The sequence below is a fragment of the Clinocottus analis genome, unplaced genomic scaffold (genome assembly GCF_023055335.1).
Source record: "Clinocottus analis isolate CAN_PGR_092001 unplaced genomic scaffold, fCliAna1.0.p SCAF_9, whole genome shotgun sequence".
NCBI lineage: Eukaryota > Metazoa > Chordata > Actinopteri > Perciformes > Cottidae > Clinocottus > Clinocottus analis.
In genome coordinates, this window is record NW_027176251.1 from 4,442,219 (window position 1) to 4,672,290 (window position 230,072).

At 41.1% G+C, this 230,072-nt stretch overlaps 9 protein-coding genes across 22 annotated transcripts in view; 2 read left to right on the forward strand and 7 right to left on the reverse strand.

The window, feature by feature from the left end:
- macc1 (MET transcriptional regulator MACC1) overlaps positions 1 to 2,326 on the reverse strand; it is a 5,723-nt gene extending 3,397 nt beyond the window's left edge. The window contains exons 1-3 of one of the 2 annotated variants that reach the window (XM_068570205.1): positions 2,278 to 2,326; positions 527 to 646; positions 1 to 424 (exon numbers count right to left, since the gene is read on the reverse strand). The exon at positions 1 to 424 is cut by the window's left edge and continues 1,597 nt beyond it. In XM_068570205.1, the coding sequence (XP_068426306.1) occupies positions 1 to 424; positions 527 to 641 (539 nt within the window). In that variant the 5' untranslated portion in view covers positions 642 to 646; positions 2,278 to 2,326. Of the gene's footprint in view, positions 425 to 526; positions 657 to 2,277 lie in introns of those variants that run through there. The other variant, XM_068570204.1, reaches the window with a different exon arrangement.
- A 5,403-nt stretch (positions 2,327 to 7,729) lies between these two features.
- Positions 7,730 to 10,661, reverse strand: sp8b (sp8 transcription factor b). The gene is made up of 2 exons (XM_068570186.1): positions 10,641 to 10,661; positions 7,730 to 10,180 (listed from the first exon to the last, which is right to left on the reverse strand). Exons 1-2 carry the CDS (start codon positions 10,659 to 10,661, stop codon positions 8,843 to 8,845), a joined length of 1,359 nt encoding a protein of 452 aa, XP_068426287.1. The 3' UTR covers positions 7,730 to 8,842.
- Positions 10,662 to 56,257: 45,596 nt separating this feature from the next.
- si:dkey-233k19.3 (dynein axonemal heavy chain 11) lies at positions 56,258 to 99,917 on the forward strand. Of its 6 annotated transcripts, none has more exons than XR_011077195.1 (86): positions 56,258 to 56,543; positions 56,769 to 56,912; positions 57,020 to 57,213; positions 57,318 to 57,507; positions 57,602 to 57,701; positions 57,854 to 58,065; positions 58,289 to 58,510; positions 58,604 to 58,771; positions 58,914 to 59,030; positions 59,127 to 59,264; positions 59,363 to 59,478; positions 59,605 to 59,800; positions 60,074 to 60,178; positions 60,311 to 60,706; positions 61,255 to 61,587; positions 61,718 to 61,972; positions 62,061 to 62,230; positions 62,308 to 62,530; positions 62,674 to 62,790; positions 62,996 to 63,082; positions 63,178 to 63,336; positions 63,520 to 63,603; positions 63,732 to 63,890; positions 63,990 to 64,112; positions 64,352 to 64,474; positions 64,992 to 65,216; positions 65,310 to 65,401; positions 65,486 to 65,612; positions 65,724 to 65,876; positions 65,971 to 66,204; positions 66,956 to 67,087; positions 67,332 to 67,492; positions 67,611 to 67,767; positions 67,890 to 68,035; positions 68,113 to 68,229; positions 68,321 to 68,459; positions 68,653 to 68,745; positions 68,820 to 69,014; positions 69,094 to 69,171; positions 69,264 to 69,396; positions 69,527 to 69,654; positions 69,967 to 70,115; positions 70,317 to 70,467; positions 70,567 to 70,698; positions 71,125 to 71,298; positions 71,856 to 72,060; positions 72,358 to 72,523; positions 72,647 to 72,749; positions 73,455 to 73,694; positions 73,777 to 73,938; positions 74,045 to 74,238; positions 74,594 to 74,756; positions 75,034 to 75,157; positions 75,303 to 75,445; positions 76,558 to 76,719; positions 78,541 to 78,774; positions 78,937 to 79,083; positions 79,187 to 79,300; positions 79,388 to 79,531; positions 80,233 to 80,415; positions 80,554 to 80,655; positions 80,762 to 80,896; positions 82,216 to 82,389; positions 82,552 to 82,787; positions 82,986 to 83,108; positions 85,317 to 85,521; positions 85,657 to 85,821; positions 86,007 to 86,147; positions 86,388 to 86,558; positions 86,992 to 87,114; positions 87,253 to 87,446; positions 87,525 to 87,673; positions 87,751 to 87,878; positions 88,231 to 88,458; positions 88,786 to 88,977; positions 89,917 to 90,045; positions 90,795 to 91,037; positions 91,121 to 91,303; positions 91,402 to 91,517; positions 91,755 to 91,867; positions 91,982 to 92,122; positions 92,262 to 92,527; positions 93,695 to 93,786; positions 94,272 to 94,465; positions 97,235 to 97,460; positions 99,740 to 99,917. XR_011077195.1 is itself a non-coding variant. In XM_068569500.1 (82 exons), exons 1-82 carry the CDS (start codon positions 56,328 to 56,330, stop codon positions 92,507 to 92,509), a joined length of 13,386 nt encoding a protein of 4,461 aa, XP_068425601.1. In that variant the 5' UTR covers positions 56,258 to 56,327; the 3' UTR covers positions 92,510 to 93,536. The 6 variants fall into 6 exon arrangements, 2 of the variants coding, with proteins under 2 accessions (XP_068425601.1, XP_068425602.1); XR_011077198.1 differs by having other exon boundaries at positions 93,712 to 93,786; XR_011077196.1 differs by lacking the exon at positions 99,740 to 99,917 and adding an exon at positions 97,711 to 97,985.
- On the reverse strand, positions 95,208 to 113,886 carry LOC137781016 (rap guanine nucleotide exchange factor 5-like). Of its 3 annotated transcripts, none has more exons than XM_068569503.1 (18): positions 113,701 to 113,886; positions 109,737 to 109,876; positions 108,948 to 109,048; positions 105,000 to 105,078; positions 104,555 to 104,699; positions 104,382 to 104,479; positions 101,866 to 101,896; positions 101,619 to 101,697; positions 100,490 to 100,639; positions 99,772 to 99,869; positions 99,400 to 99,522; positions 99,121 to 99,299; positions 98,818 to 98,908; positions 98,660 to 98,710; positions 98,298 to 98,385; positions 98,100 to 98,164; positions 97,955 to 98,009; positions 95,208 to 97,513 (listed from the first exon to the last, which is right to left on the reverse strand). In XM_068569503.1, exons 1-18 carry the CDS (start codon positions 113,884 to 113,886, stop codon positions 97,395 to 97,397), a joined length of 1,878 nt encoding a protein of 625 aa, XP_068425604.1. In that variant the 3' UTR covers positions 95,208 to 97,394. The 3 variants fall into 3 exon arrangements, with proteins under 3 accessions (XP_068425604.1, XP_068425605.1, XP_068425603.1); XM_068569504.1 differs by having other exon boundaries at positions 95,209 to 97,513; positions 108,948 to 109,080; positions 109,790 to 109,876; positions 113,701 to 113,811; XM_068569502.1 differs by lacking the exons at positions 109,737 to 109,876; positions 113,701 to 113,886 and having other exon boundaries at positions 95,211 to 97,513; positions 108,948 to 109,727.
- Positions 113,887 to 118,625: 4,739 nt separating this feature from the next.
- si:ch211-254p10.2 (ferroportin) lies at positions 118,626 to 122,680 on the reverse strand. Its single transcript, XM_068569505.1, has 8 exons — positions 122,578 to 122,680; positions 122,419 to 122,486; positions 122,096 to 122,255; positions 121,703 to 121,818; positions 121,389 to 121,515; positions 120,950 to 121,204; positions 119,463 to 120,149; positions 118,626 to 118,885 (listed from the first exon to the last, which is right to left on the reverse strand). Exons 1-8 carry the CDS (start codon positions 122,678 to 122,680, stop codon positions 118,626 to 118,628), a joined length of 1,776 nt encoding a protein of 591 aa, XP_068425606.1.
- Positions 122,681 to 124,314: 1,634 nt separating this feature from the next.
- LOC137781138 (sodium-dependent neutral amino acid transporter B(0)AT3-like) lies at positions 124,315 to 129,535 on the reverse strand. Its single transcript, XM_068569721.1, has 12 exons — positions 129,358 to 129,535; positions 128,500 to 128,640; positions 127,411 to 127,548; positions 127,119 to 127,300; positions 126,523 to 126,633; positions 126,324 to 126,436; positions 125,991 to 126,119; positions 125,541 to 125,697; positions 125,249 to 125,453; positions 124,854 to 125,013; positions 124,609 to 124,771; positions 124,315 to 124,509 (listed from the first exon to the last, which is right to left on the reverse strand). The coding sequence occupies exons 1-12, from the start codon at positions 129,527 to 129,529 to the stop codon at positions 124,315 to 124,317; spliced, it is 1,866 nt and encodes a 621-aa protein (XP_068425822.1). The 5' UTR covers positions 129,530 to 129,535.
- Positions 129,536 to 130,685: 1,150 nt separating this feature from the next.
- Positions 130,686 to 134,610, reverse strand: slc6a19b (solute carrier family 6 member 19b). The gene is made up of 12 exons (XM_068569722.1): positions 134,412 to 134,610; positions 133,469 to 133,609; positions 133,248 to 133,385; positions 132,977 to 133,158; positions 132,790 to 132,900; positions 132,352 to 132,464; positions 132,144 to 132,272; positions 131,884 to 132,040; positions 131,556 to 131,760; positions 131,312 to 131,471; positions 130,970 to 131,132; positions 130,686 to 130,847 (listed from the first exon to the last, which is right to left on the reverse strand). Exons 1-12 carry the CDS (start codon positions 134,608 to 134,610, stop codon positions 130,686 to 130,688), a joined length of 1,860 nt encoding a protein of 619 aa, XP_068425823.1.
- A 1,178-nt stretch (positions 134,611 to 135,788) lies between these two features.
- On the forward strand, positions 135,789 to 212,508 carry fhod3b (formin homology 2 domain containing 3b). Of its 4 annotated transcripts, none has more exons than XM_068569331.1 (27): positions 135,789 to 136,347; positions 142,642 to 142,748; positions 148,703 to 148,767; positions 181,586 to 181,653; positions 182,785 to 182,890; positions 193,349 to 193,443; positions 193,964 to 194,075; positions 194,950 to 195,044; positions 195,580 to 195,723; positions 195,895 to 196,142; positions 198,009 to 198,164; positions 199,366 to 199,428; positions 199,807 to 199,917; positions 200,058 to 200,192; positions 200,580 to 200,630; positions 201,066 to 201,256; positions 201,847 to 202,398; positions 202,486 to 203,423; positions 203,903 to 204,061; positions 204,676 to 204,858; positions 205,415 to 205,534; positions 206,334 to 206,495; positions 206,612 to 206,802; positions 206,999 to 207,191; positions 209,043 to 209,229; positions 209,721 to 209,882; positions 209,991 to 212,508. In XM_068569331.1, exons 1-27 carry the CDS (start codon positions 136,183 to 136,185, stop codon positions 210,071 to 210,073), a joined length of 4,842 nt encoding a protein of 1,613 aa, XP_068425432.1. In that variant the 5' UTR covers positions 135,789 to 136,182; the 3' UTR covers positions 210,074 to 212,508. The 4 variants fall into 4 exon arrangements, with proteins under 4 accessions (XP_068425432.1, XP_068425428.1, XP_068425429.1 ...); XM_068569327.1 differs by lacking the exon at positions 198,009 to 198,164 and adding an exon at positions 208,465 to 208,488; XM_068569328.1 differs by lacking the exon at positions 198,009 to 198,164.
- Positions 212,509 to 213,212: 704 nt separating this feature from the next.
- On the reverse strand, positions 213,213 to 221,467 carry rxrbb (retinoid x receptor, beta b). 3 transcript variants are annotated; one of them, XM_068569332.1, is made up of 12 exons: positions 221,306 to 221,467; positions 219,790 to 219,983; positions 219,453 to 219,606; positions 219,016 to 219,195; positions 218,553 to 218,606; positions 217,034 to 217,194; positions 216,700 to 216,829; positions 215,569 to 215,695; positions 215,428 to 215,469; positions 215,214 to 215,305; positions 215,013 to 215,118; positions 213,213 to 214,889 (listed from the first exon to the last, which is right to left on the reverse strand). In XM_068569332.1, the coding sequence occupies exons 2-12, from the start codon at positions 219,928 to 219,930 to the stop codon at positions 214,742 to 214,744; spliced, it is 1,335 nt and encodes a 444-aa protein (XP_068425433.1). In that variant the 5' UTR covers positions 219,931 to 219,983; positions 221,306 to 221,467; the 3' UTR covers positions 213,213 to 214,741. The 3 variants fall into 3 exon arrangements, with proteins under 3 accessions (XP_068425433.1, XP_068425434.1, XP_068425435.1); XM_068569333.1 differs by lacking the exon at positions 221,306 to 221,467 and adding an exon at positions 221,064 to 221,193; XM_068569334.1 differs by lacking the exon at positions 218,553 to 218,606.
- Positions 221,468 to 230,072: the final 8,605 nt, after the last annotated feature.

Consider the following 230,072-nt stretch of genomic DNA (forward strand, 5'->3'; position numbering starts at 1 on the left):
TGCCTGTGGCTCAGCCAGGCCATCTTGTAGGCCTCTCTGTCGTTCTTAAGCCACTCAAAATCCGGGTTGAGCACCGGCCCTGGCGGTTTAAAGCTGTTCTCCTGTTTTGGCACTTTTCTGTCCAGATCATCCAGAATGTCAGAGGCACTCCTGCATCTGTCGATGGTTTTGTGTTTGCTCTCCAAATAGCTCCCCACGTTGCCTTCGTCCGAAGACGTGCTAATGACGTCATCGTTGTTCGCGTCCAAAGGGTTCTCATGATTTTGTTTCGCATTAAAAGCGTTGGGTATGTGTCTGTCTGCGCTGCTGTGTACAATGTCGTCTAAGAAAGGATTTGATCCAGACAGTTTGTTCCAAAAGGGATTTTTGGACTGAGATGAGCGTGCGTCTTTTGGCCACTCGGAGTTCTGTGTCGCAAACACACCTGTGAACATATTAGGACTCGTGTTAGGACGTTGATTGACATTATCTTAAGGTTTTCAGATTAAGAGCACAGGCTGCCTCTGCTTCATAGTAAACATTTTACCATTCCGGTTGTCACTGGTTGAGACTTTGTCATCCAGATCAATCAGTGTCCCCTCAGATTTACTCCGCATGAGACTCCCAACCCGACGGAAGGACCTTACTCTTCCAGCTGCCATATCATCTGTAAACATGAAAACAATATTGTTTTAATTTCTAAATGAGCCTGCAGTTTGTACTCCTCAACAACGTTGCTTCTTTTTTTACAGACACATCCTGGGATCCTGAAGTAGGGCAAAATGAAAAAACCCAATATACCTGGATACTGATGTTCTTTTCTCTATTTACACCAATGTGTGCCTACACATGTAGACAATTTGGATTCACAAACAAATATTAAGGCAACAACAGGCGTCATCGGATTACAAAACATAAAAGGAAACAGGCTTTGAAATTTTTTTTTTTCTCCTAATAGTTCAATTACATATATAAAGTAAGAGGGAGAGAGGAAATAAAAACAGAAAAAAGCTGTGTGATCGATTTGGGTTTAGATACATTTCATGCGACCTTCGCAGCATGCGTCTGTTTTTGTGTTACTTTATTCTTTGTTATGTTTGATATACTGATGTCACGTAAGTTAATGTAACCCATCTAGGGCTGAATAAAGTAATTCAGTAGATGGTGTAGAAAATAAATAAATCATCATTATTATTTCATTCATTCACCTCATAAGGCATTCTTTAAGCTGCTTCTGAAGTATGAATAGTATGGAAGTCTTTTGGATTGTTGTTTTGACAAAACAAACAAGTTGAACGTGTTTATATAAGATTCTCAGAGACTGTGATGTGCATTTTTTTATTCTTTACCGTCTACATTTTACAAAAGATTATTCAATAGGCAGATATATCGTTTCCAAAACAGTAATCTTTAGTTACGGGCAAACACATAAGCAGACATACATTTCAAGGTGCTGTGACACATGACAACAACCGACAACTACACAAGAGAAGACATGAGAGTCAAGTCATCGCTTTGTCTCAACTGTGTCTCCTTCGGCTCAGTGAGCCTCGGGCTCTTTGCAGTCTGTTGCAGGAAAACTGTTCCAAGCATGGAGCAAAGCCTCGACTCTCCGGCCTGTCACTGTCTGTGTGAAAGGACACTACCCATTCATGACTTGTCACAGTGAGTCAGTCATTAATAATGTGGTTTCTTACACCAGTGCACAAAAACAGGTTGGTCTTGTCAAGCCTATGACATAGTAGTCGACTCTCTCAGCGCTTCTCGCTGTGATCAAAGTGCAGTACACTGTACTCCTGACAGTGAAATGTATATTCTGATTAAATACTACACGCTGGGTTATTTATGATGCACTGTACTGAGATTCCTCTACTGTTGCCCTACTAAATAATACATCCACTATTATGTGTACAAACGTGTGCATGTTTCCTTTTGTTTTTTGATTTTTGTTTTGTTCAACCAGATAATATATTCTCAAACTAATCTGGCATTCTTTAATAATCCAGACTCAGACATTAAAGCTCCAGCTTCACGAGCCAAAGCTGCAACAGCCTCACTGGCGTGTAGCCTGTCAGTGGCAGCAGGTGTGTGTGTGTGTGTGTGTGTGTGTGTGTGTGTGTAGGTGTGTGTGTGTGTGTGTGTATGTGTGTGGGTGTGTGTGTGTATGCAGATATAAAGACACTCATAGTTACACATTACTAAGTCTATCCCATACAGGACACTTGCGATGAGAAAGCGAGAGAGTAAAACCCATCAAATACCCCGTATTTGACCGGACGAAACAAAGTTTGATCTCACCGTCGGCATGAGATGGCTGGAGTTTTGCTTCGGAGCGTTGGCAGGAGAAGAGGCCGATCTTCTGGCATGGCACACTTTTTTTCTTCTTCTTCTTCTCTCGGGCGTATCTGTGATGTTCACCTCCTCACGTTACGGCTCTTGACTCTGTTTGCTCTCCGCCACGGAGCATTTTGGGACAGAGAGTTTCGAGTCGCACGTGAACTCCGGCGGAGGAGTGGCCTCGTCGCGGGTGTGGGACTACAATACCCGGAATGCACCTCTCTGTTTACGCACGAGACTTGCAACACCTGAAACCGAGTGAAACCTCGGTGGTTTCGACAGGAGGAGGCCGAGCGGAGTGATAAGCGACCGACCGAGGCGGCGGAAACCTGCTCGCTGAGGTTGGCGGTTACTTCTGAGACGAGGACACACAATAAACAAGGCCTTTAATCACCAGTAAATATATTTACACGGATACACGGAAGTCCCCACAGTTTGAAGAAGCAAATTGCCAGGTGCTTTTTGTGCTTGTTGGAGTAACGCCAGCAATAACAGAAGGGTTATGACGTCATTATATCATATTCATCGTGGTTATTCATTTTTAGTCTTATCTTAGAAGATAGTTTTTATTGATTTTACTGTGTGTTATGTAAGCACTGTGGTGTGGAGTGACTGTAGATCAAAGTTAATCTCATCATGGAGGACACACGTCATGTTATCTCACTGAACAGGTACTGTCATGAATGGCTGAATAGATCACTATTTCAGACTGTTGCAACATTTATAATCGTTATACAAACAATCCAACAGGAAACCAGTATTTCAGCTGCTAATGGCTATGCAGATGCACGCCAACGTGTATGAGAAGTAATAGCTTTTAATATCTGGCTGAAACTTACTGTTTGTTTTGTAACTGTTATCTTCACTGATAGATATCCTTAAGTTTTAATGTTGTGTTTCGAGACCTTGTGTTCTTTGGATGGAGGCCCTGGCGTCCAAGTTCACAAGGAATGTAACTAAGCACTCTTGAGTAGATTATGGATTTTCATGTAGAAAAAGTGGCGGCTGCAGTCTGGACTTTAGCATGACTGATTAGCATCCCCCTCCTACACAAGTGAAAGTATGTTAAATGTGATTATGACTATAATTGAATGTGGCAATGTGTCCATATGTGTGTTATATCTGCACTCTCCTTTGTTTTGTAACACACATTAAGCTCCTGAGTTGTGCATGTTGCTGTTTACTGCCTGAATATGAAACAAAACAGACGAAAGCTGGCACATTTCACCCGAACACTGTTGCAATCATTTTTTTCATTATCAGCACTGAGCCAGATTATTAGCTGTGTTCCAAATCACACACACTTTTATTTTTTTTTATTGGATTTCATATGTACAGCTGACCTTACAAAATATATGAATGCATGCAGTATTCATACAAAGGGAATACACAATATAATGTCCAGAATGGTCCAGGTGAAACAATAGACAGGTGAACACATTCTGCTCCCTTGTGGCTGTTGAACACATATGTGAAATAATGCTGTTGGCATGCTCTAGTTTGAACTTTTTTCCCATCTTTTTACTTTCAACACATTTTAAAAAGGTGTAAATAATGGAAATGAGTGATGGCTGAATCCATTTAGCTGCCTCAGTGCCAGAGTTCTGGTCTTGTGTCACACCGTCATGGTTAGACATCTTTAGTTCCTTCTTTTCCTATAACGCCTGGTCAAAACGTCTGCTGTGGGGCCTTCACCACGTTATGAGGTGCTTATTATTAAAAATGCTTTACCTGAATTCTCTTTACGTTTTCTATCTATATTTTTTCATTGGCCGGCCCACGCTTGAACATTTCAGAGTAACCTTTAAACTTGCATTTATGTTGCGTGTAAATATGAATCGATTTGAACACAGAATGTTGTGTTTGAAGTAAACAAATCATTTTATTAGATTATGCACATTATTAAGTGTGTTTTTAATACTTTAACAACAAATTTGGAAACGTGAAGTGGACATGTTTTGCCACTTGGTGGAGCTACTTCACCATCATTCCTTTAGTCAGACTTTTAGCTGTTTTTTTTCTTCTTCTAAAACTAGAAAGCGACTGTCTTATCGGTTTGTTTTATATTGTCACCAATCCAACAAGTAAGGAACTGTTTGCTAACGCCAAAGCAGAAGCAGGGATTCAGAATAATGTTGTGCCAATCATGAGTGATTATTTTGAAATGGCCTAATTATAGTGGTGTAAAACGTATTAGTGTCCAAGAGAACCATGGCTATTTAATGTGATTGTGTCTTTGAATGTCATGCTTCTTCTTGTTTACGTGAGCGTCAGCTGCCCAAGAGACTTTGAGGCGGTTCACCATCATATCACAAGAAAAAACAAACACATCTTTGTCTCTATTTCACCGACGGTGTTCCCTCAAACATTTTGTTTTTAGGTAGAAAAGTAGTTCGTTTTGATCCTGCGGTGAGTATTTATTCTACACACACTGATGTGATGCAGTAAATTGGGCAACAGTAAATTGGACAACAGAGCTGAGGGTCAGTCTGCAGCTATTCCACTCAGCGACCAGACAGGTGAAACACCACCTGGGACGTAAATTAATATAAATTGCCGAAAGCATTGTATAAAGGCACCGCTGTCAGTGTTGCAGCAATTACTGTTAATTATTTTGACTCAACTCTTAGCCTCGTCAAATTGCCTTTCCCAGAGGATTGGTTGGTTTGATGACAATGACAGTGTGGTCGGTGGTTTTAACCACACAATTGGCCACAGATGCATCACCGGTGCAGAGGTGTTACCACAACACTGTGATTTGCTGGTCAAGCTAGAAAACCCAATACATCTCATCATGCCAATACGAGCTGATATGAAACTGTGATTCAGCTCGACTTTTACTATTAAGCGGAATACAACCTCAAAATCACTGACACGTCCACATTTAATGTCACTTCTCTTTTGTGTTTTCTAGGTGATCAAAGCTGCGTGCGCTGACCAAACCTGTTATTGTGGCCTTCATCTTCATCCATAGTTGGCAGCTCACGCTCTCCATCAGGGCATGTGTGGCCTTCCTCTCTGTAAAGGGACCATGAGGCCACGACAGTCTGTGAAGGTGATAATAACACGGCGACACATTGCACTCTGAGACACTAAGGCAAAATGACTGCGTTCTTATATTTTATTAAACACGTTATAGTCATCTGTTGAGGCAGTGGAAAACATGAAGTCTGTTGGTATTTGACAGAAAAGTATGTTTTCTGTTCAAGACCACATATTTGAAAACTACCCAAAAATGTCTTGCAGTCCTGCCAGAAACTGTTAAAAGTGCTTTTCTTTTAGACTATGTCTTAAAGAATACAGAATAAAATAAACAAAAAACCTAATATGTCAAACTTGACTTCACATAACCTTGCATTGATGCTCTCCTCATGGTCATTGTTGTGTGAACACATGTTTTGTTTTCAGCTTTTTTCTTGTGTCTGACTTTACCGAAACAAACACAGAAACCTCGGCCTGTCAGTACACGTGGCAGCTGACAATATCTGTCTGAAATGAGTTATCATGTTGTGAATATTAGAAGTAATTCAAGGGATTTAGTCTAGTTTAACTGTCTTCAGTACGCAGAGTGCGTGAGTGACCCAAAAAAGGCTGAATCTCCTCAGTTAAAACCCATCGGCACAACGATTTCAGTTTCTTGGTTCCTCCTGAACTTTGCAATTTTCACTTTTGACTTTTGAGATCCTGACCACGGCAAAAAAGTATGAACGGAGTAGGGCAGCCAAGGGAAGAGGATACAAATGTGTGTGCATGTGTGTGTGTGTGTGTGTGTGTGTGTGTGTGTGTGTGTGTGTGTGTGTGTGTGTGTGTGCACTTGTACATTTTAGCACAAAGGTGAAATTGTAGTGCTGAAGCTACTGCAACCAAATGAGGCTTATTGAGTAGAGCAAGACGTGTGAGCACTTCCTGTCTTTCATTTTGACACTTGGTGATTCTAATGAACTCCTATCCCTGACTCTCACGGTGGGTGAACTGATCAATTGATCGTCCTCATCAATGCACACGTCTCCTATCGTGGAGGAATAAAAATGCTATAAAGTCCCAAATACAGTTACAGTTGTAAAGCTGGTCTTGTGCAGCAACTCTGGGGGAGAGAGAGTTGCTTCAATAAGAACCATGAACATGCTGTTGGACTGTAATGGCTGTCGGTGGAGCCTCGAGGCTCTAGATGGCGCTACAGAGCTGTGCAGAGAAAACAGTGAAACAGAAGTTTGAAAGACTCGCTTCAGTTTACTCCTCAACGATAAAACAAGAGATTGAAACAAGATGATATGAAGAATTAGACGGGCTGGTTTTGTCCCTGCTCATCATTTCTGTAACACAGTTTAAGGAACGACGTGAAAGTCAGCGCGCACACGATAAGCTGGTTTTAGGTGTGGTATACACATACGCGTCAAAACATTAAAAAAAAACGATCAAATATTATATATTTAAATAGGAATAAAAAGCTGTGGTTGTATTATCAGTTGTAACCGACAGGAATTGCTTGATTAATTGGAAATCAAGGTGTTTGGCTCTAGTTTTTAAATGAAAATATGAATTGTTACAGACATAAAAGATAGCGAAGAAATATAAATATTTTGTTAGTAAATACATTTCATTATTGAGTTTCTGAAAGCTTGTACTGGTCTTTTTGAATTGTAGTTATTGGCAACTTATTTAGTCTCATCTGAGATTAAGGCCAACCTCAAAGCAAGACTGCTCGCCACTGAATTTACTTTAGTTAAATTACATCGCACTATTTTAATATTTTCAGACTGATGTCCGTTGTGTAAATATTAATCGGTCAACATTCAAACCGATGGCGCATTTATCAACACTTCAGAATCAATAAAAGATGTGTGTTTTTGCAGGAATCCCTCTTGACCAAGAAAGTTAGATTTACAAAGAGAAAGCTTCTGAAATAATATTTTTGAATTTAACATAAATACATGAAGAACCCAGAGTGCAGGCGACATTGTGGGATGATAATTGTAAGATAATTAAAAGTGGGTCGACGTAGTAAACGTTTTTTATACCTGTTTTGACTTCCAGTTTTATTTCCCAGTTCAACAGAAACATTTGGAAATTGTGCCGGAAATTAAATTCGTACAACACTGACTTTGCATTTGTTTGAAGCATTGAATTGTTCAAGAGTAATATTAAAACGTAAATACATTTCTGGGTGAGGCCTCCACTGTGCTGCAGGCCTTTTCCCACCTTGGCCAGAAACACGTGTAAAAACCACCAGGTCATAAAACGCAACATCGGTGTTATTTAATTAAAATGACATACAGTTATAATATAAAATAAAACATTCCGAAAAACATCATAATATTGAATCTTCCTTGTCTGCCATTCAAATCGTTGTTTTTTTTTGTATCACTGAAACAAAACGGAGTCGATCCACTGCCTCTGAATTCATACTGACTTTATTGAGTGGCTCACATAAAAAGCCATTCTCGGAGGGAGGGGGAGGGAAAACAAAAAAATATCATTGTAAAATTAAAATCACTTTACAACATGCTTACTTAAATTAAATGAGTGGGTAAACAGTAAATTATTTCAAAACCTCACAAATAAATTCAAAGTGCGCCTAATGATAGACCCCTAAATACAAGAAAACTCGTGGTTAAATATAACTCCCCACAATACATTTCATATCATGTCAAAGAAAAATCCAAGTACATTTCCGTATATTTTCAAATATTTACTAGAGTCCATATACAACTAGAAATACCTATACAAAATCGTCTCCTGGACAAATACATTACTCACCTTTACATTGGGCTGTAATTATTCTAAACTACATTTCTCATTATGTACAACACATTTTGCAGCGAAGTGTAAGCAACCTCAACTGGCCTATACTTACAAACTTGACGCACATACTGTAGGCTGTTGAATAGCAATATGTGACATAAACCTACAACTGCTCCTCCATTATCAAACGCTTGATAGGATCGGACAGATCAAGGGAAACCACCCCATCCCGTATCTCAGCACACTCTACAGGTATTTGTTCCTACCGAGCAGTCCATCAGGGACACAAATGAACAATTTATTCTGCTCGATAATAAAGTGCCAGAGTTTGGTTTTGAACAATATGACATAAGTAGCACAACTTTCGCAGGCTGACCATTTTTCACATCAGTGTTTTTTTGTTTTTTTTTTAATATAATTTGCTTCTCGTATGCTGGGAAATAAAACATCAAGGTAGAAGTCAGTATCGGGTGGAGAGAAGAAAAAAAAAGAAAGTTTCAGTTGTGCCCTGGTTCCAGTGTGCCCACAATAACTTGAATACACTGTCACACCGCGGATGTATATTAATGAGAAGGTTCTGATGGCACAGCTATGTAAGTAATTAGTAGTCTTAAACACTTGGGAAAAAGCCAAAGAAACGTAGAGGCCTATTTTCTCATTAAATGACAACATTCATCGTGAAGCATGACGCATACGCCAAAGGCATGTCCACTTCCGTGTCCTCGAGGACAATTCCATCACAACACTTAGTTGTTTTACAGTTTTTCCTTCACCGAGAGGAGTCTTAGAGGCCGTTCATGCCTCCTCCCTGGGTGGACTCCGCTTGGTGCAACAGGTCAGGGGAATGGCACGGAGGGCTCCCCGGCGCGCTGTGCTCGCTGTCGGTATCGCTCCCCCTCTTCCCTCCGCTGCCCCCGGAGCCAGATCCGGCAGATCCTCCGGCGCTGTGAGTTTTTACGTGTTTACTCAGGTGATCGCTCCGCATAAATCTCTTGTTGCACACCGGACAGGCGAATCTTTTCTCCCCGGTGTGTGTGCGTAAATGTCGCTGGAGCTCGTCGGAGCGCGTGAACCTCTTACCGCAAAAGAGCCAGTTGCACACAAACGGCCTCTCGCCGGTGTGCCACCGCAAATGCGCCTTTAGGTGCGACGTTTTCCCGTAAACCTTCCCGCAGCCCGGGATGTGACAGCTGTGGAGACCTTTCCTCCGGAGGCTGGCGCCAGCCGGTCCCAGTCTCTCCGCTTCCTGGCAGTTTGGACAGTCGCAGGTGGCTCTGCCTGAGTACCGCCGGGCAGATGACCTCGGAGACCCCGCTAAAGACGCAGGTGGACCCCCGGAGAGCATCGTGCCCCCCGCCCCGGCTAATGGAGAGGGGCTCGTGTCCGGATAAGAGGATAACACCGGCTTGAAACCGTCCATCAGGTGCTGGCTGGTTGTCAACAGGTGCGGAGAGGGACTTGTACTGAAAGCAGAGTGACTTAAAGTCGAGTAATCAGAATTATATCCGCCCAGAGGAGAGTGCAAGGAGCTCTGGAGTCCACCGGAATGCAAGGACGTCTGTAGTGCTGCTCCATTAGGGTTCTGCACATCGATCCATCCCGCTCCCACGTCCCACCACGCAGAGGCTCCGGCGGTTCCAACCTCTCCTGTGGGGATACCGGGATGGGACGATTTGAACCAGGACTCGTAGGGATGTGCAACGCTCATCCTCGGATATATGCCCTGCAAACTGTCCACTGAGGTGTGCACTTTCGAGATGAAAACCGGCTGGTGGCTGGCTTCCTGCGAGCCTCCCGAAACGGACGCTTGGAAAACAGAATAGTCGTTTCCAAAGTGGGCGCCGGACGAGGCGCCAGACGTGAGGGAAAAAGCGCTGGATCCGGTGGAGGTGTTGGTGCCGAAAGAGTCCGAGATGCCGGATCCATTGCGGGACACCCCGAAGCCGGACAGGCCGGATCCGAGGCTGCAGCTGCTCGCGGCGGCTCTTTTCCACGGATGGAAGCCTTTCCCAAAGGAGGAGGAATTATCCGAAATTGTTGACGGTGAAGGGCTCGGACTCCCTATTTTATTACATGTTGCAGCTAACATGGCTAAAGGAGTCGATCCTAATCTCGGCTCCTCCTGAAAGAACAAGAAAAGCTGTGAGTGACTGGTCAGTCTGACAAGTTGAACTGGTTAATTGCAGACATGTCTATGCGGCATTTCAGCTCGAAATAAGAAGGGCACGTTGGCGCACAGTTTGAGCAGAGGACTCATAAAGCGTCGCTGAACATGAGTTTGAAAGAAATCACCACTGCAGAGTGGCTTTGCATCAGTTCCTACCTGGACAAACAGAAAGTAGACAACTGAAACGCGACACACAGCGCTTACAAATGCATGCCAAAGCGGACAGCGCGGAGAACATGCGTGTTTGGAGCACCGGGTCAAACTCCTAGCTCCGCTTTCTCACACGACGCGCTCGCTGAAAGTAAAAGCAACGCACTGCCTTTGCCGCGTCTTTGCGGCCGCTGTAAGTTTAATCCCCCTCCGCCGGACAATGACAAGAACTAATTAAACCAGTAAGAAAGTCCTTTCGACTCACCCCTAGAAGTGAAGTTGCCATCACACAAAAACACTGCCCTCCTCAGAGGATCTTTTTATATTTATGAATCAGAGCACTGTTTTTTTTAGAGGTGTGCAATACAATGATGTGTTCCGCCCATTCTTCCACAATTGTAGGCTCCTCTCCAGCTTTGAAGTGCCGCTGTGACACGGGCGACCAATCAGCGGCTCCGTCCCGCCGCACTGCCACACACTACCGTGAGGTCATCAATAGAGCGCCTCAGACAGCTCTCCAGCCTCCTCCACCACCCCCCCACCGCCCCCTCCATAATAAAAGACAGCGGAAGGAAGGTAAAGTTAAATGAGAGTGAATTAGGAAGGAGGAATTAGGGGGCCACTTATTGAAATTTTTACAGAACATCTCGTTCCATAAATTTTAAGAAGGAAAGGTGATGAGCTGTGCTTTGGGATGGAGCTGCGTGGAAATGTTGGTAAACTATGACGACACCACACAAAAAAAGGGTCAGATCCATGCGCAATAAAACTACAAACTGTTTTTTTTTACGTTCATTTTTTTTCATTTTCAAATCAGGCTGCTCTTACTGCTCTTACTCCCTTACTGAGATCATCTCAGCTCAAAAAGTTTAATGTAAACTCCTTTGCTTAAATGAAACTTTAAGTGGGTCAAGTCCACTTCATCCTCTGCGTGTGTGTGTGTGTTTCCTTCAGCGCACAACTTTATCCTTTTAAGCTGCTGCAGGTGTTTTATTTTAGAAAGCTTCCTCGCGGTTTCTTTTTTTGCATCTTCCTCATATTATTTTCTATCATAAATCACCCCGTAACATTTTGCACTTTTTAACTTCTTAAGAAATTAATATACACAAACTATTACACAAGATATAAAGGCTGCATTGTTCCGTTTGTGCACCTATATTACACCGTCTCAAACTTCCACATTACTGTAATTGCGTTCAATTATCTTAACTGTTTTGATTAAAAAATGGTAGATGATACATTCCGGTGGAGAATTATTCCTTTTATTATGCTCCATATTAGTCTGAAACAAATGAAGAAGAAGATGATGAAAGGGGGTCGATGACTTTGGATCATTTTCAGCCTCAAAATGACAACATTAAAAAAAAGAAAAGTTGAATTTCTCGAGCTGGTTTATTGGCCTCAGGTTAACTGAGATGATGTATTAAAGTAAGTGATTGCACTCTGTGTCAGACTGCACATCAGATGGGACGCTGCTTACATTGAACAGGTCCATCACTTCTCTGACATTTAGCTAAACCGACGGAGGAAGCTTCTGTTACATAATAAGAACTTGTAGGCACAACGTGCGTGGAGCCCCGGGACTCTCCGTGCGCGCTATTAGCATGCAGTGCGCACTGGGAGCATAAATTTCATTTGAATTTCAAATTTAATAACGCAGGAGGTTTTTAATCATCCGCAGTTTTATTTGTTTGATATTAACATGCTTATTGACCGGGTCTGTTGACCAGCTTGGTCATTACAGGACAGGGAAAAGTTAATTAAAACGACCAGGGATTATTCATCACATCATCTGCCTAACCCATGTCGCTTCCTTTATTACACAGCGTGATAGATGGACTATCTGATTAATTCATGTGTTTCTAGGATTGGACAACAGCTTTTTTTTGGATTAATTTATACCGCTTTACCTTCTTGTGTAAAAAAAATAATTAAGGAGCTAAAACTAAAACAGTCCAAATTATTCAGACGGTTTGCTCAGTTTAAAAATAAATCCAAGAAACAGATACAGCGACATTGTACGTGCAGTTACCTTGCTAATGATTATTATTACTGTGTTATTCCTCAATGTATAGCGACCATTTTAACAATTCTATGACATTTATTTAAATCAGCCATACAATATATATATATATATATTTATTTTAACTTAGTCTTTCAATGTATGAGCGCTTGTTCTCAAACGAACGCGTAAAGTGTCAATTTAATGTGTTAAAAGAAAAAGATAAGACTCACGATAAGCTTTGAATTTATATGAAAGGAAGGACAGATTTTAGATAGACGGGGGGAAAAAAACACACAAACACACACATTCACGTGGCTTATTGGCGTTGGAGATAAGAAAGAACATGTATCGATCTGTTTTCTGCTCATTCATTATTTTATTCCCGTCAAACTACCCAATCACACGAACTATCGAAAATCATAGCAAGCTGTGAACATTATGTAACAGCGTTTAAAGGCGAATAAAATGTGACAAAGTAATGAGGAGAATAAAACCCACATACCGTGCTCCTCCGCTCCGCAGTGCATTGATTGACCCTCGACGTTTTCTCTCAGCAGAGTAAAACACAACATCTCCTGCTGCCGGTGTGACTGTGCACCGTGCCAGATAAATGTTACACTGGCAATTCAATTAGGAATAACTTGGAAAATATCCGCCGAGCCCTGTTTCCATCACACGCACCCAAACTGCTACACACATATACACATTTTATATGTTCACGTAATTCGCGCTTATATTTCAACACGCAACAATTAAACACCTGTGATTAATCTGGTTTTCCCTTTTCCTCTTCCTCCCAGATGGAATGCTCATTCACAATATTGTGCGCAATGGTGATTTTACGCATTTGGAGAGCAACGTATAGGGCTACAGCTCGGGGACATGTTGGCCTCTGGTGACAAATTACCAAGCGATCATAGCAGCAAGACTGATGTCAGAGGTCAGTGTGATAACTGTTCGACAGGAAACGTGTCGCTGCTGGAGCTCCAGGGGTACAAGAGATATTTAATCCGCGTGCACATCGAAATGTGAGTGTCTAATTAATTCTTAGCGCACTACCTATGAAAAAAAAACAAAAAAAACCTCTTTTGTTGCCTGTTGCGTTCAGCAGGGACGAGGTCGGTCCTGGTTCATATGGTGTGCACAGGTTGTTCTTATTGCACGGCTGTAACTGTAAGCCGCATTGAACAGATGTCCCCATTGAAGGCTTTCTTCTCCTCCACACATGGGCTATATTACCATCATGAAATCAAACTCAAAACCTGTCCCTTTCGCCACCATAATGACCGAGTTATTCTGGGCCGCTGAGCACGAACAAAGTGGGTTCAATATTGCGTGCTGCAGAATCACTCCGCCTAGAGAACCGGGAGAAAGGAGTCAAGCCAGAGATGCAGAAACATACTTAAATGTGGAAATGTATATAGCAACCCGGTAATCTGGAGGCTTTTCTTTTTAAAGATGTGTTTTTCTGTAAGAAAACTAATCACTTTTGGCATTCACAAACATTTAGAAGATTGCTGCTGCTCATATATATATATATATATATATATATATATATATATATATATATATATATATATATATATATATATATATATATATATATATATATATATATAGTTTTTCTTCTGGACAATTATCTAAAAAAATAGAAATATATGTACATTGTTAAAACTCATAACAATTTAGAAACTGATTATCCCAGCTGGTCCTATATTTGGTGCATCCTAATGTGACTTTTCTTGTTTCTGCATCCAAACATTGTCACTGTCCACAGACACTGTGTTAATGTAAAGTATGCAGAGCAGAGAGTAAGAGAGCAAGGTCTGTTGGTTGTTGTTTTCTCTGTTCACCAGGAGGTTGGAAAGAGCAGATGTCCGTCTACGCTGAGAGCTGCCAAGTGGGTCCGGAGCGGGGCAGCCACAGACACAAGGGCCCAAATGGTGTGACAAAAGATGTGCAGGAAGCCCCTCTACGCCTGGGTGAGCCACAGAGAGGGTCTCCCCTCTCTGCCAGCCTGCATGGACACTCTCAACACGAGCCAGAGCGGTGGCAGCAAAGCCATGTGTTGCCGGCGGGGATGCATGGTACACCAACACTCATATTCAACACAAACATAAATACACATGCATATGCAGGAATGTGCAAACACAGGCCAATACTCCTCCATTGGCATCAATGCACACTCACTGCACTCACACAGATTGATGTTTTCTTCCAAAGCCTTCATATTGATGGCCAGTTATTTTGTATCTTTCAAATGGGACGCTGACAATGAAGCAAAAATGTAGATATTAATGATATTAATTGATTTAAATATGAAAAATAGCTTCCAAAAATAAATGAAAAACAACCATATGAGTGTATGTATATCAGTATCTTATAGCTTGGAGACGGTGTGCCATCTTTCCTTTGGGGTCATGCAATGTGGGCCCCTGCGAGTGTTCCAAGCACAGGTGTGCCGCATGGCCAGTACTGAAGGGGTGCATTGAACCATAAACAATGATATAAATGTCTGGCAAATAAAATGGCTAGTTAACAATCTTTTGACTGCTCTAACCTCTGAGCCTTTGTCGGGTATCGATCAGGCAGCTGTTCCCGGCTTTGTCTGGCAGGAGGGGAGCATCTGGTTCCTCCTGGGATGAATGGAGAGAGACGCCCAAAAAACTTTCTTCTGCTTTTTAAGTTGTGTCTGACGGGAGGAAAAAAAAAAAAAAATCAAAACAAGAAGCCTGGTCATCATCTCCGTTGGGTCAAAACTTTATATGTTTACTGCATCCACATAAAGTGAAATCATAAAATGAGGCAGGCTCCTCAGGCTTTCATTTAAAGTTGCTTGTTATATTTAACAACCCCCGGCACTGGCTCCTTTGTTCACAGTTGCCGTGTTGTTGGTTTACATGGAAACCATGTAAATGCTACTTTGGATGGGCGCAATTTGCCTCCCTATATTAAGATAATTGTATGTTAAATAACTAACATCCTCAGATTTGCAGTGGGTCCCGTACGATGGGTCTTGTCACGCAAATATGTCAAGACAGGCTGCTAATGATCCATCCTATCAGTCAGAGCACGCCTGACGGCAGCAGCAGGGAAATTCTGGGGCCAAGACTTTATAGTTCACCTTATATTGCTGCCAGCGCTGCCCTCCTAAAGCCCACCGCAATCTATCTTCTCTCTCACTGAAAGTCTGTCTACTTATTATCAAAATAAAAGGAGTTGGATAATTAATTTAGGCATTTGTTGGACAGTCTTGTTGGATGTTATGATGTGTATTTCCCCGGCCGCTTGTTCGCCCATCTGAGGCGATAGATTAGAGTGTTTCAGATGCAGGCTGTTTATGATAAACAGAGATAACAGTGTATTTTGCCGCCATTTGGCCTGAATGCTATATCTGTGAGCCATGAAGCCTCCGTATTGACTTTCACTGAGCCCAACATTGCACTTTGTCAGTGTGAGCGGCAGGCTAAGAGACAGGCGGGCGAGGCAGTCATACAAAGTGAAGTACTTAGGATTAGCCCTGGCTCTTCAAGTTTCAGTAATTATCCTCCTGCAGGCATTCTTGCTGTGTTGGATAATAATGGAAGTCCGGGTGTACGCCTGTCACCTCTCAAGTGTGGGTGGAGGAAACCAACGAGAGGCACAGGACAGAGAAATGTTTGCTTTTCTGTTATGTCATCCCCGGAGCACAAGAGTAAGGCCAACGTGTATTGTTCCCTGAGGGGAGATGAAGCCGCACAAACACACACTGATTTGCTTCTGCTCAACATCCGACACACAACTTTGAATCTTTTTGAGGATGTGATAATGAAACATGTTCACCCAAGGTGATAATGTGTTCTCAGATCAAGTGTAATTGCCAAGTGTCAGGCGTGTGTTTTTGATAAACAAATCTGTTAAAGCACACAGTTGCATTATTGTTTCTGACGGCGAGAATCACCTGATTGGCGTTGATTACATTTGCAAGCTGCACAGATATGAGATGCTTATTCTCCCTCTCTTGTGGCATATTCTCACAGGATGAATAAGTATGTATTTTCTTCTCCACTCCTGACGTGTAGCTTCAGTTTATTTATCGCATTATCCTTAAAGTTTCGTTCAAGTGCATGTTGGAACAAACAGAGACAACACAATGCTTTAATTAAGAGTCAGTCCGATTTCCCAGAGGGGAGATTGTCTTCTTCCATTAACTTAGTTTATCATATAATAAAGAGGTTGCCTTGTCCTTCTCTACCCAGACAATTGGTTTTAATCAGCCAGCAGGCCTTTCATGGCTGATAATTTATGCTAAATTGACAAGGGTGGAGGATATCACAGAAAATCATTATGACAGGGCTCAGGTCACTGCCTGTCACCATCTTGTTTTATCCTGTCCACTGAGCTCAGGGACAACACAAAAAATCAGAAATAAGTGAGATGGAAATTTGCATGGCTCACCCACGTCTTTAACGTAATAATTTATCATGTGTTTTACTCATCCCGCGTAAGTTTTTTGCACATACTTTTGCTATAATAGCCATTGGCATTATAGGGTAGTTTAAAATGAAGGGATGTTCCTTATCTACAAAGTAAAACAACACAAAGACAGAACATAACAACTGCAAAAGAGATCCGCTTCTACAATGTGAAGTAATAAAGTCCGACACACCAAAAGAATCAATAGGTTATTCTCTTTATAAAAAAAAAGAAGAAGATATATCATGTAAAAGTGAGTTGCTACGATGACAAATTAATGTACGAGTCAAAAGAAAACCCACAACACATAGCAACAGATAATCCCAGTGATTGCAGGGTGGAGTCCAAAAATGTTTGTTTCGACTTTGGTTTTTAAGTGCGGACTGTGTGAAGTGTGGAAGTACAAATTGTGATTTGAAGTGAAGTGAAAGGGGGGAGGGGAGACGCGGGATGAGCATGAGGAGGAAGCAGGGACACACTTCTCGCCTTGCAATTTAATCACTGTATACCCAGGGAAGTATTGACAGTTGTCCTGTGGAAGCTATTAAAGTTGCTGTCCAAGGTTAAATGAAATTGCAGTTTATCAAGGCAGCATTGAGAAAATAAGGGAATCTGTTCATGGCTGTTGATTAATGTGGAGCGTGATCAACACAAGGGGTTCATTAAGCTATACATCACCAGGGTAATTTAACATGTCATCGGGCCTGCTGTCGCTCCCCTTTCACACATGTGCATTGTGTATGTTCGCTGTATATGTGCGAGCGTTTGTGCACTGAAATCGAGAACTCTGACCTCACATTTTGAGATGGGATTGTGCCCGTAAGCTTTTGTGTTTGCATGACCAACACTTCCAAATCCCTCCTTTTATCACCGTAAACCACACAGCATGTCTCTCCAGAGACGGGGATCAAATGGACCACTTAATGTTGCGTATAGGGGGGCATAATAGACACATAGCATGATATATTTTAATTCATGTGGCGGTATTCAATCAAGCATCAGCCTGGAGGGGGACTCTTGCAGTATCAGTGCACTTTCTACCAAAAAGGTTGAGATTTTACCGAAAACCAGACATCCTGATCTTTATCTCTTCCCATTCTTTAGCGTACTCGTCCTCATCTTCATCTTGCACCGCTGCTTTGATCATTTTGATCACAGCGGCTGATGAGCATCCATATAGAGGTATGCTAATCAGGCCCGGGGACCTGGAGCTGTGATTTCTTTCTATTATTTTTTTGTGCCCGGTGGATTTGTTTACTGGTGGATAATTGATGGTGCTTGAGGGACAGCCGTGAGTCGGACATGAATCACGGGCGACATGGCTCATGATAAGGAGCTGAAAGTCGCTCGTAATTAAGCCGGGCACTAGAGACCAATTGTTTGTGGAATGATTTGGTCGGGGCTAATTGACACTAATTGTTTAATCAGATTTTCTACCCCACCATACTGCAAGCAAGTGGGCTCCAGCAGCACTTCTTCCAACAATGCCGTAAAAGGGGCTCTTGATATGAGATTCTTGAGTGGGCTGGTGATGCTTGGCAATCTAGACGTCTGTTCTGCCTCAAATACTGCAAAACTGACATGTTTAGTTGCCACTTAAGACATGCTTTTTAGTCATGGATGTGGAGTTTGAGTCTTTTGATGTATCATTTGTACATGCATATAGGAATGGGACATTTGAAGCAAGCATCAATATACAACATAACTCGATCAAATGATAATTGACATCACTTCTGATAGCTTTCTGGTATAAATGGTAACATCGCCCAAAAGTATTTTTTTGTCTGAAGAGGAGTTGATTGATCTTGTTTGCACAGTTACCAGGTACTGTGTTCTTGAACAGAGCAGATTTATGGCATTTGGAAAAGGCTCATAAATTAGCGCAGTAATACCCATGATCCTCCCACACGCGCTGCAGGAACCGTCCTGTTCACGGTGCCAGTGCCCAACAGCTGGATTTGCACTGCGCAGCGGCGCCAACGAAATTACAATGCAAAGCATTGCACTGGGAGAGGCCATTTTAGAAGAATGGCAGGTAATTGTTTTTTAATACCTGTAATACTTTATGAGTGTGGGTCAGCATCAAAGCCACAACACACTGTATGGCTCATTTACCAAAGGTGTTGCAGCAAAATGACTTGTGGTAGCTCCGGTAATGGCACACCTTTCTGTGGTGTTGTTTACTGTGAAACAAACGTACACATCCTATGGAAACAAGTGACGATTGGAGCGATGCCATACGCTCTCTATAAAAATATGTAATTGAGCTGAACCACTGGGGGTACTTCTTTGTTTATGTGAATTTATCTCCTAAAATTCAATCGAGCAATCACTCCTTTTACAAGATATTGTTTTGTCTGCGCCCCAAGTGTGGCTGGTTTTATGTTGACACACAAATCATGTTTTATGCTAAGCTAATCCAATGCTGCTTTTTCCGCCACACATTGCATATATAGATATCGCTATATATAGGTATTTTACAGACAAAGCAGCAAAAGCTCAACTGTGAGGCCCAACAACTGTTAAACCCTGATAAAACAGTACAAAAGATGAAACAATAAAACCAGTCGATACACTACAAATAAACTAAGAAATAAACACAATAAAATCTATCCAATAATTTAGGAAAATAATTAGGAAAATAAACAATGAAATAAAGTAGTAAAGCAACGACTTCACATAAAATCCAGTCCGTAAAAATGTGTTGAAGTGATTTAAAAGAGTCTGCAAGCCTTATCTCCTCAGGCAGGTTGTTCCAAAGCCAAAGGGCCCTGATGGCAAAAGCACCTTTAGTTTTCAGCCTGAAGAAGGGCCCTTCTGAGGACCTAAGGCTGCGAGCTGGCTCATAAGGGGTCTGGACCCATCGCTGCTTTAAAAGTGATAAGTACAATCTTAAAATCAATTCTAAAACAAACAGGGAGCGAGTGAAGACAAGTCCGCATTGGGGCAATGTGGTTAAAACCAGTGAGAAGCCTCGCTGCTGCAGTCTGAACTAGTTGGAGGCGACAGAGTGACTTCTGGTTGATGCCGGAGAGGAGGAACGATGAATGCATGAATGACTTTTTCAGGTCAGGGTGAGATTTTTGGAGATTGATCTAATTTGAAGGAATCAGAACCGGACAACTTTTGCAATTTGTAGTTTGAAGCTAAAATCGGAATCAGATAGTCTGAAAGTTTCTGGCAGTGGAGATAAAGGCACTTTCAATGGAACTGAGGGTTTAGGGGACTACATCATATGAATGCTTATTTTGAGTTATTGAGTTAAGGAACATATAGTTCCATCAAACAGTTGTTGTCATTAAAACAGTCTGTAACAGCAGCGAGGCTTCTTGGGTCATCGGGTCTCAAGAGAAGGCAGACATATATGTATACACAACACTTTATGTCAGTGTTTCATCATCAACACTCATCTCAGCAAGACATATTATAAGTTGAGGCTGCAGCAAATGCAAGGCGCTGTTTTAGTAAGATTAAATGATGAAGCAGAGCAGATAATTACAGACAAGTCTTCCTTCTCTATCTGATTAAATCCAGCAAGTCTGAGTAACGAGCTGGTGATGGGTGGAGCTGAACACATGAACATGAGATCTAACATCATTACATTTAACGGCAATTAAACCTGCAGCTTTTTTAATTAACACAAACTATAATGGGAAATTAATGGTTATTACTTGGGGGCCAGCAGAGGGGAACATTGGATACTCCCTCACCTAATGTAAACCACACAGCGATTGTGAAAAAAAACCCCAGACTGTCCTGAGAGGTTCACGTGCAGCTGGTCGTGATGATTACTTAGTGGTATAGATTTATTACAGTATTCATCTCAATTTGTAAGCTGCGATACACACGGTAAAGAAAGCCCATGGATTATTGGATCACACATGTAGTGTTTGCAGTCTTACAACATGCAGGGATTGATTATTAAAGAACCAGTCCACCTAAATCCACTGTCAGTGTCCTTTCATGCAGGTAGTTTGGGTTTTTATTTGTCTAAACTATGAAATATTCTTGTGAGATTTTAACAGCCAGCCCAAGATGATGGAAGTGAAGTGAATGGAATTTAATTTATGGTTCTCACACTATACAAGATAATATTGGTATATAATTATGAGGAACCTCTCTTTCCTCAAAACAATGCCCCTCTTGCTGCAGATAAGCCACGGCCCACTGTCGAGGGGTGAAAAGGGAGGGGAGTATTTTGACAGGGGAATATTTTTTAGTTTTTAAATATTCTTTGTTATGACCACCACACATTCAATTACACTGGCCTTGGTATTTGATTGGAGGCAGATATCTCAAAACCTGGGAAGATAAATACAAAATGCGGATTGTTTTCACAGCTTTTCTTACCATTTTATTTGGGCAGTGGTGGAAAGTACATTTTCTACAAGTATCAAAGTATAATTTTGAGGCTTTGGTGGTTTCATTTAATGCCACTTTATATTTTTCTTCTCTACTAGATTTCAAAGATAAATGATGTTTTTTAACTCCACAGAATGTATATAGCAGCTTAAGTTAATTGTTTATAAGATATAATGCATTATTACAAGTTAAGTATCCAGCAGTACATGTGAAGCAGTTATAAAATGCTGCTTAATATATGAGAATTATCCAATAATATCATCATAAAACAATGACGGAGGACATTCTGCATCATGAGTACTTTTGATTTTAGTCCATAAAGTATTTATTTTTGCGAATACTTCTTGACTTAAGTACATTTTTACTTATTCCATCGTGTTTTCAAAACTTACAATCATATTGTTTTTGTGTATTGCACTTATCCACGTTCCAATTAGCATTCATCTTTGTCGGCGTCACTTTTCAATAAAGTTTTCTGATTTATTGTGGACGGCTGCCTTTACTTTGTGCTAATAATTGGATGCTATTGAAAGGATGAGTTTCATTGATTTTGTGGATGACTGGGAGCATTACTGGCCCAGACCATAGATTGTCAGCAAGGTCTGTGTTGAGCTGGGATCGATGATGGTGAATCTTCCCCTCTGCTTTTTATTTACTTCTGTCTCCATTGATTGAAACATGCAATAGTTCAGGGGCTATTATCACACTGACGCTAAGTTTCTCTGTCTCCACATTGAAATAGCTCCCTCTGTTCCTCCGCAATATCTCACTCCAGCAAATCCCATCTTTCCCTTTCTAACTAATGAGTTAAGAGTATTGCTATGACCTGTAAACATCAATCATTGAGAAAGAGGGAGACAGTGAATAACTGCACCAGCAAAAGGGACCAAATGAAATGAAAGTTTACAATAAAAGTAACATTCAGCTCGGTGTTGGTAGGAGAAACGGAAATAAATAATACCACAAATGGAGCTAGATAATCATCAAATGATTGCTTGTTGTCGATATATGGTAAATTGTCTCACCTGAGGAGAAAAACTTAAATTGTCTTATCAGTTAAATGGAGGGTGACTAATAATACCTCGAGTGTTTGGCTGTAATAAATAGGAAACAAAGACACTGGAACTTTTTCCGTTCACTCATTGTGAATTCAGCGGTGTGCTCTTAATCCAATCTAGTGCTCTTCGCGTATGAACAAAGCCACGAATTTCTATTCAACTGTTGAAAATGAAACTTCTTTCAAACGGACAACTTGCGCAATCTCCCTTGTAGCGTCTGCCGCGCTAGATTGTCTCCACAATGCAACATCGAGATGCTCCCGTGTAAGTGGCCCGTCCTGCGTTTACATATCTTCTTCCCTGACAAGACGACAGAAAGGTCAGCGTCCTATCCAACTGGGACTCTCATGATTGAATGTAATCAGTATGTACTTGTTATTCTGAGTGCCGGGCCTTTTCTTTTATTTGCTAGCCCAGAAGTTAATTTCCCTGGTGACCTTTGTGTAATAAAACAGTATTATCTGTTTTTGGAGCCACAACAAGGAAGCAAATTAGCTTCCTCAGCAGTGTTTTGTCACCGAGGAGATCGGTTATAAGTTTATTTGCTTTAATTAGATTAAGGGTGCAGTAAAGGCATGTGTCTGTGTGGGCATCATCCCCTGTCTCCTTGCATTATCTGATTGTCCCAGCCAGTGAATTGGACAATGGTTACGCATTGTAATGATTGTTCTCTCCATGCAGTCAATGGACACACTTGCATGTATTAGATAAGTGTTTTTCCTTTTCCTTTTTCTGTGCTGCATGAAAGATCAATCTATGCACGTTCGGACTATTATAATACGTGTTTAGAGTTAGCCTGAGCATATTGCCAATACGAGACACGAGACAAATTATTAGAGCGGACGTTTAAAAGGACGTAATCAAGCTGTTGATTTCTCACACTTCTGCACGAACATATGTCACCTGATACTGTGGAATTCCTCTAATCCTCTCCTACTTTTAGTGGGAGTGACACTTTTCCTTTTAAACTGGATCCTTTTTTTTCTTAAGTGCACTCAAACAAGCTCCAATGAATGCCTAACACTTACTCTTAAATATCATGGACAGTTTGTCCCAGGACAACGTCTACTACTGCCGCTTATCATCGTAAGAAGTAATATTCACCTTTTAAAAAAACAACATATTTAGCTTTACGGCATTTAAAAAAAAGTGATGAAGGCTTAGAAAGTTTTAAAATGTTGATTATTTCACCTTGGTCTATTTCGAGACAATTAGAACAACACTTGCACTTCACAGATATATTTGCTGTTTTAAATATATCCAATAGCTGTTGCAGTTTAGACTAAAGGTGAATGTGAGAGGAGAGGCCGTGAGCTGTGGAGGCCAAAGTGAATGCAATGCTTTACTGACCCGAGGAATCCCTTTTATTATGGGCTCTTTGTGCCTCTCCCTCCGCTGCTCTGTCAGGCCATTCAGACCCAGTGGCAGCCACCTACATTATATCCTGGATAGGCAGGACATTCATGCCTTTTTAACCCATTGTCCTTCCCCCTGGGGTGAGGGCCCAAAGCGGGATGTGAGAACCCCAGGCTGGGTATTGTGTTCCTTTGCGCTCTTCACACACCCGGCGGGGGACTTCCTTTCTGGTGTCACCGAAACCTGTGTGGTGTAATCCCCAGCTCCCTGCTGAGCAGGATGGGAAGGTTATTAAAACTGCCTCTAATGTCTCGTTAATAAATCGCTTCCATTTTCCGCTTCATTTCTAAGTAATCGTGTTGGGAGTGTGGATAGGAAGGAATGTGGACCCGTTCCTGTGTTTTCAGTATCAAAGCAGCATAAAAATTAGCATGTCTTTTTATTGTCAGCTACACATATCACAGACGCACGGGTACAGATCCATTAGAGATGTGACCCTCGCATTAAAGATCAACTATCTGGACTGCTGTGTGACAGGGTCAACCTACAAGGTGTTGATGCTGCTGTGATTGCCGGAGGAGAGATTTTTTAAACGCACCAAGTCCAGCTTGGAGGTTTGGGGTTAATGGTGTCTTATACTGTGACCCCGGTGGATGCTGCGTTTAGGTCTCCTCTGGGGCAGCTCCATAAAGCAGCAGAGGTCACTTCAGTTAAAGTGCTGCTGTGTTAAGAGGTTAGAGAGCAGAGGTCCCCACAGCGTGGTATCACAAGCACTCTCCATGATGCGTTAAGGATGCTGATGCCTCTGATTGCCACAGTGGGACCTGGAGGTGAGGTTAGGGATGGCTCAGGACTGCTGGGGTAATCCCATTAACTGGGACTCCTGTAGCCCTCTCTTCCAGTGTGTGTGTGTGTGTGTGTGTGTGTGTGTGTGCAAGTGTGTGTGTGTGTGCAAGTGTGTGTGTTTCAGAGAGAGAACGAAGGAGAAAGTGTCTGTCTGTGGGTGTGCAGGGGGTGACCTTAAAGACATTAGCCTGCCCTGGAGGTCAAAGGACAGGCGTAATTAAAATACACGTGAATCATTCATCAAATATGAGCGTCTCTCCTGTTCTCGGTGGCGTCTCAGCGTGAGTAATTACCTGTCACTCCTCGCCAACCATCAAGCTCCAAGTTTGTTAGCGTTGAACAAATTCACTAACTTAATGGCTTCAGTTTCCTTCTTACTGATCCTTCAATCTTTTATATCATCCCAATTAAGCGCATTCTTCGTTCATGATCATTTTGCATGTTATGTGGCGGAGAGTATATATCTTTTGAGAAGTATCAGTAGTTTTCAGATGCCTTGTTGTTTGACAGTTGGAAGTAAGAGTGGCTCAGTTAATGAGCAGGAAAGCGAGAGATGCAACCAAATCGTTGTCAGTTGTATGTGGCGATGCACATCACAAACAATCACGGAGCATAAAATAGCATGTCCAACATATCGTTGGTTAATTGGTATCAATTATCACGTGTCTTAGCTTAAGTTCCGCCTCAACTCGCACAAAATTACATATTGATGTGCGTGACAGCTGCTGAGATGTCACCATTGAGCTGATTTTACCAGCATTGTTAAGGCTAAACGATGGTGGCGATTATGTGCTATATTCTGCCTGGCTATATGCATCGCTCCCAGGGCAGTCAGTCGATGCGGGACGACGCTTGTGGAAATATAAGTGGGGCAGTTATGGCAAACAAAAAAGCTATCAGTGATTCTGAATAGAGAAAAAAGTACTAAGGGGGTCAAACGTCAATGGCAGGGAGTAGGAGAGTGTTTGGTATTGTCAATAATGGATTCTCTGTTTGAGGGGGGGATTTTCACAGGGAAAAGCTTTTTGTGGGCGGGATGTGGTGGACCACAGTCATCTATGCGAGAACACTATATCATGTACATACTGATAAAGCAGACAAAAACACGTGATTAAGATCGAGGATGTGCCGGCTTTCTTTTCCGTGAAAATTCGGTGAAGCAGAAGGAAAACATGAGCTTCTGCCTGTTTCTTTACTAAATTAACGATCTTGTTGTTGTTGTTGTTGTTGTTTGTTTTTTTTTCACTTTAAGGATTCCTGAACAACTAGACACTATCACCTGTTTACTACAAGTCTCTAGTTGTTGCACTTGAATCACTTCAGGATTTTATTTAATGTCCTTAGGCAGTGAATTTAATTAGCGTGATGAAAATCTGCTCAGCTGAAAATGTTGTTGATGAATGTTTTGATTAGATTGTTTACCGTGGCACATGAACAATCATTTGTTTGTTTTTTTCCTTTTTCAAGATATGAGGATCTTCGCTTCCTGCGTACCAAAAATAGATCTATATATTGTAACATCTGACGGTTCGGATTATCCACGTTTAAAAGGGCACATTTAATTATTTGACTGTAACTAATGCGGTTAAGATGGATATTCACAGTTATTGGTATTTGGGACAATATGGTGAGTGTGTGTATCGATCAGACTGGAGTCTTGTCGCGTCTGTCAATGCCAGTAGATGAATCTAATTATGGTTCCTCTGTCTACTCGGTTAACTGTCGGCATGGGAGCCCTCCGTCTCTGTGTCCGGTGCTCACACACAGAAACACGCAGAGGTATCACAACATTAGGACAGTTGGCTTAGAGTCCCGCCTCCTTCCTTCACATCCCGCCATAAAGCTAAAGCAAGAGCAGCTACGATGGCTTATGATACATCTCAGTCATTCATGGGTACTGATTTGTTCAGAGGAATTACACTTAAGTTCTCCTTCACTGCGCTGTATTTCATTCATGTGTCATTTAGAGAGACTTATATAGAGCATTTCATCTGATCCAGTATTTGTGTTTTCATGTCTCACTGTACCGGAACCAACGACATGATGTGTTTATCCAGAGTGCGATCTGGAACCAACCCTATTTACACATCACCAACGCTCTAAAGATTAATTTACTGCAGGCTATGGCTCATGTTGTGTCTGGATAGACACGACACAGGATGCTGGGAGCCTATAGATTTAACAACTCGACTGAACAGAGGCCTTGAGGTGGAGTATCTATCCCCCATATGGATAATATGCAAATTGTTTTGACTGATAAAATGTCTCTCACATTACACATCAGAGCATAAGAGATACTGAACACTACTGATAAAACTGCATTTTACTGGCCTACTTGTACTCTGTGCAATGACAATAAAGTCGAATATGAATTTTCTAAAAGTAAACTTAAAAGTGTATTTGAGGAGTTTTTAAAAAAAAAGAATAGTTTAGATATACTGTAAAGTAGAAATCTGATGTTTTTTTATTTTGTGTATATTTATTCATGTACTTGTATTTTGTCCCCCAAAGGGTTATTCTGTATCATCATCATCATCATCATCTAAATATTCATCAGCAGTGTATTCAACAGCCCAAATATTTGAGGATTTGCAAAAACAGTGGATATTATTTCTGTTTCACAAAAGTGAAAGGGTTCTCATAAAGACTCTTTACAAACAAAAGGAAGAAATCAACAGTTTGGTCCTTTATATGGAGACTTAGTGCAGAAGTCTCCTCCAAATGCAGAATATCTTGGCACCTAAATGACACCTAAATGACACCTAAATGACACATAGGTGACGCAGTATTTCTTTTTTTCACGCTTTCCCACACGTACGAAAAACAAGCTTTCCACGTCATCCACAAGCAAGACTACACAAAACACACACACACACACACACAGGCGTGTGTCTTTGTTTGTTCAGTCTGTCATTTCACTCAGCCGCGTGTGGCCGTTCAGAGACTCCCCTATCTCCACAGGATTTTCCGAGGGAAAGTCATTTGAGTTCGAAATCTTCTTTGGCAAGTGCAACACTTCATCAAGGGTGAAGACTCCCTGGCTATCAAAGATGTATCAGTTGGTCTGATAAAGCCCGTGCCCTGGTCCCCGCACGGCAACATCCCATCATAAATAAAAGCAGCAGAAAAGAGGCCTTTGTCACTGTTTATCTGGACTGCTTTTCTTCCTCGCCCTTGATTTCCTCTTCAGAAAATTGATGCACCCTCAGATTGAAGCGGAGGGCTTGACAGGTAATGGTTAGTGTGATAACTGCTCAGATTTCATCAGCCAGGGCTTTTTTTTTTTTTTCTTTCTTTGTGTGCAATTGTTGGAACTTTCAGCTAGATTACCTGTCATCCAGTGAATCAGATAAAAATGCAGAGTTGAAGAGATATTGCCAATACTGGAGCAGATAGGAAGGGAAAGATCTGGATGGAGAATGTTAGATGTGAAAGGAGCAGCGAGGACACAAATTTACATTTATCTGATAGTGAGACAAATAGAACATATTATTACCATCGCGATCACAGACGGTTTCCTCTCCGCATAGAGATTTGGGATTTATATTATGTGGTTTTAATGGTGTACATGCTACATATGCATATATTTTTACATTTTGCAGTTGCAAAAAAAATGAATTGGCCCATAAGGTTGGTTCAGCTTCAATTTCTACTGCTCCTAAAATACAAAATGAAACTATAAAGTTTAAAACACTTTTCTGTTCAATGATTCTATCTATTTTATTATTGTTTCATTTTAAAGAAGCAACAACATATAAAATGTTCCCTTATCCACACAAGTGTTTGAAAATATATTTACAATAAAATTGTCTGATTTATTGCAAAGAAGATATTTTCTGTTGTATGAAAGGTTATTCAGTTTTTTTATGTCAGGGTGAGACAACCTGCTCACAATTCAGAAAAGTCAAATCTACATTTGATCTTCCTGATGTTATGGTAACCAATAGAGCCGAAATCTTTTGGCAGATGTGTGGCAGCATTTATATTTTTTTTGTCAGCTATTATAGCATTATAAACACTCGGTTAGAGTTACATAAAACATGCATATTTTTGACTGGGAAATTTTCTGACGAGAGAAACAGCTGTGCTGGCCTTACAATGCATTAAGTATTTCATCCCTTTTAGATGGTTAAATTGTGCATGAAATGTTGCTGGCGCAGGGTTCTCCCGAGCTGGACTGATTAGGCAACATCTGTTACATTGGGAGAAATCCGTGTCGTTTCTAATTAGCTGTCAGGCTGCGGCTACGTTGTGCCTGATGGTGCCGAGGATCTGCCACAGGTTCCTCTCCCCGTACTGTCACCTGCTTGTGTGTCCCCCACCTCCCCTCCTCTAGTTCCCCTTTCCCTCCCCCTCTTCCCCTTACTCTCCCTCTCACACACACACACACACACACTCATCAGCTGTAATTAGAGAGCAGGGTCTATACAAAGGAGCGAGCTGGGAGCCAGGCTCGAGCCCATCTGTGCAACCCCATCATCAGAGAGCTCACAACTCCTCCAACGCTGGGGGCCGCTCCCGAGCCGGGGGCCCCCGCATGCTGATCGTCTGAGCGCACAAACTTTCTTCCTCTGCCTCCGTACCTTTATCTTTCTTTTTTTTTTTTCACTCTGCTCTCTTTCACTCTTGGCTTGAAAGAAAATCTATGGCGACCGGGTTAATTCATCTTGCTTTAATAAGGCTCAGATGCTGGTAAATATTAAATACACAACAGCGAGCAACAGACGACACTGTGACCAGCTATCGACAAAATGCAGCATTAGAGGGATGGAATGAGCTGAAATCTATAGAGACAAATTAACAAACACAGGAGCCTCAAAGAGACACTCACAACTGATGGGGTTTCCATTCACACACTTTGTGGCTTGTTGTTTTAAAACCATACGTCTCGAAGATTTCAGCATCAAAATCAGCTTCTTTAATCTCTAATTGATTACTTTTAGCAGAATGTTTAAAAATATATCAGATTCACTTCCTTTTAAACATCTCAGTGACCTTCTAAACTGTATCAGTTTCATTTCTTTCATTACTGTGTACACAATATGCCGTTTCTATAGGTCAACTCAAGTACTGGTCCTCACAATATCTGTCAGGTAATTCATTTCAGCAGCTAATCAATATTTCTTGTTTGCCAATGACAAAACACAGCAAGGGTTCAGCACTTTTTCTTCCTTTCTGTATTTTACTCACCAAATGAATTGAGTCTTTATTATTCATTCATTTCATTTACATGTTTTCTTTATTAAACCGCGTAAGGGTCTTGAATTCTAAATATATTTTTCCAGAGCGAGCTGGCAGATATTGTCACAACAATCAATGCAAGTAACAAGAGCATGCTACAAAATACTCACAATACCAAGTTAAAAGGCATAAACGGACACGATTTTCCCAAAAAACATCTCAAATCTTTTACCAAACACTTACTCGTAAAATGAAGGAAGTACTTTTTAAGTTCAAACTGAATAGTAGTTGAAAGTAGTCGTTCATAAATCAGATGTTTCGCAGGAACACTTTGATGTTGTCATCTTCGCTAAATCAATGTCAACACTTCGCTTCATGTTGAACAAGGAAAGTGTGGCGTCAGTAGCAGAGGGCTAGATCTCGTCTTGCTGTCCTGTTATTGACTGCGTATCAGTCAAACGCGTGAAAGAAAGGAATCCCTCGTATGCAACCGAGCCAGTAAACTCGTACATCTGTTCAAAAAGCTGACACACAATAAAACTTTATTTCCATTTTCAACCCCTCAGTCTGGCTCTTGCGCCGTCACGACATCGTCAGACAGCATACACATCTGTCCCCTTTGGCAATCTCTGACAAGTTCAACCGGAGAGAGCCTGCCAGACGAGAAGAAGGGAGAAGTTTTGTGTGAGTGGAGCCTGAAGGCAACAGATCAGACGTAAAGATACGTTTGAGTTGTTCTCGCAGATACCTAACCGGAGAGGCCTCGCCACCTTCAACATGTGATCCTGAAAGCTGTCATGTACAGCGAAGTATTAGTAACTTGTGTTCTTAAAGTTGTCATCAGACATGATTTTAAATAAAGTACTTATACTCAACTTCCTGTCAAATCGTACAGACAATTTGTCGATTGACGAACCCATTATGGATCATTTTTCTGTCAACTAGGAAAAGTATTAAATCCAAGAAACAGGTTTGATTTCATTTCTTGGGTCATACGCCTTTACATTGATAGTATATAGTTTAATAAAGTGTATATGTTTTCTTTGTAAGTAATTCATGTTCCCAAAATGTATTCATAACATTAATAATATTGTCTTATTTTTTTTAACTGAACACACCAGATATATATTTAGTGAATTTAAAATCATCTATGTAGTGATTGTGTACTATACACTGATAGAAAAATATGTTATCATATATATTTTAGATACAGATGTACAGATGTTAATAACATTTAGTCTCACAGTTTGTCATCGTGGATCCACTATCCATGCTCCCAACAATTCTTTATTTCAGTTTCACATCGTTTCATGTGAGAAATCAGTGAACCCGCATGAAGTAAAATAGAGGAAAAAAAAAAAAATCCTCTAAACCTAGACCTGACCCTGAGATACATAATAGTCGTCCGCTGAGCGGAGGAAAGATGATGAGGAAAAAGTTAAAGGAAAACAAATTAGTCTCTAAAGTATAGACGCGAGGCTGTCACATTTGTGCAGCGAGCAAATCAAGGCAGAGAGGAAAAACAGTCTGTGACCAAGAATGACAGGCCTGAGAGAATGTCACAGCAATTGTGGGGCCATCACTGGCAAGAGATGATGGGTGATTGCTTTGCGTTCCATGGCAAGTCCATCCTGGAGGACATTGCACACCCTTTGCTCATCTGTGGCCCAACCTTTGGCGCTGACATTTAAAGTGTTGATTTTGGAGCACTTATGCTAATTGTTGTAATTTTCCTGATGAAGCTCCATTCTGATACCTTGATGTGGCCAAGATAGTTTTACATTTTCTATGTGGTCCTCTTTGCCATTTGCACCATGTAGTGTCAGCTCAGAGTGCTACTGAAAGCAGACAAAATTGCAAGCAAATTGCATCAGATTGCCAACATTGTGAAAAGGTAAATTGCTTGCAAATCTATTTAAACCACTGGCCTATTTTCATCAGCTATGGTACTTGGTATTCATGATTGCTTAATTGACGACCTTTTCTATTGTGTAGTGCTTTATGGTGCGATGGAAAACAATCTTTACCAAACCAATTACCCTTTTTTCTCCTCACTACTACATTAGAGCTGTGATTGCAACAGCTAGTCCTTTGTAAATGAACTTTCTGGTTTCAGGGAATAAAGTGTCATTTGTTTGATATGATGTTGTTGAGCGTGCCTTTTTTTTTTTTTTTCTTTTCTAGAAAGCTCTGCTACAATGATGGACTGTTTTAGTTATACCCTGTCAATGTGTGACAGTAATAAGCCTATAATAACCTTGTCCATGTGAGAGACTTGTTAAATATAGAAATATTTGGTCACACTATGAATCATGAGCATCTACCTACCGCGTAGGCTTTATAAAGCTTTGGATGTGGCCATTTAGATTTGAATATTTGTGGCAGTTTTTGGAAATATCCTCTGTGGAGCTAATAATAACATTTGACAATAAACATGATTTCACCTAAGGTTCCTAATGCTAAGATTTCACTCACACTCTTGCACTTTCTTTATTTCTACCCATGCAATGTCTGCTGGTTTACAAAACACTGTCCAGGAAAAGTCACTGCCTCACTCGAGACCTTTTTTTCGTCGTCTGAATACTGCGAAATCCATTTTTATTCTGCTGCAATCAACACATCTTTCATCCGTCCGGTGGTCGGCTACAAAATTCCATTTTCATTCATTGCTGTCTGAAAAGCATGATGATGATAAGAAAGTGCCTTCATCCCCCAGGCAAACTTGGTATTCCTGGATTGAACAAACTGAAGTGCAGTCAGTCTGCTCACATCTCCTCTGCCAGGCAGGCCGACAGAATTAACCCTGGATTAACCCTCCAGGCCAGAGTGCAAGGTAATGGCCTCGGCTAATGGCTGTGTGTGCCCGATGCCAGGTACCATTGACTCTCGCTGGCACAGTTTGCTCCATCTGAGGGGCAGTACAACAGCATGGCCATCTCTGTACAGCTGGTCGTCCGAGTGCCACTGCCAGGCAGGGATAATACTCAGCCATGCATTTCCGCGAGGATCGCTGCTCTCTGGCCTTGTCTCCGTTTTGACAAACATGAGAAAACATCCTTTCGGAGAACATGAACATTACTTTTTTCTCCACTTCATTGGGTCCAACAGGTTTTCGTCACACTCTTATAAAACATTGTGTTTATGAAGCCAAACAGTTTGTCATTTGTATCTCAGATTGATTCTACACTTACGGGTCATTGAGTTATTATAGTCAATCATCTATAAAACAGAAAACGAGCACTTTTGAGGCTATGACATGCTTTCCTTTCGTCCAGTCATGGCAGCTCTCTGTATGTAGTCGCTCTCGTATACAAACAGCTCTCATCATCAGTTCTTTTGTCCTCATGTCTTTGCCTGAGGTGAGGGAGTATAGTACAGGCAGTGGGAGAGAGAGGGGGGGGGTAAGATAGAGGACTCAAATCAGTCTGAACAAGGAAACGGTCTTCTCCTCTCTTGTAGATTAGCTTATTTTAACTGCAGCCAGGCTTTTAGACAGACAGAGGTTGGGTTTAGTGTGTGTATATGTGTGTGTGATTGAGAGGAGAGGGGGGGTCATATATCCCCCTCCTGCCATTTTAGCAGATCAGAGCTCACTGAATGCGGAGGTTGGGGAGGGGGCCGTACATTTTCTCTGAGTCAGGTCAACGCTGATTGATCTCTGAGTGTAAAATCGATAAGAAGACACTGTCATTTTTGTAAAGGATGAGTTGGAAAGGGAAAATAAATTAAGACTCCCCAGATCGGGCTGGATGTGCACACACTCAAGCTTTGCTCTCATTCATTCTATGCAGTCAGGTATTCTAGTAATGTTTGTGTCCACAGCTTCAATCTCACAGGTGCCTCGTCGTGGCAGGCTTTGCTGGCAGCTTCAGGCCCTTTATTATAATATGGATATTTCATGCACAGGAATCAGACACTTGCCCTTGCACCCACTCCGTGTCTTGATTCCTGATTAATCTATTTTGTTATTTTGAGATGTACATCATGCCATAGGTTGATTAAATCAGGAATTGAGAGCCATTGTCTTTCTTGCATGTCCCTTATCAGAACTAATGTACCGGCTGTGGTCATTTGTCTTGAGTTGTTATAAGAAATAAAGAATGGTGCACTTTTCTCTTCTGCAAGATATTGCAGGAAGATTAATTTACTACTTCTCATCTCTTAGCTGCTACGTTTACTGTCTGCTATGTCTCCTGTGATATTTTTCATGCTTAGATATGCTGTTTTCACTTATTCATTCCTGTTTCACCTTGATCTTCTCATCTATTATATTACACTTCTTCCGAGCACTGAGAGAATATAGTCCTCATGGCCTTATTAGATTGATGGTTGCAGAAACCATTGCATAATATCAACTTTCCGTGGGCCATTTTTCACCATGTGCCCTCCTATATTTCATTTGATCAGTGCTCATGATTCGCTTCATGCTCACATAACCCGTTGGTGTCTTTGTTTATACCCTTGTGCTTTGTGTCATGTAGGACATCATTGTCTGAGGCGGTGCATGCGCGAGCAGCGCGTGTGTATGTGTGTGTACCTACCCAGTGGCTTTTATCAGCTGGTCTCTAATGTGTCAGTTGTTGCTGCGGATCCACTCATCACCCCACTGTCTCTGCCGTTCAGTGGGGCCATTAAGGACACATCAAGCTATCAGGAGGCAGCTCTTGGGACTGGCAGGCATAAAATACAGCCTTTGGCCTCACTCTGAATAATCTTCAGGTCAGAGGGGCTTTGTGTATAGCTGGGGGCTTTCAAACAAGCGCTTTAGGACAGAAATCTGACAGATTGAAGACTTAAATAGTCACACATCATATGTGTGGGTCACTTTTTCATTTTACAGACTGTAAAGACAAGAAGACAAGAAAATGTGTAGTGTTTGCTCCGAGTTTCATATCTCTCCTGACTACACTTGAGAGGAGCAAGACTAACTTGACCAGATTTATCTGGATGTGTTAAACAAAGCAAATCAGAAATGCCCAAGAGGTCCAGAGACATCTGTGTTTTCTAAACCAAAGGAGTAATTCTGAGTGGTGAAAGGAGATAATTTGTATGTGAAATACTCATTTAATTCACATTCACTAAGCAGGTTATCAAATTAAATCAGGGCTCTGTTAGGCCTGCCACTTGGGCTTTTGGGCCCGGCTTCATGTGTAAAATTGGCCAACAAGAGATTTGGGGGAGCGCTTTGCACGCCCCTGTCACGTCATCTCTTGGCTCCCCTCAGGAGGCCGATCCCAGGGTCAGTGCTCGTGGAGAGATGCCTCTATGGACTGCCACAGGGAGACAGGGCCACAACACTACCTCCAGCTGGGCAACTTATTACAGACCCGGTCTTTCTCACCCCCTCCTCACCTGCCCCAGCCATTCACAACATCATCAAGCCATCACATATTCATGAAGCTGCGAGCTGGTGGAGTGTGTGTTTGTGAGGGATGGGGTGGGTGGGTGGGTGGTGGTGGTGGAGGGAGGGGAGGTGGGGGGGGGGGCTTACCAGTGCGGTGACACTATACGCTGGTGTGGCAATGGTGCAGTGGTTAGACGTGTGCAGTTGGAGACTGTAGGGGGGTGAGTCTGCAGGTGGCTGTCACATCCGTAATTGCCTCATACTTCCCTCTGCAGCGTAAAATTGTTTTCATTATGTGTCATGCACACAGTGCCAGGCAAGGGCCCCTTGAGAGCATTCCCAAGAGCCAGAGGGAGGAGGCACTCCACTTAAACAGCCGCTTAGCTTCAAATAAGAAAGGAGAAAAGGAGCGTAGAGAGGAGGTGGAGGAGGAGGACAGGAGAGAGGGAAGGGGTGTGGAAAAAACAGAGGAAGCTCATCATTAACTGTGTTCGAACAACAGCAGACAAGTGTGAGCTCATGCACAAAACCCAGGCAGAGCTTATCCTAAACATCTCAGTTACAGGGGGGAGTTGTGTGGCTTCAGCCACACTGTGAGCTCCTGGAGGGCTTCCGTGGTCAGATGGGGGGGTGAGGGGGGGGAGACAAACAAGGAGCGGGAAAAGAAAAGGAGAAAAAGTTTCCACCTGACTGGAGTTCCCATGGTTTGCCATGCAGGAGGGTAAGCAGGTTTCAGCAATAAACTCAGGCATTGTCAGGCAATAATGCTCAGTCAGGTCCCTCCATTGGGATTCAAGGGTGTCTTTTTCTCTGCTCCCCGCGCTGCACTAATCACAGGCCTACTTTGTTTAATTGCAGCAAAAGGGAGAAAATGTGTTCAAGAAGTCATCCTAATCCCTCCCCTTTACCCCCTGCTCCCTCACAACAGCCCCAGCTTTACTTCTCCATACTCTGTCGCTCTCTTCTGCTCCCCACCCCCTTTTCCTTTTTTAATGAATTGTGGAACTTTACAGAGACAACAAACAGCACAACCCGTGATAAACAAAGGCTCGACCCAAGGGGGAGTGTGATAGGTAAGGGCCTGAGGTGTTGGCTGCTTATCTATGAAAATAGAAAATCGCACTTCCGCTGGATTTAAGCGCCTGCAACAAGTACCATTACAGTAGTTTTTGGATGCTGCCGGTGCACAGGAGGTGGGGGGTAAGAGGATCAGATGGAAAATAAACCCTGCATGCAGCTAGCTGCTGGTAGCCCGCTGGGCACGCAGCCTCGGAATAATCATCTCTGTAAAAGCACGCCAAAGCTCCCCTCAATGGACACAAATTCGCTCCTTCTATTTTTCAATTGCATATTTAGAAACTTAAGGTGCTGTGCATTGTACTTTATGACTCTGGGGTCACAGGCGCCAGGGGGGCAAGGGAGGGGATTTATCAATCAGGACTCCTCGTCTTTCTAAAGCTGAATAAAAAGCAACCCATGAAGAGACAAACCAGTCCCCTTTTAACCAAAGGCTTTTCTTATTCATTAGATCCGGATTCTGGCTTCTCCCTCTCCTTTTCGAGAGAACGAGGCATCTCAAGCATAGAAAACCACTCAGTGGAAGGAAACTCACTTCTAAAAGATAGCTGGACTGAAGTTTATAGTAATAATATCTTTTTTATTTTCAATCAGTGAGCATCTTGTCATTTATAACATAAATTACACAAATTGGGCATTCGTGTTTAGAAATAAATTGTCACCAAAAAGTTTGTTGGAAAAAAAAATATTTCAACCTATTCATTATGATTTTGCTTTTAATCCCTTTCTCTTTTGTAATGATGAAGACATATTCAAAAATAACTCTGGTGTGTTTTAAATAATACATTTAATTTAGAAGATATTTTGTGTAAGCTGACACCTGACACCTAAACAACTAACACCAAACAATCTCCTCCATCATCATAACATAGTATTGGTAATCTTCTGATTTTTATTGATTTTTATATTTAAATTCATACATGCAGCAAGTATTTAGTCATCCTTTTCTCTGGATGTTTTTTTTTTACTGTCCCATTCCAGTGTTTACACATGTTTAAGGTAAATGAATTTCAAGTTACCCCAAAATGGTGCCAAGTAATTATCCCAATACTTGAAACACTTAAAAGTGTTATTTTCTACATCCAAACATTCACTATCAAACAAAAGCATGTGAACCAAAGTCAGAATTCAATATGTGATCTATTTCCATGAATGTTATCGAAACTCTTTGGGCCTAAGTGGATGAGGGTTTATGAGAAAATCCACCCTAAGTAAACGACTTCCCATGTGACCTGGGGCAAGTCACTTAACCTCTGTCTTCATGCCCACCACCCAAGTTTAAACAAGAGGATTGCTCAGTTCCATCCCCATACACTTCTCAAGTCCCCTTAGACCAAATCATTTTGCTCACGGTGAAAAGCCCTCAACACAGAGCTCTCAGAGTAAACATTTATACCACTTTTATTGTAATTTCCAACCTTTGACAACACTTAGAGGTCAAATTTAAAGCTAATGTAAACAACCCTGCTGCAATTGCAGCATTTGTGTGCAGCGATTGCCATTTCTAATCCATCTTAACCACTGAAAAAAAATATGCAAACATTTGTTTTACTTCTGAACCAACGTTTTGAAGTGAATGTGTGTCATTTTCTCTGGCAAAAAGAAGATAACTATCGCTGTGGTCATCTTACAAAACTGGCCTTATCTTCGTTTTGTGAATCTTCCCCGTGGTTTTTCCCTTAACTTTTGTGAATCTACAAGAGACTGTTGCAAGCCAATGAGGGCCACCGATGCCTGTGAATGTAGCATTATGGCCCAATCTCTTTCTCACTCTCTGAAAGACTGTTTAAATGGTTTGGTTTATTATTGCCCAAGGAAGGCTAAAGGCTTCTGTCAGCATTTGGGAGAGGGAATCACTGCCTCTTAACTGGACAGCTGTTCCGGCCTTACCCCACTTTTCATATGGATATGTATGTTAATGACAGGCAATGGACTGGAGATGAAGAGGCCTGAGCGCTAGGCCCTCTCTTCAGCGCACTTCTAAAGCCTCCACAAAAGGAGCAGTAAAAGAGGCTGCAATGGTGAAGCTCCCACTTTTGTGCCCTGAATTAGTTCTGCAAGCAATGAAAGTGATCTTTTCTGGACGACAGGGGAAGTCTGCCGATGGTTGGACCGGCTCATTAGCACAAAAGTCTGTTGGGACATATAATTGACTGATGCAGATCCCCCGCCTGTCACAACACAACACAGGCTGTGAGACCAGAGCACATACAGAAAAAAACACCTTTCCTCTTCAGAAACTCACCTCACAGTTTACACTGGAGCCCTTCCCCCTGTCTTTAGGTGCTGTTGTGTTTACTTCCTTCATGCAAATGTTGCATCCCACAGCTTGCCGACAGCTATGGAGCACAGCTTCCTGTTGCTGTCAACACTGTTGATATCACCATCTATTGACTTTACTCAGCGGGAAGAGACAAAACAGATATCACAACTTGTTTTTGGGTGTGTCGAGTGCTCCACCTCTACTTTAAGAAATCCTAGAGTTTGTGTTACCATTTAATTCAACCCAGATTACAGTGTAATTGAAGAGAATGAGAAGATGTTATTTGTCAGTACAGACCCATATTTGCAACAAATTGTGTGAACATTTGGATATTGTTGTGATGTTTTGTGTAAAGATTTGTTAAAAGGATGAAATACCTAACATGCGTTTCTACTGGAATATCAAAGTGCTTTCCTGATATGCAGCAGGAAGCTCTCTCTCTCACTCTCTCTCTCTTTTTTGTTTCATTTATAGACTGGAGACCGGAGTAACAAACATGCTCAGCGCACCAGAAGCCCCTAATGGCTGCATCGAGGTTAAATTGACTGGAAAATGCCGTTTTAATTTCCATGTTAATTGAAATGGACTAATTGTTAATATATTCTGAGCGCAAAGTACCAAAACGGAATAATTTTCCCAAAATGTAATCCATTTAGAAATGGCTTTGGAACTGATCACGATTTCAGAATGTTTGTCTGACCATGCATTAAAAATGAATCACAGATAACAAAATAATTTGAGTCTCACAAAGTTATTTTAACTTTTTCCACAGCCGACATTAATAGAATTTATTTCTATTTAAATTCAGAGACTTGGACAGTGTAAAGGAGTCCACTTGAAAACAATTGCCATTGTTTTTCTATTTTTAAGCAAAAGAATTTTGTCAAGCAGCTAAATAGGGTATTCTTCATGGTCTCCCTTCTTCACGGGCAACTATAGAAATTAGCCCTACGTTTCTCGGCTCTCACACATGGATACACACGCTTGCATGGACACAAGAAAAATTTCTTTTCTTCTGTCAGCATTCCTGGCCAACAATGGCTAGATTAGTGGACGTGAGGGCCCCCTCGGGGGCACGTATTGTGGCACAGAATACCCTCGGCAGGAACAGCTGGTAGGGGTTAATGGCTACTGAACCTCTCAGCCGGAGCCCTTTCTCTATTGTGTGTACCGCTCATGGGAAGGAAGGGGGGCACTGACAGCTTCTGGGGTGTGAGGAACCCACAGAACAGCACCCGGGTCACCCCAAATGGGGAGCAGGGCAGAGGGTGGGGGAAGGAGTAAGGGGGAGGGGGACCTTGATGCCGAGGGTGGTAGGATGGTGGCAATAGGGAAGTCTCTGTGGACCGCAGACCAAAAGCTGCACATCAACACAGCCAACAGTAGAATTAGCATCAGTGTATATTCAGCAGATAACAATATGGGCCGGACAATGGGAGGGGCAAACTGTACACAAGGGGAGGGGAGGGGCGGCACTGCAGAGGCTAAGGGACATCAACACATCATGGGATTTGATGTTTACACCCCAAAAAAAAGCACAACCAATATTGCAGTTTAATTACCGCTGTCTCCTGCCACGATGCTGTAAAAACAAGCATCATTTTTCTGTCGCTATTGAAATATTCTTACTCGAAAGGGGTCATTTTTTTCTTTGTTTTGTGTTTGTATGAAAGTAATCATTCCAAAACAGTCCAGTGTAACGAGCTGACAATTTGTATGTAAATGTATACTGAAAAGAAGGAAGAAAAAAAAAAAAACACCTTCAGAAAGCATTGTCAAAGCTCCCTCTAACGCAAATGATGTCTGGTCCGGTTGCATCTTAATGATGCCGTTGCCTCATTTCGGTGATAGCCTGATGTGAGGGGTCACTCTGCCGGGGCTTCCATCCTCTGTAATGGCCCCACACATTAGTATTCAAAGCTGAGGATACACAGGAGTAAGCAGTCCTCAGATGCTGCCTCTTGCTTCTGTCTGTGTGTTTCAGCCATAAGAGCAGCTCTCCCCTCCACTCCTCCTGATGTGTGTGTGTGTGTGTGGCCTGTGTCGCCTTGTCTCGTCAGCATCACAGGGCTCGAGGCTTGCCACCCAGAGGGGCCCCTCTGTCAGGGCCAGGGGGACCGCACCTAGATTTAATCCCTCGGCTACGCACCCCCCGCTGGGCAGCGTGAAGAAGCCCCTCTCCCTGATCCATCCAAGCCTCTCACACCAGTGGCTACACTCATTAGACGGCTGATTATGATAGTGTGCCGGTGTAATGTTTAATCGAGTCTGACACCTGATTCGCCATGTTACAAATCCTGTCATGCAAATTGAGCCATTTGTGTTGTTTGATATGGAGAGATGGGCTATGAAATGAAAGACCAGTCCTGAAATGAGACACGGGGGACATGTGCCCTTTGCTCCTGCCGATGTGATTACAAAGATGAGAACAAGTATCTTTTGCTGGTGTATCGCCTTGGGCCAGGACACATTATATTAACATGGTGTTTTTCTCCCCGCAGGAATCAGGAAAAGCAGCCTATCACTGAGAAAATGTCTCATCACCCCCTGCAAACAAGGGCAGGATAATGGGCCCCTGGGAGCATGTTCTTTGAAATCACGCCAGTCTGTGTGACAACTGATGTAAATAATTCAAAAGTCCTCTGCCCGGTCAGGTTTGGAGTGTTTGCATGATAAAGGGAATATAGCGTCTTATGTGGATCCAGTTAAATTAGTATATACATGAAATATTTCTAGAGCAAAGCAAATGTAATTTCAATCTTTTAGCAGTGTGGGGGGGAAAAAAATCATTGGCCTGCTGTTGTAAAGTATTTCAATTTCATTGCAAAGACAAAACAAATTGCTGATGTGAGTGCTGTATTCAATTGAAATTGTAGGGGGCTGGTTGACATACAGATGGGGTACATTAAATGGGGGAGCGCACAACTTGCCATTTTTCACTGCTTTGTAATGACACCTGTTTTAAGAATGGCCGCTCCTCATCTGTAGCAAAAAGTGACAGTCCAAACAAGTGCTCTCGAATGCTCATCTGGCTTCACTTATCAGCCCCCTTACTGTAAACATTTCATTTCCTCACCCTGTCAAGATGTCTTTGTCGCTGGTTGTTGCTCCGGCTTTAATCTGAAAGACAAAGTCAGCTCCCCCGCTTTCTATTTGTCTCCCGGCTTCTTCCTCTCTCATCTCTTGTGACAACCTTGTCTTAAGAGCTACTTAAGTTCATGTTCCAGTATTTCTTGCCCTTTATTTAGTGAGCAAAGGTCCTCTAAAATATGTTCTTTTAAGTGGCTCACTGTTTGTCCCTTTGTCAATCAGAGGTTTCGGTGCTGATGTTTATCTCCCGGTCAACAATGGATTACATTACCTCAAACATTGTCTGATGCCTTCAGTCAAACAGGGACTCTTTTTTTTTTTTTAATGTTCCCTCCTGTGAGGATATTTGAGCAAATTAAACACTACGGTGATTTCAGCGTCTCTGGGCAGACGGCCAGAACTCAGTTGTGAGTTATTGCTGCAGCAGAAACCTTTTATGTGAGTCAATTTGCGTTGCAGTGGGAATCTACCTGTTTTTACAAGTCACCTACGCCGAGAAACACCTGTACTGAGCAACAGGCTCATTGTTTTCTTCTTCGTTGCGTCGTAAAAAGACTGCGAGCCTGCGAGACAACACCGGGCAGGTTTGCTGAATCACTCATTCTTCCTGGCGCCACTCGGCTGACTGAAGAGTTCCAGTCAGAAACACTCCATCATGACTGACGTCGGACTAGAGATCCTGTAACTTGTTAGTACCATTACATTATGCTGTTGTGCTACAAAGTGAACACAAGCTCATCTTTGGGAGCCATTACAATAGAACGTCGCTTTGATTGATGATTGCGGAATTACCATTTTTTTCATTACTCAATGGGTTATGTGGCAAAATACAAATGATTTATCTATTTATTGAATATTTTTTTGGTAAATGGGAATGTAAAAGATTGTCAGGAGTTGTTGGATCCGTGCACATAATTTAAATGCGTACAGAAAAACTAGGTAGATAGCTTAGCTGTGCATTTCTGGTTGGTTTAGGGAGATTTAAGTTATTCTGAGGGGGAACTATTTCTCTCAAACAGGCAGTGGAAACACTGTGACTTATGTTCAGCTTAAGTTACAGTCAAGCTCCTTCTATCCATAGTTTGGTGAGTATAAAAGAGTGACTTGCTCTTTTCTGTTAAATATAAATGTTACTGTTTTCCCAAACTGCCCCGAATATTGTAAAGTTATTGATTAGTTGCCATGTTTGGCGGCTCTTATTGATGGCACAAGAATGTGAAAGTAGCTAGCAACTTGGATGTAAAGATCAGGATTTATTGCCTAGAATCTCTTGAACAATTTTATCAAAAGCCTATTCCACTGTGACATTTTTTTTCTCCCATAAATCAGCGAAGGGAAATCTATCAGTGGACAGTAGTGAGAGATAGATGAGCAGAGGGATGAGAGGGTCAGCAGAGATTTTTCACTGGTCCTCCCCGTCACAGCCGCAGCCTCACTTTTTCACCTTTATGAATTGGTCTTTTACTGACTGGCCAGGGCTTTTAATTTGTTCCACACACTGTGGGAAAATCTCTCAACATTTAGACTTTGCACATAAGATAATGTATTGATTGTTAAAGCACTGGTGCATTGGGTTTCTGGCTCATATTTAGATAGCACAAACTTTAGATGAATGGTTCTCGGGAGATGGATCAACCCATATATTATTAATATCCCGGATATATTCCATTTTGGCAGGCAATATATGAGGCATCAGGGGTCTTAATACATGTAATTTGTAAAATACCCTCTGAGTAAATTCAAATAGATTACATAAAGAAAAGAACTATACACACAGTGTGTGTAGCAGTTAATGACAAGGTGGTAATATATGGCATTATTAGTCAGATATGTATCCATGACCTCAGGCACATGCAAGAAAAGGGAGGAAAAATATTTAGGGTGAGGCCTCTACTGGGAAAATAATAGGAAAGCGTGTACCCGGCAGCGCTGAGTTCAAATAGGGATTTATGGCTTATGTAGTTTTAATTGTAGCCATTTGAGTCTATACTAAGATGCATATATGTACCACAATGTGATTGTATACTGGAACTCTTTATTGGTTTTAAATGGGAGATGTTTGGAAACATAGGCATGCCTGTATGTTTCATTGAAACAGTCCACACAGTATTATATTGTCTTTCTAGAAAAAAAAAGTATTGTGTTGACCTTGAAAGTTATTTTTTTGCTCTCTTTTATTTGATGGATTTATTCCTTTGTCATTACTCTCAGTGCGGTGTGTTGGTGCACCTATAGTACATCCACCCAATCTGACTTGATTGAAGGCCTTCATTTGCTATGCCGCCATGTAAAGTAGAAGCCTTGAAATATCACACTGACCTTGGCGCTCCTTTATGATTCATTTTTCCCTGACACGCTGTATCGTCTGATGGGATTTCTCAATAGTTAGACATCCGACTGATATACTTGCATTGGAACTCTTTCCGTAATTTTTTTTAATATAATTCAGCAAATACTATAAAGTTGATGTGCAGTATCACAATATTATTTTGTCTTGTTAGTGTAATATTCAAAGAAGTAAAATGTATTTTCTGTATTAAGTAAATATAGAATGCAATGCATTTGTTCTGCACAAAAATACAACTATGTTGAAGTGAAAATATATTTTTAATCTGATTTTTATTCAGTGATACCTAATGGAATAACACAACATAACTTAAAGCTTTACACACAGCATATAGTCCGTTTTTTTGGTGGGTTATAAAGTATGTTTATTCGCCTGGATGTTTTCCAAAGGCCAAGAAATTATTATTCACCGAAGCATTTGCGTTATTCTTCAATCATCTGAAAAACAACCCTTCATGGACTTGGCTGATGTTTGCTGATATTGATATTGCAGGAATTTTATATTACAAAAATGTTTGTACTATAAAATATGGGAAAGTCAGACCAGAATTATGAGCTCTATAGTTGTTTAATGATGTCAAGATATTGGTGGCAAATATGTAAATACATCTTAAAAAGACAATATTAACTAAATCCCTCACTTAAAGTTACCACTACTGACAACTTAACAATCCAAATTTCCAAGTATCATTAAATGGTAGGAAGACTAGTAACGAGCAATGCACATTATCTTGTATCTAAAATCAAATAAACATAATCTGTCTCATGCAGATTTTCCCTTTTCTCGCACATCTTTTGTCTGAAAATGTAACCTTCAGTGTGTTTCGGATCATTTCATTCTGCGTAGGCACATAACTCAACACTCATACTTTACAGCAACCCTGTAAAAGGAGTTTTGTGGTGAAATGGCTCCACGGTGTTGTCAGGTGACATTGTTGGCATACTTGTTTCCTGTGCCCTCGGGACAGAAGCACTGAAGAAAAGGCATAAGTGAGCCGCCTGGTGTCGTCTGACCGTCTGATTTACTGTCCTGCTGCGTTTGAAGTAGGACAGGCGGAATTCACTTCACTCTGGTTCTTTGTGATCAGTCCCCCCAGATTACAGCCCAGGTGAGGCCCCTTACCATCAACCACAGGATATAGGAAGTACCTGTCACTCATAGCCCCTGGACATTGCTCCTGAACTCAGAATGTATAATGTCGCTCTTATGTTTTGGCGTACAAGGCCTTTCTGCATATACATGTTTTGTACGGGCATTGACTCAATTTATTAAAGAAGACTTTCGGATTTCACAATCCCCAACGGGTTAAAATATAAAGCATGGGAATAGCCTGCAGCTGTGGCACGGAGGTGTTTTAACCTGTTGTGGACCCAGACAGCACAGCGTAAGCCTGGCGTCAGCAATGTTTTCTTTGTCAGACCTGTTCAACAAATGGAAACACAAGCCAATACTTGACGGGAAGCTCTTTTTCTTTTTTTTGTTCTTTTTTTTGGACTACAAGCTTTTTGACAACAGCAACAGTCACTGCTGCTTGTGCCAAAACCTTACTGTTTATGCTTCATTATCAAGTGTTGGTGACAGAGCGGAAATAATCCAAAGCCCATGGAAGCCTCTATGGTCCCGCCAGACGACACATGACTGTTACACGATGCATCAAAACAACCTTCCTCGTGTTTATAGAGCATCAAGGCATGCTAAATATTTATGTATTTTTTCAATTCCCCGGTCTTCCCACCTAATCAGCAGCCAGTGTATACGGGCTTCAGGACAGAGTGATGTTGGCATGGTGTGGCTGATTAGAGTCAATCAGCAGGAGGTGAAACCAACATTTCCTTCAAAACAACCACACAGACAGAGGTCTGGAATTTCTCCCCTCGGCACATCAGCTAATGGCACAGCCACATTTTCAGAGACCAGATGACAACTTGATTGTGAGTGGCATGTTCATGTGGAATTGCGATGCTGATTTGGTGCAGTTAAAGGGGATCCAGAGAGGAGAAAGACCGAATATAATCAGCGCCTCTAAAAGTTAAACAGAACACCGGAGTCAAAGATATTGATTGGAGAAGATGTTGTAAGCGAGCTAAAATATCCCAAGAACAAATCAGCCCAAAAACCTTTGGTGGCGGAGCACAATCAGGCAACAATTCATATGATCATCGGATGAATTTGAAACATTGCTGTATGTTCAGATTCACATTTGATTATGCCAAGTGCAGACAGGGAATTCAGTCTAATTTAAATCAGCAAGCTTGTTGAAAACATGGTAAGAGAAAGGAAAAGTGAGATAATTACATGACTTTGTATAGCGAAAAGGTCGCTGGTATTGTTACGATGGCGTGTTTCAAATGTTGCTGAAAACATGAAAATCAGTCAAAGAAACTCATGTCACACATTTCCCAATGCTTACATAGCTATAATATAACCGTGAATACATGTAGCGGTGTCAGATTGTTCAAAATGTATTTTGAGAACAGGTCAATTAGGCTGTCATGTGAAAGGTTTTCTCGCGCCGTAGAATCAGTGATGACGAGGCCGTTGGCATGTGTTGCCATCAAGTCGCTGTATAATATACCGTGAATAATTGAAATTCCATATACTTCTGGAGCAAGACATTTTTTACATGTCAAGAGAGATTTCTATTGTCAAGTATATAGGATATAGTATATATTTCAGTAAATCAGCTTTTTTTTCTCAAGCCAAACACATATTGTATTCTAATTTATTCATAAAAATCAATAGCACAATTAACACAAATATTGTCTTTTTGACTGTGACGAGGTCGAGGGTTAAATTCACAATAAGAAATGAGATTTCAGATGCTAAACAGTCTTTTATTTCACAATAAAGTGAATGACTGCTGTGAAATAAACATCAGTGACTTGCATTACCATGTGTCAGATAAGAGACTTTCAAGTGTCTTTAGAGAACTAAATAACTGCTATCGATATTTTAGCATTTCAATGGCCACCTTAACTCTCAAAGCTGTCATTGTTTTTATTTACGGATCAGGCTTTTGCTGCTGGTATCAGTTAAGTGTCCCATTGAAGAGGAAATCATGAAGAAACCAACATTTAAAGCGAGGATGAGAGGCCTCTGTGTGCCGCGAGGAGCTGTTTTTATCTTGCAACACTGCATTGCCATTTTAATGAATTGCTTCAAGAGAAAACAAAGTAATAGTGACAGCACTTATTTTGTGTAGCTAATGAATATCGTTTTCACATAAAACGACTTGTCTGTCTTCATTTGTTTAGACATAACTGCTATCTGTCCCTTGTTGATTGACACTTGATAATGCCTGTTTGTTTTTCATTTAAGGAAATTCAAGACAAAGTCATGACCTTTTGGATAACCATTCTAAAATAACTTTTCTTTTTTTTGAGTTCATTCCACGCTCGTCTGACTTGTTTGGTTATACAATTCATACAGTCAATTCACATGACGTCGTTGTCGGTCCACGTTTTCTTGTGGTTCAGTAGAATCACTTTGCTCAGTAAAAAATTCTCGTGTCCTTTTTAAATATGATGTCTTTCACTTCCTCTTGGACATTGAGGACTATTTCACAATGGAACAGTGTTCAAATAAAATTGACCCATCAAAAAAATCCTAATAAAAAAAAGAAACTAGAATAGGTGAGTTTTTTTACTGCCTCGTTTATATACATATACATTTTTTTTAGATGCAAAGCATCATTTGGGCTGTGTGTGTCCAGCTTCACCAGTGTCAACTGTTCCAGGCTATGAACTTACAGTGGATTGACAAATCTCTGTGTGGGGTTCTTGATGCAGCAGTGAGTCCCAAATTGAATTACATGCACATTTCTCAGCCACAAAGGGAAGCCATCACTAATTAAAACCATGTGATTGATGACACTGACGCTTCATGCCAAGGGAGGATAAATCACTCTCACAGTCACTTTGCTGCATTGGTTCCTGTGTCCACACCATAAGCTACTGTAAGTTCAACACTTCCTCAGCCGAGGAGAATAAACAACTGCAAGAACACGGCCGTGTTGCCGTGGTTTGTTTATAATGTTTTGTTGTGCATTATGTCTTCAAGGCTCTAGCTTCTTCGTCACATATGTGAAATAATCTGAGGAAACAATGTCACTTGTGAAGGCCAACATCAGTGCATGGATCTAATGTATATGAATTTGAGCGCACAGTACATGCTGTTCATTACGTTTAGCTGTGTGGAACTTTGACCTATTAAAAGGGAAGCCGTCAACCTATCCATCCAGGGACAGCACTTTGTGAGTAATCACCGTCTAATGGCTTTTATACTGAGTCCGTGTATTATGCACAAACCTACATGGATTCACTTACACACACACTTTTGAAGCTTTAGATCTGTTCAGCGTGGCTTATTTCCTGATCAGAGTTTTGCTTTTGCTTTTTTTTGTGTCCTAAATAGATGAACAAAAGCAACCTTTTTACAGATCTAACTGAAGAAATGAAGACCTGTCATCCAGTAAATAATCAACCAGAAGTGTCTTTGATGTTAATTAGGTGAAAAGAAAGGTGAAGTGAGTTCTTACCACATCTTGAAAATACACTGATTTATGCTGCATATTAAAAAATATATAAATACATTTGGCTAAAAAACTAAATATTTAGCAATGTTGTGTACTTCATTAATGTGACATGACTAATCTATTTCTGCAGTTAGCTGATGCAAAATTATTTTCTTTGTGTACTATATTTTGTAATTTTCCCACTTTAAACCATTTAGTTGAGACACTCAATGTGCATTTTCATTTTACTTTGCTTGGGTTGAAATGACCTTACCTGAGAAAATATTAGTATGAATTAACAATTATACTTAAATAGCTTCCCTTTGAACCATTTCCACAGGGGCCTACGTATTATCGGTTAGGTATTCAGCTTTTACAAAAATTCTCGCGAGTCGGTGTTCTTACAGTTTGAGTTCTTGTTGCAATTATTGACAAATAAAAGAACCAAGCGGGACGAAAAGTCTCTCCCCTGGATAAATCGCTCTTAATATGATCACACATGTTGTACATATTAACTCTCTCTATAGACTATTACAGTGGTTTAAAACTGCCGTCTTTGGAACAATTTTGCTCTCTTAAGCTGCATACAAGTCAGATCCTGTCAGTGGGTTAGTTTTGTTCAAAGGGCCAATTAGTGGGTCCGACCTTAGCCTGCAGCTAAAAGGCCTAATGGTGGGGGCATCCACCTGAGAGGTGCAGAGCTCTCCCCACTGGGCTTAATTTGAGAGAGGGGTGGGTGGCAGCTTCTGAGGCTTTTACCATTACACAGGATTTCATTGTGGCTGCTGACCGTTTGATCTTAAAATAATTTACTTAATGATCTCACCACGGGAGCAATTGGTGCTGCTCGATTAGTCTGCAAGGTCTAATGGACATGGGAAAGAAAGAAGAGGAGGAAGAGGACGGGAAGGAGGGAGAGAGGCAAGGGGGGGTGGCACAGTAAGAACTAAATGAATCTGCTATGTAACCTTGGGGAGGTACAATTTTAGCATAAATTCAGAGGTGAAATTCTGACAGTATCACAAAAATTCAGAGGCTGAGACAGTAGCAGCAGTTTAACAAGCCAAAATGAGAAGTGGTGATGCTAGTTTAGTTAGTAATATCAAAGATTAAAAAAACAAAACACGTAACTTACATATATACTATACATTTGCATTAACCTACTAAACTATGGCAAATTAGTTGATGTAATATTGTGGGGAACTTACCCACAAAATATTGACATTCATCATCAGGATTTACATTTTATTCCTTTTGATATTTAGGGTATTTAAAGCGACCACGATTTCAATGTGATTTTGATTTTGTAACAAACATCTTAATATTTTCTTATAGTATTTCTCATAAAGAGTCTAAACATGATTAAATTAAGAAACCCCATAATTCCAGTCTGTAACATAAATTGGATTATGACTCACTTGAATGCTCAGTGCCTTCCTTTTAAATGAAAGTATTATCCAACACACTGTATAAAAACCAAGATTGCCCGAACCACAACAGCTTCAGGGAATCACAGAAAAGAGACCGTCCTCCAGCGCACACCCGAAAACATGACCGAAAGGCCTTTCTGACCTCTGCGCCTAGATAACAAACCAAAGAAAGGCGGGATGGGGTCTCGTGCAGCCATTAGAAGACGAGATAGTTGCATGCAGGTAAGTTGGTGCAGTTTACAGCGATCCCTCTGGCAAAGTATGGAAAGCGGAAAAGGGAGGGAGGGTGATTAACACAGATCACTGTTATTAAATCATGCAGGAAGGTTGTTAGTGCATGTGAAGTTGTCTGTGACATGTCATGACAAAACCTGTCTCACTGGCAGGAAGATATATAAATCTCTGAATGGAAACATTTTTGATGGGAAGATGCAGTATAATTAGTGTCATCACATTTAATGATGAACTCCGTCTGTTTTTCTTGTCAGCATTATAACCTTATTCAGAGAAATGCTAGATTATAGTTATAGTCAAATGATCGTTGCCTGAGCCGATATGGAGATTGGCACTGATTGTAAGTTTATTTTCAAAACACATGCCAAAAATATCAGAGACACATATGAATGAAATGTAGCATATCTGGACCACTGCGGAGCAAATTGTTACATTCATACACACAATCATTAGTCTGACAGCAAAGCCAGTGGGGAGTAAATCAGTTTTAATTATTTTTATTTCTAAACATTATGGAATAGTAACTCAAATACAACCCTTGATTTCAATTCACTTTGCATGATAAAAGAATGGTCTCTGCAACTATTTAATTAAAATCTCAAGAAGATACCCGGCAATGTGGTGACTGTAGAGAGGACAAACACTTGAGCTTTGAATGTTTGCCCTTCTGATTTTATGCTGAGACTTTTACTGTGACATGGGCAAAGGTCGACCTCTTCACTTTAAAGTGGGCATTAACTTAACTACACAGTCAACAATGCAGTCATTACCAGCCAGTGTAACTGCTGCCAATGCCTTTGCTGCTTTATTTTATGTTTGCACTCAATATTATATTCCCTTTCCTGTATTTTATATTATCATGACTGTAAAAATAGTGAACTTTATGAAACCAGACAAACATGTCTCAATTTAAATCCAACAATTCCCCTTTGTATCTGTTTAATTGAAACTTGCAAAACTAAAGTAAAGCAGACAACACAGCATACAGTTTAATGAACCAGTGTAATACTGTACCTCTGCTGGAAAAAAAAAACCCATACATGGATGTTTGTATAATAGCTATCAGAGTGTAAGGCCTCAGATGAATTTTAAACATTATTGAACCATCCCCCCCCCCACCCTCCTTGAATGGCAGTAATCCTTGTGTAGGGCCCTGGCAGAGACCACGAGGCGTGCATATTAAAAGTTTTTACTGAGGCTCCACAACACCTGCGATCCGCTCACCATTGAGCCTTGCACCACAAGAACATAAATCACGGCTTGTGAGGGGAATATCTCATGGAGAGCCAGCATTCCACTGCTCGTGCTGGGATTAGGAAATCAAAAGGGCACACGCTCTGCAAATGCTACACAAGGCCCCAAGGAAGCCAGCATGTTGAGAAACAGCCAAGGAGGCTCACTCAGCTCTGTCATTTATAATGGTGCCGGACTGACAGAAGCCCTTGGGACATTACCGCTACTAACCCCAAACCACTGACTGTATGTGTCATCCCAACAAGTAAATTATGGTCTAAACAAAGCGGAAAAGCTACTGCAAATTGCAGGAAGCATTTTTCTATGTCTTCATTATCTTGTTAGTTTTTAGACAAATGTTTTTCAGCATCTGGCTATGATGATCAGCCTGAGAAAAGTAATTTCACGACAAGCATAATTTACTTTTATGCAAATATATTTGAGAGAATCTGGATATATAGTGGCTTGTCATATTAAAAAAGGCTATACTCTCATTCTAGCAGGTGTCTGTGTTGGCTCGAGGACATCCATGATTTGCCCTTGTGTATAATCTATTTAGAAGTCTCCGGAAAGGGAAACTGTACTGTGAGAAATCCAAGTATTTGAAATGCAAAAGCATTCTCTGTAGTGCCCTATGTTAGTCAAAACAATGATGAGATAATTTGCATTTATGGAGTGAATGATTACACGAGTACACTATATGAGGAATAAAGGGCCCAGCTCAGGTTAAGGCTGATTGACAGCAGCATTGTCTGGCGGGGCTTCTCTTTATTTTGAGGAGCCTGCAGTGACCCCAGGCATTATGGCCTTGGGGGCAGTGCCAGTCTCTCAGGATGCTGATTAAGTGGGATAAACCAGCCCCTCAGACACAAGTGGCCTGGCTGTCCTCAGGGGAGTCCGACCTAACCGCCATGGACCCAGCTTCCAACGCATTCAGCCCCTCTGCCTTGTAGACGCATGCACTCACAGACATACAACAGGCACACCAAAAATGTCAAATGACTTTACGTGCCATTAAATGTTGTGGCAATTAATTAAATGCACTAGAGGCATCACAGCTACACAGTCTCACACCCGAGGCTCAGATATACTCACATTATGCCATCCACATAAAACACTTAAACCAGTAGGTTTAAATCTAAGCCTAATGCATGGCATATGCCTTAAAACCTGTGTGTGCGAACTAACTAAACAATGGGAATTGTACAACAATTGTAGGGTAATAGGTGCCCTTAAAGCTTTTGTTTCTCAGCAGAGGAGCACTTAAAACAAGCCTTTCAAGATAAGCGGCCGGCTGTTGTACTGCGCCTTCCCCGCTCCCCCAGGACCACATATCCATCACCAGATACCCTCGGGTGTTGAGCTAACAAATTTGTTCAACCTGGGGCTTACATAACACCCCAAGAGCTTCAGCACTATCTGGTCGGAGTCTTTGTGATCTGCCAACAGAGATCTCACTGTCAGGTTGAGGGCACATGCAGCAGTCTTGTTCTTTTTTTTAATATTTCATTACAGGGGCGTTAATTCACTGACGGGTCAAATCTCCCACATGTAGGCTATTATTTGCCTGCAACGCACGCAGCGAAACGAGATTATCGCGTGTGTCAGATGTGTATCCTGTATAATTTATGCGGAGACATGTGGCGCGATCACTTGACGGAATAACTGACAATATATTATTATTTAGTCAGTGTGATAAACTATTGTGCGAACGGGAGGTCCCACAACAGACGCACGCAGTGCATGCGCTCTCTTACCGGACGTGTCTGTGTTTTTAAGTGTGGCTCATAAATTGATTTCTGGACTTTTCCTTTCAATCAGCTGCTCTCTCTCTCTCTCTCTCTCTCTCTCTCTCTCTCTCTCTCTCTCTCTCTCTCTCTCTCTCTCTCTCTCTCTCTCTGTCTCTCTCTCTCTCTCTCTCTGTCTCTCTCTCTCTCTCTGCCCCATCTTTTATGAAATAAACAACAGGTTCAACTTGATTCATTTCGCCTCAAACTATCTCGTCTCCTCGCTGGACCTCCGTGTCCCCCGGAGCAGCGTGAGGATCTGTCAAAAGAGAAAAGCCAGTGCCCTCTGCAGGGCTCCACTGACGGTGACGCTGCGCACACTAAAGAGATGCACAGCCAACATTAGAGTATCACCTCAACCACGTTTTCCAAGTCTTAATCCAAGGATTTTAGCATACTCAAAACATCAAAGTTGATTTTATCTTCATCAAACAGCAGAGGAAGGGTACAAATCAGGAAAGCAAATCATGACATGCCCTGCCATATCATCATCTGAGAATATATGCACTTATGTTGTTCATGTTGTAAAGCCATCTGACATGATTCTGTGATTATGTACTGTATAAATAAAACTATCCCTTTTTTTTCTTCTTCAGAGATTATTATGATCATAGGGAGAATAGCCCCAGCTCAACCTCGTCCTGTAGAGGGCGGCCTTGTGGCATGTACTTTCCATCTACCTGTGGTCAGATGTTACATGCACAGAGCAGGTGACTGCTGCTATCAAGTATAACTTAGGTGGCATGTATGCTACAACAGGATTGAATCACATCAATGACTTTAATATAATTGTCCTTTTAATTTTGTCAGTTGAAATTTTCAAGTGACAAAAACATTTTTTGTTTACCAATTTAATCATGAATTTTGAATTATTAATTGTTGTTTCTGCAGATGATGGCCTTCCTTGAAGCAGGTGCACATGGTCACTGTTGTGTCACCACACTAGAATTCCCTATTTGGGATTAATTAAGTATCTACATGACTTAAAAAACAAGTTAGGAAAACGGTTCAAATGCTTGTCATGGTGTGTTTTTTCTTAATCATGTAATTGTGGAGTGAAACCTAATTACTTGCCTGCTAATAAAGATGTAGACAAATAGCAATAATTAAACAAAAAAACTTATCTTACCTCTCTAAAATGAGAAACAACACAGGGGAAGGCACTGATATTTATACACCATTAATCTTTATGGTTTTAGTATTCAGAGACAGCTTGGTTCAGGATTAGAAACAAGCATAACAGATTTCAGTCTGAAAAACATTTGCTTGCTTGCCGCAGCTTGTTGGATTGACTGGGCTGGCATGATGGAGTGCTGTTTTGTGATTCAGTTTGGGAATCAATACAGCATCATCAACAACAGTCTGTTGACACTGCCAGTCATTGATGAGCTGCTTCAGATTACAAATGTAGCTATGTGGCATTTGAAGGCCCAAAGACAAAGTGCACCATGTACAATAATACAGACCATTATACATACACACTTTCAACCTACTCTAAACTGTCTAAACTGCATCAAGCCAAGCCATGCATTATAACAGAACACTTCTTGGAATACCAATGACTGCAAGTGATTAATGAAGTTAAATATTTTCAGTCAGATTGCAGCACATTAGTTGTGATGTCATAGTGCACAACAAGCAGTGATGCAGGTATTAGGAAGTCTAGCTCAGCAGTGAAACAAGCCTTGGCAGGAAAATGGTTGAGGTGGCAGGTATAGTGCCAGCTTCGCACAGCATTGGTTCCTAAGAAACAGTTTTTGATTGCTTGGGAGGTGGAGTCTGTCTTGCACACTTTAGTGATGTTGCAGTCCGGGATCTGAAACAGCTGGAAGAAAAATTGAAAAATATATTGAAAAATATATCTTCTTTATTTTTTTCTTTTATTTCAGAGGAGGGCCAAACTCAGATGAAGGAACGGAAAGATACATGCAGAGCTGTAATTTTACAGAGGATTGTGAGATGTTGACCTTTCCTTTTCGTCCTGTGGAGATAGTTCTGTAATGATCTCACCCCATTTGAGGCTGTAAGTGTTTTATGGGTTTTAGCTAATTGAATGACTCATGTTCTAAACCACGTTCATCTCTGCACTGACTTCAAGAGTAAAATAAGCATGTGGATTACATCAGGAGCTATCTTCATCGAAACTGTTTGATTGCATGGCCTCCAACTTGTTATTAGCACCATGGCAACTGGCAGGCAATCTCTTCCCCGTAGGTGGTCTTGTCATTGTTAGTGATGAGGTCCAAAACGGCCGTGCCACCTGTAAACATGAGGAGTTGGTCTCACGCTTCCCTCTTTTCTCCTAAGGATCAGTTTCTTAATGTGAAAAAAGTAGGAAAAATAAGTATTAAGAATTTATGACAATAACTATTTAGCTAAATCCTGCATAGCATCCCTTTCTTCAATATGTTTGTATGAAACAAACTGAACTTTAAGCAATAGATCATAGTACCACTTGAATCTTTAACCTACTCCACAAAAATTTTGGAATTAATTTGGGAGGTCAAACCCCGAGGCTGCTCTGGAATGAGGTGCAGTAAAGTGCCTTGTAAATGGCGGTTGCTGTGCTGCTAAGACAACAGTCAAACTACTCTCAAACACACACACACACACACACACACACACACACACACACACACACACACACACACACACACACACACACACATATATATATATATATATATATATATATATATATATATATATATATATATATATATATATATATATATATATCACAAAAGCCTACATTTTACAGTCTGTGCCTCATACACATATAGGCTCCTTCATTCTAAGTCCTGTCACATATGTGTCATAAAAGGGGCCACATATTTGCATGTGTTGAAACCAGGAATGTTGAATGACTGTAAGATACAGACTACTGTATTCATGAAATGACTGTTGATCATCATATGCACATGCCATTGAGTAGAACCTTCAAATACATTATTGTCTCTTGTGTTGAATTAAAAGTCAATATGAGTTGTGGGATACAAATTAGAGCACTTATTTTTAACTGTGCATTTTAATTTTTTTTTTTTTTACCCTTACGATAGAGATAAGGTCAAATGGTAGTTTAGAAGATATCATTGACTATTAAAATAAATATGCCATTGTTAAGTTGTACTTAACATCCCGTTTTTAATTGAGGAAAAGATCAACAGAAGACATTTTTTCTTAATTGCCAAAGAGCCTTCTGGCAGTGATTGACGGCATGTGGCCGTTTCTAAGCAACGGGATGCGGTCGTAGAGCAGGACGTTCTGGTCGTGGAGCAGTTATGTGCCGGTTTGTAGAACAGCTATGTCCCGGTTTGTAGAGCAGTTATGTCCCGTTTGTAAAGCAGTCATGTCCCGTTTGTAAAGCAGTCATGTCCGACGAGGAAAGTGAGCCGTGTTTCCTCGAAGACGACCGAGTAAAGTTTGTCGAGGGGAAAGTTTGTGGGCTCCTGCGCCTGCACCGCCAGACATGGGACAGGAGTGCTGTCACCGAAGAGTTTCACACGGCTTTGAAAAACTTCTTCGAAAAGGAGTCTGTTATATATTTCTCTTCATCAAAAAAAGCCTGTCTGGTTGCTTCTAAAGAGGTAACTTACTGCATGTTTCTTCAGCTCGTAAGCTACGTCACTGTGGTTAATGAATAACATCAGCTAGCTTAGTTGGCCTGTGTACACCTGTCTAGCAAGCTAGCTAAGATTTGGGCATTTACAATATCTTTCACTTGGTGAATTTAGTGCGACATATTTTATTTAATTACTTGGAAGTGTCATTTGTGTTTGTAGTCAACTCTTGTGATATTATTGCAAATGTAGGTCCCACCTGTGACTCAACATAAGCAAATCTACATGCTCAAGAAGAGAGAAGTTCCCGTCACCTCTGAAAACTACAGGGAACTTCTGCTTTTTGGCCTTCAGTCTCCATCACCACTGTTACAGCTATCAAGTACAGTTGAGCAGGTGATTGTTGTACTCTCCATCGTACAGAAGTCTCATAAACACATTTGTTGTATGTGCTGTGCCGTTATTAGTGCTGGGTAAATTATTACTTTCTTCTTTTTGAAAAGGTATGTGTTCCACTGCTGTCAAACAACAAAAATCATCAAATGTGGCCAAATCTGATGTCTGAAGACATGATTCTACATGTTGAGAACATGTGCAGCAAGACATCTGTTGTCAGGGGACAGATTTTAGGGAAAAGTGTCCTCCCTATTCCAACGGAGATGGATTGGATTGAAAATTCATACAGCAACGTCAAAATGTAAGAACATATAAATCTTGTTTTGCTTCTGAGCCTATAGGATCTTTTTTTTTTTTCCCCTTCTTTTTAAAAAATGAACTGCTCAACATGTATTTCACACTCAGGTACAATAACTATGACAGGGCACTGGCCCATGCCATTGAGACCCAGGTCATCAACTGGACCAATCTGATCCAGAACATTTTAAAGGAGGATTCATCAGACCTACTTTTGACAGGCTGCAATCCAGGGCCCAATGCAGAGCTGACGTTTTGGGCTTCCAGGAAGAGCAATATTGAGAACATTTATCACCAGGTATGCTACCCTTTTCTCCTGATCTTTACTAAAATAAATATCATCTCCTGACATTCCACACTCTGATTAACATGCATGGTACTTTCCCTCGTAGCTTCAGAGTGCCATTGTTCAGAAGATGGCAAAGATGTTGGAGATGATGGATAGCAGCTATCATCCAACAATCATGACTCTGATTGAAAATGTATTTGATGGTAAGATTAGTTGGCCCCTTTTTAAAACCCAAGGAGACATGCTTTAGTTTGTACCTTGTCAAATGTTTGATGCACAGCATAATGTTATTTACAAAATGTGTTATTTCTGATTATGATGTTTTGATTCTAACCCCATTTCGCTCAATCAAAAGCACTTCAAGAAGCCAAGGATATTGACATCCATCTACAGCCACTGCACGCACAACTGTCTCAAATGGAAAAGGGAGGATTTCCTCACTTTGAAACATTCATCCCTGCTCTATTACACACACTTTTCCTTATCTGGAGCAACTGCCAATCGTATCAAAGACCAGCACGGATTGTGGTGTTACTGCAGGAGCTATGCAATCTGTTCATTGAGCAGGTAAACATCTTCATTTCAAACAGCTGTAGTGATGGAATACATTGAGTGACATATACATGTGAAATTGTTGTGAATGTAGTTAAAACAAAATTCACAGTTTCTTAAAAAATATGCTAAATATGCTACATACTAAATATGCTCTAGGCTGATGCTATAACTCTGACTTCAGCTATTGGCTGTCTGTGTGAACACATTCACAGATGTAACATTGTACCCCCTTCAGGCTTCTGCATACCTCTCTGTGGATCTGCTGCTCCGAGAGGATCCAGAGGAAAGTCAACAAATGGTAAAGAGGGTGATAAAAGTCTTTAGATGTTTCAGAGACAGTTACCAGACCCAGAGGGAGAGGTTGGCCAACCAAGTGGAACATGCACCTTGGGATTTCCCATCTGCCATGATTTTTGCACGTTTCAACCATTTCCTTAACCGAATGTTACAGCTGAAGGTGAGACAGATTCATTTTCTTGTACTCGGGTGTCACAGCGAGGTAATATTTGTATGTGGTTGTCTTTCCTACAACCCTATTTTATCTTTGCAGGACTTCTTTGAGGTGATGCTGGACTTTCAGAGGATGGAAAAACTGGAGTTTGGTGGACTTAATGGCAAACTCTACAGTGAGCATGCATGTGCGATGTACAAAGAATTCCGTAACCACTGCCAAGTGTTTAAGCACAGTGAAAACAGCCCACTTGATTTCAACTCTCAGGTGAAATTAAGTTTATTCCCATATACTGCTATACTATAATTAAGATTTCCATTAACAGTTCCAGCATATTCGTAATGCACTGTTTCACAGTGGTGTCCATCATTCATTGCTGTTGAATTGTTAACTTTGATCAATTCATCAGAGTTTTGAAAACGAGTATAAGGATTTGAAAGTGAGGATTGTGGACTTTGAGTGCCGCCTTGCCAGTCTTCTATGCTTGGCCTTCAAAGATTGCTCAGGACTGGAATCTGCATTAAAAGTAAGCAAGACTGGATATTAGGACTGATGACAGTATTGATAAAGTGAATAGAGAGTGACTAGTGGGACACCAACATTTTTATCTTTTTGTGTTTAGCTGCTGACTATTGTTGGACCTTTCCTGGAGAGAAGACAAATCAGACAGATATTCAGTCCCAACTTCCTTCTACTGCAGCAACATTTGAGAGAAGAGCTTGAGAGATGTAAATATCTGTTTAGGTCCCAGCTCACTCAGGTAACGGAAGCAAAAATGAAAATTAGCAATACTTATTCAAGCCACAATAGGTACTGTTGTTGAACAACAACTTTGTTTAATTTTTCATTTGTTTACAGATGGAAAGTGGTCTGACTAAGAACGTGGCACACACATCTGGAGCTTTGAAGTGGGCAAAAATGCTCAGACAACGTATTCAAACACCATGGGAAAAAATCAGATCACTGTTGAATATGTTAGTAGAAACACCAACTATTTTCAGTTAATGTATTAGTTACAAACAATAGTCAGACAGATTTATAGGTACAGTACATCTAGAAGATTACATTTTTTTCATATGACACATATGCAATATGTTCAGGCCTGCAGGAGGTGTGGAGATGGTGAAGGAATACCACATGTACACAGAGATGTTGAGTCTCTTGGACCAATATGAGAAGGACATTTACTCTGACTGGTGTAACGGTTTGGAACAGGTCTGCCTGATCAACCTGAACCAGCCCCTTATCTTTCGAAATACCTCATCTGACCTGATCTCACTCAACTTCAATCCAAAGGTATTTGGTATATTGTCCCCACAAACTAGACTGCACATTGCACATATGCAGACATCCGCCAACACTTTAGTGTTATACTGATTTCAGTGATGTTTGACTCTTAAAAAAAAGTTAAATACATTTCTTCAAAAAGCTCACATGTCATCAACATCACCCAACACAACGCACAGATGCAGGTCACCAATTACCAAAGATCTCTGTTTGTTAAAACCAAACATTTCACCATCCTCCACTGTGACCATTTATAATACTTAATTTCATGTCACTCCTCAGCTGACTGAAGTCTTGAAAGATGTGAAGTATATTCAGTCTCTCAGTCAGATCAAGATTCCTGCAGCTGCAATGACAATCTTTGAGAAGCGGCACATGTTTACAAAGGTAAGAAACAAACCTATTACTTTATGGGCTCACTTACACTCATGTACACCTTCAATAAGCATTATTATCCTATTGTCCTTTCCATAGTCTTCACCTCAGAATATACCTTCTCCCCACACTTGTGTTTTCCAGTATGTGAGCAGTCTGCAACTATTAGTACAATGGTACAATAAGCTCAAGCAGACAGTGCTAGAGGTGGAACTTCCTCTCATCAGAGTTGAGCAGGAGTCCATAGATGTGCTGTTGACAAGAGCAGAGTCTGACCTGACATGGCAGAATCCAGACAGCTGGAGCTTCATCAGCACCACCAAAGACCTGGTCTACGACCTTGTATGTCGAGTCAGTAGAGCTAAAGAAAACTGCGAAGCCATCCAGTTGATAATGACGGGGTGGAGCAAAAAGGCCATGTTTAGCAGAAAGGACAACAAGAGAGGCTCGCTAATACAGCTGGAAGACAGGGGAGACCGTGTCAACAAAAAGTACAACTCCGTGAAGAAGGATGGAGACTCTATACACAAGCTGGTACAGGTGTGTGCGTCTAAATGTATGATAATATTCACTTTTGTTTATTATAGATGTATCGTTCTACTGTAAATAAACAATAAACACCAAAAGAACATTAAATTATTGGCATGGGTTCAAAACCTTTGAGCATTAAGTCAAGATATTTAAATGTTCACAGATAAATTCAAACCATACTTTTTTTTTTCTTCATAATTTGTACTTGTGTTTGACTTTACAGTCAGTTTCCTTACGATAAGATAATACAAATATTCTAAGAAATTTAAATATAACCATAATGTCTTGTATCATTCACTGTCCCAAGGCTTTTGATGCTGTTCGAATCGGTTGAAATTTGACTTAGACTGAATTTTTTTTTAACCTGATATGTTTTACACTTGTCCCAATGGGAATCAAAGTAAATATACATGCTCTAGTTGTTCTGAAATAGATCAAACCCATCAAATTGAGTGTGTCAACCTGCACCAATTCCCCCATATCAGAAGTGCTCCAAGTACAGAACCAAAAGTTTTTTTGTGCTGACCATCTCTCCAATGTTGTAACAATTTCATCAGGAGAATATGGCCCTTTTCTACGCTGACCCTGCGTCAGAAGCATGGCAGTCCTACCTTGAGTATGTGGATGAGATGGTGGTGGAGGGGCTCTTCAGCTACATCCGCCATTCTCTGCAGTTTCTTGCGGACAACATGGAATCATGGCCAAACCAGACACCTCTGTTTGAGGCTCAGTTATTGCTGAGTAGCTCAGGAATGGTTAACCTCCCCTCATTGGAGCAAGATGCAGGGGACGGCCTCTATGAGCTCATTGAAGGACTGGTTGGAGACATATTCAAGACTTCAGTAAATATCAACAGAGTGGCTGCTCATCTTAGCATCGAGAGTTACCAGGTACTCTTCTGTAGATTTCAATGTGAAAAAAGTCCACTCTGTCTTTCTAAACTCATTATAGTATTTTCTTCTTCAAATAGTAGATTCTCCTCATGTTATATGTCATGTAATATAACTCTTACACTTACAGGATGTAATGGATGGAATGCTAGATTTGTTGGACCTGAGACAAGAAATAATGGAGCAAGTGGAGAACGTTCTCAAGAAAGCAATACATTACCAGAGAAAGTTTGACTGCTACACTCATCTCTGGCAAGATGACAGGACTGAGTTTCTCAGCCAGTTTCTTCTGTATGGAAGTGTACTCACGTCTGAAGAGATGGAGGCTTGTGGAGCAAATGCCCTCCTTGAGAGCCCGCCCACAATCAATAACTTCAAAGAACAGGTGAAATGCTTTATAAAATCATGAATCATATTTTCAATACATGACAGGTGTCTAAATTGCAATCTCTGATTTGGTGTCATTTTCACAGATAGATTATTACGAGGATCTGTATGCTGACATTTCCAAGCTTGAAGACTTTACAGTGTTCAATGGATGGTTTCGAGTGGATATCAAGTTCTTTAAAGTGAGCCTCCTGAACACTATAAAGAAGTGGAGCTGGCTTTTTAAAGAACACCTCTTGACATATGTCACAAACAGGTAAAGATGTCTGTATTGTTATTAAATGCAGACCAAACTGTAACATCAGTTCTCACTGTGTGTGCTTTCCCACTCAGTCTTGATGAGCTGCAGAAGTTCGTAAGAGCCACTGTTCAAGGGCTAGGCCAGCCTGTGACTAAAGGAAACCACCGTGGCTTGGTGGAAGTGATGAGTCACTTGTTGGCTGTCAGGGATAGACAAGCAGCCACAGACAAGATGTTTGATCCTTTCAGGGAAACAATAATCCTACTGGAACAGTATGGAGTGACCATACCAGACCAGGTCTATTCTCAGCTGGAGGTAAGGAAAGGAAGGGACGCTGCATATTTTATGCCCACCTTTTAAGTACTAAATAAGATGATATGATAGCAAATTATAATTAATTCACAAAGGCATTTTGTGGCCATTCAACCTTTGAGACATCAAACTAACTATTGTGACAGGAACTTCCAGAGAAATGGAGTGGGGCAAAAAAATTGTCCCTGAAAGTCAGGCATGAGGTGGCACCCATGCAGAATGCAGAGGTGATGGTTATACGGAGACGATGCACAACCTTTGAGGTGACAAGTCGCTTTAAGCTCTTAATATTTCCAGATGTATATTATATATATATATATATATATATATATATATATATATATATATATATATATATATATATATATATATATATATATATATATATATATATATATATATATATATACAGTGTTGAAGAATTTGTATTTTGAATCAAAGTGTGAAGTGGTATTTCTTCTTTTTCAGGAGAAGCAAAACAAATTCAGGGAGACGTTCAGAGCAACGACGCCCTTTAATCACAATGCAGTGTGTCCCTACATCAGTCTGGAGAAAGTATGAGATTAACCATTGCAATATCATTTAAATAACATTGTATTATGCTGTACACTTTGGATAACAATCACCATGTGTTGTGTGTTGTTGTCTAGTCTGAAAAAGCTGTCCGAGACATGGAGAAAGAAGTAGCAGAGCTACAGGAGTCAACAAATCTTTTTGATGTTACTATTCCTGACTACAGAGACATCAAGCTCTGCAGACGAGAGATCACTGTCCTCAAAGAACTGTGGGACATAGTTGTATATGTGCAGGTAAGTAGCCCAATGCATAGTGTCAAGGAAAATACAGCTGAATGCCTTATCTCCACACTACAATGCCCCAATAACTCAATAACCTTATTGTCATTTATTCTTTAAACACCCTTTAGTTTCTAAATGTCCCCATTAAGTACCCTCAACCTATTGACCCCTCTACATGTGTCTTTATCTATACAGAGCAGTGTGGAAAACTGGACAATGACCAAATGGAGGCAGATAAACGTGGACCAGATGGATGCAGAATTGAGGAGGTTTGCCAAGGTGAGGTCACCAACAGTGCTACATCACACCAGCATAACTCTCCTGCTGTCTTGCTGTCATGCACCATTGCTATTTGTAACAGATGCCTCTAATAACTAATTATGTTTACCTACCTTCTGTTTGTGTAGGACATACGGAAGCTCGACAAAGAGGCTCGTGTGTGGGATGTGTATTCTGGGTTAGACCTTTATGTAAAGAACTTGTTGACGTCACTTCAGGCCGTGAGTCAACTACAGAACCCTGCAATACGAGAGCGCCACTGGATGAAGCTAATTAGAACAAAACAGGTGCATACCACAGCAGAAGTCATACTATAGGGATGTATTTCTTTCCTGCTTGATAGAAATCTGAAATGTTGCTTTATGACAATAATTCATTTGATATAGATGGACTTCACTGTGACTGACAGTACCACCTTGGAAGACCTCTTGGCTCTGCAGCTCCATTTGTTGGAAGACGAAGTTCGCGACATCGTGGATAAGGCAGTCAAAGAAATGGCCATAGAGAAGGTCAAAACATGTTTCATGAGTCTGTTTTCAGCTTTGTGTTTTTCAGATAATCCAATGGATTTCTTTTTTTTTGCAGAAGAAGAATGATAATCGTCATAATTAATAAATTAATGCTTCATTTTAAGTAACTAAAAATAAAATCAAAGATACATGGTCTTCAATGCACAGCTTTAGTTACCATCTTTGCTTTAGATTGCTTTTGTTACCATTAACACTATTACCACTATTTTGTATTTCAGGTTGTGACAGAAATAAGTAAAACTTGGGAATCAATGGAGCTTTCATATGAAGATCCTTACCTAACCTCTGTGCCACTACTTAAATGTGATGAGGAGCTTATTGAAACTCTTGAGGATCATCAGGTAAATATCTAAGCTTTTGATATTGTTACTAAGATTTTATGTGTGACTTTATTGCTCTGAAAGTTCTCAAGACCAGTTGTCTGTGAGAGGCACTGATAGTTAAGTGCTGAATAGAGATGAGAGTGCAGAAAGGGGCCGCCCTGTCTGACTGTCTAACAGCACAGCTGAGAGTAGAGAGGTCCCTATTGAGTCCTTAGATTTATAGCTGCTGTAGAACACAGGACATTGTTGCACTGTGGCGGTCTTTGTACATGTCCACCAGATGTATTGGGGGGGTTATAGCCAGCAATTAGAAGGCTTGCCACTTGAATGCCTAGATCTTTGTGGAAACAGACTGTTTCCCTCCCCCATTTTTTATGGCATGGTATGCAAATTAGGTTGAATATGCATTGTAATTAAACTGACTCATGTTATGAGGTTAAGGTTATGAGGCTGAGTACTTCAGCAGTGTGGTGTATTTGAGTTTTTCATTGGAAACAATAGGCTATATACATGTCTCCTTGTCTTCATTCTTAAGGTTCAACTCCAGGGCATCTTTCAGAGCAAGCATCTACATCACTTCTTGTCCCAGGTAGTGCAACTACAGAAACAGCTGACTGTAGCTGACTCTGTGCTGATGGTCTGGATTGAGGTCCAAAGGACATGGGCATACCTGAAAAGCATCTTCAAAAGCTGTGACGACATCTCTGAACAGCTGCCTGCAGATGCGCACAGATTTCAAGCTATAGATGCAGAATTCCAGGTCTGCATATATGTGTCTAATATATATCATATATTAATGCAAATTCATGTTTTTTTTTAATCATTGTAAACATGGCAATTCTGGTTCTTTCAGGAGTTAATGTTGGACAGTGCAAAGACTATAAATGTCATTGAGGCCACCAACAAACCTCATCTGTTTGAAAAGTTAGAGGATCTTCAAACAAGGTTACTTTTATTTAATTGCACTTTAATTGTACTACTCAGTCTGTTTTGATGTGTCCACTATTCCCATACTCTCTCTTTTAACAGGCTGACATTGTGTGAAAAAGCTCTTGCCGAATACTTGGAGACAAAGAGACTTGCCTTTCCACGATTCTACTTTATTTCATCTGCAGACTTGTTGGACATCCTTTCCAAAGGGAGTCGGCCCAGAGAGGTATATTAATGTGGCATTTCCCTTGTTGTTGTTTTTTTTGTATTTGTCCTGTGTCACAACTTCACTTTTCTGTCTATAATGAAAAGTTAAATGACTCTATGTCTTTTGCAGGCAACTGTTCACCTCTCAAAATTATTTGACAACATCTCAGATCTTGAGTTTGCCAAAAACGAACAGTTGGATAATCCTAAACTTGCAGTGGGCATGTACAGCAAAGAGAGAGAATATGTCCCATTCCAGACAGAATGTTGCTGTCTCGGGCCGGTAAGATAATGTTCAATATCAAATATTCTGAATTAGCTATTGTATTTCAACAGATAAAGAACTAAACTAATGGTGAAATACTTTACATTTACAGGTGGAGGCATGGCTTTCTTGTCTGGAGGAGTCTATGAAGGAATGTGTGAGGGGTCACTTGTCTGAGGCTGTGTCTGTGTACGAGGACAAGCCCAGAGAGCAGTGGATTCTGGACTTTCCTGCCCAAGTGGCTCTCATTGGATCCCAGATCTGGTGGAGCAATGATATGGAGCTTGTGTTTAAAAGACTGGAGGAAGGGTTTGAGACTGCACTAAAAGAATACAACAAGAAACAGGTGCATTTAAAAGTATTATCTTGTAAAGCGTACGCAATATTTTTAAGGTCAAAAAACTGCGTACAAAACTATGATTCAGTAAAAACACCACCACAAATCATGGCCTCAAAAACTCAAATGAATTAACATCCATTTGCATTATTATACATTTTGTTACAACATCTGTTCATATAATTGACAGTTTAGAAATAGTCCCCTATGAGTAAAGTGGCAACTGCTAAATACTTTTTCCATAATGCCGTCATAATTATTTCAGTCAGTGACCTGAGATGGGTGTGAGAGGCCTTGTGTTGGCTATGCTCACACAGTATTATCACTCTTGTCAGTTTCATCAGCAATATTTAAGGTTACCATGTCCTTGCTTGCTGTTTGAATAATCTCTCCCTCCCTTCAACACACTGGACTGATTGGATCTGCTGTCGCACCAGACCAGTTACAAATGCAAGACATCAAAGATGTTTCAGCCAAAACAAAAAACAAAAGCCCCCTTTTCATTTGTTCTGTAAAATAATCCACATGATACACATTTTATACCGAGTGTGTTTGTTGTTATGCATAATTTAAGTTTTAATGACTCGAATAACTGTTGAATACTTAACAATACAAGTCAAACAAGAAATTTAAACATGCATTTTTTTCAGATTTTTGCCAATTCATCTTGTGTGTACATTCATATCGGCACACTGAACTTAACTTCTGTCTATTTTCTGTCTAGCATTGGTTTGAATATGCTTTTTTTTCCCCCTTCCAGATTTGTCAGCTGAACTTGTTGATTGGCATGCTGCTGGGAGAGCTGAGCTCAGGCGACAGACAGAAGGTCATGACCTTGTGCACTATTGATGTTCATGCTAGAGACATTGTTGCCAGCCTCATTGCTAAAAAGGTAATCAAAATAAAATCATCCCATAATAAGCAATTTTTTAATGTCTGATTGAGCTAACTTTGGCATTATAAATATAATTCTCATCATAAAGTTGTGTAAAAGACGCCGTAATATCTCACAAGCTAAACTAAAACGAGACACTATTTTTGAACTAGTTATGATTATCATATTACCTGCTGTCCTTATCCTTTTGTGACATATGATCTCTTTGACATAGTTTAATAGCAGCCAAATGTGTTCACAGGTCACCACCTCTCAGGCCTTCCAGTGGCTTTCCCAACTCCGGCATTGTTGGTATGAGGAGCAGCGTCACTGTTTCGTCAAGATCTGTGATGCAGAGTTCCTTTACTCTTATGAGTATCTTGGAAATACACCGCGCTTAGTCATCACTCCCCTCACAGACCGGTAACTCTGCTACCTATTAGTTTTTAGTCTATGTCAAGTTTCAATACATACATCCGTTACAGTTAGCATTTCCCCAAAAACATGTTTGTGTTTCTCTGTGTGCTGTTGCCATGTTCAGGTGCTACATCACCTTAACTCAGTCACTGCACCTGTCTATGAGTGGAGCTCCAGCTGGCCCCGCTGGAACAGGGAAGACTGAGACCACTAAGGATCTTGGCAGAGCCATGGGTGTCATGGTGTACATCTTCAACTGTTCTGAGCAGATGGACTACAAGGTGGGAAAGTCATTGAGCAGACAATTCAGAATTATTCCCATTGGTTTGTTCATATTTGGATTAAATGTTTCAGTAATGTATAATTAATGTTACTCATTCATTTCTTTGTACGTCATATTCAGTCAATTGGTAATATCTACAAGGGTCTGGCCCAGACTGGAGCATGGGGCTGCTTTGATGAGTTCAATCGCATTGCTGTGGATGTTTTGTCAGTTGTCGCAGTGCAGGTCAAAACTATACATGACGCCATCCGCTCAAAAAAGAAAAGGTAATTAGCTGAAGCTGAAAGCATGAAGCCTTTACACTGTAAGAGTCAGTCAGTTAACCCTTTATATGACCTCATAGGTTCCTGTTCTTGGATAAAGACATTGTCTTAAAGCCCTCTGTGGGGATTTTCATCACTATGAACCCTGGCTATGCCGGCAGGACGGAGCTACCCGAGAACCTCAAGGCTCTTTTCAGGTGAGAATGATACAGTAACTTTGTTTATAGTGTGTCTTTACTCAGCATTACTCAGTTTCTTGTCTGCATTGTCTGTGTCCTGCTTCTGCAGACCCTGTGCCATGGTGGTGCCTGACACTGAGCTTATTTGTGAGATAATGCTGGTTGCTGAAGGCTTCCGAGGTGCTAAGCTTTTAGCCAGGAAGTTTATCACTCTGTACACTCTCTGCAAGGAACTGCTCTCTAAACAGGTAGGAGAAAAGCACTTAATAGCACTGTTGTATTTCATAGTATAGTATTAGAACAGAGAACGTTTATATGAAATATGTTCAGCTATACCTTAGGACCGCATGAAACCATCATCGTGCTTTGTACGATATGATTTATGGCAAATGTAAACACAGGAATACACATCTTTACTGTCTATTCTCATTTGTCTTTTAGGACCACTATGATTGGGGTTTGCGTGCTGTCAAGTCTGTTCTGGTTGTGGCAGGGACACTGAGAAGAAGAGACAAGAGTAGACCAGAGGATCAGGTGACTTTCATGTGCATCTCATCTCACTGCCACAAGAGGAAGACTATAATCTATAAGTGCATTTTCCTTCCCAGGTGCTGATGCGTGCATTGAGGGACTTCAACATGCCTAAAATTGTCACTGAGGATGTGACTATCTTCTTGGGACTGCTGAGTGATCTGTTCCCAGGCTTGGAGGTGGAGAGAGAGAGGGACTGTGAATTTGAAACGGCTGTCCGAAAGACCACCCTGGAGCTCCGCCTTCAGCCTGAGGAAACATTCATCCTTAAGGTTTGAGAAGATATGGTGTATAGCTGGTCAGTGCCATACAAAATAAGGAAATAATCTATTTCTACATTTATTTTGTCAGGTGGTGCAGTTGGAGGAACTCATGGCAGTGCGTCATTCTGTCTTTGTTGTTGGAAATGCTGGGACTGGGAAAAGCCAGGTTGGATTGTATTGATTTACAGATTGTAAAAGGAAATGCTTAATTTTTTTTGGTAATGCACATGAAATATCAGGTGTTTATCTTTATAATAGATATTGAGAGTTCTTCATAAAACCTACGTAAACTTGAAGAGGAAGCCTGTATGGAATGACCTCAATCCAAAGGCAGTGGACAGAGATGAATTGTTTGGCTTCATCCACCACGCAACTCGAGAATGGAAAGATGGTAAACAACGCTGGTTTTAGATGAGATAACAAAATGTAAAACACGTAAACCAGTCTTAAGTCATTCTAGATCCAAACAGTGCTAATACCTTGTAATCTCATTTGTGGTTTGTGTTCTTCATATCTGTAAGGTTTGCTTTCATCACTGATGCGAGAGCAAGCAAACATCTCCCACATAGGACCTAAGTGGATTGTGTTGGATGGAGACATTGATCCGATGTGGATTGAATCACTCAACACAGTGATGGATGACAACAAGGTACCTCCCCCCTGTTCACTCATTCGCTATTGTACAACACATAGCAACCAAGGTGGTATAGATAGAAAAAAAATGTTTCTTTCCTCCTCCTTCAGCAATCACTTCCTAGTGTGTGAGTACATGGAAGTCTTTTTCCAGAGCAATGAATCACAGTCACAGTGATCTTGCTTTGAAATATTCTAAAGCATCTCCATCACACCTGATGAGATATGGAGGTGTTTTCCTTATCGTTTGGGTAGAGTCTTGTCCGTCATATTGACCATGCAAATGTCATGGTATTAGGAAACAGTGATGCGTCATAATTTATTTCAGGTTCTGACTCTGGCCAGTAATGAACGTGTGCCACTCACTTCGTCCATGAGACTGGTGTTTGAAATCAGTCACCTCAGGACGGCCACTCCTGCTACTGTGTCGAGAGCAGGAATTCTTTATGTTAACCAACATGACCTGGGCTGGAACCCGTGAGTCACAGTTTTGTATTTACATAATATCAAAGGTTTTCATTGTTATGCTGTTTTTGTTTTATCTTCTGTTTCATGTGTTGTGCATGTTGCATCAAATTGTCCATGTTGTGTAAATCTATTATATTCCAAAGACAAAGGACACTCATTTAGATCCCGATCATATGCGCTCATCATTATAAAATGATTCCCTTCTGCTAGGTACGTTGCCAGCTGGATTGACCAACGAGAACGCCAGACAGAAAAGGCCCACCTCACAATAATGTTTGAAAAATATGTGCCTCGTTGTCTAGAACAGATGAGAAACAGCTTCAAGACCATCACTCCTATCCCAGAAAACTCTATGGTGCAGGTACACAATACACAAGCACATGCAGTGAATGCATTACTTCCTTTGTATGCCTACACAGCCAGCAAATCAGACTGAAATACATTCTTTTTTCTTATTTAGACCCTCTGCACTTTGCTTGACTGCCTTCTAACACCAGAAAGTATTCCATCTGACTCTCCACGTGAGCTCTATGAGACCTACTTTACCTTTGCCTGCATCTGGGCTTTTGGTGGGGCCCTGTTTCAAGATCAGGTATTACTTTCATTGAATTCAAGTAGATGACATTATAAATTACATTTTCCTTTTAACTTGGTAATCACTTACATGTAGCAACTGTAACGACATTTTTAGTGCATGGGTTTTGACATGATAATAATTGTCATCATAAAGCTAAGAAAGCTTTGGTTTTATTTCAGGTGCTCAAAACAGTTGTCCCTTGACAGAAATTGTGCATTTTTCATAGAAAATGTTTCACTGTATTTACTCCTTGATTTATCTTTATACTTCTGTTTGGAAGGTATAAATACAGGGTGATGTGCAACAAAGTGCCTCTTTCTGACAGACAAGTGACAAAGAATATTATAAGATTAACTGTCAACGACTTAAACTAATGGTAGGGTTTTTCATTGAAATTATATGAATTAATGCAGGATATTATATCTTCAATGATTTGTCCAGCTGTATGATTACCGGGTAGAGTTCAGTCAATGGTGGACCAAAGAAATGAAGACAGTGAAGCTGCCAGCACAGGGCACAGTGTTTGACTACTATCTTGACTCTCAAACCAAACGGTTCCTGCCCTGGAGTGATACTGTGCCTCCTTTCGAAATGGAAACTTGTACACCTTTACAGGTAAGAACATATAAGATTCTCTAAAAAAGGAGAAATTTTCATGTAACTACAACTACACTTTCACAAGCAACCTTCTTAAAAGAAATTAACCAAAAATGAACAATACAGGCATATTAAAAATGCATGTCCGCCTCAATGAACATAATAAGAGAGGGTAAAGTCCAATCATGAGGTTATGGCAGGGGGGCTCGAATGGATGATAGGCTTTCCACTGGGTCTGATTACCATCTACTACACCCCATACCAGACTGTGTGGGGGTGAAGGCATGAGCAACAAGGCTTGAGCTATCACCCACACTCTATTGTCTTTCTTTATGCTCCTGCATACAGCTGCGAATGCTCCAAAGGCTCTCGCTGAGCCATAATTAGTGGGGTTTTGTTCTGAACAAATGATGCTATTATGACAGAATAGTTGTGGTGTACTAGGGAAATACAAGAAATTATAAATCACATACAATTCACTGAACACATGTCTGTCAATAAATCACACTCAAAGAAAGCCATAATAACTATGTATGTTTCTGCTCTCTGTCTCCCTGCTGTTTCTCTGATTGCAGGCTGTTCTGGTGCACACAGCAGAGACTGTGCGTCTTAGGTACTTCATGGACTTGTTGCTGGAGAGGAGACAGCCAGTAATGCTTGTGGGTAATGCTGGAGTGGGAAAGACTGCACTTGTCAAGAACAAGTTTGACTGTCTACCAGAGAGTTACATGACAACAAAAGTACCCTTCAACTACTACACTACCTCCCTCATGCTGCAGGGTGAGTGAGGCTTTCTGATTGTTCCTTAGTACTGACTAGAACTTCAAGTAAACTGTGGCACCATCTGCTGGTAATGCTCAGATTCAGAAACTGTGGAGGGGGTAAAAACTTCACACTCAGGTAATTTTTTGCAATCATTACTTCAGTCATATCACATCCTTACATTTCTAAAGTTGGTTTGACAAGTGTAAGATCATTCTAGCTCTTTAAAATAATAGTATTTGTGTTGTATAAACTGTAGTGTAGTATTTTTTTTTTTGCTGTAGATTTTACAAATCACTTTGCTTCGTCTTGTAGGGATTCTTGAGCAACAACTAGAGAAAAGAGCAGGCAGAAGCTACTCCCCTGTAGGCAACAGAAGGATCCTCTACTTCATAGATGACATCAACATGCCTGCTGTCGACAGTTATGGAACAGTGCAACCTCACACACTTATACGTCAGCATCTGGATTATGGGCACTGGTGAGAAGACCTCTGACACTTTGTGCCAGTCTTTTAGTTGTGTGTGATGCCAACACATTCCATATATTTGCCAAACTACGGTGTGTTCTGCTTATCATATCAAGCTCTCTTTTCTTGTTCTAGGTATGACAGGCAGAAACTGAGCCTAAAAGAAATACACAATACCCAGTATGTTGCCTGTATGAATCCAACTGCTGGGAGCTTCACTATCAACCCCAGACTACAAGTATGTTTTCCATTTATATGGCCCTATAAATCTTATTGTCTGCTGTTGGATTAAAAGAAGCATATTGTACCAGCATATTTTATTCGGCAATGCAATGGTCCAAATTTGAGGTATAGGGTAGTTTTAAGTAAGGATTGATTCATGCCTGTTTTAACTAGGGTACAGATTGTTATTTTAAAGCTCTCTTTGACAGAGGCACAGTTTATCCTTTGAAATGAGTCATGAGTATGTGATTTTGGTAGATCTTACTCTGCAGAAAGTTCTCAGAAACCTATTTCAGTTACTTGTTTGTAGAGAAAATAATTAGCATGGAAAATGAGCACCAATTACAATGCCACAAGAAAAAACTCTTCTTAAATCTGCTCTGTAGTTTGAATCATGAACAAAACATGCAACAGATTTTCACATAATATTCTATACTTAAGTGGCAGTATGGTGAGTATGCATTTTAACAACGCATGAAGTACCGCTGCTACTGCTACTATTACTACTACCACTACTACTGCTGTTATTAGTACTGCTACTACAGACGAGGCTGTAAATGTACTTTGCAAAATTATTTCCAAATAAATTAATTTGAATTCAAAATGCTCACCAATTATATATTTAAAGATTTTGGGGTGAAACTGAAGTCATTCCTAAACAAGCATCTTTTAATCATCAAAATGATGACCTGCTCTACATTTTCTGCATTTTACTCCACAGAGACATTTCTCAGTGTTCGCGGTGAACTTTCCATCGTCTGAGGCTCAGATGTCAATCTTCAGTCAGATCCTTTGTGGCCACCTGAAGCAGCAGCTTTTCAGTCCACTGGTTCAGAGGAGTGCTGTAGCTGCTGTTCAAGCTGCCATAACTCTTCATCACAAGATGGTTTACAGCTTTCTGCCCACGGCCATCAAATTTCACTACACATTTAATCTACGAGATTTGTCTAACGTCTTTCAGGTAGTACTGATAGTGAACATTTTTTGCAGTAGGATATTTAAAAGAAAAGTGAAATATTCATACAATTATGTGTGTTATTCAGGGCATCCTGGTCGCTGGGCCTGACAGTGTAGAAGAGAGCACTGACCTGGCACTGTTGTGGCTCCACGAGTCCTGCAGAGTGTACTCAGACAGGCTGGTAGATGTCATGGACCTGCAGCTCTTCCGGAAGCTCCAGATGGAGACTGTGCATGAATGCTTTGAGGTGCAATTCTGATCAAACTAAATACAAAATGCATAGTATAATATGCTGTTCTTCACCTTCAGATTCAAATGTGCATCAATGATTCAATATACTTGTCCTCTTCCAGGGACTGGAGGAAAAAAAGGTGACAAAGCTGCCGCTCCTCTATTGCCACTTTGCCAAAATGGGCAATGAAGTCTCCTATGCTCCAATTACTGACTGGGCTGTGCTCAGGTCCGTCCTCAAAGATGCCCTGGAGAGCTACAATGAGCTCAATGCAGCCATGAATCTGGTACTGTTTGAAGATGCCATGCAACATGTGTAAGTATAGCTAGTTTGCAAATTACAAAAATGAAAATGATCATATTGAACTTAATGAAATGATTTCCTTTGAAGATGTTACTGGAACTGTTTTGCCCCCAAAATGATAGTTTAGACACAAAACACACATCAACTAAAGGATTCGAGAATATTACAAACAAGATAAAGGCAGTAAGAAAAGGACATAAGCAACTTGGCAGTTTAATGCAAAAAAGGAACCTAATATAAAGTGTTATTGGCATATCTTAAAAGCATCCATGCAGCGGATGTGGAGATTACATATTAAGACAGTTCGTACAGATATTTGGTTGGATAGAGGTGTTTAATGGCATAACAAAGATTGTGTTGTTACCAGCTGTCGCATCAGTCGTATCCTGGAGTCTCCAAGGACTCATGGCTTACTGGTTGGAGTTGGGGGCAGTGGGAAGCAGAGCCTGACTCGTCTGGCCGCCTACATATCCTCTGTGGAAGTCTTCCAAATCACTCTGAGTAAGGGTTATAGCATCCAAGACCTCAAGGTAAATATTGAGCCAAACAGAACATCAAGTGCAGTATCACTTCATTAAAGTTGCGTTTACGAAAATGTGTATTTTTTTAAGTGAGTTACTATTTAATACCACTGAGAAATGTTTTACTATCTCATCATTAAAGCAAGTTTGTCAATTCAATCTTTGAATTACCTCTTCAAGAATCAATGTGTAATCATGGGACTTGTGTTATCTTATTAAATATTGTTGATTCAAATTTCTCTAGTGGACTCCATGACTCCATCCATTCATGACGTGTTTTATTTAGATGGATCTGGCGGACTTGTTCATAAAGACTGGAGTGAAGAACCAGCGTGTGGCTCTGCTCCTGACTGATTCACAGATACCTGATGAGCGATTTCTGGTCATTATTAATGATTTACTGGCATCAGGTTAGATCCAAACTATACAGTTGTCAACATCAATTATCAAACTTGTTCAGTCTGTGAAATCATTCTGATGGTGTAACGTATGATGAGTGAATATGGATCATGACAGCTTGTCAGACTGTGACTATGATTGTGCCTTTCCCTCCAGGAGAAATTCCGGAGCTTTTCAGTGAGGAGGAGATTGAAGGTATCGTATCTGGTGTGAGGGCTGATGTCCGAGCCATCGGAATGCTGGACAGCAGGGAGAACTGCTGGAGATTCTTCACTGACCGAGTTCGACTGCAGCTCACGGTCTAGTTTTTCAAATATTCCAGCTAAAGAAATTATTATTCACTTGTGCTTCTAGCTTTATTGGTCTAAAGAATATTTGATGATATATAATTGCTATTTCACTTAGGCAGATTTTGTCTTGACAATGTCTTTGATTATCTGTCACCACTGTTTTGGGATGATGTCTCTGGGAGTTGCCTTCTGTTAACATCTTATTGTTTCTTCAAGAGGTACTGTCACTTTTAGGAAAGAACCTTGCAGCTACAAAATGTCTCAATTTTAGAAAAAAACATTAGTCCTCTTCAGTTTGATCATTGTCATTATTGAGTATGGCTAACATGGACTTACAAGGGTTTCTGAGTCCACACAGTTTATTTATATATAACTATTACAACATGTTACCTATGTAGCCTGCCGTAAACCCCCTATTTGGTGGACCTCTTAATTAAAGATATGATACTTTTTGAATTTACATGAATATTAGATATACTAAGTGTATAATATAGCCTATGCATTTTTCTATATTGGAGCAACATCTAGCTGCCCTTAACACAACCAACCTATTAGCTGCTATGCATTTTACAAGCCAAGAACTTTTAAACAAGAAGAATTGTTTGACAAAGAAGTGGAGAACACAGAAAATTACAAATACAACTTGGAAACATAAATCAGATCAATGTTGTCCAAGAGGATTTTGATAGTACTTGAACATGCCTTCATAGCCATAATGCACAACCAGAAATAATTGAGAAAATTGTACACATAATCTGTGTATTATTTCTGCCACAAAATTAAAAGCACAGCTGCTGTGAAGTGTTATTAAATATGTTTGACAGGCGTTATTAACAGAGCCAGACAAACTGGGGGGTTAAAAGGAAGGAAATTCTTGTCTCGTTACACATGTATGCCATCCAGCTAATCTTTGCGCCAGGGCCTCTGGTAGTGCCACCGTCTGCTCCAGCCAACTGGGAATGTGGCTGCCTGTCAACATGCCAAGGCAATGAAAGTGGGGGCACAGAAGGCTGCTAGTTATATGTTGATTCATGCTTAAGAATGAGGGTGCATGTTTGTACAGATTTGTTTGTGTATGTCTGCTTGGGTGACTCTTTGTCCCCCTGCTGCCTTCTTTGTAGGTGGTACTGTGTTTGTCTCCCGTGGGCAGTACTCTTCGTGTTCGTGCCCGTCGATTCCCTGCTCTGGTACAATGCACCACTGTCGACTGGTTTCATCCTTGGACCTCAGAAGCTCTGCAGTCAGTCAGCTTCAGGTTCATCCAAGAGATTCAAGACATTGAGGTCAGACCTTTGAACCTAATTGCTTTATCTCACTATTTCTCTCATCCTACTTTTGAAATTCTGAATGAAATAGTTTTTTGCAGCTCCCTGTTTTTTGTGTGTGAACTTTAACCAAATAACAGTGTCAGCTGTCAGAGATGTATCCATAGTTGTGAAATACAGTCTCTTCTTTTGGTTTGCTTTGTACCCCCTTATATCAAACTGAGTTAGATTTTAATGAACAACCTCTAATTACTACAGTGCAGCTGGATTAACTTTTCCATAGATCCCTCATCATTAGTTCTGTGTTGAGGTAGTGACAAATTGCTGAACACATGCCTGGAGACTCACAGTGAGTGCAGGCATATCATTGTTTTCCATCATAGCAGTGGAACGATCACAACCCAGGATCATTTATGTTAATGAGATAAGAGTGATTAAGCACATAATGACCCTCTAAGGAGGCACAGCTGTCACAACCAGGAAGTGTCATCACATGTGTGAACATGTGCCAGACTATTACTTTCCACTGTTTGTGTGTGTGTACATCTTACCACGTGTGCATGTTCTGTGGGTGTAGTACTGCTGTGGTATTATTAGAGCATTAGTACTTTAGTAATAGTTGTGGAGGCAACTTCAGCACTAATATTATTAGATGTAGGAGGTGGAGTTGAGTAATGGTTGTAGAAGCAGCTGTAGTAGACCAGTATTCCAACATAGGGATAGTAATTAAAACTGCAACGATTAGTCGATTGAGAGAAAATTAAACTGCAACTATTTGTAATAATCAAATAATTGTGTTTATGATTTTTTAAGAAGAAATGCATTCGCTTTCATCTATGTTCGTAAAGACAGACCAACATTAGATGTATGAAGAAACGACTCTTTCCAAAATTTTCTGACATGTTAGACAAAGCAATTAATCGAGACAATATTCAGCAGATGAATCCATAAAGAAAATATTCATTAGTTGCAGCCTTGATAGTGGTGGAGTTGTAGTAATAGAATGTTATTCAGAGGAGGAGTTAATCATTTTTCTTTTTTTGTGGATTTAAAAATAACTTTCTGATAATTTCAGTTCATGGCCATTAATAATAAATTATTTTGAAAAGTTAAAACAAAACATGTCACACATTACTGTATGTGTTTTTAGTAATTAATGATTGTTTATCTTCCTGGAGACTGGGAAACAAGAAATTATCATTTATTTAAAGTAAAAAATGTACAACCCACTAATAGTTGTTCCACACGGCCAATCAATGAGAACTTCTCTCGCATCTCAACTGAACATAGCATGCTAAGATTTGTCAAAAAGCATTATGTCAAATCTTAATTAATAATGATTTTTTTTCCTCCTGGCTCCATGATCATTAACAATGGCTTTTTTGTGAGTTATGGTTAGGTTTGATCCTTGTATTGTCTGCTCATTTGTTTTTGCTTTAATTGATCGCTAACTGTATGATTAATAGAGGCTCCGTGTCATTGCGCATCATATGATGAATACCTAGTTGGAATGTAGTACAACAGCCTCTGTAGACAGTTTAGAAAGTTGGAGGACATCAGAGATAATATAAACAGTATGCATGTTTTACAAGCTGCATGTCAGTAGTCTAAACACATTATTTTCACAGAGGTTTCAAAGCCTAATCATTCCTGCTAGCTGCACCTAAATTTCAGATTGAGTAAGTCAGGGCCGGCCAAGTAAAATGGCAAAACTTGTAGATGAATTCAAAATTTATGAAGATAATATTTCAGTCCCCATCAGGTTGGAGATGTTAAACTCTACTCAATTCAGCTCTCCCTGTTCTCCCCTCTCCCCCCCTTGTCTGCTTATTTTTACAGCCTGCCGTCCAGGAATCCATCAGTCTTTTCATGGCCTACGTTCACACCAGTGTCAACCAGGCAAGTGAAAAATACCAGCGCAATGAGAAGAGGTACAATTACACCACCCCCAAGAGCTTTCTCCAGCAAATCACCCTGTATGGGAACCTTCTGGAGAAGAGCCGGGCTCAGCTCCAGCACAAGATGAACCGGCTTGACAGCGGCCTTCAAAAACTCCAAACCACTGCTGTTCAGGTAAACGTCTTTATTATATACTGCGAGGGGTGAAATTAGGGTTTGAGGTACAATATTTAGGTAGTAAGATTAGGAATAGCATGAGTCGTTAATGTAGGGTTTTCCCCTGACATTACATATATTACACATTGAAGTATGTGTAATTGTTTTTCTCTATTTTAGGTTGAAGATCTAAAAGCAAAATTGGCATCCCAAGAAGCTGAATTGACCTTTAAAAATCAGAATATTGAGGCTTTAATCACAAAGACTGGACTGCAGACTGAGAAGGTTAGCAGCAAGAGAGAGGCTGCAGATGCCGAAGCACAAAAGGTGAGCTTTCCAATCACATTTTGTTTTTTATTCACTCTTCATATCACAACATTCACTTCATGCACCTTTTGTAAATCATTTCATTATTGGTGCTTTTGTGCAGGTTGCTGTCATCCAGGCAGAAGTTTTTGTGAAACAGAAGGACTGTGAAAGTGACCTAAATAAAGCAGAGCCATCACTGACAGCCGCTACAGCAGCACTGGACACCCTCAACAAAGTGCTCCATTTTATCAAACAAGACAATAATCCATTAAATCTTTGGCTCATTCTAAAGACAATATGATGTTTATCATTCTTTTTGTAGATGAATCTTACTGAGCTGAAGGCCTTTCCAAACCCTCCAGTGGCAGTGATCAACGTAGCAGCAGCTGTGATGGTTCTGCTAGCACCACGTGGGCGAGTGCCTAAGGATCGGAGTTGGAAGGCGGCGCGGGCCTTCATGGGCAAGGTTAAGCTGTCATGTCAAACACATCTGCCTGATTAATGCCAATCTAATTTGTGTGTGGGCCTTGACCCTGACCGTGGCCAGCATCCCTCCAAAGCTCACATTACATCTGGATGGCTTTATGAATATGCTCACTCTGTAGGGTGCAAATGTGTCAACTTGCTACTCAACCTCTCGCCGCTATTAATGCAAGTGCGGCTATAAAAAGATGTATTTGGTTTTTAAAATGCCCATGGAATTTAGCATGAAATGAAGGTTAATTATTTCTTTTCCTAAAGCACCTAGCATGTTTTTGCATTGGTTCATATGAATTACTTGATGGTTGTAGATTATTTTAAATGTATATGCATCTGATACATCCCATTTTAAATAGATGATTTAAAAAACAATACATAAAGGACAACATCAGGCTAAAATATTTTAAGTTAAGAGTTAAGAGTTCTTCCAATATCTTTGCCAATCATTAAACTAGTATTGGTCATACCAATTCCATTCATAAATTTCAACACCAGATATTATATAATTTGTATTATAAGTATTGTTGTGGGGGACTCTCTTGTAAACATTAGCATTAAGCGCTTTTGATTTGTGTGTTCTGTCATTTTCTTTTCTTTTTCTTTTTTAGAAGTAACTGATTTTAGGCTTTCAGCCCAAAATGCCAGTGCAGTCATTAATTAATAAGTATTTTTGTTTACTTCTTTCAGGTGGATGCTTTCCTACAAGCCCTGGTGTCATATGACAAGGAGCATGTCCCTGAGGTCTGTTTGACTGTTGTAAAACAAGAGTATCTGAGAAACCCAGAGTTCCACCCTGATCTAGTTCGGACCAAATCTACAGCTGCAGCGGGTCTCTGTGCCTGGACTATTAACATTGTCAGATACTACGAGGTCAGGCAATTCCTTCAGATACATTGTTGTTTTGATAAATTTAATATAAGTAAAAGTTTTTCTGTATGTTCTTTAACAGAAGGTTTGTTCTTTACTTTGGAGCTTTTGTTTTCATTGGATGTCTCCTTTTCTTTTCAGATTTATTGTGAGGTCATTCCAAAGAGGCATGCACTCTCTCAAGCTAATGCAGATCTTGACACAGCAACAGCCAAAATGTTAGCGGTTCAAAAGAAATTGGCAGTGAGTGCATAGTTATTATTATACTTAATTAAGTCACTTAGTCTAAAAGCTAGATTTTCTGAATGGTGTCTAATTTCCCTCACTTCCTCTTAATTTGCTTCTCAAGGATCTCGATGCAACCCTCCAGAGCCTAACAACTCAGGTTGAAAGGGCTACAATTGAGAAAATCAGTTGTCAGGAGGAGGTGATTCGTACCAACCAGACCATCGAGCTGGCCAACCGACTGGTCAAGGGCTTAGAGGTAAACATAGAGAGATAAAGGGGTTTGTTGGTATCATTGGGGCTGACCTGGCATTGAGTAAATTGTCAATTTGCGGGAGGCATGCATGGAGAGGCGCTGGTAATCGAATTGCATCAGTAATCTGGACTCAAAGTTGTTATGTCCTGGCTAGCGAGCCTGACAGTTGTTTGAGTAAATCAGGCAAAGGGAGATTTTTACAGCCTGGCCCAGCGGCATACTGGGGACTTGTGAGACAGGTAGAGAGGGCTGGACCACAGAAAACGCATGGCTGAACTTGGCAACTGGCGCGCTGAATGGTATCCAAATAGAGAAAGGAAGAGAGATGGCTAGAATTCTGCTCACAGTGTAGAGGTTGTGTGTACAGAGTGTGTGCGTGTTTACTGTATAAGTAGGTTCTTTACATGGGCATTTCTGTACTCATGTCCTTGCACAATCTCTAGTTTGGAGTGAAATAATAATTAATTCTCAGATTTTTTACAAATTAAAAAGTATTAAGCAGAAGTTTTAATACATGGAATATAAAAATGTTGAATGTTGCATATTTCTATAATTTGTTGAATATATATATACACAACTCTTCTGCACTCCTGTGCATGACTTTTCTAGACTACAGTATCTATTATCTTTATGGATGTTAATATGAAATAAAAAATGGCCATATCAGTGGCCATTTTGTAAGTTTTCTTATTGCAGAAAATAAATGTGTTTTACATGGAACAGCTTGGCTTTTAAGCATATCAAGATAAATGTTTTGTCTTTATGGCATTGACCTGGAAGCAATAGTGTTCAGACTAATAAATCAGGCCGTCTATATTTAATCATTAACTTACCTCAAAGCCTCAACAGCTGTTGGAAATTAACAATGTCTCACCCAGACTGAGTGATATTACAGGCGATCCATAATGCATTAGAGTAAAATTATAGTGATTTTTAACTGTCTGAGAATTTATTATGTGACATATTCGAGATCCACAGCCCCTTGTAAGAAAATGCCATGCATGATTTATTGTTGTAGTGCTGTCACAGCCATAGTATTGAAGGTTTAAATGAATGCTAAATTAATGCAGAGCGAATCTACAGCCAAACATTCAAAGCTATTTTAAGGGGAATTGCCGTTGTATGCTTTACTGCCTACATCTTCTTAATTTGTACAATAAATGTAGTGGGAAGTTGCCCAGCACGTACATGTCCCTGCAGTATAGATTTCTTTCTCAGTTCTCAGATTGAAATTGTCTTCAGATAGGCTGAAATGCTCAAGTTTTTTTGTGTCTCCTGTGTATTTTTAAAATGATATTAAAGACGGGTCTTTTGTCTTGCAGTCGGAAAAGAAGCGTTGGTCTCAGGCAATTGTTGAGTATGAAAAGCAACAGAAAACCCTCTGTGGTGATGTCCTCATCACCTCAGCATTCGTCTCTTACATGGGTTACTTTACCAGACAGTATCGTGTGGAGCTCCTTCACAATACATGGATACCGTTCCTCCAGTCTCAGAAGGTAAGGCCAGTGTTGCAACAGTTTACGTAGTTTAGACTGCAGTTGTTTATGAAGTCAAATCTTTTCTCTCTACAAACATCCACTATGTCTGTGAACTGGAGCTCATCAAACTGCCTCCAGTGCGTCAACTATAGTGACATCATTCCTCTGTTTCTGTTCCAGGTCTCTGTGCCCCTGACAGAAGGCCTGGATCCAATCCTCATGCTTACAGATGATGCCACTGTGGCTGCCTGGCATAACCAGGGCCTGCCAAATGATAGGATGTCCACCGAGAATGCTTCCATCCTGACCACCAGTGAGCGTTGGCCGCTCATCATCGACCCACAGCAGCAGGGCATCAAGTGGATCAGAAACCGGCTAGGGTCAGAGCTGCGGGTGGTGCAGCTGGGACAGAAAGGGTGAGAAGAGGCTTTATTCTGATTGCAGTTAAATCACCTTTTAATATATTAGTTTGTATTGTTTGTTGTTGTTTCTGTTAATCTGTATTGTTTCTGAGATGGACACCTTTCCCTTTACCAACATCCATGAGGGACTGCTAAAATATGCTAGCATACACATGGAAATTTGTTTCACCTGTTTTTTTTTTTAATCCATAGGTATCTAGATGTGATCGAACAAGCCCTTGTTTGTGGTAAAACCGTTCTGATAGAGAATCTGCCGGAAATGGTCGACCCAGTCTTGGAGCCTCTGCTGAGTAGAAACACAACTAAGAGAGGAAGGTTAGTACTGAAACGTTACAGTCACAGTGTTGCACTTAAAACGATTAAGGATCAAACAAATACACATACAAAGCATTAAACCAGCTCTCTAACAGTAAATGCTTTGTTTTGTTGAATCTATTTACCATGGGACTGTTGCACACCAAAAACATTTTAATCAATGTACAGTTTTTGTATCGCTGCTGATACACAAGTCGATATTCCCACAACTTGTCCCAGTGGGTCTGCGGTGTTCGAAAATAGGAGCAGATTTGCCAGATGGTTGAATCTCACTGAGCATTGAAACACCAGTAAGACATGAGTGAATGCATTATTATTGCCCGCTCTTTAGATTATAAATGAATTTGCGGCGCGTGTTCTGAATCCCTGAGGCCAACATATTGATTGGCCCCTCAAGACGGGTGATAGATGTATATTCGTGTGTTCATATTCTTTAGGTGTGATGAATATTGACCAGCCAAACCTTGGTGTAAAAGCTGAATTAAGGACAGTCATGGTTATGCATAAGGTCTCCTGTCTCCCACAAAGAGATGACCTGTATCACACTAAATTCTGTGGTAATCCATTATTACGGTTCAGCTTTAATAATTTCACAATGCAGATCGGTGATTTGGAGGAATTTGTCTGCATTCATTTTTTGAGAAACAGAATAATAACATTACTGAATCAACTTTGCACTCGTTATGATGACACATTGCATCTTGATTATTTAAAATCGCAACATGAGGTCATATGAGGGTATTTTGTATAATTTCATTATAAACCAAACTTTAAACCAATGCTGCTTGACATTTTACTTGTATACATGCTCTCTAAACTGACACTTGTTTTAAACACCCTGCATTTGGCCAATCTATCCGATGACGAAACTGTTCAAACATGACAGTATGAATAGAAAATACCTGATATTGACTTTCTGCTTTGACTTCCCTCTCAAAAATGTCTACATCTTCCTTGCTCTGATCTATGTATGAACATGAATATTGAATTACTTAACACATGTTCATTGAACTTCCTCTGAAATCCTGTCTGTTCAGACGTAACAATTCATCATAGTAAATCTGATTATAAGTTTATCCCTTGTAGATGACCCACACACTTGTTTCTGTCGATGATTAATACAACCTGCTGGGGCAGCCATGATGGATTTGGTGGGGATCCACAGCTGAAGTTCATTAATAATTGGAATGTTGTAGAGTGTGAAGTAATGAATACTAATTATTCCTTTCATGGCTGACGGAAGACTACAAGCCAATCCATCAGCAAGGACTTTAATTTGGTGGAGTAATGGTTCTATCAATAGTACATTAATTCTGGCTTGTGAAGATATAGAGTTGAACCAGACCCAGGCCATGAGGAACCTGTGCCGTAAAAATTGGGGCCTTGCCTGACATCCTCGGGGTAATTAGAGAAAAATGAAAAGCCACCAGGTTCGTCAAGCCATCGCTAATTTAATTGAAATGCAGGAACAGATAAATACTGGCTGCTGTGGTGATAATCTTTCATAATTCTTTAAAATTGTCGACAGTATGAGTGACATTTGGAGCCTGCGTGAAGTTCTTTCCTCTGTTGAGGTTGCAATGCATGAAAGTGAGAAGTTAATGGGCTCGGATGCAGAAGGGGAACAATAACTTTCAAGATACATTTGGTGTGCACTACCACAGTTCAAGTACTCGAGAGGATCATTATCATTCAATCATCCGCATTCAATCATAAGGGAAATCACCTGCACTGGTGAAATTTCTCATCAGAGTCAACTTCCAATCATCGTTAATGTTTCCCTTTCTCACTGTGAAAGTTCATTGATGGGAAGATAAAGACAACAAGAGCAAATCCCCTTCAGCAGCCGTTTTTTGCAATTAGATTTTTTGTGTTTATGTTTTCAGCAAAGTGGTGTGTGATTTGGAAAAAAAGTTCACTCTTGACCTTTTTTAAGTAAAAACAATGCAAACTCAAATCCCATGGGCTAACTTTTTCTGAAGCTTTTAATCAGTTGTAACTCAGTGGTCATGGAGATGGATCTGTAGAAATACAACTTCAGTAGCTGTAATGATTTTCTTCTTAATACTTGAACGATCTCTTGTCCTTGCAGCTCAGTTAGGCAGAAATACATTCAGATAGCTAATAAGTGGACCCTAAGTTTAAATTGTTTCGTCAAATAGATATACTGTGCCGTTAATATTTGTTTTGTACTCCCCTTTTATCTAGGTATATTCAAATTGGGGACAAAGAGTGTGAATACAACAGTAACTTTCAACTCATCCTCCACACCAAGTTGGCCAATCCCCATTTCCCTCCTGAACTCCAAGCCCAGACCACCCTTATAAACTTCACAGTGACTCCTGTGGGCCTGGAGGAGCAGCTGCTGGGACAGGTAGTGTCCCGAGAAAGGCCAGACCTGGAGGCCCTAAAGGTGAATTAGGAATTTTATGAAACGTAGACCGTTGAACCTACAGTGAAGCATTTTTATTGATTATTTGTCCATACAAAACAACCGTCCTGAATACCAAATAGAAAATTCTGAATTGGTTTGTGAACCTTTCCCAAGATGGAGCTGACCACACAGCAGAACCACTTCAAGATTGAGCTGAAGAGGTTGGAGGACGACTTGTTGAGTCGCCTCTCTGCAGCCCATGGTAATTTTCTGGGTGACATTTCCCTGGTGGAGCAACTGGAGAACACCAAGAGCACAGCCGCCCACATTCAGTACAAGGTATAAGGGGCCCATCGGCTGTGCATGCGTCTTTTTGTCATCCAAGTATTTTTCACACAACAGGCGGTGCCTCATTTTATTGCATTTTTTTGCAAATGATGTGTAGTTAGGAATATTTGTAATGAGATGGTTTTGGAGCATGACTGAGAGCCTAATAGCTCATTTTGTGCAATTGGAACACACAGGTGGTGGAGGCCAGAGAGAACGAGACAGAGATCAACGAGGCTCGAGAACTTTACCGCCCAGCAGCTGAGAGAGCGTCACTCCTCTTCTTCATCATCAATGACCTCAGCAAGATTAACCCCATGTACCAGTTTTCCCTCAAGGTGAACCCGTTACCTCTAAATTACTCTCGGGGGACAATGCTCAGAGTCCTATTTGAACAATGATATGTTGGATTATTATTATTTTTTGGGCAGTTTGTAATGATTCCTTAAACCTGTCCTTATATAGCAAAGGTTCAGCCTTTGTTGTGTTTTGCTGTCAATCAGATGCCGAGATTCAAGTCCTGTCTCTATGTATTTATTACTTATCAGATCACTGTCCTCCCTTTTGTTGTATTCCAGACCTTTAACTCTGTGTTTAACAAAGCAATGGAGCGTGCAGAATGGGACGAGGATGTGAGGACCAGAGTGCACACCCTCACTGAGGCCATCACCTATTCTGTATTCCTGTACAGCAGCCAGGGCCTGTTTGAGAGAGACAAGTTAACCTTCTTGTCACACACTGCCTTCCAGGTGAGGGACTCAGGGCCGCCTCAAAGGTGGGGCCTCCTGTCATCCTCATCAATCAAAGTACTTTTCTGCCCCCACATTAACTTCAATTAAAAGCAGTCAGCAGGACCATACGCTGCTATTGATTACCTCTCACACCATGCTCCATGACTGCTGTTCAGACAGTTGGTTCTGACAAGGGGGTTGGTTCTGATGGCATAATGCAATTATCATTCATTGCGCCAACTGTTTTCATCTTAGAAATTGTGCTGCTCTGAAGGCTGTCCTTCATGTGGCTATTTTACATTCAGAAGCACTTATTCAGCCTGTGAGTTTATACAATCTCTTTTGCCAGAGTTTTTTTCTTTTCTTGCAGTTTTCAGTTATTGTGGAAATTATTTAAAAGACATCAATACAACATGGATCATTACAAACTGCTCCTGGTCCTTCCCCTCAGATTCTGCTAAAGCGAGGCCTGATTGATGCTGAGGAATTTGACTTCCTTCTGCGATTCCATGTGGAAGCTTACAAAGTTAGTCCTGTGTCCTTCCTCTCCCCGCAGGCCTGGGGATCCATTAAGGTATGGTCAAGGCTTTTAACATATGAGATATAAAATGTTACAGAGTCATATATTGATTATTGTTAGCCATTAGACCATTAGTAAACACAATATTCCACCACTTAGAGAGGTCTGTTAAGCTTTGTTATTTGGATCTAGACCATTTCTACAATGGAGAACTTCAATGGACTGGACAAAGACATCGAGAGCTCACCGAAGCGCTGGAGAAAGATTGTTGAGTCCAGTTGTCCTGAAAAGGAAATACTTCCCCAGGACTGGAAGAATAAAAGTTCTTTACAGAAGCTTATAATCTTTAAAGCTCTTCGCCCTGATAGGATGACCTATACGATAAGGTAAGTCGATGACCAAAGAACATTTGTATTTTTTAAGTGCTGTTTATCACTGAGACTTTCAACTCTGTTTCCTGGCAGGAACTTTGTGGAGGAGAGCATGGGAGCAAAATATGTGGACGCCGCCAGGCTGGAATTTAATCAGTTGTTTGAGGATAGTGGCCCCTCAACTCCTGTATTCTTCATCCTCTCACCTGGAGTGGATCCACTGAAAGATGTAGAAAAACTAGGTACTGTGTATATTGTTGGTTGTTTGTTCATTCTGATCAGTTGGTCGGGATAATTATTCTAAATGCTCTCTGTGTAGGATTGAAGCTGGGATTCTCCATTGAGCAGGGCACTTTGCACAACATCTCGCTGGGACAGGGGCAGGAGGAGGTAGCGGAAAGGGTTCTGAGTAATGCCTCTAAACTTGGACATTGGGTCATTCTGCAGGTAGGAAGCAGTACTATTCAGTGACTATGTACATGTAGTCCCTACAGGCTGCTTTTCCAGCAAGCCTGTAATGCACCTAATGATATTATCTCACCCCTCTAAGCGAGGAAATGAACTCAATTTGGTTCAATAAAAAACATAATTGGCTAAATCAGTTCCATAAATGCCTCATTTTAAAGGAAGAAGCCTCCAGCCAAGTGAGTCACTGGAGGTTTTGTTACTAATTTGGATCATTGCAAGCCATTTTTTGAGCATGGAGCTTTTACTAATGAACACAAATATAATTATACATTTAAAACGTATCAATGTATGACATAGGTGACCTAATCTTTATGAAATTTCCATTGTTTAGAATGTACACCTGGTGGCTCGATGGCTGCCCTGTCTTGATGCTCGTCTCGAGACGGCAGCGGTTAGCAGTCACCCAAACTACAGGGTGTTCATCACTGGGGAGCCAGCACCAAGCCCTGAGCAGCACGTCATCCCCAGAGGCATACTGGAGAACGCCATCAAAATCACCAATGAACCCCCCACTGGCATGAATGCCAGTCTGCATGCAGCCCTCAATAACTTCACTCAAGTGTGTTGAACATTTCAAGTAATCTCTCAAAATGTGTAGTAGTTGATTGAAAGAAAAAAATAATGCAGTATTCACTGTAATCAGTATTTCTTAAAATAAGATAAGATAATCCTTTTATTAGTCCCACAGTGGGGAAATTGCAGGATTACAGCAGCAGTACACACCAGAGACACATAGTAAAATAAAAAAAAGTAATATAAATAAACAGTAATAAAAACAGTATGTTACATATACAGAAGAAATAAAGTATTTTTAAAAAATGTATGTATATATATATTGCACCAGTTAAAGTGATTTAAGTGTTTTTTTCTTTCTCTCTCTTTCCAGGACACTCTGGATATGTGCTCGAGAGAACAGGAGTTTAACTCAATGTTCTTCTCCGTCTGCTTCTTCCATGCTTGTGTTACGGAGCGGCGTAAATTTGGTCCCCGAGGGTGGAACCATAACTACCCCTTCAGCACGGGAGACCTCGTCATCTCAGCCAGTGTCTTGTACAACTACTTAGAGGCCAACACTAAAGTAATTTGTACCATTATTTTTAAAGATACTTCAACATGTTCTTTTCATATTATATTCATATTGATAATATTAGAAGTAAACTTTTTATTTGTTTTTAAAACTACTTTCTTAAGCTGTGTAAATGTATAATGACTGCGGGGTTTGCGATGGCATTTATGTTAATGACTGTAAGGTTAAATTACAGGTCATCTTTTGTTTCAATGTTATTTGTGAAAGATTTTCAGTTTTATTTTTTTCACATTTCTTCTCTTATAACTATGGATACACAACCTATAATTTAGCTTTATTTCACAAAGACAAAAAAATCCATTGTTGAGGTGCTGCACCGCTCACAACTCCTAATGCATTTCTCTTAGAACTCCTATTACTCCGGTCACAACCAATTATGTCTCCTAGGTATTCTGTCCTCCAAAAACGAATGTCCTTCATTATGTTAACCAAACAGTAACCTGTATGTGCGTATACAGAGAATTCATTAGGAGGGCAATGAAGCGTTATCCTAAATGTAATTACATGCAGCCAATGTGACAGTTCACAACGCTACATAAGTGATCACTGCAATTAGAGCTGATGAAGGAAGCAATTTGCAAAACAATACAGGTACAAATGATTGTAAACCTCCAGCTTTTGTAATTTGTTATGAATCACAGGTCCTTTTCTTCCTCCTTCACCCTTGTGGATCATAATCTCCTGTTGAGGAAAAAAATCTTCTGTCATACATGAGATCAGTTTTTACATTTCCCTACTGTTATCATTATAATAGAGCTCATTTTGGGAGATCATATAGTTTTAGCTTGTAGTTCCAAAAGAGGAATGAAAGTACAGAACTAATACATTTAACAGAATTAGTCTTCAAAGTATATGCTCCTAATTATTTGAATACTACATTGTTCATATATTTGCATCGTCATATCAGTCTACAGCCTATGTTTGTTATAGTCCATGCAGGTGCCATGGGAGGACCTGTGTTATCTTTTTGGGGAGATCATGTATGGAGGACACATTACGGATGGCTGGGATAGAAGACTGTGTAAGACGTATCTACAAGAGTTCATGCATCCAAAAATGGTAATACAGCGTTCATGTCGCCATGTAAGAGCAATCTATTGGTTTTGTTCTCTTTTTGTGTGTTTGGTCTTAACACAACTATTGCAAGATAAGGATATTTTAACTGGTTTTATTGTTTAATTTTCAACATCAGAAAAATCACCCAATTCAAGTGGCCCACTGTACACTCAACTACTGGTTGCATTCAATTTCACAGTGTCAACTAGGAAAAAAAACTACAAACTTGTTTTGAAATACCGGTGTTGTTCAGGTAAAGGGAGCCCTCTTGGGATATAAACCTAAACTGCAGCATTGCACTGAAAGTGTTTGGCATTGTTGATTTTCCTCACTTTGGTGATGTAATCTTTCTGTGTGCCCTATTTGTTATTTGTCTGCCAGCTGCTGCATATACGCATTATTAGCTATTTAGTCTAGCATGTGTTATTGATATATTTATTAATCGGAATGTATTTGTTTATCTCTCAAATAGGACTGATCAGTCCTCTGCCAGTTAACCTTTACTCCCAAACTCACAGCTACTGTTAGAACATTGAATTTAGGCAATCAGACTTCAGTCACTGTTGGTGCAGCAGAAGGCATGCATTACAGTCCATCACATTGTAAACTCAAACACAAGCTAAGTTTGGCTGGCAAGATTGGCAAGGGAAGTTTAAGTTTAGTATTTGTCGTCATCACCAGTTTTGCTTTATGTTAAATTGTGTTCCGTTTGTATTTTGTTTTCTTTGTTTTCTCAATATTTCATTTCCTAGTTTGAAGGGGAGCTCTTTCTGTGTCCTGGGTTCCTATCGCCTCCATTCATGGACTACAGTGGTTACCACAGTTATATTGACCAACATGTCCCATCTGAGAATCCCACTCTGTATGGTCTACATTTAAATGCCGAGCTTGAGTGCCTCACCGTCACGTCAGACAACCTCTTCAGGACGCTGCTGGAACTGCAGCCGCAGGACTCCTCCAGAGGGGAAGCAGCCGCTCAGAGCACAGAGGAGAAGGTGTTGATCCAGGAAGAATCATTACTGGGAATACATTGACCTACCAACATAAATCACCTGACTATGTATATTTTATTTGTCAGGTCAAGTCTGTCATTCAAGATATCCTCGACAAGCTTCCTGAGGAGTACAACATGGCAGAGATAACCACAAAGACAACAGAGCGAAGCCCCTACATTTCAGTCTGTTTCCAGGAGTGTGAACGCATGAATCTTCTGCTAGCAGAAATAAGGAAGTCCCTTAATGTGCTGGATCTTGGCCTGAAGGTACAGTCTACTGTGATGTATACTTAATCAATAAAACGCTCTTTTTTTTTATCACAAGTAAGATCCTATAAAATTAACGAGAATTTCTTTGTCCACAGGGAGAACTCACTATTTCCTCCAGTATGGAGACTCTGCAGTCAGCCCTGTTCAACGACTCTGTTCCAGATTCCTGGGTCAGACTGGCTTATCCCTCAACTAAAACACTGGCCCAATGGTAACTACTCCTTTATAATTGTATTTTGACTCAACTTGGAATTTAATATCTCCTTTTTATTTTGCTTATCGCGTCTCCCCGTCACACACTGCATTTCATTAAAGCAAAAGGGCTGTCAATAATTTGTAAAAATGTCTTCAAACATGAAGCCAATAGGATGAGACTTGCAGACTCCTTGTAAAGGCTTCAAGTAATGTCATACCGTGTTAATTGTTGTTTAAAATTTGTTTTATCAAGGTTTAATGATATAATGTGTAGCTGTCGAGAGTTGGACAGCTGGACTCAAGACTTGGTTCTTCCTGCAGTTGTTTGGCTGTCTGGACTCTTCTACCCACAGTCTTTCCTCACTGGTGAGATCAGAAGCCTTCAGCCAAAAAAGGCAGATGATTTAGGTGACGTGTGCAGAAACATTAATGTGCACCAGAGCCAGCAGGTATATTAACATACTGACTTTTTCCCCCCAGCTGTTATGCAGAGCATTGCTCGCAGGAATCAGTGGCCCCTGGACAAGATGACTCTGACTGTGGATGTAACAAAGAAGACAAAAGACGACTTTGGACACCCACCGCGTGAAGGGGCCTATATTCACGGACTTTTCATGGAAGGTCAGAATAATTAAATCAAACCTCCAATGCTGTACTCCATTAAGTTAAACTGATTTGTTTTGACAGTACTCTGAACCCTTGTTGGTAAAATATGCGTCTCTGTGAGTATCGACAATGAAACCCACCCGTTGTCTCTTAGGAGCACGTTGGGACACCCAGGCAGGAGTCATCTCAGAGGCGGTGTTGAGGGATCTGACTCCCGCCATGCCGGTGCTGTATGTGAGGGCCGTGCCTGCTGATGAGCAGGAGCTCAAGAATACTTACGAGTGTCCGGTATACTGCACGAAGCAGCGAGGGTCCACGTACGTATGGACCCTCCACCTCCGAACCAAACAGCCTCCTGCCAAGTGGATTGTAGCTGGAGTTGCACTGTTGCTGTCTGTATGAGACATTCAAGGAGCAGGAGTTAAGTATTTGTAATATCTATTAGGGCTTTCACTGCGCTATTATCGTGGCCAAAATAATTCACAATAACGATGGTATTGTCGAGGGACAATTTTGAAGTATTTACAATAATAATTGAAATGTTTTGTTTATTGTGTTTTAGAAAATGAATTACTCATTTGTGTGTAGAGCATTATCATACGGTGTTAACATAATATAAATATTTAATTTTGTTAATATCACTGTTATTGTCAATACCTGTATTTGGCGACACCCCTAATATCTACTGAAAGTATTATGCAAACAGTGTTAAAAACTTCTTTAAAAGGAGGTGTATTTTCCTATTGAGATAGTATTTCATCATGTATCGCTTTGATTTAGCTTTCTATTATGTTTTTTTATTATTACTAATCCAACAGACAGAATTATTCAGTTGTATTGTTGCTGTATCTAAATTTGGGTCAAACGTGAAAACACTGACCTTGTAGTCTATGAATGTGTTTTAGATATCAAGATAATGGAAATGAGGAAGTGGACATGCATGTTCAGCCAGTGCTGAACCTGTTGTCTGTGTGCGACACTGTTGAGCCTCCCTCTCCCTCGAGATGGTTCAGTCTGGTCATGATTTGTTGGGAGCTTATGTCTCTATTTTAGACCATGTAATTCTGGATAGGGAGCATATTTTATTGGAAGGTCAAGATTAAAAAAGCTTTCTGGCTGCCCTCTTCTAACTGAATGATACACAATGTCGTCTGGAGGGTTCCCGGACAAAATTCCCAGGAGATGATGTGCATGCTGGCTATTGACTTTTAAATGAGGTGCATTTGACATTGACCTTTTGTACGGCAGAGGCAGAATACTAACAGACGAGTGTAATTCATTCAGCCGGGCCGGTTGAAGAAACCTATTCAAAGACACTGATAGCTTTCTCTGAGAAAGCAACACATTAGATGACCCATCCTTTATCTGCCTGCTCTCTGTTAGCATCTGATTGACTTGATACAAACCAAATAAAACCTTTAACTTTGAATGAGTCGAAAGAAACACAGTCGTTTTTATCTAAAATGGTATCTCTTTTAAACAGATTGAAGTGAGGTTAATGGAAACTGAGAAGATGTTCGGATTAAAGTTTGACTGTGATAATGTATGTATACTGAAGGAGTTGTGCATAATTCATGTGCTGTTAAGTCCCTTGTGTGTCACAGATATGGTAAAATATTGGGGGAGCTCCAGAGTAAAGGCTTGGGATCATACAGCACAGAACAACACGGGGAAACAAAGTAAGTCAAAGAAAAGGCGCTCGGAGAGAATTTGGTGTAATTCTGAAAAGGAGATGGAACAACCTTTATTTAACATTTATTCATTCAAAACAAGCTTTTTTGGAGCGTTCATTATTCTTAACATCAGTAAACACACTGTGTCAGAGATCTTTGGATATTAGCGGAAATTTGCTCAGGAAGAGACGGGGCAGGTGCAATATATCTGCTCAGATAAACAAGTGACATATGATGTACAAATTACAGCCATTCTGTGTTTTTGTGCGTTTCTTTTTGGATACAAATCAGCACTCTTATCTTCTCAAATGAGATTTTCTCCAACGCTAATAGCTGCTGTGTTGCTCTTAATTTCTCCCTGCAGCCCAAGTGGCTGCAGACAGTCATGTAGGATGGAGGATTGATTCTGTGTTTTGTATTGCACGGGGGGGGAAATGAAGAACCAGTCTTCCTGTAGTTTCTCTTCATCTGCCCTCTCTTCCTCTCATTAGCACGCCACAGCAGCCAGCCAGTCATTTGGTGACAGGGAAATGATACAGTGCTGGCAGTGTTTGGGAGGAAATGGCAGGGTACAGGGCCCGGCGCAGCAGGAGTCGTGCCACAGATAGTCATGTTAAAGGCCAAGCAGGACACCTGGTTAAAGTCAGGGAGGGCATCTGGGTCGTACCTCCGCCTCACACTCACAGTAAGAACGACATTGCTTACCGATGGTTTTGTTATCCGAAATATTTTACAGAGACCCCACGTTTTTTTGCATTTTTAAACGTTCTTATCAAGGGAAATACTGTGCAATGGCAGGACAAGACAGAATATATGACATAGCTTAGTTGCCTACAATACTATAAATGCACAACAATTATAACTAAAATCAGTGTGCAATTTTAGAATTGTTTTTCTTCTGAAAGACAATTTTAGATTGTCAGAGCCTGATTGGGCCACTAGGGGCCACTGTGGCCCAACCTCCTCATTTCCTGCACACTTTATGCTTTGTGACTGTATTGCTTGTTTCTTGGTGACTTCATTTAGCACAATATTATTTCGTAGAATATGCCACGTATCACAATATAAACCAAAATGACTAAAGGCATTCCAGTGGTTGACTAAAACGTCCAGTGGTTGACTAAAACGTGTCGTACTCGTGCTGCCACACAGAGGCAGTGAAGCTTCGGAGACAGAGATGTCTAATATATAATTATAGTTCAGATGCACTCATTTAATGTTGAAAGGTGATCATGAATATTATTTTCTGACAAAAAAAGAAGATTGGTCCCCTTAAATGCAGAAAAGTAAGAACATTTATTATGCTTGATGGCTTGAAACGCGTAGCATTGAGACTTTATGTGCTGGTTCTGCCTGTGTTTGTGCACATATTAAGCATATTAAACTGTCACTATTCAGCATTCAATGGCCCTTTTTCATTTGTGCTACAAAATCAGTTGTTTGTAGTTTCCTAATTACACTTTTTTTTTGCCATGACTTGCTGCAAGTCATGGCAAAACTACAAACCACACGTGGACGGTACACTCAGTCCTAATTTATGATAGCAGGACTGCTGTAATGTTGATATTTGTTCTGTCAGGTGTAAGAGTTTAAATTGAATTTACCTGTTTAAATACATTTTGAACGTCACCACCACAGACATGTAAATATATATATTTTACAATAACCAACTTGTGACGATGAAAAATACTTTATTACATGCACAGTTGACACTGCTGGTCAATCCACGGTTTGCCATTTCATGCAGACCAGCCAATGGTGCGTACAAAAAAAACATGAAATCCAACAAATAAAAGTAATATCTGTAGAACAAATAAATAATTCTGAAATAAATTAATATCTGTAGTTTAGATATAGTAGTACAATCAACCGTACATTGTTGTTGATACAAATTAAATTCAAATAAGATGCATACTGTTAAAGCATTTTTCTCCCCATGTTCACTCTGGGCTTTAAAATCAAAAATATAGAAATACGATTTCAAGAACATAATGCAAATTTCCATTGACAAGACTTCACGCCTAACCTCAGGACAAAGGTCATGTTCAGTTGACAAATCTAGAGAATAAATACTGTACGGTATCTTTTCTAACTACAAACTATACAGTTGTATACAGTAATACACACTGTACATAAGCAAATGGCTTCTATTTTTCTTTCTCTACTTTTTTTCTCTACAAGGTGCTGTAATACTTGTGTTTTTCTATTGCTCTTTACCTTTTGGGACAATTCACCCAATTCACCCACAATGAAACTTAATTTCCCTCGTCAATATCTATCCACACATTTACTTGATGAGGATCAAATAGTTACGCTGTAGCTCCATGGCATTGTGGGTTGTTGTGAGTCACCGTAGTCTTTGTTGTTGCTCAGTTGAAACCAACATCTCCAAACCTCAACTCAAACAATCTGGCAAAATGCTCTGTATTTTAACCTGAACTTTAGACCCATACAGATGTGTCAGTACTGTCTTCTGCCTTCTTTCAACTGATTGTCCACAGCTCAACTAGATGGAGATCCACATGCTTTTAAAAAAGATGGACAAGTAGGAGTTTGAATGGACGTTTCCTTTTGATGATATTTGGCACTAACATACGTGATTTGAGACAGGAAACACAACACGTTTGCCACACACACCACAGAAATACAGTAAACTTCTATTCTCACTTCATGTCCCGCTCTAATGGACCGCCTCCTCTGACAGACTTCATGGTTAAACAAGAGAAAACTGGACGGTATTTTGCAATGTAAAAATAGAAAATGAAAATAATCTGACAATGTTAAATATTGAACAATAATGTTCACCTTTTCTGTCATGTCATTCAGCAGTTGTGCATACATTGTTGTGATTTAGTATGTGTGCGTGTCTTACATCTGGATCAGGGTCGCACTCTGAAGAAAACAGAAGCGTGTTTACAATATATTGGACCGATGTACTCTTTGGTTAACTCTGATGAAACAACCTCAGCAGCCAGATCTTTAAACACCACACATACAAAAAAAAGTTGTACAATATCATGAGTTAATCTGCATCTCAATCACTTCATGTGATGTGTGTGGTCAAAAGCTCTGGAAAGGCTCGTCGGTGCACTTTCTTTTCAAACAAACTGCTGTCAAAGTCGGGGAGGAACTTCCATACTCAGAACAATCATTTTCTGTATATCAGGTGGGAAGCGCTTCTCCTGCAAACCAACTCTCATTGCAGGCTGCTTATTCTCCACAAGGGGGAGCTGTTGTGGTGTTAGAACAGCTCTGCACCTGCCAACCTCTGCCATGCGTTCATCAGTATAGTAGTATCAGTAGTAGTATCAGCAGCAGATTGGGACCTGCAGCTCTAGACATACATGTTGTTTTCCTACCACCAGTCAGCAGAAGGATCAGTGACACTGTTGTGGATCTACACAAACATTTATGCAGTTGACCTTTTTCTGCTTATTCCCATCCACGGTGAGAGTTTCCTGATTGAGCGGCTCCCTCCTGTGGTCGGCGAGGATCACGCACCGTCCTCTGATTGCTGAGTGGGTCCTGAGAGATAGATGAGACAGCGATAGATTGTTTTCTTGGCAATCCAACAGTATGGCTGACGCAGTGGGAAGTGCAGTGAGAGCTGCACTCTAAGCACGAGGCTCCAGCCGGTGTGACAGTTCAAACAGAGTCTGCTGATTGTCGATGATATGCAGGTAATCAATGTAGGCTCGCACTTCTGAGCTGCTCTTCTGGGTGATGCCATTACCTGCAGGGAAATAATATAGTTTACCTCCAATCTAAGGCAGCAGCATCCACGACGACTACTGTATCTGTACTATACACAAAGATACACAAATTAATGTACATTTTTTCAACATATTCATATCATGTTGATGATGACCTGGTAAAAAACATATGGAATCCTGTGGAAAGCCTTTAAAACAAACGTTTCTTTCTACATAGGACATGCCTGTGGAGGATAAATCGAGCCATCATAATTTATATAACGAAGTGAAATGATTGTGGACATCATGGAAATGAAATGTAATTGAATTTAAACTATGAAGACAGTGGAGTTCACAGTTTTTTTTCCTACACACGTGTTTATTTGCCCTGCAAAGACTGAGAGGACATCACTGCTTATGAGTAGACGTACACAGTAAACTTTAACTTTATCTCATGAAACGAGAAAAGAGGGACCACTGACCCATGTGATCATTCTGACACTGCCGGATGAGACGCACCGTGTCCGCTATCATGTGCTGGAGATAGAGATGGACACACGCTTCACTAAACATTCAGCAACACTGCATGTTTTTCCGTGACAAAGTACAAGGGGTTCACGGACTCACCAGCTTTTCGAAATTGACCAGGTTGTCGTGAAATGTCTTGTTGCCTTCGTGAATAAACGTAATATCTAAAACAGATTTAACATTTTGTTAGTTTTCAACAAGTATTAGAGGTCAAATGTCTAATGGGAATATTTCACAGTGCTCTCCTGCCATAGTCGGAGGTGTTTGGCTATTGAAATGACAGAATAATGAACGCACCTTTCAGTAGCAGAGGGGGGAAGGGGATCTTTGGCGCCTTCATCTTCTTGAAGGAGTCCCTGTAGGCCTTGTGGTTCAGCGAGGGATCCTGTGAAGACATTTTCAAAACGAATGAGTGTAATCCCCTCAGGATGAAAGTGTGTGCCTGTGCATGCAGGCTTCGTTCGTGGAATTATGACATCATAAGAGACTAATGATCAACTAAAACACCTGTTTCGAAATGAAAAAACATCCTTTTGTTTCACTCCGTACTCGCCGAAGCACAGGTTTGTATTCCCTGTTCATTTCTTTGTTTTTTTATTATTATTTCAAGACAGATATATACAGCATAATATGCACTCCCTGTGCCTGTGAATACTTACTGTAACTGTCTCCAGCTCTAAAAACAGCCTTTTGAATTTCCCAGGTATTTTCTGCGAAAAAACAACAACAAACGGGACTTTTTTTTCATCAGCCACTATGCACTTCTACATAAAAGGTAGCACAGATGAAAGGAGTATTGATAAAAGCACATTCTTACCTCCCATGTCTGACCGAGGCGGCTAACAGCTGCAGTGTTCAGGCCCATTATAATGGCAAAGAAGCAGTTGAGATTCCTCTGTGCTTTACAGCTATAAAAGATCAAGGGAGCACACGGTTCAGTCTCTCGCGGGGCCGCAACGCAACAGCGTGAAAGCAGATGCAGTTCATTAATCTGCCACTTGAGGGGGCAGCATCCCCACGCTAGTCTGAACATTTCCTCCTCAATATTTTGGAGCAAAAGATGACCACAATGAATACATCTCTAACCAAAATGAAGAATGGCGTGCGTGAAGCTACTAACTGGGCAGCGATCTTGATGAACTTCTTGATGAGCTGGACCCTTTTGCAGAGCGTTGGGCACAGCAGCACCTCAGTCATCACCCACTGCTGGACTTCATTGCAGCGCTGCAGCAGCAGCTCCAAGGCCACAGTGTGGCTACTGCTGCTGTGGCGGCTGAAGGTGAAATAGACGAGTTCTTGCTGGAGACAAAGAAAAATACATTCTCGTTTAGCAGAGCAGGGCATGCTTCATGTCTGACCCTGAGCCTTTTTAGTGGTATAAAAGCACTGAGGTTCAAACCTCGTGTATTGACTCAAAGATGGCCCAGTCGAAGTTGGTGAGAGCGACGGCCACGTCCCATGTGTCTAAACTGAGCATGCGAGCCGTTCCCTGTTGCAGCTCTGTGTTGTCTGTGAAAGGGTTCTGAATAGGGGAAACAAGAGAAAACCATATCAAACACACGACAACATCATGGCCAGTCAGGGGCCCGCTTAAGTTATTTTCATACCGACAGTGGAGTTCGGAAGAAATGCAACGCGACATAGCTCCGTGTTGTCTTATTTGTTGCTTCTGAGCTGATGTATGACATGCGTATGTGTGTGAACTAACACATGACCCTGTTTTGTACTGTGTGTTTAAGGGGGAGTGGCATATTGCTCGTGATGTTCTTACCAGGACTTCACCCAAATCCTTCCTGCACACATGTAGTCTCCCAACTGGTCGTAAAGAATCAGAGAAGACTCGGTCCTGAGGCTGCAAGAGGAGTCTACCTGCAGGGGAGAACGCACATCACAAATAGCAGAATACCATTAAAAATCTGACAGGCAAGTAAGCGGCCATCAGTAGCACGAGATAAGACTCGCTGTGCCAGGCTCCACTCGGAGGTGTCACTTCAGTCACTGATAACAGACCCTGATTCACATTACTGGACTGTAAATGCTGCCCTCTTTTAGCTGTTGTCACTGGGGAGATATGTGGGTCAGCTATGTTGATTACAATCTTGCATTCATGCCTGTGCTCAATACATAACTTCAAGTGAGAAATATTTTGAGAAATGATAGAATGTAGAGTTTTTCATGAAACATTGACTTTAAATTTCTACTAGTGTTGACTGCATACTATATATTATAACCTATTACACTTCAGAATCACATTTTCTGATCTATTATGTACTGAATTATAGTGTTGAACAGAATGTTATAGAGGCTATAAATACACCAAGAGCTACAAACCAGGAAAATACACACTCATTTATGCTTTTACATCATCAAAAGTGCAAAAGACTACATATATTCTCTTCAGGTTGCAGCCATTCTGAGTGTAGTATAGTGCTGTAATGACTTGTGGTGGTTGATATGTCCTCTTGCTGGTTAGTTAGAAAGGTAATGACCTCCATTGTATGTGACAGCCACTAGCACCAGCTTCCCCAGTGGGATCTCCATCCTTTCTGCTACTGCCTGCAGCAGCTCCTGGGCCACGATCCCAGCATGGGCCCTCATACTCAGGAACGAGTCCATGGTGATATACACGTGACACAGCACTGTAACAGGGAGAATATAGTGTTTCAATAAGATTAAAAGTAGAATTCATAGCGCTTACATGAAGTGCAGCCCTGCCCGTGGTGTATTTACAGTTATGGAGCCCATCTCGAACATCTCGACCCAAATCCCTCTGTGCAGAGTGTTCGTACCTCTCCTGCTCCAAGCTTCCAGTGCACACTGCACACTAAGTTGCATTATATAACAAGAGACAAATCAGTTGTCAGTTGCTGAAGTCATACATTATAAATGGCACCAGGTTTTCTAAATTGAAACTAGATTTTGTCGCTCATAAGGCAGGAATCGCCTAAAAGATATTGTATTTTATTGGTGCAAATTCCTTTGAACATTTTCAGATAATCCAAACATCAGCCCCTGTAGGCGTCCTGGGAGTTGCCGTTTTGCTGTGAGAGCTGGTGTAAAATGTTGATGCAGGTTTTTGCTCCAGACGCAGACTCGAGCAGGGAATTTAACCGTTTAGCAACCACCTTCAGCCAGAAAGAAAGCAATTAATCAGGTCACCTGCTGCCTCCTCTCAACCTGCAGGAGTGAAAGAATACAGTGTAGAGCAAGGCTGCTACTTATTGATGAGGGGACCTTGAGAAGAACAACTGGTTCGAAACCGGTCCAGTGTAACTCGGGGATGAACTGGACAAGCATACTGAACAGATTTGTCCTGATTAAGTCAGAGAGTCAGTGTGGAAATGTTTTAGGACAATGGATATCTTAAAATCCCAGCAGATGAAGTCATGACTGTCTATGGCCAGATAGCATGAAAGGTAACCGTTTGCTAAAATTGGGTGAACTCGCTCTTTAAAACCAGCAAAAACTGAATCCATTGAGACAAGTTATGACTCCTCATTACATCCCTGAAAAGACTCTCATTGTTCTATTGATCGGACTAAATGTTTCCCCTCAACAGCTTTGGAAATAACACATGTTGGGAGGAGTGTGTGAAGGATGCCACGTTTTACGACTTACCTTCCTTGGTCTCCCTCTGCGGACCTCTGGACTGGAGCCCGTTCTCTTTCAAACTCAATTGGTGGACAAGTGCTTTTCCCTGGAAGAAGGGGAAATGCACATTGCGGGCATTTCGCTAGAACAATGTCTTTCGCAGGAAATGTGAGGGCATTAGTTGCAACACCCGATCTGTATGTCGAGTTTGTTCAACAAGATCCTCTCCGTCTTAGTGCCGTAAAGAGAGCAAACACAATAACTTCTCTCTCACCTTTCTTTGAGGGGAATATTCATCCACCGCACTGGAAAAGGAAGAAGATATAAATCAGTAACTCTGAAATAACTGCTCTGGGGATTTCCCTTACAAAAACACCAGTCTATATAATCAAGGTGAAGTGAATGTACATATATACTCCTCCGCAGTGTTCACTCCATTATTTAAGGTCAGTGTCGAGGCGAAATTGGAGTGCTTTGTAGATTTTAGACCTTCCAATGGGATCCCTTCATTTAATCACCTTATTCACATCAGTTACCTCTGGCTAGCATGATGGATCGCCCCGTGTCCATTATCATCCCGCAGCTTTTACTGGGCTCTGCATCACAATAGGCGTGTTGGCACAAAGCCTGCCCTGAGGGATCCCTTCATGGCTAGCAGAGGTCCTGCACTAATGAAAAACCTGATTACCACTGTATTGTCAAAACAGAGCTTGTGATTTAATTCACTCTCATGCTCTTAAAAAAGAAAGAAAATACATACACATATATGTATATACAGCGCCACAAGATGAGCGAGTGCAAGAGAACAAGTGGTATTTGATTCTTAAGCTTTCGGAAACAAGTACGGTTTGTGGCCAGATGGAAGTTGATGGGCGCATAGAACTAATTCAGTATTCCTTCTATAAGAAATTACACTTTTAGGCTCTTCTACTCGGCAGCAGATTGCCACAAAAGCAGTCAACCTTGTCCTCCCCCCCGAGGGGGGACTGATTGTGAAAAAGCTCATAAATAGTAGAGTATGTCAGTTAGTAACACCCTCACAAAGTCCACTGTTGTGGGTGTTGTGGCTCTCCCACCCTGGATATAAACATGAATAAAGCCGGCCCCCCGATAACGGCAGCAGAGTCAGCTTGGATTATCCGCACTGCTTTCTAATGGGTGGCAGGTTGGAGCGTCCCCTGGGGAGAAGATCTGGTTGGAGGCAGCGGTCGAGGGAGGGGAGGGAGGGGACACGGGTGTGGCAATGTGTCTGGTGACTGCATGGGGGGATGTTTATGTTGTAATGTCGGAGAGCAATCTGACCCTTGCTTTTATTAAACCAAGACATCGGAGCGTAGTAACAGTTCCACTTTAAACAGAGCCGTTATTCAAGACTCAGTCAGATGTCGATGAAGAAATCAGTTTGATTGAAAGTTAGACGCATGTTTGATGCACAGCACATCAATTATGCACACATAATGTTCAAGAAGCACTTGTCTAAACATGAATCATTTAAAAAGGCTCAGACTCCATGTCTAATGGTCAAACCACGTCATTAATTTTCTGACTTTTGGACCGAGTGAAGGGATGTAATACTGTAAGGCTTCAGCCTACACCTTTTGGGTGATTGCTTCTATCTCTTTTTGACATTGATTCATTCTGTTGTGGCTGTTTAAGCACTTGGATACAATTTGCATCTTGCAAAGACAGAATTTGTGCCAAAATGTGTTGACTGAAAAGCGCGTGTGATTATACTGTACGCTTGTTAGTGATGCATTGATCCAACTTTAAGCCAAGTATCGCTTTGGCACTAAACTAAATTGGCCCGTCATGACTGAATTAATCTAATATAGCAGGAATGTGGATGTAATTATTATTGTGGATTTGTCAATGAATTTTAAGCATTGTGCTTATGAAGTCAGTATCGCTGCTGATACCAATCAGGCAATGTGTAGCAGTGCGTTACTATTGTGTGTCTTTTCTATTTAGATTATGAATGAATTCAAATAATTGAAGGTAAGAAGCCACAGTAGTCTGCATGCTGTAAGGATGTGGGATTATACTCATGAGTTTGAAGTTGTGTCCAATAAACCATTACTGTCGCATAATTTCTTCTCATAGAAAGTGACTAGTCTACTGACTTCCTCAGAGGGAAGTGAGAAAAACTAAATTCGGGTGAAGTCTGATCTAAATACTTTTCTCTCCTGTTTATGACTTTAGGAAAAAAGGTTTTGTGAAAAACTTAAAGCTTTTCAAAATTAACTTTTTGTCAATATCCTTTTTTTTGGTAGGCAGAATTAGTATCACAACAACAAACACACAAACATTATCCTGATAAAAAAAACAAACACCTGCTGACTGTTTCAGATGAAAAACATTTAAGGAACTGCGTCAGATTATCCAGGCGAAACGCAGGAGAGAAAACAATTAATATCACATTTCCAAAATCATTAGAATGAGTAGTTTCACTTGCATGTCTGGTCTTTTGTACATTTCTGACACTATCATTAATCATAAGAAATCCTGTATTTCCTCAGATTCACGATAAAGAGCGCTTTGACCTTCATATTTCCGTCCACAACATCCAGAACACTGCAATTACTCTTCAGCATCTGAATACATTCATTGATGAGACTAAAAAAGGCAAGCAGAGAAGCAGCTCTTTCTTTGCACTCAGAGACCAGCTAGTGTCTCTGCTTCATTTCAGCACTCCAACAGTCATAGTCATCCTCGCTCTTGTACACTATCAGGCTCAATATCACTAAATACATCAGTCTCCCAGTTTCACACAGAAGTTATGTGGTCACTCACTGTCTGCGGTGCAGCTGGTACAGCTTCTGCAGTTCCCTCACATCCTTCTCCAGCAGTGGGTGCTCATAGAGATCATCCAACACGTAACGATACAAAGTCTGGAAGGAAATGTCAATTTTCAGTCCTCCCATATTAAATTCCACCCTTTTCCCCCTGCACATTATATTCCCTACCTTCATGAACAGTTTGACGTGCTCGTCCTCCCTCAGGAAGTCTTTGCAAAGGGCCATCCACTGCGACACCAGGTGCAGGACTTTCCGTTTCCTCTCCAGAGTCTCTTTCCTGTCCTCTTTCCCTCGGTATCGCTTGGTGCAATAGGTGGGGGTTTCGGGTTAAGGCTTCAGCACAGATGGAGAGCGAGATCTATTTGCCGACATCACATGCAGGCAGCGTGAAGCATGAATAAAGCCAGCGAGTGTGTGATGTTGATTTAAGGACAGGCAGCTAGAGAGACTGGATGAACACAGCTGAGTGAAGTGGAGCAGCTTTGACACAATACAGCAGTCTGGTTTTTGTATAAAACATTGATGTGTGCCTGTAACGTTCACACAAAAATAACGTGTATTGTGTGAATCTTTGCAATAATGTTCCTGTGAAAGGCCCTGTGTTCAAGGATATTGCCCCAGCAGAGCTTGGCACAGATCACTGGTTGACATGAACACTGGGTAGGTCAGCAGAACATCATCCAGAAGTGTATCTGCAAAGACAAGCACATGATTGACAATGGAAAAAATACCTAATTTCTCTAAAACTTTAGAAACAATCCGACCGTTTCAGACGAGAAAAGCTTAAAACAAGTTAAAATTCTGTGCAGACCGTTGTATACATAAGTCCAACGTACACCGCCTCATTGGGTTGAAATTACGGATGCTGGAGGGCAGGCGACCCAATGACCTTGACGACTGTTTGATTCATGTTTGCTGAGCTGCACATATAGTATCCTCAACTCTTAATTAAGAAGGCAGCACCGAGAATTGACCAAGATTTTTTTTTCCTATTCCATCTTAAACATACTCATTCTTTGCAGCAAATACAAGTGAACAAGCACTAAGTAGAGACATTACAGAGGCAAGCAGAGTGCGAGAAACCTTTTAATGGCACTTTATTCTTCGTAGTCAGTCTCAGATAATTGCTTGTACTGAAACCACGGAAGACCATTTGGCTCCAACACGTTCAAACAAGCCTTTACTGGCTTCATCTTCAATCTCACACATTTGCTATTGCCGGCTGTATCTGTAAAGATAAGTCAATAATGTGTCTGTTGACTCCCTATGACCTTTGATAAAGTCTATGTTTTCATTGTGAATATCTCACAGCAAAAAAAGGCATCTGATGTTGCTTAGCCATCATTCTAATATGTTTACAAGCACCCACTGGATCCTTGTATGGTTTTCTTCCCAAGGTTGCACTTGGGTAAGTGTTTCTGTAAATGGATTAAATCAAAGCATGGTCAAATAGATCGTCCGCTCACTTTGATACGTTCAGGTAACTTTCAACGCGCAATACTTCATTATTTACCACGTTGAAGACTAAAGAAGTCAGTTCTTTTTAAAATCACACCCAGAGTCTCTTTCTCCCAGAAATCTCTTAAAGGGAAAGTAATTATTGTCCGGACATTATAGCAAGCTGTAAAAAAAAGTGTTTTATAAATTGACATTAAAGCCGTTAAAATACACTTCTGGGGTGTAAAAAGGACAGACAATAAGTCCAAGACATGATGTCTGGCCACCAGCAAAAAGCTTTACAAATCCTATTAGAGCCAACGTGGTCTCAGCCCCTCTGTAAGTGTGCCTCATACCAAGAATTGTACATTCTCCCTTTTAATTTCACACTGGCTTCCCAGGGCCTTTGTGTGCGTTCTGGTCCACAGGACTCCCCGACATCATTATGGTAATCCGTGCCGAGCAGCTGTGGATGCGTCACTCACTGCTTATGAGCGGGGACACACTCGTACATGTGTAGTTCCGATGAAGAATACAGTAACGCACCTTAACGCACAGCCAGAAAAACAGCACACAAAAGATTACCCACGCGCCCGCATACTGTACTCTACCTCCACACACACACACGCACGCACACACAGACAAACGCACACATTCACAAAGCACTACTCACTCACTCTGTTATGTATTTTCTCCCAGATATCTTAACACTTTTCCAACAGCTTAGATATCACTCCCCAGGCTGTACACTCTGCAAGGTTTTTGAAGTTGGAAAAACAGAATAAATATTTAATTTTACGACCTAAAGTCATATTCTCAAGGTCTACTTTTTTTGGTAACACAGCGTAAAATAAGCAGGAAATATCCTGCAGTGTATAGATTTAATCCAAACAGTTTTGCAGGAGATGTGTTGACCCACAAACAGTTATGTATGAATTGTGCTGCATACATCACGTTTAACAAACTACACGTCACACACAAGCGAATGTAGCGGAAATCTGAACCTTCCAGTCTTCTATACTGCTGTTTAGTACTCAGATTCCTGCTTTCTGGCAGTTAAAAATGAATTTTGTTTCCTTTTCAGGGGAAATGCAGAATGGATTCATTGATCCACCTCGTCCATCTCCTGTGAAATCAATCAAACTGTCAATCCACCTGCCAATTACTTTTGCATTTAAATAAGTGCTCATTAAATTGATCGCAGCAGCCTTTGAAATAAGCGTGTTAATGTGTCACTTAGTGGCTCAGTAAGCACCAGAAGACATCTTTGTGTGAAAGACTTAAATTACTATGATTGTCGGTAATTAGACATTTTGAATCTTATATCCGCATTAATGTGATGCTTTCTTCCCTACGGATAAGCATCAACATCTCCGCTCATGGTGCATCAGTGAAAGAGCTGAAACATCCTCTCATTTCCAACACAAATGGCGCATTATATGTTTTTCAGAGCTGGAAGTGTGCAGAATTTGTACAGAGCAAGAATCAATAGCTGCACTGAGATTGAGCGCAAGGAAGAAGGCAACACTGAACTCTTGTGAATGCTAGCCCACAGAAGGAAACGTTAGCATTGAAGAGCTAACCACTAGACTACTGCAGTAGTTCACATTTGAATTTACCAGAAAAGTGCCATCTTCTGCAGTAAGCTCCTCTGCATTCTGAATGTTGTGCCACCATGATGAGTTGAACATGTCTTTCTAATGTGCTGCACAGCATGCAAGTCATAAACTCGGCATCAATAACTCGCTGCAACCATCAGTCAAGTTGTCTCTCTGAGCCATCTTTGAAAGGAAGCGCAAACTCAGCCGCGTGGTGGATGTTCAAATAAATCTCTTTTTGATGAAATCAAGGATCCTGCGCTCTCGTGCCTCTGGTGAGCAGAACCTCCAAGGGCACACTCAGCACAGACAGAGCGAAGGCCAGAACAAATCTAACTCTTCAACATCACTGAGTGTGGATCGATTGCTGTTCAGGACTCAGTTCATTCCTTCTCCTGCTCAGGTCTCTGGCTCTTTGACCCTGGGATATCACTCGGCAGCATCCTGCTCCGGTCCACAGCTCCCAATGGAGGCTTCCCTTCAATGCACTCATCGCAAGATGAGCTAAGAGTGAGTGATGCATCAGCAACACACTGCCGACTGAACCCAAATGGGATTTGCTAAAGCGGTTATTGTTGGTTGTAAATACACCCATTTGTCTGCAAATTCAGCTCCATGTTTCACATGTTAACAAATACTCAAATATACAAATGATCTGTGTGTTTCAACATAAAACATAACTCTCCGGTTCATGTTTTATGCACCATTTTCCAACTGCAGGCACTTCTCCCCAGAGGGCATTGAGATCAATTTCATTCACTTTGTCATCAGAATGAGTAATGATCTCTGGTATGGGGTTAGCCAGCTTTCATCCCGATGAGAGATCATCTGTGACCATCTCCGAGGGGAAAATCTCCTTTTTCTTCCCTTCTGCTTCCCCTGTTCTCTGTGATACAGTGTTCCTCCTTTTTCTCGCTTGTATTCCTCCTTTGCTTGTCTGATTGTGCTCCTGCTCTCAATCGTCATCTCCCCTCAAAACATCATTCCAGATCAATCAACTGGGTCTCCTCTGCCTTGGCAACAGTGTCACATCATCATGTACCTGCTGGGATGAGAGGAAATGTGCTCATTTGTCGTCGCTGTGAGGCTGAACTGCATAGCACGCAGTCCGATACGACATTAATCAAACAATATGAGCGACATTTATCTCTGTCAACAGCTTCTAAATGGCTCAAACTTAGAGGCATTCTGGGAATAATAGCACATGATTAGCCCAGAAATGTTGCCCAGAGGGAGGTTGTTGTCTCAGCTCCTCTGCGAGAGAAGGATGGTGAGGGGAGAGAGTGAAACGGAAAGTAAGGGAGTTATTTCTGTCTTTCGCTCTCTATATCTTTCACAAACACACACACACACACACACACACATATCTGTAGACCTACTCCAGCACACCATCTTAACAATGTAGTCCTAAAGTTGTCGAGGTGCCATCCACTCACTCAATATTCTCCTATTTCTTTTTATTTTAACCCAGTAAGGACATCATGGATGAGAAAGGTGTTTCAGGACTTTGAGGTACGCATGCTGACCTGACTCTTTGCTGGGTGTTGTCCCCTGGTCGTCGTCCAGTGTCAGGTCATTCAGCAAGTGCTCCAGGATCTTCTCTGGCGTCCCTGACACCACCACGTACCTGTCGGACACAACAGAGTCAGTGGACGAGTCCTCCTCCATGGAGGACAGAGAGCGGCTGCTGCTCCACTCCTCCTCTCCTTCCGTTCCCTCATCGTCTATGTAGCGAAAGTAGGGGACGTCAAAGGTGGGCATCGTCACCGGCTCTGCCCGGCCGGTGCTGTCGCTGCTGCTGTCCACGGAGCCCTCGTCCTCGTCCTCGTCCTCCTCCTGCTCGACCAAGGCAGCGTGCAGCAGCCTGCCCTCCTCCTGCAGCAGGTTCGCGGGCTGTGGCCGAGATCCCATCCTTAGCGGAGTCCCTTTGCCCTCACACCGGCGATGTTGCCGTGGTTACTTCCGCATGTCCCTCTTACCAATCCATCCATCCACCTGCAGCTGCTCCAGTCCACAGCTGTCTTATCCCTCAAAGCACACTGAGGTCTCTCCCGGTACTTTATGTTCACGGCTGGAAAAAAAGCTCCTGAATTACTTGAATGGGAAGCCAGCGAGCAGCCTCACAGTCCCACGCTGCTCACTTATATGTATTTAATGTAGTCATTTATGTGTTGGGGAGTTGTGATGTAAGCATGCCTGTGAGAGTGAGCAATCCAGAGAGACAGAGAGCGAGAATGATGAGAGGGAGAGTGCTGAGGGAGATATACAGAGAGAGAGGGAGGGAATCTAGGAAGGAGGGGACTGGAGAGGCTTACCTCCTGTTCCTCGCCTCCACTCTCCCTCCTCCCCTCGCTGTTGCAGAGAGGGCTGGCCGCTCTGATGATATTCTCTGGAGAACCAGCACATCGTGGCCCCTCTCCTTCAGACACAGGCGGACTGCTTCGTCACTCTGGGGCTGGACAGAGAGAGAGAGAAGGAGGGAGGGAGGCAAGGAGGGAGGGTGTTATCACCAAGGAGATTCCCCTGTATTTTCTCCCACTCACATAAATCACCACTGATTTCCATCATAATACTCTGTCCAAGCGAGCACTGTAAATGAAAGAGAATTTCCATATATCATTATGCAGTGCTTATCGGTGGAGCCCATTCAGGGATTAACATAGAAGACTCGTTCAGATTTTAATTACCAAATCCTATGTAGAGGCGATTCACTTCTGGGTGGTGTCTAGAGACAATCTGTTTTCAAGATGTCAAAGGGTTAAACTCTGCACAATAGCAAAAGTTTAGACTTGCATCTAAAATGGTAGACCCTCGTCTTATGATCACCACGAGGTGCTTTAATGAAAAATTCATCTTTATATTGTCTACTCCCATTTTCTCTCTCTCTCACACATAATTGTTTTAATCAAAGCCGCTGTGTTGAACACTAAAATCTCCTCAATCCCACTTACAGACCAGTACAATTAAACAATGTAAGGATTGTTTGGATATATATATATATATATATATATATATATATATATATATATATATATATATATATATATATATATATATATATATATATATATATATATATATATATATAAGTCTGTAGATGGCTGGTAGCTGCTTGACAATGGAGGTCTGGATCAGAGATATTAATCTTAATGAGGAGTTCATTGTATGGTGCACACATCCTGCATCAGCTACTTATAACTGCCCCCCTCACCCCCAAACACACACACACACACACACACACTCTGTCCTCATCCATCAGTCAATCAAACACAAGCCTCTGCGCATGCAATTAGCCAGGCAGACAGACTGGAAGCGGTTGCAGTTTTTTTCTGCCCTAATTGCCTCTTTTGCAGAGAAGCATCTAGGACCCTTCAGTTAAGCATGACTTCCTGGCACATTAACGCTGCTCTGTGGACAAACATGCATACACAGACATGCTGTAGATGCACAACACATACACTGATGAATGCATTAACGTAACATGCAAACGTGCACAATATCTCATACAACGCAGACACGTAATTGTGTCCATCACTTGGCGGGCCACATTTGAGCAATGACATTTAACAGTTCAACAGTGGCATCTATAAACAGCAGAGATGCTTTCAAAGCCTCGGAAAAGACCATTAATGGCAATGTCTGCCGGCGGTTCCCTCAGTGATTTATGACTTGAAGCAAAGTTTACATGTCTGTTAGTGACAACTTGTGAATTTGTTTCCATCTTCATCGTAATATAATCATAAATACACGCACCATGAAAGCAATTATAGAATTTCATGGTGTTACGGCTGTGTCCTGTGTAATAACGGACTGTATTGTCCTGCACGATCTACGACTTAAGGGGTGTGACAAAAAGCAAAGAACTAGAAAATTCCCATAAAAGGAAGGCGGCACTGATTAGCTTCCTGGTTCTTGAGGGGGGAAAAAAATAGTTACATCTCTATCAAGACGTGACGTACACTGTGTGCTCTTTGCTTTATCGAAACACATTGTTTTTGACTGACTAAGCCCAACAGCAAAGCAAGTTGAATTCCTGACTATAATTAACAAAATGTTTCAGTGTACTGTTTTCGGGTCCAACAGCAAACAAACCTCTCCTCACAATGAATTATTGATCCTGCCTCTGTGGCTTCAGGCCACTTCTCCGTGTGCCCTTGGCTTTGTGGTTACCAGTGTCATCCTAAGAAAAAAGCACAATCAGGCTTCTCGAGTGAAAGCTCGTAATGAGACGGGGCCACAGTTTCTACGACCGCAGCCTGGAGGGGACCTCGACTCACGGTCAGCAGACGAGTAAACACTACTTATCAGGCCTCTGCACAAAGACAAGTCCCGCCTAAAGTTTACTCTCTCTTTCAGGGTTCCTGTTGCATTCTGCTGGCTCGGTTTGGACACTTTCTGTCTTCATGTCTCTGAGGTGAGGCAGCAGCTCTGGCACGCATGGTATGTAACACTTAAAGAGACCTGGAAGGTGTCCGTCCTGACAGGGTGCAGATTGGACTAAATTCCTCTCAAGGAAGAGTGTGGATCAAACAGAACGGGAAAATGAGGAAGAATAAAACCAAAGATTCATCCATCAGTGTTGTTTTCAAAGAACCCTTTGATGCAGACGCATTTCATTATCTTCAAATAGTAATTAGCTGAAATTCCTGGGTTAAGCGCTAATAATATGATGTAAACAAGAGTATGTGCAAATTATGGATACTATTTGCACATAATCTTTTTTTATGCTTCATGCACAGCAGCTCTATGTTCTATTTAGATGGTCAGAACAAAGGAAAATTAATGATTCATGATGATTGATGAAATAATGTTATGTAAGGTATGTATTTGATACCCCAGAATAATTAAAAATAGGGAGTATGTAATCGAACAAAAGAACAAGTGATTACCAACATTAAAACGGCAAACTATTGGGGCTATTACAATAAAATGAATAATGAATTTATACATTCCTAATGTCCCTGCACCAGAATATCTGATACATTTTCACAGACTTGCAGTCTACCATATAGTGTCCATGTTACTGCCAGCTGGGATTTAACTGATTTCTATGCTCTTATATGTCTGGGCTTGGATATTTATACAAGTTACATACCACAGTATATGCATTGTAGCATCATTGGATTAATTTAAACCATTCTATAATCTAGAAACACTAACAGATAATCTCACGTAATCTTAATATTTCTAGTTAATGCCAAGCATTTAATGCATCACATCATCTTATCTGGCCATTACCACTAGGATTATATAAATGAAACCAGCACACTTGTCATCGGTATACTATTTTTCTACATGAGAAACTTGACCCAATGCATGTCAGTAAAACAACGAAGGTCAAACATATTGTTTTATTATGCGCCGCCAGCGTCATATGCAGATCGGCAGTGGCTTAGTGCAGACGAAAGGTCATTATATTGAATACCGACATTGATAAAGAGATCTAGCCTTGTGTTTGCAGAAAAGGTTTAAGACGTAATGCACTGGAATCCACCCTAAAACCATACAATGTCTTGGCCTGCTGGTCTGGCCACTTGACACAACTTTTCCTGCCATTGTTGTTCATTTCAGCACACAGACACACAGCTGGCAGGAAGGGAGAAGCTGAGCGCACCATAAGGTCAGCCAATCAGACGTCTCCTACGCAGCCAACTGGCAGGTGATGTAATGTTTCTAAATGGTGTGCAGGCCGAACTGAACATCTAGTGCCTGTGTTTAGATACTGATAGAGACATTTTTATGCAAATGATTGTAATGCATTCCACAGTATTCTGTTCTATTTTTACATCTCGTTGGCAGCCGTCTCGGGATTTTTTGGTATATTGAATCTTAAGGCGCTATTTGTAGTCTGGACAGAATCTAAGTGACACAATTCATCTTCACAAAAAGCACAGACACTATAGAATGTATAGAGGCCCATTAAAAACAGACAACAAATTCAAACAGACCACACAGGAAGTGTGAGAAACGATGCTGAGGCACAATGCTCACCGAACAGCAGCATAAAACCCCAGCTAAGGGTAAAATGGACTAATCACTGAATTTTTAAGGATGGAGTTTAGCTGGTTATTTGAGTGGTGCTCATAATGACATAAAGAGGACTATCTGATAAGCGGCTTGGCATATTTCTTCATCAAAGAGTGTCACATTTCACACTCAGGACGTGGTTCTGAATATTCATGAATATCATTTTTTTTTTTAAGTTACATATACTATATGTACAGCATATTATAAAAATGAGTGTTCCGACTGCAGCAGTGTTGTTCAGGTGCATCTCACCTCGCCTGTCCTCTCTGAGCCCTTGTTGTGGTTCTGCAGGAAGCGGTAGCCGTCCTTGGCCAGTCTCTGGACCACCTCCAGTCTGGACAGGTCCTCCTTGTCTCCTTGCATGTGTATCCTCATGCTCCCCGGCTGCAGCGCAGGGGACACGGAGAACATGTACCTCAGGCCACAGTCCCACGACATCCTAGACTCACAAACAACCGGCTGTCCACCGGGCAAAACAGCAGGACTACTGCCTGTGAGCTCACGCTACTCTTTTTTTTTTTTTAAAAAGTGGAAGAGCAGGTGAGTGTATGAATGCAGAAAAAAAGTGTATGTATAGTGTGTGTGTCGTTCCAGGTGAGTTAGAGAGTATTCTGTCACTGCAGCCAAACAAAATCCCAGTCCCCACACAGCTATAGCCGCAGGAACAAAGACTTCATCAAATGGACTCCAGGTATCGGTGCGTGCTTGGCTTTAGTGAGAGTGAATGACAGATTCCCTCTCTCTGTCCTTTGCTTGCTTTTTACCACTGGGGAGGGGAGTGAGTTAGGAACACGGTGGCTTCAGGAAACATCTGGTGAGCCAGACAGCCCCAAAAAGGAAGTTTCGAAATCTCCCGAAAACAGGAGTGTAGATTCAGGATTGGGCAGGGTACGTTACACTGGAGGGTCAAACACTTGTGAGGGGGGGAGGGGGAGCGTGCATTATGTGTGTGGTGGAAATTCTGACACGAGCACAGAAAACAACTCTGAATTCAGTCAAATGAATACAATCAAGTATACTTGTGTCACCTACAAGCAGCTCCTAAAGAAAAAGCATACACATGTACATAGGTGACCGATAACAAAGCCCTTTGTGGCCCTAACAATGCTGTGGAGCAACGCTTTGTTGCGCTAGCCGAGTACAGTTGTATCTTGTCTTCTACCTTCACAAAGTGTCCGTTTTTATTAAAGATCACCAACTTGTCAAACACTTGCTAATTAAATGGAGCTTGTTAGCTGCTTAACGTTGTTACAGAAGCACCAGCGGGATCCTGCATGTATTGAGAGAGGTAAAGCAAGGACATTAATCCTTCCCATGAACACTTTATCTATTAGTGTTATATCTTTTTTCCCCTCTGTCAGCAGTGTGATGCTTGACTGGGTCCTTGCAAAGCCATTCAATTGTGCTGCTCTTCCAAACTGCTGATACAGCAAACTGCAGAATGAGAAAAGGTCCCCATCTCTTGGTGGTGTTTCTCTTGCATGTGATATTGATACCCATAATTTTACAATGCTCTTTCGTTCTTTCAAAGGAAATGATTGGGAAGATGTTGATTGCCCTCATATGTATTTAAATGTGTGTATCAGCCTATTTATGCATCACTTCAGTGAAATAATTTAATCCCTCAACTCTTTATTGGGACTTGTTAATTCTACCTTGGGTCTTTATATTCAGAATGCGCTGATAACGCTTATTATCATTTTAATTAAAAAAAAATGTAGGTGTTGTTAAAAATGTCCTCAACTTATTAGTTCTACAAAACAGCCTTTTCTTTATTAGGAAAAACAACTGATTTTACCATATCCTTGATTTAAATATGTATAGTAAACAGCCACTGTACTGTGTTACTGTTGTTTATAAGTAGGCGATCCTGTACTGCTCTATATTAAACTCAGGAAATTGTTGGCCTTGAATGTCTAAAAACAACCTTGTCTTCCTTCCTGCTCCTTCTGAGAGAACTGCTGAGACAAAGCCAGGAGGACAAGTATAGCTTTAATGTGTTACCACTGACCCAGTTTCTCAAGTAAATGAATTGCAAAGTGAGAATGCCTAAAGTCAGACTTGTTAGCAAGCTTGCTCTAGAACCGTTGTCTTCATCCAGGGACTACCATGACTACCATGGGCCCTACACTGTTACTGTAGGCCTGCGGCACTGCAAAAGAATAAAACAGTGATGAAACTCTACTGAGCTTGTTGCAGTAAACCCTTTTCAAAATAACATCCAGTTATATCCAGTTACAGAGATTCAACAGCTGCACAATCTAGTATGAAAGAAGAGATTTAACAGCAGAAACAATAATATCACCTTATGTTCTCTGCATTATTACCGTACTGTATTTGTGTAGCACAAATTAACGTTACACACAAGGGAAATTAATGTGATCCGTGGTCACGTTCTTTCAAACATGGAGGCTAGTTTTAGCGGACCATGGTAGGGAACAGTGTTATGAGCATGAAGGAACATTAAAGAACCATACAGTATACTGGCATCTACGCCTATGTGTAAAAGCAAGATACCTGTGTTTCTGATAAACAAGCCAACACTTTAAAAACACTACTGTTTTCTAGATTCTTCAAAGATGTTAATATTATTTCATTTATTTTATTTTTTAGCACCTATAGTATATATTGGGAGTCGTTTTATAGCGGGAAATACCTGAAACTAATGCAGTATACAACAACTCAACAATAAATCCTGTCTCATGAATGTTATAATGTTTTCTTTTTTGTAACTTTATGATGCATCGGATTTCTTTTTTTTAACTTTACAGTTTGTCATTACATTAAAAAAATGTAATTACGCATCTAAACCTGAATGACGTAAAATAGTCACCTGGACTTGGCACAGCAGCACAACATGAAACCCAGACTCTTGCATAGTAATAATTGACTGTTGAACTCGGTTCCTTTTCCAGATCGATATTCATCAGGCTGCAATGTTGTGCACAGCTTCCAGTAAAATAGACTCCCACCAGTTCTTCCTGGCAAGATGCCTTCACGAGCCTACTCATGAGCTCTGTTCCTTACCTAGGTGATGGATGTAATGTTACACACTGTCAGTGATTGTAACCTTAATATAGTCATAGTGTAGAGAGTTGCAACAGAAATGGCTTGTATAATAATGACAGATGCTGGCAGTCAGTATCATCCTCATGGAATAACAACAAGCTATTAAAATATATAAGAGGCTTTCATTAGGCATATAGACTTGCACAGAGCTGCTGATGCTATTCAGTACGTGTAGTAAACCAGTAAATTGGAACTCTTTCAATGGTGGAAATATTGAAGGTACCATTTATTTCCTTCCTGTTTATGCTCATCTATAAATTAGAAGAGTTTACATCTTAGTGATGTCAGAAATGAGAATAGAGTGGAAACGGGATTTTAATGTCCTCCAATTCTGAATGCTCTCCTTCTCGTTTTGTTATTCTATCCACCCTCATATGTCCTCCTGTGGATAATAGTTATCAATATTAGAATCACTCTTGAAGGGTGCTGACTATTTATTGAAAATCCAAGAGTTAAGATTTGGTTGTAAACAGACACTGTGTGTTTTGTGTCTCATTTTTACGGTAATGGTGCACTTGTATACTGGCATGACGTCGACCATTTAATGTTACATTGACATCTACTGGCCACAAAGAGCCCTTACATTTGCATATGGCTACTGTACGTACATATAAAATATGTGAACTACACAAGGTGATGTAGTTTCTTGCAGTTTATTGACATGAATTAGGAGAACGTCGTCTAGCGTAACATGTGCAGCACTTTATTTAACATTACATATGAACTATATTTATTGGTGGATTATTTGATCAGAATACTTGAGGTCAAAGATCATCTTCAGTCATCTTTATTATCATAATTATCAGTCTGAAAAATAAGGACAAAATACAATACAGAAATTTCACAGCGAAATTATACAAATATATTGAGATGTGTTGCTGGTTGTATGACAAAAGGTTAAACTTTGATGTTATTTCCACTGTACAAGAAGGATATATGAAAACATACAGTAGCTGAGAGTAATTCCCAAGGCATATTCCCAACAGTGTTCTTGTTCTTAGTTGAGGTAAGGTCATGTTTAGTTCATCCGAACTAAAAAAGAATGAAGCAATGTGTAATACAACACCCAATAGCAGTGATCAACATTTGCTATTGACATATCACTGATTTCAAACATGTCACAAGATGAAGATTGCTTTCCTCTTCAATTTCTATAAGACTATAAATATCACTCTTTATATGGGAAGGAAAGAAAGTTTGGAAACTACTTTTTTTTATTTATCACAGTACACAAGCAGTTAGAATAAAATAGTTTGTATTAAAAGTTTGACGAAAGTACATGGCGTGATTTGATAATTTGTGTTGTTCTAATGCATAAACCAGGTTTACCTGCACAAAAGAAAGGCAAATATTAGCTTGATTCATCCACAGAGAAACAAACCAGGGAAAGGAAATACTGTGTCCTTTCACTTCAGTCCAATAAAAGGGGGGGCTGCCTTTCAGATTTTTTTTTCCCTAATCAAACAATCTCACATCGAGTTCCCTTTATGTTCCTTTTTGGACATCCTGGAATATTTCCAAGTGGACGGATCAGTAACATTGATGCCACTTGTAGAAGTACTGTCTCGTCTTGTTTGCATTTTCATGCATCGCTGTTAATAAGTTTCCCTTACAACACCAGTTCTTTACTGAGTGAAGGTTAGAAAAAGCTCTCCATCCATCCACCCTCCCATCCAAAAAGCTAAGTAAGTGAACAGGCTTGTTTGATGAAAGTCATGCAGTATTGCCAAAGGGTTTGCAAAGGCAGCCGCCTTCGCTGCTACCTCTGTGTCCTCTTGTACATTAGATTAGGACATTTCCCCTGGAGGTACCGTCGCTGCATTTATTGTAGCCACCTCAACGTATGTACACGAAGGGAGAGCGTGTCTCCCACTCTATTTCACCTGAGTTCTTGTTTGCTGCTACGGCACATGGCCCCGCAGGAAGAAAGCAACCGAGGTGGGACAGGCACTTGCTGTGTTGTGCTGAAATGAATGGCTGAGTCGGGAGTGGGTTGTTGCAATAAGATTGCTGGAGGAACAGGAGGGAGACATTCATTTCACAGGTGCGGAGTGGAGTCAGTGCTGGTAAAGCACCTCATGCCTTGATGTGTGAGCCATGGCTGCTCCTTATGTGTCGTGGCGGCGTTTTCTCTTGACTTTGTGTGCATACAGGAAGTACATTGTGTGCCCAGTGGTGATGAATAACACAGAAATGATAACTAGGATGCCAAAGTGCTGTGGCTGTGGAGCAGAGATCACCATGATGAAGTGAAGCAGATCCATCAGGTAATTCATAGAGCTCTGCACCCCGTTTACGACACCCCTCTCTGACTCACAGATGTTCTCCTGCAGCAGCTGGGTCACTGTCAGGTCGAAGGACCACAGACCTAAAACACAGATGGCATTGGGTTTTCAAAGTTGCTCTGGCCTTTCAATTAGCCAGACTTCAAAATGGCTCTGCATTTATTCAGCTCGTCACACAATAATTTAATATATGGGAATAGTTAACTCGAGCTCTACCCATACTTAACTGATTAAAACAGACATTTACATCTGCAAAGGGATCTTTTGGGGCACCCTGTGGCCCAGTGGTTAAATTGCATATCATATAATAACATTGCCCTACTGTCGACTGTCAATAAAAACATAAAAATGCCGCAAAATATATACTGTAATTGTCACCAATGTACAAACGTGACATTTTACAGTAGTTTGACAATGCTCTCTGGTGGATAAACTATGTAATGACAACATTTTCTAAATTACCGTCATCATATCTTTGTCACTTTATTTAATTGTATGTATTGCCCAACATAAATAGCAATACTCTCATGATATGCTAATGTTGGCGGATAGTATCTGTATGCCAATGCATGGGTGAAGCTCTACAGTTGACACTTCCCGTGTATTTTATTTCAATAATGTCCATTGAAACCAGTCCGCTTCGAATGTCCTTCTACTCACCAATGCGTGCTGTGATGACACCCAAGAACAGAAGGATAATGGAGATGTACGATTCTGGCGCCGTGTCAGAGGGAACGTTGTCAAAGAGCACAGTGTTGTTGGTCCAGTGGATGGAGGAGCGGTCAGGTAGCAGTGGCTGATTGTTGCTTCCCCTCAGAGAGTAGGTGTGTTTTTGCCTTTGGCTTGCCATCCCCCCGAGCTCAGCGGAGGAGTTGGAGGTAATGTAGGGCATCAGCAAGCTAAGATCCATAGGGCTGCCGGGGGCAAACACAGAGCACACACACAGCAGCAAGCAGCCCAGGTGGAGGCAGCTTGAGATGATGCCTGTGTTAACCAGGCCATAGGACTTCCTGAGTCTGGTGAACATCACAGTGCCCATCAGCCCTGTAATAGCTGACACGCCCATCAGCAGACTAAGGAGAGAGCCGCTTATACCCTGAGTGTAGGCATAGCCGGTGGTGATGCAGTCAAAACCGAGCACTGTGGTGTAGAGGAACGCCAGACCCATTCCTGCCAAGAAGACAGGCTGGCGATAGTAGGCCCTCCAGCCGTCCTTGCAGGTGCTCACCAACCAGCGAAACCTCCGGAAGCACAGCGGCAGGTTGGTGATTTCTTTTATGTGCAGGCTTGTGTTGCAGTTACCTTCGGCCAGAGGTTGAGTTTGAGGTCGTGCAACGTTATCTTCCCCTGATAAGAAAGAGGAACGTCATCTATCAATTCTTTTCAATTTCAAAGGTCCATTTGGTGTTCTGCACCTTAACTGCTCTACGTCCTGCTAGAATCCACATCATCCGTCAAATACAGACGAGTAATGCACCGATCTTAATTTTGTAGTCCTACACTGTTACCTGGGCTTGGGTATTGGCCGATACGGAGTACTGATCCGATACCAGTGTTTAATTAATACGCTTTGCCTTTAGGATAACTGTAATGTCAAGAACATTAAATGGTATATATTTTCTAAGGTAATTTCAACGAATTTCAATGTGTTCCACATTTATTGTGAATTGTTTTCCTTGAAATTTATTCGCCATAAATCTCACTCCATCAGTACCTTTCACGACGTCTACTGCTGCTATAGAAATGTTGTTTTCAACATTTTTAATTACATCTCACCTGACCTTTCTAAAAGGAGAAGCATCGTAAGATGTGACAGAGGCTGAGGAGGAAGGGATTTTAATGTACACTGTAGTATACTACATACTCGTATACTGCATAATCACCTGCAGTCAATAGAATATACCGTACGTCATCTATACATAACTACAAGCAAGCCTTGTTAACTTATTTTTAACCTAATGCACAGCTCTAAATCTTATTTTGACAACTTGATTTTTATTTTTTTGTATTTACAAGCAGGTGTAGGACCCTGTAGTGCTCACAGATCTTTATGCACCTTTCCAGTAAATCTCACAGAACTCTAAAGTTAAAATCTGTGAATACTGCGGAAGTCAGAAATCTTCAGAAAACAACAACAAAGTCCATACCTTGTGACATTCTCCTCTCCATCCTCTGCAGATACACCTGATCCACCTCCACCACTGGTGGTTTGACTGAAAGAGCAGGGACGATGCGGTACACCCGGGACAAGAAGAAGAACTCCACGATGAGGGACACGAGGTTCCAGCCCAGGATGAAGCCACAGCCAACTACATTGGAGGCCAGGGTCATGACCTGTCCCACTGCTAGTGGGGCCAGGATGTTAGTCACCTGATCTATCCGCCTCATGGTTGCATTCATTCCTTTTGTTAGGATCAAAGAGACAGAAATTAATGCGCTTCCACTAGAGGACGGTCAACAGGTGCAGAAACGGAACAAAACCTGATATTCTCTGTAATCCAAATATGTATCGTGCACAAACAGTGATGTGTGACGAGCATGGAATGCAAACAGACACGTACACTAACAGAGAATTAATCCCCTCACCAGCTAGGTGACCTCGGTTGTAGCCTGTGATAACCACAATCCAGTCCCTCTGAATGGCAATGGTCAGTGCTGTGCTTGCAAGGTTTGCCACATCTGCCAGGACGATCACCACCGTATAACAAACCACCTTGTGTAAGTTTTGCGATGCAACATGTTACTATGACAGCACAGAGTAGCCACGAGCTCAGAAGCAGAGACAACAGGGACACAGGACAGAGGGAACAACAGCAGCAATAACTCCTCCGTGTGATAATAATCATGGTATCCAGTTATGAAATGGAATTATTAGTCAAACATGGAGAGTCTATACTCACAGTAAGCCATCCATCCCAGATCTGTTCAATCCTTTGCTTATATGAGAACACCAACATGAGCACAATGCTACATACTGTCACTGAGATGTTCTGAATGAAAAGAGACGCATGTGCAACTAAAATAGGGGACAAAAAAAAACAAACAGTTTTAGACTTTCACACCATAGATGACATATCCTGTAAAAACTGAATCCTTGCCTTGACAGAAGTGAGCCTAGCTATCAAATCAGGGACTGATTTACACTTGAGACATGAATGCAATTTACCAACTGGGCGGATAGGAGACCAGCTGACTTCTGCATCCAAGATTGAAATCCACGAATGTATAGCACTGACAGTTCTAGCATATACGGCATGCTAATATATTCAAATGGTTGTGAAATTGCCGCATACCTTTATTCCTGGGATTGCGATCCACCCAGTCTCCAATCAAAGCCCCGAGAAGGAGCACTGACCCAGCCACTACCAACCCAAACACTGCAGTCAACAGCAGGTTACGGCCGTAGAGCTCAATCAGGAACACAGAAATTGCAAAGTGCCACATGCGGTCACCCTGTTTAACACAACATGAAAGGCCGTCATTATGTATTGTTTTGCGAGGTGCTGTATGTATGCAGACACAAGATTTACAGTCAGTAGACTACCTTGCATTCATTTCAGTTTCTATGTTTGATCTATTTTTCCAGGAATGTGTTTCTTCAGGAAATGATTCTTACCCACATTGACAATGCTCCACTGACATAGATGAGAAACTTGGGACCCTTGAGGTAGATAAGAGCTGAACCTTTCAAAGAATTGCATGAAAATGATATAAGCACTCATATTTGCTGTAAAAACATTGCAGAAATTCTAGTTTGAGTTAAAGTTAGGTTCACCTGGTTTAGTCCTGTTTCTATTTGCTCTCGCATCCCTGATGTCGTCAGACTCAAACTCGACCACAACCCCCCCACACTGGGAGGCACCTGCTCGCTGGGACATTTCCTAGTTGAGGATCAGAGGTCAAAAAACTGTTGAACTTGTCGCACTCTCGTCCCATTGTTGATAGAACAGCGTTTCAGTGCTGTAGATCACAGCATCACTCGGATCTTCTGAAAGACGCCTACTCCACTTTGTTGTTGATGAGAACAAGAATGTTTAGTTTACCTTTAGGATTAACACACTTGGAAGAAATTCTATAGACAAGCCCACAAATCAACATGTGGTGTTATTGTATTCACTTATTGAATACAACATTTTTTCTTAGCCAGAAACTTTATAATAGTGGGAATGCCATTTCCTTTTGAACCGTAAATTGTCAGTAAACAGTTGAAACTTTTCAAGTTGTATTATCATTAATAATAAATACGCCACATGAATTCGTTCACCGCCGTCACACTTTGAATAAGGCATAGATAATAACTTCCATGGGTCAACAAGTCAGATTGTGAATAAGTTAAACAGAAAAAGTGTTCCAAACAGTATGATCTTGCAGCAGCATTAGTGTGACATCATGCATAGCTTCATAAAAGCTCTCTCAAACAGACAATAATCAAAGCGCTCATAAGTCAATGCAGGGTCAATCATCACCTTTGTTCTGATGTTGCTCTCAATCCTCGCTGTTATTCCTCGATGTTTTATCTTGTGCCATGTATCCTACATTGGGATGCTAGTCTTTCCTGAGAGCTGGAATTCATACTGTAGTAGTTTGAAAGGCTTAATAACATCACAGTGTTCAAGTGCACCATTGTATGAAAGTGCCAGAAAAGCAGAACGGGCAGAGGGGCAACAAAGGCAGCCAGCATATTCCAAAGCACGTGACACCGGGGGGGACAATATCACTGTCCACCCACACCACAAAAAGGACAACTGCGTAACTCGTATGGCTCAAAATACACACACATGCGCATGGTCAGTGAGCACATGCATGCACCTTCACACACACAAGAACCGGTCGACTCGTCTCATACACCCACATGCACTGTTGACATGCAAAGAAAGTGACATAAAGGACACATGCAGCACCCGCTCACTCTTCACACTTGCAGATGGCAGCAGGGTAGAAGGCAGACTACTATATTGTGTCACCTATAATGTTGTTTTATAGACAGAAATGAGATTTACAAGATGATGCATAATATTAACATGATGATGATGATGTTAGCAGATTATACAGTGACACAGCATTGCATTGCTACAAATACTAATAGTAATAATTGATAATACAATAATCACTCTCCTGTTTTCCCATTCCAAACATCAACACATGAACTGCTGTCTTCCTTTTAATGAAATATTAAAACTGATATTAAGTTGTAGCCTTTGATATTCTGTTGCTAATATGTTTCCCCTCGGATATATTAGACAATTTTTGCCTTTCCTTCACCAATATAAATACACTGTGGATCTTTAAAGAAAAGTTTTATTTTTGATAATGTACTGAAATTGCAGTGACTACTATTCTAGTGATAATGTAATTTAAACTGTCACTCTACAAAAGATTAAAAAACAACAACATGAAAATAATCAGTAAAATCTTTTTGTTTTCCATTGAAAATACACATTTCAAATATGTACCGCTTGTAGTCCTGACCACAAATCACATGAAACAGTTCAAAAGTCATCAAACGTGTCATTTACAATTCTCCATGACATAATTCATTTGCATATGGATTTGGGTTGTGCCTTTTCAAGATGTACTTCTTCAGGAAGCCCATGAATTTGTAGAGCGCCACGAGAGGAATTGATACAACGGGAAGGACAGATAAGAGCACGCAGATAACAAAAACCCATTCAGGATAGTGCTGAACATCAGCGAGGGGGAAGTGCACCTGTAGGGGCGATGGAGTGGAAAGTCAATGCCTTTTCTTTTTTTAATTCAACAAATTCTACATAGTGCTGCTGTGGAGGAAGCGTACAATCTTTCTTACGTATTCTGGGTTCCAGGCGTTATATGTTGGCCGTTTTTCGGCCTCAACAACAACGTATGCCACAAAAACCAGCAGCAGCATGAGCGGACTGATGACGCGCCAAGTGGCCTGCCAGTAGAGGTTTGGTCTCCGACCGGTCATCCATTCAATGTCCTCATTAAATCTGCGGGAAAAAGGGGAAACCCTTTGTCAGGTCATTCAAATATGTTTTCCTGTAAGTACAATGACATTTGTTACAACATCACCTGTTTATTCCATAGATGTACACCACACTGATGATCTCAAAGAAGGCTATGATGAGCAGAGGCATGGATCCCACATAGCTGTTGAAAATCTCCAACCAGTAGTTCCCAGAGCCCAAAGTAAAGAGGAGGGCCACACTGAAGGAGCTGAGGCAAATTAACCCTTTGAGCAGGAAAAGGAAAATACAGGAGAAAAGAAAAAGAAGTTTTCTCTTGCTATGATGATTGATATGCTAAATTAAATCAAACAGAAACCCTTTAGGCAGGCTGTGTGTACAAAAAAAGTGTTTCATTATCAATGGTAAGTGTAGGAAGTGGTCATTTATTTGTATTTTTCTGTCTGCTCCAAATGCCTTAATAGCAAACCCCGTATGAAGTTCTGAGATCTTTTGGTTTACCTGTGAAGATTTCCTTTGGCATCCAGGATGGAATCATGTGCAGGTCCAGCAGAGGGGTGAGGACCCCCTCTAGATTTCCAAACATGGAGGACAGGCCGAGGCTGAAGAGCATGACGAAGAAGAGCACCGCCCACACCTGAGCGCCTGGCATCTTGATCACCGCTTCAGTAAACACAATGAAGGCCAGTCCAGTTCCAGAGACACTCTACAGGAAGGATGTGACACGGGATCTAATACGTACTCACAAATAGACAATAACTGAACGATTTGTTCAGAAGAAGATGTACTGCACCTGGTCCAGGAACGTCTGCAGGTTACAGGTCTTTAGCTCGAGGCTTTTGACCTCTGAGGGATCCGTTCCGTTGAGATAGTTTAACCAGTCGTCGTAGTTTTCAACAGTTATGTTTTCATCCCCAATGTTGAATGAATTGGTCAATGTCAGTATGTTCCTAAAATCAACAAGAAGAAGCATTACTGCCAATAATTACAACACAAATATTTTGGTAATTTAAGTAAAAGCACAGTGTTGAAAGTGGGATAATGTCCCACAGTTTCCTTCATATATTGACTAATATTGAAGAGATGTATTATATATAGTAGAGTCACAGCAGTCACTTTGCTTTATGGGTCTGGCGATTAATTATGAATAAATACCAGTTGCATGTTTCATCATAATACATAACAATCATCACGCTGAATGTACATTACTAGAGCAGATTATAATGACATATATGGTACATACCAATTTTGGCAGTCATTGTAGTTTTCATTTGCCTTGAATCCAAGAATGGCAAAAATAGGAATCGCTGCATATATCGACGTGAAACTGTTCACGCAGCCGACAATAAGGGCGTCTCTCTCACAATTATTCCTGCAAAGATGTTATACTATATTATTAAAGCATATATATATATATATATATATATATATATATATATATATATATATATATATATATATATATATATATATATATATATATATATATATATTTATATATATATATATATATATATATATATATATATATATATATATATATTTATGAATAGCAATGTATTCATAAAGTTCTTACTTCTGAACATTATAACTGGAAAAAGCAATAAGTCCCCCAAAAGCCAAAGACAAAGAGAAAAAGATCTGAGTAGCGGCGTCCAACCAGACCTTAGGATTTTTCAGGGTTTCCCACTGCAATAAACAATGATAATAATTGTTAATTAGATATCATACTTTGCCATGAAATTATTTGAATATGGAGCTATTGACAAACTTACATTTGGTGTGAACAGATATATTAAGCCATCGGCGGCCCCGGCCAGAGTCAAGGATCTGACCAAGAAGATGGTCAAAACAAGATAGGGAAAGGTGGCTGTGACATAAATAGCCTGTTGAAAAAGTGTTGATTCTCATACAATATTTTATATTCACATCAAACAGACATTTGAGATTCTTGTAACACTTCGTTGTCAATCTGCAGACGGTCCTGTGAGAGTTGTGAGGCGCTCCGAACACTTAAATCACTGCCACTTGTTCATGAGATGTTACGAACAACCCATCACTTGCAGCATCTTTAACCTCTGGATGCATAATGTGTGTGAAAAGAAACATGTTGAACAACATTATTGGTTTGTTCTGCTTTTGCTGAACGTGCTGTTTGGGAGCATAGGTTTGATTAGATTTTAAACTAACATGCGTGTGGAATTTCTACCAAAGGATGAAAGTTGAGGTCAGAATTGAATTTGGCCCCCTTGTAGGGGTCTACATTGATGTGGACTTCTCTCTATCAACATGTCGCCGTGGATTCCTGGTATCTAAACTAAAAGATATAGCAACAATATATATAACACAAAACATCAAACAGGTAATTTACCTTTCCAATAGTCTCAATTCCACGTATGAAGCAGATGTACACGAGGCACCACGCCGATGCCAGACACAGCACCAGCCACCACTGCAGGGACCCGCTGGTCTCCATGTTGGGTGTAATGTTCAGTGTTTCACGATACCAGAAGTAGTTCACTGGGGAGCTCTTCTCACATTCACTTACATAGCCTGTATCAAAGAGATCATTCATTGGGCTTGATGTATGATTTATTTACGTTTTACTCTGATCATAATGCAGCATTCATTGTTCATTAATTGTATCATGATGTAAACATTACCAGTACGGTTCAGGTTTAACGGGCAGTCCCTCCAGGGGAGCGGACTCTGAAAGGAGTGGAAGAAGTACCAGAGGATCCAGGCCAAGATCATGTTGTAGAACAGACCAACCAGGAAGGAGACGATCAAGGAGGCCACACCTGTGCACACACTTCACATTATCCACCGAGAGATGTGTGTATGTTATGGATGTAGTGACATCAAGGAAATCTCACACAGCTGTATGCTTTTAAATGCATTTCTTCTTTGGCATCTTGCTTCTCTGAGGAAGGTTCATCGATACCCAGTGGTGTAATGGACATAAGTGCATTTAACTAAGTACTCTACTTGAGTACACACTTGAGGTACTTGTACTTTTCTTCTAGTACCTTTCAATACTTGGACCCAAACTTTTTTTAATTTAAAAAAAAAAGACAAACCATTGTGACCCAAATATACTGTCACTTCTGCATGGCCTCAGATACTTATGATGAATCACAACGTCATTGTTGAAATCATGTACACACGTTAAGTAATTTATAAAGTAGACCAAATAAATGCATTTATTACATCAGTAAAACCAAAATAATGCATGCTAGCCTTTCGTATCAGACTCAGATGTTCTAAGTATGCTAGAATTATCTGAGCAATTTTAACATTCAGGCTCCCTCATGTGGCTCACATGTGTACTGCAGATAAATAATGTTTCTCATGACTTAATATATTGGTTAATAATGACATACATCATTGTATTGTTTCATCAGTCATTTTTTAAATTCCTTCAGTTTTATAGATTTCCTCACACAATGCAAATTAACTCTAACTTTCTCAAAATAAAAAGGAATTATTTTTCATAACCAATCATTTAAAAACCCTTTTCCATGGTGGTTGTTTCTTACTTTCTTCTTCTTGGGGTCCCCCCCCAGAGACACTATAGCTAGTAGTCCTCATTTGTTAAATATGTTGGTAGGATGGGGGTTAGGCACATTTTCATGACAATACTTTTACTTTTATTTGCAAGAACGTATGTTAAAAATGTGGTACAAGTATTTTTTACTGACGTAGAGCATCTGATTCCTTCCTCCACCACTGTTGATACCGACTCCTCTTACCTAAACCTCCCATATAAGGGGAGATGTAATTCCACACCCCAACACTTCCCATGCGGAGCCGTTGTCCGATGGCCAGCTCCATGTGCAGCAGAGGAAGTCCCTCAAACACTAAGGCAATGGCGTAAGGAATCAGAAACGCCCCTTGAAATAAAACATATTCAAAAGGGATAAAAATGGACAAATATTATTGTGAAAGCTGACGATTAAATAATACATCGTAGGTTTTCAGTAAGCGCTCGACTCCAGCTTAAAAACAAACATCGACATTGCATTTATAGTTGAAGGTCATTCAGTTTTCCATTAGTGGACATTTTATAATCAACAATCAGAGCTTTATCACACTCACGCATTAACAGATGACATGCAGAGTGTGTCATGTGTTGACACACTCGTCATTTGATCTTCTATTGTATACTTTGCGCACAACTGTATGGAGTTGTAAAAACACTTTTTATTGTTTTCAATGTGTTGATAAAGTATCAATGTTGTATGTAGGGACCTATCCAAGTATTGTTTTAGGTTAAACACAGCAAGGAAAAACAAGAGGGAGGTGCTACAGTCCATAATACATCTCCCTTCATCAGTGGGGAATTCCAAAAAAACATAATATAATCCTTTTGGTGAGACACCTTGAAAAGTTATAATTGAAGTCACATTTCTTCAAAAACGTCGGTGAGTTTTTTTATCTATAGCATTACTGGACAGTTTCAACAGTTTCTCATTTTGTCGAGGGAGTATTTGGATTATTGACTTAAAAATGTTTCTGCTCATGAAAAAACAAATGGAAAGCCGGGTATTAGCCAGACTGTCTCCTTTACTGTCTTGTGTTAACATAAACTCTAAATGAAAGGCTCTTACCTCCACCATAGATTTGACACAGATATGGAAACCTCCATACATTCCCAAGTCCCACTGCAAAACCTATGCAGGTGAGCAAATATTGAACTTTATTGTCCCATTGTGGTCTTTCGGTCATTTCTTTCAGTCCACCAGCCTGCGTCTCCTGAGCGCTTCCTGAGTCTCCATCCATCACTTCTTTGTCCCTCGTTATTGCAGTTTATGAAATGAGGCAAATGTTCCACTTCGTCTGGAGGGAAGAGGCGAAACTGGCGACTTGTTACCTGTTTGCATCAGAGGACGAAGGGGCGTCATTGGCTTTATCAGCCTTCAGCATCTTGTTGGCCCTTGAGACTTTGGGAGCAAAGTGGTTTGTTTGTTTAATAAAAAGCTCTTGTGTAACGCGGCTCGGTATGATGTTGATAACGGAGATGATAAACATGTGATTTTAATGCAACTCAGCGAAAACAAGGAGTCCAGGAGAAAACTTTGATGTTGTTTAAATCATTGCGAGATACAGTTTACATACCTGTGATTTGCACAGTTTGAGTTAGTTCAGTTAAAGGTAATTTACCAACCATCACATACTCCAGAAAACATGTATTGTGTACTTTATAAAACTTTATCAGCAAAAACACTACTCAAAATGCCCTGTACGTATCATACTCATACAGACTGAACATCCATTATTCTTTCCTGGCTAAAACAAATTATAGTCATAACGCACATCCTGTAATTTACTTGACAAATGGCAAATAAAGGAACGAAAAAAAATCAATAATCAATATTTCATTCACTTCTCAAACATGTTACAATAGTGATCTCAGGTGGACAGATAGATGTACCTTCATTCATCACATGGCTCAAAGTTAGCTTCCTCCTGAGGCAGCGCCGCTCTGTCAAAATCAAATTGTTTAATCACATAGAAGACTGTAGCTGTCAAATCCCAGTTAATCCCATTGAGGGATTAACCCATGACGGGGTCTGGGATAAAACTACAGATGCTGGAGTTGCTCTCAAATTCTTTGCAGTAATTTGACACAAAATTACAGCCGCGTTTGGATTTGTTTAGGTACTAATATACTAACCACAATAATCCATCGTCTGTATTTGACTCCTACAAGCCTGTAGGGTTACGAAGACCTGTCCTTTATTGAAATTTGACTTTGTAAAGTGTACTTTAAAGTGTACGGAGATCCTTTAGGAAACGTGACTTGACTAATTTGATATTTTCTTGTTTGATAATGGGCGCCGCGGGGCTAAAAAGGTTTAACTATGATAACAATATACCGAAATCTTCCTGGAAAAAGAAAACTGTGGATTTGACTTGATTTGCTTTCATTGTTCATTCAGTCAGACATATTGAGATCTGACTTCTTCTTCTTTTTGGTCTTTAAACATTTCCAGACACAAACGAAAGGCACAGCGAGGCTGGGTACCCCGGCCAATACGAAGATGATCACACTGATCCAGACTGGGTATTGCTTTTCTTCCAGTGTCGGGAAGTTATCCTGCAAAGACAGAGCAAATGCCACATTTTGAGTTTTCAGTAGTTATTCACACGTCTATTTAAAAAAAAGCAATATTCACAAGTTAAAACATTTGAATCGTCTCAAAATATATTCATATTCACCGATTCAGGATCCCAGGTTTTGTAAAGGAGCTGTTCAGACACTTTGGTGACGAAGTAAAAGATCAAGATGAAAAGCATAATGAGTGGGCTGATGACTCTCCATGTTGCCTGCCAGAAGAAGTTGGGTTTGTGTCCAATCATAAACTTTATATCATCATTGAACCTAAGAAGACAGTGAGACACAGTCCGTTGTCAAAGAGTGTATAGAAACACAAACAGAGTAACAAGCCTCCTTTAAAACAGGCAGTGCAATACTAGTGTGGGATGCTTGTGATACCACAATCTGATCATTCGCTCCTCTTTTAATTGACAAAGACAAACAATAATCTTTTTTTCTTTCACCTGTCTATTCCATATATGTACACAACCGAGACCATCTCGCATAATGCGACAACTAGCAGAGGGATGGATCCTCCATAGGTGTCGAAGAGAGAAAGCCAATAGTTCCCTGAGCCTTGGAGAAATATCAGACCCACTAGACAGCAGACCATGCATGTCACACCTGAAGGGAAGCAAAAAACGTTGTAAAAAATATTCTAAAAATCTCTATTAATATGACTTGAAAAAAAAATGTTTTGGGAGTTACCAGTGACGGCTTCTTTTGGCCATGATTTAGGGAAAACTTTGAGGTCCTGCAGTGGCACTAGAATTCCCTCAATGTTACCAAACATAGAGGACAGGCCGAGGCAGAAGAGCATGATGAAGAAAAGGACGGCCCACACCGGTGAGAAGGGCATCTTGGTGATCGCCTCAGTGAACACAATGAAGGCTAAACCAGTTCCTTCAACTCCCTATAGACACAAACAAAGCACGGCATCTTAAGCATGGCATTTCAAAATCAACACTGGTTTATTTCCACTAACAAGGAGCAGCTTCTTTGTTGGTGGAAAAGTCCCGGTGCACGATAATCTTACCTCACTCAGAAAAGTGTTTAAGTTGCAGGTCCTAAGATCCAGCTCTTGAAACACCTCAGGGTGTGTTTCATTAAGACGCTGAACAACCTGATTGTAGTTGCTGTCGGTGATGTCACCCTCAGGAAGCTCAAAGACATTTAGTAATGTTAGAATGTTTCTAAAACACAAAGAAGAAATGTTTCTGTACTGCTGAAGAACAAACATATGAACTGTTTAAATGTGTAATTTAGCGATTTAAAAAAGAAAAAAAGAAAAAGTACCCGGAAAGACAGTTGTCAAATCTCTCGGTCGCTCTGAAGCCGATTATCGTGTAAATGACCGTTGCAGAGTAGACGGAGGTGAGACCATTGATGACAGAGATGATCACTGCATCCTGTTCACAGTTGTTGCTGAAAGGAGAATTACGTTTAACTTTGATTTAACTTTGAATGACACCAGTAAAAACAACAACAAAAAAAATTAACTTACTGCACTGAGTTGTAGCTGGAGAAGGAAATAAGACCCCCAAAAGCCAGAGAGAAGGAATAGAAAACTTGAGCGCCGGCATCGAGCCATGTCGATGGCTTTGCCAGCTCTGCTAGCTGGAAGCAAGTACAGTGGACCATTAACTAGTTATTGCTCTGCATTAGTTATGTTCTACCTCTAATGACGGTCATAATATGAGCATGAGACACTTGATAACAGAGCATTCACTGGTGGAGTGCCACAAACTGATTTTATTTCTTTAAACATAATTAATCCTTACTAAAAAATATCTTTGCATTAAAATGTTATTGCCTTAATATCCAAACAGCATAAGAAACGTTTTTTGTAATGAACAATTGAATGCATTCTGATTTATTATCTGCAACAAGAGATCAGTGTGACGGTGACCGCTGAAAGGAATTGAAATGAAATGCAACTCACATCTGGTGTGAAGAGGAACTTAACTCCATCCAAAGAGCCCTTCAGGGTCAAACCTCTGATCAGAAATATTGTCAGTACCACGTAGGGAAGAGTCGAAGTCACATACACCGCCTAGGGGGAAAAAAAGTATTCAAATTTAAACTGAATTTAAATCTTCTCTATTGTTGTCCTAAGGAATGTGCTGTACCTTCCCAGTGGTCTCAATACCACGAATGATGCAGACATAGAGCACCGACCACGCACAAACGTGACACAACACCATCCACCACTGCAGACCGCCATCCTCTTCAATCGTTGGGGTTGTGTTCAGGGTCTCCCTGTACCAGAAATAATCCACAGGGGAGCTCCTCTGACACTCGGAGACGACGCCTAGACCGAATTTAACAACAGAATGAACAACTTGTTTGGCAAAAATAAATAGTTGATTTTGCAGAACTACAGTACAGCCGTAGCATTACCTGTTAAATTGGCATTCATGGGACATTGACTCCAAGGCAGAGGCTCTTGAAATGAGTTGAAGAAGTACCACATAATCCAGGCGATGATGGTGTTGTAGTAGAGACTGATCGTCAGAGATACTCCCATGGAAGCAATGCCTGCAATTCATGTTTGAAAAGGTTTTCTTTGAAGGCACCCTTTTCATCTTTCACGAGCAAACGTTATCCACAATGTTTCTCACCAATGCCAGTCAAGTAGGGATGAATTGTAGCCCACACGCCCAAGCCGCCTCTTCTTAAACGTTGACCAATCGCAAACTCGAGATGTAGAAGTGGGATTCCCTCAAGAACCAGCAGGATCAGAAATGGTATCATAAATGCACCTGGAAAAAAAACAACAACCAAAGAGCTGTTAATGTAGTCATGGCCACGATACATCTCTTGATGTTAATCATTTAGGAGGCATGTGAGTCAGAGTAATTTCATAATGTAATGTACAGCCTTTGAACCTTTACAAGGATTTCCTGGCAGTTGAAGGGCATACGATGTCTTTCTTATCTTTCTTATCCGACAGATCAGTTACAAGCCATCTTAGTGAGTCCAAACAGCGGATGTGAATTGATGGGATACAAGCTGGATAGTGTCTGAAATATATTACAAGACTATAGTAATTGGGGTATTGCGATGTTGTGAAGTATAACTACTTATAACTACAACTTAGAGTTAGTGTTAGGGTGTCAACTATTATCCAACTGCATATAGATCCCATTGCCATACACTGTGATCCAGAATCACTGTGTATGGCAAAGGTGAAAATACAAAGTATGCTCATAAAAATAAAAGCAAAGAGAAGGAAAGGGTGGGAAAAATCCATGGCTTACCAACAGTTCCCAATAACACAAGTGCATTCAGGCACAAAGTACAATGGCTTTCCCTGTTGATCGCAGGTTGTTTTGGCTTCAGGAATAAACCAAACCTTTTTCAACAGCTCATCTAAAATGCATTCTTGATGACATAGCAGACAGATACCTTCCTGATGCCTGATGCCTGTCAATGAAATGATCGTAAAGACGTATGGGAGTATACGTATACTCCTGAACGCTTCCAGTTGGTTTTCTTCTGTCAGTGTTCTTGAATATAGTAACATTTGGAATAAGTGCAGTAAACCATGAAAGCATCACTTGCCTCCTCCATGACTCTGACACAGGTAGGGGAAGCGCCAAACGTTTCCAAGGCCCACACAAAATCCGACACAGGTCAGCATGTACTGCGCCTTGTTGTCCCATTTGGGCCTGTCTCCAGCCTCTTCTTCCTCCAGCTGGTCCAGCTGCTGATGGGACAATATCCTGTCCTCCAGGCCTGGATTGGGCAGCTTGAGCTTCATGATCTGCCAGACACTGTGGTATTGTAGTGATACGCTAGCGGCTAGCGACGAGCACTGTGCGAGTGCTGGAATGCAAAATGTGACTGACACCATGAGATCCTTCAGTATATCCTGGACCTCTGTAATAGATTGACTAGGCTGTGGTGACAGAGCAGATCAGTCAGAGGTGTGCAGCCTTGTGTAAGCTGAGAACAGTTAAGTGACTTATCTGATGAGGAAGGGTTATTGCACCAAAATCACTGTTCTTTTGAGATTTACTGGAGTAAAAAACATTTTTTATTGGATGTATTGTATGGTGTCGAGTTAAAGAATGATTGAAAACACAGTAAATAGTGTGTGACAGTAACTCCGGTTACTTTATGGTCTTCATCAGCAGATGGAGTTTGCTCATTTGACATCTAGAGATTAAGTATTTATTATTACACAGTTAATGAATACATAGAAAAAATAGTTTACATTTCATATTCAAACAGTTATATTGTCAATAATTCATTCACTGTTTATGGAAGCTTCACAAGAAGAGTTGGGTCATATAGTTTTTGACAAATACATAAACACTTTGAGGTGTTCTCATATCTTCTTCTTATTTATGTTTGGTATGCATTCATTTTGAGATTATCAAAATTGTTTGAATTATGGCATTTGATCTGTCTTTGCAGGATAAAGTGTTCGGCTATCAGAATCAGATATGCTACACATACAAGGAATTTGTCTTTGCGGCCGGGTGGTGCATACATTAGACAAACAACAACAATCAACAATCAACGCAGCGCAATAGAAACATATTACATTTACGATAGAATATAAAATAAAGTGCACAGACAAACAGATAACAGTACTGTAAACAAGAGGTGTAAAGTGCAACGGTGCAAAGTGACCTGTGTATTTAAATATCTTGTCTGTCGATCTAAATTATCTTTTTTTTTCCAGCTGTAAAGACGGTCTGTATATTTGCCCTGTGCTGCCATCTCTCTCTAGCTCCAGTGCGTGTGTCACTTTCAGTTGATTGCATCGCTCGCTGCATTGTTGAGTCGCTGCCAGTTCGGTGCAGCGTTTCTTTGCGTGCACTTCCGACGCTCCCCGCTGGAGGCCGCCATTGCGCCTGTAACATGAGCCGAGTCGGCCGGCTGAGGTCTTGGCTGCCGCGTTCCCCTGGCAGAGTTTACGCTTGAGGAGGGAGCTCTCTTCCCATCGCGCTCACACAGCCCAGGCGCCAAGTGGAGCAGTCCCGTCCGCAGTCTGCCTCAGCACCTCCAACGCCCGCAATGCCCTTGGATACTGCCGCCCCGCACCCTTCCGCACCGCACTGACTCAACTCGTCTCTCTCCACCGGGCACCCTGGATCTTTACTTCTGGACCGCTGTGCACACTGTCCCGGTCCTCTGCGCTGCGTGACGCGAATGGAGAAGGTCCAAGGATAACAGAGGGTGCAGGATTCCGCTACTGCAGGAGACCTGCCGGTAGTTCGCTGCCCGGGAGGGCGTGCGGGGGGAGGGGGTGGCCCGTCTGTCAGAGGCGGCGGTGTCGCATCCACTGTTTTCATCATCCAGCATCGCCTTGCATGGATACATCATGGCTACGGTTATATGCAGGGTACAGTTCCTAGATGACACTGATCCATTTAACAGCACCAACTTCCCCGAGCCCACCAGGCCACCTCTGTACACTTTCAGGGAAGATATTCCTCTGATCAATCAGATTGCTGGAGTCCACAGGCTGCTTAAAGCCCCGCAGAAGGTATGCAGTATACTTATTAATCTATGGATGATGTTGTGTTCATGTCTCTTTAAATGAGCTCGGGAAAAAAAAAAAAAAAGTTAACACCGACAAGATTTCTAAATCAATTATTAGCTTGAGCATGTTGGTGGGGTTACTACTAAACAAACCTAATGGACCTTTGATAGTGCCAGTAACTGATGGAGCATCAACATGCTTGAAACAGTTATTGCATGCACTGTGACAGGAAGATAGGCCTATACTGTGATATTATGGCAGTATTCAGTGGCTGTAAGTGATATTGGAATGATTTAGGCACCCATTATTTGGCTGAGGAGCAGGGATCTGTTAATGTTTACCTCAACCACATTGTAATACTATCCATTAGTTAGATTCGGAGAGATCTTTGAACACTTTCGTTCTAGTTATTTTGTGTCAGGGAAAAGAACTAATGGAAACAGATAAACTGTGGTTTACTCAAAATATGAATTATCATTGTTTTTCCACTTTTAACCTTCCATCAACTTTCAATTGGGTGTCTCTTGGCTTAACTATGAGCTTCAAGTCTATAAAAGAAACCACTTCTGCTATTGTCTCTACAAAGCCCCAAATAGGGTTAGAGGGTGGGGTGGGCTGGGGGGGGTCAAATGCCCAGCTGGTCAGTTGTTGAGGGATCGGAGAAGGCAATTCCCCAGCCGGATTGTCCTAGATCTGGATATTTGTATTTGCAACTATCTCGTCTCAACGCAACTTCTGAAACTGTGTGGAAACGCACCACATTGTAATTTGGCAGCTTACCTTTGTGTCATATTCTCTTATTTCCTTAGTCAGAATTCATATTGCAGTTCCCGCTACCTTGTTGTGTTTGATCTGCTGCAATATGTCTGTTCTGGTTGCACAAGTTAGCCTTCCCAAAATCCACAACTGCACAGCCAGTTTAAAGCAGCTCAAGAATAACTGAATGTTCCTCTTTGGTCTGGTGTAAATTGCCCTGTTTATGTTTCCTAAAGAAATCCAGTGGCAAATAATGTAAACCTGAAGTCCATTTTCAATTGTTTTTATTTTAGAGGCCACTGAAGACCAATTATTTTTCAGAAATGTCTGCCTTCTTCCAGATTCTGCCTTCTGATTCCACTATGTGCATCCAAACACATCTTCTCAATTCCTCATCTACTGACCTTCACATTTAAACAAAGCAAATGGGGCCACATAGGACCTGAGGTTGAGTCTTGTATTAAGCATTTATCTTAGTCTGGTTGGGAAGTCACGTAAATAGAAAGTTAAATAGGGTCTTTCTTCATTCTGTCAGATCAATGCTTCTCCATCCTGTTTGAGTAGAGCTGGTAAGATAAGTCACAGAAGCCTCAGGATGCTGTGGATCACCACAAGCCCGGCTCTCATTCTGCAGCCAACTCCGTCTGACCAGCAGGATGGGATGGGAACACTTTCCACTGTTTGAGAGACGAGGGGGAAGCGGGCAGAATTAAAAACACAAACAAAGAGCTGATGTACTTTGCACAGTCGACTGGCCTCAGTTTTGCAGGAGGCCAGCTGCACCACAAACCAGACAGAGAGGGAGTACCAGTGGTATCGGCAAAAGCAGCGCCGAGTTCGTGGGATTTGGTCACATGGGCATTTATGGTCAGCAGTAACTTGAAGGAGCAGCTCTTGTGCTTTTTCGACAGACATTATAACATTCAGGATCAGTCGGGTGGATGACAAACACTGTGACCACATTGACTTCTCTGATTCACACCCTCAAACGTTTGAAGAAGTGACTGGCGGGACTCGGTCCACGTGCAAGCATTCGGTAGCAAATGTGTTGTCTTTGAGCTCCGTCTCTATGGTGCAGGTCAATCTGGTATAAATAGCACGCTGCTAACACATGGTGTCGAGGGAGTCAAAACAGCTAGCATATGCTGTCTCTGGGCTGTTCCTGTCAGTTTCAGTCTGCAGTCTCAAGAGGGGTGATCTGTACGTGTGTGTGTGTGGTTTTTGTTTATGTGTGTTGGACTGGTTTGCACATGGGATGGTAAACGGGCTACGCTGCTATTCAATGTCAAGCATCAATTCACGATTAACTGTTTGAGAGGTTTGAACATGAAAAGCAGTTATGACCGAGGATTACATTTTATAGCAACAGTGATTTAAACCACGAATACTTGTTGTGTAGCAACAACAAACTTGTCAGGACAGCAGACAACACTTTGAAGTCAGTTTTTCACTCTGTTTCCTTTTGGAAAATGCATTGCCGCCATGCATTTGAATGCAGCATGTGATTTGTCATCACTGCACTATTGAATACGTTGAGGGCTTCAATGGTATTTAAATATCCAAGCATCTCTGTTTCTCCTGTGAATAGAAAGTTTGACGAGTCATCACCTGACTCAGGTGACCTGACCCCGGTCTCGTATGTCATAAATAATGCATTGTCTTTGTCAGATGAAAAAGGAACCGCGCTCTTCAAAATGTGCTGGAGTTGTTCCAGACCGACTTGTGATGTCATCGTAAATCAATAGATCAATAGTCCTTCATATGCTTTCTTCTCTGTCAATGTTTTGTAGTCTGTGGCTTGGTGGCCATGAGGCCCGGCATCTGATTGCAAAGCAGTGGTCAAGGGAAGGAAAATGTTGCCAAGTCTTAGAGAACGGACGCTCTCACTTTACCGATGTCAATTGTTGGGCCACATTTCTTTCTTAAAAAAAATTACAGGCTCCCATAATGAGAAGTTATGTTAAATGCTGTAAAATACAGGTTCCTCCTTCATGCCTGTCGGAGCTCCTTTGCATTCTTTTGCACATTGTTGTGCAGAGTTGAGGTTTTGCTGGTCTGTGCATTCTGAAGGATTGTCTCCACAGCGCGCTCCTTTCAGAAGAATGCAGCATCGCTGGACACTCATCTTCTGCATGCTTGACAGAGGATTACTGTTGTGGTTTCTCTGTCATGCATCAAGTGTGTTTTAATATGTTTTAAATCACTTTCCTTCAGAGAAAAAAACCCCCACAAATACCATCTTCACCTTTATCAAACAAACTTTAACCTTTTAAGTGTACTTCATCGTGTTTAATTTAGAGCCCGGTGCAGTTAACAGACACCATGTGTAAGTTTAGCTAACCGGGGCTTAGCGTTTGTAAATTTATCTAAAAGGCAATGTTGTTAAGCTATTGGGTTTCCAATGTGCAACTTGCACACAGTATACATTTTCGCATTACAAAGAAATTTGGAGTGAGATAACGGTTTTAAATTGGAAATTGCATGGTGTTTATTTTTATCTTATTCTGTTTTAACTGCTTCCCTGGTCAGTGGACCACAGTATGGTGGTGGAAGGGAGAGGCCAGACCTCAGTGTGTGAGCAGAGCACTTGTGGTTACCTCTCTGGACTTGGCCGCCACAGGCCACTGTGGGTTCAAGTCCTAGGCGGGGGACAGCTAAGAAAGCCTCTGCTACTGATAATCTGGTAGCACTGTTCCTGGATTATTTTTGCATCTACCTGGCATGGTTTTATTTACATGGCAAGACTAATCATCCAGGTGGATTATTCAATGAAGACCTGGTTAGAGGATGGATATGTGAATACATGGATGAGTTAATGGATGTACAGATAGGGAGTGATTAATGGCAGACTTGCAGAGTTCACTTAGATTTTTCCACTAAATCTGAGACCTTGTGTGTGTGGGGAAAGCATTTCATGATTCCACAGCTAATTACTGGTTACGGATTCAAATTCAACCCGATGTTTTGTCTATTTCAAGTTGTGATACAGATCGTAAAGCTTAAAGAGAACAAACGTTGCCCCCCCCCCCCCCCTTTACTCTAACAATGCTTAAAGTAGAAGTTAAGGAATTGTGAAACATAAAAACTACGCTGGAATAATAAATCTGATTTTCTTCGTAAAGTTACAGCATGTGCTCTCAATTCAAAAAACATTTTAATGTATTTTTATCGGCAATATAAGTGGTATGTTTTATGTTTTTTATGGTAAGCAGCAACAGAGCTTGTAATAAACAGAAGAAGAAGAAGTGAATGGTTAGAAATAGCAATGATGGAGAACACCTTGAAGAAGCCAACTAAGGATTATGACTAGAAATCTCAAATTGATTCAAATAAAAATTGTTCCAGATGGTTAAATCGACAAGAAATTGATGGCAGTAAATCACACATTTTATATTATTTACTTTTATTTATTTTGATGCTTTAACAATAAAGCCACATTTTAATTCAATTAAATGAATAAAAACATATCACTGATAAACACCCAATATATGAGAAACAAATGCAACATCAAGCAAGTGAAAAATGGTTATATCAATAAACATTAAACCATTACAATGTTGGACATTGAGGACAAGCACTCTTCTGATTTAGACATGAGGAAGACAGAAAGCAGACATTGAGTAATGGTTTCAGAGTAAATACATTAGAGCGTCTTCTCCTTCATACATTTAATATTACTGTCACACCGATTCTGTTTTTTTTTTTAAGGCATCTCAGTCCGTTGACATAACTATAGTGGGCTTAATTTTGTTCCCCAATGTCTGCCAAGAATCAGTCCTTCAATCTAAAGAAGCACTTGGCATCCTCCTCTGCATGTGTACAGTACAGCTTTGTTTGTTTGTCCTCCTCTCTTCCTTTCTCTCGATCTGTCTCTTCGTATCCGTCAGTCCGTCTTACTGCGAGAACATCAACAACGACCTACCTCAAGCTCATCGCTGTCTTAGACACAATACGATTTACTAAGCAATTCAAGTTGTCTGAGTACTGCGTAGGCCTTGTGCTTCGCTTCCTCTCTTGTCTTTCAAAATAAAGATGTTTAGCCATATAATCTCCCCAACTATTATATTACCAATAATCATTTGGTTGACCGTGCATGGGAAACCCACCAGACAGCTCATCGTCAGGGGGTTGAAGAAAGAGTAAGAGTTATCCTAACCAACCACATGTTTTGTTTCACTTCTCAAACATGACAGTCCTTGAGCGCTGTAGTGCAGGAATACAAACAGAGTGGCTTAACAGATCAAAGCCATCAGACCCATAATGGCTTTCCCATCCTGTTTCCTTCACGTTCAATTAAGTTACTGTCATATGTGGGAGGAAACTGAACTGCATCAGACCAGGCAATAACCGCTCAAATTTAAAAATCACATGTTACGTCTATGTCTTCATGCGTTGCTCTTCTTTTAAAAGGGGATCATCCAGCAAACTGCTTTTGGCAGTGTATCCTAGCCTTTGCTATCTCACAAAGCCATCAATGTGAGCTGAAAAGAGAAGACAAACGTTCTATGTGCTCAGTTTATTTCCAGGACTGTTCAATGTGAGGTTGTTTTAGCTACCCTGTCTGTTCATGAAGCAGAGCAGTGCCACTCTCCTCACTGATGTCATACGTTTGCTCCCGTAATGGTGTTTGTTTTCCCGTCCCCTGCTTCACCGTTGGAGCCGCTGTCCTGCGGAGCCGACAGACCCAGAATATAAATAGGTTAATATCTCCAATTTGGAGGTCAGCCAGACAAGTGAACAGACACAGAACTAATTCCTCATCTCCTTGACCACAGCCAGCTGTTGACAACCATTCACGACCAGACAAATCACTCCTCCTCTTCCAGATCATCTCGTGCCATGACAGTTTATCAGACGGGAGAGCAGACAGATAAGAAGCAAACGCATTCGCATGACCGCTTTCCCACCTCACCCGGTTGCCAGTCGAGTGCTGACTGGAGCTGATAAAATAACTTTCTCTGGCCCACAGAAGACTTGCCGTGAACCTCAAATACACTGTGCATTTACCCGTTGGCTCATACAAGAGAACAAAGTTGTTATGTTTTGTGTACGACCGTATCTAAAAATATATTTTTTTCCCCGACATGAGCAGTATTGTTGTTGCAGCTGAAGTTGGCATGTAAAGAATCAAAGTCTTACTCCATCGTGATTGTTACGCATGTGGTTATGAACTATCATTTTGCTTGAAAAATAGACATTCAACACTGTCACGCTTCTGTTTCACAGAGGCAGCAAACCAAGCTTTCCAGTGCAATATGTCTGGAAGGATTGGCTCCTTGCAGATGGTTCCAACTACCCATTGTGTCTCCAAATTTGCCTTATTTAACCTTGTTTAGCTGATGTGTAGGATCTCGACTGATCAGATGCAGCATGTAGTAGAGCGGGCCATTGGCTCTCAGTCTAAGCTGACCATGAACTCATGAATCTGCTAAAGTACTTACTCAATGTGTAGCATTCTTTACATGTGTGAAGTGAACATTACCTGATCTTTAGAGGGTTGAAGGCAGATCTGTGTTTTGACTTTGTTTCCCTCTCATCTAGCCCGATGACTGTGCCCTTCAGCTGTCCCATAATGGAAGCTACCTGGACCTGGACTCGACCCTGGCCGAGCAGAGAGATGAACTGGAGGGTTTTCAGGAGGAAGGAGGGTAAGATAACGATCACCTGCCTCAGCTTTTCTTTCACTATCACCGAGCAAAAGCAAACAATGGCATGTACACAACATGCTGAAATGAAAAACACTTTCTCTGTCCCTAAAGTTGGTGATATATTCTTTGCACTTCAAGCTTCAGATTGAAAACATTAGAAGCAGGCTGATAATGTACGTTACTCGCCAGAACGAGATTGTCCAGGACTAGATTGTTCATGTTGTAGTGTTCAAAATGGCTGTTATGAACCAGAAATAAATATGTATTATTCAAGAGTAACTCACTCTTTTTTTTTAAAAACGCCCAATATATTTATCTGCCTTAAAAGCCTGACATTATCAATATAACCTGTTCTTCTTCTTTGAGAGGGACACATAAACCATTAGTAGGCAAGATAAGAGGCAAATTTTACAGTCTTTATTTAAATCCTGGCTATGGGAGATATATATATATATATATATATATATATATATATATATATATATATATATATATATATATATATATATATATATATATATATATACACACACACACACACGTCTCTCAGAACTTCGAGTTCCCAAAGGGGAAAAATATTAGTATAATTAACTTCACAAATTTATCTGTGAATCAGGCACCAAATGTTTCAAATGTTTCATTTATAAATTGTAATATTTGTTCTATTTTTTAGGAAAAAAAAGCCTATGTTCATTCATAGGTTATGCTGATCTTAGTCTTATAGATGGACCTTGATCTATTTGATCAGTTCTGTGGTGGTATTATGAGTGCCCTTTTTTTGTAAGAGAGTTTTCATGGCATTCATCCACTCACGTCTCTTAAAATACCTGGCCTCTCTGGCCCGGTGACAGAAGTGATGTCAACTAAACCACTTAAGAGGTGCAGACGTGTCTCATGAGCTATTGCTTTGGTCTCAATTGAATGTTACATCAGTGCTCTCATTAGAAGTGGCCAAACTACAACTGTACACCCGCCACCCGCTTCTAATATAGCTGCATTGTTTCCTGGTAATATGTAGTTAAATGAGGCTTTGTCTCGAAATCACTCCTAGACCTGGATGAAAAAAATACGTTTTAAATAGTGTTAGCTTCATTTCAATTTCATACATGTTCTTTGGCCGGTTACTTTATTGACTCCATATGTTTTTGCGTGAACCGTGGAGTATGTTGATGCATCATTCGCGTGCCCCCCGCTTTAGATGATCATGAACCAACATGAGAGATCCTGGTCGGCTGGACCACAAACATGTATGGATTTATTTGTCTAACTTGGAATTCATAAGCCGCTCTCGAGCTCTGTGTTTCTATTGGACGATGAGCGTGCCGTTCTTTCCCGGTTCCATCTGAGATTGTTCGGAGCTTAAGGGAGGCTATTGAGAGCTGTGAGGTTAAAGTGGTCCACTTCTTCTCTCGTCGAGGACTGAGTCTGCCAGGGCCGGTGTCGTGCCAGCTGGCACAGGCTGGTATGGATGTGTGTCATTAATCCCACACAGTGTTGTCTGAGGAGGCTGGGGGTGAAGGTGGTTAGCCAATTATTTTGTAAAAATAGGGCAGCTCTGCTCGCTGGCTTTTTATGGTGCTGATGTGCTCAGGATTACCTCCCCCACTGCTCGGTGTTGTTGATTTGATGATTATTGAGCTAATAAAAGCTCTGATGAGGCATTTCACCTTTACTTGTTTCATTGTACTTTTTCGCACACCTATTGTGCTGAGAAATCTGTCAACAGCAGTCTCCAACTCCAAAACATTTAATCTACAAAAAAGGAATTTGCACATTTCCCAGTTTTCGTCGGAGTTTTACAAGTTGATCTCAACATAACTCTGTTGCACTAACTCCGAGTTAACAAGCACAATGTTGTAATACTTATTTTTGCTTTAAGCCCAGCCTCTACCTTTGTCAAGAGAAGAGTACTATATTCACAGACTGTACCGCCTGAGTTCCTGATCATTGGCCATTAAATCCATCTGTAATTGATATTAATGACAGGTTACATTCCTGAAGCGCCTGTGTCATACCTAGTGTCTTTACAAACAGATTAAAGTATGATCCTCTGACAGAGCGCTGCAGAGCCAGGAGATATCCATGTCACGGGAGCTTAAGGGCCATAATCACTTCCACACCTTGTTTGAAGCTCAGCTATAGGCGATTGTGACTCATAAATCCCCTGTCGCATCTCTGATACAGTCTCACTTATAAACCGGCCGTATTGCCCAGGCATGTGCTCAGACATATCTGCACACTTTAAGGTAGTCAGTGTGTTGTTTCATTTTCTAGCAGTGATAGATTGACCCCGCACACACAATTTCCTGTATTTGTAGCCCTGAACCGAGATGGAGTATACGGGGGGGCGTATAAGGATCGGATGGCCGGGCATTTATAGCTGTGGAATATTTTTTGTGGATTATATGGATTGAAGAATGAGGGTTTGACGTTGTAGGAACATTTTTACTGTTTAACAAACTAGTGTGTGGAGTTATGCATTGGGCTTGATGTCACTTTTGCTCAAATATGGGACATTTATTGGCAGATAATTAGTAAAGTTGGAAGTCCTCAAGGACATATTCCCTGACTTGTCTTGAGAAGATAACATGAAGTGCTGTGACAATTGTCCTAATTGATTCAGCATGTGAAAAGTGGAGCTGACCTACAGCACAGAAGAAGACACTTTTTTAGCATTTCCCTACCCCGGTACTTTGAAAGCACATCTGAAAGCCAACAGTTGTGTGCTGAATATGCCTTTCTTTGTTTTATTGAGTGTTCTTGATGTGTTCAACAACCAGTTAGAAGTCAAGCCCATTAAAATCCAACTCTTCTTGCCTCAACTATTCAGAGTTTCTGATCATCTTATTTCATCTCTCTTAGAACAGCTCCGTTTACAATATTTTCATTTTTTTCTGACCCACATGTTTGTTAGACACTCACACAATATTTTCAATAGAGGAGAAAAAAAAATGGAATAACAGTTTAGCCTCAACTTCAAGGAGGGAAATAAAATACCAGTTGCCCTTGTGTGTTCGTGGAACAGTTTACCGGTATTATTAACAGAGTGGAAGGGAACAGCTTGGGGATTGCTCAGTGTGTATGTGGTCGTGTGTGTGCATGTGTGCATGTCTCGAGTGTGAGACTTGGTCAATGGTCAGTGAAGCAGGCCTGGAGATAGATACTTCCTCCTTACCCCCACTGGCTCACACTCAGCAGGTCCCTCTGTCGACACTGTTGCAGGAGTATCTCAAGCAGAGGTGTTCATCAAGAAGTGCTGAGTCAGTCGACCTCCGTGGGGCCTTCTTGTCTGGCATTAATTGCTCTTTCAGGAGAGGTACCGCCTTTACAGTGTCCAAAGTATGTGTGTTCACCTTCAGTGGATACACATTTTGAGTTGTTTTATAAACAGTGCCAGTAATGCCCCCTTAGATAAAGCCAGAGAGCATGGAGCTGGCAGGTATCCACTGGTCCAGTTACAGCTGCTCTGGGTATTAGGATTAAGACGGGGCTTTATGAGGGTGCTGTAAAGCAGCGCAGTGACGGGAGATTGGAGAATAATATGGGGTATCTAATTGGCAGGTATAGTTGGTACGTTTCCACAACTGCGTTCCTGTTTGCGGCATTTGATAAGTGATGATGATGAACAACAGATTTATGCTATTAAATACAAAGATTTATAGTGCGCTGCCTTTTCATGTACAGAATAACTAAAAATGGCCATATGTTTTCATTTTATCTTTTATAAAGCCATCTAATTGAGAAGAACTGCTCTGGGTAATGGTCGGGAAGTAAGACTGGGGAATGGTCAAGTTTATTCATTCCTTGAGATTATTAAGAATTGTCATGGTTATTCGAATGGTAGCAACAACGGTATTTCAGGAGCATGATGTTGCACATGATGGATCTGATTAAATTTGCACTTGGCTTGAGTTGATTATACAGTACCACCGCGAAAAGAAACCAGATCATTCTGGCGCATACGACCAAAAGGGAACCGGGGAATTCAGTCGATATTATATCCCACTATGTAGCCAATTTGTTATTCGGCTGACATTCTTTATAGTTATTATTATTCCCCTAACTTTGGGCTCCACCCTTTATAGGCCTGCAGCATTGTCTGAAGGAGTGTCCAATTTTCATGTTTAATTGGTAAGGGGGGTCTGAAACCTCACTTATAAACTGTGCGTGTTTGTTTAATTTGATAATGAGCATGTTGGCCTGTGCAGCCTCAGGTCTTGGTTAAGCATGGGGATACTGTTGCAGCCCAGCAGAGAGAAAGCAGACTTTCGTGACAAAATGGATCTGGTTACCCGTTCGCCTCAACAGCCTCACAGAGGATTAAGTTCCTGTTTGCTGTCTCACCACTGAAGGTCCATGTTGACAGATGTTGCTCCTGTGTCACCTTTGCTTGTTGCTGGATAATATATTTGATAAACAGTGAGCATATACAGAGTTTCTCTACCATGTCATGCGCTTGTGTGTCTGATCAAGGCCAGATAGATGTCAGTATGGCGGTCATGCAGTGATGCTGCTTGTTTATGCCGAGGCTGCAGTATGATCTGCCTTCTGTGCCGATCCTCTTTTTCCTCTTTGGGTCATACCCACCGCTGCCTGATTGTCACTAAGAGTAACAGTCTGATGCTGGCGCCGTGCCAGTCGGAACAATCACGCAGCCTTTGTGCAGGCGGCATAAAAGCCTATTTGTCAGAGAGACGAATTAGAAGGGGGGGGGGTTGCTGTGAAACTCTACCTGCTGTGCTCTTGTCCACAGTTGTGTCTTCTGGGTTTGTTGTGTGCTTCTCTTGCTAGTCGGGAGGTTGAAGGAACACTCTGTGATCCAAAATGTAAACAAAAGCTTTGCCCGCACCACCAAAATACAAAACATGTCGGATTAATTGAGACGACTCAACAACATCTGAGTCATTATTTTTTTCCTCTAATGTTGTTATAGGTTTGTTCACATTTGAGATGCAAACACAGGCAGACAGAATTCATTATGACAGACTGATCACTTAAAACATTTAAAGGATAAGGCTGATAGTAATCTGTATTTTCGAACTGTCAATGTCCTTCATTGTCCAAAATCTGTGAAAAACACATCAATGAGTCACAGTCCTTGTTTCTTCATTACCGTGAACATTACCAATGTGGTTTGGCTTGAATCAATACCACATACACTGTCCTACTGACATACACACATTAACACAGCAATATATTCGTTATAATCCACAGCTGAATGCAGTCCCAAGAAATCCACTATTCAATTCACCTCTTCAGTATCGAGTATTGAGTTTGAGACGGGGTCGGGAAGTACTAAGAGTGACGGAGAGACGGACTACCGCATTGTTGGTTTTGGTCTTTTCATGCAACTGAAAATAAACATAGAATAATGCCAGCTGTTTACATTAAAAGGGCCAATTTGACACCGAACTTTGTGACAAAATTCTAAGCAACCAAATTATTCTTTGCACGAATACAAAAGCCCTCACATTCACTTTCACGATTCAATAGAATTGGGTTGCATTGTTGACGTCTTTGTTTTGGATTGTCATTCACACATTGTAAGCAGTTGACAGGACGGTGATAGGGTTTTAACATATCTCCATTAACCCAGGGGGAGGAGTTGACCTCTTCGCTGCTCCCCTCCTTCATTTTCACCTTTGGAGACCTTTCCCCAGTTCTGCTCCACAACCTGCTCCCTGTTGTGTTCAAACTGCAAATATTGAAAGGTTTGATTAAGACTGAATGGTATAATTTGTCATCGTTTTGCACCTTAGCACATGAGCTAGTTGGCTACATTTTCTGGCAGCGCTTGCTTGCCACCGGCATAGTGAAGGCTGCCTTAGATTAGATTTTTTTTTTTACAAAAAAAAGCACACATACACGCACACATGCAAATTTAAATAATCACACATGACTTAATGTCCGGTAACAATTCTCTTTCTCTCCATTTGTCTTTTTTTTCTTCACAGGAGGGGCAAGAAGCACAGCGTTATTCTTCGAACGCAGCTGTCCGTCAGAGTTCATGCCTGCATTGGTGAGTAATAAACTGTATTTTCATCTAAGTTGTACATTGTCAGTTCCAAATTCATGATGGTCAATTTGTCTTCTTCCGTCTATGTGACCAATGAGGTATGAGCTTTAATTACCTCTATTACCATTGGATTGTTTTATTGAGGTCCTTGTTTAACTTGCACAGTGGCAGTTTTGGGAAATAGCCTCGAATCCTAATTTGAGTCATAATTAACAGCATTTTAACAACACACTGAGAAACAGACCACTGGCACAGAGCGACGCCTGAACACATTTAATGTTTTTTGAGTTGCTGTGTTCTGTCACTTCATTTTATTGGGCCTCCTGGTGTCTTTGAGTAATGTGAGGGAACTAGCACAAAGAGCTGAGTGAAAACATATGCAAACATGCATGCACGTGGCATGCTTGCGGACACACACACACACACACACACACACGCCTGCACACACAATGTGCTTATCAGAGTTTGGGTTTTGATTAAACTAAGGATGTTGCCTGAGCTTTTACTAACTACATTGAACCCAGATATAGATTTAGATTTCTGGACATTTTGACATATCTTTCTGGTGAGATGTAACTGATAAATAGGTGTTAATTGTTCTGACACCTTGTTTAATGCGCGTATAATGTAAGGGCAATATACAAGCCCTTTAAAAGTAATTTCCCAGTGACTTGTAGGGTTTGTGAGCAAAGAGCATAGTGTCTGTCAGCAGCAGATCCTGGAAAAGCAGGCATTCCTCCACAAAGACACGCAGTGCCTCTTCTACGGTGTAAAAATAACCCGATGCCTGGAAAAACTATCAGGCTGTAAATTGTCAGATTTTAAATTGGGCCGTATTCCTCTATTGCAGTAGAAGTAACCCAAAGTACCAGACATTTTTCAATCGAATGAAGTCACTCAGAGAGCTAAGTCATCCATGTTATTTACTATTTTAATGTATGTTGTGCAATGGAAAGGTTCGGATATTGTTCAGTCATGACAGTATGAGGATTTTATCTTTGATGTTCTTGATACTACAACTGATACTGGCTTTCAAACTTTACAAAAATCCTATTTATAGAAATGGAATAGGCTTGCTAGCAAGAGGGTGGGTGCAGCTGGATGGCTAGCTTGTTGGAAGTTAGCTAGTGAGCTGTATGCTAGCTAGCCCGCTTGCTAATTCTAAGATGCTAATGCTTAAATGCTGGTTACAGAAAATAAACCAAACAAATGTGTCACTCATCTGGCAAAAGCATATTGATTTCATGTGCTGTGAAAAAAGTGTATAAATGAAGCATTCATTTTAAAATATTTACTAATTTACTCTGTCTCTCAGTACGTTGAATTGCTACCTTTACTGCTTGTTTTATTCGTTACTGTAAAGCATCACATCATCATTGTCAATAATATATTTTGGGAGATGCTCCCTGGTTTTATAAAGCTGGATATCTCCAAAAAAATCTCCAAAAAAAATCTCCGAAATCTCCAATCCCCTGCTGAACATGGCTGAACCTTCTCCACACATATTGTACTCTGAACTGGCTTCACCTTCTTCTCTCCTCCTGCTGCTGCTTGGCTTAGCTTAGTGGAGCCTGTGGAGGGGCAGACAGACTTGCTGCTCTTCTCTAAGTGGATGATGACCCTCTTTCTCTATAAGTTGACAGCCACCTGTTGCCCTTTCTTTAGCTTCCCTCAGTGACTGCCCGCGTGGCTTGCTGATTTATTTCCTCCAGGCGAGGTGGTCACTGTTACTGTTAACTTGTCCAGACATTTGATCCTAATTTTATCTGACTAGAGGGCTTACCTTGTAGCCCATGAGTGGAGAATTACTGGGTGATTTTCCTGCTCCACACAGGAGATAATTTGTTAGTCTTCCAATGACAAATGGCATGGTAGTCTTTAGGCTGTGCACTTGCTCTGCATTAAGGGATTGAGCGTGTCCATGCTGTCAGCTCACAAAGGCCAAAATGTCTTCAAAGATAAGCTCCTGTACTGTCCGCATTTTTTATTTATTTTTGCTGGCAGTTTTTGTCTCTTTAATAATGAAGGGATGTGATGAAATGATTAAAAGGCTGTTATAATAAGGTGCCTTTGGAGAATAGCCAGCACAAATTGTTCAGATTAACTTCAACGCAGGGATTTCCAGAATCTCTGGAAATTCTGCAGGGATTTCCAGAGATTCTGAGAGACGCTCCTTTTGTTTGAGTCTGACATGTTTGAACTAATAGCACCACTCTTGTGTTAGCTTTAGGCCAAAGGATGCTTACTTGTTTCAACATTTCCTGAGTCGTTTGAATGTAATTTGTTGAATGTCACATTTTGACTGTTTCCTCACTTAAAATTGGGTGCCAAGTTAGCACACCCACATTGTCAAGATATTTCCTTTATACGCGCTCCATTACCATGAGTGATGAGCTGGTTACAATCATGTATGCAATCTCTGTCATGTAGCACTATTATGTGGTTTTCCCATTGCATGTATTTGAAAGTTTAATTAAGAAGTACATAACTTTGTTTATGTCGTTGGGTTTTGGGGTTTTTTCTAAATTTACATTACATTCAGATCACAGGGCTGGTTTTCAGTTTGTTTGTGTGTCTGTGTGTGTCTTTGGACATGTGTCTTGAGCCGCAGCAGGCCTAATCCAGGCTTCCCTAATCATAGTCATTAGCTGTCACATACATATGGTTCAGCATGGACCAAGCAGTCAGTGGAGGAAGAAAAGTACTGACCCAAAGAGCTAATGGTCTTAAAAGGTGCTGTGTACCGGTCTTCCTCTGGCACGGTGATTTGTTTTCACCACACAGGGAATCAGTCCAGGCTCTTTGTGTACTAAAAGTGCAGATCCGGCACCATACAAATGTTTATGTCTGGGTGTTCTGCAGAGAGTAGTCTCATTAGTATGAAGCTCCTTGGGTGTTTGTCTGTGTGCTATACACATTACTTTGATTGATGCTTCAGTCCTTTTCGTGGAGAAAAAAGAAAATTACTTTTGAATGGATGTGTTTTTGCTATTTAGAAGACGAGTGGTGGTGATGGTTCTTTGTTTATATTTGTTTGACCAGCCTGGGATTTAGAGAATGAACTCAAGTCATCCCTCTCTGCGTGTCAGCATTGGCCACAGCCGGTTTAAGTGGTTGGGCTGTATTGTTGTCGGTGGACTAGATGTGGTAGCCAGGGCCTGATTAAAGCAGTCCTGTGCTTATTTTAGTGTTGTCTTCAAGTACAGTACAGTAGGTCCTCTTTTTATGTGCGTTTTGTTTTTGAGGCTTTCCCGAGCCGCTCTGATGTGATGGTATGAATCATTTGAAGACAGGCGGAGAGCCAGAGAGAGACCATAGTGTGGATGTTTAAAAGTTAAAAATTGACAAATGTCACATGCGTTTTTTAAGCTCTTGCAAAAATATGGACACCAAACAAGCTTTTCTTAAATTACAGATGTCCAGTCAGATGCTGTGGAAATTAATTTCACTCATGTAGCGCTAGGCCAACATTTGATGTGGTAAATCCACTGCAATCCATAAAATTGTCCTTCTCCAGAAAACCATCTTGAACTCTGCCAGAGTCAAACAACTCCTTTTATATGGAGCAACTTTTGGAGACAAATGTAAAAATTATACATTTGAAAGCTAGCATTTGTTGCTATTCCCCTTTAAGAGCAGGTTCATCTGTCACCACGTTGATCTCAGCTGAGAAGTGACAGCTGCAATAAGAGTTGACACATTCTTAGTGGATTATCTGCCTTGTCTTTTACAACCTCTTATAATCCGGGCTCAGCACATGATCCATTGTGACTGCTGTTGACTTGTGTTTCTTTTTTTGTGCGCTACAATTTGGTCAAAGTGGTAGTTTTGATCTTCAGGTTGACAACTGAAAACTCTGTGGTTGTTAAGATGGAAGATGATGAGCAGTAAATACTCCCTCTGGAAACCGTGTTGGAGAATGATTTCCTGGCAGGAAATATACTCTGTTAAGTGTGGATCATACAATGTTTGTTTATCTTCTGTGTGTGTGTGTGTTTGCGCGCACATTTGTGTGTGCGCGCACGTGTGTGTGTGTGTGTGTGTGTGTGTGTGTGTGTGTGTACTGTATGCTTGTGTCGTATGTCAACACATTGACTTTAGAGGATAAGATCACCTGTGGGTTATCGTGGTGCTCCCAACCACAATGTCTGTCTTTTCCACACACTCTGCCAGATCTGTACAAAGCCATCTGCAGTTTTGTGCATACACATTAAAAAAAAACAACTCCAGTAGTTAACTTGCCTAGTAAAAAGAAGAACAGCTTGAAACTCCTGCTATCATTTTGTAAAGAGTCAACAGAGTTACTCAAGGTTCTGGCTCATGTCCAGTTCTCTTTTTCAGTTAAAAATAATCACAATGATTGGTGAAAAACATTTATTTGACATTATTATCAGGGTATTATTATCTGTATGAACACTGTCACAATGCACCTTCAGATTAGAGAACCTAATTAAAATCCTCAATGCTGCACTGCAGTTTATGGTCACATTAAAACAATCAAATTACATTTCTAGTCATGTTTTTTTGACTGTGGGGTGCCAAGCAAGCAGGGACTAATTATCTTATGAGACACAGAGGAAGATCAAATTGCCTCTCTGACTTCCAATAAAGAGACCCCAAAATGGGATCATGGACTAAGAGTCACCCCAGGAGGCCAACGTAAACACCACTGTGCCAAATAAGAGAAATCTGAAGCAGCACACGTCTCAGGAAGAGAAGCGTAGTGGAGTGGGTCTTGCTTTTCAGACCACAGCTGACAGCAAAACGAGATCAGTGTTTGATGGCAACACTCACCTCACACTTACCCTCTTCCCTTGTATACTCTCTGTTAAATGTGAACCCTACAACCCCATGCAGAGAGATAACAACGTAGTTTAGGATAATGCTTCATTCATGGGCAACAGTTAAGGACAATGTTTCCCCTTATTTTGTCCCTGTGCCCTGACAACGAACATGCTACTTTTTTTTCCATTTCCATTTCCAATGCTTCCCATCCTGTACACGTTTGGAGACTACTAGGACATGGCTTCTTGTACGCACACTCGCATGCTCGCGTTCACATGCACACACTCATGCAAAGGCATGCACATATTAAGGGGCCATCTGGTTCCAGTTGGAAGGCCCCTCATTGCTGCTCCTCACCCGTCCAAATAAGAAGAGAATTGTCTACGGTTTTATCCAAGAGGGGAGTTTTTTTTATTTTCTTGCTGTCTTTACAGAATAGAGGGAGAAATGTTAGCATGCAGCCTGATCAGTGGACACAACTGTATTCCTGTGGGTGACAAGGGGTCATATAGCCTCATGGTGGAGTTTCAGTGCGGTAAATAATGATATTATTTCTACCGACAACTAGGCAAACTCTTCAGACAAATCCTGTGATTGGTTCAAAATTGGTTAAACATACATTTTACAGTGAGTCAGCTTATCACAGAATATAGTTTTTCAAAGTGGAACACCATGACATATGAGTTGAAATAGTGGATGCCATACTGTGGGGTTCACCACTGCTGTGAGACTGGGGCAGGCTTTGTTGAAGTGGACAGGTGTGTAACCTCAGTAGCCACAGACTTTAAACAGCTGACTGCTTGGAGGAAGGACAATTTGGAAGGAATCTGAGTTTGTTTTTATTTAAGTCAACATTTATTTACACACGACAAACGGAGAACTGTTTGTTTTGTATTGACACAGGGGTCTATGATGGTTTAGAGCTGAGGTTTGAGGTGCCTCTTAACAGCCGGTGTTTGCCCTCTCTGTGTATCCTTAATGGAGAGAGGACAGAGAAGAGTCGATGAAGAAAGCACATAAATACAGTTATTTTCATTTATCTAAAAGATTTGACTCAATAGTGAATAGTTAATAGATTTAAATGAGATTATGTTTAATATGTGTAGGAATGCAGCTGCTACAATTATTTTCTTCAATTAATCTGACAATTGTTTTCATGATTAATCGATTCATTGTTTGCTCTTTAAAATCTCAATAAGTTGTGAAAAAAATCAATCATCATCATTGTCTGTTATGCTCTACTGAATGTGGCCTTTATGATTTATGTGGACTTCCATTTATCTCTGAACTTTCAGCAGAGTTTCAGATGCATAATTCATCATCTTTGTCATATTTGACTTTGGGGTCTGCGGTTCTGCTATATGGGCATTTAAGTGCCAGTATTGACCAAAAACAAAAGAGAAAAAAAACTCAGTAACATTCTGGCCTTCAGCCAAATCATGGCGTGCCGTGGAATTCCTTCTCACATCCTCTCTCACATGTCATGCAGGCTCCTTTTCTTTTTCTTCAGCTTTGATGTCAGTGTCTTTGTAAGGAAACGTCTCTTTCCCTCAGCGCATCTATCAGGAAAAATATGAGAAAAACTGAAGAGAACCAAAACACTTCATAGCTTCTCTGTTTGTCGTTACAGTAACTGTCACTCATCCGATGCTCTATGACACAGCGCTGTTATTTCTTCTCGCACCTTGGATCAAGTAGTGTTGCCACAGCTGGCTAGCTTTGAATCGTGTATAATGGCTGTTTTGCTTTGACGGGAGGATTTATTGGATTTTCTGTCACGTTTATGTGCGGGGGATCAATTTAGCCTTTGGGCTGACATCAGCTAGAAAAGTAAAGATTGACATGACCTGTTTAGGGGGATGTGAGAGTCATTTTTGCAGTGTACAAATTGGACACTGGACTCTTGTACTCACTCGTATTAACTGGTGGAGATGCTTTTTTTCATGGCATTGCCTTTGTGGGGAGGGACTGTCAATTGTGGTACAATTGTTTTCATGCTCTCCTTGCTGTGTCCCTCTCTTATTTCACTAAAGGAAAGACATAGGGACACTAGTATCCCTGTGTCTTCCACCTCATTCTGCTTTCCTATGCCTTGGCAAAATATGATGATGTAAGCAGAAGGGCCTTGCATATTTCATGTTTCTATTTCATCAGGTAAACAGTAGCTGCCTCAATTTAGGATTTGAAATAGAGCAACAATGTCCTTTTTTAATCTCTTCATGGCTCCATTCTGGGCTGTAGCTCTGGCTTCCCATGCTTCACATTGCGTTGTGGTGACTGACTGTGGGCCAACAGGAGCGTCAGGCCTATCCATCATGAGCCGCTGGCAAAAGTAGAAAGTCTGTGGTAATTTGTGGTGATGTGCTAATGATTTGAGAGCCGTCTCCTCGTGGTCTAGTTCACAACAGTGTAGACGCCCAGAGGGGGAGGCTTGATAAACAGCTGTGGAACGATTATGGATATTGTACCGTATTGTAATCCACTGTAAATATTAGCGAGGTCCTCAGGTATCTGTTTCTCTTTTTCAGCTTCAAACATGTTCAAGGCCAAGTAAAAACTACAGTTGTTATTATTAGAGCTATAGTGTAAGCTCAAGTCTAGGGCACAAGTGGGATGAGTAATATTTATACCGTGGCCTTTAATGAAACATGATAGTCTTTTCACTGTCATTTCACTTCTATTCACCGTCTCCAAACATTGAGGTGAGGGAAAACATAAAAAACTAGAGCATTCAATGCAGTTAAAACTGATGAAACAGCAACATGAAGTAAAGAAATATATATTTGTACAGATTTTAAGTCTCATCTTGGCAAAGACAAAGATCACAATGGAGGATTCTGTCTGTTGCGGGTGAATTAAACCACGTTTTCATGCAGTTTATGCAATCAAAAGTAGACCTAGTGTTCTCACTTGGCTTTTAATTAAGGGCGCAACTGAAGCTGAAATACTTCCACCTCCATTCCAGACGTTGTTGGGTGATTGGAGAGCCCTTTGAAACACAGAGCTCAAGCACCAGGAGAATCTCTTCTCGCAGCCCACCAGGACTCTGAAGGGGACCACTTAGAGCGGCCGGTGCAGGAGAAGATTGGACAACCTTTGTGATGTCCTTTGAAACAGAAGAAAAAAGCCATACAGTAGATAGGGGAAAAAAGAGAAGAGGCCTCAATGCCTTGTGTGAATGTCGACTAAGAGCCTACTTAATCGGTTCAGGCATGTCGGGCAGTTGGGATCATTATCTGAAACTGAGGTTATATGAAACGCATGTCGCTCACTGTCGTGAAGTTTCATACCAATGCAGACCTCTCAGGAAAAGCATGTGAACATGTGAATTTAGGGAGCGTTTTTATCACGAATGGCATGGCTGCAGCTGCGGTAATTTGCAAAGGGAGATTGTCCCGAATTCAACAAGGAATTCTCAAATTTTGTGGTGAAAAACTCCGAACTAATTACATTTCAACAAGCAGCTTACCCAATCTTACTCTGTGGGAAGAGCAAAAGAAACATTGTCTGCTTTTGCTTAGTCTGTGTTTTAAAGAGGAGTGAAAACCTCTATTGGTATAAACAAAAAGTGATGTATCCTGAAGTTGTGAGGAAAGTCAGCCATGTTTACATCATTGTTGTGGTTAAAACTGAATCTCGTCTTTCAGTCAATATGTCAGACGCTGTTGTGATCCATTCAGATCTATTCATATGTGCTGTATGGTGGTTTTCTCAGTGGTCACTTAAGGATCATTGAACACACAAAGCACTAACATGTTTTGCTTAGACCTCTTGTTTATAAGATAAAAGCCTGGGTATGAACCTTTAATCTCTGCATTTGGAAATGTGAAAAATGTTTGAATCTCTGCCAGTGTCTGGACCTCAGAATTCAATGACATCAGTGGCTGTTCTCTCTGCTTATTCTCTGATGAATGCCTTTTGTATCGGCACGTTTCAACACAAAGCAAAGAGAGGCAGTAATGTGTTTCATTCAGTTTTTACCATTCACACACACATTAATACTACATGCAGGGGGGTGGATACAATATACATCTGTTCAATAAAATGGATTACATGATGCTCTTGGATATTATATCACCAGATCGGGTGAGCAAGTAAACGGGGCAACCTTTAATAAATATCGTGCAATTTACTAAAATGCCACGACAATTTGAAAAGCCCCAATCAAGATCTTACTGACACAGTGTTAACAAAAATGAGCTTTTACAGAAGTAGCATCATTTTTTACAGGTTTTATGATTCTCACTCTCTAAACTGTAAAAAAAAAAAAAGAAAAAAAAAGAAAAAGAAATTTAAAAAAATGAATAGGAAACGACAAATGAAAAGTAACTTTGCATATGCAACTGCATGTGCAAATGCCTGCATAGTATTTCCAGCGTGGCTCCATAGCTTCGCCTCCAACGGGATTTGGCCTCAGAAACTGTAAACTAATTGAAATGGTCGCGTGTAAGATGTTTAGAGTCTGGTCTCTAAGAGGAGGGGGAGTCACAAGGTGATGCTAAGTGAGATGATAAATAGGCAAGTAACAAGATTCAAGGCCACTTCACAAATTCTAACTATTTTAAAAGATATATAAACTATATAATATAACATTTTGAGTCTGGACCGGTGACATAACAAGAAAGCTCGGATGAGCGTTCTGTTACCCGTATTCCTAAATCCAGTACTAATATGAGGAAGAAAAAAAAGGTTTCAGATCCAGAATGTCTGCTGGCAATCATCAAACATAATGCTGGATTTGTTATGGTAGAGGCACTCTTCATTAGTAACTTTTTATTTTTCTCTCAAGAGTGCAGAATCCATTCATAGCCTTTATGCAGTAGACCACTGGGGCCCCATGTGGTAAAGATGGTGAGCAATCGTTTTGGCTCTTCACAAATACAATTTTAATTTAGTTTGGCTACTTCATGCAAAAAAAAATACAATCACATATGTCATCATGAACCATATATGCCCCAGACTCCCTTCTAACTTTCCACTCCTGCAGCTGAGTGCAGGCAACAGGAGCAGCTGTGTTGGAACAGAGTCATGGAGGACGAAGAGTGGGGTTTCTTCTGTTCATCTGTTTGAGAGAAAGAGAAACATCAGACCACTGGATTTAGAGAAACATCAGACTGTCATCATTAGGCATGTGAACTTTTTTTTATAATTGATCCAACATGGCCGTCTGCTAAGTCTGTGCAAATGCCTGTTTTCTGACAGCCGTCGTCTGCTGTGCTTTGTCCCTATGGGACCCTGTTGCAGGTGAGAGGTCAGACCTGTTAGCATACACAAACACATTCACTGTATTTTGATCAGACTCGCCAGATTACAGGGAGACACCCATAATTTCTCCCAATTGTCCAATTCCAGAGCCATGACATTGAGTAAAGAACAAAACACAACGTACAAACTTGTACAGTTTAGTACTCTAAATCTAAGTGTGCCACAAGCAAGTATACTACTGCATGTTGTATCCGTTTTAAATTATTCTACCAACAGTACAAAGATTTCATGCTTTGTGGTCTTTTTGTGAGCTGATGTTAATTGCCCATTGAGGAGCTTATACAATATAGCGCAGTTCCAATTCAGTATATTTGATTTTCCTCACAGCTGTAAGATACCTTCAACCAGTCGTTGTACATTATCTCACATTTTGCCATCCTCCCTGGAACAAATGTAACAGTTTTTCTATTTTAAGACATCCACATACCTCCGAGTCTTAAGTCCTCACCTGGATGTGTGACCAAAACAAAACATTTACACACTTCATACTGACCTGATCAGAAAAACTAGACTGTGACCTCTAACCCCAACAGTCAGCTGTTGCAGACTACAGGACCTCCTAGACTACACCTGAAACGACACTATAGCACCCTGCCATGTGCTGCCATCTGACACTTTTGTGTCTCAGCATTTAGAGGAAGTGCTAAAGCTCAACCTGCCAACCAGACATGTGCCTCTGCCGAGACTTGTCCTGAGACAGACACTATCATTTCACTTTATTGGAACAAATACAACTGGTGTTTTCTTCAAACTTGGCATAAGAGTTAGTTTGGGCACGATCCCATATTGCCTTCATGCCATTTCATACTTGCAGAAACAGAGGAGAGCTCTCACAACTACCTGCTTTCATAACAAAGTCTGGGATTTTATGTATTCCTGATGCTCGTTTACATAATGAAAAGATATCCTATTTCTGCTCTTTTGAGAGACTGTATTACATTAGGGACATGCCACATTGTCCTGGTTTCCTTGACAAGCTAAGGTTTGATCTCTTACTTCTGACAGCAGAGAGCCAGGGTCAACTGGGGTTAACCCTGGCTAACCCTCTGGGCCACCTGGAGACCCCCGCCGCACAACTTACCAGGATTATCCCACACCCTCCTGAGTGACTGAACACATGAGTTGCACACATATTAAGGGCAATAGAGGTCATGTCTGTCTCTGTCTCTCTCTCCTTCACACACACACACACTCTGTCTCTCTGTGTTTGATGCCTGTGTTCTCGGATGCTGATCCTGTAAATGCTATAGGATGAAAGGGCTGGTTTGGCACAGGCCTGTGTGACCTCTGTAGCTCCGGCTATGGGGGCTGGCTGCACCCCTTTTTGTTTGGGTTGACACTTGAGGGAAGCTGTCACCCCTGAGGTCAGCCGGCGGGGGCGGGCTGAGGGACTAAAGGACCACCTCCTGTCAACATTAAATGATTTATGGAGGAGAGACACAATCCCAGCTCCTGTATCCGCATTGAATGCTAAAAGCATGACATCATTCCTGTCCTCTGGATGTTTACTAGGGCATAGCTAAGAGAAAATAATTTAAAAAGGCTGTTTAGTTGGCATTAGTTGTCTTGACAGTACCTTTTGGACATACTGTAGATAACTGCTCACTTTAGTGATATTGTATTTGGTTGTGGTAATGTTATTGTATGGCAATGTTAAACTTTTAACCATATTTTTAATTATATTTTTCATTGGCACACAGAAGAAAGAGGTTAAGTGGAATTCAGTCTCATGTGTTTCGTCCTATGGAAAGTTCCTGAATAGGACAAATAATACTTTATTCCCAGTCTGGGACATTTCACGTGCGTCAGGTTTTTTATGGCTTAATTTTGAAATAATCTGCTGCCCCGTGTTTTTGTGCAAAACTACTTTCTCGTTTCTAAATCGAGAAAGATGGTTTTGGAGGGAGAGAAAAAGACATGGAGGAATGTTCCCCTGCTAAGACGTCATGTGGTGTATGACTGCGCACACCGCCAGGCCGGGCTTTTTCAGGCTCTCTCAGAGGGACAAGTCTTTCCTGGAAATCTCAATTTACCTCTGAATAATAGAAAAGGGACGATATATCACCGGCATGCACGCCTATGTGAAACAAGGAGTTATTAGGGAACAGGAGCAATTAGTAAAGAGATATACTCAGATGAGGAAATGCACATAAATGCACTTGAGTTTGTATTTTCTTTGTATTGGATAACATCCTTATTAGCCTCTACCTCCGGTGACATGTTATCAAGCCAGTAAAGCATCCTGTGTCTGGTTCTTCATCCTCTACGTGCATTTAAAGAAGACTGTTTCTCTCATCTACAGTAAATAACTATTCAAGGCATATCACATAGTACAGCACTATGGATCTTAGTAGATGTCTTGAGCCAGCTCTTTTTTGTCTGTTCCACATCAGGCAGGCTGCCTCAGCAGGGCCTCAGCCTGCCCGTGAGTGGAAATCTTTGGCCCATGTTATCTTTGGAAAATGTCGAGTCCACAGAAACCCAGGCAGAGCATGGAGTCCAGTGTCAGCTAGACATAACCGGGATCACCACTGCGAAGGAAAGACGGAGACATTGTGCTGCACCAGAATGATGATGAGTTGAAGAAAGCCGTTGGAATTATTTTAGGACTATACTGTTGAAGCGGAGAGAAAACATGTCCTGCAGAGTTATTTGACTGCGCCCAACAATCAACGAAGACCGTTGGGCATCATGTCACGATGAGGCTGAGAGCTACATGATCCAGGACTGGACGTGGCTTTTTGCTGACACAGTCAGGTTTTTTTATTTTTTTGTCATAAAAAAACTGAGGGAATGTGGGACAAAGAGCCCCATATGTGTAATAGGATGTAGTGTAACCCAAGTGCTGTAGTGTGGAGGGCCTCATCCACTTAATGCAGGAATCCACCTCATTCTCCATGTCTATATTGCTGTGATCTTTCCTTTCATAATGACCCCCAGGAGCCAGCAGGAGATCTGATGGACTCAAATACATTGTGCATGTTGTGGCGGGGCATGACAAATTAGCACCCTACAGAAATGCAGAGTTTCTATAGATGTTTGTCTCATCAAAACAGCATGGCCATTTCCTGACTTGGCAAACAGAAGGCTCGCCTATAATGGAACATTCATAAGGCTTTCAGGCAGGGACAATTTCTCATCAGAACTACTGTTTTCTTTTCAAGCAAGAGTTTATCTCATTATTATTACACAATTTCATACTTTCTTACCATATGAATGTGCATCCTGTTTGGAACCAGATGAACGTACACTGTTGAATTAAATAAACCATAGTACAACGTGTAATGCCCTGTCTTCTATATTAAACTCTCAAGTGACAGATCGGTTTCTACCTCAGGCAATACAGACATGAATATTGTGTTGTTATCTTAACTTTTCATGTATCCGTGTTGTTGCCATACATTTAAGATGCTGCATACCTTTTTAATGTCAAAGTATATATTTCTATGTAGTTCTAACCTTCTCTGGCTATAACATATCAAGTAATACAAACAGACAGTGAGCCAGTAAATCTATTCCTTTCACTTTCCAGACAGTAATCGGGATCGGAACAGCTGTTTTGAAGGTGTCTACGACAAGTTTGCACATTTTGATGTAGTTGTAAAATACTGACAAATACCAACTACTAATTGAAAGAACCAAAAGTGATACTCAATTTAAACAAAACCTCAAAGATACTCAATTGAGTTCACTGTGTGCTAAGCTAACTTGTAATCTCATACTGCATATCTAATAAAAGCCATTCATACATGTAAATAAATGAGGCTAAATCTATTTGCAACACTGTCCATTAATACAAACGAGGATTCCTCTTTTCCCGGAGGAGTTATTTGAAATGCTAGACGTAGGCAATTAAATGTGATTATTATTCTTATCATTACAAGACCAAGCTTTCTGTTACTTGATCTGCTTGCGTGACAAAAATATCACATCAGCTGTGCTCAAGATACAGTAGATATTCTCCGACAGATAAAGGGTGATAATGAAAGAGTGACCTGAATGTTGTGACAGAGGGGCTTTGTCATTTGGCTTTTAGGGAAGAGCTGAGCGTCAGCGGGGAGGCCGTCACCACTGATCTCGTTTCACATATGTCTAAAGCAACATGCTGTATTTTTATCTCATGTGCTTGTGCTTATATTTAGCGTAACCCCCGTCTGTTTCAACTTCCCTGCTGGTGACTCATTAAGAGTGTTTGCAACGGTGCTAATTTATTTTTTGATCCAACCCGCATATATTCTGGGTGAAGACAGGTCTCACTTTCCCCTCACATAGCGCACGGCCCAGCTGTACTAGCTCCATCCAACTAATAGTTTAGTAGCATGCTCTATGTTTAGTGATTTCACCAATAATAGATCATGGAGAGCTGCACAAACCCATTTATAAGATGTTATACAAATGGAAGGAGGTGTGGTGTCAAGGCCTACATGTTTATTTCCCCCAATCCATTGCTTTATAGTGCCGGTCCTCATCTTGCTGCTTATAGCTGAACTTTTCTGTCCATTTCAGTATTATGTAACGTAGCATATGTCTCCACTCTTGCTTTTGCCAAGGTGTAGCACAAAGTTGCTTACACTGCTATTCATGCCTTAAGTGAGGTAGTGTTTTCTCAGTGGCTGGATGTGCTATGCTACAGTATTCCACAACCCATTACATTTTGACATGAGGGGAAATCAGGTTGATGGCTTTACAGGATGTCCGAGGAATTTCGGTCATTCTCGGTAAAGCTCCGAAAAAGAGGAGAGCAGGGAAAAGCAGTTGGGACCTGTCTTTAATTTAGCATATGATGTCTACATATGGCAGCTGTGCCTAACACTAACACATTGCTTTCACCTTTTCCAAGTTGTGCAAGAACCCCTGGTTTTATTTCACTCTTTTGTTCAGGGCTCTGCTTCGATGAGGTCTGTGTGCTATTCAATTAGAAAGTGGAGGTGTGTTTCTCCCTACACAATAATGTTTGGATTATTTTCTACACTGATACTACAGTCAAAGAACAACAACAAAAGAACCTACCAGTATCGATTACCTCAGAGGGACTGGAGCCATTTTCAGCCTTTCTAACATCTTCAATTCTCCAAGGAATGCTGTAACGCAAGTCCCGAGCCATGTGGATGAGGAGATTTGACCGTGAAGGTGTTGGAATTCACCCCGGTGTTCCTGAAACCACTATTGCATTTGTTTAGCTGTGTGAATGGGGGCTTTGCCATCTCTGAACACACTGAGCGAACAATACATCAAAAGGTGCACCTGGCTCTGTGAAAACCATTCATACGTCTTGGCACTTTTATTACACTGCTATGCAGAGGTAACAACGGACCATAATGCCTGGCATGAGATGGCTACAGATGCACCATGCTGGTCTACGTGTAGGTGAAAACGACTTATCACACCATATTACTTTTTCCAGGATTCTGTGGTGCCAGCGTATGTGTCATCGCGTGTTAAGTTTGAACTCCAATGAGGGATTTCCAAATGGCAATACAGCTGTGAATATCATCTTTGAAAAGTTGATGACAGCTTTTGTTTGGAAACTGCTAATTTTAGACTTTACCTTTAAGCAACTATCATATTAAATTTCCATCTATGCTAAGGCTGCGTCGATGTGTGACTCATGACTTTAAAGATACCTCCTCAATAATTGGCAACAGGAGCAGCTAATTCGGGCTGGTTGGTGACTGTATTAATTTCATTTTGAACGCACCTCTGAGGTGCTTAAAAAAACTCACATATTAAAGAGCTGAAAGTCAGACTTCTTGCTCTGGCTGACACACACTGGTAATTGGCATGCCCTTTGTAGCTACCTTTATAACTGTAATTTAGTTACTTCAAAGGTAACATCCTTTCCATGTTGTGATTCCAGCTTTGTATACCCTCATTATCAAGTCATCACCTTGACTACAAGAACAACAGCAGGTAAAAGTGAACATGCCTTCAGCCAGTGATGCGGTCCACCTCTGGGCCAGCCGGTCACACATATAACACCTTAATTTGTATTGGTAGCTCTGCAGCGGTCAACATCAAATCAGCGGTGTCTGAGGTTTTGTTTGCCACGGACAGATGTGAAGATGAACAAATGAACACACAGAAACAAATTCCCCCACCCCTGCATTTCAGTTTAGGGACAAAACGATGCATCGACACAAAAATAGCGGCCAGCAGAATTAGATGATGTCCCATGACTCGCAGTATTATAAGAGACCTCTATCTTGCATTGGTCATATGAACTAAACAGCTGTTTGGAAAAGCGCGTGTCGTCAAGAAGGGAGACAAGGGAACACAGGCTCAGACGCCACACCCATCACTGCTGCGTAAAACCACATCTCAAAGATCGAATCCCTTAAACACTTGAATACCTTGAATTTAAACAAAAGAAGTGATTTATAAGTGGATTATTTGTTGTCGGGAGATGACTGTTTGAAAAGCAAACATGTCTACAGCTTTGTAGGAAAGAGTGGTGTGGTACGAAAACCAATTTTGGCAAACAGTACATCCATCAGCAAGTTTCACACAGAAGGGAATTCACATATCTGTTTGTTTGGTTCCGTTGGAGTTTATTGCTGTTTTTAGGGGGTTTTGAACAGTAATGGTTATTATATTTTAGTCACATATGCTATACTATACTATAGTCGCAAACTAAGTGCACCCAGTGCATTCTGGGATTGGATACAGCCCACTTTGAACAAGATGAGCAACATACTAAAAGAAAAGGATGGATAACAATTGGTTTTTTAGACTATACTATGCTGTGCTGTGTAAGCAGAGTGTAGTAAATACAACACATCTGCAACTATGAATTCAATGAAAGGTTTTAAGATATCGCTCAGTTGCAGTAAACAGGGGAGAAGGCAGCAGGCAAATGAAGAGTTTACAGTCCAGGGGTCAGACAATCACCTGTACCAACTCTCAGTTTGGCAGTTTGGATAAACAGTGGAGGACTCCGCCTGACCTCACTGTCAAACACACTGACATGGATCACCTCAAACCCCAGTGAGCACTTCCAGCCCACTCTGTGGCCACCACCCCGACTGCTGCTCAGTCCCTCTTACGTTCACAAAGCGACATCTTTTCTGGCCTTTTTTTCTCGTACTTGCTGCACATGTTTGTATTAAAATGTATGTTACATAGACAAGAAAAAGCAGCAAACGTGTGACAGTTAAAACAAAAGTCTCCCCATGGATCTATACTCATTACAGTTCAGTTGGCTGGTGTGACAGAGCGGGCCACAGTGGCTCTGTGAGCCGGGCCTGCAGCTGTCACACACATGCAGACTTCCCTTTGCTTCTCTTCCTTCCCTCCTGATGTGGCCCAGTCAGCCCAGAGACAAATGGGCCCAGACATGGAAGACATTAGAACCAGCTAAAAACAACATGTTAAATACAGGCTTGCTCTCCCACAATGCAAACACAAAGTGTTCACTCTGCTGTAATTATACACATTTTGACATGGACAGCAGGGGGGACAGTTGTTTTTAATATGTAAACGCTTGTTTCAAGGGAAAAGTCTTACGATGTCGAGACATTTGCGGCTTGAAGTAGCTGTGTTAACATTAGGATGAAAGGGTAAAAGAACAAATCATTCAGGTCAAGGGTCGACCATGAAGATATAGTATATTAGGTCATGTAAAGCACACACGATCTTCCTGATGATTGCATTCAGACTACAAGGAAAGAGAGGGCACATGCAAGCCAGCCGTCCAGAATGAGTCTCTCAAATTCAAACCCACCAGTCTGAGGAATGCTCCTGACACTTCTCCAGTTTCGGATCAGATTTAAAGTCTATGACCTTTGTAAATACAGCTATTTTTGACACCTGAATTGTTTCTAAATAAGAGGTTGACATGATGTTGCAATTACTTGCCTGCAGAGCACATTGGGCCAGTATTAGGTTCGATGTTCTGGTCCGCGTTGTGCACCAATTAAAACTGTTGGACGGCAGAACTACAATTCGGTCTGTCTCTGGATTAGACATTTGGTGATTGAGATTTTCCCCAATCTCAATCAAAGCTGTATCAGTCAATCCTTTAAAGTGTTGAGAAAACGATGTGCTAACATGATTGGTAATAAGTGACTTGCACTGCGCTTCAGGGGGGTCCTCCCCCAGTGGATCCTTTAGACATAGTGTATTTTCTTAGAAGAGACAATTATTTCTTGATGAGGCTGCCCAGCACCAGGAGCTGTTGATACCAGGAAGTCAAAGGTCACAGTTTGAAGCAACACAAAAAAAGCCAGTGTATGGACCTGCTCCTCCAGTGGGAAGACATTACAAGGTTTTATTATTATTTATGTGCTAAGCTTATTTGAATCGGTACCAGATGCTAATAGGTTGTAATTTTTCAATATATTAATGACACATTCAGTTCATAGTTTAATATGAGATCATCAATAATATCATTTTTGACCTTTCTTCATTAACAAACCATATTTCTTGTATTTTATGGTGTTTTTCACCCATCTGTGTACATAATAAGTCACAAATCAAAGAGGAATATCACAATATATTTCAGATTTAATACAACTATCTGATTAGACTTAGAGTAATAGAGAGAAAAACTAGAAATCTAACATTATTTGTAGGAAGTGGCAAACAAATGCCACAGCAATGACTGCTTCATGTCAACTTACAGATCACAGCTTTAACCACACTGAGACCTGAAAATATCACCAAGTCAAGTTCATTTTTGACGCTTTTATTTTGAAATAACCTAGGCCCCAACTTGTGTAAGCAGGTAATGGGCTGTATTACAATACTGTCATCGAGCTCTCCCTTGTTCCAATCCTCTAAAATGTAGAAAAGCAATAATAGAAAGAAAAAAAATTGAATCAACCGATGATCAAACAAATCAACACTAGTCCACTTGAATGAGACCAAATAAAATAGCACAGCCATTACCCTGACATAATAAGCAAACATCTCTGTTTCACCCTCTGGATGCCATTAGCAGTGTTTCAATGTTTGTTTAGTCATTGAGCAAAATATGTTCTTTTTTCCTCTTCCTACTTCAATAGTATGTAAATCAAAGCATTTATTTACAAGCCCCCATTGTTCTCAGTTCAAACACAGCTTGTATTTGTAAGTCTGTAATTGTTTGGTATATTCTGCTCTGCTTATCTAACTTCCCCTCTTTCTAATCATGTAGTATTTAGAATATATAGAGGTTACGTTGTCGCTGCTTAAATCCTGTGGCTTTTATAGAGAGTGCAAAGGCCGCTTTGAGGCCTTTATGGAATCCAGCTGGCTTGGTCCAGCATTTTTCCAAAGTTGCACATGCATCTGAAGCAGAGCAGAGCCATGCTTAGTCCAGTCAGACACCCACTTCAGCCTAAAGAACAGCCAGGATTGTTCAAGAACATAAATCAGTAGTACAGATTAAACACTGAGACCATAAAGTTGTTTTTAATCCAGTATCTGTTGTGTACCTACTGATACAAGCCAGTGATGTGGTGAGTGAGGTTCCTGGAGTATGTATGAAGACACATTGTGAATCTACTAAACAGGGAAATTTGATCTAAATGAGTGAAATTGTACCATCCATTAAGGCTTTGATACACCAGCTGTTAAATGTGACCTCAATACACACACACACACACACACACACACACACACACACACACACACACACACACACACACACACACACACACACACACACACACACACGCACACACACCACTGCAGTGCATTGTGCTACCCTTTCTGACTCCAGCTAAAGTACTCTAACTCTCAAACACTCGTCAGCAGGTGTGGCAACGTTTTACGAGAACCTCACCCGTGCTTCATAATGACCAAGTCCTGTTCATCTTTGTCACGAAACACTAACCTCTGAATGTGGGTCAAATCTATTTCAGGCCTAACATTTCTAACACAAGTTCTGTAAAATAGGAAACGATAGATCTGCATTCCTACACTCGATGACACTTACAGACGCGATGAAACATTAGATGTCTAAAAATAAGCATTCAATGTCAAGTTTATTAACTTATCACCTATCTAACTTCACAATGAAATGCAGTATAAGGCTTAGATGTGTTAATGTACCTTTTTGTTCAGTTCGTCCTGTCTTCTGCAGCAGCGCTCAGGGGCTTTATGCGGTTTTTGAGTCTAATCACTACCAGGTGTGCTTGAAAAGATTTTGGTGAAACTGGCACAGGGTCAATACCGGGTGGACGTTGGAGGGGTGCGGAAGAGGGGTGAGTACCAGAGAAGTTGCTCAATGTGAAAACATCAAACGGCTTGAATCTGGTACCGCAGTGTTAGGTTAAGGTGTCTGAACTTGTTATGGTATGATCATGCATTTCTTTGCCTTTTTTTTTTGGAGGAGGAGGAGGGTAGATGAACAGGCACATATGTGGGAAGTCATGCATATTATGTTCAAGATTTGGCTCTTAAATCTGGATGATTTGAAGGCTAGAATGAAAGACAAATAAAGTGATTTACAATCCATCAGGGTCTCTGTACAACAAGCCCAATGGGGCAAAAAAAAAGCACTTTCCCAACTATGTAATCCACTGTTTTGAAAGGCATCAGGGCTCCACCCTGCAGTACACCCACATCCTCATGCAAACCATACTGCAAAGGTATGTGTGGTCATGCACCGTATAACACAGCCAGCTTGTGTGGCTTATTTGAGCATTAAGTTATTTTGTGTGAAACAATTGTTGTTCGGTGACATTGTGGAGCACATAACACAATAGAGCCATGTGGGGGGAAAAAGGAGGGGTTTTGCAGTGTCTTAATCCTAATTGGAACAACAGCAACTCAGAGTTGTGACAATTAACTTTATTATTGTCATCAAAGTACATAGAGCAAAATGTTACATTTTAAATAATAATAATAATAATAATGGTAAGAGAATGCAGCCCATGAAACATATATCTACTGCATTTTTCTATTTGCTTATCTGCTTATGTATGTATGCAGATGACAGTATACGACCCAATATTTGCCAATAGTCAATATTTTGTGGGGGAACAAACCAACACTATAATGTCTTCACATTGACCAAAATTATACAGGAGCTTTTTTTTCCCATTTGTGTCTCCATAGATCCAGCCATGCGTAAATCTTACCCCCTGCTGTGCAGGGAGCAAGGTTCTTCTCTCCTTTTTGTCCTCCGGCTTTATTACACCGGCCTCCCGTCTTGTTGGAATAGTTAAACCTGTTAACTCTATTTCTCGTGCAAACACAGTCAAGCTTGGAAAAATACCAGACAGAGACCTCTAGGGGTTAGGACGGTAAAGACACCCACTTCACACAGATTAGTCATCAACCTCAACCAAGGTATAACTCAGCTGATGGTACTTTAAAAAGCCATTTCTGTCTAGGTTTTATTGAGTAATCGCTATTTCATTTTATTTTCTCTAACATCAACGTCTCCCGGTTCCATGTGTCAGTACTTTCCCTTGTACTGACTGCTAGGAATCTCTTACCTCTATCAACCTGAAAGAGACTCACATGCACACACACTCACACACACACATTTGGAAGTCCTGAAAAAATGTTCTTAAGTAAATTCTTAAGAATGACCAAATTGTATATTGTAGTTTATCAAACAAACTAATAAATAAACTACAGCGTGTTGCTGGTGAAAAAATAAATATATATAAAAAAGAAAAATAAAAACTGCCAGTAACCAAATAAAAGTCACAGGGTGAGCTCTTATTGTGAAAGGACGGCTCAGATTCTTAGCGTGTTGGAGTCAGAGTGCGTGACGTAGCGAACCCAGCGCTGAATAATAACTCAATGCAAGCGGATACAATACAGTGATGAGATAATAAACGCTGTATACCAGAGTGTCAGTAGTTGGAGTTCGGCTGTTTTAGCCATTTTTGGGAATGTAATCTAATAAATCATTAGCTGGGAAATAAGAAAGTGGCCAAGGTAAACCTCCTGCGTCTTGTTATGTTGGACAATGTCAGATTCATGCTCTTAGTAGCAGATTGCACTAATCTGTAATTTTGTTATAAAAAATGTTATAGTCTCTATAAGATGTTATAGAGACTTTCTTATCCCACGGCATGTGGTTCCTCCCTGATTGATGAGAGGGCACGCCTCTTGTCATCCTCGTACCACAAATGTATTTCAATTACTTTAAGGTATGTTTTGTTGACATAGTTTTTTATAGTTTCGGATCTTGGCAATGTCTCTCCCTTCATTCCATTCCACGATCTGTGATATGATGGCTGGCTTTGGCTAAATAAGGCAAGAGAACACTTAACATTCTTTCCTGCCAAAACACGGCTGATCCTCTGTAATGCCGTGAGCCAAAACGCCTTTTTATCCAATCAGAAATTGAGCGGGCTTTAGGCGTGCCAGCCAATCCCTCTCCACCTTGACACTGTCATGCTATAGGGATGCATGACTAGCTCCTAATGGTGGTTTTCAAAATCTCTTAGTTTGATTTATATTGCCGGGGCATGTTTGTTGAAAGCCAGGTATGTCTCTCTTCAAAGTGGGCAGCCGTTGCCGGTAAAGCAGACTTTCTTCCCTCTCCCTTTTCCTTGCGGCAGTAATCTCCCTCTTTGTTTTGTATTGAAGATATGGGGCTTGTTTGATTTTCCAAGCAGGCATATGTTTTAAATTAGTCATTCTGGGAAGACATTTGTTAGTTTGTCAACATGAGAGAACAATAACCAAAGCACCATAACTATGTCTCTTGTTTTACATGTATGATCTGGAATGGCAGCTGGTTTGTCTGTTCTTTTTCAGTCCGAAAAAAAAATAGATTTGCGAGTTCTACAAAATGTAATGTTTAGTTAATTTACTCTAAAATGGGTTAAGCAGGGTAGGAAGGCCTTGGTTTCCTGCACACAGTTGAATAAAGTTTTTTTTGAAAATGCAGTAGATAACCTCAGATGTGACAGATGAGGAAGATGCCCAGCACATTGCTGAGAAAAGTAGACAAGGAGCCCACTGCAATATACATATTACCCAGGGAAAATCAAACATCTATTGTGTTTTATCTCAAATTTGAGGAGTCACTCTGTATCTCTTTTCATCAAGATTTGGATTAATGGCTGGTTTGAGTGTGAGTTTGATAGATTTGGGCTTTCCTCTCAGAGACACGCCGATTTGGTGCAGCGATCGAGGGAACTGTTTTACCGTATTTATTCAGACCAGAAACAAACACTGTGTTCTCTTTGATTTTCTAGCTTCGCATACCTCTCATGGCATTCGTCATATTTATTGAGATGTGAAAATGTAGCGATGTAGAAATCCCTTTTCCATGCCGGGAGTTGAAAGTACATATTGAGCAACGGTGCTTGTCAAAAACAACATTTTTATCACGCAAATAGGCGGACGTTATACCATACTCATTTGGCTTGCCAAGCAAACATGAACTTCTTATCTGCCAGCGCTAACACGATCGAGACATTTCTGATACGATCCATGAGGAATAAAACAGCCAATGCATCAGTCATTTGGCATTGTCAAGTAGGATTTTTAATCGAGGGCAGTCAGTCATGTTGATTGTGTATTTGTTCCAGTTGGGCAAACAGGTGGGCCCAGAGGACAAAACATGTCTCTCAGTCATTTGACGAATTAAATTCAAGTCAATGACACCTCAGTATGAAGCAGTATCCAAACAAAACACCTCAACAGGACAGATAATAACAATTCAAGATTAAACTGTCACTATGATCTATTAGAAATTACTCAAGTCTTATTACTATTTGGATTGGAATTTAAACATATCTCATGTTTGATGATTTTAATCTCAGAACGAAGTCTCTCATAAGCACACATATAATGCCTCTCTAAATATAGTATGTTTTCCATTTAAGTCCATTGTATCTTGCCTGTTTGGTTGTCAATAATAGTGCTGACTTAACCTTTCCCCACTCTGCCACCTGTCAGCAGTCATATCATACTTCACACCCAGCTCGGCTTAAGCCTTAGCCCAACCCGTGCCAAGGTGCAACAATCTGACATGGCAGGACATCACCAATATAGTCTAACTAACATATGTGTTCACGATCATAGATCACCGGAATATCATTTGTGCCCCAATTTAACGTCGACCCACACCTAAAAGGTTCAATCTGGGCAGCGTTTTGATCGAGCTCATTCCTCATTGTCATCTTCCGTGGATCCATTAGAAATCACCGCACGATGACTAAGACTTTGAAGGCCAGATCCAACAGGGAAAGCTCGCACTCACACTATGAAAACCAACTCATGCGCTAGCTTGTTTGATGATTGTACTCGAGGTAACGTCTGTGCCAGTCTGATTGTGGATCTGGATCAAAGATAATGGCATGCATTTCACACAGCCAAGGAATGAGTAGTGTTTGAAGATATTGCTCAGTATGCGAGAGAAGGATCGTCTCCGAGGATTGTCCATACTTGAGCAATCCTGTGCTCCATCTTCCCCATACATACTTTATTTCTGGAAGACTTGGAGCTCTGTTCTTTCAGGCTTTCAGTTAGGATTTAATTTTGTTGAGTAGCCAGTTAAGTTAGCTTCCACATGCTTTCAAATCAAGCAACATCCATGTTCCCGTCGCATGATTTGGGTCACGTGTCGAGAGCAAGTCAGACATTTACAAACCATGCATTTTCAAAAGCTTTTTTATGGGGTACAGCCTTTTTTTTCAGCTTTGTGATCAACAAACATGGGTTTTTGTATTTTACCTACAAGGTAGAATAAGTGTGTTGTGTCATAGAAGAACACAAAATGATTCAGTTTATATGAAAAATCCCCAAATATGGTTTTCACTGGACTCCTCTTAGATGTCAAAAATGTATTTAAGTGTCCATTTTTCTCTGGCTGGTGGAAGTAATTACCTTGGGTCATTATGGGTTGGAAGCAACACTGATGACAGGGGGCTGCTGACGGGACTGGATGTCAGGTTAACTAGATTGTGTCTTTACCTAAACCACTGACAGACATGGTGCCAGAGGTCCTCTTCTAAGTCTCTGAGGAGGAAGCACATCTTACCCTGGCAGAAATTGTTGAAAAAAAAAAAGGAATTGGAGACTGCAATGGTTCCCATATGTGCCCAAACTAGGTGTTTTTGACAGAAAGACTGTAAGATGGGAGAGCCTTTTTCCATCTCTTTCCCATTAAGTACAGTCACAGTGTGGCCAGTATGGAAATGTCACAGATGTGAGTGCTTCTACATCGATCTGTTTCCTATTCCGAGAGCTGAATCTGAAATAGATGTGGTCTCAGCACAACTGTGTTTATTGGACAGAGTTTTCACTGGTGCATTTGCACGTGTCAGGTTGTTAAGAATAGGAGTGAGCGCAGTCAGTCAGAGGCAGAAAGAAAGCCAGGAGGAGTAAGAGGGGAATGAAGTGGCTTAGGCGAGAGTCACTGAGGTCATTGGCGAGAATATTTTCCAACTCTACTTTAGTGTTTAAGAAATCCTTAAAAATTCTCAATTACTTGCAGTACGTGAAGCATGAAGTGAAACGTTTTTGATTTTAAGGATCATAAAGTTTAATTAAGAAAATGGCTTTGTGGACCTCTCTTTTATAGATGAAAATATAAAAATTCACAAAATAAAAAAAAGCTGTACATGCACACATGTGAATATATCATTCGGGATATAAAATCCAACTCTTCAAGCATCTGGTCCTGCATCTATGGCTGTTTTTTTTTTTTTTTTTTCCGCAGCAAGAAAAGCTGTCTGGCTGAAGCTTCTGCCAAGCAACACATGGGGAAGGGCCTCGACCCAACCTCTTCCAACTTATATATAGAGATTATTAGCGGGGCATTCACCTGCAGAGTCACATAAATACTGGTCCAGCTTCACCGCTGTCAACATGGTGACTTTTTTTTTTTTTGTCTGTGTTACAGCTGCCCACCCCCAACTAGACCCACTTCAATTGTCGAGCCCCTATAGTTTATATCTGTGTCAGCCTTTTGTTTGGTCTGCTGAATGAGTTCATGCCTTCACTCTGCGCTCCGCTCCACTACCTATCTGTGTCAGTGCTGGTCAGTGTGGGGAAACCCTTCTGAGGAGGTGAAAGGGAGGCAGTGGGCTACAAAAAAAGCAAGAGAAGAAAAGGTGGGTATTTACTGGGGGAGGGTGGGGTGTGTGTAGTGAGGGTCACCCCACCTGGTAGCTAAGGAATGACTCATTAGACAGGCAGGCACTAATGAAAGATTTGTCTGTCCTCACATTGGCCTTGCTGTCATGTCTCTCTCCTCATCTGGAATTCTGCAGATTCCACTCTCACTTTCCTCTACTGTTTCTCTTTGACAGCGTCCGATAATATCTTGACGGCTGGTTAGTGTACATTTTATTGAAGAGACTTACCAGGAGATAATTAGCCAGCGATGCCCTTTAAATGCTCCGCAGAAACATTTTCAACCTCTCGACAATAATGAAAAGACGTTTGAGGCTCAAGAGCAGGATTTTGCTCCAAACTGTCGGTGCCAAGGTGAAAGAAAAATGCCACCGCTGCCTTCCAGGAGAAGTATTGTGATTGACAAAATCATAAACCTTTCACTGAAAGTCTGATGTAAACACATAAATAAACACAACAATCCAATTTCCCATTTCAAATCGAGGGACAATGAGTGCCGTTGAGCTCTGCGGACCAGGTTTAGTGTTTATTGGAACAAAACTGTGGTATGCCTCGGTATCAAATGTCTCTGCCAGGTTAGAGTGTCGCAGCCCAGAAACCTGATCTCTTCACTGCTCCCGTGAGATTTCAGACACCGGGCTCTATGCATGATATGCAGTAGAAGTCCAGGTAAAACATCCGTGAAGGAAATCAAATCACAATGAATTAGCTTGGTTTATTTGCATGTTCCTAACACTGCCGCTAACATAGTTGAAACGACGTGTGTTCATACATATTTTATTGTGTGCCTTATATAGAAATGATCTATATCGATAATAGCAAAACATATACAGGGAGAAAGCATGTAAACTACATGTTTACAGTCCTCTGCTGTATTTTAACTTGTTCCTCCTCACTACGTTAAACCAAGATTTCTTAGTCATTTGGATGATTTGGATCTCGACCCATGCCTTAGCTGTGTGTCAGCTCAGAGACTTTCACGCCCGTCGGGTCTATCCAGGCCTTCCTGTGAGGCCTGTTCCCAATGATGAAGTCTTCTGTAGTCTGTGTGGCCCGATTCCGTTTTCTCTAATCGAAACCATCATTTCCATATGTCTTCCATCACAACTTCCTAAGCATTTGGATCAACTCCAGGCAACAGGAACAAATTAATTAATGCCTTTATTCCTCAGTGCGCTTTGTAAACTGCCCGTGTGAGCGTGCGCTGTGCATGTTCATGCACCGCCACACAATTGTCCATGTAATTGTCTCGATCCAATTTTTTATGGCACTCAAAACCCAAACACAAAAGTGATCCTACTCCTACCTGCATTCCCGCTTAATGATTTCCACCTGAGAACTATAATCTGCTTTTATTGACCCATCATTCACCTTGTGTTTTTGTTCAGGGAGAAAGGGATAAAAAAGGAGCAAAAGAAACGCCAATCCACCAAGTAGCATGTTACAAGCCGATGCACATGTTGGGAGGTCTTCCACCTTAATTACTTGTGTTTTCTCTTCATAAATGTTGGAACAGGAGCTTCCTCTTACAGAGTGAGGAAGGAGAAAGGGGAAAAAATGAGAAAGAGGTACCGTTGATGTTGTTGTGCTGCTGTGTTCCGTGACTGCAGATGGCCATTACGCATACTGTAAACTCCGAGGCTTACCAGGGGACAAAAATGGGTCAGATGTGTCCCTGTATCCTTACAAAGGGCAGGCAGTGATGTGGCGGAGCTGGCACACCCGAGACTCTGGTCTCACAGATGGCTGTAGTTTGTCTGAACTCAGCCTGACCGCCGTCACCTCTCACAGAGTCTGTGGCCTTTACTGACCAGTGGAACGGGCTCCGGGCTCTAAGAGAGAGGGCTAAATGCAGACGTGGGTAAGGCGCTGGCTGGGACTGAGGTCCACGGTTCAGCTTTGACCAGACCAGAGCTTTGCTGCACAGCCGGACCTGTATCCAGGCGAAGCTACACACAAAAACACATCCAACCCAGAATCCACCTGTTTTATCCAGGTAGGAAAGTCAATTATCATCACTTCCAATTCTCCTCAGAGCTGTACTTTAACCATGCTTGAGATAGTGACAGGGTGAGATGAAAGGGCACATTTAAAATACATAGACCTACCAATACTTTAGAAATAGACAGATGTACCAATGTCTCCACAGATGAGACTGGTAGCGTGTGGTACTATACTTCATGTCTGATCATGACCAAGATAAAGCGTTGGCATTAAATATATCCGATGTTGCGATACTGTATTGTTTAGCTTTTGTCTCCTCGATGTCCTCCAAGGAAACTCTCAGTGTTTTAGTTTTTTACTTATGCTGTTTTTTTAGTTGCAACAGTAGGGATGGGCTAAGTGGGTGAGGGGGTTTTTCCCAGCTTGTTAGCAAACCCATGATAGCATACTGTACTGTATTATTTTTAACCTTAGCATCTGTGCATCCCACATGAAAGTTGTTAACTTGACTGCGCATTTTAAGACAGTTTAATAGACAATCGCCGATAGGATGCTATGGATCCTCCCCTGCAGCTTCTTGCCTGACAGCTCCACTCCTGAAGCAAACACAGTTAAATTTACAGCGGTGTGTGCAGGGTTGTCCTGCCCAGTAGGGGTCCTTGTGGGTTTCCTGGCTGTGCTTTGGATGTGGTTTATGTGTTCCGCCTGCGGTGCAAAGCATGAGCAGTGGTAGTCATCCTTTACATTTTATGGCACTTTCTGGAAACAAACGCATGCGAGCAGATGAGTAATCTGAGCATGTTAGATGTGTGTGCAGATGGAAAATGAGAACGGTTAGTGGCTTTATTGGCAAATTGTTTTGCGAATAATTTGTGTGAATTGTGGGGACGGGGGTCTTGGGTTGAGATTAGCATGTAGAGTTAAATAAAAAGTGACATATGACTTGGACTGTACTGGCACCGACACCGAAGTGAAGAATCCGAAGGTGTCCGAAAAGACAGATTTGCTTCTAAAAGTTGTCTTCCCGGCAGAAGCAAAGCTATCTGTGAAGTCCGGGCCTGCCTGAATGCACCAAGCCCCACAGCAGGTTCGCTCTTCGTTCCTCTATTCCGGGTAGTTGAGCACATTCCTGATGATTATAGAAATTCCGCTACTACCTTTATGATTGTTATAATTACGAGACCATTACATCCCTGTAGCTTTTCCAGCTGAGAAAACGTGACTGTGTATTGCAATTGAAAAGGAGAAGAAAAAAAAGAAGCTCTATAGTACATTATAAGGCATAAAAAACAAAACCCGCACTCTGTTGAGTCATTTCCCTCTCCGGATCTTGTCTATAAAAGCTGGGCTGCTTGTCCTCAGCTGCACTCATGCATCTTGTATTGTTTTATTTCAAGCATGTCTTGTTTTGTAGCATGTAGAGTAATTGACAACATGGTTACATGGCTCTTTGTGAACTTATTGTGTGACATTAAAAGAGTATATTACATTAATCTTACGGTCAGGCTGTAAAGTGCTACAATTGCTTAAAATGTTTTTCAGTGCCCACGCTATGTGTTATCCATTATAACGTCCTTTGTTCTTCTAGCCTGGTTTGCCATGCTCAATAACAAATGCATGGCAAATGTCTCATAGTCTTCCTTCAGGTATATGAAGACTATGAGAGTTCACAAACATTTCCTCTGAATAAACATGGGGCTAGGTTCTTTTTCTTGAAGAGAGAAATGCAGAGGCACCATACTTTCTGGTTGCATATCTGAGCCAAATGGTATGGAACTAATCTCCACTGAGCTATTTCTCATTAGAGATGGGCCTCCAGGAGGTGCATCGCTGTATGGACTGTGAACAGAGACGGGGAAGGAGGAGATCTGTTCCTGCAGATGGGCTTCATTTAGAGTTGGGCAGGAATAACTTTTTGACAGTTTTATTGAGGTGAATGGCAGTGGAACTCTGCATGGAAGAGTTTTCACTGCCATGCTGTTGCTGATTGACACACACACACAAACACACACACAGACAGACACACGAAACACGCTCCTGGGCTCTATTCAAACCCACCGGCGGCCCGGCCGCTGACGCATCACTGCTGTCGTGCCGTGATCTGGGCTTCAATGGTGGTTCAGCAGTGCTGGGCGTAATTTATCTGTTGACTGATTAACAAGAGGAAGTGCAGTTACGGCTCTGAGAGGAAGAGCACACTGATTGGAGACGTGGGTTGAAGTAGGACCACAAATCAAGCTGGCTTTGTATGGTGAAGGTGTGATGAGTAACCCAGAGAACCTTCCTCTCCGGTGATCAGAGAGCTTGTCTGTTTTAGAGATCCTTAATCTAAAGTCTGGGTCATCTTCCTGCGGTAGAGGGCAATGCATGTGGCCGCACATTGACCTGTAGGGGAGGGTGCAAAAGTTAAAAAGCTTCAGCTGCTTTTTACATGATGCAGAATCAACAATCAATAAAGTACTTTGTGTTGGTTTAGCTCTTTGTGGGTATTTCAATGTTGGAAGAAAACTTATTTGCTCTCTCTTTTAATCATAATATTAAACATTGTTTATGTTACAAATGATATGTGTTAGAAGGCCAGTGACTCTTCATTGAACTCTCCTCTCATGGCAGCATCGACGCACCAACAGAGAATCTCCTGATAAGTCATGGGGCATCAAGTGTCTCTGTTTGTCTGAACATATGGGCGCCTGTCTTTCTATCGAGGCCAGGACCGGCCTGATTATCAGATGACTGTCAAGAGACCATAAAGACATCATGTGGGCCTTTGGGGATTGATAAACATATGTATTTAAGGTGATAGTGTGGGCCGGGCTCAGTGCACAGTTTGGGAGATGCAAGTTGCTTGTCGCATTGTATTTCTGACTCTGTTCCTCCGTCGAAGAATAAATCTTCCAGTTTTAATGATTTTACTCCAAGGCGCCGAGTGAATTTTTCTAACGTTCTACATGAATGATTATTTGTTAATATATTACGTATCACCTGTATCAATAGAGGTACAGAGTGTTTAACCAGAAGGATGATGATTATATAACAATCAGAAGTTTAAAAAAGGAGTGAATAAAACAAGAAAGTACTATTGCAAATGTCATGGAGTTTTTTAAGATGATGACACCTCGGTCACCCTGAGATACGCCTGCTCATAGTTGCTTTCTGTCACACGTAAAGACTGAAATCACGGGTATCGCACAGCTCCCCCTCGTAATACCTCTGGGCGACTCATTTCTTGTGGATGTGGTCAGGCTGGGCCGCTTCCAGTAAAAGACCAATACTTATCTAATCTGCTCATTTTACATCCGACCCATGTACGGCGCTGAGTGCACAAAACATTTAAAGAACTCGGCTGCACTCGTACCGAATACCATTACAGTCATAAATTTGAAACAAGACATCGTCTAAAGATAAGAAGCATTGCTGGAACTGTTTGATCGCAATATGCAACCTCATCAAATGGAAGCCTTTTAACCACATATGGCCCAGTAACAGTTGTCTGCATTACAGATGCATCTCCAATGTCTTGTCTGTCTGGAGGAGAATGGATTACACTCATATTATGTCAGTGTAATAAGTGTTTAGAGTTACACCATTGTGCACCACCTTACCCTAGCAGCAAGTCTTAACACAGCAATTTCAACCAATGTTTGACTCATATTTACAAAAAAGACAAATTGAGACATATTACTTTTTTATACATAGATTTTTTTTATAATAACTGTGTTGACATGCTCTCTCTGGAATAGTTTTTCACAGAATGGTTGATTTTTTTACAGCAAAAGTCTTGCCTGTCCGGTCAGGAATGCAACAAACAGACTAGAGACACATTGCAAAGTACTTTATGAAGGGTGCGTGTGTGTGTGTGTGTGTGTGCATGTGTGTGTGTATGTGTGTGTGTCAGTGAGAGAAACTGCCATGTGTGTATGCGTGCAGATCTTAGCTGACTTAGACATATATCTCGCAAGAAAGTCTGTCAGAGGGCTTTGAATCCCAATAAAAAGCAGTGGATAAATGAAAAGAAATCCCAGTCAGAGCGAGTACTTAAGTGCACTGCACTGCTCTGTACTGAACGGTACTCTATGCCGCTTTATCCGCAGCACCAAAAAGAGACAGCCGGTTTTGCTGAGTCAGAGAGAGTTCACACAGCAGTGACGCCACAAGGACTGAGCTCAACACTGCCTCTCCCTGGCAGACTCTGCACACTGCACCCAGAGTGAAGGATCGTCAAAGTAGTTGCAGGAGATGTTCGCCTCAATCACAAGCATCTGTCATCCATCAAACCTCCCCTTTAGTGCTCTGTGGTGTTTCCATAACTGATTAATGGGTGTATTGTTTCTTAGCCATTGTGGTGGCTATTGGCTTAAGTTTCTGCCTTGACTTTGTATTATGCTAAGCTTCAGATATGGCTTTGTCAGCAGGAAACATCCACTATTCACTAACTCTCCACAGATGTGCTCTGGGTTGTTCCTACTGTTCTTTTGCTCTCACTATTCCTCTTGCAGGACATTTTTCACATTCAGCTATTGGGGATAATTGCTGCCAATGATGTGTGCATGACGAAGACATGAGGAAGGGATTTTGAAGGAGAAATGTGTCGTTCAATGAGAAAACATCATGTGTGATTCAAGTGATACACTAAAACACTGGTTGACAGGAACATCAATTTCTTAGGAAAGCTACAATGTTTCTGTGTGTCTTGTCAATTTCTTTCAGTCACTTTTTGTATGACAACATCATCGAAAGATACCAATTATTTTACTGTCAGCTGATTTTTCCACTTTTCCATTTCTCTCTCTCACAGAAAAACTCTACAACTCAACTGGACGGGAGCTACGGAGAGCCCTCTTTTCCCTCAAGCAGATTTTTCAGGTAATCATATATATTCCGGACTATATTGAGTCTTTACATTTTCGATGATTCCTTAAGAAACACATTTTTACAATCTCCAGCGCACAGATGAAGTGAATTTCACTTTTTTTTAAAATTTGTATTCATCAGCATGAGAAGTATCTTCTGCTTCATGGTTTTGGTTATGCCTTTGAATGTTCGCTCACAATAACATGCAATAACTATACGTAGCATGCACACATGCATCAGTGCACACATGCACACTCCCACTTGGACACAGCATTGTTTTCTCGAGGCAGGGTTGTGTTGCTTGGAGTCTGCCTTCGTGGCAGCTGTGGAGTGTTCAGGTCTGGTCGTACTTCACACACTGGGCTGGGCTGGCCTGGCGGGCAGCCGGCCATAGAGGGGGAGGGTGAAACCGACAGTCGGATGGAAAAGGGAGCAACAGACGTTGATGCGAGCCCAGAATAGACTGAAATATCTCACTTTCTACGCTATGCGGGGATTCCATTTAGGAGTTTGTGGATTATTGTTGTTGTGGAATAAAAATATCCACCTAGACATAAATCAGTGTTACTTCTCCCCGTCGCAGTCGTGCATTGCACATGTTATAGTCTTCCGTAACGGAGTCGTATCAACGGGTGTGAGAGATGCAGGTGGTGGGCAGGCCTAAGCAACAGGAGTGCATTGCTCATTGCTCAGTGCATTGCTCATTGCTCATTGCAGTTGCTGTAACTGAATGGAAATAAATAGAGGATTTGCGCAAGAAGTTTGAGCACCTGTTCTGATTTGCCCCTTTTGTGCGTAAGACATACATCTAATGTGTTTGTATTAGGTAACTGCCATGAATCAACAGTCCCTGGATCGTTTTGGCTGTTGATTGATTTCTTTTCACGTAAAACTCTTTCCAGTAGTTGGAAAGCGTTGTGTGAGCAGCTCAACAACATATCCCAGACCCCAATTCCTCTGCATGCTCCATCATTCTTGGTCCGTGATTTGCAACCTACATACATGCACTTACTTATGTAATGCCAGTTCTGTGGCGGGAGCCGGAAACTAAATCTATCACATTTAATCGTTTAATATAAATAACTTTTCGAAGTCTACGATAGCTGTGAATATTCCCGTGTTTCTCCTTGACCTCTTTTCCAGGATGACAAGGACCTGGTGCACGAGTTTGTGGTGGAGGAAGGACTGACGTGTTTGATAAAAGTGGGCGCTGAAGCGGACCAGAACTACCAGAATTACATCCTCAGGGGTAAGTCATCTGCAGAACAGCACTGTTCCCTTTCCCCAGTGAACTACTGCGTACTTCCCTCTGCTCTACTTTCTCACACCTCGAATTTACAACACATGCTAATCGAGGATGTTATCAATCAATCCTGCAACACGTTTCTTTCCATAAACCTATCCAGAGCCACATGTGTTTACGTACGGCATTTAAATTGATGATCGTGATTGTTCACCTCCTCACACTCACACACCTCAGGTGTGTAAACAAACTCAAGTGTGCGCCACAGATAATGGAAGTTTAGCCAAGTTTAGCAGCTGGTTAATTTATCCTTCCCATGTCGGTAAGGTGAAAGATCATGTGTGTCAAGGTCAGGGAGGGGCGGGGCCAGCTTGTTCAGGGATATTAGAGGACCAGGGGATTCATAGCGCTCGCTGCAAGGTCACGACCATTTAACAGCCCGCTGTGAGGGGGCAGGTCACACATGCTTAAGTGGCTAATAAAAGTTTTGGCAGGATATTGCAAATCATAAAACTAATTTCGGTTCCTCTATTTGATTTTGTATTTCTTTTATTTCTTTCATTTATGTTGTTCTTCATAAGTTCCATCATCTTTTCATGACAATGTGTTGGACTTCTGTCAAGAAACTTGAGCCAGAAAATCATCATTTTTTTTAAAAAAATTTTTCCAGTACATCATTTAAATGTAGACAAAAACACATTAAAGTGGATCCAACTTTTGTGGTTAAAGGTTAAACTATTTCATATTCTAGATTATTTCTGCATAATCAGTCATTTAAATGAGCGACAGTGCACTCAGATGTTATCTCACCTCTTGTTTATTCAGATAGATGAATGCATCTTCGTAAAGGCTCGCTCTCAAATGTTCCAACCTGTTCCTACCTTTTCTGTTATTGAAAAAAAAGAAGAAGTTATTGCTTCATCCAAACTTGGCCTGGTCCCTAACTCAAATAAATCGCACGGGGTGAAATGCTAAAAGCGGGATGAGAACGACAGGCGTTTGGAAACTTGACCACATGTAAGAGTTGTTAGTGTCATTGTGCTCTGAGTGATGAGACCACTTCTCATACCTTTTCACTCCTCCTTATTGTGCCGTCCTTTTTTTTTCCTTCACCTCCCAGAGAATTCAGATAAAACATCTGTGTCAGTGTGTTTCCGTGGGACTCGCTTTAAACTTTGATGTGCTAATTTATCACTTCATCTCTGCAGACTCTGCACTTTCCCCTCATGTATCTCTGCATCACCATGAGACTAAACCAAACTACCATTCTCCCAAAAGCCTGTTTGACCTGTTTCAACTCCTGCCCCAATTTCTCCTGACCAGATGAGGAAATGTGGACTAGCAGATCCCGCTCCCTCGTGAGTCGAGCATGTGCTGGAACGCAGATGCACAGATCTGAAATGTAAATACTGTAGATCTGTCTGCTTTACTGTTGATGACTTCCAAGAGCAGCGGTATCATAAAGATTCCCAGGAGGCAGATATATTAGATGCGTGACATTTTCACACACGCAGAGAGAGAGACAGAGAAACAACAACAGTTAATTCTTTAGTAGCAAACATTGATCACTCCTTACATTTTTGGTTTCATTATAATGTCTTTCAAGTTGAGGCCAGTAAAACAAATACAAAAATAGTAGCAGTGCAGCACAGGATGCACAATGCTCTTTCATGAATACAAATGAATCGTAGCTTCTTTTGGAGATGAAAAGGCCCAGTCACACGTGCACGCCAGTCTGTGTGCATTTTTTTTTTCACAAGAGCCGGTTCCCAGTCTCTGGAACATTGCCGTCATTGTAAATGGTAGTTCCTCCCAGCAATCCACACCATCTCACTTCTTTCTTTTCACTCACTTTGTTCATTCCTTCTTCTCAAAGCCCTGGAGGTGTCTGCGGCCAGTCAGTGCTCCATCAGTGATGTGGGTATTTTCTGGGTGTGGGGGACCCGTAGAGGGCCCCTCACACCTGGCTCGAAGGGCTTCCAGGGCTGGACTGAGCTCCTTGGAGGGTTGCGCTTTGGGCCCAGGGGGAAAGCCTGTGTGCCTTTATCGCCCCATCAGTGGGAAAGGGTGTGAGGTCAGTGTTTCAGAGGTGCCTGTGCCATCTGGTCCTCCTGTATGCCTTACACTCGGTCACCGTGAAGTGCTGCAAACATGCAAGGGCCGAAAAGGTCACGAATGGCTCATTAGAGGTATTCTTTATTTTGAAATAAGCATTTGAGATTATGTTCAATTAACAGAACATTGATGTCCATTTATAATCTTTCTTTTTTAAATAGTTTTTGAAGTCTTTTTGATGTTTGAAGTTTGAATTGAATGTTGCTTTTCAATTGGCAGAGATCTCATGAGGTTATTTTTTCCCTCTATTAACATTTATTTATACATTGTAGTTGCCCCATAATCTACACGCCTTTTCTCTGAGTCAAAATATGGCAGAAAATAAATAAATAAATGCATATGTTGTCACACATAAGTGTTGACAGTACAATAAGTACTCCAACGGCCCTAAAACGAAAGCAGATTGTGCAAAAGGTCAAAGAAGTTTCTGCTCTAAGCTGAAACATGTTCACTGTGGTAAGGAAAAGATCCCTATGGTACTTATTACCATGAGCAAAACAGGGGGACGCGGTGGAAGAACAAATAACAAGGTTTTTCCTGGATCATTGTTCCACTTATAGTATTTACAAAAAAAAAAAAAAAGAGCTGTAACAAAAGTAACAGCTTTGTTTAATTGGTATCTGTAAAATGGAGAAGCAGATTACAGACAAACCAATTACGGTCAACATGAAGCGATTACTCCCTGCTTTGAAATGTTCGCTGTTGACATTCATCACGGTAAGCCATGTTTTTAGCAACACTTTCTCTGTTTGCGCTCCCTCGAGGCCATGCCATTTCTGTCTGCACACTGCTGTTTACAAAACACCGGCGAAGTCTCAATGGAACCAAGTTGGAAGTTAAGATTGAGTTTTGAATCTGTTGCAAATTAGAAGCAGTCTTTTTTTCTTTTCATTTCTTTTTACACCTTTCAAAGCTGTCTTGGAAACATTTTTGGGAAAATACATTCTTAAACATTACATAAATTACCCAGAGGGCCATATCTCATCACATGCTGTGTCATATTGCTAAATCATATTGGTGAATTTATAGCATCCACGCATATGGGCGTTGTGTCTTGAAAAGTCCAAACTATCACTGTATCAAATATATCATGCCCATATTTCATTTTGTCTTTCTATCTGCGCGTCTCCCTCTCACCTGCTACTATTTTCGGATCCTCTGCTTTTAATGACATGGCAGTTATGATGCCGTGAGTTACAGCTCCTCGTCTTCCTTGTTTCCAGAGGGAGATGCTCGGAGGGCCTTGGTGGGGACGGGAGATGTGCTCTCGTCAAGTTTTTCATTGCCTCTTGAACTGTCTGGGACCTGAAACACTGCTGCAAACACAGCGAGTCCAGCTTTTAGTGTCACACGCAGCAGTGCACCTGAACAACAAGACCCCTAAGTTTAAATTGTTGTTTTTCTCCATAACGTTTCCTCGTGTGGTGGAATTCCATTTTACATGTGGCAGATCAGCAAGAGAGAACATCCAGTGACACGCCTACAGCGGTCTGTGTGTCAAAAGTGTGTATCACCGCAAACAAACACAATAGCTGCTAAATTCTCTTTGCCTTTGCCTCTTTGTAGTCCACTGAGTTTATTCAGTGAAACCAGCTGCTCTGGTGTTATGTTTGGATAGAAAAGCTACAAACCATTAGACCTCCAATGCACAAAGCTGCAGTGAGAACAGACACTGGAGGGATAATCCACCATTATAAAACTTTTACTAAGCTGATATCTTCGTGACTATTTAAGCTTGATGATGATCAAACGGATAGAAAAGGTTTAAATGTTGGACTGACTTTCAGGCTAATGTCGCTACTGCTCAGACATTTCCATAAAACAAAATCCAATGTACCACTTCATCCTGGATTTACATTTTATTTCTCTTGATTTATAATGAGGATCATCGTTTTTTTGTTGCACTCTGACCCAATTTCTCCAAATATTGAACAGAGCGTAACTGAATTCTCCCCTCGCTGGTTTGACCGTTTCGCTGAGCATTAAGTGGAAATCCAGGCACAGTTGGGCTAACAGTGATGTTGGAAGCGCTTGTTGGAAACAGTGTGTGTTGTGTTGTCTGGCTGTGTTGTAGGTCTGGAGGACCGTGGCCGGTCGTCAGGATAAACGTTTCCATTCTGTCTGGGCCGGGTTGAGAGGCTTCATGCAAACGTATCAGCGGTCATGCCGGTCATTTAAAGTGTTAATTCTTTCCTTGTTTAAGTGATATAGGATAATAAAAAAAAACGACATTTGAGACGGAAAACACAGGAACCGCTGACACACATATCTGTCCATGCCCTGTGTTTGGGGAATGCCCTTGTCGTAATCGAAACTCAAACTCCCGGTTGGTAATGCGATCCCATGGGAACACATGCATGTGGTCTACCCGATCTCCTGCAACTCCCAGAGCCTTGCAGCCTGCAAAGCATTTCAATCTGAAAAAACACTCACCGACACTCTCACATCGGTGATGCCGCTGCTGTGCTTACATTTAAAGATTCATTTTTAAGTTTCAATGTGCAGGTTATGATCTGACGGTCATCTGACAGGATGATAATGTTTTTTAATTCATTTACATCATCATAAAAAGTCAACTTTTAACCACTAAACCGAACCAACTCGAGAAAAGAATTGCCCCGAAATATGTTCATGACTTTCAAAGAGAAAATAAATGTATTTTCATCTATCCTTCAGCATTTTGACCCGTCTGAGACGTCTCTGTGTCGTGATTTCAGAAAGGACTTCATTTGGTCCGAGGAAATGTGGGAAATGAGGGCTCACACGCCGTTTCAGCCTGTCTTTGCTCCACTGGCAACACGTTGTCTTCGTTTTCCAGCGCAGCCGCTCTCTATAGAGAACAACACGTATGCTGTTGTCATGTTTTTGGTTAAGCTTCGTCCCACCCTGCCCTGCTCCTGCAGACCCCCACAGCCGCCTTTAGATCCCCCTCGCCTGAGCAGACAACTTGCATCTGAACCCAATTCAGCCCCACCTGCGTGCCTTCCCCTCTTTCTTCTCCGCCCTTCATCTGTAGAAGTTTTCAGCCTTACGAACCGCCTGGCAGCCGACTCGCAGCGCTGCTGCATGTTTCACTGTAACATAATTACGTATCCAAGCCAATTATGTTATGAGGTTGTTTGATTCGGTTCATTTCTAAAGTTCTTGTTTTATCATCTCTGACCTTGCCATCGAAGATACATAAACTATAATTTGGAAAATAAATACATCTTTTGCCGTCATGTAGCACACTGAAAGCCAGCAGTGGAGTGTTGTTTTTTTTTTTTTTACGGCTGATTCCTTTAAGCTGACTGTGTTTTGGGACTGAATTCAGCATGTGGCTGGCCAGAACCAGGGCGAATCACATCACAACTCTCTCAAGAGTTGTAAGAATGTACTGCAGCTCATCTTTCAGATCACTCTACAAGTGGGTGGATGTCATGCAGTAGCTTTTCTCCAACGTCTGCCCCACAAAACCTCCAGTTGTTCATTGTCCTTGCAGGATTTTCTGAAATGCAGTACTGTCTGAACTGAAATCTATCAGCTCCATACTATTTTGAATGCAGGGGAAATGGACAGATATTACACGTATTAGCCTTTCTTATTGTCTCTACAGTGTTGTAGTCGACTCGGCTCACTGTGCTCAACCAAATACTGGAAAGGCTCCGCTGCCTTACGCCACGCTATTGTTCCATGAGGTTTGTTTGTTTGTCTGCAGGGAATTTGTTTTGGCTTAGGCCCTCAGTAAATTGTGTCAAATACTGGCAGACATGTATTCAGCAGTGAAAATGGAAACATCCCCCTGTTGTTTTACTGTATGGAGCTCAATGTAAGTCTGGCAGTCGGCTCTGAATTGGTCTGGCAGAGGCAGTTTGTCTGGCTCTAATGGTCTGGGTGATTAGCTGAATAACAATTGGAACGTATTATGAACATGTTTTATTCAGTTCATAATTGTCATGAGTATTAACTTGTCTTTTTATGGTAGACAGGCTCTAAATGAGGAACTAGCTCGAGGCAAAGATGCGGTCATATTAAAGAAAATCTGTCCGATTTCCTCTTTTTTATATTAACAATTTAATTAAATGACTTATCTGTAGTTTCCAAACGCTCAATATCGACTACAAGTGTAGCGTCTGCGTCTCTCTTCGTGTGTTCCTAAAATCTAGTGTGGACACTACTCTTGAAATTTAAAATAATGTCCTATAAATATGGTGCCACAATAGAACAAGAATGTACATTAAAAGTTGTATTTTCCAAACCACAATTAGCTCAGGCGGGTGCGGGGAGGCACGCTTCAGAGTGCAGCTCCCCGCTAATGAGCATAATGAGATAAAGAGGCTCTAAATGTCACTGTATGGGATGCAGATCTGGTCCATTTCCCAACGTCCTTGTAAAATGAATGTTGCACGCTGACAGACCAGCTTGGCTGACCCAGTTTTCATGAATTCCAAAATGTAAATCAACCCAAAGGCGCAGAGTGGTGAGTGAACGGGGAGTGAACAGTTCTACAGAGGGGAAGCTGCTGAGTTGATTTCTTGCAACTTCATAGATAAGTGTCTTCCCCCCCCCCCCCCCCCCCCTCACCCCTCAAGTCAGCTGGCTCAGGTTGGTGCTGCCACCCAGACCTCAGAGTGCTTCTCACCTCGGCAGTGGTCAGGGAGCAGCCCTTCCTGCACATTCCTGGGGCTGTGGAAGATAATTGCTGTGGTTTATGAGAGGGAGAGGCCCTGAAGAAAACTCCTCCACCAGACCTCGGTTGCATTAGTTTTGAGTCCTCTCCGAGTTCTGCTTCAGACACAGGAACAGGGACTGTCTCTTCGACGCAGTGTGTATGTGCTTCCCTTCTGCAGCTCCATATCATTCAAGTGTTCTCTTCAAGTTAAAGTATTGAAATAAATGGAGTGTGGTGAGAGGGCCAGGCTGCTCATTGAACACTTCCAAGTTTTTTTGTTTTTTTTTCTGCTAAATCTTTCTTCCTCGGCTATCCTTTCCCATAACGGCTCACATTTATATTCTAATCACTGAGCTTTGAAGGCAGCATGTTGTCTGCCAGCGTCTCATTACGTGACATACATGCTAAGGGACTTAGCGATGTTATTGTTGCACTTTGTGTGCGGTATTATAGAGCTGCTCATGATTACTCGAATGGAGGCCCACATTTTTGGCCCCGGATCAGCGCTTGAAGTCGAGGCTGTCCTGTACAGACTCAACACTCACATGCTCTTCTTATTAACCTTCTTCTCAAAGTTATTGATGACAAACAAACAAATCTCAGGAGCTCCACTCATTCAGAAAGGCACAAGGCTGAGAAAGTACACCAAAAGTAGAACGATTTGATCTTACTTTCAAAGCCAAAACTGCAACACACAGGTAACTTTCCATTTTCCGGAGCAGTTTCACGACTAATTTACTCACAAGTGTGTGGCAATAGGTTCCATTTGAAGTTCACAAAAAGCGATCGCTCTGAGAGTAATTAGATGTTTCCTTTAAACTGTTTCTGACCTGACCCTTAAGTTTGCAGTTTCCTATAATCAAAGGTACATTTTTTTTTAACAGTTACAGTCTCCTTTTACCTAACGTTTCACAAGGTAACTGCAGTCCATGTGGTTTCTGTAACTCAAAGTTGTACAAAAATGGCAGCTGGCATTGAATAAATCCAAAAAGCTGCAGTTTTAATGAATGAAGTTAATGATTTTGTGCTTTCTGGCGTCATAAATAAGCGTTTGAATATCATATTGTTTCTGTATCGCAACTGTTCGCTAAATTAGATGAACATGTGATATAGACATTCACTTTTATTTATTTTTAAAAGAAGCCCAAACCCTTCCCGAGATATCTTTGAATCACGTCTTCCGGTGACATGTCTGAATGGTCTAAAAGTCATTTGATTTTGTGTTTGACTTTTGGGAACAATCAGTTACGTCTCATCTGTCAGCAGCTGAACGTTCATGTTGCGTAATGACACTTTAAAAAGCCTCATTAAGGCCACTTATCTTTTCTCACCCGTGTTTTCAACGGGACATTCCTCAAAACCTCACCAGATACTGTCCACAGGTGCACAGCAGAGATAAAAGTCAGCGTCTAGCGATGATATTGCAGGTCAGACATCGGCTACCAATTTGAAAAGTAGCTCATTACTCATCCAGCAGAACTCGGAGCCGTTTGCATCTGTGCATAAAGAGTTACCGTTAAGCGTCAGTTTAGCCACTTCTTACATGCTCGTTCGATCTTATTTTGTGTTCTTTTTCTTCTTTTTTTAACCACAGGAATCCATTCTGGACTCAATAGACCAGCTGTAGGTCATGTCATTACTGCTGTCACTCGTCTGTCAGCAGTGATCTCATACAAAGAGGGGGGAAGTCACAGGAGAGGGTGACACTCTGGCCCCGTGCTGACTGAGGAGGTTAATCATGTTTTCATAAACACACTCTGATGTGGTCGGCTTTTTTCGCTTGGCCGTGTCGTCCGAGCCGCTGACTGCCGTGTGACACGCGGCTCTGAGCCTCGCGGCGGGAGAGGACCGTGAGGAATGCTCTGGCCCGACATGTTTTGAGTAATTAACCCTGATTGATAAAAGATGAACTGCCCCTGCTGCTGCAGCGGTGGCCCGTCAACACACACACACACACACACACACACACATGCTCATGCACTCATGCGTCCACCCACACACTCTCACGCACCATGCACACACAGCAGCTGCACCTGGGAATTTTGGCTTATCTACAGCATATTCATGATTTTTATGCCCCCCGAGAGAAGAGGAGAGGAAAATGATATGACAGAATCTCATCACAACATGTCAGAGGAAACATGGCGAGAAGAGATTACATGGTATTCTGCTTAAGAGCCCTCAATAAGTCTGTTTAAGTATTTTATCTCGTTGTCGGTCAAAGATTGAACTCGTGACAGTTTTTAATGGTGTTTTTAACAGTTCAGACACCTGGTGTGTCAGCGTCGCAGCCCGTCTCCAGCTACACACACACATTTCTCTACTTGATCACGCTCATCACCTGGTGTCACATTTGAAAAAGACAGGAATTTCATGACTTTTCCCCCCAAATTCTCTTCGGTATTACCCTCAAAAGCTATTCAGCTTCTGCCAAGAAATAGTCAACCAGGCCTTCCAAAAATGTTCCACTTTCAATGTCTTCACGTGTTTGTACAACTAATCATTTTTTTCCACATGTCAGCTAATGCATCACCGAGAGTTGCAGTGGGTTCAAGCTGAGCTCATCCTGTTGCCGTGGTCTTCTGTGTGAATGCATTAACTCCCTATGGATGCCCACGGAGATGCTGTAAAACATTTTTTTTTTTTTTAAGAAAGCTAGATATTTAAAAGGAGCTTTGGTCTGTTTCACTTCTTTCCAGCAGTGTTTGTCTCCCTCCCCCCATGTCCTTCTCTAACAGAAGCCCTACTCGTCTACTGCCCCCCATAGAGATCCCTTGGCTTTTATTATGTTCTTATTTATGTATCCTGTTACAGATGGAAGTCATGTCAGCGTCCAGTGAGGCACTCAAGGCGCTCAAATATTTCCCTCCATTTCCGACCACTAACTTGAGGGACAAGTGCCGTTTTTCTTTCAGGCCCTGAACCAATTGTTTTGGTTTTTATCTTTACAGCAGCTCTTATCGCTTTAATCATGATGAGCAGATGAATATCATTAACCCTTTTCACAAACAAAACTAATTGTATTGGTATCTGTGTGTTTATTTGTATGCGCAGCTACAGCTACATTCTTAATAATCTACGTTATTGGTCATACACTAGTGTGTAGTACCTGTTTACACACCAATATGTTAGGGCACACTGTGAGATTTCTTTTTTTTTTTTTACTTTTTTACTTCTTTTTTTTACATCTAATCCATGCTTTTTTGTCTAGTACCTGGTGTTTATGTGCATGCTTTTGTGAAAAAAATGTTGCGTTACAGTGTGAGTTGTACAAAAGTGGTATATATTGTCAATTTTCTGTTTGTGTCATATCATTATTAAATTAAACGCTTCACAATTAGCTAAAAACAAAGATAGAGGTGAATTTTTTGAAGCGACTCTGGGACTCTAAGGTCAACCAGATGAGACGTTGTTAAAGTTTCAACTGCTTTGCAGTAAAGCTTCCACTCTGAATCGTGAACAATGTTTACAACAGACACCAAACATGTAAAGCCGACATGCACTGTTAGTTACTGCTCTCCTAGTTCTTCAGGGTGCAGAGCAGGACAAACCAAAAGAAGAAAACCTGGAAATGGCAGATGATTAACCAAACCCCATCTCTCTCTCTCTCTCTCTCTCTCTCTCTCTCTCTCTCTCTCTCTCTCTCTCTGTCTCTCTCTCTCTCTGTCTCTCTCTCTCTCTCTCCCTCTCTCCCACAGCTCTTGGTCAGATAATGCTGTATGTGGATGGGATGAACGGCCTCATATCTCACAATGAAACGGTCCAGTGGCTTTACACACTGGTTGGATCCAAGGTAAAGATTTTTATTTATATATATATATATATATATATATATATATATATATATATATATATATATATATATATATCATATACTCAGTAACCCCATGTGTGCACTGACATCATTGAAATAGTCACATACTCTATTTCCCTCTATTACTGTGCTCCTCTTGGCCCTCTAGTGGCCAGCTTTTGTAATGTGCAGCATATTTGCAGAGTAGGGATCCAGGTCTCTTAAATTGTTCTGCTTTCTCGAGTGAATGTTGAAATAGTATTTGCATTAACCTTTATTTTTTATCAAAACCTCGGTTTTTCCCATAACTGCATATAGCAAACGCACACTGTCAGTGTTCATTGTGATGATGCTCATCATCACTTGCAGCTGTTCAGACGTTTTATCTCTTCTCACATTTTTGTAGGAGTTTACAAAAACGTGGAGTTTACAGTTGAAATGAAGTGGATTGTGTGTTATGTGCTTGAATTTAGAGGCTGGAGCCACTTTGTGATGTCTGTGTATTGTTCTCTTTGTGTAGTTTCGTCTGGTGGTGAAGACAGCCCTGAAGCTGCTGCTGGTGTTCGTGGAGTACACCGAGTCAAACACCGCCCTGCTCATAAAGGCCGTGAACGTCGTGGATGCCAAAAGAGGTGGGCATGGCAGAGATTTGGGGATATTAAAGTCAAAACCTGCAGAAACTGTCAGGGCATCAAGAGCTCGACAAACTGTTGATTCATCGCACGGTTATTAACCCAAATAAGTTTTACCTGAATTGTTTTTTTGTTTTTTTTACAGCTAATAAGAGATTGTTTCTCACATTATAACAACATAATCTTTGCTGTTCAATTGCTCAAGTGAAAAAGCAGTGAACTATTACATTAACGTAAATAGTGCAAACACAAAATAATGTAAAGTTTAATTTCGGATGGATTTCTCCTTCAGTTCTTCTGATTAAGTCATGTACGGGGGGCTGCAGTGCCGCTCAGCTGACCGCAGAGCCCCGTCCCGTTACACAGTAGTCAGATCAGTTGTCCTGGGCTGATCCCGAGCTATGCATGGAACGAGGCTTATTGAGAAAGACTGTAACCCCTGTCTGCTGCAGGGTTCAGTTACCCGCCTCTGTCAAGGCTCCACATTGTACTGTTACGTACAGCCGCTTGAGCGGCAGCCGTGCAGGAGTCGGGTATCCCTCTGCCTCAGCTCCCTTATCCTGTGACTTCTGCTGCTGCGTAGGAATACTGAACCTGATCCCCACGCTGCTGATGAGAAGGAGATGGACTTGACACTTGTGTCTGAGGCACACGGCTGATAAACTTGCTCAACTTTTTCTAGAGGAAAACTGCTACGGCTGCATTTCCCTTACTGGAGTCATGAGATGACAGAAATATCTTTGGTTTTGATTTCTGAAGTCTGATGGTTTTTTACGCTCTAAGATCAGCAAATGGATCAATTTGACTTCACTATAACCCGAGTTATAGTTTGTCTTTTGATATGCGATGTGTTGCATGCCTTTTGCCGCTGCAGAAACCAAACTGTGGTCAAACATCATGGAGATCCTAGATGAGAAGGATGGAGTGGATACAGAGCTGCTGGTGTATGCAATGACACTCATCAATAAGGTCAGTGACAGAACACCATCTCAGACTCACAACTGGCTCCTCTCTTAGTCTCTATCTTTCAAACCCAATCTGGGTTTTTTAATCTGCATTGCTTCCAAAAAAGATTTGATCTGCTCTGCTAGACGCTTTGTCAGATTGAGCTTTTCAAAGGACTTCAGTAGGATCTGACTCGTTATCACTCCTTTTGCTCCCCCTCATAGCAGCAGAAATAACATATTTGTTTAATGAGAAATGAGAATGGATTGTGCAGTATCACGTCTATAAAGAACCCTGTTTTTCAAAGTGCCTGGGGAAACTTTGATCCCATTAAACTGGAGTCAAAACACAGACGCACATCGGTATCAGCCACAGATTACATTTCAATACCAGGTCGAAACAAAACAAGTATGGAAGAAATTGTACTCCCTTTCAGTCTCTGGGGCGATCTTTCTTCATGGTTTTAATTATTTTTTTCTTTCACAATGAATAAAAAATGTCGCATAGACAAGTTCGAACTCTTACTGTGTTTTTGTTATTGAACGCATTCGCGTTTCAGACTCTGGCAGGCCTCCCAGACCAGGACTCCTACTACGACATGGTGGACTGTCTTGAGGAGCAGGGCATTGAAGCCATGGCCCAGAGGCACCTGGGCAGGAAAGGCACTGACCTCGACCTCGTAGAACAGTTCAACATCTACGAGGTCAGAAAACACAAGCTGCCACATCATCTGCCACTAACGCCGCCTTAATGTCATTTTTTTTGGGCATGCCTGTCTCACATTTGCCCGAGGTCACATGACTTCACACACACAAGTGTGTGTACCGATGTTGGAGTTTAGTTACTCAGTTCCCCTGCGATGCCTTTGATCCAGATGACGCTCCGACATGAGGACGGAGACGATGAGACCCAGTTGCCTCCCAGCGTCCGCAAGGACCGCAGGAGGGCCAGCGTCGGTGGCGCCAACGAGAGGCGAGGCCTGGAGAGAAGACGCAGCCGAAGACATTCCCTCCAGAATAGCAGAGGCCACGCGTCTGCCCCGGCGTCACCGAGCAGCGCTCACACCCGTGCGAGCGGCTTCCTGCCCTTCGGTGGCCAACGTGTTGAAGACATCAGTGAGAGGTGAGGCCGGCGGAGGACAGAGAAATGGAAAAAGAAACGTCACCCATGCTTCCATTTCAGTGTGAACTTGATCCGATCCTTGTTTTTAAAGTTCAAGCCAGGAGGGCTTGTTTTGATTTTGTATATTTGAAGCCCTGAAAGATAGCTGCAACTAAAATGGAGTCACAAATCCATGGAGTTGTACTCTGTTTCACAGGAAACCGCTTGACTGAAATGTTTGTATTACATTTCAGCCTTGGAGAGATGCGTCTATTCTGTCCAGAGCCAAAGCAGAGAATTTATTATATAGTCATTTAAAGAACGGTAGCGAGGAGAGCGGTGCTGCAAAGTGACATTTGAATGAATTTCCCCTCTCAGATGACAATTGGAAGCTTCGGTACACACATGATATAAGATAAGTCATGCAGTGACTGGAGACACTTCCTCCAGTGAGCTTGCATTTAACTCAAAATACACAATGCCGTCTGTTTTATATACAGCAAACCTTTCGGACTACACAAAGTCAGACAAATCATAACTGGTGATTCAGACGAGAAGAAAATTGCAATCTTGTTCAATTTGGCCGTAGCTTGGACTATACCCTATAAAAGCACCAGAAGAACTTAGTCAGTCTTTTCTTGGAAGCCATGTTAACCCTTTATTGCACCTTTTATTATAGGACACACATGCGAAGACAAATATGAGGCTTGAATTTTGAAGGGATTGTTGGTTGCGTAGCATATGCCCGAATACTCCTGGTAGCACCCAGGTCTTCAGGTAGACTTCAAGTCAGTCCAGCAGGTCATATGATACCGCCTTACTGGACGAGCTTCTTCCAGTCCAACACAGGAAATCCAAGCTGCCTTTGAAGATCACCATTTTCCATATTGTTAATGAAATCCAGACATCCGAGACAGATCCAGGAGCAAAGTGGCCACAGACTTGTGAATGACGATGCATCCCAGAGTATCAAGCAAACAACACATCTTCCACATCCCCAACACTTGTTATTCAATTTCTCAATTAAAATAGGAGACTTTTTTGATTAGAGGGTAACTTATGTGTGTTTGGATTTCAACACATTTTCCCACATTTCTTGAAACTGGTCCAGTGTTGAGCAAGAAAGCTGCAGACAGGCTGCGATGTAATTGCTCAGGACGCTAAAATGGAAATACGGTTTTCTTAACCTTCCGATCGATGCCGCCTGTTTGTTGTTGTGTCTGACAGAGTCTTGCTCAAGAAGAAGTTTCATTCTGATTTGTCAAAATCAGCTAAATATTCAGCTACGAGGAGAAAAAAAAAATGTTTAAACACTAAACTCCGTTTTGTGTACTTCAACACAACAAACTCTGAAGACACCGGCTCTCTTCTCTACAACTCTCGTTTCCACTGTTCACAAGACAACAACAAACATACAGAATCAAACAAAAATGTTTCATTTCTCTTTCGGTTTCCATAATTTTGTTTGAAATTTGAGGATTGATCGGAGCAATTAGGTTGCAGCCTGTTTAGCAGGTAACATCTGCAGCTCTCTCGCTCAATACACAGCCAATTTTATTTAAGAAATGTATTTCCCCATGTTTATTTGTTTCATGCAGCCATAGGAATTACACATATATTGATAAAACTGTAAATGCATATCCGTTTCTAAAGTTTGAAGAACTTTCCGACTGTTGTCAAAACCTACTAACCCTTGTGCACATCTTTCAATGTGTGTGTCTCTCTCTTGTTATACTTCTAATGGTTTTGGTGTTTGTCATGTTTGTGTGTTGTGTCGCCCGGGCTTTCCTCTGTGTTTTCATTGTCTCTGTCCACTTTCTCATTTCTCTTGCCTACCTACATCCTCCCTTTCCTCCTTTCTGCCCTTGATCCTTCCTCTCACCACAGAGATGAGGACGAGGAAGAAGAGGAGGAGGAGAGAGTGAAGGAGGAGGAGAAGGAGGAGGAGGAGGAGGAGGAGGAGGAGGAGGAGGAGGAGGAGGAGGACGAGGCAGATTATGAAAGTCATCCAGTCTCTGAGTCCTCTAGACAGGGCGCTCACAGGTATTTTAGGCCAACTGGTTCCAAGTGTAATTCCCCTTTCCCTCATACAGTTTCTCCCTAGTTTTTCTTCCATTTGGACTCCTATTCTGTTGTATTTTGTCATCCTAGTGTGGCTCCGGCTGTAGCAGACACTCCTAACATGTGTTTGAACTTAAAGTGTATGGGCAACATCTTCCCTAAAGCCAGTGACCCGCCAGGGCAGAGAGAATATCTCAGCGTCAAGACCAGGATATCGTCTCCTGTGTCCGTTGCACCTAAAAAGAGGACCTTTAGTCCTTGGTGGGTTCCTCCCCGGCCACCTCACTGTGTCGTCCGTGTTGCTCTGAGTGGAGTGCCCGGCTCGGCGCACCGTTATTGTCAGACCTCCCCGGCCTCACCCCCTCTTCCCCACCCCCACCCCGAACGAGGAAACACACCGTCATGCCCATCACTGGTGTCTGTGTCTCTTTGTAGCTCACTGTACACTCAGTAAAGACACATGCAAGCACCATGAATGTAAAAGCAAATATAGTCATTGTAAAATGTTTAATAATTCCGATCTTTTCTTAAAAATAGGCTCTATTGCGCCCCATCGGGTTATTTGTGTTAGAGATGCTGTGGCTTAGTTCCTCTCTTCCTTCTTCATCCTTTTAAAAAAGACAATCTTGATCATAGTTGCCTTTATTACCCCTCAAATGTGATTTATGTTGCATGATCTGACATCTACAAAGACATACTGTACCAGGAAAAGGAAAGCCATAATTAATTCCTTTTTTCAAGTAGCTGGAAATAATTATTTTGCTGACATTTTTCTACACACCATCCTCCATTTTGTGTCTTGGATTAACTATGGTGCAAAACCACTTTGCACCACAGTTAATCCAAGACAAGTCAAACAAAACATAATTCCAAATAATTGAATGAATTAATGAATTTCAAGTTTAAAGTTTAAATGATGACCTTTTCTCAATGCAGTTCACAGTAAATAAAAGCCTCTATAATAGTTGTATTTATGATCATTTTACAGCAGTATTATTGCCTTCTTTCTAAGTAAGACAGTCAGAGATAATGTCTTCGCCCCATCAGCTCTGTTGTTTGTGGTCTTGCATCCCTCCGACCTTTCACTGCTTTCTCGCTGTCTTGTTTGTATGACTAACATTATTCGATCTTTGGTGTGTCTGATCTGACTGTTACTCTCTTTTTTTCTGACTTCCATCTTCAGTCTGACAGACATAAACAACTCTCCTACATCTTACACAGCTAGAAAGCCCTGCTGGGCTGAAAGGTAAGGCCAGGTGTCAACAGGTCAAGAGTAACCTGAGTGTGCAGGGACCGTATGGATGCCGGCTCTGAGGCCTTGTGATGTACATTCATCTCAGAGAGATGTGCACATAATTCCACCTGTCTGCAAGGTTTAGAATTGAACACAAGTATGTTTTCAATAAATACAAAGCCTCAAAGTAAAGAGGAGGTGTAGTGAGAAGACATTTGAAGAAAAGAGAGTCCCAATGCACAGACGTGGATGAGCTACCTTTAGACTTTGATAGCATACGTTTGATTTCACGTCACAGACTCTTGAAGTGTTGTCCATCGTTCTTCTCTGTCTTTCGGCGGAAAATGTTTTACGGGAGAGCAAAGCATTTATTTCCCCTTCTTTTAACAGAATCAGTGGCAATGGGAGTCCATACCCCGGCAGGCACAAGGCTTCGACGTCACCCATGCATCGCTTCACCACTTCAGCAACCTCCACGCCAGAGTCCAAACCAGTTGACAGGTCGGCATCCCAACTCGTCCACGGCTGATGCGAAACATTTTGTCTCTGTAGTTGATCATATGCAAAGCTCCCATTTAAAAAAAGATGCCAAAATCAAAATACAAACCAATCAGATTTGTTTTTTTCTCTCGGACCTTTAGACCTGCTCTCGGAGGCTTGCTCACTTCATCGTACAGACAGCATCAGGAGTCTCTGGCTGCGGAGAGAGAGAGGAGACGGCTGGAAAGAGAAGAGCGTCTGCAGAGGATCGAAAGAGAAGAGAGGAACCGTTTCAAGTTAGTCTCACAAAAATACCTTCTGACTTCAAGTCAGAAAGAATGTAGTTTTTGTTTCATTTGTAGGGAGCTGTACAGCCAGTAAAGACATGCTGGTGTTTTTTAGAAACATGTGCTTACAGTCCTCACTCAGGAGTGATATTCAGTCAGATAAAAGCTGCACTGTTTTTCTTTATAATGATTATGAGAAATACCGAATCATGGCAGGAAGAATCTGCAAAAGCAAATGTTCTACTCTGAAGTCTCGTCGTACCTTTTCATGATGCTCTGTTTGCTTTCGTTGCACTCGCCGTACATCAATTTCAGTTCAGCAATTTAAATAAGACATTAAACAGATTGTGAGTACAGGCCCTAAATTTTGACTCTGTTTCTGTATTTCTATCTCAGTCGAGATTACGTTGACAAGAGGGAAGAAGCAAGACAAGCCAGAGAGGAAAGGTGAGTTTACTTTAGTTCATGGGTCCACATGGATCAGATAATAATGCTGCCAATAAGATGAAGATAGGGAGATGTGTAAATATTCCTATTCCTCGTGTAACATCAATACCAGATGTAAAGCCTCAGGCTAAGTTATAGGTGTTAGAGCTCCTTGCTTCCCATTAGGACATCCCAAAGTTAACAGGACCAGTGTCTAATTGCCTTTTGGCACGGATGAGGTCCGATTCAACATTAATATCTCACACGTCATATTTTCAAGGGTTTGAATTCATATATTTCTCCCTAAAAGAAAACTTTTAGAAAAAAGTATCGCCAAATTATGATTTGCTGTATGTTTCTAAGTGATGACATCACAACTATGGCCAGTTCGCAAACAGCTTCTACAACATACCAGCACGCATCGAACCCTAAAGCCACATACTTCCGGTATTACAGGTACAAGGCTGTGGAGAGGCTCGCCGCAGAGGAGTTTGAGCGAGAGCGCCCCAAGGTGCCAACAAGAGGACGGACAGAGATCACGCTGTGTTTGAGTCCCAACCCGGCCAGCCGCTCGGTGTCCCGCTGTGTCACACCTTCATCCATCACCTCACAGGAAGACACAGTCACCACTGTTCACCAGACATCAGGTATCTTCCAACCATTTATTCATCGCGAGTACGCGAGTGATATGAGCATTGATAGACGTATTTATGTGCGTGTATCAAAATGTAGAAGTGGTATAGTAAGATTTTAGTGACATAGATATGTTGATGTGTTTTCTAAACATATGTGTTGTCTCAAAATAGGCTGCTTGAGCAGCTTCAGTGATTTAAAGCTAGCTTGCGATCAAAAGGGATATTTCTCTCAATACTATTGGACAGTAAGTTATTTTTGTAAAACATACTTCAATAGTTCTTTGAACTAGTTTTTTTTCCTCCGAAATTTTAAAGCATTCCCTCGCAGCCACTCACATTGTGTGTGTGCGTGTGTGCGTGTGCGTGTGTGCGTGTGCGTGTGAGCATGAGCTATGGTAACAAAATTTGATGATTGCTTTGTGAATGATTTCTACAGTCTGGAAATGTACACTCAGTGCAATTAAGGACATGTCAGGAAGCAATTTAAATTTGTTTTAATTATAAACAAAGAATGTTTCTGAAGACTATCAGATAATATAAACACACAGAACCAAAGTACTTCAAGTAACAATTGAGCTACGTTGTTTTTATTTCTCTTCCAGGAACAGAACATGTCTCAGAGCCAAGCCTTGACCCACAGACCAGAACCAAAAGTCCAGCGCCAGACTTAACAGAATCAGAACCTTCCACCACACCTCCCTCCGAGCCAGACGAGCAGCAGACTGAGACGAAGTCGCCTGCAGAGACGGAGGATGTTGCCGAGACTCAGGGCGACCAGAATGTAGCGGCGGAGCCAGCGGCGGATGAACAGCCAGGCGTCGAGACGGAAGAGAGACAAGAGCAGGAGAAGATGGAGGAACAGCAACAGCACATGGACAATGTAGACGTGGAAGGGCAGGTGGAGGTGGCAGAGGTGGCAGATGTAGCAGAAGTGGGAGAGCAGGATGTGGAGGTTAACGTGGAGTTAGAGGAGGAGTTTGAGAAGGAGCAGCCGGAGAGGGACGTAGAAGACAGTGTACTGCTGAGTGAGAAGGAGAAACAGAACGAGGAAGTGAACGAAAAGGACAACTGCTCCGCGTCCAGCATCTCCTCCACAAGTAGCACTCTGGAGAGGGAGGAGCGGGAGGAGAAACTCACCAATGACATTGAAGCAGGTATGACCGACGCTCATTTTATTCACTTACTTTGATAATCAACTCTGTATGTTTTTGTCACCGTCCAAATTCTTTCCGTGTCAACAGGCCAGTGGACACAGTGCATTAAAGACGCAGATGTGAACGACCAGTGCAACAAAATACTCAACAGCAAGCGCTTCATGCTGGACATGCTCTATGCTCAGGCGACAACCGGCAAGGATGAAGGGAATGTAGCAGAAACGGAGAAAGAAAACTGTAAATGTGAGAAGGATGCAGAGATCAATGACTCCTCAGTAGCTAGCTTGGCCAGCAGGATCTCCACATTGGAGGCTCACAGACAGGCCAGAGAAGAAAATGTGAAAAAAATGGAGGTGGGACATCTGGACAACCAGGGCAGTGTCCGAGCGGTGGCGGAGAAGTTTGGAGATTTGGTCAAAGGCCTATCGTCTCCTACTGAGGTCGAGGCCTCAAAAGAGCAGCAGCACGCTGACAAATCATCAACCGCTGCCTCATCAACCTTACCTCCGAAGACAGAGTCTGACTATATTTGGGATCAGCTGATGGCCAAACCGAGAGAGCTGAGGATCAGAGAAATGGACTTCACGGACCTGAGGGATGAGGATGACATGGACATTTTAGATATGGACAATGTACTGGGGTCGAGTGACCTCATACCACCACCTCCACCTCTGCCGTGTACCGCTGCACTGCCTCAAGCGCCGCCCCTGTTTGGGTGCCCCCCTCCTCCTCCCCCTCCCCCTCCGCCTCCCATACTCGGCCAGATGATGCCCCCAGCTCCACCATTCATGGCCGCCATCCCTCCGCCCTCCCCTCAGCTGAGTCGGGGGGAGACGCCTCTCTTCCAAAAAAAGAAGAAGACCATCCGACTCTTCTGGAACGAAGTGCGTCCCACGGACTGGCACTGTAAGAGTCATAAATTCTGTAAGGAGTCCCTCTGGACCAAACTGGATCCAGTTAAACTGGACACATCCAAGCTAGAGCAGCTGTTTGAGTCCAAATCCAAGGAGCTGGCTGTCACGAAGGTAACTTAGTGTTGTGCTGCTGTTACAGTAGAACCATTCAGTATTACTGTGTACTTTTGGAGCTTTATTATACCACTCCTAATTTGCCTTAGTCTTTTCCCCCCACGGCTCATGTTTTCTTGCTATCCAATATCACATAAGAGTGGGTCATTTTGTGAGTTGAGTGAGAAAATATTCTGATTAGAAGTCCTGTCCATGAATCATTTTGGCGAAATACCCAATTCAATTCAATTCAGTGTATTTAGTATAGCCCAAACAGGGCTTTACAGTCTGTACGCATACGACATCTTCTGTCCCGAGACCTATAGCAGCTTTATTGTGCTGAATGGGCTGCAGGGTGAGCATTTTGTGATGAAGGCTGATAGGCCATGTGTGATTTCACACATATGTTGTGTTGTGCATCTTTAACCCTTTTAGGAGCTGCCTCCACTACACAAAATAACGTAATCTAATACAATGATGATTTGTTTCTGTCATAGAAAGCATCTGTTGATGGTAAACGACAAGAAATCATAGTCCTGGACTCGAAACGCAGCAATGCCATCAACATTGGCTTGACTGTCTTGCCTCCTCCTCGCACCATTAAGACCGCTATTCTCAACTTTGATGAGTACGCACTGAACAAGGAAGGCATTGAGGTAAGCTTTTTTAAAGATATTTTCTATATAGTCTGTCAAATAAAGTATTTTCTTTTTAAAAATACACTTCCACAAACAAAAGAGACTTGTAGATGGGATGGCCCCCGGTGTTGACATTTCATGTGATTTCCTGGCTGCATGGCTGTCTTTTTGGCTGTTCTTATGTAATCAATCACAGCTATGATTAAAGATTAGCTCCACATGCATATTTTCATGCTTTTCATCAGATAATGTTTAATATTGCATCCCTTTGGGGTTATATAGGCTGTAGTTTCCAGAGCTTCACCTTGAGTTCACTCTCAGCAAAAAGGAGTATTCCTCTCCACCTTCTGTCTCTGGAGATCTCTTCAGCCAGACAACAAAAAAGAGGTTGAAAGTGCAGATGTCACACGAGTTTTTTTTGGAAAAATTGGGAACATCATATATATAAACAGAGCGAGAAATGTCAGAATCAATTTGTTTCATCTCCCCGCCTATGATTTACTCCCTGAAATAATAAAAAAAATTGACTTCAGCGTTCACAAACTGTTGATAGGTTTACTTGATAAATGATCCTATACACAAGCCTTGATCCTTTCCCGGCGCCTTCTCTGGTTTCTTCTTCAATCCACTAGAAAATCTTGACAATGATCCCCACGGAAGAAGAGAAGCAGAGGATCCAGGAGGCTCAGCTGGTCAACCCGGATATCCCCCTGGGCAGCGCTGAGCAGTTCCTCCTCACCCTCTCCTCCATCACAGAGCTGTCTGCTCGCCTGCAGCTGTGGGCATTCAAGATGGACTATGAGCTTATTGAGAAGGTCAGACACATGCCTGTCTATTTCGATCTCGAGCACACAACTTATGGGGTTACAGAAGTAACACATTGTTTTATTGTTTTGTTTTTACTTTTCACGGCGTTAAAGTTGCACACCGTCATGTCTGTACAATAGTTCTGATGCTACAGCCAGTAGCTGCTTAGCTTAATTTAAACAGACGTGTGTGTGTGTGTGTGTATGTGTGTGTGTGTGTGTGTGTGTGTGTGTGTGTGTGTGAAAAAAGGTAATAAATCGCAATATATCGCAATACTCAATGTATCACAGTATCGTGATAATATCGTTTTGAGACTTAAGTATCGCAACAATATTGTATCGTGGGACCTCTTGTGATTCCCACCCCTAATATATATATATATATATATATATATATATATATATATATATATATATATATATATATATATATATATATATATATATATATATATATATGCAGTTTATTGTTATTAGGGGTAAAGAAGAACAGAATCACTTTACAGAAACCTGAACAGGCAAAAGTAGATAACATAATTTTTTACTTCATTGATTGCTCTTTTAGGAAGTGGCAGAGCCTCTGCAGGACCTCAAGGAAGGGATGGACCAGTTAGAGAAAAACAAGACGCTCCGCTACATCTTGACCACATTGTTGGCCATTGGCAACTTCCTCAACGGCACTAATGTGAGTAACCCTCAAGACATATATGGCTCAGAGGTTCCTGTTTTGTTCACTTTCTCTCCCTCTGTCTTTTACTCACTTCCTCCATCCCCCCCCCCCTCCAAACTCTCCCACACATATTTATTTGGAATGGTTAACAGTAGACTCTTTATGTATAGAAGAATGTGCTGCCAGGCTGTCTCACACTGTCCTTCTACAGTAAAAATGCTCGTCAAGGCCTCTGCTGAACCTGGCTCTGTCTGTCTGGGAGAAGAAGAAAAAATAAAGGGGGGGGGTGTTGTGTGGTTGTGTGTTTCTGACAGTATGTGTCCGGTTGCTCGTGTGTGAACTTGTATTTGTGTCTTGCATTTTTTTCCTTCTACTTTTGTGATGGAGGTTTTGTCTGTAAGTCAATGGGATACGAAAGGCAAAAATGCAACAAGGAAACATAAGTTATCAATATCAAAACAAGAAGTTCCCGTAAATAATGGCTGCATTTATATTTTGCAGTAAGCCATTAGAAACTGGCAGCAGAACAAGGGAGATCCTACTGGGATTATGTCTTTCATGATATGCCCGGGCTTCTTTTAGCTCCGCTGCAGAACAATCAGTCAGGTCTGAAGTAGATTGTGGTTTTTGATAATCACCAGCCTAATGAATCTACGCTTGGCACACTCCATTGAGCCCCTTTTTCTGACTGTGCCAAAAAAGAAAATTCACTGCAATTTGGTCCTTGACTAGTGGCTCTTGATTTTTTTTCTTTTCAGACAGTTGTTTCCGTCCCACATTCTGACTGTGTTGCTGTGTGTCTGTGCATCTTTAGGCTAAAGGCTTTGAGCTAAATTACTTGGAGAAGGTGCCGGAGGTGAAGGACACAGTTCATAAGCAGTCCTTGCTGCACCATGCCTGCTCCATCGTGGTGGAGAAGTTTCCAGACAGCACTGATTTCTACTCTGAAATAGGAGCTATCACCCGCTTGACCAAGGTTCTTTTACTTTTTCAAAACTCATGAAGCAATTTGTCCAGAGTATCAGTTTGTTACGAGTAGCAGAACGTGAAATGTCCACTGAAGAGGCAACGCTTCTGTGAAATTTTTGTCAGGTGGACTTTGACCAGCTTCAAGACAATCTGGCCCAGATGGAGCGAAGGTGCAAAGCATCGTGGGATCACCTCAAGGTCATCGCGAAACACGAGATGAAACCACCGTTGAAACAAAAAATGTCCGACTTCCTCAAAGATTGTGCAGAGAGAATCATTATTTTGAAGATTGTCCATCGAAGAATACTCAACAGGTACGCTCAAGTGTTTCTTGCATTTTTCAATACTACATATCATTTACATTTGTATCTCTTTCAATGGAATTTACAATAATGTGTGTTGTTCATTCATTGGGACTTTTTTTTTTTAAACCTTTTGAGGCACGTTCAAACTTTGTTTCCACCAAAGGACCTGAGTAGAGTGATGTGATGTTCCTCTCAACATCTGCAGGTTTCATGCCTTTCTGCTGTTCCTGGGCCATCCGATATATGCGGTACGTGAGGTCAGCATTCATCGCTTCAGCAAGATCCTGAGTGAATTTGCCCTGGAGTATCGCACAACAAGAGAGCGCGTGCTGCAACAGAAACAGAAGAGGGCCAACCACCGGGAGAGGAATAAAACCAGGGGGAAAATGATAACAGATGTAAGTGCTGCTCACCACGAGCAAGGGTCGCACATACGCTTGCTCCATTCCCTGATCCTCCTCTTTGTTTGGTTTGTACTTTCCCAATTCTATGAGACAATATGAGAAATCCCTCGACACTAGTTATAACCTTAATCTGGTTAAAGCGCCAAACGTGGTATTTTCTGAGGGACATGGCATACATTTGCAATTACATCAGCGGAGGTAATCACATGTGTAGGTTACTGTAACAACAATCAGTGAGTTGTTTTTAGTGTATCTCGTTCTGTAGCTGCAGCCGACTAAGAAAGGCCAGAGCAAACACCTCCCTGCGTGATTAAAATCCCTTAAACCCCGAGGAGTCTGCTGCTCAGAGCCGACTCCACAGCGAGCCTCGGCAGGGGCCCCTCGCTCTTCAAAAGGACCCTAATTCAATCACTGTGTGAAAATTCAAACCTTTGGATGTCCCTGAAGGAGAAATAACAAGGCCAACGCCCTAAATGGATAGTTTGGAGTATTTGAAGTGGGTTGTGTAAGGTATTTATCTGTAGTCTGTGTATCACCTACAGTAGATAGCCAGGTAGGACGGGACCACCGAGTTTGGAGAGGCAGAGAAGAGTACAGCATGGAAGCAAAGCAGTACTGCTGTGGAGGGCTGCAGCGGCAAAATGTAGTTTAGACACCTACAATAAATGCTCACCTACAAAAACGATATAAATTCAAGTGTGCGCTGGAATATTTTGCAATGGGAAACTGAACTGAAAGGAAAACTTATCTGTACTGTATTTGGCAATGAAGTCTAGTGCCTCTGAATAGAGGAAATATAAGTTTCACTTTCAGTTCCCAAAATGTTGAACGTTTACAACCCTCATCAAGTATTACAGGCTTCTTTATGATTTAAGATGAGATATACCTTGATTAGACCTTTATTAGGAAATTGAAGGATTACAGCAGCAGACAGGTAAAGTGCACACAAGAGTAGTAAATACAAAAAAATTAAAAAGGAATATGAATAGATAGTAAAACAGTAAATAATCCACAATAGCAATATTATATAAACAGACAGAATAAGATGTATTGAAAAAGGTGTATTTATATTGCACCAGTTGAAGTGATTTGACAAAATGCTACAACAGTTGTAACAGCCAATGTAGACAAATCAGTTGTGTGTTTCTGAAACACCCGAGGAATGTGTCACTTTGTGCATGAAACGCTTTCACGTGACTCCAGCAGTAAACTGTATTTACAACACATCTTTTTGGCATTTTTTCTTCCATTTCCTTCATCTCTGTAGAGTGAGGATGACGATGACAGTGAGGTAGGGGCAGGGGGTGAATTTGTGTGCAAACAAGTGCATGCAAACTTCCTGTTGTGACTAACATTCAGCCAGACTGTGCTGTCATAACTTAACAATAATGGACATGTCATCAGTCGGACTGACAGGCTCTAAGGGGGATGACCGTACTTGAATGAGAAAAACGTGACGGTTTTGACATGGAGAGAAAAGGAGACGTTCGCATGATGTCAGCTCGAGTGTTTAGGAAATCTCACCGGAGGAGTTGCAGCTACTTCCTGGTAGAAATGACTGGACCTCCAAAGGGAAGCTGTACTCTGCAATCTGGCATGTCTGCATTGTTGCAACATTTGTTGTACGTGTTTCACAGAGTAAACAGCACTTTTAATGTATATGCAAAACTTTTAACTCTTAAAAATGTTTGTCATAGAGCCTGTGAAAGTGCTGTTCCACAAGTCAACATTAAACTGTCTGACGTTTCATATTGAAAGCTTGGTTTCCTAAATACTAAAAGTTCCAGAACAAGCTAGGTTTCACTGTTTAATTTTAATGACATGTAATCCTTTGTCCTCCTCCAGAGTGGTAAGTTTGGCGGTGCCCCATCAGACTCACAGGAGATTCAGGCTCAGGGTATCCAGTATGCCGAAGATGCAGCTGAACACGAGAGCATGAAGGCCATACTGAAGAGCAGCTTGCAAGGCGGAGAGTGCGCGGCGTCCACAGTGCCCGGCCTCCGTACACGCACCAGAGCGAGCAGCACCAGAGGTCAGTCTCATCAACATGTCACAGCCCCTACGCAGCTTTTCATTATGATATCATCACCATCCATCCAGCATACTGCAATTCTGCATTGTTGTGTGGTTATAGTAGTTGTTCCAGGAGCACAGCACAAGTATGTCAGTGTTATACTGGAGTAATCCTTGAAGTTCATTCAGTAGGACCGGTATTTTTGGCTGCCTAAGACTTTGGGCCAGATGGGAATGTTTTTGTTAGCCTCGAAAAGGCCATTTACCGGTGTATCATGTAGCCCCGCCATGTATCACTACATCTGTTCAAAAAGCACAAACATGTAACTAAAAATGACAAATTGTCACAATTGCTATAACATTATAGCGTATTAATATCAGCATCTGAGCATTATTATGAGAATGTGTTCACCTCACAGAACCCCTTACACGGCTTCGTCTTGTTTTCTTAAAGCTATCCTGTCATACACTGTGTCTGTTTTCTTCTTCATTCTGACCTCCCTGTTTCAGGGCGTGTGGCCCCGTGGTGCTCTGCCAGTGACGACCCGGTGAACTGCACAGATGACACAGCGGATGAGATCATGGAGAGGATCGTCCGGTCGGCCACTCAGGGGCCCAGCCAGCGGACGCAACCTCGGGAGAGGAGACGGTCCCGAGCCAACCGAAAATCACGTGAGTCACGTCAGCTATTGGCCAAGGGGCATCATTTATTATCATGCAATACAATCACCCGCCTGTGCAAACATTGTAATCATACACTTTTTATTTCCCCTGTGACAGTGAGGAGGACACTGAAGAATGGTTTGACAACAGAGGAGGCAAATGCTCTCGGCTTGTCCAGTGGTTCAGAGATGCAGGTGTGAGCCGGACGTACTTGTCAGGACGTCTCGGAGCCCTTTCACTGCCCCTCCAATGCCTACACCCAAAACTGGCACCTCACTCTGGCTTGGCACTAAAATTCCCTCACAGCTTCGATGAGTTGACCTCATCGTCATGCATTTGGTTCACATAGGCTCGACACGAGTGCTTCCCGAAGAGAGTGGCTAAAAGGTTTTGTTCATGGACCGGCGGTCCGAGAGAGCGGAACCAGAACCACTAAATGTTGCTATCGCTGGATAAACACCGCTGACGTCCCCTCACGTGGCTAAATCGCAATCATCCGTTTGGATGCGACGTTGCATCCGAACGCCCGCGCTAAAGTGTCTCAAAACAGTTGGCATTGCATTTGCTTCAATCTCAGTGGCCTTGACTGAATCCAAAACGCTCCACTCTCTGCTGCTTAGTTTTAGTGTCAGCCCTGCAGCTTTAGAGACCAATAGAAAGAGATCTTAACTGTTGAATAGATGGCTTTGTGCAGAGGGTTATTCTGTTATATACTACTGTGGTAGTTTCATGTTTCTTTTCATTTTGCTCAAGAAGGTGCTCAAATAAGGAACAATTGCACTGGATGTAAAAGAATTTGAAATCCTTGACACTGATTAACCACTGACATCTGAAAATATACTCAACAGTTTAACCAGCAAATCAATAGTTGCACAGTTTGTAATGTCGAATCAAAGTGGACACGTTCGAGCTTGATGAACATCAAAAGCTTAACTGGACGAGAAGAAATGTAGCAGACATATTTTAAAGACCACAGTCAACAGTCCAGTTATTGTGTGTGAGACTGGTGACACCACTCGTTTCATACTAATGCTCATCAACATTATTAGTTTTAACAAATGTGGACAGGCGGCATCACACAACCTATTCTCACCGCTTGACTGAACAGCTGGAGACGGTTTAAAGAGGGAAGGCACAGCGTTACAAGTGAGCGATCTTCAGAGATCAGTAGTTTTATTTTCTAGAAACTATGAGCTGCACATCTCAGAGTGCCTTTCAGAGACATTAATTTATTAAGATGTTTTCAGGGACATATAATCAAGAAAATGTTACTACAGATGTGCAGTCTGAGGGGCGAGAGGATAATACTGCGGCGTACATCGTTCAAGAGCTGTGATTTTTTTTTTTTTTAACCAGTGTTTTTAGACTTATCCTGGCAATAAGATGTTTTTTTTTTTCCCATGTTATGTTTTGGATCAAATAGTATGTTATGAAGATAGCTTTAAAGTATTTATGACAACTTAGGATTGGTCATGCACATAAGCTGTATCGTGTTGCCTTACTGTAGAATATAGAAATGCATTGTTCCACTCTAGTCGAGATCTATGTCAAATGTAGGAGATGAAAATAGACCAGGCCAAATGAACATGTAGTTCAACTGGCATCACTGGAGATTGTAGTTTGTTATTCACAGGACGTGGAGCTTCATTCCATAACTATGAAGAAAGAACATCGGGGGTTACATGATAATTAGTAATATGGACAAGTATAAAATCACTATCTGTTTTAAAACATGTACATCTGTATTGTAGTGAACCAGACGAGCCCACAGTTTAACGTTTTGATTATGTTGGTCTGTTTTTGAACTGTTTAACTCATTGTGCTACTAATTGACATCGGCCTTGGCTGTGTTTATGATCATCATTTCAGTTTATATCATGGCTAGATGAACTTATTCACTCGCAAATCCACACTGTGATGGAAAGATGGCCATTGAGAGAAACAGGAATTTAGCGCAGCATTACGACAAAGCAACAAAACCACACCAGCAGGATGTTTTTTGTTTTGTTACGAATTACCTGAAAATGATTCAGCACCTTAGACTATGTGTAGCATGCAACTCTTCTAAGAACTGAAGTTACGGAGGAAGAGCTCATTGTTTCCCAGATTGTACTGATTTCTGTCAGACAGAATAGATGTGTAAAGAAATATAGCTGCAAAATGATGTACATGTCATGACAATGTCTTTATGTTTCTGTTATTTTTTTTTCGCTTTGTGTAGAATAGTATGTCATAGACTAAACGCAGTATTATTCTAAATATAATTTAAGCAAACTAAGCCATGAATGGTTTTGTCTCCTCTGCTTGATACAAAAGGAGCTTCACTTAGGTTCTCAGTAGAGTTTGTGGTATTTGACCTTTTTACTTCACAGACTGTAACAAACATGGTGAAACACGTATTCATGAAATTTACCTTTTAGTCCTGTGGCATCTCTTAGAAGCCTTTGATTTCACTGCACTCAGCATTTTCTTCTTTCTAATTTAACATTAACCCACCACACACTAGCTGCCTGTGCCATGACATCACTGTGGAACGTGACACAAGTGCATTACAACCAAGGCTTCTCTTGTGTCTGTGCCCACAGCAAAAAGAAAAATATGTAACAAATACAATAAAAAGGCTCATTAAAACCTCTTCTTGACATTTTGTAAGTATATCTAGTGTGGTATGTCGAATAGCTTCATTAAAAAAAGTCACAAAGAAGTCAGTCGGTTGAAAAAGAAATGGTAGTGTCGAAAAATTCGATTACTATATATTATAGTAAGTATTAAAAAAAAGAAGTCATATCATATACAAGATGTTAAAACAAGTAAAAGAAAAGTCATGACAATTTTAGTATCGCGTGTCAATACAAGTCATGAGTAAAAGTCATTGTATGTGGGACAAAGTTAGTTTAGTTCGTTTGAAAAGTCATAGTACAACATGTCGAAGAAAGTAACTAGGAGGTAAAAGAAAGTATATTGCAAAAAGCATAAACTTAAAATAATGTCATAGTGTAGCATTCATATAATTCAATAACATTCTCAGTTTGTCATTTGATTTCCCAGTTTACCTTTTAAAATAATTAATGTGCCATCAATTTGAAACAGCATAGGCTAAATTAATACATATAATTTCAGTTGATATCGCGGCAAGGAAAACCTATCCACTGGCAAATTGTCTGCAATGGGGGAAAACAAACAAAGACGGCTAAGATGCTGCTTCACAAATACAATAACAGGCTCATTGAAACAGCTTTGACTATTTTTACTACATCTTTCAATCATTTGGATTTGCATCAATAAGTGTCAACAATTATCTAACACTGTTGGGGGGGAGAAAAAAAAAATAGACAAAAGAAAACTTAAGCCTCTTTATTCTCAGTCCACACCACCCATGCTTCAAGTCACTTTATGTTCAAGAGCATATAGAGGTCGATGACAAGCTTACCAATATAGCTCATCTGGGGTTTACACATGGCCATCATACAGACCTCACTTGGTCTCAAAATTCCTATACTTCCACAGGTGTTATGGATCTAAATGTGATTATGGTTTGCTTTTAATAAATTGCAGAGACATAAACGACAAACAAGACAGCTACCTACAAAAGGGGGCGGGGCAGGGAAGGGGGAAAATACAATTGAGCATCAAAAAAAGCACAAAAAACTGAAACAGTCTCAGCAAATCCAGTGCAACCCAAGACATGTTCTGCTTTATACTAGCTGATAACTAAAGACAAGGGCACATATTAAGAATGATATAATTTGTATATCCTGATCATAATTCAAATTTGTCAATATACATTTTCCCTGAACAATTACTTTTGCACAGTACCTTTGAATTGAATAGATAAATTACAAAATGGAGTATTCCCTTTCCACCAGACATGATTTACTTAGTAAAACCCCTGAATGACTGACAGGCAGAAAGCTCTTATGCAGTTTACATTTTATATTGCTACATTTTTAACAAAGATTAACAAAGGGATTTTCAGTTTTGCATATTTTCTTAGGTTTGTGGTTTGGTGTGCATCTGCAATTATGTCAAATTATTACTGAAATAGCACCAAAATACAGACGCCTCACTATTTAAAAGGCCAGGCAATATTTTAAAAGTGTTTTAGAAATAGCACATAGCAAGTGTGCAGTGCAGTTTAATCGTTAACCACAAAGTGATTAGATTTATAAAATGGCAAAGAAGTAAACAACTAACTGTATATCACCAGACACATAAAGCTGATCCTCAATCAACACTGACAAGTCCAACCTGACGGTGTCAACCACTGACTTGTCTTCTATCACAGGGTCACTGTTGGGATTTAATCTTCTGCAATGGAAACAAGTAAACTCAGAGCTGTGGTTGAACACAGTTCAAGGTGACTGTTTGGTACAATTATTTTCTTTTAGCGCTGGCTTGAATTACAAATTATAAAAAGAAGACTACTTCCTTAATGCATACACATGATTCAGGTGGGCTTCCTTTTAAAAAATAGGTTTTGGGAATCCGTTCAGTTGGAGAAACAACTGAATATTGGTGTTAGACTTTGTCTAAAAAGCTCATATAAAAATGTTTACCCAAATTATAGCTCCTGTGAGGGAAATATGTATATGTTTACATTTTTAAAAATACTTTTTTTTTCTTTTTTTTTTTTTTCTTAAACCATAGTTACTCATGAAGTTATTTCAACACATAGCACCAGCTTGTAGATCATGCCAAGCCTTGGGTTTGGTCTAAAGAGCAAATCTGTGCCGCACTAAAATAGTGTAACCCAGACAGCAGTGAGACAAATTGACAAAACTTCAAAGAACTTAAAGTGCCACTCCAGTCCCACTCCAGCTTCCCAGACTTCAGCTATCTAAACCTAAACCACAGTACGCGTTTCCTATTTATGACAACTGATGGGGAGCTTCAAGCATTTCCATGAGAAAAGTGTCAATAGGTGTGTCACCGATCAGCTTGAAAAAGAAAAGATGCTCCAAGCACTTCAAGCCAATGGATCGCAGTGCTGGCAGTCGAAGAAGGAGCTTGGCGAACCTGTATATTGAGTAAAAGATGCATCCTTTAGTTCGACATGAACATGAAACACATATGTTTAATGTTGACATTCTACAATATCAGATCGATGCAGTGGGGCTTGTGATAGCGGAGGACATTTACCTTCCCTGCTGCTCTGGGTATTTCTGTTTGCAGTAGGATTCCAATGATGCATAGACCTTTTCTCTAAGGAGCTCCACCTCACCGGTGTTGGAGAGCCCTTTAGCATCTGCATAGAAATATAGACAATATATTATTCAGGTGCTTAACAATACATAAGAAAAAAAAAAGTTTGCATTCTAAATATCAGCATTGCATAGAAACCTGGGTTGAACAGGACGATGGCTCGGAGGCAGCCCAGCTCTGTTTTGTCCATTTGCATATCTCTCATTTTATTGACGAGCTCTGTAAGAACCCTAAATAGTGACACATTTTAGAAAAGGCTTTAGAGTGTGCAACACAACAAGCAAAAGGGGAAAATTACACACATTTTGTTGACTCAAACAGGAACATAAATATCACAAAAGTGTAAAATTACCTGTCAAATATGGCGCCGACCTCTGCACTCTGAACACTCTCCCTGTGTTAAATAAATCCAGTTATTATATAGACACTATATGTGAAAAATTAGACAAAGGCATTAGTTGTAATATAATTTGACAGTTTATGGCAGATGCACCTGTCAAAAATGGCTCCAACTCCGGCGATGTGTGCGTTGTCGCGCTGCAGCTCAGAGGCCAGGAGAACGCCATCCTTCAAACCGATGGAGCGATGAGAGAACGAGGCAATGAGGAGCTCGTTCCACCCTGAAAGAAGACACAATTTAACTATCATGCAATAACAGTCAAAACATTTCAGTGGTTCTTAAGGTGAAATTACACTCACTTTTCAAAAAGGAGAAGTCTTTGACGTCTGTGGTTGAAACCTAAACTTAAAAGAATCCCTGTTGCTCTCTTCAAATATGTTTTACTGTGCATTGATTTACACAGGCTTCAACTTTCCTATCCACGCACGAATACCAACATTCAGGTCAACAACTCTACCGTAGCTTGGAGTTTTCACTGAATATTCAAGTTGCTTGTTGTTTCTTTCTATGCTAGAATTCAAGTAAAATGGCAGCAAAAGGTTAATCAACAGGATAGGATTTATGCATTTCTTTGTGTTTTTACTTTTCACGCTTTGTGGTTAATTTTAGAGTTTAGTTATTCATATGTGCAAATGAGATGTATTAAGCAAATCAGCATTATCTCTAGGGATACCACCCAAAACCCAGTTCTAAATAAAATATACGGAGTATCGATACGGTCCGGAGTTTTACGGTTCTGCTGTCGGTACTTTAGAAGTTACGGAATGAGATATCCAGGGGAGAAAAGCAGCGTTGCAAACCTCCTCTCTCTGTGCCTGTCTTTGCATCAGTAATTGCTGATAACTGTCATTGTCTCAATTGTAATAAAACCCTCACAAGTAAGGCAAAACCAGCGAAACATTTGGCGAACACGCAGAACAGAAATGTCTACAACAGTGAATCATTTAAAAATTGCTGACTATTTGTTTAAATGCGTAAAAATAGTATTGATAAGGAAGCGAACAGATTAGAAATATACTAGTTTTGATAAGATCATACCGATAGCCATCCTTAACTATCTTAGATAGCAGTGTAAATATATGAGAGCTTTATACAAAAAACATGATAACAGACTATGTTGATAATCTGTCTCGATAAACTTGCAGAGACATAATGTGGAGCTGATCGCGATGTTGATTTTAAAGGTTTTAGTACCAAATGGGTCATTTTGTTGCTCAATTGTACCTGCACGCAGAAGGATGACCTGGTCATCAAGGGGCAGCTCAGAGAAATGAGGGATTCTCTTTGCCCACTCCACCAAGGCAAACAGCTGTTTGTCCGCAGTCTGACAGATGTTGGTGACTGCATCATGGGGCTGAAATCAAACAAAAGATCATGTTTCACATCCAAAAATAATACTTCCAGCAATAACAGTAAGCCTGTACTTGAGAGCATGTTTTTAAATTAGATTATTCTAAAGACATACAGGCAGACGTAAAGCCGCCATGCATTTGCAAAACAATATGACTGACAAAGTGACGTATATAAATCTATTGATTGCCATGTTGTAACCACTCACAGAGTTGCCTGCAGAACCACCATCCGAGTGAAGCTCAGTCTTCTGCTCCACAGCAGTTTCTGCCTCTAAAATCTTCTCGACGGGCATCTCCTCATTCACTCCAACACTGAACTCCAGCTCTCCTTCGCGCTCTCTGTTCCTTTGGCGCTCCTCCTGGACCGCTGCGTCAGACAAAACATAAGGAAACAGTGGTGGGGGGGGATACAAGGAATGAGATGATGATAAATACTGAAGGATGAAAAAATGAAAAGTGATGAATTTATGGGTTAAAGAGGGATATTATGCAAAATACCCCGTCTCTTTGCAGGGTTTTTGCTGCATTGACAAAGTCCTATTAAAATCCTGTGCTGTCTTGACACAATTATAATCATGACAGCAAAAATAGATTCAGTGGATTGCTGTCAATTAATACTTAAGTGTGGGCAATCTTTGGTGCATTCCTCTATATTTCATTTTGATTCAGGGAGTTTATAACTGATTGTGAAATGTTTCTCAATGTATCTTTGAACATTTTTCATTTCCATAATTGTTCTACTGTTTTGTACACTCACAACAGCATCATTAATATCCATCATGACAAAAGACAGATGAATGTCCTTCCATTATCAACAGAAGTATAGTAACTAGCAGGTTGAAGTTACATGCACGAGTTTGTTATTAGCATGCCTTCCAGTTAGCTAACATGCATACTAAAGTGTAAAAGACAGAATACCAATGCATCTAAAAAAATCTATTGTTTTTCCCACCCCACATAAAATGGCAGCATTACTCCAGAGTGGTGCCGTCTTAAGAGCACAAAGCTCAATGGGGACAACAGACACAAGCAGGTGAAGTTTGTTAAAACTTTAAATGGCAGTATAAAAAATAGGAGGGGGGGAGTGAGAGATTCTATGGTGTCTAGAGCAACCCAAAAAGGAGACTGATCTCAGAGAGGTGGAAGAACAGAAGCTGTTGTCTAATCCAATATATTCTGACTTCTCTCCATCAAATCAGGAAAAAAAACAACAGAACTGACAGAATCTCTTTGAAAATGTATAATCTACCAATCTCACTGGCAGATCAGACACTGACCTAAGTGCAGCCATTACAAACTGACATGGTGATTTAACTGGTGGCAAAGCAGTGTACAAACTACATGTGCCTAAATCTGGAGCTGCACAGACCTAGTAAAAAGGCAACACTTCTCATAACACATAGATCGTATACTTTAGATACTTTAAACTGACCGTGTGACCTGTGGGGGGCCTCAACTAAAACGATCTATTACATCTTATGCTGCTTCAACACCAATCCACTCCATCAGATTTAAGATACAGTTACACAGCAAAGAAGTACTGCTGCCTAGCTGCTTATTTTACAGCGTAGTCTATCCTCACAAGGCAGTATCCTCACAAGGCCCATCATTTCTGGGGTACGTTTTCACACAAATCTGCCAGTCGACAATTTTGCATGTCTAATACAACAGGCTAATTCTATAAGTAACATAAAAATACAGTATCTTTAAGATTTCATGTCATACTCATCCATCCCTCATCTTTTCCATCTTCTTTTATCCACTTTACATGTTTGATCACTATTGAAAGATGGAGAAAGGGTAGAATAGGAGAAAATGAAGAGAAGAGATGGAGAGGGGTTAGTTATATAAACCAGCCCCAATACACTCGTCTCTACTCTTTATCTTATCTAATCTAGCATCCACCCTCACCTATGCCAGAAATAGTAGTAATCCAATATTACCTAATCAATTTAAGTGGGCTTCCTTTAGCATAATTAGTTATTCTAAGAAATCTAAATGACTGCCAATGTTTAAATCGTTCTAAAAATGTATATTAACTCTATGTTGCTGAAAACTCCAATGCATGTCACCTTTGTATAGTTGCATGTATGACAACTCGCAACAAAACATGTTCCTAAACCTTCAATAGCCAAACAGGTTCTCAAAATGAACTTTAACCTCTAATGCAACCCTGCTCCTTGCATACCTTCCCTCTTCATGCCCATGGCCAGGCACTTCTGGTAGCGGCAGTACTGGCAGCGATTGCGCTGGCGTTTGTCGACCAGGCACTCTTTGTTATCTCTGCAGGTATAGCTAAGGTCTTTGCGCACAGTTCGTTTGAAGAAACCTTTGCAACCCTCACAGCTGTACACTCCGTAGTGCTTGCCTGTAAATTACACAAATAAAAAAGTAACGTTAACTGCTGTTGGGAAAATCAAACAAAACACCAAAGTGAAGGCAACAGTCTGACAAAACATTTTATATCTTTAATAGCAACGGTGAGTTAGATCCATTTAGTTAAAATATTGAGGAAACAGGTGAAAACACCTGACAGTACGGTACAATCAGCACTAAAATTAGATAAAAACTGCCGACAGCTGATGTTTCACTACTGCTAATCCTGCTCTTAGCGCCCTCACTCACCAGAAGAGCGGTCTCCACAGATGACACACATGCGTTTCTGAGACAACATTATTCCAGGGCTGTGTGATGGCATCGGCCTCAGGCCAAATGGAGGCTTGATATCTTCAGAGCTGCTGATTGAGTGCATCCCTGATATAGGTGCTGAAGAAGAGATCTGTACCCACAAAGGAACCCAAAAAAAGTGTGGTTAATTGTATGTCATATTACATTACAACACAGCCTTTTGCATTATGCATTTAGCATTATGCATTTTTGCAAATTACTGCCCATGCACCCAGACACTACTACAACAGATGAATCCATCATAACATAAATTCACAGACTGGCAGTCGGTTACCTGACTGTTGCTGATGGGTCCAAATCCGAGTGAGGGTGAGACCCCTGGGGAGTTAAGTGAGGGACTAATGACTGAGAAAGGAGAACCCAAGATGTTGGTGGGGCTGTTGGATGCTGAGCTGTTGGGTTGCTGTGAGGACATGGCTAGTAAGCTACCCAGTGGAGAGGAAGAGGTCCCGTCTGAAGGCTATCAATCTGAGGGTGACACAAAAGGACATTATTATTTTTTGTGATCAAACTTGTAAATAAAATCTGTCTTTATAGTAAGTGGTTGTGATTGGAAGTACAGCTGATTTTTTTTTTAAATTTTTTTACAAGAGATCCACTAGTCAACTATTTTGTTGATCTATCAATCATTGAAATCACATTTTAAGCACTGATGCCCATCAGTCTATGGCTCAGAAGATGACGTTTTTCTCGGTTTCATTTTTTTTTTTTAAATTGAACATCTTTTGCGTATCTTTTTGGTCTGTGGGTCAGACAAAGCACCACCTTGGACTTTAGGAAATTGTGGTGGTATTTTTTGCTAATTTCGGACATTTCATAGACGATTTCAATTGATTCACGTTACCAAAGGAAAAAAAATAATCGTGCGTTGTAGCCCTAGTTTCAGGACACAGTGACGTCAACGATCACCTTTTCCAACAATGAACTGTAGCCAAGACATCTACCAAACCAAGACCCCAAAACAAACGTGACATATATTGAATGACACGCATAGAGAAGTGGCGACAGAATACGGGTGAAACTCACCATTTCTGAGCTAACGTTCGCTAAAAGGAAGCTTAACATAAAAACTGTTTTACAAGACGAGCCTCCTCATGCAAACTGGTCAAATATGAAAAAAAAAACACATTAAGATGTACAGACGTTTTTTGCAACAATCCAAAACCATTAAGTGCACCGACAAATGCAGGCGTTAGTCGGTGTTTGTTAACGTCGGCTAGCCCCGGTGGCATCGCAACAACGTTACACGTTTACTAAATGTAGCCACACGCAGTAACGTGGAGAACGAAACGAGCTCAGTTCATGAGAACCGCAAAACAAAAAAGGACAAGATCCCGTGGTTCTTTCCATGCATAAACATATCGGCACACCGTATGAATGACCGTGAAACATAATGTCCTAAATTTGCTTTTACGAGCAGCTAGCTAACGTTAGCTGCAAACCCATAAATGACCGGAGCTCCGAGCTAACGCTAGCTTTGGCGTCTGTCTGGCTTGTTTTACATTCTGTAGCGTTTCGTTAAAAATTGAGACATAGCGTTAATCATACCCCGGTAATATTCACGAAACGCGGGGCCCGTTCGCTCGGCGGTCACCGGACGACATCAGTAAATCAGCGCAATGTTTGCTGCATGCTTACGAGCCAAGATTAACGTTAGCTTGTGATCCGCAATTAAAGCTAACGTGGCTAGCGTAGCTAGCGTTAGCACAATGCTCGGTTCAGGCTGATCGTCTGAAGAAGCGGTTGATGACAAAACAGCTCATGGTCGTTTGAAGGTTGGGATTACTTACCAGACACACCTTCGACGCATTGTTGAACACAACTGCTCTGTACTCGTCGTAGTTAGACCCAGAAGGCAACAGGCGGACACTTAGATCCAGTTTACTTCAACTTGACGCTGTTGTTGTTTACAGGCCATGGTGGCTCAGTGCCAGGATCCCTTGAGCCAAAACGTCTCATGGGACAACCCATAACAGCGCTGTCATATGACACACTGCAGAGTATGGTCGTCTAGATTTATTCTGTGGACACGGTGATTTCTGTTCATTGTCAAATAGTTAAACATTTGCATGAAAATTATGACGAAAAAAATATCTATTTACTGTTTGCTGTAACTTCCCCTCTCGGTATTGTTTTGAAATTAAGTAAATGGCCCTCCAAAAAAAAAAGTACTCTGCACACGGCATCAAACATGCTGGTAGTATAACGCTGAAGCATCCAGGAAGAAGTAATGGAAAATTACATGTTAAGCAAATTTGCATTATACTACGAGATACCTACGTGGACAACTCCCAGGTAACTAATTTTGCAGAGCAGACCTAATCTGAGCAAACTCTGGGACAGCCACACCTCGAAGAAGGAATGCGTTTTCCTTTGACAGGAGGGGCATATGCACTATTGCACAACTTGTTAATGCTCCAGTGACGTTTTTCGCCATTTTACAGTGTTCTAGTTGAACTTCCTTGTTTTCGGGGGGAAGAGTGAGTTCTGCATTTGTAACAGAGTTTTTATTTAGTTGCAACACTTTTTAAACCCCTGGAAACAAAAATGTCCTACAATTCATATTTAGCAGCATTTACTCATATATATATATATATATATATATATATATAGCCTATGGGGGCAAATATATATATATATATATATATATATATATATATATATATATATATATATATATATATATATATATATATATATATATGCCCCCATAGGCTGGTACTCTTGGTCTGACATTTTCCAGTCAACAGGATCCAACAGATCCCAATATCACAATACTGTTTTTGTTTTTTGGATTGACTTTGTTCAATATTTAGGTGGATTAATTTCATATTGCAATGAATAAACATAAAACATGTATATACACATAAATGGGTGTGGTTTTCAGTGTAGAGATTATGGCCTTGTGAACTATACGAGCAATTGTAAATGATCTCCAACAAATTAGATCTTTTGAATTACTGTATATATTCGGTTAATCCATGGTCACCTTTGCATAACCTGACCTGATAAGTGATTTTAATTCAGGAAATGTAATCATATTTATTTTCGACAAAACCTGTTGCCAAATATTGACAGATCATAGATATCACATGTATGCAGATCAAAAGTTGTCCTTGTTGAATGTATCTGTGTTTGTTTGTTTTTATCTCAGTAAGCCATGTTCTTTACAGTATGTGCAAGAGAGAAAGAATCTTGAAGAACTGCTTTGTCTGTAACTGCTGACAAAGTGTCTCTTAACAAGCCAAGTGGCATTCTTACAAAATACCCATGTGCTGCTGTTATAGCTGCAATAGCAACCTACTAGTTAGTGACTAACTGCTTTTTGTACGGGTTTGCTACGATCATGCCTGAAAACCGATGGATTGTGAAAAAAGGGACTCAAACACTCTATCTGCTTTTTATCTCAGGTTTGAACCTTACATGCTTTCCTCATATCATAATTGTAAATGTATAATTCAAATGCATACATGTGGTCGGCTATTTGTGAAGACAATACATTTTTTTACTATAGTTCTTAGAATTGTGTATCATTTGTTATTACAGGATTATGCTCCTTTACTATGGGATCTACAGATTTTCACGTAATTAACAAGAGAAAGACCTACACGGAAGCAAAAACCTATTGCAGAGAGATGTACACTGATTTAGCAGCAGTTCACAACTCAACTGATATGGAAAATTTAATCACTTTAGTTCCAAGTAGCATTACCAGAGCCTGGATAGGCCTGGAGGCTGGAGATGTGTGGATGTGGCATTGGTCCCGTCCTGATCAGAAACTGGATTTTATAAACTGGAAGGTAGGCGAATCACAAACGAAGAATGAAGATGCATGTGCAACAATGGATGAACGAGGAGAGTGGATTGAAAGTGACTGTGGGACCAGAAGAAGATTTGTTTGTCGTGGTAAGTGAAATGGAAATATTGTCATTCAAGTTATTTCAGATGGCACAAAGCATGTTTAAATGCAGGACGTTGCAATAGTCTTTGTATTTAAATTGTCGAATCTTTGGAATTGCAGGCGGCAGCGATACAAGTGGTCTAATTTTTGTTGCTGAGACCAAATCATGGAGGGATGCTCAGAATCATTGCAGGGGCTTGTTATTGGAGCTCATTAGCATACACTCAGCAGTAGAGAATGAGGCAGTACGTAATGTGTCTGGATCACAAAATGTCTGGATTGGCCTCTTCAAAGATGCCTGGAAGTGGTCTGACGGGAGCAATACCTCATTCCGTTTCTGGAAACCGAGTCAGCCTAACAACTTTAATGGGCAGTATTGTGCTGCTGCTATATTCAACGAGAAAGGGCAGTGGAATGACCTGAAATGCGACGTCAATCGCTTTTTTGTTTGTCGTGGAGGTAAGTTGCTCTATCAAACGCTTATTTCTCTATCAGCAAAGTGATCTTTATGTTATTCTTATATTGTGTTTTGCAACCTTACACAAGACAACAGAGCCGCATCTATAATCTGTGTTTATTCATTATTTACCTACTCTTACAGCGAGGAAATTAATTTCAACAACCACACATCAAACAAGTACACAGCAAGTGGCAGCAAATCTGACAACCCTTGAAAGCACTTCAACTCAAGAGGTGATAGTCACATATCATTTTACTTTGGCTTCTACCAATGATCCACACACTCCAAATACTACCACAACTACATCTGCCAGTGAACCGACGACATCAAATGCCATAGCTGTTGTATCAAGTACCCCAAATACTGAGCTCAACAACGCCACTACAGAAATGTCAACTGTGACACATACACAGAAACCTCCCAATACTACTGCACAAGTGACAACAGGCAGTACCTCTACACTAACAACACTGATGGGGACTTCATCCCAGACCACGACACCGTCCTCAACTCCAAAGCCCACTAAAAACACTCAAAGTGCTCATTCAGGTATGTTTCAAATTATCATGTACCTTTGTGATAATTTTGCATGCATTTCCATGATGACTGAAGAGCTATTTCTCTTTTTTCCTTAAAGAAAACCTGATACTAATCCAAGAAAACATGACATGGATGGAAGCGATGGGTTACTGCAGAGAGCACCATATTGACCTTGTCCACATCACCACCGAAGACATTCAGGGGAAGGTGGCCAAAACAGCACAGAGGGCCACATCACCTCATGTTTGGCTGGGTATACGGTACACTTGTAATTTTAACTTTTGGTTCTGGACAAAGTCAACTCTTGGCTGTTACCACAATTGGGCCCCGGGACAAGGATCTGAAGGGAAATATGAATGTGGTGTTACAGGTGCTATTGAGGCCACTGGGAGGCAGCAGTGGGTTGGCTTGCCTGAGACAGAAAAACTGAATTTCATCTGCTCCACCAGCACACTGGATGAGTGTGGAAGGCCCGAGTGGTGACCACCAAGTATGCCTTTACGTTTAGTTTCACAGCCCCAGAACACCTTTGCGTTGTTTACAGTTTGAAAATACAAATGTTGTCTTTGTTTTATCGCAGATCTTAGAGCAGTTTGGCTCTTTCAGAGTTGTTCCAGTATATTTAACAAGTGAGTTTGCAGTGGGTAGAGTATCCCCTAGCTGCCCAGAGCAGCGTGTGTATCTGGACTCACGTTGTGGAACAACGGAACAGTGACGATTGATATGAAAACTTGAGGCAAGACTTGTGGGAAATAAATTAAATTGATGTGACTGATGTGCCCAAATCTATTACAGAATGTATAATAAACTGTATTTGTTGTTTAATAAATGTATTTTTAAAAAGCCCTTTTTGAGCCCTTTGATTGTGTAACGTGACATCGCTACTTGTTTTTTGACTTGACGTCAGTTTGACAACGTTTTACAGCACTGGTTGTATTCATTCAATCACACAATACTGCAGTGGTCATTGCAGCGGTGGCAGGCCGTCAGGGCCAGCGAAGCCTTCTCTGCTGGCCTAAACAGAATCACAAAGTTTTAGCTATTTTATAATGTAATTGTTTTTCACAAATACACTACATGTATTTTATTTTTTCCCCCTATTTGCTCATTTTTTCATTGCTCTGCTTCCAGCCTGCAGCGCTGCTTCTAGTGCAACTTTTATTAAGGAGAGCTTTCATCTAATCAGATTTCACCTCTGTGTATCTATTGATAGCAAAGTACTCATGAGGATTCCTTCCCGTAAACAGAAGGTTGCTTATTCTTGAACTGGTGTTAGTTAGTAGTTGGCTTTTTCTTGAAACTAATGGCCGTAAGTTTAGATTAGAGGTGAAATGCTGTCCCCTAGTTCTCTGGAGCGTGTGGCCATGACTTACACATTGCACCTTTAACCGAGATGTCATAAATGGTGGTTGAATGTGCCAACAAAAAAAGAGAAAACACAAAGGAGAAAGTTCATCTGGTGCTTTCAGAGCAGCTTAATTATTATTAAAAAACATCCAATTTGAAGCAACAGGATTACTCCATGAAAGTGAAGTTCTGTTACCTCTGGGACCTTGGGAGGAAATGAAAGGCATTTGGTTAAAAACACGCATAGGAGCAATACATTCTCGAAAGAGCTCTTGCCATTATGTTGCTTGTTACATTGTTATATGATTGAAGGTGATTCTCCATAAAATAACAGTTTCATCACTGAGGTAACTTCATGTGTGGGACAAGGATGAACAATAACTCAAAAAAAAGGAGAATTTGCTCAGAACTGCAGTAATATCACGCAAAGGTTGTCTGGGACTGTGAAACTAGACGCATACTTGGTAGTCACTTAGAGCGGTAAGAATTAACATTTCTGGAAGAAAAAAAGATCTGAAAGTGAAAAAACGATTTAAATCCCCCCCCAAAAATAAGATTTGATATTGTAAAAAAAAAGTTGAAAATGTGAAAATTGTTACTCAAAACTGAAAACATATATTTTAAAAAGAAAAAAAAACAGAACTGAATCAAAAAAAATTACGTTATATAACCCCAAAAAAAACGTTTCATACACTTATTGTTGTTTCAAATACATTGTTTAATTTTTCAAAGTTCAAGACCAAAACTAGAGTTTTCAGGTTCAAATCTTTTTTTCCCAATGAACAAAACTATTGACCCTGATCTGGTTCCATACTGAGTCACACATATGACTATGTTTTTGTTGCAGCTTTTGTAATGCTGTATATTCAAAACTATTGTATTTATTTTATTCATTTATTGATTCATCATTAAATATATAATGTTTGACAATGGTAACATCAAGGTAGTAGACCTTGATGAACTTCAATAAAGACGTGCTTATTTTAACGCTAACGTATGACGTCATACTTCTTCGGCCTTTGTTGAAATACAGCTGCCTTCACTATTGTTCAGACTGAATTTCATTAAATATGAAAACCTCATGTGGTGTGTAGGCGTGCACATTCACAGTCATGGGCAGCAAGAGTAATGTGAGAACATTGATCCGCTCTATGCCTTTCACTCAGGGGTTACTATTTGCATGTTGACCCCCTAGGTTGGGCCCCAATATTGTCTTTTGGGGACCACCAGTGTGGCCCCGATCCAGACTGCCTGCTGCCCTCTCTGACCTGACCTTCACTAGCGGCCACATGGAAGACAGAGCTCACAGACACTCACCTTCCTGTCTGCACCCTTGAGTACAGGGAGCATCTATAACCATGCAAACTAGAAATTAGACAACATTTTTACTAATTTGTCATCTAAAATTGACCGAAATGCAACCGTGAATAGGTTGTAATGCTATCAGACAGCTTATTACATATAACTGATCGTTGGAGAAACATCATGTGGTCACCTTTGAATTTTTACGTTCATTTTTTGCGCTTTTCACGATGGAGTACTAATGTCTTCTCTTTTTTTAACACATGAATGGACTTTAACTGTCAATTGCATAAGTCTATGTCTATGTCAAAGTCTATGTATGTATGTTGAGGTGGAAAAAGAACAAACCGTTTGAAGAATAATACACCACAGGAAATTATACTTAATACTGTCAACTATTCTGACTGCTGTCAGTGAAAAGTATTGGAAAACAAGTGGTGATAATTGATGCATAGTGACCTAAGTCTTTAAACCCCCAACTGATAAAGTTATACATATTTATATCCCAATATGCCAACAGGCCTCTTTTTGGAATGAGGTGACCCTAATATTATGAAACACTTTCAATGTTATCCGGTAATAAGTATAACACTTATATAAAAAGCTGTGTTAGTATATGAGTATGTTTTTCATCACTGAATCAAATAACCACATATAACCACTGAATACTAGTACACATAGCTTGTAATCCACCACTGCATTTTGATAACTGCTTTTGCATCCACAATGAGGGTCTTGTCACTTGTCAATTACCACGGACCATTACACATGAGTGTGTCATAGCTTAGTTTCTCCCTGAATAGGCCTCGGTCAGTGAGCCTCCCATCAGTTCAATGTTAATGTCCCATTGGTCCAGTCAGTCAGTCGGTCTCTGGACTACCCCCTCACCTCCTTTTCTCACCCTCATCTCCTCTTGTGTGCTGTCCAGCTGGCTCTGGCCTCTGACCCTTTCACCCTCACTCCTGACCCCTGAGGACATTCCCACGCCACACCCTTTTGTGTACATCTTTCCATGGAAACCCAGTGGTCACTCCCTCTGCATATTTAGAGATTATGGTGATGGACATAATTCACTTTCGCTGGGATCAGTGTAATGCAACCTAATTATGCCTAATCCCAATTCAAGTGTGAGGTGCTACAAAACTGAAATGTACGTATTTATTAAGAAAGTGTGAGAAAAAACCTCACCAATATAGGACACAAAATATATCCTTAGATGTATGTATCAGTTTCAAATTTCAAAAATGAGTACAAATATTAGTTTTCAACTTTTTGTCTTTCTACCTACCTTGCACACTTGTGTCCTTCCCTCCCTCATTCTCTTCTCTGAGTGAGCACCCCCTCCATAGATCCCTCCCTTCCTTTCCTTCTGTCACTTTCACAGTTAATTGTAGAAAAGGGATTTTCTCCATTGAGGCCTGGTCTCTTAGGTAACCCCACTCCTGCATGAAATGAGATGGATAGAAGGAAAGAGATAGAGAGGGGGACACGGACAGGCAAACTGAACAAGCAGCGGACGAGGACGGACGCAGAAAGTGTCCTTTCCAATATTATAAAATGAAAATAGAATGAGCAAGAGTTTGACATTTCACATGCTTATTTCATTTGCATTAATAGCTGCTTCTTGTGGACTATTATCACCGTAATATTGATGGTGTATGATGTAAGTATGGGAATATTTACTTTTTTACTTGTTAGTACAAGTCAATTCACTAATATGCCATTCTGTAGATGAGAAGTGAAGGGAATAAGTAGATGAAAACTATGTTGATTTTTTAAAGCGTTTCATGGCACAAACCTTTGGAACGTAGATTGTATATAATCTTTTTTTAACAGCTACTCTTTGATTGTGTTTTTGAATGTGTGGCCTTCTTTCCTTTGGCAGGTCATTCATACGTTCAACGGTGTCAGAACACTTTGCTGGTCGGTATTTCTGCATGTTTTTACAAGAGATTTTATTTTATAGAACCAACTTCCCTCTGCAGCTCCTCCAGGGCTGTGTTGCTGTTCATCTCAAGTTTGACAGAGAGTCTGGTGTTGATTGTCCAAACGCAATTCTTGTGTTACTTCTCCATATTCAGGAGTTGTGGATGGACATCTTGCCCCCGATTCTCAATCACTGCCTATTCTTCTTACTGTGATATTACAGCGAACAACTTTGCAGTTGTTACAGATGAAGTAGCTGTGTTCAAAGAGGGGACTGCATTTTAATCGTGACAGAAAAGTTTGACTTTGATGGGCTCATGCTGAATCGTAAAGTATTGATGGAAGTTGACTGATAATGAGATCTTTAAGGAACATTTCAAAATGTTATACCATTTTTAACAAATACGCTTCTCAATCAAAAAAGAAATAATCTTAAGTCCAATTTTTCAAATATTATTTCAAATTGAATTTCAAATTGAGTAGGCAAAGCCTTTTTTCTTCTTTTTAAAAAAAAACTGAAATTGTTTCATCTGTTGTGGGCGTGTGAATATTATAATATCTTCATGAAACAAGTGAACCAAACAATGATATGAGCTGCAGTTGGTGAAGTGAAACGAAGGCCGACAGATGTTTCTTTAATGTTCAAACAGGTCTTTGGGATAAACATGGCCATGACATACTTCTACTACTTATGTGTACAACTGAGTGTATATGTGTACATCTTCAGTGTATTAGCTTGATTGTAGCTTAACATGAGCCAATATTTTCAGTTTTTGTGGATGTTGATGGTACAACTATGTATTATTTAATCTGAAACACATGGAAGATATTCTGAAATTCCAATTCAAAAGTGTTTTTGAATGAATCCCATGACGTAAGTTGAAATATGTATTGGTTACATATTGAGAAAAAAAAGTTAGAATTTAAATGCCAATGAAATTTTCTAAACATGCTGCATCTATTAGAAATGATGGCTGGAAAAGTTGAGGCCACATGTCTGGGATCAACACCTCTGGAGCTTAAAATAAATATCCAATGGCGTGAACATTTACACAAGAGTATGAAGTGAATGATCAATAAA

What these genes read in the sequence shown, in the direction of transcription:
- sp8b (XM_068570186.1), bottom strand. Translation starts at nt 10,661, where the DNA reads ATGGCAACTTCACTTCTAGGG. An exon ending in TGGCAACTTCACTTCTAGGG is followed by an intron (nt 10,181 to 10,640) that starts GTGAGTCGAAAG and finishes TTGTTCTTTCAG; the next exon opens with GAGGAGCCGAGATTAGGATC.
- si:dkey-233k19.3 (XM_068569500.1), top strand. Translation starts at nt 56,328, where the DNA reads ATGTCCGACGAGGAAAGTGAGCCGTGTTTCCTCGAAGACGACCGAGTA. An exon ending in AGGAACTGCTCTCTAAACAG is followed by an intron (nt 68,460 to 68,652) that starts GTAGGAGAAAAG and finishes TTTGTCTTTTAG; the next exon opens with GACCACTATGATTGGGGTTT. An exon ending in CGGTTCAAAAGAAATTGGCA is followed by an intron (nt 80,656 to 80,761) that starts GTGAGTGCATAG and finishes TTGCTTCTCAAG; the next exon opens with GATCTCGATGCAACCCTCCA.
- LOC137781016 (XM_068569503.1), bottom strand. Translation starts at nt 113,886, where the DNA reads ATGTCGTGGGACTGTGGCCTGAGGTACATGTTCTCCGTGTCCCCTGCG. An exon ending in AATATTCCCCTCAAAGAAAG is followed by an intron (nt 101,698 to 101,865) that starts GTGAGAGAGAAG and finishes CCCTTCTTCCAG; the next exon opens with GGAAAAGCACTTGTCCACCA. An exon ending in GTGTCAGAATGATCACATGG is followed by an intron (nt 97,514 to 97,954) that starts GTCAGTGGTCCC and finishes ATTTCCCTGCAG; the next exon opens with GTAATGGCATCACCCAGAAG.
- si:ch211-254p10.2 (XM_068569505.1), bottom strand. Translation starts at nt 122,680, where the DNA reads ATGTCCCAGCGAGCAGGTGCCTCCCAGTGTGGGGGGGTTGTGGTCGAG. An exon ending in GTGGAGCATTGTCAATGTGG is followed by an intron (nt 122,256 to 122,418) that starts GTAAGAATCATT and finishes TGTGTTAAACAG; the next exon opens with GGTGACCGCATGTGGCACTT. An exon ending in CAACCGAGGTCACCTAGCTG is followed by an intron (nt 121,205 to 121,388) that starts GTGAGGGGATTA and finishes TCCTAACAAAAG; the next exon opens with GAATGAATGCAACCATGAGG.
- LOC137781138 (XM_068569721.1), bottom strand. Translation starts at nt 129,529, where the DNA reads ATGGATGGAGACTCAGGAAGCGCTCAGGAGACGCAGGCTGGTGGACTG. An exon ending in GTGTCAAATCTATGGTGGAG is followed by an intron (nt 128,641 to 129,357) that starts GTAAGAGCCTTT and finishes TTTTATTTCAAG; the next exon opens with GGGCGTTTCTGATTCCTTAC. An exon ending in TATATCTGTTCACACCAAAT is followed by an intron (nt 126,437 to 126,522) that starts GTAAGTTTGTCA and finishes TGTTTATTGCAG; the next exon opens with TGGGAAACCCTGAAAAATCC.
- slc6a19b (XM_068569722.1), bottom strand. Translation starts at nt 134,610, where the DNA reads ATGAAGCTCAAGCTGCCCAATCCAGGCCTGGAGGACAGGATATTGTCC. An exon ending in TCCAGCTACAACTCAGTGCA is followed by an intron (nt 132,273 to 132,351) that starts GTAAGTTAATTT and finishes TTCTCCTTTCAG; the next exon opens with CAACAACTGTGAACAGGATG. An exon ending in GCCAAAAGAAGCCGTCACTG is followed by an intron (nt 131,472 to 131,555) that starts GTAACTCCCAAA and finishes GCTTCCCTTCAG; the next exon opens with GTGTGACATGCATGGTCTGC.
- fhod3b (XM_068569331.1), top strand. Translation starts at nt 136,183, where the DNA reads ATGGCTACGGTTATATGCAGGGTACAGTTCCTAGATGACACTGATCCA. An exon ending in TGCTTAAAGCCCCGCAGAAG is followed by an intron (nt 136,348 to 142,641) that starts GTATGCAGTATA and finishes CCTCTCATCTAG; the next exon opens with CCCGATGACTGTGCCCTTCA. An exon ending in CAATGACACTCATCAATAAG is followed by an intron (nt 195,045 to 195,579) that starts GTCAGTGACAGA and finishes TTCGCGTTTCAG; the next exon opens with ACTCTGGCAGGCCTCCCAGA.
- rxrbb (XM_068569332.1), bottom strand. Translation starts at nt 219,930, where the DNA reads ATGTCCTCACAGCAACCCAACAGCTCAGCATCCAACAGCCCCACCAAC. An exon ending in CTGTGGAGACCGCTCTTCTG is followed by an intron (nt 219,196 to 219,452) that starts GTGAGTGAGGGC and finishes TGTAATTTACAG; the next exon opens with GCAAGCACTACGGAGTGTAC. An exon ending in AAAAGATGAGGGATGGATGA is followed by an intron (nt 217,195 to 218,552) that starts GTATGACATGAA and finishes TGTCTGACGCAG; the next exon opens with CGGTCCAGGAGGAGCGCCAA.